The sequence below is a fragment of the Aulostomus chinensis genome, chromosome 23 (assembly GCF_037954235.1).
Source record: "Aulostomus chinensis isolate RoL2024-O1b breed Wild chromosome 23, RoL_Achi_v1.0, whole genome shotgun sequence".
NCBI lineage: Eukaryota > Metazoa > Chordata > Actinopteri > Syngnathiformes > Aulostomidae > Aulostomus > Aulostomus chinensis.
Window position 1 is genome coordinate 1429367 of NC_141342.1, and position 288358 is coordinate 1717724.

A 288358-nucleotide genomic window follows, 5' to 3' on the forward strand; every position below is an offset into this window, starting at 1 on the left:
AGAGATGGCGTCTGTTCCTTAATCTTGGGTCGTTCCCTCTAAAACTCTGCAGATGCCACAGATCAAAAGTGACTCGGGAAAGTTCTTAGGAAAGCAACAATCAGAAGCTCAGCTAACGTGTACGTGTTTGTGATGATGATGATGGCACCTCGGGCAATCTGCGGTTACCTGAGTGACTCCTGCTGGGAAGTGACCCTGAGTCATGCTGCTGGTGTGTGATCACAGCTACCACTGCCATAAAACAACAACAGCAACGCGCGCGTCGGCACAGGCGGCGACAGCGCGGCGACAAATGCGGCGCGTGCGCGCGCGTTTGTATCTCTCCCCAGCTCACGCGCTGGCTGACCTCCTTGTGACCCTGACATTTGAGTGAACCCTCGCGCGCCACCAAGTTCATTGTCCGTCGCATACGCGCGCGCCTGTAAAACACACACACACACACACACACACACACACACACACACACACACACACACACACGCACACTTTGGAGAGCAGTGAAAGACAAAAAAGAACTTTGTTGCTTCATTATTTTGTAAATATTTCTGTTGAATTTTCTTTCCTGCACTGGCTCCCAGTAAAATCTAGAGTATAATTTTGAATCCTCCTCAGTTACAAAGCTTGTAAAGGTCAGGCACCATCATATCTGAATGTACTTAATACACTCCCCTCCCCCAACCATAGAGTTTTTTTTTTTCTTTCAGGCTTCCTGTTTTAAGTCTGTGAAGCAGACACTAACTATGTTGAAGAACTTGCCTCATCCATGAGGGCAGTGACCATCGCGATTGTTTCCAGCAGCCACACTGGTAGGTCAAAGTCAGCTGGAGAGCTCCTTTACATCCTTCCTGGATATCTGTCTTCCTCCATTATCTGTCTTTCAGCCTGCCCCATACTCCTGCTCTCCTTTCCCCAGCCGGTCAAAGCAGATGGCCGTTCCCACTGAGCCTGGATCTGCTCGATGTTCCTGCCTGTTAAAAGGAAGGTTTGCTTGCATTGTAAAGAAGAAAAGATAGGATCAGTGTAGAGTGAATACAAATACACTGAGCTCCTCACTCCTTATCTATTTTTCTATGTCATCATCTTTCTTATCTTACTATCACTGCATCGTCTTTCCTCGCTAAGCTGCTTGTCCTCCTTCTGAACCCAGCTGGTTGAGGCCGATGGCTGTCCACTATGAGTCTGGTTCTGCTCTGAACTTATTAAAAAGGAATTTCCCTCACAGCAGATTTGCTGGATATTTGACCTGCTGTGTGTGACAACTGCCCAGAATCAATAAAATGGAATTGCATCAAATAATTACAGAAAAACTGAAATACTGAAGCATGATTAAAATTCATCACAACAGCTGTCCTTCCGAACCATAGAACTGGCATGAGCTTATGTTGTTTTGAAGCTGGTGTTATGGTTTATTCAACAGCCAGAGGAACTGAGATTAAAAAGGGAACATGAATGACATGAATTAGCTGTCTAGTGAGAGTGAAATAATGGACTTAGTCTGAGTTTTCTGGGGCCAGGAGCTGAATTTGGCCCCTAAATCCCAGTCAGTTACCCAGGTATTTTCCTCACCAGAAACTCTGGGCGCTAACCAGGCATCAATCTTCTTTATTAATTACATCTCGGGTTGACGTAAAATTTTGTGGTGGCTTCGATTGCTGTTTAAATTCCAAACTAACAAAATGACAAAAGTCTACCATCAAAACAAGTTTCTTGTTCAATGTTTTCCCAGAACTAAAACGATCATGTGTCTTGGAAGCCAGAGGCAATCGTGAACAGGTATAAGGATGTCATCAACACGTTATTCATCCTTTTTCTGCGGATGGGGTTGATGCCTTTGGTGTAAAAGAATCTTCCTTTTCCCCCAATAAAACATTTCTTCTTGCATTTTCAAACATGATGCTAATGATGATTTGAGACTGCTGGGTGTACGACTATGGTGTGGTATGTCAAAGTTGTGTTTAAGACTAATCCTGCTGCCCAAAAGTGACTCAAAAAGCAAAAATAGTTTTATTCAGCTTTAATAATTCATTTCAATGTTTCCTACTAAATGTCCTCAGTCTGCGATATGCAGGGAAAAAATTGTCATGACTCTCCCCAGGGAAAACGTAGGGCTGTTTTTATGCTGATTTACAACAGCTTTTATGGTTACTGTTCTTCAGAGGGATTTGTAGTTTGAGGTGCAAATCTGAGATACATTCCCAGCATGAGGAGGTCAGAGGGAGTGTCACGCTGCCGGTTCAACATGAGGTCATTTGTTGGTTTTCTTCTGATGTCATCGTCTCTCTGTAACTGTCGCTTATTGTTGGATTGGAGAGGGAACACATTCAAGTAAACAGCCACATTAGGAATGAAAAAACCCCCAAACATGGGCGATTTGTTGTGGAACTGGATTGAGATACACCCAATGACCACTTTCAAAGTTCACCTCCTGCTGCAGGAAAAAAAAAGAACATCCAAACCCCACACGTCTCTGGAGCATCTGAGGAACTTGGGGAATTTCAACAGGCACTTGAACATTTTTGAAATCCAGCAACTCCCACTGACCATAGAGAGAGCTGGGTTCATACTTCAGGAGTTGACGTGGGCCCGACTGCCACCCCTTGAAAAAAGTGATGATTCAGTTTTGTTTGCATTAATATTGCACAACAAAGTCTGAAATATCAGAAACATGGCAAAACTTGATACTAACCCAATCAAGACAAGACTCGTAGTAACTCATTTAAACAGCGTTTTCTAACAACCTTAATAAGGTTATTTTTAGATGAAGTAACTACTTAGTTAAGACATGCAGGGTACTTCAAACTTAGTCTAGTTTTGATATGTTTTGTAAAAAAGTCTCTACTTCCATCACACAATGAAGTCCTACCAGAATATTTACAGCAAGTCCAACTGTTTTGTGACACGGTCTTGCTTCTTCCAGAACCTTCTAGCTGTGAGGTGACAGTGCTCACCTCTGCACCACCGTGCCACCCTTGTCGCTCTAATATGATGTACAAATTATTAGACTACCCTGGTGGTAAAAAGATAGTTTTGTTGTCATCTCTATTTTCAACATTTTTCATTATTATATAGAGTATACAATATATATTGTATCATAACATATTGCAACACTGCGATTCAAAAACAAATTGTGATATGAGGTCACGAGCCACAACGCATTATTAAAACAATCATGATTTTCTTTTTAAAGAATCACCCATCGTCCATGTTGTCCAAATAGAATCCATGTTTGTTAGATGATCCAATCTGGACGTTGTCTCTTCACAAGTCCTTTATCAAACTCAACAACGTGGTGTTTCTCACTTCATCTCCACAGGGTTTTGACAACCACATGATAAGGTTTTAATATATTTTACCAACTGAGATTTCTGAGTTCAGAAGGATGTAAAAATATGTATGTCACATTAACAAATACATTTTCATGCTATTTTTTGCTCCCATGCATAAAATAAGATATTTATGTTAGTAAATAAAATTATCTGCGAATGGGATAAGGATATTTATTTGTTGTGATTTTTTTTAGGTAATGGTGTTTAAGAGCGATAAGATATTTTGAGTAGAAATGAGAAATGGATATTTTGCACTCTTTTTTGCAGTGCACACTTATTTTGTCTGTAGATTCGAGCTCTGCAGTAGATGGCCTGAAAGCTGCTTCCAAACGCTTCACATAAATCAGAAATCATGGAAATGTACTACTAATTACATTTCATTTAATTCAGAGGCAGCTTTTTCATAGAATCACCTGAATGTCAAAAGGTCAAAACAAGCAGCGAGTGGGTGAGAAGCTTAACTTCTTTTAGGTGATTAAAAAACCTGCCAAAATTCCAGACAAAGAAGCCTCAGTGTCAGTGGTAGCCACATCCTTGAATCCAGATCAAATCAATTCTGGTTTAGCTATATTAGCTGAAGTCGTTGGCAAGGGGGGGGGGGGGGGGTCTTCCCCACCACTTCTGTCTGCCTACTGCGTTGTAAAATGAATGTGAAAGGTCTTTACTACCTTGTTAAAGTGTTTGATCCCTGCACTAAAATATGTGTCACTCCTGTTGACACCCAGGAAGGAAACGCTCTCCCCCTCCTCTCTCCGCGTTGACACAGGAAGGCTAAATGTGCTAGTTTCCCTACGACATCAAATTGTAAATGTGCAGTGCAGGGTCAAACTGATGAGGCTGATATCAACCTTTCATTGTGATAATGATTTCATCAGATTCCCTCACATTTTACACTGAAGAACCTTTAATAATGGACGAGGACAGGAGGAGGCCGATTTCAGAGTCTGCTGACCACATAAATCAAGATGTTGTACTCGAAGTTTGTAGCATAGAATATTACACAGCGCTCTATTCACACATCACTTTAAAAGTATTTATTTGCTTGTTGCTTTTCAAGTACTCACAAATAGGTGTCTTCAGCTCACAAAGACTTTTTCCCCTGCAGTTTCATTGTGAATCCCGGATGCAGAAAGAGTGAATGGCAGCTGACTGCTCACAACAGCAACAAAAATGTTCAAACTAACTCCCCCACTCTGGTTTAGTGCTACCATGAGCAACCACACAGTGGAACTAGCTGGATTAAGTTAAACCTACTTGCTCATTCGCACCCGTTCACAGTAGCACAGAACCAGAGGCACTGTAGTGGGATTTTTCCTCAAATAAAGGGAACATACAGCTGGATAGCTTGAGAGTTTTTAAAATGACAATTTGAGACTGTTTGCTGTTGTTTAGTTGCTTAACAGTCCAAAAATATATCATTGACCATTAGAGTTCCTTTTATTTTGACAACTGTCATTTGTTTTGCTGAAGAACACCCACACTTTTGAAGCCAAGATTCTTTTCCCTGAATCTGTTTTGCGACCAAAATGGACTCTGCAGTTGCCATGACTGTGACTGGAGCCAAAATGAATGACTTCACACCGCATTTCCATACAGACTTTGAAGAAAACCTTTGTAATGCTTCGCCTAACTAAAACATTTTGTATGTTAAGAAGTTAATTATACACTTATACAAAAACCGTCAATTCAAAACATATGTTGACACATTTTGAGCCTCAATATTACTGCAGCTAATTGTAGCAGCCCTAACTGCGAGTGCTTCCATAGGATGCATGCAGTTCTTGTCACTGAGGTGATTACTTAGCAAAAAACCAAGAACACACACAAGCTGTATTGCTCCCTGATCATTGGATGGGTGTGGAGAGCTTGACCTTGCTGTTGTGCCATTCACCGCTGTCCATCAGTTTTATCATCTGTTATAACCTTGCAAATGCAGTCATACATCCTCAAAAGTGAGATGTTATTTCAGGATAAATACTTACATAATGTTTGCCAATTACATGTTGTTGGCGTAATGAGACAGTAGAGATGAGAGCGCATGGTAAACCTTGAAGGAAAACAAACATTTCTGTGTGTATGTGTTGGCAGGGTGGCTGCTGTGCACTCATAATAGAGCTCTCCAAATGTCTCTCGCCTCATTACATCTGCGGCGACAGGGATCCTCGCATTCAAACGCCGGTCCGGGCCAAAGTTCACTTGCTGTTTCCCAGTAAGTGTGTGTGCGGTGGGATACAGCCAGGCTCAGACATAAAAGATGACAGGAAACCTTCACAACAACAGTCTGAACAAGTGATGGGCTTGTCTTTGTGTTAGAGAAGGGAGGGGGGTCAACAAAGCGACTGGTGGTGCACTAAGGCAAGAGTTCATTGAAATTATATATAAAGTAGAAGGGCAGTCAAGAGAGCACAGACCTCCACTCAGGTCAGCGTTGAAAATAAATACAGTTTTTGCTATGTTAAGGAGATACACCCAAAAATGTAAAAGCTTCCTCCTCAGCCACCCAGTTTCTGAAAATCTGTCTTGTAGTTTTGTGTTATTCCACTGCTGATAGACCAACCAGCAGACACACGGGAATGTTCCTGTGGAACTTCCATCCAGCCCTCAACAAAGATGTCCCCACCCTCTAAAGCCTGGTTCATGCTTCTGCGTCGCGGCAATGCAGTACCTACGCCGTTGACACAGACCCCTACACGGACCCAACACCGTAGCCTGACGTGCACCTCCAAAAAATCCTGACTACTCCACGCCTCGTGACGTGAACGTCAAGGACTGCGATTGGTCCGCTCAGAACGTCATTGCCGGTTCAGCACAACACCACCGCCATTTTTTAAAGTTTCTGTGGTGAGAGCTACACGCAAAAATGGACCAAGCCGAAGAAAGGGTTATCGAGGAGGTCCGCAAGTACAACCACCAAGGAATCCGACAAGAGCCCCACGAAACCATACAAAGACACAGCCACATTCACCTTGCGGCTTGGTGGTGAATTGCAGAGCAACGCGTTCCCTTGACGCAGAACTTCGAATGCTCAATGACGGTGTAGGGTCTACGCCATCACTACACTGTTGCCGCAACGCAGAAGCATAAACCAAGCTTAACTCTTTCCAAAACCCAACTCCTCAGATCTGCCGTCCCAGCTAATTGGCCCTCCAACTAACCTCCCCACACATTTGCTTCGGTTGATCTTTTTAGATTTAGATTTTCCTTTTTTGCTTTATTAAAGTTGACTTTGTTTTGTTCTTTAATGATTATCTAAGAAGGCTTTAGGCACTCAGAAAAGCATTATATAAATAAAAGAAACAAAAGCCAATTTTTTTCTCCTTTACTACGCAACTTTGTACATTTTTAAAATGATGTACCACAAATAATTATCTTTAAAGTGCAAGTCAAGCTACTAGTGACGTCCTTAATTTATCCTTCTTTTTTCTCTCTGCTCCATCTTGTTCTCTGCTCTTAAAACACATCTTGATCAGTACAGAGTAGTTTTCAATGTTTGTTCAGGTCGTTGAGCTTGTAGCTGTGACTATTCTATACCTAGGGTGCAAAGGAAAACTGAGTCAAATTCCTTGTGTGTGTACATATACTTGGCCAGTAAAACGGTCATGTATATGCTGTTTATTTTGCCTCTGGAAAGCTTTCAATAGTGTTAAATATGACAGCTCTGTTTATTTATAGAGCATTTTACACACAACATAGCTGATTCAAAGTGTTTGACTTTCCAGCACAGGAACTATGACAATGATAATAAAATAGTGACATATGCCTACAATGTTAATCTTATGGGTGGTCCATAAAGTGTAAAATGTTGTCCATGGGAGCTCTGTGACCTGCTCCTTGGGAGACCTGGGACAATGTTGTGGCTGGAGGAAGTACTACGATGCCATCAGGGCATCAAAGCAACAGCTCAGCATTTTGGTTCACATAAAAAATTATCAAGATTTATAATCTTGTACAAGCCTTGCTCAATATAAACGCAATACTTCACCGAAAAACTGTATTTTGCCATTCAAGTACACATAAATATGTGTCCTAAGCAGACAAAAGTGTTTTTTCCCCCTCCTGCATCAATGCTTTGTGACTCTGGAATGAAGAAAGAGCCAGCAATGCATATTTATATTGAAGCTAAAAGGTACTGATGGCTAAGGAATAGTCAAACTCCCCAAAAACATCCATTTACAAAATATCAAGTGCATTGTCTGGTACAGTCCACATCTTTACTCAGCCATAGTTTCAGGAATCCAAATTTTAGAGGGAAGATGGCCAGTTTCCTTCTAAAATTATTGTTTGCATATACATATACAGTATATGTCCACATAAGTTCACATACTACCACTGCATTAACACTAATAAGCACCATTCTAAGAGTAGAAAACAGGCTCCAAGAGTCATTCAGTGAATGCTTCCTTTCCTAAAAGCAAGAAGAGCTGGAATGGAAACTCCTTCTGTCTTAGAATTTTTCAGATGAGCTGCTGAACCAAACAAGCAGATGTTCATTGAACTTTTATTACAGCACACAAAATAAAAACAAGAAACGTAGGAAAACAGCTCAGTCAGGGAGACTCACGGAGAACAATGACAAAGGTTAAAGCAAGAATTCATTTGGATGTTAAATGTACCCACTCTCCACTTCTATGGAAGGCAAGAAAACTATCAACTTTTTTTTCTTGAATTGAAATGTTAACATGAGCAAATGTTTGGAAAATAAAAATGCTTTTATGCAGTGCTTAGTAAGACCTCAAGTACCATTATAGCAGAAGACAGTTGCTGAAATTGTGTGTGTGTTTTTGTCAAGTTTCTCCTAATCAAAATTTAAGATGCAAGCACCTGAACAGTAGCATTTGTTACATGAAACTACCAACATCAGATGTCTGTATGGGGAAGTGAGGCATGAAAAAATGAAATTGAAGATACAAGTGGATAAAAATTAATTTCCTTACTTTGCTGACCCACACTGCTGCTCTCTTATCAGTACAGTGCCTTACTATTGCCTCTTGAGGGAAAAAGTGGTACTACAAGAAAAGACAAAACAGCATCTTGTTCAGGTGCTTAAAAATGATGCGACTTAGCATGCACACGAGTGGAGAGAAGGTACCAAAGTAAATCACTTAGCTCACACTGCACTCAACTGTTTTCACCAAGTACGCAAAACAGAAAATCAGTCTTAATGGAGGTGTATCACAGTGTCAACCCCCGATTTTGTTTCAAGCAGAAAACTGCTATATTTTCTGTACAAAATATGCAGTATATAACAGTGGAATTTACCAACATCTATTCAAAAAAGGCAAAAAATAAATCCAAAAGGAAAAAAACTGCCTTTTTTAACAGTGCAAAATGCCTGCTGAAAGGAGAGCACAGACAAAACAAAGAGAATAGAAAGTCTCATTATAAAATGTTGGTCATCAGCAGGTTTAAGCATCAACCTGCCAGCGAGGCTTTAAAGGAACCAATTCATTATTGCTGTGCTTTGTGGTTATATGTGTATAATGGGATTCTAAAGCTTCATTTCACCCTGAGGAACAAAAATAAAGAATTTAGAATGCAAGTTTTTCAATTTTTAAATATTATAAGTATATATAATTACTATTAACAACACAATCCCTGACTTGGGGATTGATTTCTTGCAAATTAAGCAGCTTGAATGGATTATAAGACAAAACTGCTTTTACCTTTGCAAGTATACAATGTCTTAAATTCTACAACTGATATAATTTACAGGGGGAGAGGAAAGGCATGCACTGATGTCACCTTTTTACGTATCTCCACTGTGCTCACCAACAAAAAGGGGTCAAACAAGTCTATGATTTTAAAGGCCACATCTTAACATGAGATCTGTCTCAGAAACAGAGGACCCTCATCGCATCAGCAACCTTTGCATTTACATTGGATTTAATGGGATTAGATTACACGATGCAGATTCGCCAGGCTGAGTTGGTAGCGTTCTTATACAAAGGGGACATACCGGTTCAGTGAAAACAAAGCATAAATCTCTTGGTGGACAACTATGAGGTGCAAAGCGAGTATCATGTGTCAAGGAAGCTGGCATCCTTCTGATATTAAATGATTAACAATGATACAGCAATACTGCTTTATACATTTTGATACTAACCATTACAGCCAACTTTGTGTTTGCATAACAGAAAAGTCATCATGTAATGTGTGTATATGTAAGAGTACAAACATTCCAAATGTCTACCATGTTCACTGTCTATGCAAACTCTAAATGAATGTTCACCTTTTGCAGTCACTTTGTCTACTACTAAGCCTGCTCTCTGCATCTAGCAATAGTGTAGCTACTTAAACTGTAAAAGGCTAAAACACTTGTGGGTGCCCATAACTTTTGGGCAGCATGTGACTGACGATTAAATAGCTTTCATGTTGAACCTTGAGTATATACAGACACAAAAAATAGATATAGTTTGACTTAAAACAATCAGATCGAGAGAAAGCCAGCTAGAACTAGGGCTAACTACTGTATTAGTAAAACATCCCTTATCTTGCACATTGTAGTGGTCCCTTGAGAGTCTTGGAGGGAAAACTGCTGGATAGGATCTAATTTAACTTCACATACAGAAGGGCTCATCTGCGGTGTTTCAATTGGCCACTTGAGACAGCAGGAAGAGGTGATCTATTAACATATTTTCAGCACTGTCATTTTCAAAGTTGCATAGAGATTTTAAATGATATTCTATCAATGACTCATTGTCAGATATACCTCTGTAAAGATTAAGGAAATTGTATCTCATTAGAAACAAAAGCACAAGATTCTGCATCCATATAGTTCACCTCTTACTGAGTAGAATATAGAGTACAATGCTGATTTGATTGGTTAGTTAGGGAGTCATGTCATTTCTAGATTAATTGCCTGGCTCTGCCCTTCTCTACATCTTGTGACCACTGGCAAAGAGATGATGGAGCTTAAACACCAGTGCTGTTCAAAGTTTACATAATGTAAATGCAGCATCAGCTACCTGACATGTAGAATTGGTTTGCCTGATCAGATTCATACAATGCAGTCTTTGTACAAGTTAGTAAAACCAATGGATTGATTACAGGTTTCATTAAAATAATGTTCTTATGCTCTCAGATGTAACATTTCCTGTAAGTTTTGCCTAAACTATTGAATTTATTGTGCAGGCAATTTAACAGCTTTGTTACTAGGCAAGTTTATTTAGCTCATTATTAACTTCTGTGTTTTTCCCAGATGAATGGAAAATTGCATCAGCAATACAACACAACTTTGCTAGGAAGGAGTTCTGCAAGGGAATCTTTCTATCAGACGGTCATCCAGAAAGCCTTTAATATACGAGGTTGAGATTGTCGTTCTATTTTGATCCAGAATATGACGTTCTGCTCAACCCAACAAGGAGTTTTGTTGTCGAAACATAACCAAGGAATTAAGTTGTGTAAACTTAAGCAAGAGGTTTGGTTATTTAAACCTATCCAAGGAGGTTTGTTGCCTAAACCTAAAAAAATGGTGACACAAAACTGAAAAAGATCACCTCAATCTTAAACATCTGGAGTCCACAACTCTAGCCACAGCCAAGCCTTTTTGGTAGAAATCTTTTCAGGCAAACTTTTCATTTGTGCTAGTAGATGTGTCATTAAGGGGGGAGTGACCATGCCAACGGCTGCTTATTGTGTTACTGCATGCAAACCCTATACTTGAACTGTCTCAAGCAATGTGCACTTTGACAACACAAACTTAGCTCCTTAGAGCAGATTTAGATTTCAGTACCCATCCAGGCAGTTGAATCCAATCCAATAGCCTTGCAGTAACCCTTCTGATGTCTCCACAGATTTGTGTCTTGTACATGATTTCTTTATTAATTGTTATGAAGTTCAACAGGTTCACATGAATTGGACCTAACTATTTACAGGGCAGATGTCAACCTTTCTTCTTACATTATAATGTGCAGAGAAGATATAAAGATTTCAGGTATAATCCAGGTGTTATCACCTCGCTCTGCTGTCCACCAGATGATGCAAACAGTACCACTCAGATCTGGCTTCTGTAGCCTGTGATCTCCTTTTGAAATCTTCAAAAAGCATTCACTGATAGGTATTTACTGTGCAACCTTCATAGGGGTTCCAAGCTTCGGTTTTACAGGTTTTCACACTCCAATTTAACATTCAGATGATACAGATTACAAAATATAATTTGGAGAATGACCAAATTTGAAAGATACGACTAGTATCAGTTTGTCAGGCATGTGTGGTTTTCAAAGACACACTGACCTCCTAAATGTTGAGTCATTGTGAGGCATCTTGGGGGTGGTTTGAATTTCAAACCTGGGGCAACATTAAAAAGAAACAGCAAGCAAAGTCACCACAGAGTTTGAGAAATCTTCACTTCTTTCATGAACATCAGTCTCTCAAGACGTCATCATCCATTCATCTGAACTTCCATCCATCCATCCATCCACCCATCCATCCACCTGTCACTTCCTCAACATTGAATTTCTGCACAAACATAAACAGTATCAACAGTTCAAAGTACTGGGACAATGAGTACAATTTGGTCTTTATCGTAACTCCCACAGGCTTTATTTCCATAGCCATAATGCTTTGGGAGTCTGAAAACAGTTAAGATTAAATGGAAGCAGAGACATTTTTTAAATCCAGATCCCTGTTTCTATCTGGTATTAAGGTACCCTGAGTGATCTGATCTCCAGGTGTGTAAACACACTCAAGACGCACTGAGATTTGACCACTCTAACCACACAGAAAGTTAGCCTTGATGTGATGACAACAACCTCAGGAGGCCTTCCTGAGGATGTCAGTGTGTCATTTGACCACTGGGGAGCACTGTATAAAGACAAAATATAGTTTTACATCAATTGACATAAAACTTGCTATCTGCACAGCCACTGTTTTAACATGATCAGATCATGTTTCCATGGTCACTACCACAAAGATCTACTTGGTCTCCTTATCACTGCTTGCAGTTGTATGTTAATTTTAACGTGACATATTTAAAAGGGTACCGGACTGAGAATGATAGTTGAATTAGTAAAACCCAATGTATTCTGCCTTCATTAAATCTATGACTAATGATTTAATGAACCAATTACTTTGTTATTCATCAGGATGAAATGTAAGATGATGCATTCAAACTTCGTCCACAACAGACACATTTTGGAACATTACTTGTTGCGATCAACATCTTATGTGAGTCTCTAAAGAGGCAACAGGAAATGGTTTCACCCATTCACCTGCAGGTCCAGGCCATGTGCACAAGTTAACGAAGAGTTAGACAACATTGTCCCAGCACTTACGTTTCCCAATACCTCTGCAGCTACAATCATTGCACTCTCATAAATATACAAAACATAGTTTGTCTTATCATCATAGCAATTAAAAATACTTTACAAACATGTTACTGTTCATTCCAGTAAACTGTTTAGGATGTATGTTATTTACACTGAATGTTTTATCAGGTATTACAGTAAGGTGAGGGAAGGATTTTGTGTGTGTGTGTATTGTACTCAATCGGAGTAAGTTCCCTTCATACCTAATGTCTGTTAAGCTGTGAATTTACATGATGTGTAAAGCTGATATAATCTGTGTATCTGTTCCATTTGTGTGTGGTTTCTTTTAAGTTCATGTTATTATTCACTCTCCTGTGGGTTGTCACATCATGAGATGTGTGAAAATGTTGTAGGTCTGAACGAATCTTGGCAATTTTATGTGTGCATGTGACTGCATGCATGTTTTATTCTATCAGTGGGTGACACGTGTGCATTTAAGAGGACATGCCATTGACCAGGCTCCTCAGCTGTTTCACCACAGTCTCTATCAGCTTCTGTTTGTCTCTGTCATTCTTCCTGAACTGAGAGAAGATGTTGTTCTTCTTACTGGTGTCCTTCATTCTTGAGACAGACAGACAGACAGAGACAGAAACAGAGACAGAGAGAGAGAGAGCGAGAGAGAGCGAGAGAGAGAGAGAGAGAGAGAGAGAGAGAGAAACATGGTTACCAATAAGGTCACTCACAGCTTTTCAGATTATTATGTCTGACAACGAAGCAGCAGACAAATATTCTCAGACTGGACAATAAGACCTATCTACTTGAGAAAGCTTCAGTGGCTTTTTTACATTTGATATAAAGAGATAGTCCTTGAAATACTGTCCATAGAAATTGCATACCCAATCACAGGTGGGATGGGTATCTCTATAGCAGCAGTCTAAAGCGGTCCCTTTTTCAATCCCCACAACACCAGAATAGGTCAACCTGTTGGAGCCGGCAGGTTCAAATAAGTTTATTTCTTTTTTTCATATTTAATTTTTAAAGTCTCTTCTTTCGTTATCTTTGTTAAGACCTCTGACCTCTGTGCATAACAGGCTATAAATAAACTTACACTTGCACTTTTACCTCTTAAGTACGGGTTCAGTCAACAAGTTTCCTTATGAGTCTAACACATGCTGAGAACTATCGACAGATGCTAAAAGTCTCTGTTACAGCTTGGCTCAAATCTGTTTATTTTGCAGTTTAGCAAAGGAGACTTTTTTTCCTTACTAGATCTCGCCTGAGATCTTTGATCAACATACTAGTCAGGCCATCCCAATGGAGCTCTTGGGGCAGTTTAACCATAAAAATTATTTCAACAAGCTTTTCAGGTTAAGCCAATCATTCCCTAGAAACTAGGTCAATGGCTATGAAAGTGGGGAAAGATTCATGGAGGAAGTCACTCAAAAGCTGATGGAGACTTATTGTGCGTACATACATTAAACGCTCATGTATCCGGTTCATAGATTGTCCCTTTAACAATAGTACAAATCCTACTAATGTGTGACAAGCTAAAGAGACTGCAGACCAGGAAGAACCACATTAAAATTACACTACTGCGCATTTGACACATATAACATTGTTTGCATAGAGCAAAGCAAAGTAAAGAAGCTGCACCTACCCTCTGTAGACTCTGACCAGCAGCAGAAAGATAAGTGAGAACAGAAGACTTAGAAGAAATGAATTGTGCTCCTCACAATAAATAATATGATTACTGTTGCCAGAGAAAAGATGTTCAGGAATATTACTTGGAAAAATGAGATGACACCCCTAAAAACAATTAATTTTTTTTTTAAACATAATGGTGATATTACAATTAAGGACATGACAGAAATGTAGGTTCATGGGAATATCTGTTATAAGCAGCACTGGAAAGTAAACAACTACAACAGCAACAAGTCATGGTGTTAATGAACAATGTCACAACAGCATCCAGCATCAAGGCATTATTTGCAGATATGTTCATGTGCCTTTTAATTGGCTACTGCTGCAAAACAAATGCAAACAATAACTTTCAGGTAACACAACAATAGTCATCCAATATTTAAAAACGGTGTAGAATGAAGAGAATTTCTAGTCCAATTCCCCGCTTTTAACTTTGTCAGTCAACACATTTAACTACAGTCTACCAACTTAGCCAATTCTGTGTTTACCCACCCCAACCCCGCAGAAGTGTGTATTTTCAATGCTATAAAACCTTCATGGTGACATGTCCCTGGCAGAGAGTGTGTATGGACTGGAAGGGATGCACTCACTTCTCTAGAAGAGCCAGGGCTGTGGCGGGGTTCACTCTCAGGTATTTGGAGGTTGGTTGGCCATAATCAGCTAGGTATGTTGACCAATCCCACACCATAAATAGGTCCAAAAGCTGCATACAGACATGAAAACGAGAAAAAAAAGACAAAAACATTAGAAAACTATCATTATTCACCCATCAGTACCTTGCTGAAGGAAACTCAAGAGAACAGTTAGGCAGATGGCAAGTAATACTGGTGGATTTTGTCAAGGTACATTAATGAAGAGAAAGAATTTTTTTTTAGGTTTTCAAGTTCAGATTTGATGTTAAAGTTGATTGTTGACAATTTTATGAACATTTCCATTCAGTTGAAGTTAGGATGATTATCAAGCTTGTGAGAACTGAAAGTCAAATTTAGAGGAAGTTCATCTTGAGGAGATCAGATGAATGTATTGTGGTTCACAGTAGGTGAGGCAATGCATGGAATAACTTCATGTGTAATGTGTTTATTGTTATGTGACAACATGTGTAGTATAATTTAGAGCATATTATTGTGATTTACGAGAGATTAACAACTAAATTCAATAAAATGACAGAATAGATCATTTCCATGTCACTATCAGTGGACTGGCCAAACAACCTTGAAGGTTTCAGTGTACAGGCCCAGCCACACCTCCCAAGTGCATTGGAAAAACTTTACATCCAAAAGAAGAAAAATCCTGCAAACTGTCCAAAGACCAGCAATAAAAATGATTGATGCAAGGAAAAGCAAGGCAACATTTCCGTCTTTATACTGTATAATCCTGCAATAACACTATGGCTGCACTGTCATACAGCAGTGTTTACAGAAAGCTTCCATCATGTCTTGTGCATCATAGTGAAGAGAAGCCATACTAAACATGGGTCAGGTGCAGGCTCAGATAATGTGACTGTAAACACTTTATTTATTATTTATCCTGGTTCAATGTGTCACTCAGACATAGAAAAGACACGAGTGGGAGCTTCAGATAGAATAAGGGAAAGGGAGGGAGTTCTGCTGCTACATGATGAGTGTTGAGTGATAAAAAGAACATTTAACATGACCTCCCTATGACCCCTGCTAAACCTGATGGAGATGACCCACCACACCCCCACCCACACACAGTGTATGCTAATGCCATAGGGTGAAACAGCTGGGTGTTTGGGTCCTGTTGAAAGCCCAGTGAAAGAACAGCTTAGTGATAATAGCATTATTCAGCTGACTGAGAGAGGGAGAGAGGCTTTGCAACAATGCCATTATTCTCACCTGGAGCTAAGTGATGAGCCATTATCAGGCACATAGAGTGTCGCATCTTACTTGATACTCTTCATTATTCAAAACAGTTACCAGAACCTAACTTATTACAATATGAATCGGCGGCCCACCCAATGGAGGACTTTGAGGCCAATTTTAGAACTTTCGTGCAGGAGTGAATATAGACCCTGTCTATATTCATTGTTCACCAATATTGTAATAACAGGACTATGTACAGGTAGTCAGAGGACTAATTTCTTAAAAAAAACAACTGCGTTTATTGAAAAAAAAATAACATCGTCATACATGACAATTTAAATAAAGACCAAAATGAATGACTAAAACAAATAAGGATGAGGCACCAGAGCACACGCTGCATTTTTTTTCTTCTAGTTGATTCTGGGGAGGAGTAATACAATCTGATAGTGACAGTATGGAAAAGCACTTCAATCACTCAAACTAGACCTCAACTGGTCCCACTCTTCCATCGCATTTAGCTTAGAGGACAGTGTCACTGTAGTGAACCTGAGCCATGGGTAGAATGGTTAGGCCAGTAGGCAAACAAGTTGCTGTAGTCAAGTAATATGCAGCAGTATAAATACATAATATGCAGGTGTCAATTTGGTTCTGTAACATCTACTGGTGGCTCAGTCACGTGTCTGATCTGTCTCCCTATTCTGTCGCTGTGTATTTTTATATAGAAAGTGAGGTATAATGCAGTGTAAGATTCCCATCTTGAAAAGTTGGAGTAAAATATGTGACAAACTGCAGTTGCTGGTGCAGCTCCAGTGACCAACCAAAGATCCTCTTGGTGTGTGGTTCCTGGTAGAAGGGTCGTTGATTTTATGGTTTTTGCACAGATTTAAGGCTTTAGGTTTAATATTTAGTATCCATCAAATCATGAACATACATGTTTTTCCAAGGAGAAACAGTTGCAAATTTGAAGGCGTATAATTTCAGAACCTTTTCTTAACATCCACCCAACCCAGGTGACTCTCATATATATTTGTCCACTCAGTTCAGCAAGCATTTAGGATCATGTCTCATATAATCTGATATATTTTGACTAAGTCATGCAATCATAATAGAAAAGTATTGACACATTGAGAATTATTATGTTTTCAGCTAGTCAGAAAGATATTTAGTTAGCCATCTGGATATCACCATGGAATGCGTCTCGCCAATGCTTGAGTGCTGATTTGTCATTTGCAAGTTCCCATGAGTGAGAAAAAAATGTGCAAGTGATGTTAAAGTTAAAAGGCTGAATATCTACCATGTTAGCAAGATTGAATAAGTGGCAATCTGAGGGTTCCGCTGTAGCAGAGCTCTCTTGCTTGGCCTCAGATGAGCATGGATGCCTAACCAGGTCTAGTGTTTGAATGGTATGTAGTGTGTGTCCTGCCAAGCCAAGTGGAGGGATCAATAATAACCTTTGGCAACAGTTATTATTGGTAACTGATATAAATAAATTTATTTTATGATTTATGCGACTTCTCTGAAGTTGGGAAAACCACAGAAGGGAATACCACCCTTTCTGTCTTCAGCAAATACAGATTCAAATCTAAAGTAAGATGGGTGGCAGCATATAGTCATTAAAACAATAACTGAGTGTGTTATTTCCTTAAGGAATGGTGTCAGATAAATCATCATCCCTGTGTGACCACTTCATGTTTGCTGAATGGTAAAACTCCCTGGTTTCACCATAACAGTTTAACAATAAGTCAGGGCGGTGTGCTGAAATTCTAGAAATCTCTCTCTGAACTTTCTTCAACAACTTTTAGGTCTCTTCTGTAAGATACTATTGTTCCATTGACTTGTATTGTCTACTATAAATAAGTAGTGATGAAAGATGTGACTATTGTCCCAGTCACTATGAGTGTGTCATCAGAGACTGGTGGTAAGGAGGTGAGAAAAGTGAAAGCCCTGAGAAGGTCAGTTTAAGTTCTGAAATTTTTGGATACTTTTATTGATTACAGGGCAGAAATTAGGACTTTGCATGGAGCCAGTTGGTGAGCAGAGAACACACACATATCAGAGTAGAGGGGTCTTCAGCTGTGGATATTCATACAAACAATACCATAATTTTAAACAGGAAGCTGACACTAAGTCTTTACACTGAGTGAACCAAATGTCTTGTTTCACAGGTGTTTAAATTTCTGTAGTGCCCTTTTTAATGATACCAGTGTTAATGCAATAAGCTTTGAAAATTACTGAGGAAGGTCATAGAACATAAATATAATCTGTATTTAATTTATAGATTATAAACCAAGTTTAAATCTCGATTCTTTTGCACAAAAGAAGGTCACACAGGAAAATATTTGTAAGTAATTTTGCTTCTTTGCAATACACACACACACACACACACACACACAAATATAATTTTAAAGATGCAAAATCCAAAACAAAATCAACATTCATGAGCTAAAGGGAAAGTAAAAGGATGACCTCTGTGTAACCTCAGCCTGTGGATGCCTGCCAACCCCTTTGCCTGAGGCTAGGATTAACATGTCAACCAGGCAGCTTGTATAAAAGGGAACATGGACACATCTTGTCTAATGAGCTGTATGGCAGGAAACTAAGCAGCAGTTAAAGCTGAAAAACAGACTCAGGTCTACCCCTTGTATTTTCAATGGGAAATTGGGGTCTTTATCAAACTGTGGGAAGTTTAGATTCTGCAACAAAACCTTTAAATGTAGATGCTAATTATACGAATGGTACAATATTTCCGGGCCTGTCTTCTTCCAATAATGTGTTTCCATTTTAAACAATATTATAGTCATAACAACTGATTAATTGTAAAAATTAAAGACTTATAAACCAATTTTAAAGTTAGGTTCAACCCTAATGGTTGAATATGTGAATGAAGGATTAATTAATTAAATATGCAAACATTTACCTAAATACAGAAATTGCAGTTATCTGACCAGTAGATAAAATCATGGACAAAATTATTGTTTGGGATTTCTTGGTATCTTTTCATATCACTCCACAAATTATAAAATAATGTTAACATATATTAAAGATATATCAAATAAATCAATACATTTTCACATAGTTTAAAGGAATAAAAACTTATACTCTTTTAGAGAAAATGTTGAATGTAGAAAACAACACAGAATTTCTCAACTAACTCAACTTGTTGAGTTTTGGAGATATGCTCATTAAATGAGCATACTCTAGCTACGAACTTATCTCACTTTCACATGCTCTCACAAAGTATATAAGAGATTTAAAACGAAAACAAACAAAATCTTCTACAGTGTATTTAGTATAGGTTTGTGACCCCCACTGAATGCAGAGCTGAGCCTCCACCTCAGGCTCAGATTAAAAGGTCAACGCAGACACAAGTTAATGAGACCCAGCAACACTTTACATACCACTGGTGTTTACAAAAATAGAGAGACAGACAGTTTATGTCTGTGAGTGGGGGAATGGGGATTTTCTAGAGCAGGTGAAATACAGGACAAGGAAAAGTTGAAAAGGTTACACACGTGAGAAAGTAGAAGTGGTGAAGTTGATTACAGTAGTTAAGGAATTACTCACAACTACCATAAATTCTGGACTATAAGCCGCGACTTTTTTTCGATGCTTCATGCCCCGCGGCTTATACTCCGGTGCGTCTTATACGAAGATTTTACCTTCACCCTGGGGTGTGGCGGGCAGCGGCAGCGGGCAGTAATTCCCTATTGTTCCTGATGGTAGCTCCAAGTACCGTACTTAGGGAAATTACAGGCCAAATGTTATGGTAATTTCTCTAAGTACTGTACTTGGAACGTCCAGTCCATGCCGTGGTGCAGTGTAAAAAGAGCATCACACGATATTTTCAGTCATTTGTACTCACCCTCAAGATGGAGAGCAGAAGAAGGAATGCTTATGATGCAGCTTTCAAGTTAAAGGCAATCAATCTGGCGGTTAAAGATGGAAATAAAGCTGCAGCACGCAAGTTTGGCATAAACGAATCGATGGTGAGACGCTGGAGGCGGCAACATGACGAACTGACCCAATGCAAAAAGACCACAAAAGCTTTCAGAGGTCATAATAGCAGATGGCCCGGACTTGAAAACGCTCTGGAAGACTGGGTCAACGCACAGAGAACGGGCGGCCGAGGTGTTTCCACCGTGCAGATCAGACTGAAAGCCAAAGCACTCGCCACCGAAATGAAAACTGCGGATTTTCGAGGTGGGCCATCATGGTGTTTCAGGTTTATGAGGAGAAAAGGACTGTCCATCAGGGCACGCACTACTTTGTGCCAGCAACTCCCTTTCGACTATGAGGAAAAAATTACAAACTTCAGCAAATTCACCAAACAAAAATAGCGGAGAATTTAATTGGACCAGACGACATCATAAATATGGACGAGGTGCCTTTGACGTTTGACCTGCCTCTCACTAAGACTGTCAACAAAAAAGGTGAATCGTCGGTCACACTGAAAACAACTGGCCATGAGAGAACGCATTTCACCTGTGTTCTGAGCTGCACAGCATCTGGACAGAAGGTTCCGCCAATGGTGATTTTTTAAGCGGTTGACAATGCCGAAGGAGGAAAAATTCCCGAAAGGAATCGTGGTGAAAGTCAACAATAAAGGGTGGATGGTGGAAAGCCTAATGAAAGAGTGGCTGAAAGAGTGTTACAGCAAGCGACTAGGGGGATTTTTTCACCGCAAAAAAACTTTGCTCGTTTTTGACAGCATGAGGGCCCATATAACTGATTCAGTGAAAGCTGCCATCAAGAGTACAAACTCGATTCCAGCTGTGATTCCTGGGGGCACCACGAAGTATTTGCAACCACTGGACATCAGCGTGAATCGTGCATTTAAAGTGGCACTCCGGGCTGAGTGGGAGGATTGGATGACCAGTGGCGAAAAATCCTTTACCAAGACATCATCTTTTGCACAAGTGTGCCAGTGGATCCTGACAGCGTGGAGCCGTGTCAAAAATTCCACAATTACCAACGGCTTTCGAAAGGCTGGACTGCTGCCTGATGAAGAGGATCATACATGCTCCAGTGACAGCGATGACGGAAGAGACACTGATAAAGTGAACGAGGAGATATTGAGGCTGTTCAATTCAGACACTGAAGATGAGGACTTCTGTGGTTTTAGTGCTCAGGAGGAAGATGAATAAGGGAAATATGGTAACTTTTCCTGTTAGGCTGTGTTTTACCAGCCCTGTAAAACAACACCACCAGCACTGTAACCATATTTGCGGTATGTACCATATTCGTTTTTAAATATTGCATACATTTGTGTCGATTCTTTATGGTAATTAAACATTTAAAAATCTTTAAAAATGTGTGATACCTTTCTGTGTAAATACAGTAGTATATCTCATATTACAACGTTTTAACCTTTTTCAACTTCATGTTAACACACACAACGGAAACCGATGCCGCACCGATCCACCTGCGCTCCATCCATCCCCGACTCTGAAAAAGACCCCAGATACTCCTTCATACTAGTAAACCTTTTAAATGTTGATATTGTTTCACAAATATACAAAGCAAAACTCTGAATGAAAACAGCCAATAAAGTTCTCCAGAGAACATCAGAAATATAAAGCATCTCAGCTGCGCAAAGTTAAATGAAAAGGATTTTACATCAGAAATAATTACTTGTTTTTGAGGTTTATATTTTTAAAACAAATTAAAAGTCCTTCGCTAATTAAAAACAGACACTTGTTCACTTCCAAGCACTTTAAAGTGTCTTTCAATTCATTTTAAGTCGATCTGCAGCTGGCAAGACGCAAATCAATCCGTATCAGAAAAACCCGATAAATCCATCGACAAAACAGGAGAGAACATGTGGTTTTATTACTATCACACTCAGAGAAAACCTTCCGTTTTCTATTATTACTTTTCCATATCAGACTTTGATGGAAAATCATTTTAATTTACTTTTTAGGTTATAATGTCACCAGGTTGACACCCGCGGCTTATTTACCGGTGCGGCTTACAAAGTACAAAGTTGATTTTTTTCCCTAAAATAAGCATCTGCGACTTACATAACGGTGCGCTCTATCGTCCGGAATTTACGGTAGTTAGCTGTACTTTGCCTTAAGCCTAGTTCACACTACCCGATTTTGGACGTCGGCGACCTCCCTACCCCAAATCAGGGTGAGGCACTAACGATTGCCACGACAAAAATAATGAGGTGTGAACAGCTCGAAGACAATAGACTGGGAGGTCGCATGCAACGTGGGTGACAAAAAGTGGACATCTAGCACTGTTAGATATTCAGGACTTGTCGCAGTGATGTAAACGGAGCTGCAGCCAATGAACGCAACATGGGAGGTACTGCGAACCCAGATGAAAAGAGCTCCGGCAGCAGGGGAGCCGCGCATAGCGAACAACAACAACAAAAACAAAGAGAGGCATGGATTCTACAAAGCGTTCGTGATATCCATGGACACAGGAGGATCTGGAAGGCTTGGTCGAGAATTGGCATGGGCACCCCTGCCTTTACGTTGTCCGAGTTTACCAATCCATTCCTTCGCCCATGCTCTCTTCCTCTTTGTTTTGTTTTTTTCACTACATAGTAGCGCACAAACGACCTGGAAGGCTGCGTTCTGTTCCGCGTCCATGTTTACAATGAAAGGGGCATGCGCTGCGTTCAAGAGTTTCCTGGCCAGCTGGGCAGTCAGCCACACCTACTGACGGGGAAAATCGTGTATGTCTGAACACTCCCGTCCGCCGACAAATCTTGTAGTGTGAACAGCAGCCCGATTGAGCGTCGGGTGGTGTGAACAGCAGGGCGTGTCGCCGACAAAAAAAGTTGTGTAGTCCGAACAGGGCTTTAACAACACATGTTGCTCTTCCTTGGGTATTGCCTTTGAAGTGTAATTGACTCATTCATTGATTGGGATTGACAGCATAACACCATGCGTGATGTAAAATATGGGATGACACGTATGGTAAATATGTTGCATACTTTATATATTAAGAAATTAAAACATCAAAAGGAAAATATGTTGTTCAGTGTAAAAAAACTGAACTGCTAAAAGTAGACAGTGATGATGCCAAAGGCCCTTCTATTGCCCTTTCTATTAATACCCCTTCACCATGCTAAAAAAGTGTCAGCCTTTGCATATGTTTAGGCACTAGATACATTTTTCAAAGACAAGCTTGAGAATTGACAAATTTCAAATAATTACCCTTTTATCCAAAAGGTCATTCCCTCTCTCTTAATAACCACACCAACAAACATCCTATTTATTTTTCTACATTTTCTTTTTTAAGTGGTTATAAAACATTGTTCAATTCAAACAATGCCAGAGTCAATGGTGAAAACACAGCAAAAAGACTGCTACAATTTTTACCAGAACTCCTCCAACAATCTTCAACAAAAAAAAGAGGAAAAAAAGGCATAATAAATACTAAACCTGTGCAAACAAATAGATTGTTTTTTTTTTAAGTCATAATTTACCTGTCGTAGGTCAATGAAAGCCAATTGGAGTGTGTCTCCTTGGAAACCTGGGACGGGCTCCGAGCTGGCAAACACTGAGAAGGACAATTAACCAAATCACACTTACAGCAAAAACACCAATACACTACACTGCACACACAACTAGAGTTAAAAACAGGACTTTATAGTTCTGGAGTCCTTATTCAACCAAAAGTCGACGAAAAGAAGGATCAAACACACCTTAACAATAATAACTTTGCTGCTTGATGACGATGAATCAGTGATCAGTGTTCTAGTGACTCTCTGTGGCTCAGTATATAGTGTTTTATTTATCGTGGCCTGCCACATGAAAACACTGGCACCACGACATGATTTTCCATTTTTGAAGATGTGCACCTTTCTCAGTCTGTCTAGAAGGTAACTTTATTTGCACAACTCGCAAGACTTGTGTCCGATGTTTCGACTAAAATAGTCAAACTCACATGATCTTTCGCAGGTCTAGGGTTCCCTTCTAGTTGTTTGATTTTATAAGTATTCCTGGTTGATGTCGATGTCATTCACCATGACTGTAGTTTTGACTGTTTTAATAAACTCCGTCATTAACGACAAGTATCCTCCACATGCAGCTTTCTGTTGTGAAAACTGATCACAGATGAATTTATGCATGGGAAATGAAATAAACGTGCTGGGTTTTGGGGTGACTTTATAAAACATCAAGCTGATGAAGAAGGTAAACAGATCAGACACAGGCAGGGTAAGAGACACGCGCTGACCTCCTCTGTGAATGTGTACTGAATTCACGTGTATGCAAGAGCTGCACTGATGTAGAGAGGAGAGACGCTGCAGCCCGGTGATAACAAATTATATCAAAACTTAAACTTATCAATACTCTGATCTTGAACAATTCAGCTGTTTAATACCGTATTTCAGCACCCACCCTACATGCAAAATAAAGTACAGTTCAGATTTAAACAAGGCTTGCCTGGAGGAATTTTAGTAAATCAAATTACTTGAGTTACTCAAGGAATCATTTCAGCCCTACTTTCCATATACTGTGATATTGTTTATGGATGCACAGATATGACAAACAAGCAATCCCCACCCATATGTCTATGTGTGTGTGTTTTTTAAAATATTTTTTGTATGAGAAAAGCCCTATTTCTGCTAATTTGAAAAATTTTTTTTTTTTTTTAATACCAGGATTACTAAATATCTGCAACAATCTATATAAAAAAAATCCTTTTATGGTCAGCAATTTCATGTCTAACTTGGAGAAAACTGTATGTGTGCTGCTACTTTTGATAAATTTAGTGTCTGCCACTCCACATCTCATTGGACATTTTAATGGATGTCTCAAATTCATCTTAACCTGGACATTGAAAACCAGTGCTCCTCAGTTCGTGGCCACCACAACAAAAAGTTCTGTTTGGACATGGGCCCCTGTAAATTTGCTGAATGCTGAAAAAAAAAATGCTGACATTTCTGGTATATAACTAGATATATAGATACAGATATAACAGGATATATAAGTATGTAACTTTCTTGGTTCTTCGCATAGACGCAGATACAAACGGCAGACTGTTGTGATGAATAATAATCTCCTTATACTCACATTCACACTGAATGACATCCAAATTGAATTGCTGAATGGCCCCCATGCTGATCTGTTTCAGCTCTGTGTCCAGTAGCATCTGCATTAGTGATGTTGACAGATGCTTACAGGCTGACATACAAGCTGTCTGGGCCACTTTACCCTGCAGAGGAGCAGAGGGAGGGGAACAGGAGAACGAAGGGTGACAGAGAAAAACAGGATGCAAGAGGGAACGGAGTGATGGAATTGTGTAGGACAGATGAAGATGGAGGGTGAGCGTGAGGGTGACACCAAATTCAGATAAGGCAGTAAAAGAGGCAATATGGGGTCAATGGAAATGGGGAATATGAATGAAGTGAGGGAGGATATCAAACCGATTTGGATGGCAGAATATGAGTAGAAAGGACAGTTGTGTGACAGGAGGGGAGTTGGGGAGTACAAAAGAGATTGTGGAACAATTGGCAAAACGGTAATAGATCAAATGGGAGAATAACAGAGGAAGGGATAGTGGGAAGAAGATATAAGAGTAAAGTAGATGAGGGGATAGAAGGCAAGAGGAGCAAAAGATAAATTTGCATTAGCTTCATCTTAAACTCTGGATTAACAGGGAATAAATGAATATGCAGTTATGCTTTTGTTTGTCATCATAGCCAGTACTTCACGTCATCTGGCATACTTGCCAGCATTTCATATCATCCAAAACAGTGTTGTAACATAAAGAAAGACACAATCAGCAGTCTTCCTGCTACAAGAATTATATGTCAGGAGCTTAGGAACTGTTAAAATCCACTAAATGCAAGGGTCTCTGCAGTGCCAAGTATACGCTGCAAGGTAATGCCATGATGTTGCTGAAAGAATAACTAAAGATGGAGCCCCTCAATAAAGTTATCACCTATGCAGCAAAACCCTGTATGAGAGACAATGCTCATGACAGGTGAGAAACCAAACAAGTTATCACTGCACATCTATACCAAGGTGGAGTGGGTTTTATCTGCCGTGAATGAACAGAATTCCCATGGAATGGACAGCAGTTGACATGACACCATTTCTGAATAAAAATGGGGAAGTAGGACTGTCCTGACCTGTGGGCTGTTAAGTTAGCAAAGGAAGTTTACCTCAACTTAAACTGCTCTTCAAATGTGAGGGTCAATAACAGCTAATTAGTGCCGGTTAACATTAATGGTTATAATCACCATCCCTTGTCTCAGCTGAGCTCCAGTTAGAGCTAGTCATACAACTAAGGGCGTGTTTCCACTGGCTCACTTCGGCTTGGGTCGGGTGAGGTTGGGTCGGTGCGGCTCGGTATGGTTGCGGTTGTACTAGCACTGAGTACCATATCAGTATGGGTGGACTCAACAGCCGAGGGTTCCCTGGCGTAATTTGTGTGCGACACAACAACTGACGACATGGAGGCAGCGTTATGCCTGTTGCTCGGTCAGTGGTTTTTGCTTAAACTAAAAGTAGGGGACAACAGACAGGCAAGGCTTCAAGCAGCGAAACAGAGCAGCCAAGAAAAGTATAGAAGACTTTACCCAGCAATCGACCAGTAGTCCGCTGAGGCCAAGATGATCCGAAGTAGACTACGTAAGCGGGTAAATTACCCAATCAGCGCCCTGTTATGCGTTTACCTCACATTTTAGTCCCCACTCGGCTCGCTTGGAACCCCAGCAGAGTGGGGACCAAAATGGTAATGGTTAGTACCGTGTTGGGGCCAGTAGAAACCGGGCCAAACTGACTCGACCCCACCCGACCCGAGCCAAAGTGAGCCAGTTGAAACACACCCTAAATAACAGAAAACTGAATTGACTGTCAATAAAAGTTGATTTCAGGTTAAATAAAAAACAAACCAAAAACAAAGACTGGAGGAATAAAATACTAATTAACAGAAAAGGAAGAAGACAAGAGATGAACAGTCAGGAGAAAAGGATTACATGGAACAATATGCAAACTGAAGTAGTAATTGACAGACTTGGCGTGAAACCATATCAAACTGTCCCCAGCTTCTAGATCCTATGTAAAATAAATTCTAAGTAAATGCAGAATTAACCCTGTCAGAGAAATTGTATGGCAAGCACCTAAAAGAACCTGATGCCTGAACATGCCAGCTATTGATGCCTCATTAACTCTCTGACCATACAGAAGGGGAAAGAGACATAGCAAAGCCTTAAAAAGAACTTAATTAAAATACCTTAATATTACATTCCTTTGCCTGATGGCATGCAACGTCAAACCTCATGTTAAAGATAAAAAAATAGTTACAACTATTATAAAACATGCAACTGTGCAAATGTAGTCAAACAGAAAATGCTGAATGTAATTATTGAGATCTTGAGGACAAGGTGGCCTGAGAATTTATTCAAATTGAGCATGGAGGGTCAATATTGAACTTGCTATGTGGCAGACTATGTGAAACCATGAAAGACAGTTAAGAGCTGAGGTCAAACCTCAGAACAAGTATGTTAGGGCCTGTGTCCAAATGCCTTTTTGGCAGAAAAGCATTGGCAAGAAATTGATGAGTGCCAGAAAAACTAATACATGTTTCTATTAAAACACTACCACATCACAACAAATTTTCTCATTTACTTGTCTTGAGCTACTAAGGCATTTCCTTGCTGCATTATATCTTTAGGAATCCAGAATGAACAGACAGCTATTTATGTTCACGGTTGTGTTAAGCACGACCAGTTAAAGCATTCAGTTGAACCAACTCACTCGTACTCGTCTACACTTATGACTGGGCACAGGACTGAAGACAGAAAACACGAATTATACCAGATGATGCACTTGAGAGTTTGTAAAATGAAGATGTTTTTGCAGTTTTGCGGTTAGCAGTCAGTTACTGTTAGCATTCTGGAATCACAAAAAAGTAATGCAGGAGCACATATGCATCTGTGTATGGGGAGTTGGAGTATTAGATGAATCAAATATAAGAATGGCTGTCTGAGAAGGTAGTGAAGGCACCAGCACATTTCAGAAAAGTTCAATGTTATTAACTGAAAGCATGCCAAGCACTGAAAGGCACTGACTGTGGCTGTTTTTCATTTAGGTAGCAGTCTGCACTTTCTTCATCACATACATGCTAGCATTCAGAAAAAAAAAATGCTATGTGAACACAAGCCTTAATGGAGCCCTGAGTCAAAATGACTCAGTCTCACATGATGACTGTCACCATCATGCCTGTCTAAATGTCAGAAGCAACTACTTTTCTCTTAGGATCCCTTTTCCACTGTATGCATGCCCTATATATTTAACACCTACACCCTTGAAACAAGACACAGTCTCAGTGCAGGTTACCAGTAGTGCCAGTAGAACCAACAAGCCTGGAACAGTGAAGTTTCCACGGTCAAACATAAGCATGCTTTCCATCTCCCCTCTGCCTGACAAATGCCAGTATAATGTTTAACAGCCGGGCAGGAATACTCACCGACATCGACGCATGGTCATTGTTGTTATTCTGAGCAGAAACACCCCCAAACCAACCAAAATTGGGAGAGGAGGAGGGAAGGAGGGAAAGGACAGGAAAAGAAATGTGGCAACAATAAATGGACAGGAGGAGGTAAATTTCAACTAGAGTAATATTGCATGCTTGACACAAGTCAAATTAATCAAGGACCAAAGCTGGTTGGAAAGCAAATCAGACAAAGTGCTGTTCATCTCAGGGGTGTGGAGACAGGGGTTAGTCTTGAAAAACCAAAGATGTAACGGGCTCATTCAAGAGAGAAAAAGGGAAGTAAGAGAGAAGCGTCGGTTTACAGCCCACTGAGAGAGGAACTTGCAAAAGCTTACAACCAAGTTTTTTCTCACAATTCTATCAGCAAATGTGCCTTTTTCAATTAAAGATGACTTCAGTATGTGAAAAGCAAGAGTGTCAGTAGCAGCTCCATCACCATGCATACAGAGAAATTCCTAATTGAACACATACTTTGTTCAAGTTCATATAAACGTCAACTTCCATACTCACAATTTAAGCAGTAAAAGTTATTCATATGTACAGTGACAATCTGTCAGACAATCCACACATCGTAAAAGGGGTGTGATGAACAACTGCTAAAAACATTTGGGGATAGAGTAAATGTAACCAACAGAAACAAAACTGACATTAAATCTCAGAGGACAATGTTTCGCAGTTCCCAGAGAATGGCAGTGTGTTTAGGATGAACAGGTTAGTGAGTGGGCTCAACTCACCGGGAGGTGTGTAAAGACCTGGAACGTGGAACGCAGGAAATTGATCAAGTCCATGAGGTATCCAGAGGCGCGACCGTCAGACTCAGCCATACCCCATTCATAATCTGCTAGCTGGATAAACTCATCAATTTTCTGGTTAAGTTTGGTGTAAATTTCTCCCTCAGCAGCATGACGGGCATCCTAGAAGCATATCATTAAAGTACCATGTCAAGAATTCCACATATAAATCTCCACATGCACATGAGCAGACAATTTTCGAAATATTAGAGAGTTGTCAAGCCACATCAGCTTTGACAGTCTTAGCTGCCATTGCTGTTTCTCTAGAATTGTTGTAAGAATACCTGTAGGGTCACTAGTTCTATTACATAGTTTTTTCAAGTGTAAACCAGTAGAAATTTAGTTGAAACCTCTTGGGAAGTGTAAATATAAGAACAAATTATATTTGTCAGGTTTCATTTCATTGTAAGAACCCTTACAAGGTCACTCAATGTTACCAGAATTCAAAGCTTTGACTATACATGCACTGCTTTTAGCTGGGAAATTTAAAAAATACCCTCAATAATCTGGTTGAGATTGCATTGCATTCAATACGAGCAGAGATTTATGCAATTACAGTGCTGTATATAACCAAAAGAATGTATACCAATAAAGTGTAGCTATTGTGTTAGTATCTTTACAACACAATATCAGCATGTGATAGTTGTGTTGACAGAGTTTTGTGTTTTGGCAGTGAAATGGAAAGGGTTGTTAAGTCGTTAGATCCAGGTTTCATGTTTCTATTACCATAGAACCGATTTGGATCTGATAAATATAGCTGACTGTAGTCCTACAGAGGAATTTGACCGATTGGACATTTCCCCACTGAATACAAAGGACATTCATGAGTAGGTGCTGGTAAGATTTTTGTCCAATATGAAAATTCTTAAGAGCAGAGCTGCTTGCCTTTGGGTCATGGGGGTGTCTTCCATGTACACTGCTCAAAAAAGTTAGAGGAACAGTTTTTGATCAGAGTATAGCATCAAGTCAATTCAACTTCTGGGATACTGATCTGGTCAGTTAAGTAGCAGAGGGGGTTGTTAATCAGCTTCAGCTGCTTTGGTGTTAATGAAATTAACAGCAGGTGCACTGGAGGGGCAGCATTGAGACAACCCCCCAAAACAGGAATGGTTTTATAGGAGAAGGCCACTGACCTTTTTTCCCTTTTCTTTTCTACTGTTTTTCACTGGTTTTGCATTTGGCTGGAGTCAGTATCACTTGTCGTAGCATGAGGCGATACCTAGATGCTACAGAGGTTATACAGGCAGTCAAACTCAGCAGACCCTCCAGGATGGCAGTTTTTGATGTGCCGTCCTGGGGGGTTTGTTGTGTCTCAGCACTGTCTCAAGAGCATGGACAGGGTCCTTCACCCATCAGCAGGACCGCTATCTGCTCCTTTGTGCAAGGAGGAACAGGATGAGCACTGCCAGAGCCCTACAAAATGACATTGGCAAGGCATATCCATGGAGGGATGCACAGACTTCTACAGGCAAGACAATGGCACCGTGACTGTCACGAGGTATCGGGATGAAATCCTTGGACCCATTGTCAGACTCTATGCTGGTGGAATGGGTCCTGCATTCCTCCTGGTGCATGACAATGCCCAGCCTCATGTGGCGAGAGTATGCAGGCAGTTCTTTGAACTAAGGAACGAAGGAATTGATTGACTGGCCCCCATGCTCACCTGACCTAAATCCAATAGAACACCTCTGGAGTATTATGTTTCGGTCCGTCCAATGCCACCAGGTTGCACCTCAGACTGTCCAGGAACTCAATCATGCCCTGGTCCAGATGTGGCAGGAGATACCCCAGGACATCATCTATCATCTTAATAGGTGCATGCCCCGATGTTGTCAGGCATCATGCATACAAGCACATGGGGGCCATACAAACTGTTAAGTACCATCTTGAGTTGCTGCAATGAAATTTCAGCAAAATGGACTTGCCTGTCTCATTTGATTTGGGGGTGTCTTTGAATTCAGTCTTCTGTAGGTTGATCATTTTCATTTCCATCAAATGATCTGGCATCCTTTCATTCCAAACACATTACCCAGTCCATATCAGTATGATTTTTTTCCCATTGAGATCTGATGTGTTTTCAAAGTGTTCCTCTAATTTTTTTTGAGCAGTGTACATTCCCAGCACCAATTATAGGGATATAATCCAGTTTAAAACCATCTTGGAAATATATTGTTGTTTTGAGAACACTGAAAAGACACAAACACAAAGAACCCCCCCAAAAAGAATCTACACCAAAGTTTGTCTCTTACCTTGAAGGTGGACAAGCCATAGAGTCTTGTGGTGTGCACTGTTTCAGGAGAGACGTTGGTGATATTTGTTATGAACTCCTCGAGATACCTGCAGGCCTGCTCCAGGTGGGTGGTGTTAATGATGATCTGCACCAGCTTCAACAGAAAAAAAAAAAATTCAGGTTTTCTAATAAATTGATCAAACCTGGGTTTAGATCAAGGGTGAGCTTTGTTGGCAAGTTGTCTTCCTACCTCAGTAAGTCCTATGTGAGGTTTCTTGATGAGGTTTTGCAAACAACTGCTAAGTGTTCTAGTCAGCAGCAGGTTGGTTGATTTTCGCAACATATCGTCAATCTCTGTTGAACTGGATAAACAAGCAGACTTTAGGTCTGAAAGAGTCACAAACATGCTGCCTGAAAGAGTACAAGTAGAACAGAAGTAGGACAAAGGTCCACTTTGATGTATTATTGAGTGTCCATTGTGACTTACTGGACTAACAATTTGATAGTCATTGCTTACCTGCGGTGTAGAGACTCTGAGAACTTAAGGCTGGCATAAATGAACTCTTTAACTTGCATGTAGATCTGCGGGACAGACTGGGACATTGGTAGCTTTTTGGGAAATTCCTGCTGCTTACACATAAAACAGAAAATGACCATTTTAAACGACTGAGTGGTTAACATAGTCAAGTCTTATGTATCTGCATCTGGAGACCCATGTTCACATAAACTTATTTCCTGTCAACCTTTTCCATTTCAATCTTTAGAACACTCCCAACCAATATGTTAGTGCTTATGTGCTCCAAGTTATTACAGATGCAGACAACAGGCTGGAAAAAGTAAACAAATGTTTGACCTATGATATGCAAATTAATATGTACATATTTTTAAATAAGTGTGTAAAAAAACAATAAGACAATAGACTAACAGTGTTTGGTGCAGTAGGAATGATATAGAGTGCTAAAATGAGAAAAGATGTGTCATTATAAATATTCATTATTCAACTGGAGGTATGTCAACTATAGTGCCATTGTGCAGAGTGCAAAGTTATTAGACTAAATGCAAGACTGTGACCAATAAATGCACAGCTAAACAGTGAGTGTATAAAAGTAGAATATTTGGGTAAATAGGGTGTTCCCAGTTTCATGTATGAGGGTTGGTGTTGACATTGTGGACTGATGGTATGATTGCTCTGCAATAACGATCCTGACCTCTTAGGTCCGGACATTTACAGTTGTCCTGAAATTCAATTTTACTAGTTGTACCGGTGTTTCATGATCTGATCTTTTACAATATTATGATCTAATAAGTGCAAATGTTTTGCAGGTAAGGTGAGGTAAGGGGGGGTGCTCAGGAATTATTGAGGAACTCAAATGTCATGAAATAAAACACCACGATCTTCACATTGCATTCCTAAAAAAAAAGTTTTTGTGATTATCTGTTGCACACAGAAGTTCTTGCATGCATATGCAATAGATAATCAAAATAAGAAGTCCCGCCTTGCATGTACATGTTTGTGAGCCAACAGAATTGACCTAGTTACCTTTTCTATCTCAGCATCATGGAAGGGGAATCGGCTGACTACCAGTTTATACTCCTCCTCTGTTTCCACTGGTATGGGACTGTAGTTATCCAACTCAAAGATCTCCCTGTGGAAATAAAGTCTTATTTTTTTCATTTCATTCACAGATGACAAATTTGGTTGAATTCTCATTTAGACAAATTAAGCAAAAGTGCAATGGCCATTTATCAAACAAACAAGCACATATGAGGATGTGATATTAAAATTTCAATCATTTTCAGCCTGCACATTTATCAGTGGCAGGTCATTTGTATGCTGTGATCAGCAAAATTTTATAAATTGTATGGGTCTGACCATACAATGATTCCTGCGCTCAGATTTTCACTGACTTCTACACTTGCCTGATTAATGAGGGCTGATGTATTCATCTGTTTCAGACAGCTGTTGTCTGAAGGTGAAATATATTTAAATAAGCTATTAATAAAACAGCAGATGTGCAAATTATCTTTTTTTTTCCAATGACAATTTGTATTTTCACTGACCATCCCATAAAGTTGAGCAAAGACATCCAAAATCTATAGATTTCCTCCACTCAGCTCTGATCAATATTTGTAAATCAAACTTGTCAATGTCACTTCACTCACACTGTTCAATCCCCTTCAGTATAGAGGTACAACTTATAATATAATACACTATAATCACTGTCAGCAATGGCTGAGGTAAAAGGCATCAAGGCTGTCCTTGACCACACAAATTATTAACAATCTGGAAACAGAAGACACCCATCCATCCATTTTCTACTGCTTATCCTGTTATGGGTCATGGGGGGGCTGGAACTTATCCCAGCTGCCTTCAGGCGAGTGGTGGGGTACACCATGGAGGGGTCGCCAGTCCATTGCAGGGCCAACACATATAGACACAACCATTCGCTCTCACAGCCACACCTATGGTCAATTTGGAATATCTGATTAACCTAGTCCCCTCTTGTAAGTCTTGGACTGTGGGAGGAAGCCGGAGTACCCTGACAGGGCCTATGCAGGCACAGGGAGAACATGCAAACTCCACACAGAAACACCCCATCCTTGAGCCAGGGCTCAAACCTTGAACGTTCATGCTGTGAGGCAGCAATGCTAACCACTGCACCGTCCAACACAAGACAGCAGAACTAAAAAGGATTCTGTTAGTAACAGCTTTCATATACGTGTGAATACCTTGCAATCAAAGGATGGACACAAATACAATTCAAGAAAGATACACATCAGCAAAGCCCACCTGAACACCAGTGCCCACTTCTTCAGCAGAGTCTCATTGTACTGGTCTCTGACCTCAAAAAGAAGGTCAAATAGCCGGTTCACTGGAAAACCATAACCCTGTACAAACACATAAAATAAAGTGAGTTGCTTTCTCCTGCCACGCACATCTTAAACAAATTGTTTAAAATGTCAGAGGCCAAACAACCAACCTGAAGTGTGTCTGCAAATATGACTATGAGGTTCTTCAGCTCTAAAACCAGATCTGGGTCTTCACAGTATGACTGGAACCAAAAACAGTAATAAGACAAAAGTAGGGAAACAATATACTAAAAAGTTTGATGAGGGAGAGATTTCTTTGACAACAGGTAATAGTTGATGAATATATGTCAAAACGGAGAATTGTCAGTGTACAGTGTAATTCACGTTTGAACACACTGGAAACTGTAGAAAAGTATTTTCATTTGTGGTCATCCTGACCAAGCGTAAAAGCTAAAACAGTTTGCCATATGCAGTCAGAGCTGGGCAGAAGACAGACAATTTGAGGCTATGTTCAGTCTATCTTCAGCTATATAGTTGACTGGGGTTCTGCTGAGCCGGTATAGCAAGCAGTGGTTTGTGAACAGTTAGGTAACACGTAACATGAGGCAAAGCAGAGGTGGCACCACACTTTCTGTTGCAGTCAAGCATGCCTGTTTCATGTGGGTTAGGCAGAACGGCTGTTATTGTCATTCTAACGTTGAGAGAATGTAACAAACAACCTTATCACACACATTAATTGCGAAACCATTACAAGCTGTCTTTTAATTTAAAAAGACTAAGATTTAGTATTTTTCTGCCATCATCTCCAGTATATAAACTGTGTACATGCAATGCTAAAATAAAAACCTTGGCAAGTGCAGCAACAGTAATTAAGGAGGATGTGAGGCTAAGAGGGTGGCGAACTAAGACCAACAAAGTTCCCCCATTTTTCTTGAGGGAAGAGTGATTTATGACCCTGGAAGTAGCACAGTTGAGTCCCTTAACACTGATACAAGGACCCTTCCAAACACAGGAGTGTGTAAATCAAGCAAGAGAATGAACACAGCCTGAGATCTGACATGAAGCAGAGGCTGCCTGCCTCCCTGTTTACAGACATAAACAATCAACACTGATATCTCCACAAGTCAGAGTATTTTATTTGTCCAGACCAACCATAATCTGCCCATTTGTACAAAGTGGTAAACATTCAAAGCCCAGGTATTGTTCAAGTATTGTTACTGACCATATCTATCCCTTAATGACCAGTGTAGCTTCTCATCTTATAATGGCTATTTTCAATAGGAAAACAGGCCATGTCCCAAAGCTCATGTCATTTCAGACTAGTTCTGCTCTTGAACAGGACAATGAGTTCATTGAACTTAAATGGCCTCCACAGTTACTAGATTTCAATCCAACAGGTTTGTGAAAGAGTTTCTCCCTGTGGGCTGACCATGGAATAGCTAAAGTGTGGAGCTGTCTGTGCCATCACCCAAGAGGGGCTGGTGGCAAGGGGGGGACACAGGCTTTGTAAATCTTCTCACCCCACACTGTGCAACCCATTCTCTTGCCTGTTAGCATAATCCTCTGGGTCATTTACAACTGACTGGAGCCCAGCGGTCAGGAATATGCCATCTTAATCTGCTGTTATTGTTGCAATCTGTCTCTCATTAAGGCCCAAATGACCTCCTCTTTGGCTGCAAGCGTATGTGTGTTTTGACCTCTTCTCTTGAGAGTGACATCATTAGTGTGTTTGTGGGTGCAATGACCTCTTCAGTGTTTTGTGTGTGTGTATCTGTGCATGTGCATGTGTGTATGTGTGTGTGAGCCCCAGTGAATGAAGCTTCTTACAGGATAAATAGATCCACAGCAGGCTCTATTATCTCTATTAACTCTCAACAGTCTTTTCTGCTTTCACAGTCAACTCCCTGCTGGTATTTGAGTGAGTGTTCATTTGTGTGCACGTGTGTGTGTGTGTGTGTGTGTGTGTGTGTGTGTGTGTGTGTGTGTGTGTGTGTGTGTGCACGCGCATGCACATACAGAGTGTGTGCGGAGCACAGCGATGATCTTGGACAGGGCCATGTTCCACAGTTCATCAGTAAAAGCTCTGGTCACCAGCCCCCGTGTGGCATGCAGAATATGGTCCTCCACAACAAAGAACCTGATGACACAGAAAAGATGTGAATTCTTTTTTTTCTTATGTTCACACAGAAAAGAACAAGACAAATGTGGTTTGGCACTTCAGCATGACATTCAAGACTTGGACATTTAACATTCTGATGATTTTAAAAACGTAAGTAAATATCAGGCGGACAACTTACCCTACAATCTGATTGAAGTATTTTCTGTAGCCTTCCACTGTTTCATGCTGAACACAAACAAGGGCATTTAACACACATAGTGGCAAGCAGTTGTAAAAAGTCAATCATGTGGTTCATATGGCACTGACAACCTCATAGCAGAGTGCTATTAAGGGATGATCTGTTCCAATACAGTGTGAGAATTACCTTTATTGTTTTCAGTGATATTCAATAATGTGTTTTACAGAGCTCAAAACACAGATGGAATGCTTGCTATATTTCAGCCCTCTGTGCTGCCAAGGATTGTATACAAGCCCAAGATGCAACACTCCTGTGCTATCTTGACCACAGCATACACTTCTTTCCAGTGTATGAATGAAGCAGATTCAACTGAAGTAGTTTATCAGTTTGATGGTAGCTGATTTCAAACTGGAGGACACACCACTAGTGTTAGTGTGTGCATCCATCACACTATTTGGGTGAAACGCTCAATACAAGCATTACAAGACAAGTTTGGCTCTCGTTCAAAATGGTAAAAATTCATGTACATTTTCACATCATAATATATATATGCAGAAAATCTCAATGTCAGTTTTTTCTAATACGGTGAAACCCTAGAGAGCAGGAGCACTGCAAAAAAGTACTGTATCATGATTTTTCAGGTTGCCTATGGGGGTCACTGTTTGATAGCCACGATAACCCATGCAGCTTTTACAATATATGCAAAGTTCATACTAAGCACTTTTTTACCTGAATTTACACTTTTTTGGAGCTACCTAACAAAAGACCCAGATCAGTCCAAAACTGACAGCATAGAATATTGGTAGAATAGAAAAGGCAGTGATGTTATTTTCTGGAGTAGAATGATTTAAGTCTTTGAGTTTCAAAATGTATTGCACATGTAATTTATGATTACACTAAATTGTCTGTGTTACCACCTGAACTTGGTACTCACCATGTTAGCCTGTGGCTGAAGCACTAGCCTGGCCTGTTTTTTCCTCTGTTTCCTGTAGTAATTCTCAAATGTTTCACGGTCTCCCTGCAGACGATAACAAAACATCAAAAGAAATCAAACGACTACTCAGAACATTGTAAGATTTTTTTCAAAAAAATAAAATCATTGCTACAGTGGCATAGAATGATGACAATTATAAAAAGAATTGGGTAATATTGAGAATTGCAATAACAGCAACACAGCATTTCAGAAGCACTCAACAGTGGGTACAACTAAAAGAACACCAATAAAACACCAATTTCATCTTTTTGAAGAGAGGAAAATAATTTTTCATATAATGTGAGCCTATAGCGCCACCCACTGGGTTAGATAAAAGGCACAGAAGGGCACAGAAAGGCACAGTTTCCAAAAGAAACAGTCAGTGTGGCGGTAATTTCCTTATTATTTTAAATTGTAATGCTCCTAAAATCTTTTTTTTCTGGGTGGTATGTAGCCTTCATATACATTAAAAATGCTGCTATGGTACAGCTTATGAGAAAGTATGAGACACTTACCAGCACAGTATATATGTGTAAACACCTGTAGACAGGAGAGAAGTCCACCAGGTCCTGAGCAGTAAGAATCTGTGACACAGATGAGGAAAAACAATGACTTGCAATGATTATTACTTCTCTTCACAGCATTGCACTTAGAGTTGGCATGCATATTGGCAGACAATGGAAAATAATGGAAATCAACCTTGTTTGCAAAAGAATAAATATTGTGCTCTTACTGTTTTAGTTTATAGTTCAAACCAAGCTCTTGAAATGCAATATTCCATGAGTTAAAACACAGTAATATTGAGTCTATAACAGAATAACTGTAAAAAAAAACACACACACAAAAAAACAACCCTCCAACTACATTTTGCAGTTTAAAAAAAAAACACAATTCAGTGCATACTCTATCACAAAAAAATTCAAATTATATTTCATCACCTCTTCATCAGCGTCGTCCTCATCTCCTGTGTCATCATCCATCATCAATCCGTTGTGAGTGTGCGTTCTTCCATTGAGGGAGTACACTGGCTTAGTGTAGTGGCCCATACTGGCCTGCTTTGCCACGGCACTATTAAAGGTCCTATGCTGATGCGCCTGTAGACGTAGACACACACACATCAGTGAACCTGAATTTTTTATGTTAAAGAAATACTTTAAAACACAAATTGTCATACCTGTCTCATGGCAGTCTCTCCAACCTTGTCAGAATGTTTTCTGATGCTCTCCAGGAAGTCCTTCAGGTCAGACATGGAAATCTCCTTGATCTCCTCTCTTAGTCTGGGCAAGTTTTCTGCCATGATCTGACAGAACCTGTATTGGCTGACTCTTTATGAGGCAGAGTAGAAGCAACATTGAAAAATAATGTAATACAATGTTTTTCACATGAAACAAACCTAGAAATAAGAATGTCTAACTGAGTCAAGCTACTAAAAAGCAATGCCACTACTGTAAAACCAAAAGCAAGAATCACCGATCTAGTGTCCTCTCAGCTTTAGAGAATGTCTCTCAGCTCATTGTTGTTGTTGTTGTTGTTTTTTAACTGTGACTTCCAGGTCCTTGTTTCAGAAAGCAGGTTCAGAAAAAACCCTGAGTCTGTAAATCCTAAAATGAGATGAACTAGGTTTCTTCTTTTCCAGAAAGGGAGGGAGCTCAAATCCTACAAAAAGAGATAACTCCAGCCTGTTTCAGAAATGGAGGCAACTTGAGCTCTGTTTCAATTACCATGGTAACTGAGTCTGTGAATCTAACCTGGTCAGGAGCAGGTTCTTGGATGAACCTCAAGTTTACCTTTCTCTCCCTCTATCAGAGCCAGAAATACAGTTAAACTTACAGTACTTATTAATTCATTTATCCAGCCCACACTATGTGCATTTTTAGTTTTACTGTCCAAGTTGGTTGATATATTTTGTTGCACTTTGTTTCTGCAAAGGGCCCTTGCTATGGCACCAGGTAGCCATTTACAATGCACAGCTCTAATAAATCCACTGACCACCAAAACCCAACACAATTATCGCAACTAGCATGTGAGCCAACACTTCCACTGAGATGGAAGCCACAAGTGTGGTTTTAGAGGTTTGTATGAACATTTTTTTTAATAACTTCACAGTCACAGGCCAACCTCCTATAGAAATTTCTCAAGAATACAATGAGTCCTACCTACCTTGGGATGTAGACCATCTCCAGTTGCTCCATTGTTTTCAATGCAGCATAGTATCTGCCGAGACATATAGTGTAGTTTCCATTTGTAAGTAACAAAGTTATGGTCCTATAATTGCAACAGTAGTATGGACATTCTTGTCCAATCCCAGGGTGTCCCACACACTACTGCTTAACCGATCTCTAGGTGTCCTTCAAATGTCTTACAACTGTGAATGTCTTCAAAGACACAAAAGCCAACCATCCTATTTCTGAAACCATACAGTACATAGTACAGGCAGAGGGTAGTCACTCCACCCTGGTCTTCAACATGGGTCCAAAGAGTACCAAACAAGCTCACTGAACACAACAGCAGCCAGAATGTTTAATCAACGGTGGTGACTCTTTCCATCACACTGCACCTTGCTCCAACTACTTCAAGTGTTCAATTCTGACTCTGATGAAATCTTAAATAATTGTTCTGTCCTGGATAAAACTATCTCCTTCAGATGTCCGACTGAGATTTTATTTTCTATAGGGCTGCAGCTCTCAATTCTTTTAGTAATTGAGTAATCAAGTAATCTATCAATTATTCTGGTGATTATTCTGGCGATTCATTGAGTAATCGGATAAGAAGTATTGCGCATACTGCGATTTTTTTCAATTACGTGACTTTTGCTTTATTTAAGAGCAATGGTACGATTCAAAAGCAAGACAAATGTTGATTTTTCAAAAAAGAAATAATTACATGCAAGATTTTTAATTGTAATTAGGTTAATTAGGTACATTGCGGTATGATTGCTTTTACTTAAGTAAAGTATCTGAGTACTTATTCAATCACAACAGGTCAGTGATCAGTGTTTCAGTGACGCTCTGTGACTCAGTAAATAGTGTTTTATTTATGGTGGCTTGCCACGTTAAATACTGGCACCATGACATGATAACTCACACGATCTTTCGCGGGTCTCGGGTTCTCTTCTAGACACGACTCTCACTGCCTTTCTGTCAAACTAATGACAGCAGACTGTCTGTGAACAGCATGATGTTACACTCTGCAGTGTTTCACACACACACACACACACACACACACACACACACACACACACACACACACACACACACACACACACACACTTTTTGTGCAGACACTCAGGTTTCATTTTTTAATCAATCCGAGAGGACAGCAGTATCCGCAACTGATTCATGATCAGTCTGCCCTCCCCTCTCTCACCTGTTCGCTCTGCTCTGAGAAGGTCTGACTGTCTCTGACAGAGAGACACTGACTCTCCTGTTTCACGTAAGGGCCTCCATTTATAGTTGTTTAATCTTATAAGCACACCTGCTAGGTGTCGATGTCATTCACCATCACGGTAGTTCCGACTGTTTTAATAAACTCGGTCATTAACAACAAGTCTCTTCCACATGCAGCTTTCAACTGTGAAAACTGATCGCAGGTGAATTTATACATTGGGTTTTGGGGGGACTTTATAAAACATCCTGCTGATGAAGAAAGTCAACAGATCAGGCACAGAGAGGGCAAGTGACACGCACTGACCTGTGTGTGTGTGTGTGTGTGTGTGTGTGTGTGTGTATTGCATGGGCATGTATGTAACAACTGCACTGACACAGAGAGGAGAGACGCTGCAGCTGTGTGATAATAAATTATATCAAAACTTAAGCTTATCAATACTCTGGTTTTGAATAATTCAGCTGTTTAATACCAAATTTCAGTGCCAACCCTGCGCAAAACAAAGTACAGTTCAGATTTAAATGAGGCTTCGAGGCATAAATTGTGCTAATAGGAATTTTAGTAATTGCACTGCTCAAGTTACTCAAGGAATCGTTTCAGCCCTAATTTTCAAACATATTGAGGCCTAAGACCAAAAATACACTCGTCCCGCCAAAGACAGTGTAGCATACTATTTTATTTTCAAACCCCTGTTCTGTAGTTTGCTACAGTATAATTCCACTACAACAATATTTTTGTCTTTCATAGTGTGCATAAATCACAAGGGTTCAGCCTCAGGTCAGTGTGCTGAGCTCCCATCATTAGGCTGATAGGCAGGCTGTGAAGGGATCTAATTGGTCGGTCAGTGAGTGTAAAATGCGTTGTATACACATGAACAGAAGACAGCCTCATAAACTCTACAGTGAAAAGGTTTGTCAGCATGCAGTGCACCAGGAAGGATGACACAAAGGCTGCAAGTGGCAGGACATGGAACAGAATGTGACCTGAGCAGCAATGTGCATACAGTACAGATAATCATGTGCATTTGCACCACACAAGCTCTTCCTAATTTAAAGTAATGGTCTGTGTAAAGACCACGTCATTAGTACTAAAAGAAGAAAATACACACAAATCCCACAAGATGTCCAGCATGGTCTAATTGCCTTGGATTGGCTGTGGACTGTGACAGGGTTGAAGTGAGGGGGCCTTGTTGTGAACAAGGGCACACTGAGGGTCAATTGTCCTGCCAGTGAATGGCCTCCTCCTTTAGTCCACCATAATGAACAAGTAAGGGTCATTATTTTCCTGTCAATGAAGTTCATGGGGTAAAAATGAAGTTCAATCAAAACCACACAGCAGAGTTGAGTTGAAAAATTGCGTCATGAACAGAACGATTTAACAGTGACGAAGGCTGTTTGCTCACTGAGCTTGTTGCATGGAGCTCAGACTGTGTTGCCTAGTTTCCTACAAAAAACAATGACTTATTCATTCAGAGTCAAAGCCTCAAATTATTTTTTATATGGTGCTTTAATGCTGACTATATCAGCCATATTGTGATGGAATGGTCTATGAGATACCTTTTGGATTCCAACTGCTCCTTTAGTTTGCTGTACATTTCAAGAACTGCAAAGGAAGAAAAGACAGAAAGCAGGATCATTAGAAGGGTTTATGGGTCAAACCATTTGTTTCATGTTAAGATAACTGAGATATAACCCCTCCAGCGTGTCCTGGGTCAAAGGGCAAATCCGATTCACAGATTTCAATTGATATCTCCCGCCCCCCCCCCCCCCCCCCCCCCACACACACACACACTTAAAATCAGTTTGCAGATGACAAAAAAATTGTTCAATTGCACTGAAGGCTGGGTCTCCCATTGTCTTTCAGAGCTTTGATCATGTTAGTGCCACTGCCTGTAGTCATTCTGGTGAGAGTCCATGAGCTCAGCAGGTGAATAAACCCCGGCTTTTCCATGGTGTATATGGGCACCATGGCCCTCATTTATCAAACAAGCGTAAAACTGAAAAATGGGTGTAAAACCTGTGTACATTTATTTCGAAGCTGTGGTGTTAATCAATATGAGGGTAAGCGTATACTGCCATGAAATCTTATGACAGGTCAAATTTTGCGTACGCAAATTTAGATTTCACGTGAGGTGACTTGGTGGTTCATGGACAGGAGTCGGAGAGTTGTTTTATTAGTAGATTTCGTGTCACTAATGAAGATGTGTGCGTCACAACAAATCCTTATGGTAAATATGTAGCCTATTAATTAAAAAATAACTTTTAAATATGTAATTGTGTACATGATAAAACTTTCAATTTGAATTGGTGCATGGAATGCTGCTTTAATTAGGCATAGTTTAACAAACAACGCTGTAATTGAAAGCAATTATTACACCAATGGATTTGTGATGGGATAGATTAAACTTTATTCAGTTGCCTATTTAATAAACTATGGCTTTGGCTGTGAGATGGTTAAGACTCAGCCATGGCAGATCTGGCTCTGTTAGAGGACCTTATTGGCATCAGGCGAGAGAGGATTTTTCGGGACCGCCAAGATTTATTCCAGCAGAGTGATGAGTGGCTCATGAGTCGTTTTCATCTCCCTCGGCATCTCCTCAAGGAGTTATGCCACAACCTATAACCCCTATTAAGGAGAGAAACCCGACGTTCCAACAGCATACCTGTGCCAGCGCAGGTGCTATCCACCTTGGGGTTTTCAGTCCTTTCGGTGGGAGATGGTGATAGGTCTAGAATAACCCAGCCGTCATTCATCTGAACGATGCCAGCAGTTTTGAGGGGATCAGTTCCCTCTCTGCTGAGTATATTCAATTCCTATGTCAAGATGCTCAGCAAACTGTGATTAAAAGGGAATTTTATGAGATTTCCAAACCTTGATTGGTTGCGATTGATTGTACCCATGTGCTTCTGACACCACCATCTGTGAATGATTACCAATACATCAATCGCAAAAATTACCACTCAGTTAATGTGCAGGTAATAAGTGATGCCAGAATGAGTATTGTGAATATGGTAGCCCGGTGGCCTAGAGGCAGGTGGCAGGACTCATTCATTTTTCAAAACAGCAGCGCATATACTCGGTTACAGGAGGGCACACTGCATGCTCGGAGTTACCTCATCAGTGAGCTACGGACACAATTATTATTCTAATTGTTGGGCACATAGCTTTAACAATTTGATGTGATTCATTTAGGTCAGACCATTTCTTCTTGACCTTATTGCAAATACAACAGTTTTTATTCTAAGCGGGTAACACTAAGTTGTATCAAATGTTTAACCATCAAACGTTTTATTAACCATCACAGATGAAGAAATCTAAATATTCCATAGTCTGACTGATTATGAAAACGCTGTTGACGGCAGCTGTAATTTCTCTCCACACCACATTTTTTTGCTTGCCTTTTACACTAGATTTAAGGCTACCAAACAACACTCAACATGTCTACCAGTATCATGAGCGTCTCCACTTCAGCCTCTGAAAAGTTTTTTTTCTATGCCAGCTTGGGTCTCTCCATGTCGTAAACACTAGGCGTGCGGTCCAAACTGTGCATTTATAGGGGCTGATGGGCTCATGGTAATTATGATAGATTTCAGCCGCCAAATTTATCAACAACTGCTCGTTCTTACACTGGGATTGGTGTGATACGCATGTTTCGTAAATCTCACGTGAGTCCTGTTGTACACTGGTTTCGCCGCTCATATTTGCACTGGTTTGTACGCTCGTTTGATAAATGAGGGCCCTTATCTTTTGCAATACACATCACGACTGCACTGCATCCATGACCGCTTTCCACGGAGCCCCTTTCTTATTATACGGGATACAGTTTGGAAATGTTTCCAAGATGCTGGGTTGTTTTTTCATGGCAGTGCTTGGGCTGCTGCACTCTTGTTCTTTTCGTAGGGAGCAACACCTCTCCCACTCGACAGAATGCCCCTTTTTGAGGTGCTTCAGTAAATTGGTAGTACTGCTACCTTTTAAAGCAACAGCCTGCAAACACTCTTTGCAGTGAGGTGTGGTTTGTTCTGTGTCTGACTCCACAAACACAAACCAATTCCAAATGACCGAAGATAGTTTTCCTATCTTGGGAATAAAATCTTCACCACTCGCCACCATGTTGTTTGTATATCAAGCACGCGGGGTGCATGCACCCTGAACTACGGGAGCCCAACTGGGAGCGTGGAGGACGCTGAAGAGAAAATCAATATTCATTAAAACAAATCAATGTAAAGTACAAACTCGAATTAACCGATAAAATCGACTTATTGCCCAGCCCTACCCTTTTGGCTAAACTCCCTCTTCACCACAACGGACTAGTTTAGCACCCGCATCACTGCGGACGCCACCACAATCTCCCTGTCAATCTCCCACTCCATCATACCCTCACTCATGAACAAGACCCCGGGATACTAAAACTCCTCTACCTGAGGTAGGACCTCCCCCCTGACCCAGAGTGGGCAGTCCACCCTTTTCTGGCTGAAGACCATGGCCTCAGACTTGAAGGTGCTGATTCTCAACCCAGCTGTTTCGCATTCGGCTGTGAACTGCCCAGCAGAAGCTGGAGGTTGTGGTTTGATGGAGCAAAGAGGACCACGTTGTCTGCAAAAACAGCGACGACATCCTCCCACCATCAAAGTCGACACCCTCCACCACTCACCTGCGCCTAGAAATTCTGTCCATAAAAGTTATGAACAGAACTGGTGACAAACTCGGCCATGGCAGAGTCCAACCATCACTGGGAACAAGTCGACTTACTGCCGGCAACGTGAACCAGGCTCTCACTCCTTCGGTCAAGACACTGAATGGCCCTTTGTAAGGGGCAATCCACCCCATACTCCCAGAGTATGTTTTATCCATTGATGGTACTAAATCAATAATTAAGATCAGTCCAGGTTAAGAATTAAGAGTTTTTTTCAAAGACCTCAGTCCTTCCAGATATTTTGCAGATTATGAGGTATACGCCAGTTTCCTGTCTTTCTTGAATGTATTTGATCTCCCGTAGGAGAAACTTGTCTTGGAGGACAGGCCCCCCCATGCTGCTACATATCTTGGACAATACAGTGTAAACATATACAGTGCAGACAAACACAACACCTGCCCAAAATCCCCCCCAAAAAACAAAACAAAACAAAAAAAACTTACGTCTCATGTCCTCCTGCATGTCTGTCTGCATCCCTCTAATTGCTTGTTAATCAAGCTGATAGCACATGGGATAAATGAGTTTTTATAGCAGTTCAGTGCGCAGAAAGGGGTCCTATACCTCTTTCCTGAGTTTAGGAGCTCAAATTGGGAGTGCAGCACATGGGAAGGATCATCTATGATGTTGTTGGCCTGTCGAATAACAGACTGGACATATATGTCCTGGGGGGCAGGGGATGGGGACTGCCCCATTACTTTCCCTGCTGTCTTAACCAGGTTGGATATTAGATTCCCAAACCAGCTGGTTATCCCAAGGCGCAGGACCGACTCAATGGTCACTCTGTAGAAGATCTTCATAATGCTTCTGCTAACTCCAAATATTCTCAAATGCCACAAGAAGTGAAGGCGCTGATGAATCCTCGAGCAGACGTTTGATTCGTGTGTCTGCCAGTTAAGCATGCTATCAATGTAAACCCCGCTATCAATGTAAACCCCCAAGTATTTGTCAGAGGAGTTATTTAAAAAACAAATCACTCAAGTAAAGAATGTAAAAATTGGGGTGCTGATTACAGTCACTTAGTAGAGCCATAGTCACTGGAATCATCTGTCTTATTTTAGCTTGTTGCACCACTAGTAGAGCATGACCGTCACCAGTGTGTGTGCCCTATGCTAAAACACATCGCTTGATATGTCCATATCAAAGAAGAATCAGTATTTCTGATAGGAATAAAAATCAAGGACCCAGAGAGCCTCAGAGTTAGAAGTGTATGACCAACAAGTCAGATGATAAGAGAGAAAAAGTCCGCATTTAAGGCAAGGTATTGAAAATCAGACCTTCCAAATACCCAAATATGATCCCGGCCTATTGGCTGAAGGAGCTAGGAAAAAAATATGGAAGTATCTTCTGAAAATATCTATCATAGGTGCCATGTACATATTTAAAGTGAAAGTTCATGTATATGGACTGGGATACCTGGTAGACAAAGCTGGAGCTTCTCCACAGTTGTGGCCATGTTCCTCTGCTGGATCCGACAACGAATCACCTCCTCTGTCTGAGCTGTGACCTGAGTGAAAAACAGACATGGGGGAGTCAGTAAGAGAGAGGCCACTACTGTTGACTGCTGGGTTTAAGAATGGTCATGGTCGTGTCTTATCCCGTACTGCCCTTGGAGTTCACAACCATACACATTCATGCATACATGTATACAGGGTCTTACCTCCCTCCCAGCTTCTTGTAGTCTCCGATTAGTGTCTGTCACTTGGCCCTTGAATAGTAAGCAGACAGCATTTCAGTACACACCAGCCACATATCTACTTTTAATCACCCTTTAAAACATACCATCCCATTACCTCCTCTCAACTACATCCCATTTATCTTAAATAGTACTTTAATATTTTCCTTACTGCTGACATAGCCAATGAAAAGACCGCAACCAACAATGATTGCATCCTTCAAACATGTATGATCTGTTTATCTAAACCCTGGTACATATTTCAAAAACTTTTAAAACACATCAATGAGCCACGGTGTGACATGCTAAACGCTATTATAAGCGTGCTGCCCAACTTTAAAACTCATGCTCCAAACAAGTAGGGGCCAGCTTATTACCACAAAGCTGAGCTGTCCACCCAACACAGTCAGTAACTTGTAATTAGCAGCGTACTATTTTAAGCATAACGTTGAAGGAGTTTAAGAATCTCAAGGTTGTGGTTAACCCACTTTAAAATGCATATCCTGTCCCCATTATAAATAAAGGAGGAAATGCTTTAATGTTTTTTTTTCTAGCGTGTAACGTTTTATGTCAGCACACTGGAAAGACATAAAAAGCCTGGTTGTTAGTATTAGCTTTAGTAAAAGCAGCAGAAACTATTATTCTGTAGTATCTTTTGCTCTTTTTCAAATTCATTGGTGAATGAATGAGGCTGGAGCACACTGCTGCTTGAATGCAGAAGGGGTGGACTGTGTTTAAGATTACTTAAATTCATTGTAGTTTCTGATGGCATTAGGTTACATTGCCACCACGCATACTGCTGATGGTGGAGTCCCGACAGCTTATCATACATGTCCAAGATTGGATGTGTTATGTGACAAAATTGTGGGACATGCCCATGTGTAGCAAAAGGGGCAAACTCTTTGAAAAGTTTTAAAAAACAAAACAAAACCTTTAAAACTAAATTTTAATTAACCTACTTTTATTTTTGGCTTCATTCTCTACAAAATAATGATATTTAAGAGATATATATTTAATTGTATCTATTCGTAATAGTTTGAGTTTAATTTTATTTCCATGCTGTTGTATGAATTGTGCTCATTAGTTTGTTGCTGTTTTACTCAAGATTATCACCGCTTGCCTGACCAGGGGCTGAAGTCGGCTGGTTTTCAGCCTGACCAGTCACCTGCCAGTCACTGTCACGTGCCTTGCCTAAAGCTAGTAGGCAGAGCTCAGAGCCAAGACATAGCCTCCAGCTTCTCCTATCTTTCATTGGTTTCTTCAACTGCTTCCTGTATAAGTAAAAGATATGCCAGACACAGCTGGGTATACTATACAACAACTCATTGTCAGTACAATTTTATTTGTTCCTCTTTCAAGGAGGATCGAATTTTATTCATTTAATCTGCAGTAGTTTAAATAAGAAAAGATCCGGTAACCTACTGCGATTTCGGGGAAACTATAACAATAATATTTTCTGTTATTATGAATATAAAAATTTCTGTTGAAGAAAAAGTTGATTTTTAAGGTTTTTTTATATTCTGTCAAGTATAGTTCATAGACAGAAAATCAGAGTAGACAAAAATCACTAAAGGCAGGTCACCAAAAAAATAAAAAACAAAAACAAAAAAAACAGAAATCGGAATCGGCCAAGAAAAATGCACTCTGTTGTTCAGCTCTACTAGAGATACCAACCCACTCAACCAGTCTCCCTTGATTATGCCCCCCTTGGATAAGATATCTAAATCTAAAGTTAATAATATCATCAATATGTTACATGGACATTTGATATTTGAATGAATAAATTCCTTGGTCTTCATCTGTACACGGGAAGTCACATGTTTATCACTCCTTCCTCACTGTGTCTGCCCCCCTCTTCATGCCCTCTCTTTTCCCTCTCTACCTCCCTTCCTGCAGCTGCTCAGCCTTGTAATCAGCTCATTGTCCATGAAGGGGCAAGGACAAAAGCAGGCAAATTCAGATTAACCAGGCAGCAGGGACCCGAACCCATCATCGGTGCACTGGGCCTTTCATGCAGTTTAATGGCTTGTGACAGGCTCTTTCTCACAGATTCAGTGACAAACTTCTCAATTCTGGATGGGGATTTTTGAACTATCTGCTCTTGTCACACGGCTGAGAGCCATGACCCAATTGACCAGTCGGCTTTTTGATGACAATCCTTTCAACAGTGAAGCCTCCACACTAGCGGGACCAACTACATAATCACCAGTTCTTCTTGTTTCTCTTTGCAATAGAACAGCAACAGCAAATCCATCAATGGTAATAGCAAAGTGAGATATTTCGAGTAATAGTAACAGAGACACACTGGGCAATAATCAAGGCTTTTATAAATGGAGAGAAGTTGTCCATTTGCCTTTTACTTCAATCAAACAAATGCCCTCTGACCTAGTTGACTTCACAGACACCTGGGTAGTCCTGTTTGGGCCAGAAGTGGAACAGGGTGATATGAACAGTGCATTGGGAACATTAACATTATCCCTCCAAGGTGATAAGACTCACATAGGCTAACGTTAGCTTTTTACTTCTAATGATTGCATTTTTGACATCAATATGATTGAACAGCCTATTTTCTGTAATAATCCATATCCAAAGTAAACATCTCATTGACTTGTTGGTTGAGACAACCCATAATACTTATTACCAAGCTGGCCTATCAATCGATAAAATATGAAATCCCTACGAAACTCTATCCCTGCCAATGCAAAGTCCTAGGGATGCTTCCCATGTCATTAGTCCAGCTGAACACAATCGAGATTGAAGATTTGTTCAAAAAATGATTTGTAATGTACCTCATCAAACATTGAAAAAAACAAAAGACTGGTATACTGAGAAAGCAAACAGTCATCCTTTCTAACCTGAAGTCATCTTTACACCTGTCTTTCTTACCATGAGTTTCTCTGCATCAGTGCGGACTTTGAGAAGTTCTGTGATGGCGTCCACAAAGCCTTGGTGGTGGAAATTGCACATCTTCTCGATCTCACGGTCATGATTCCTTATCCTGGCATCCAGCTTCTCCATGAAGCGTTTGTGGGCATTGGGTTGGTCATCGTAAATAGACCTGTTACAAAAACGCAAAGTGAGGAAAGAGAGGGGTTGAATGGACAGCAGAGAAAAGAGGTTAAGGCATACCTTTTAAATTTATTTAAAGTGCTCTGCCTGAAAACCCTTGTTGTAAAATGGTGCTATACAAACATCGTGACTTCATCATGTTCAAAGGGGTTAAAACCAACCCAATGTCACTTGTTCAATATCTATATTTACTTAAAAGGAATTATGAGTGAAGGGCGGCATGGTGGTGCAGTGGTGAGCACTATCGCCTCATGGCAACAAGGTTCCAGGCTCGAGCCCCAGCTCTGTGTGGACTTAGCATGTTCTCCCTGTCCCTGCGTGGGTTCTTTCCGGTACTCAGGCTTCCTCCCACAGTCCAAAGACATGCAAAAGGGGACTAGGCTCGTTCGATACTCTAGACTGACTGTAGGCATGGCTGTGAGTGTGAATGGTTGTCTGTCTGTATGGGTTGGCCTTGCGATGGACTAGTGACCCATCCAAGTTGAACCCCACCTCACACCCGAAGGAATGCTAGGATAGGCTCCAGCCCCCCCGTAACCCTTAAAAGGATAAAGCTTGGTTTATGCTTCTGCGTCGTGGCGACAGCGTAGACCCTACGCAATCATTGAGCATTCAAAGTTCTGCATCGAGGGAACGTGTTGCTGTGCAAATCACCACCAAGCCGCTAGGGGGGTGTGGCTGTGTCTTTGTATGGTTTCGGGGGGCTCTTGCCAGATTCCAAAACAAAACTTTTTACAACAGAAAGTCAAGTGCTTTTCTTTGAACGACTGTTTGCTTTCATGAATCAAACTGTAAACTTTGAACATGACAAACATGACTTCTTGTGGCCATTTTTTTCCGGAGACACACATATTTGTCGCGGAGGTTCTTCCACCTCTTCATGCATTCAGCGACCTCCTCTGAGTGGACCAATCACAGTCCTTGACGTTCATGTCATGACATGTCAATGCGACGCGTAGTCAGGATTTTTTGGAGGTGCACGTCAGGCTATGGCGTTGGGTCCGCGTAGGGGTCTGCATCGACGGCGTAGGTACGGCGTCACCGTGACGCAGAAGCATAAACCAGGCTTAAGCTGTACAAAATGGATAGATGGATGGAATAATGAGTGAGAAAGTGTTGTTTTTCTGCAGCCTAATGAGCTGCATGACCAAAGGTGAGATCTTCGCAGATAACTAACATTGGCCCTGATTGCTTTCGGCTACAGCAACATGAAGGATCAAATTATTTACCTCTGAAAGTATAGCTGAGAACTGGTTATCAGGTGTTTGGCTTTAATTAGATTTAATAAGGTTACCAAAAATGCAAACAAACTATAGCGGAGATATTTCAGATGTTTGAGCAGGGAAGTGATTAAGATTTCTACACAGGTTTAATCAATTCTAATACAGTTTTTGATAAATAGTGTTGTGTGCCATGAAAGGTTAAAATCCACATGGATGTGTCTGTACTGACCAAAACCACTGAGATATGACAGTACTGTGGTAGTGGGGGAGGCCCAGGTGGCCAGTAGTTTGCACATTGCTGTAAAGAAACCTGCTATGAATCACTACTGATCATCCATCAACCACAATATTCTGTCATAGTTTGGCCAGGATTCAACAGACACAGATGGCTGTGTGTATATGTATTACAATGTCTGCATGTGCGTGTGTTTGTGTGAGTGAGAGAGAGAGAGAGAGAGAGAGAGAGAGAGAGAGAGAGAGAGAGCAAGAGGGAGAGAGAGAGAGAGACCTTGAGCTTGACTGTAATAGCAGTTTGTCAGCAGGTTTATGCTATATGAGTGTATATTTCTACATTCTATGTGAATTTATGATGACAATTAATTAATTGTATCACAACTGGGTGGGATCTATTACCATGGACTTTAATTTCCTCCACACATCGAGTACATTAGATATAGAAAAAAGGCTGACTGCCTTTTTTGTTTTAGCTCAGCCAAGGAGGTCATGTGCCATTTGCTGCTTTGTTTGTCAGACTGTTAGCAGGACTACGCCAAAACTACACAGCTGAACTTAGTGGAGGGGTGCAGCATGGGCCAAGGAGGCACCTATTACATTTTTTTAACAGATCCCTTTAACGCAGTGGAAAACTGTTTGTTTTGACTTCAATTAGCATTAGTGGGGGTGTGTGCTCATCAAGAGCCTGTCTGTTGACAAAAACTAGCTCTCCCTGAGTGGAACTCCCTATGGAGGTTTCATGTAAAAGCTATCAGGGCAAGCAATTCAGAATGACATGGCCAAATCTTTTCATGTTTTTAATTAAAGCTAGACTTTCCACAGAAATTTCCTTTTCCCTTTCCTGTGGCTTACTACTCAGTGACCAAGAGACACACCAATGCAGCTGCCCACCACCTTCCTCAATATTTTGATGGATTAGTTTCGTATGATCCCTCAAATCGTGGGTCTCACTCCCAGTTTATTTTGGCAACATAATAGAATGTCTGAAGCACAGCTTATTGCATAAATACACAACTAAATTACAGAAAAAGGGCGGCATGGCTCAGAGGTAGAGTGGCCGTCTAGCAACTGAAGGGTCACTGGTTCGATCCTCACTTCCCCCGGTGACCATGTCGAAGTGTCCTTGAGCAAAATACTGACCCACTAATTGCTCCTGATGGCCCTGTGACAGACTGGCAACCCGCCCAGAGAGTACCCCGCCTCTCACCCCATGTCAGCTGGGATAGGCTCCAGCCCCCCCACGACCATTGACGCATAAGCTGAATAGAAAATGTATGAATGGATGGATGGATAAATTACAGGAAGTGCATTATGACGCACTCTCTGGATCTTACTCTACCACAGTCAATTACAACTATTCACTTACAATTACCAACTGAAAAAAAAAAAATCATCTGTTGTCAAACTGTTGGATTATTCGTTATTATTTCCCGACTTCCTACAGATATTAATTTATTTTTATTGAATGTAAGCAGCTAATGTTTTAGGGAGACTTTGCTTCATATCATATTCAATTTATCTAGCATTGTTTCTTCTTTTACTCTTAAAAATTTGAATTCAGGTTAGAAATGTGTAGATGTTGAAAAAATATGAGAATCAGCCAGGAGCTGTTAGTCTGGCTTAAAATAGAGTTGGAAAAAGTCAAACTGACCATAAGCATAAAGCTGACTGAATAGTGAGGGAGCAAAATATTCCCAATAGTCTGTCTTTATTTATTTTCTTGCTTCTGATGTAGACGTAGAAATGCAACCATGAAGGGCATATGCAATCTGAAATAACCACTCACTTCATATAGAGTAACAACTCCATCTAGTGACAAAGTAGTGAAATGTCAATTTTAAATTTGGATAACTGTACATGATACAGTTTAAGAGTACTTCTGGGAGAGCATTTTCGACATAAAATAATAGATAACCTAAAACTAACATACACCAGAATAAAAATGGTCCTACATATGGTCCAAACGATAAAACGGTGGCTCAATTGCCACACAATCTCCAGACATCACAGGCAAGAAATCATGTTTGTTGTTGGTGGATGGGTATGAGGATTTTGGTCATATTTTAACAGAACTAAAGAAGTTACTGCAGCTCATAAGTTCCTCAAACCCAGTTCGGTTTTCTGACAGTCACACGTTGCAAAACAATGACACATCTATGCTGATAGCCACCAGTGCAGAAATTACAGATGAGCTTCTCATATCTAGGAATACACACTATAAAACACACTGACTGCAATTATGACATATAAGAATGGCCCAAAAAAAACGTAGTTTTAAATAGATAGATAATAGATAAATACTTTTATCTCAGTATTGTCAAAGAGAAAGGTTGCTAAAACAAAAAACATTCAAAAATGTCCATATTTTACAAAACAATTTCACATGATCCTTTCATCCAAAAATGAAAGCCCCCGAAAGTCACAAGCTACAGTATGTTACTTCTAGCGTTGTCAAAATTACCAACTTGCTTTTAATACATACAGATCTACATATTTTGAGACAGTACAAATACTATTTCTCCTTACTACCACCAATACCAGCTGTGTTTATTTGCTCTCTTGTTTCTTAAACAGCAAACTGACACTGACAGCAGAAGAGAAGACTTTATTTGTCACATGTACACTGTACAGCTAGATTCCATCCATCCATCCATTTTCTTCCGCTTATCCTGTTAAGGGTCGCGGGGGGGCTGGAGCCTATCCCAGAGGCTTTCGGGCGAGAGGTGGAGTTCACCTTGGACGGGTCACCAGTCCATCTCAGGGCCAACATGTATAGACAAACAACCATTCACACTCACAGCCAAGCCTACAGTCAATTTAGAGTATTTAATTTGCCTAGTCCCCAATTGCATGTCTTTGGACGGTGGGAGGAAGCCGGAGTACCCGGAGGGAACCCATGCAGGCACAGGTAGAACATGCAAACTCCACATAGAAAGATCCAGTGCCCAAGCTGGGACTCCAACCCAACATCTTCTTGCTGTGAGGTGACAGTGCTAACCACTTCACCACCGTGCCACCCATAGCTAGATTTATGCCATGCATTTAACCCATCCTGCTATGGAGCAGTATGCAGCGATGTCCACCTGGGAACTCTGTGCTGTGAGACAGCAGTCCTAACTACTGTGCCAACTGCTGCAGACTGTTGCAGTCTTAAGCCCCTACAACCCATTGTGGTTATACAAAGAACACACCCAGCATACTGTTTGGACCTATTTTACATTTGAGCACAAATGTGCACAAGATGAGGAAGGACACGACCAAGTCTACAACAAGTACTAAACATGTAAAAACAAACAAATGAATTCAGTGAAGCAAGATGCTGTGACCCCTCCCATCACAACATCACTAAAGCATTTAACAAGATGATGGCCAAGAAAAATATTGATAAATTGTTGGCCCAACAACCATTTGAGATTCTCAAAGCTAATTCCCTAAAGTGACCTCAGGAATCTTAGACAGCACAATTCAGTTTGAGAGGAAAATAGACGGCAAGATAGTAATGGCATGGTAGCGTGTGCTTAAGTGATGCTTCACCTAATAAGTGCATTTTGCCTTTCATGTAGACACAAATACGTATCTCTTGAAGGTTTATGAGGACATTTTTCCTCACTCATTACTTTCTTTTGTGACTTGAGAAAGCAGGAAGAGACAACTGATATTAACAATAAGACTTACAGTTTGTTTCATAGCTCATATCCAAGTCTATGTGTATAGTATATCAGTATATTTTTGGGTTAAAATCACTTTAATACAAACTAATTCTAACCTAGTAATTTTTGAGGAAAATGTCATGTTTTTGATTTGTATGTATTTTTGGGTATGAATCAGAAATGTTATGCTCCCAGTTATGTCACTTTTTCCCTGTCTTATATAGAAATGTAATTAAGTATTTTTCAAAGTATTGTATTGAATTTCTTGTTTTGTGAAATTCAAGTCTCGTGACAACACCAGTTTCCACTTACCTTATATTAAAGAGTCTAAAACAGTTTGCAAAATACATACCCCATGGCCCGCAGACAACCCGAGTTAATCCAACAGGTTCCCAGGTGCTGCAGCAATTGGACTGATGGATACTACTACTACTACTAGTAGTAGTAGTAGTAGTAGTAGTAGTAGTGGTAGTAGTAGTAGTAGTAGTAGTAGTAGTAATAATAATAATAATGTGTTTTGCCCCAGCGGCACAGTGGTGCAGTGGTTAGCACTGTCGCCTCACAGCAAGAAGGTTCCGGGTTCCACAGTTTACATGTTCTCCTTGTGCCTGCATGGGTTCTCTCCAGGTACTCCGGCATCTTCCCACAGTCCAAAGACATGCAAGTGGGGACTAGACTAATTGGAATCTCTAAATTGACAGTAGGTGTGGCTGTGAGTGTGAACGGTTGTTTGTCTATACATGTTGGCCTTGCCACGGACTGGTGACCTGTCCAGGGTGAACCCTGCCTCTCACCAAAAGGCTGCTGGGCGAGGTTCCAGCCCCCCCACAACCCTTAACAGGATAAGCGTTAGAAAATGGATGGATGGATGTTTTGCCCCTGTCTAATATTCAAGACATTAACAACAATAATTTCAGGCCAGAGCATGCAACATACAAGAAAAGCTGAAAAATTCACTTCCGTGAGTAATTTACTTTCTTTTTTATCAAGTCATTTCATGACCTTGTTCATAAGCAAGTGAGGTGTGCATAATGACAATTGAACCTTCCTGTAAGCATGCACACACAACTGTATTTGAGAGGTATAAAGAGAGAAGTACACAAATTACTTTCCGGAAATTACTTCTGTGTGCAGATGATATATCATCATCATCATGCAGTGTTACAGATGACTGGTGGACTATTGTCTCTGATCTCATTCATTTTCAATACAGATATAGTATATTTATGAACAATGTAGTTAACCTATTATGAACATGTACTTGTGATATGATAGGGTGATGCTGTGACCACAAATAGTGATGTAGCCAAACAATAAATTAAACAATCAATGAAAAAAATTGAGAAAAGCAGCAATATATAGCTGTGCAATTTTTAAAATGACCTAGGCTGTTACAAAGCACCTGCATGATAGGAATGCTGTCACTTTCATTCAACGAAAATTACATGGAGGTCAAACTGAGCAAAACAGTGTTCAAGACAGACATGGAATCTTGCTTTAAAAAGGCTCAGTTGTGTTTCATAGTCAATTGTGGGGGGGGGTTGTATTCTTTATTTCATGCCATAAGCATTTTTCGTATAAAAAAATGACACAATTTATCATTAATTTCCCCAGTCATCAATGGTGGTGGTAATGAGCCTAAAACCTGTTTGCCAACTGCCTTTAAACAACAGAAAAAGAACTAGTTAACATCCAGTGTAATTAATGGTTTAGTGACTACCTCAGTGAAATAATCTGTTGTAACTACTTCTACAAGACCTGCAAAATATTTAAGTGCCTTGATTCCCAAACATAAAAATCCTGTATTATAAGCAAAATCATTGGAGGCACTAAGGCAGGAGGAAGGAGCAGGACTGACTGCTAACCACAACAAAACAGCAATTCTAGACTAATGTCTATTAATCAACCAACCAAGTGGATGATAATATAAGCTCCACAAGATTTTCTTAATACAATATGAAGGACTGCTCTGTCAAAATTAAAACATCGCAAATGTTTGGCTAAAGAAAGGGCACAGTAACCTCATTAATGGGGTCCCTGGGACGGAAAGACGTGGTTTCTAAACTTGAGCTGTTACACTTATTTTACATTGAACACTCCCTGCTATGTTTGTTATGGTCTGTTCCAATCAGCTGCTCTACTCTCAGTCTGTCAGTCACACTCCATACATTTGCAATATTGTAGGTTTTCAGTCCATCCAGCGTTCGGTGAAGGTCAATCTTTGAAAAATAATCCAAAAGTCCCCAGTTAATAACGATTAGTATTTTTTGCTTGAAATACACATCCCTTATATCTCAGCATATAAATTTTTAAAGATATTGCTGAAATAGATATAAAAGTAGCACAAGTAGCTATGTCTCATTGTCCACTGAAATACACTGAGCACATCCACAAATTTCATAGCACATCATTTCAGTTGTGATCAAAAATGATCAAATATATAAAAGATAATTGAAAATGACCATGTAATTGTTTCAGAGGTCATTTGAAACAGCAGTGAAATGTTGTGGCTGGCAGCTGATTATGTCTGCACAAACAGTGGAACACTAATTATCCTTATTAAAAATACCCTCAGTGAAAGACTACACAGTGTGCACCTGCACAGAAAGAACCAATGTGGCAGGTAAAAAAACCTGACCTTTTAACACTGTGTTCATGCCTGCTACTGTATGTTAAGTATTACAGACATAATGTACAAGAATAGATATTCTAATTGTTGGAAGCTGTGTGTTTTTCTAAGAAGGAGAAGAAGAAGACAGGTTTCATAAGAATAACCTTTCTTTTTTAACTGGGCGAATCACCATGGTCACTTACATGTCATTCAGTATGCCAGTGCAATGTAATGCAATCCAACACAACAGCTGCCATGAATTACACAATTACTAGCTTAAGATTTCTACCGTTTTCATTAAGACGGTCAGAGAGTCAATATCTCAATAAATTATATTTATAATGGAAATCATTGTGTGTGGTGTAATATTTTGAAGTGAAGAGGAGTTGAACTTAAATTCTCAGCCCTCTTTGCTCTCAATATTATGCAGTCCAGATCCACTATAAACTACATCCATAGCAGTAAACTTGTGCTACTGCCGCGATTTACCAGTCTGGAAATGGTATTCTATTGGGGCTGCACAACTAATTGACTCACAATTGCGATGCTAGTTTGCGCAACTATATAACTGCAAAAAACACAATAATTATTTTTGGAACAGTTTAAACAGTACAGTAAAAACAAAAAGATAAAGGACAAACGCTTGAGAGCAATCACCGCTGTGCGGGATCCGAGGACTAGGACAAGACAACGACGAATCCAAGGTGACATGGTTGACAATTCAAAAGACAAGCTGTATGATAACAGTCACTGAAACGATCGTAGCGACAACTACTTTCACCTTTGGAGCATACATTCTTTGGTGTCTTCAGGTATGCTAGGAGATTGTAAGGCCTGCGGGCATGGGACAGGTGAGAGAGGTGGCAGCATTCGACAGGAGTTATTCGGCTGGAGCTACTCCGCTGTGAACTAGTAGAACCGAACTAATTAATTACGGCCTTAAAAGCCAATTTTGTAGACAGTATGCCACACCACAGTTGCACTAGCCAGACGCGCGTTTGATCAATTACACATAAACATCATTTACTAAATGAATATCTAGCAAGCACTCGGACAACCGAACACTGCGGGACAGGATGGTGAATCTAGGTAAATTTAACGGACCGTCACATCAGTAATATACTGATTTCTATCAAATGACTAACAGGTATTGCTAGCACCGTTAGCTATAGGAAGCTGCACAACGTTAAAAAGATGGGATGTCCCAAAGCCACACCCACAAATGGTGTTTACATTTTTGACAGGTCACAAATCATTCATCAATGCTCAAAACCTAGAGATTTAATCATAGGTGCGGTTTCACTAAGGCTGTATTAGATGAAGGGGAGAGTCGTCAATGTTAGCCAGATAGCTAACTAGCCACCCTAGTGAACGCTTCATTTCGATGCCATATAGCTCTTTAGCTAAATTTGTTAGCCTGCCGGTTGCTAGGGTAGCTACACTAGCTATTGAACAAAAGGTCTGAGAATGTTAGTGCTGCCACCAAACACACACATATTATTATTAGCAAAGGCTTTCTAAGATGTTATTCATTCTTACCGAAGAGTAGGGCCAACGCATGCCGTGTCGGTGCTCTCAATTTCCTGTAAAATCCGCTCGTGCTCCGTTATACACTCCAGGGTTTCATTCTCCGCCATGATTGTTATGCGTGCATTATGGCTGTCTGTCAACGCAGCTGCAGCGAGTCGCAGGCAAGTATGATATGTGGCCTGCAGGGGGCGCACTTCAGCTTTAGTCGACTCAGAAAAAAACGTCTGTTATTCAGTACCTTAAAGACCTACAGTTTACCTTTGCCAAATTTCAGTTTTTTGGCAATGTCTTTTGACGGGAATAGCCAGTGATGAGATTCACTTCAGGCAGTGTTGAAGTCCAAAAATCATTCTTTGATTCCTTAATGAGGGTGTGGGTTTAACTTTCAACTTTTTTGTTTAAAATTCTGAATGTTCTACCGTAACACTAGATATTTCATGGCAATGTATATTCAATTAATTTGATAACATAAGGCATCTCTATATCCATCCATTGTCTTCCGCTTTTTCCTACATTAAGGGTCGTGGGGGGGCTGGAGCCTATCCCAGCGTCAACGGGCGAGAGGCGGGGTTCACCCTGGACAGGTCGCCAGTCCATCACAGGGCCAACATATAATGACAAACAACCATTCACACTCACATTCATACCTAGAGTTACCTCATTCAATCTAGAGTATCAATCAGCCTCGTCCCCAATTGCATGTCTTTGGACTGTGGGAGGAAGCTGGAGTACCAGAGAGAACCCACACAGGCACAGGGAGAACATGCAAACTCCACACAGAAAGATCCTGTGCCCGAGCCGGGACTCGAAGCTGGAACCTTCTTGCTGTGAGGCGACAGTGCTGACCACTGCACCACCGTGCAGCCCGCATCTCTATATGTGGGACAATATTGCATCCACATCGTCAAGGCCAATAAGAGCTATGCTTCCTTAAATGCAGTTCTTGTGCAGCTGCAGTTCAGAAATCCATCCATCCATCCATTTTCTACCACTTATCCTGTTAAGGGTCGCAGGGGGGCTGGAGCCTATCCCAGCAGCCTTCGGGCGTGAGGCGGGGTTCACCCTGGATGGGTCGCCAGTCAGTTCAGAAATCAGTTTTTTGTATTGGTTCTGTTTATTCTAGTATCAATTGTTGCCAGAGGATAAAATGTGCATATTGCATGAGTTTACCTTAATGTGGTTCCCAGAGGCAGCTCCACAGATTCTAGTTCTGCAAAAATATTTCCAAAAACCTTCTCTTCTTCATTGTCCTCTTCCTGTTGACTGGGGGGATCGGGTAAAGCAGCATGGACCCTCGCCATTTCTCCTTCTGGCTCTTAGAACTGAAACCTCAGCATGAGAAAGAAGGACACCAAAAGCATCAAGTGTGAGTATGGAGTGTTTTGTGGTGAATTCCAGGGCACCTGCTATAGTCAGCAGAAAAAGAGGGAGCGACAGGAAAAAGAGACCTTGTGAGTCACTGAACTTTGAAACCAACGAAACTTATGAGGCAAAAAGATTCAGTGACTGTTTTGTATGAACTGCAATTAGTGTAATACATGTTTCTAAATGATGGTATTGTCTCTTCTTTACACTATATGTTTTGGCTCATCTGTGTCAAGCTGTAAATTTAACTAAAACTAAAGCAGCTGCACAGAATTGGTATGATATATAAATACTCAGAAGTAAACATTTACTACTTTTCATGGAAAATACTGAATAAATTTGGTTCAGAAAATTCTCAACCTCTGTATTTAAAAACACTGCAACTGAGAAAACTTTCTTTTTTACTTAATTTTTTTGTTCTGTCTCATTTTTCATTTAAAATCTGATCAGAAAAACTACATATTGAGAATTATAGATCTGGAAGCAGCTGAACTGCATTTGTTAAAAACATTTTAAAGAAATAAAGTTAGTCAGTTATTAACCTCCTACTTGTGCCTGCTGAAAAGACTATCTCAGTTGTAAAATGAGGTGTTGGAATCTTCTTTGTATACACTGGTTGTTTGCAAATTTTTCGTGTTATGTTTTGCATTAGTGCAGGGCATTCAAATCAGCTAGACTGATGTTCTTAAAGTATTATATTTTTGCAAGGTATTATAAATAAAGTAATATGTGTCTGTTAAATTGTATCAGTGTGTAAGAACCATTTTAGAGGTATGAACAAAAATAAGCAGTTCTGCTGAAAGGTTACCACATGTTCTGGAACTGCTCTGACATTTCAAGTAAAGCAGCAGGCCTTGACCGGCTTACACAACCACTTTCTACTTCCTGCTATTCTTCTCAAAATGGATTGGCCCGTTAGGAGTGTGGATGTAGTGGCTGACAATAAGCCCTCTACAAAAGCCCTGACTATGAGTTTCCTTATTACTTCACCAAAAACAAGAAGTGACCCCCCCCCCCCAGCACACTCACACATTCTCTCTCTTTCTCACATGCACACGCACACACATGCACACACCCACGCATGCGTGCGTGCACCCCCGCATGCACACGCGCACACAGTGTAGGAAATGTGTTGCAGGAACAGACACACAGATGGCTTGATTCAACACAATGCAAGACAGGGATGTATGTAAAGATATAAGATGACAGATAGGTGAATGGAAATTTGCTCACTCTCTCTCATGCACCCCCCTCACACACACATATACACACAGAAAGAGACACGGACACTTTTTGTTTCCAACCTACAATCCAGACAGTTGCAGTCCATCTAAGATTCGAGAGAGATTGTTAATGTTGGCAGAAACTGAGGTTAAAGTATGGTCAGAGGTTTGATAATATTGCTGGTCTGTGATTGACACACTGTCTCCTACATGAAAGTCAGTTGTGGAAAGCTGGTTTCAAAATTCCCCACAACCACATATTCATGGACAGCATTCTAATTAGCATCCATAAATGTAGTGATTGAATCAGTGATCAAAGAACACCCAGATTCAAAAAGCTGTTGTGGCCAGGGAAAGAAATCTTCACCGTCTTTAAATAATAGCCCAAGTCATTTTTTGACAATTCTTTTTGTTTGCCTAAAACAACTCCTTATGTTGTTTTGTCTCCAGTTTTGTGTGATTTCTGAAAAATTTGAAAAAATGATCTACTTACAGCTTTGACTACAAATTTGATGTCTTTAGACCATGATGACATAAAACAGCACCATCCTAAAGAACAATTCACCTTAGCCATGTTATATGCATGTCCACAGTCCATACCAAAGGATAATCATGTGTTCATTGTGAAAAAGAATAAATGCATCATAACAGTAAGGGTCCACTGTGAACTGTCACTGTTTCTGTTCCTCTGTCTATGTGCTCTTCCTTTCCATGCCTGCCAACTTCCCGCTAGCTTCCTGCCAACTTCCTGTGTCTTTCCAGAGCTCAAGCTTTGCTATACAACTGTTGACCTTCATTGTAAGTTACACTCTAAACAAATAGCACTGAAGGACATCCTGGACTTGAGGACCATCCGTGGCTAAAACCAGGGGGAATGTCCAGATGTTTAAGGCAAGGCCAGGGGGCTGATTTACCACATTTGTTGGAAACGGATTCACCATTGGACAAAATAATATAATAAGATGATTTTAAAAAGAATTATTTTCTGCATTTCAGATTTTTAGATTCATAGATATGTATATGTGTATATATAAATAAATCAGAGATTTCTGGTTTGGAGTATTTTCCCACCCATTTCCATCTGTTATATGTAATCTGTAACCCCTACATATTATTGGTCTGCTCAAGATCTAAATTATTTATATTTACTCACAGTTACAGTTACAGTTAGGTTACTTTTTAGTATCTCCAAATAAGGCTACGCTCTTTATTCTACTACACAGGAAAACATTGTACTTGCACATTGTATTCATTTCAATGGTACTTGTTCCACCTTGCCGTAATACTAAAATCATTCATTACCTGTGTCTGTAAATGTGCTGAAATACTGTTTTAGGTAACACTACTTCTTTAAATGTTTTTTCCCACTGCTACTCATTGACCTGTAAAGTATTCTGTTGATGTGCACGGTAAATGAATTCGTTTTTCAAAGTTAAAATTGAATTAAAATAGTGTTAAAATTGAATCTGTATCGACAGGGATGTGGCACTGACTAATGTTGACCTGTAGAGGGAGGCAGTGAGTGGTTAGTACAAGACACACACACACACACACACACACACACACACACACCCGAAGGGACAAATTATTTTAAAGTTACATGACCAAAATAATCTAAAAAAAAGTTGTTTTAAAGCTGAGAGAGAGAGAACCCACACAGGCACAGGGAGAACATGCAGAGTCCACACAGAAAGATCCTGTGCTCAAGCCAGGGCTCGAACCTGGAAACTTCTTGCTGTGAGGCGACAGTGCTGACCACTGCACCACCATGCTGCCCTACCTACCCATGTATTTTAATTTTGTAAAAAAAAAATAAAAATTAAAAAGACCACTCCAACAACACCAGCAGCAGCTTGGCAAATTTTATTCCTATGTAGTGTTCCAATTTCCCTCCAGCAGAAGAGTTTTAAATTAGAGCTTAAGAAATGGTTGCATAGTAGTTTATAACTGGAAAGTTACCTGTTGAATATGTTGATGTACCTGTTGTGTGCTTTTAATTGGAAGTCATTCCTCCCTGAGTACTTTCGGATTCTAGCTGTCATCCTGTAAATGTAATGGACCACAGTGGAAATAAGCCTGGGGAGTTTCTCGGGTATTTCAATCTTTGATCCTAACTGTCTAAACTATGCTTGAAAAGTGACCATTCTGCAACTGTGGGTAAAGTTTATGGACATTAGTCTTGGCTTTGAAAATGTTGTTAAGAGCTCTTGACAGCAGGACAAAAAGCTCTGATGGGTCTTTGAGTGTCTCTTTCGGTGTCTAGTTTACTCAGCAACATTCACCACTTACATAGGAACACTCACATACATAAAACACACACACACACACACACACACACACACAGAAAGAGAGCGAGAGACAGACAGAGACAGAGACGTGCATGATTATTGCTCAGCAGACAAAAACCTCTCAGAGGCTATCAGCTCATTCCTGTCTCCTTCAAGTTGGAAGACTTCCACTGAGAACAAGAAAGAATGTATGAATATGCCCTTCTCTCCTAATTTGTCTCTTTTGCTCCAAGCGACAGTCCTGGAGCATGCCCATAGCCTAACAAGCCACCAGTTCATTAAGATATTACTAACAAAATGCAAAGTATCTTGTGGTTCTTTTACTCTGAAGGAACAATGAATTCATTGATGAAATGCATAAATTGGTTCTTACACACTTTAGGACATTTTGGCCCTTGATTTCATTTTGTGGACAAGAAGCAAAGCCTGATGGCTATTTGGAATTCTTTGCTCAAGACATCTACTTGCTACCTCTTTGATTAATAAGGGTCACATTACAGATGAGAAGCACATAGTGGTCATGCTTTTTTATTTCTGTTGGGCAAAATTGAGGTTTAGAAAAGTCCTCAAATGTGTAATAAATAATTTGCGCATATAAACACTTTGTGAATCGTTCCCATTGTCTTGACTGAAGCTCATTAAGTGCATTATAATAAATGCATTTACTAATAAGATATCTCAAAATCCCAAACTTGCTGTAAATGCTTTCTAATTTGTGTATCATACATCAACCATCCACTCCTCCTTTTTGGAAAAGGAAAATATCTCCTTTTTAAAAAAAGACATGTAAGCTAATGTCAAGGTTCTGACGAACCGATTTTGTCCCTTTATAAATACAAGTGAAGACCATGACATTAACCGCTCTGTCCAATAATCATTTCCAGTTCTAGGGATGTCAAGCTAAAATTCAAGAGATGACAATATTTGTGAAAATGCAGTGAATGAGAAAGTTGTAGGCTGCACACATAAGCCAATCACATACAAATGCTACCTGAAATCAACAACAAATATGTGCGAATATATGAGGAAATAGGGAGAACTGCTTGCACTGCCGTGGACTCATTTTAACCTGAGTCTCTGAATGAAGAGGCTTAGCCAACCCTGCCATGAACATTTATCAAACACTAAGAGGAGGAAGTCAAACAAAGGTAATGGCCTCTCCAATCTTGTGCAGGCTCAAGACACCATCCTCAATAGTCCAGAGAAAGGACACAATTTGCAAATGTTCAAGATATAGATATTAGATATTTAGATGTAGGCATCTTATTAGTTGTTAGTTAAATTACAGTTATTTAAGGTTACTCCTGTTATTAATCAGATTTATGCAAACACCTTATATTGCTTTTGATTGGCCGCAGAAATCGGAGGTCAGAAATGGGAATGATGTCATACCGGAGTTGATTTCATTTCAGTAAAAAAGGTCAGGTAAAGTGAAAAATTGTACATTGTTTACATCACAGCCATTAGCAATTGCAACATTCTCTGTGGTATTTTTTCACTTATAAACATTGTAGCAACATTTCTACAAATGATTTATGAACAATTTTATGTGCACAACTGATTTAATTTACAAAATTAGACATGAAGGTGCTCAAAACGACATATTTTCAAAACATTCACATGACTGGTGCAAGGAGCAAGCATTTTGAATTGTGTTCTCAGGGGCTGGTTGGTTGCCTCCCTATGTCTGAGCAGAAAAACTGACCTCAAATGGGATACCAATGGAAATTTTTAACTTCTAACTTGGAAACTCCATTTCCCACCTAAACTGGAGTGCACCATAACAGCACTGATGAGCTTTGTCAAGCTCTACTCCATCTTCTCAATACTGCCTCACGTTGCTGTCATTGTTGTTGTCGTTGTTGATGTTACTGTACACTGCTCCTCAAAAACCAGTATGTTGTCATGGTATCAAATCAATGTTACGATAAGATCCAGAGGGATTTGTTTGTCTCTAATGACTGCTGATGTATGAATATCCGTCCCTCACAGAAATCAGCCAGCGTGGAGGCAGACTGAAGATGGAATCTGAATGCAATGTCTGTTATCAGGGGCCTTTATCATGAAACAAATTAAACTTAAGCAGAATATCTGTGAGCGCACTGGCTTGACTAAACCAAAAAAACCACAACTGTTAATGTTATCAACTTGACAGGCAGATTTTCCCTGTCTAGTTGTGAGTCTTCACAGTGGTGTTGATACAGACCACAAGCACAAGGAAGTCAATCACAGCATTCGACATGGTCACCGGGGGAAGTGAGGATCGAACCAGTGACCCTTTGTTTACCAGATGGCCACTCTACCTCCGAGCCATGCCGCCACCTCAGATATAAAATAATATTATGTGTTCATAATATAGGCTAAGTGCAATGCATAGTTATTGCAGCCAAAGCCAAGCAAGCAAACCTGCATATCATGAGAATTGTAAGTTAATAACTTGATGGATCCGACTTTAACTCTACAACACTAACGTCAGGTGATTTTCACCAACACAACTCTTGTCATGTCATCTTACAGGGTCCCCCATGGTACCTTTTTTCCCACTTTATGTGACATTGCGTATTGGGAAATTAGAGAAGAGTACTTCAATTTGGCATACACTGCTGTATTAAACATATTTTTTTGATGAAATCTATATTTATCAGGAATAATATATCAGGTGAAATATACCTGACATTAGTGATGGTGTTACTAATTTTAACTTTAGTGTTCTAGGGTTAATCATAACTAAACTGTGTGTTACATTACATGAATGGACATTTCAAATGTATTCTTTTAAAGTGTGAGTCAATATTCTAGCAGCAACAATCCTGGAGTAGCCATAATGACTCTAAAAATCTACTTCACATTCAGGAGAGGAAGAAACTTATTGAAACATGGATTGTTTTGTCAGTTCTAACAGTTTGCATCATGATTTTCCACTCTATATTTCATGTGAATGATAGGTGACTAGTATTGAGCTTAAATTCCTTCCCTCACGTGATTAACAGTTGTAGATGCCACTGAGTTGTTACTAGGCCAGTGTGGTTGGGCTTGAGTTTTTTCAACCAATAAATCAGTGAGTTGACAGACAAAGACATCCATTTCTTCCACTGAATTTTGTTTGTCCTTTCCCCCTTTTTTTCAAGGACATTATGTTTTTGGTGACCGTTGCCTTGATTGAAAGCTGAAGTTTGGAGAAATTACTTGGCTGATTTTTGCTGAACTTGGTGAAGGTGTGCTGTCATTGACAAATAAAGACCCTATTACACATTGGGGCAGATTTGTGTGACATAGCAAAAAAGGGTATATTTGACATGAGCCATGATGGTTTCCCCTGGAATACTCAACAGAGTTTTTTGTTGTTGTTGTTGTTGTTTTTAAAAGGCTACAATTGCAACTCTATTCATTTAAAACAACTTCCAAATTAATCAACCTGGTTGAACCTTTTAACTTTCCATATTATACAGTTACCAAGAGCCTCCTGCTCCTCAAGTGAGTGGCACAGCTTTCTCTGGATGTACTGTGCTTATCCATCCATCCATCCATTTTGCACAACTTATTCTGCAAAGGGTTGTGGCGGGGCTGGAGCCTATCTCAGCAACCTTCGGGCATGAGGCAGGGTTCACCCTGGACAGGTTGCCAGTCCATCCCAGGGACAGGCTGACAGGCAGGGGAACCCACACAGGCACAGGGAGAGCATGCAAACTCCACACAGAAAGATCCCATGCCTGAGCTGGGGCTCGAAACCCAGAACCAGTGCTAACCACTGCACCACCGTGCTGCCTCCTGTGATTATGTTTTGTGTAAATATAGCTTAAATCACAGCACACCTGTTATGTGTTATGTCTTGTTAGAATGACACCGTAGTTATTCAGCAGCACAGATGCTCAACAGCAGTTCAGAAGGGGCTACTGGTTAATGGAATTGTACACCCAAAAAGGAAAATCCAGATATTTTTTATACACCCTCATGCCAATGGAAAGTCGAATGACGTTTTTTAGTCCTCAAACTCCACTACGATACTCCTTATCAGGATTAATTCAAGTGTCCTAAAGCCTGCACATGCCAAGTTGTTTTCAAAGATGTTTCTAACACCATGGTTTTAAGCTCACTGGACACTGTAGAGCAACAGGCTACAGTAAAACCAAAAAATTGTTTTTAGCCTTCCAGAATTCTAAATGTGATGAGTTAAGTGATCTGTAGTCTGAGACATAAAGGTGATCATTTCTGTCTGCTTTATCAGACTCAGAACAGTGATGAAAATAACTTTTCTCTTAACACACACACACACACACACACACACACACACACACACACACACACACACACACACACACACACACACACACACTTTCCCCTTCAAAAATGTAAATTTCATGTGGTCATATCCTCATCAGTGCTGAGTGTATTTGTGTGTCTGACAAAATACGCATTCTAACCCAGTTTGCCACATCTTGTTGTGAAATGGGTTCAGTGTTCATTCAGAGTGGGGAAGTGAAAACCAGGCATGCACAGATATGTACACATTTCCACAAATACACTCACTAAAGCACACATACTCAGAGAGAGAGAGAGAGAGAGAGAGAGAGAGAGAGAGAGAAGCTTAGATAGCTTATTGTTTTTGAACACAGGAACAAGTGCTGCTACTGATAGGCAAATCCTCTGGGAGCCATCACTTATATCAAACTGCTCTTCCCATTAGAGATGGAGCCTCTACATAGAACTCAGTACACTGACAGACTGAGAGAACCCAGAGGTTGATGTTAGAATGAATTTAATGATTGTACATTAGAACTCTTTTTTGATGTTTTTATTAGGAAAAGTAAAGCTTTCCTAGTGCTAATCAAAAGACAGCAATTAAATTCCTGCTGATATGACCAGGCTTTGTCAAATCTAATCTTTCAGATTCTTGGAGCCTCTTAAGGGCCAGTAAAAATCTAAATTTGAGCTAGGCTAAAGCTGGATTTGACCATTTAATTGGACTACATAGTTTTACAGATAGATAGATAGATAGATAGATAGATAGATAGATAGATAGATGATAGATAGATAGATAGATAGATACTTTATTAATCTCCAAGGAGAAATTCACAACAAAGATACAGTATATATGAACAGGGATGATGTGATCTATTACCTGAACGACGTCCACCTCCAGAACAGTAGGTGGTGGTATGCCCCTTCCCAGTTCCAGTTCTTCTGGTTCAATTTTTTTCATTTCATACCCAAAAAAATAAATAAATAAAAAATTGACCAGTGGCCAAGTGACCAAGTGACATGCCTTTCAAATGTCTGACTTAAATTAAGACTATTAAAGAAAAACAGCTAATAAAGTTGGAATATAAAAAAGTTTGTCTCTTATACCAGAAATGCTTTGTTTCCACCACAGATTCAGTCGATATGACAATCCTCCCCTTGACGCTTCTCTGTATTCCTTTGGGATTACGCAGTTGATCCTATGGAATATGCTCAAAACACCAGGCCAATATGGGGGCTGACTGATGCTTAATGTTGACATGCCAAAGTAATAAGATATGTAAAACTCATTGACTGATTTGGGTATCAGGAGGGTCAGAAGGCAGACACTGAACCATCTAGATGCTTACCAACTTCTACAGTTCTTTTCTAAGCAACTGAAAAGACACAATCTCAAGCTACACTGGTATAGATTACTAAAATTAATGAAAAACAGTAGCAGTGGGGTTAAAAATGGCTCCCCAGAAATGCACCAAATTAGTATTAATATCAACTGCCCCTTTGCAACAAACTTGACACCCAACTCCCCTTTTATCATTTCAATTCATGAGTTTCTCTCCACCTTCTTTTCTTTGACTTTACTCTCTTGGATGCATTTATTGAACAAAGTGGAACTGGGAGGAAGTGATAAAAACCGCACATCCTGTTACTCACATTGTCCCAGATAACACTTTCCATGGATAACAAGAATGTAGGGTCCATGGAGTGTTTGTTTTCTGACATGAAATCACTAGACTTATTGCATCGAATACAAACACTTTACATACTAAACTGACAGGCCTATAGCATCCAAAATAATATTGAAGTTCGAACTAAAATACTGGAGTTAAAATTGCTGAAAATTACCAATTTAAAGAAAAGAGACTGCACAATCATCACTCAAGAAAAGGCTATTTGTGGATATCCATCCATCCATCCATTTTCTTACACTTATTCCTGTTCAGGGTCAAGAGGGGGCTTGAGCCTATCCCAGCGGCTTTCGGGCGAGAGGCGGAGTTCACTCTGGACAGGTCGCCAGTCCATCGCAGAGCCAACACATAAAGACAGACAACCATTCGCACTCACAGTCATACCTACAGTCAATTTAGAGTATCAATCAGCCTAGTCCCCAATTGATGTCTTTGGATGGTGGGAAGAAGCCAGATATATATATATATATATATATATATATATATATATATATATATATATATATATATATATATATATATATATATATATATATATATATATATATATATCCGGCTTCCTCCCACAGTCCAAAGATATAAAAGATATACATGAGGGCTACGTTGATGGGAAGACCATACGTGTGGCTCTCAGAGCAAATCAGAAACAGAGTAAGAATACTTTATTCATCCCCAAAAGAAATTCTGTTTGTAACAGTGCTCCACTCAACAACAATAAACAAGGCATGAAGGGAGAATAAGGATACGCACACAGTGCACATAATGACAGAAAAATACAAAGTATGAAAGAGCATTGTGAAAAAATAAGTAAGGACAATAAGTGGGTCATTTACATAAATTAACCCGAAGACAGTGCAGTGAATATAGATGTTTGACAGTGCAATCACAGAGATGTATTGTACAATTTTATTGCCACTGGGAGAAAGGACCTTCTGTGGTGCTCTGTTTTTGAGGTGGGGTGGGGGGAGTTGCTGTCTACATGTGTTGGCCCTACAATTGACTGGCAATCCATCCAGGGTGTATCCTGCCTCTCACCGAGGCTGCGCCACAACCCTTAACATGATAAGCAGTAGAAAATGGATGGATGGATGGATGGATGGATGGATGGATGGATGGATGGATGGATGGATTTGAGGAATGTGGCATTCCATTCCAGAGGGTAGGAGCCTTTATACTGAAGGATCTGTCCACCAAAGACAGCAGGTGAAGCCTGTCCATGGATTTTACAGATAACCCAGACAGGACTCACTTGCAATAGTCTATGCAGGAGGTGACAGAAGTGTGTATAAGTTTCTCTGCAACAGAATATACAAGTGGATCCTGGAATTCTGAAGTTTGAATTCACTCATATGTCAAAGGTCAAGACCATAAATTAAAATATTTTACATTTCAGAAGTTATTTTCATGCAGTGGACAGGCTTATATAAAAATCAAGTTGTGCATTGATTTTTGATGTGTGTCCTACATCTTATGTATTTCACTCTGGAGATTTCTTCATAATTTGCTTTGGCAAAAAGTGAAGAAGGGAGCACACCTGTATTAATAGACAATTGATGATGAATGAAACATCACGGCATCTCTTTGTGAGCCTAAATGAGTCATCTAACATGAGGCTGGTTTGTCCACAGACAGTCATAGATTGTCTGTGGATTGATGAGAACTGGGACATGCCACAAAGGGTGTGCCATGACACTGCTTTGCTAGTGCACAGGCCTGGTGAAGAGCTTCGTCCTTCCGTAGGTCAACATCAGGTAGATGAAGGAGTTCATGGTAAATTTCCGACCCTGTCGCCATCTGTATTTACAGGCTGAAACAGTGGTTCCTGGGGAGTGCAGCTGAACAACTATCTGGATTGTACTAACACATCTGAGGCCCCTCTATGTTGCTGGAAAACTTGGAACTTGGAATTAACTTTAGAATTTTCTGATACCACTACATGTACAAAGCAACTATATTTTAACCTCTTTCTCTGCCCCACATCCTTTTAGCCAGGCACCCCTGCCCTCACCCCCAAGCATTCCTTCATCTATTATTGTTCTTTCCTGTCTCTGTGGCCATCACTGTTTTCACAGTACTTTGCCGGAAACCAAACAAATGAACACCGCATTGTTCTGGCAAGTCACTTTATAGCTGGAAACATCAGTGCAGCAATAGTTTCCTGAAACCCCACATTAATAAGCAAAGGCCACTGGTGATACATTTGTGTGTCGTATGAGCTTGTATGGTATTTGTTTCCTCTCCCAGTCACCAGCTTTTCACACACTGCAGCACACACATGCCTGGTTACATTTCTCAACTCAATTTAGTTAGATACCAAATCTCTTACTGAACACATTAAAAACCTTATTTTTCTGTTACAGACAATGAAATTGCAATAAATACATCTCTTCAGTCATGCATTTCATACATGTCAGCTAAACACCCATCTATCTAGCCATCCATCCATTTTCTACCACTTATCCTGTTAAGGGTGGCAGGGGGAATGGAGTAACAGAATCTCATCCCTATTCGTCAAAGACCAACATTTGGTCAACGCCCCCTGAGGTCCATAGCCAACATTGAGGGTACCCCTCTGCATCGCATGGTTGTGTCTCTAACATTCTCATCCATTTCAACTGGCAATGCAGGACTCTGTCCTAAAATTTGGTATTCTGTCTGGTCAGATCTGTTTACTTACCTAATATTCTTTGTGTAGTTAGGCTTAGACTTAGGTTTAGGGAGTAGGGGCAACACTTTGTTGCCTGGATCGCTAATCCCCTTTCATCAAAATCCAAAGATGCCAGATTTGCCATCTATATTGCCAAATGATGCAGAGGGGGCACCCTCAACGTCGGCTGTGGACGTTATGGGGGGGGGGGGGTTGACCAAACGTCTGTCCTTGACCACCCTGCCACCTCAGCTAAACATTATCATGTGAATTGTTGTTTGTAAAATTATAGTGAACCCACATATGTTTGATTTTACTGCTTTCAAGAGGGCTTACAATCCTCCATTTTATAGCTCATCTGTAACTGGTTGCCACAAAAATAAAGCCTGATTGCTTGTATTATTTCCTTTACTTTGCCTTACCTTATCAATCTTTCGACTTCACCTCAGACATCAATTTCCTCTAAGATAGTCATTTAGTCAGCTTTGCAACACTGGCACATCAGAGCGAGTTTGATTTAGTAATGATCCCTTAATTAATGGCCTCTGTGATTGAAGTAAAAGAAAAGCAGCTCCGATGTTATCTGTTGTCTGGATACAGGTTGGTCAGTCACCTTCAGAACCTATAACCAAACAGGCGAATGTCCAAAAGCTAGCAGGGGCCAAAGTCTCAAGAACCAAGCAGGGGGTCAGGTGTGTGAATGTCAGTGATGGGGAAAGGTAGACAGTGTTAGGTTCTGATAAGACAGGCGAGGTTAGTGCAGGGGTCAGCAGAGAGATGAGTTTGATGAGGGTGATTCTGTTGATATGACAGTCCTGCCTGCAGGTGAGTGTTGGTTTCAACTCCTGTTGTAGTTTAATGATTCACCCTGTCATATCATTCACTGGACCAATGGATAAGCAGTAGGCAGTAGCAGTAAAATGGACATGCTGAGTAAAGTTAAAAGTCAAATAAACAGGGTGTAACATTTTACAGGCTCCCATATGTCATAGGATGAGCTGCAACAAAGAAGAGTATCTCAAATTGATCTGGGATTATCGTCATATCAGTGAACCCAAACATACATGCACATAAACACAATCTGCCCTACACATTGCTGTGAACTAATGCAGTTTTACAAGGGAGGCCGCTGTTTACACAAGCAGTAAAAATCAATGGTCTGGAATGGGAACAACAGCACAGGCATGTCATAAAACAACCAGCAGCAGATCAATAAAAGCTCATATCTGAATCATTGAGATGTGTTTGTCTTGATGAAGCCTCGATAAGAGGTGCTATGCCACACAGTCAGAGTAGATGCATACATGTGTTGATCCTGTTCACACATACCTCTACAGATATGTCTATGTACACTTCAGCTCTAAGTGAATAGTCACATACGAACGGATAATGCTCTCTAAACATATGAAACGTCTCAGAATTGCACCACTTCATGTGATGCTACATTTCCTCATTAGTTCCTTTAACATGAGTCTCATTTATGTTGAAGTCTTGTGACATTCTGGAAGGACTCACTGGTTAAGCAAGTGTTTCCCCCAGCCTATATGTCTATGACTATGAGGCCTGGACTTATGTGAAGGTTCTGAATATGACAGAATTCTTCTTGTTCTTTTTAAGCCATATGGAACGTATTTTTATGGTACTAAAACTACAGTAGGGAGGGCCATGACTAATGTTTTCTCAGTTCAAGAAATTGGCTGAATTACTTGAAGGCGAATTGATTCCTTAACAATCTATTTTTAGAATGCAGGGAAAAACAATTTATCTGATGTTGATTGTCAATCAATACCATTTGATACAAAGTATTTACCCACAAAAACAATGCACTGTATAAAAATGGCATTATGAAATCAGAATATTAATCAATCTTATAACATCAGCTATCAAACATAAATTTGTGAGGAGGTGATCCTCTCCCCCCAGATGAGGGATGCGAGTATAAATTGGTGTAGGCTGCATTTATCAAATGTAAACATGAATTATTTTATTCCTCAAAATTAAAATGTCATCAGGAATAATCAATATGTCAAGAGTGACGTGTAAGGAAAGATGATGGGAAAAAAAAAACAAGAACAGAGACCAGGCTATCAGGTTAATGTAATGTTAGTGGAAGTGGTGTAAATGTACAGCAACAAGCACAATTTATAGAGTGATGATAGCTTAACTACTAACTTGCTCACAAAATGACTTGCAAAGCCACCTCTGATAAAAAAATACCATAGTGCAAAAGCTTTGCTGCTTTTATTTTGAAGGTAAAATAACTTCAAAGGAATAAATGTTTGCAGCTTACTGATTTATGATCATACTTGAGATCATACTTGAGAAAACAGACAAAAAGATATAATTTGATTAATGGTGAGTAATCAGTGGCACGGTGGTGCAGTGGTCAGCACTGTAACCTCACAGCAAGAAGGTTCCAGGTTTGAGTCCCGGCTCGGGCACGGGATCTTTCTGTGTGGAGTCTGCATGTTCTCCCTGTTCCTGTGTGGGTTCTCTCTGGTACTCCAGCTTCCTCCACAGTCCAAAGACATCAAGAGGGGACGAGGCTGATTGATACTCTAAATTGACTGTAGGTGTGGCTGTGAGTGTGAATGGTTGCCTGGCTAAATGGGTTGGCCCTGTGATGGACTGGTGACCTGTCCAGGGTCAAACCCTGCCTCTCGCCTGTATCCGCTGGGATAGGCTCCAGCAACCCCCCCCCCCCCCCCCCCCTCGACCCTTAACAGGAATAAGCTGAAGAAAATGGATGGATGGATGGATGGATGGATGGATGGATGGATGGTGAGTAATCGATCAAATTGATCACATCCCTCCCTTGACAAAACATCCCCAAAAAGTCCTGAAAATTTGCACATGCATGAGTTGCTAAAATTGACACATTATCATATTTGAGCATATCCACCGTTAGGTTGGACAATCACTTAAATAATTTGTATCGTAATTTACCAGTTATTCTCCAGTGTGCCGCACATTCAAAAATTGTACATACACACATTCCTGAATTGAGTTGAAACTTGTTATATAAACCATGCCTATTCCTGCAATAGAGTTTCTTAAAATTAGTAAAATCGTTAGCCCTGCTAGGCTTCAAGCCATATTCTAAAGTATGAGCTCAACCTTAATAGCTTTTCTGGAAAGATTACCAGGTGCAAGGCACAGCCCGGTGATGGGCCGGGCTTTCAGGCTTAGGTTGGGTATATTGCACAAGGTACGATTAACATTGATAAGAACAGTTGTATTCTTTCTGTGTTTATGTTGTTGGCTTGGTTTGTAATGCTGACTCACCTATGTTTTCTACATTCCGGTCCTCCTGGATCCCTCACTACAACGGTAACACACTGGCAGCGTGTGATACATAAAGACTCATGAATGTTATGACTGATTTTTTTTTTTTTTATTTCCTTTGGCCCCGGGATCTCGGCACAAATCTGAAGATATTTTTCAAAACTGGTCAAACAAACATACTTCCTGTAAATGCAACCCATTAAACTGATGGAGAACAACTCTTCCTGCTTAAACTTTGCTGCTTGGTTATTGAGAACTACTTGCTCTGTCTAAGTTTTATTTATATGGAATACATTGATATCTTTGATGTGTCCAGTGAACATTATGAGAATCCTGGCATTTTGAATGCCTATTTTAGGAGATAACAGTCATCGTTTGCGTCCAAAGACTACAATTAATCTTATAGGAAAATGGCTGTGTGTCTTAAAAACCACAAGGAGCAAGATCATGCATTTCACATTTATGGACTCTTAAGGACTGCAATACTTTAGGAAACGCAGACATTTAGAGTCCAAATATGGAAAATGTATGTTTTTTCCTCATTTATCATAAATCCTGATTTAGACATTTATAAAAGTGTGATTCTTAATGGCACCTCAATATTTTAATTTGCTCCTGTTAGATGATGCATCAAGTATGGTTTTAGCAATTTTCGCCTGAACATAGTTACCATAGATTTAAGTCATTTAAGAGTTAAAAATCTTTACTTTGTTGATCTTGTCACAGTGGAAAATTCAACATGTCTATTTTCCAGCAGCCACCCACCTTCCCTTTCCTGTTGTATTGTTCCACTTGTGTCTTAATATCGCCTTCATTCAGTGGGATGTTTGCAACATTAGGCCATAACTATTTATTATCAGTGTGCGTGCTCTGCCAGGGGAGCTTGTTTGAGCAGCTAATCGTTCAGATGGGCTCTATCTAAATTGGATGGTGAGGCAGAAAATCCTGTACTCTTTTAACTAGCATGTGAATACTTTTAAAACCTCCCTATCTTCCATTTGGATATGGCCTAATTGAAAAGCAAATAGTACACTTGAGTGCACCCGTGAATCGGTGAGTGATATCTCCTTAGCTGCCGCAGGAATGAACCTCTCCTGCCGAGCCCCCTCAGCCTCTCTGAGGTTTTCCATTGCTTCAAATGGCCTCCCGTACACATTATCTATTGGAGTATTGTTTTGGGCATTAATGTCTTGATGTGAATCTTTTTCACACACACAGTAAGTGGTTTCTGGGACAACTCTGGGCCTCTCTGTTGACTCACCAGATGGGATGCTGAACAAAGATGGGTTGATAGATGGTCAAGGTGATTGCAGGGAGTTTTTTTTTTTCTTTTTCTAAAATGGTAAATTATGCTCATCAGAGACATTCAGTGAATGTGTATGTGCATGTGTACATGCGTGTGTGTGTGTGCTTGTGTATGAGCAGATGAATGATGATGCCTCATTCACGGGTTGCTACAAACGCACGGTTTTAGTGCTGTGAAGTTAGAAAAGTTCAGTATAAATTGTCCACTCACCATGAAATCTGTATTTATCCATATCTCTATATTGTTGTAAATCTCTATAGTTGTAGCTTATTATAGTTTCTGCTATTTATTGCTCTTGTACTATTTCTGCTGCTACGTCTCTTCTCTGTTTCTGCGACTGTAATAGTGCCAGTGTCCCCACTGATGATGAATAAAGGTTTATCTTATCACTTATCTTATACCATCAACCTCCTCTATGGAGTGGATATTTTTACATCCTGTGACAAACATTCATTAACATTCCTTTTTTTAATGATACAAACCACACTGTTTCATTTCACCTCAACCAAAGCTGTGTCTCAGCTCCTTACTTCTCACTCTGGCTAAGCAGGTTTCAGGATGTTGCTCATCAAAATCCAAGCACTCTCTTTACTATCAGGCCTCAAAAGAAGTATATTGATAAAATACAAGATTTTTACAAACTTAACTGGTTTTCTCTTTGCACAGCCTGTTTATTAATGTTTAAATTGAGTTTCTACTTTGCCTCTCTGATTATCCTTTTATTATTTGATCTTTACATTTCTAAATCTTATTTACAAGTAATGCCTGGCTAAAAGATAATCTGGTTTCAACAGAACTACTTCAAATTGCAAATGTAAAATCTTATTCATTAAAATATCTCAACACTGTTTGCTAAGACGGCGGTGCAGTGGTCAGCACTGTCGCCTCACAGTAAGAAGGTTCCGGGTTGCAGCCCCGGCTGGGGCACAGGGTCTTTCTGTGTGGAGTTTGCATGGATGTTTGCGAAGAGAATTTTTTCTCTCCTGAGTCCTGGAGCTGGTGTCTGTGAAGTAATAGATTCCAACACCTCATTAAACCAACACACTTACATTCATGCCTCATGTGACATCGCTAATAAATAAACAGTATAATTAAAACATTATCATTTCAAATAGAAGAAAAACAACATACTAAAAATAATGGGCATGACAACATCAAAATCTGTAACAGAACCAGAGATATCATGAACAACATGAGAACACACTTCAGGCGTAGTTGATCCTACAAGAGGGGGCTTTGGATAGAGATGATGGTTGTGTGTCATGTACCAATGGAGGGATCTGTTTTTCAATGTGCTATTGTAACATTTTTCTTTGTGTTAGGAAGGAGTGCAATCACACAAAATTGAACAATCATCAATGATTTATCGCAAATGCATAAAAGCTAAAGTAAAGCCTTTGATATTCGAGGGATTTTGATGTCATTTGGGCTTGAACTTGTTGTGGGGTTCCTTTGCACCTCCTGTTCAGAGGCTGGGCTTGGTTTCCCAGTGACTGGAGCTCTGTGTCTGTCACACCTGTGGCTCATCAGCAGCTATCGCTTAAAATACTTGGTCTCCCTCGCCTATGCTGCCAGACGGTTTTGAATCCTAGGGTGTAGTTTTGTCTCATTTTCCCAGTTTTAACTGCAAGATTTTTCTTGTATGTTTTTGTTGTTGCCAGAACTCTCCAGTGTTCTCTCTGTCTGCCTGCAGTTCAGGTCTACGCTTCAAGCTCCAGCACCACAGTCTGTGCAGCCCAGCTTCATTTTCCTCCTGCCTTATGCTTCAAACCCAGCTACCCATTTGTGTACACTCCCACTTCCCCTCATGTCCCACACTCATTCAGCATACTCAAGTCTCATTCAGCATGCTCAAGTCTCAATCTTCACTGAGCTAATCACTGAACCTACAATATTTTTTTTTTGGTCCTGAATTAACTCTTAATGTAACAGAGCTGTTTTTTTTTTTAAATAAGGTAGCATAAAGTACAGACACTTCTGTTGAAATAAAGAGCAAAAGGCTCGTTCAAAGGAAAGTACAGACACATGAAAAACATATTTTGCTATTTCCCACTTCTTGCATCATGAATTCAGTGTCTATTACCTATAACTATGATTTTCATCATCTGTCATCATTTTTCTGTATTTTCTTTTTTCTTGGCAATTTTTCAAACAGGAACCATTCTTTATGATTTCTCATGAAGATTAAATTTGACGAGTTAGCACCTCTTGTGATATATGTATTTGTTTGACTTGAGTATGAACCCATACTGTTTTTACAACAGCTGCTCTCTTGACTAATAGTACTTACAATATGTCCCTGTTGTTTCTCTGTAAAACAGCTGCAGCGCTGCTGATTTGCACATTAGTATTGTCTTAAGAATTCCTCAAAACTTTTTGTATGCACTGTATATTGTTGTAAATGGAGTTTGAACCTCAAAAAGGTCATTATCACTGGGTCTGATATTGGGAGAACCATTGGTGCAAAGCAAACGGGCTATGAGGGCCGCAAATTGTCACAGTCATGCAGGATTTGTGCTCCCAGCTTTGTTTATTGATCAAAGCTGTACCCCTTTAACACCCATGTCCACAAAGGGTCGTTGCAGGAGATAATGCTGATTAAAACTGTTCCCACTATGGACAGATGTTGACAGATGTTAGGGAGTGATAGCATGTTTTCTAGCCACTGGTAAAAGAGGCTACAGTGAGTGAATGTACAAAAAGTAGAAAAAAACTTGTCTATTTGAATGACTTCTAGTAAAATATATTTTCCTGGGAACACCACACTCTCCTAATTGCAGGTTAATAACAGAGGTTTTCTTAAGCATATACACATTATTCATCATTACAAGTCTTCACAAAGCTGTTTGGCCCTATGTGACACCCAGCAGAGCACATGAGCCATTGTTTGCTCTCCTTCCACACAAATCACCACACGGCCAATTTAACTCCTAGTTCCTCTGCACTCAGTGGTGAGGACATGACTAAATGGTCTCTGGCTACCATAATAATTGTGTCAACCAAAGTGTCTGTGTGGAAACCTGATGGGGTCCTCACTCATCTATGGTCTCAGTGATACTCATTAATAAATACAGGTTAATCACAGGGTAATAACCTGCTGTGTGTGTGTGTGTGTATATATATATATATATATATATATATATATATATATATACATATATATATATATATATATATATATATATATATATATATATATATATATATATATATATATATATATATATGTCTGCTCCTGCCCGTGTTATGGTCCCTCATATTAGGCTTTTGCAAGAAGCCAAGAGTAAGACCACCTTGGGTGAACGGGGCATAAGAGCATTGACGACCTCAGCTCAGCTCAGCTGAGTTCAGCTGCGCTAACTTCTGGTACTGACATCACCCCAAAGGACAGTCTTCCCTCTGGCATCCTCGCAAAACTATCCACGATCCCTCACAGGTTGGAGTCCCTGACAGTAAGTCCAAACATACATACAAAATCATGTTCATTTTGAGTCATTTTAATCAAAATTCCATATCAGTTCTCCCTTTTTGTTTGGAGACTCAGCTGGAATGACCTGCTTGTGATTTTTCCAGTCAAATCTGACAATGGTGACAAAGGTAACTATTGGCTAACGGTCTTAAACTCTTGTCTGCAGGTATCTATCGTCTTATTTGCCATGAGGATAGCAAAAAATATATCTGTCCATTTTCTACTGGTTATCCTGTTAAGGTTCACGGGGGGGGGGGGGCCTGGAGCCGATCCCAGCAGCCTTTGGGCGAGAGGCAGGGCTCATCCTGGATGAGTCGCCAGTCCATCACAGGGCCAACATATAGACAGACAACCATTCACTCTCACATTCATACCTACGGTCAATTTACAGTATCAATTATCCTACTCCCCATTTGCATGTCTTTGGACTGTGGAGGAAGCTGGAGTACCAGAGAGAACCCACACAGGAACAGGGAGAACATGGAGACTCCACACAGAAAGACCCCGTGCCTGAGCCGGGACTCGAACCCAGAACCTTCTTGCTGTGAGGCAATATTGCTAACCACTGCACCACTGTGCCGCCACCACTGCACCATTGAAAAAAAATATATAAGTAACATTTTTAATGTTGTCATTATGCTGAGAAATCTTGAATTATGACATGACTTGCGAAGATCTATACATGGGATGAGACACATTTGTTATTCACTTAACTTGTCTCAAAAAATATGTGGTGGTGAAGTGATGAAGAAGTTGCAAAGAATGTTCGTCTCTTACAGCATATCCAGCCAAGGTTGAAATGAAGAATGTGGATTACCTCATGAAGTTATATGCAGCAGCTGCGTTTAAAAACAAACAAATGAAGTTGTAGCCAATAGTTAGCAATAATCCCTGGCAGCGTCCTATGGATTAGGTTGGGTTTGCCACCTGTGGGCAGTGTCAGATAGATATAGCAGGAGGTATACATTTAAACAAATAGAAATCTGTAAACTAAATGTTTATTTTTATATTCAGCATATTTAAGTGTGTTTAAGGTAGTTTTTTATTTATTTATTCCTCATTGCACTTCCTTGCACAGAATAACCAAGTACTGTAACTAAATGAATGAAGACCATCGCAAAAGCAAAGAGTGAAGAATCAGTTCATTAAATATTTTGGATTAATTTAAAAAATCTGTACAATGGGACATGATTTATTTCAAAGTCCCTTGATAACTTTGCTAGTAAGTGGGTCCTTTTTTGAAATATTTACTGTATTTACACATAAAAAATAAACAGAGAAATCTATAAATTCCAACTACTGTGATATGCAGAGAGATTTACGGAGCAGCATGAGTTCAAGGAGCTTTGTGTGAACTTGTCTGGCAAGATTTGTGTAATGTAGGAGTGAATGGAATAATAATCCAACAAACACTTTAGAATCACTACACATCTTCTATACAGGAGTCAATGTTGCGCCGGGTCTGTTGTAGACCGCACTGGTCTGCACTTTTTTGGATCAATTAGCATAGCATGTTGACATAAAAATCAATGTATGACGGTTGCAAACTCAAATTAGCAAGTGTGTGAGGAGAACAGACAACAGCGTGTTTGATTTCTTTGAGCCAACTCTGGACAAGTGTATCAATAAGTCAATGAAACAGAGGAAACGCCATGGAGGATTATTTATATGTGTTGCATTTATCTCCACCACCTTATCTGTTGCACCTAGCATGTCCTAGTCGTCCAAACCTTTATGAAACTACTGAAGTATATATACATACAAACAAAATCTATTATCTTCAATGGCACATGCTTGTGAGCAAGTAGCAAAATTGGCACCAGAAGGCAGACCAATGCTACGTTAGCACCTAAGACTAGGTTGAGTGAAGAGATCATCTCTAACAGCAGGCAGATAAGAAAAGAGATAAATGGTAGAATAACTAATACTCCAATATAACAATTGTCCCCTCTCCTATCTGTGTGTCACCATTGATATGTTCCACTGATATGTGAAATCTCTGTTTCTTCCTGTCCATTCATCCACTGCTCTCTGTCTCTATCTGTCTCTGTGGCTGGCTGGCTGGCGGCGACGCTAGTATCGATGCAAACAGTGTTTTCTCTCATTAATTTATCAGCTCGAACAGGGGGGGGGGGGGGGGGGGGGTAATGGCTTCCATTTGGCCAAGGTCAACAGTCAACACATTCCTCAGTCGTTCAAATATAACCACACATTAACTTGTGTCCACCAAAACACACACACACACACACACACACACACAGATGGAGAGAGAGAAAGAGCAAGAGGAGAGAGATAGATAGAGAGAGATAGAGAGAGAGAGAGAGAGGGAGAGAAAGAGAGACTGTGTCTCTATGAGGGTTTTTGCCAGCTAACCAGCTAATACAAAGCTCTTGAAACCTTGTCAGAAGATCAGATGGATTTCAGAGTGGTAATTTCAGATAACAGCTACAGAGAGATCAATGACATCACATGTCAAATGTCCCCTGATATCAGTATCTATTAAGATGAAAAGTTGATGAAAATTTCACCTTCTTTGGTGGTGAAGGTTGTCAGAGCGAATGAAGTTAAGTTTAGATTTTTAAATATGTACCTTTTTTTGCCACTAGCTGATTAATTGACCTTAGAAGGACCCCGAAAAAGAATTCATATGACATGAGACGGGGGGTCGGTGTGGGGTGGCTGGAGCCTATCCCAGCAGCCTTAGGGCAAGAGGTGGGGTACACCCTGGATGGGTAACCAGTTCACCCTGTGAATATGTTATTATTAAACTTTTATTCACCAGCAAGTACAACCTTGGAAAACAAGTGACATGCAAAATCTGTTTGGTATAGACAACACTTTGCCCAATATATTTATATTTGGCATACAAAACATGTAACCTAACATGGTCAACACATTCCAGAGTGCTTACCATTACATGGAAATTCCTAAAAGATAAATTCATAGAGTCTCATGCAGTCTCAGGACAACTCATAAACTTAGGACAAGTAAGGTGAATATCTAGCTATGAAAATGTATCTCCTGCAACATAATAATACACATTTTATTTATGTATTTATTAATAGACACAGCCCATAAACTGCAGTCAGCCAGATGCCTGCATAAATACTCACAGTCTTCCAGACATTAGTTCAGTATCAGAGAGATGGATACAGTGTTGGGTGTTAAGATTTTAGCTGAAAATGACAGTCAGAATGACACCCAAAAAATCCTGTGTTGGTCTGATATCAAACGCTCTCAAACAACAACAATGGACTTTACATAAATGAGCATTAAAGATGATGAAATTTCCATCCATCCATCCATTCATCCATTTTCAACCACTTATCCTGTTATGAGTCGGGGGGGGGGGGGGCTGGAGCCTATCCCAGCAAGAGGAGGGGTTCACCCTGGACGGGTCGCCAGTCCATTGCAGGGCCAACACATAGAGACAGACAACCATTCACTCTCATAGCCAGACCTACGTGCCACCATGATTAAATTTCAATGATATTAAAACTTGTACTTTTGACTTGGTAATAACAAACAGCGTCATACCAACATCAATATTAGCTGTCATCAGTTTTTCTACATCAAGGAATCCACAGAGATGGGGGGTAAAGAAACTTCTGTATTTTACTGTATTCCTACAGTAGTTTATTTATATATTTCTACATGTATCTATTTGTAAAAATGTATTGATCTGAGCACTGATTTCAAGCAGGAATTGTTCAGCTGAAGACAAAAGCAAATCATTCCTATCAAATCCCCCCGACACAGTTTTCAGAAAATGCATACTGAGTACTCTAAGAGAGTTTCTGGGGTCTGGTTTCATTATTGTACAAAAGCACCAAAGCATCCGTTAGGTTAAATTGGATTGTTTCAACAGACTCTTTACATATAAAAAAAAAATATTAATACACAATTAGCCCTTTTCCATCATCAAAATGTATTTCTTTTTCATTTATGTATGTATGTACATATGTTTGTATTTATTTGATTATTTATTTTTACCCCTATAGATTTGTTTCAATGTAAATGCCAATGATTACAACAAATGTTTGGGGGAAGGTCTGATATTGAGAAGGTCTGATAATCTGGACGAGAACCATAGATTTTTCATTAACTATTGGCGGGGGGGGGGGGGGGGGTGATGCCCACACTTTATTGAGGTTGTCACACAATTCTTATTTTCAGGTTCTGTGCTGGACGGAGGAAGTGGTGCCTGACTATATTTGCCTGTTTATTTTATGTTATCTTAAACAAGAGTTTGGTTTCTCTTTGACTGTCACAGAGGAAATAAAATATAAGGGCTGGGGTTGTACATTTAATTACACATAATGTTTCTCCTCATATATGCTTACTTCATTGGTGAAAACTGAAAACACTTTAAACATATCCCGAAAAAGTTTTATTTATCATAAACAAATCCTTTTGAAAAAACGGTTCAGGGTCTGTTCTTTCTTTCTCCAATCAATAGTCTTGCAGTTTATGTTAAGATCTTAATTGTACGTAAAAAAGTCCAGGAATTTGTGCTCAGGGCCGACTCAGACAGTTCCAGAGCTCCAGTCATCCACCAAAACCACTCCACCAGCACACTTCAAAGGTCTGTTCGTGTTGTCTGGAAGTGTCAGTACAACCAATGGGGTAACATTGATGTGTGAAGGGATTTCGGTAACACTCATCCTGTTCAAGTTATTATCGAATAGGTTTGTAGTGTAACTGGTACTGCTGTTTTTAGATGTCCCTCATGGTTGTCTCGCTGTCTCACAGTCAGCAACATGATCAACGTTATCTGTCAAGCTTAAAGGACAGTACTTTTTGATGAAACTTAGGAAGTGTGTGTGTGTGTGTGTGTGTGTGTGTGTGTGTGTGTGTGTGTGTGTGTGTGTGTGTGTGTGTGTGTGTGTGTGTGTGTGTGTCTGTGTGTGTCTGTGTCTGTGTGTCTGTGTTTGAGATGGGCACTTTGGAATCAGGCTATCTGCTGAACATTTCACCCTCCAACTGTGTGCGTGATTCTTCCGAATGTTGACTCTTCCCTGAGAAATTTGTGAACCATTACACAATACAGTGGCCCAGATCAATGCACATACTGTTGGTTTTGGAAGAGTCTGATGTGTTTGAGGCCATTGAACCTCAGTAATGTAACTCAATGAGCTCAGATCTATCACACACAGCCAAAAATGAAGGAACTCCAATTCCCCAAATATACCCCATATTCTCATTATAACTGTCAATTCCAATGGCTATCATTGTCCAAAAACCTACAGTAAATATATATCAGATGCCTATCAATCATTCCCCTGCTATCTTTTCCTGCTGTTCAGAGAGTTCACTCAATCATTAACCTAATCTTCTTACTGAAAAACTCCCACTCACAGTGTTTGCATGAGCTCCATGATAAGCTATTTGAAGTTGAATGTGGTGATGGGACAACCATTGACATGGACTAAACTGTTTGCTAATCTGTGATTGCCTTTGCTTCCTCAAAAATCAGAAGGCAGTGAATCAGAATGATTTGGTTTACCTCTCAGATGTTAACCTTAAAAAAGCAGTTTGCAGCAGCATTTTGGGAAATACAGGTTATTGTTCATCATTTTAAGAAGCACGCCAACAGATAGGTGTGCCCTTCTTTCACAAGTGCTAGTTTGCCTAACTGCATTAAATGCCAGCAGTGGGTCAGAAGAGCAAGCCATCGCAAAAGACATTCGTCGTTAATAGAACTGGGGTTGTGTAACATTCACTGTGAAAAAAATGTTGAAATCACAAAATTATTTTAGAGTCAGATGCATCCTGGAAGCTAAATAACAACATCGGTTAAGTTTTATTTTTTGTTTTGTTCACAGCAAATGCACAACCCTAGTTTCACAGATGAGGGCCATTGAGGAGATGTGTATTTGATGAATTTTGCAATGTCTGTCTCTGCCGCTGTTGGTATTAATGGCAGCTAAGGTAACAAGCAGTCAGCCATATGATGGGGTTCTGGAGTTCCATAATGCAGGAAAAGAAGAGACTGTCGACATTTTTCCCAAAAAGTCAACGTGTTCCTTTTATGAATCGAGAAAACTGACCTTACCTATTGTTTTGTAAAACTTTGCTGGATTTAGGCGTCAATAACCACAAAACAGTTAAATTATTTAGTATTATGGCATACATGGAAAGATCATAAAGTGTATGAGTTTTTGAAATCACTTGTTAAACTGATACAAAGTGGACAGAATGTGAGCTTGTGCACACAGACTGCAGCCCTTCGTGCAGGTTTATCACTCAAATGCTGGTTAAGGTCATAGGTTGCGTAATCAGGGTCTTCTAATGTGAAATAAAATAAACTGGGCATAAAATGTGCAGTCAGACCTACATTTTCACTTTTGTTTGCCTGTAGAGGACTCAGGCCTATACTGCAAATATAAAATATATATATATATATATATATATATATATATATTATATTCCAATTAAAGTCAGAATGGAAGTAATATTAATGATTTGCTGCAAAAAATGAAATATGCAAATATCTTATAATTTCCAGTGTTACGACGTAGATTTCTCTGTATGTTCCTCCTATAGCTCCGAACAGTGTTCCCAGTGTTGATGCCTCTTCTCTTGAGGCACAGTAAATACTTGAATCCATAATTAATAAATCTCTGAACAGACAGAACTGTGCAAAATGTAAAAAAAAAAAAAAAAAATTAATACGTAAAATATTCTATGCTTTTTAATCAGCCAGCCATTATCTACACCGCTTATCCGTTAAGGGTCGTGGGGAGCAATTAAGGATTCAGTATTTTGCTCAAGGATACTTCGACATGGTCACCCGGGAAAGTTCGGATCGAACCAGTGACACGTCGGTTGCTAGGAGTACACCTTACCTCCAAGCCTTGCGGCCCCTACAAGAATAAGAATAAGAATAAGAATAAGAATAAGAATAAGAATAATAGGGTCTTCGCCTGAAGTACCTTCTGGCTCAGGCCCCAATAATAATAATAATAATAAGAAGAAGAAGAAGAAGAAGAAGAAGAAGAAGAAGAAGAAGAAGAAGAAGAATGTGCATTTATTTAAAAATGCAAAATAATAACCCAGTCCAAATTCATTTCATAATAGTAGGTGACAAATAATCACAAAAATAGTTTATTAGATATCAGCCAACAAAACAGCTTTTGCGCTACATTGATTATTTGATGAAACAACATTTTCATTCAAACAACATGGGGGGGGGGCACTTTGACAATCAAATCACTACAGGTTATTATGCATTAAACTATATACACTTCAACGTTTGGATAGCGCTCGACGTTAAGGGAGGGTGAGTCCAGCGCTCTTCGTCATCCGTCATGTGACGCCCGAGTCAGGAGGGCCAGTGTTTCTCAGAGCCGGGGGTTGAGTGTGAACTCATCGTCTTCCTCTATGTCCAACTCCTGGTCCGTATCGTCTGAAATGCTAGAATCCATCTCCGTGTGGGACTGCTGCGGGGACACGGAGCGCACACAGTGCCCCACCTGCGCCACCTCGGACCCCGACTCACTATTTCTATGCTCCGGGCTGTGGATCGCCGAAGCGTCCGTAGTCTCGTCTGCTTTATTTCTCCCGGGGGACCCGTCATCCTCTGCCTCCCTCTTCCCACCCTGGGGATTTTCCTGACGCAAAGGAACAGAGATGAGAGGCCTTTGATTTGTGACAAAGTCAGAGGAGAGGCTTCAAACTATAGTTTTAAGATTAGATTCGATAGTTTCAGATTAAAACACCCACCTGTTTTAGTCTGCGCCACTTTGCTCGTCGATTTTGGAACCAAGTTTTAACCTGAACAAACAAATAAAATCAGTATGATTATTCTGTGGGATTTTGTGAAAATCTGTGACTGACGAATAAACAGCAACAATTTAGCTTTGGTAGGCTAATGAAACGAAAATGCGGGAAAAAGGATACATGGTTTCACAGTGATTCCTTACAAAATGGGACTAATTGAGCACAACCGTGACACCTTCAGGTGCAGGTCACTAAAGATGTCCGTCTTTTCTTTGATTTGCTCTGAAATGAGCTCCTGACGTCATGACCTTTGAGACGCAGTGCTACATTAACTACACGTGAATCAAATAAGCGCTGTGAACCAAGAGTGTTTCTGATGGAAGCACCGACACACTCGTTTGAAAGACGGGACTTGTAAGATCAACCAGCCACTTCTCATGCTTTATTTAGGCCTGCGGGCTTCAAATTAAACCAAGAACAATCTTTAAGGGTGAAAGTTAAACGTTCTCGGTCTAAGAATGTTGCTCACCTGTCTCTCGCTGAGTTGTAGCATCTTGGCCAGTCTTTTCCTCTCTGGAGGCGAAAGGTATTTCTGTGTCTCGAACTTCTTCTCCAGTTCAATAGTCTGGTCATTAGAGAACCGAACCTGGCCTCCCTTTCTTTTATGTAAGGGCCGCTGGATGAAGGGAGTCCATAGCAGAGGCTTCCCTTTTAGACAAGAAAGACAAGGCAGAGTTCAATAACAGCATGTCCTTTTATATTACTGGATAGTTTCAGCAGGTATTTCATTTTTTTTTAATACTGAGTTGTGTATATTTGTGTTTGGGAGAAGCCAAAGATGTTTCCGTTGAGGTAGAATCAGAAATATCTTCACACTACAATTAACTGCTAACAGGATCAGAACTCAAAAGCTTTGTCGCAGGTATAAGACATTACTAAAGATATTAATGTGTATACGCAGCATATGATATCCATCAGATACTCTTCTGTACAAACTCCTCAACTCCTAAACTTGAGCTACAGAAACCATTCAAACATCAGCTCTTCAAGGACGTTGTAATAGTACTAGTGATAGTTCATATTTCTACTTTTTATGTCTTTTTAATCATTCAAACTTATTCTAAGTGTTTGTACACTGCAGTGAATGGAGAGAATCATCAAATCCAGCCACTTCCCACTCACTCCAACACCTTCTTTAAGAGTCACCACATTACTTTTGAAGATACACATCTGCTGACACTGATATACTAATTCCAGATCAGAACCTTTCCTCCTTACTATTATTGTTGTTGTTATTGTTATTGTTACTATTGTTATTTCATTGGCATTATTTTCAATGTCACATCAAGAAGCTGCAGTTAACCACATAGTACCTCAAATATAGGCCAGTTGATGATGTGCTCTATGTGGTCCAGTGCAAGCGACATAAATCTGGATCGACATTTCCATATCAGATCTGTCAATCAAGTCAATCTATGACAATAATGTCAGCAATGATTACCGATCTGATATTCCACACTCCATTCCAGTTCTATCCCACTTCAATAGCTGTCTTAAAGTTTCAGGGGTTTTTCTTTTTTTCTGCATTTAAGCTATTTTATTCCATTGAAGCTTTTCTTCAGGAATTTCTTTCACTTCAATGCGTTCATATTTTCTGCAAGACATTTTGATGATGATGATGATTATTATTATTACTACTATTATTATTATTACTACTACTACTATTATTATTATTATTACTATTATTATTCTTATTACTACTACTACTACTATTATTATTACTATTATTATTATTATTATTATTATTAGCATTATTATTATTATTATTATTATTATTATTAGCATTATTATTAGCATTATTATTATTATTATTATTATTACTACTACTACTACTATTATTATTATTATCATTATTATTATTATTATTATTACTACTATTATTATTATTATCCTATTGGGGTACAGCAGAGACTGCATTAGACTGGTCATGAGTGTTGGGACTTCCTCTCCGGCTCTGGTTCATGGTCTTACTGGAAGAACAAACAATAGCAGTGCTGCAGCAGCCTCGCTGGCCCGCGGCTCGCCGGACTTTTAAGGAAGGTCGTGACAGACAGAGAGAAAACTATGGCCAAATATCCGCTTCATGTGCTTCCTGCTTTGTGGTGTGATTATGGGCGATGGTATCCACCAGCAGACACTCGTGTCCTCTGCCCTCATTGACACACACACAAATCTGTTGTGGTCGAAACTGCTGTACTGCTCATGTTGTTCCTGGAAGAAGAAAACCCCACTTCGGTTACAGTCAAACTTGCTGGTTGATTATGAGATGTTCATATAATGTTTGTGCGTACAATTAACTCGTAATAAACCCACGTACTGTTTATGATAAAAGACGTATGAAATTTATGACGGAGTATTTCTCATTTTCTTTATGGAAAAGAAAACGGCCTCTTTTGAAAAGGCTACAGACGATTTCGCGCTTTTCCTTCTCTTCGCCTTCCGTTTCTTTACCAATGGAAAAGTTAGTCGCGGATATTTGTTAGTCGCGCTAACAAGTTGTAAACCACAAAATACTTGCCTCTCGGTGCAAGCAGCGACACAAATAAATATATCGATACATCATCACCATCCATTCTCTCCGCGCTTGATCATGAAATAAATGTTCCTTCTTTTCTTGCATAGAAAATGTAGAAGAACAGCTGCTCTTCTGAACAGCAGAGTGTTGTTCTTTGCTTTGATTGATTCAAGTGGCATATTTATTGGCTTGTGAATAGAAAAATAAACTATTGATAACTACATAAGCGCGGTAGGACGTGCGTTTAACTTAACAGCCCAAATCAGACCGTCGGGATTTTGACAGCTGCAGCGGTGACTTATTGACCAACGACAGCCTAGCATTTCCAACCACGTTTTAATAGAAAACAATGAGGCGAAATGCCGAACAAGCAACCACTGGGATTTATAGGCAACACTTTGCTGTGGCTCCTTGACTTCTCACGTGGCATTTGACTGTAATTAGGATTTACATTGGGCTTTAATTGCAGAAATGCGCACATGCAAAAAAAGTGAGGAACGTTGGTATTGTATGCTGTCCTGCTGTAACCCTGTATGCATGTCTTCATTGTTATCATTTTATTGTTTAGTAATGTATTCATTTTATTACGTTTGTGTTTATTTGATTTTGTATCTTCATTTTCCGTAATTCTTATTCTTATTCTGATTATTATTATTATTAGTATTATTATTATTACTTCTTGTCTATGGTTGGAAATTATTTTGTATATGTAATTCATTTATTACTATCATTACAATTTCCAAACTTCTCAGTGATTATGATAAAAACAATCACAATATTCACAATAATAATTAAAATAAGGACAGTGTAGAGGGAAAGTTTTAATTTCTACTTTTGACTTAATCCCTTGTTTGTTTGAGAAAACTATTTCAGTTAAACAGACAGACTTGGTCAGTCAAATAAAAATCTTTCCATTTTAATGCACTGAATCTATAATTATCTTGTGACGTATGTTGTCCATTTTAGAATGGTATTTACCATCCTGCTTTCAGCTTGAATGCGTCTTTTGCTATTATTGTACGGACTTTTTCATCTTCTAAATGACACATTTCTGTTGAGACTACATGTTGCTTGATGTTCTGCTCTGTCTGCTTCATTTTCAATCATATAGAAAACCAGCCACATCCTCGCTAGCCAGGCAGAGGAAGTGCAACAATATGTGAAAAACGGATCCCGGGCTATCAGAGGCCGAGTGTTTCCTGAATATGTCTGTATTGAGGATGTCGATAAAATAATCAGCAGCGTGCAGCGGGCTCCCGAGGAAGCGGCTGGCCGGGGTGAGCCAGGAAAACATTCAACAGCTTCTGAAAGAAGATTTACTCCTATCGACAGGCTCACGGCTTCCGCTATGAACGGAAAAAGGCCTGGCCTGTTCAATCAGCACGCACGTACGCACGCACGCACGCACGCACACACACACACACACACACACACTAGTTGTGTGTCGCTTCGACTGTCACATGTCAGTCTCCCAGGGAATCCAATACAATCAATTTAACGCTAAACGCTCTCTACTTTGGTGCTCATGAACCAAGCTTTCTCTATCTGTGATTGGCTAAATAAAGAGTTGAGTGTGGCAAGATGCTTTACGAGCCTAACCAGTGGGGGAAGGGGTTGGAGGGGGGGGGGGGGGGGGGCTCACAAGTGCAAAACACATACACAAACACACACATACAGACGCTCAAAAGTGAAATAACAAGTGATTTAGAACCCAGATATGTTTTAGTCATGGACTGACTTACTCGTCTGATGTTCCAGAACAATGGGAGACAGGAAATCGAGTCAAGGTTGCCATGCAGTCCCCCCCCCCCCCACCCCTTATCACCCACCACCACCACCACCACCACCACTCGCGGACTGATTGGATAAACCTGGCTATTGTGGCCGCTAAGGTGTCTGCCACATTAATAATGTGACTTAAATGTGCGTGGTCACATCATGGGTAAAATATGTTCACAGTATACATTTACATGCAACGAGAGTTGGATACGCATACATGGCCAAGCGTAATATGCAAAAACGGTTTCGTTGATGCTGAAAGACGCAACAGTTTGTGGCTCAAAAAACGCTCTGACTGCCACATCACCAAATTATGTTATTGTTTTCGTTTTGTGACAACACTGATTTTGCAAGAAAGATGAACGCCAGCCACATTCAGAGTGAAATCATTTGTCACGTCTAAGACTTGTAAGCTTCGGGGTAACTCGGGTTTTTGTCTGGATATAAAAGTATGTGCCTGCATGTTGAGCTGAGTGAAAACAATTACTTTCACAGGAAACGAAACATTTACAACACATTTTAAACTTTTTACGCACGCATTCGGGCCAACTCACCGAGTGGGTCGTGCCTGAGCAGAGCTTGTGCGTACTCCCCCATGGCGCGGTGGTGCTGTTGCTGGTGGTGGTAGGGGTAGATTGCGCCTGCGAAAGCCCCAGCTGATGAGGCGTACGTCGCTGTCAACGCTGCAGCTGCGTGGTGCGACAGTGCTGGGTGGATAGGCGTCGGCTCGTAAATAGGCGTCCGGTATGTTGAGATGAGACTTGTAAAAGAGGAGTTGGGAGATGGGAGAGTCGGTGTGGGGATGACGGGAGTGGAGCAGGAGGAAGACGAGGGGTTGGAGGAAGAGGTCGCGGTGGCGGGCCCGCTCCTTCCCAGAATGTCGTCGATGTAGAAGGGAGTCGGGTGAGCTGGTTGGATGGGAGTCGGTGCGTAAAGAGGGACGCTCATGGTGCCGTTTACCACTGCTACGCACTGCACTGGGGGTAAATTCTCTGCGTCCCCCTTCTCTCCCCACAACCTTCCTCTTTTTTGACAACCTCTCAGAAGCACTTCTTTACATACCAACGTAGACAATTGTAACTTCAAGGCAAACTGCAGCCCACTGACCTGTATAAGCAAAAAGAGAAGCTCTCTTCGCCGTGGTGGAGACGGTTAAAGTGTTTTGGTGTTCCTCAGAACGCGGTGCACTACTTGATCCAACTGTTGGGCTGTTATCTGGTTGCAGGCGGAGGAGGGAGGAGATAAGTGGCGTTGCAACTTCCTGCAGGTGGCTGGTGACTGTTTTTGATTGGCTTACTCGCCGCTCTAATCGACCCACACAGTGATCAGATGTCAGTAGTGGAGATATAACTGTATTCAGGAGAATCAGTTCATTCCAGCAAATCATCTGGCACCAAGCAAACATCCAAATGTTTTGTTCTGTTTTGTTTTGGGTTTTTTTTTTTTTTGGGGGGGGGGGGGGGGAACCGCTGATGAAATTGATACAAAGCTGGTCTTCCAAACCCCGCAGTGGGTCCATCTCACAAACACTGAATGTGGTTACTGCAGCCTATGGCATAAAAATCACGTCAGGAAAATGGTCGTTATTGGTTGGTAATTGTAGATCATGTGGTTAAACAACATAAATGATGCTCTGTGTTGTCAGTTTGAGTCACTGTACATAAAGATTCCCGACCAGGGCTCTTCAGGTTTTGAGCTGATGCTGGATAACTCACCGTCACACTCACGGGGTTTGTGTTCTCCCAAAATAAACCGGGTTTTTGTTTTGATCGACAGTGCGATTATTCAGTCGCACAGAAACTGGACACGTTTTTACAGTAATGTTGCCTGAGATCGGCAGAGAAACGTGAAAAATGAATGTATGATCCCTTTGAATAGTATGGCTCCTGTATAATAAATAATAAAGTCTTCCTATGCTCTGTTTTCCCGGATATATTTGAATTATTTGATATGAGTTATCGTCTAAAAGTTCAGATTTCCACTTTCGCGTTGATGTATTCATGTACGTGCTATTTTAAATGCTTTCTCTGATCATGGGTGAGAAATTCTTCCTGGAAGTTAATCACTCCGCATCAGTTGGTCAAGCTGTTGCAGAACATGGGAATTAATCACATTGTGATGAGTACAGACTTCACTTCCCTGGTCACAGTCCGACCTCCTCTGCCTGCAAATTACACCCAACATCAGAACTATTACCTCCTTTACCGTCACTTTACACAATAGGTTACACGATGCAAAATAATGGATTTTTTTAATATAAGATACATTTTTGCAAGTACTAAAAACACATTTTTGATTTGAAAAAATACGTTTTTCTTTATTTCAAAAACATAATGGAAAAACTCAGAAGTCATACAATGTACTTACTGAATTGTTTCCTCATCACTGATGACGAGAAAAGAAGATGAAACTTGAGGTAAAACTGGACAGATATAAGCATAAGCCATCAGATCAGTTCTGATTTATTCAAAAGGGAGCAGGAGTACTGTTAGTGCCCAGTTACACGTTAATGTGAACCCGGTTTGCAGCTTCCGTCATGTTTTACTTTACTTGTACTTTATGTTGTAGCAGGTTGTAAAATATCTGCTAATAGAAAAAACATGAACTTTATTTTAATTAATACATCGTTTTAATTGCTCAGTGAGGTTCAAACAGAAGGTGATATAGCAGAAAATAATCTGCCACTATTGTAATGTAGTAATATTCCTTTAAAAGTACATTTAAATATTCAAACTATCAGTTCATACGAAGTGTCGCAATATTCAGTGTAATGTTGAGTGTGTGGATGAACAGCGCTTCCTTGATGCTAACGTACATCTTCGTTCCCACCTTGGCACACAAACGCGACGGGTCAGGATCCACAAAACTGGGATTCGGCGTCGGAAGCGCGAGCCCATGTGTTATCAGTGCTTTACTTTATCTCTGTTCAATGTTTTTTATGTAGTGGCAAGAAATATGTCCAAAGTGGCAGAAGAAGGACCTAAAGCCACATTTAAAAACGCTCAACCGTCACTTGGGTGCTATAAAAAAAGAAGAGCCGCGCAACAGCAACACCGGCGCTCATTAACCTGAATTTTGAGTGGTGCTGATGCGGGTCTTCGCCATGAGACAGTTCACATGCAGAAATGCAGTCCGTTTCTCGAACTACCTGTTCTGGTAACTAAGTCTAAATGTACTGGAATTCCACGGAATGTACCATGTATAGTATTTGTTTTCCATGCATGACTGCTGTACACGCGGCCATGCTACCTTACATTGGTCTTTGACTAATCAGCCAACTGGGATATTTAACAATGTAATACAAATTTACTGCAATTCACATCTTCAAAGTGCATCTACACTGCCAGTGATTAACTCATGATTTGAATGTTTGTCCTCCATCACCACGTTTAAGGGGATTTCGCTTACTTACGATAATGACAGCGCTCATTTGTCCCCTATTAAAGCACCGACACCTAAGACTTCTCTGGTAGACTCTTTATTAGCATGAATGATATGGTCACAAGTCACACTGCAGAGTTGAGAGGACATATCGCCTCTCACTGATAGGTGGGCTCACTTATCGAAGCGAATGGGTTGATTTTCTGATGCGTCTTTAAAGCGCACGCCGCTAACTGCCAACTTTCCAACGGCTGTAATTTAGATAAAGTGGACTTAGAGAGCAAACAAGGATATGCGCAGCCTTGAAGACATGAAAGAAATCAGCAAACTACTAATATTTGGACTGAGACAATCATTGTAGCTCATTGATCCGGCTAGCTTCCCGTGGCGTCAGACTCCTGTCCAGAAACGATTGATAACTTCTCAGCAGAGGAGCTGCAGCACAGCTGGCGCCATGTATCTCCCTTCCTATGATTCACTGAGGGCACACACTTACAGTTTATCATCAGAACACGTGTATGCTTAAATAACATCACCTAGAGCAGCTTAGAAAATTCCACATTATGGTTTCCATTTTTATTATTGCTTTTGTCAATTAGTTGTAGTCGAATGACTGACCAAACACCATGTTCATTCTGGCTACCTTGAACACTCCCCTAAACTTTTGCAGAACCACTGGTTTGATACTCATCAAAGCAGTGAACAGTTTGATAAGGGCATTAAAAAAGGTAGGAAAACCTAGCAAATGCTAAGGGCCCTCCACTGGAGGTTGCCCAATAATGGCTGAGACCACCATAGAACCCCTTGAAGTTGTTACTGCCTGTACGAGGCAGCAATACATACTGTATTAAGGTGATTCTTGGATTGTGTGCTCCAAGTAGAGACTGAGGTACCACACAAACCCCTTAAAGTATCCAAGTATCAAATGTGAAACTTCACATTCTGCATGTTTGACTTCCTGTTCATGTGTTCAGTCTTTGCCCTCTAACTGTTTCAACATGGTGTTTTCCAGTTGTGCTGCTCTTAAGCTGGTGTCTTCATATGTGAAAGCAAATCACCTTCACTGGGTTTAGCCATGATTCCTATATGCAAAATATTTTTCCTCAAAGTAATTAATATCTGATGGCTTGAGGTAAATGCTGCAAAGTCAAAGTCCTCAATCGTTTGATCCCTCAAGCAAAGCGCAGATCCTCAAGTTATACTTGACTAAACATACTAAACATCAGTAATTGTGTATATGGGTTAAAAAATGTTAATATGGCGCTTTATGCTTCATGGATTATTTACATGACTATTTTTCTTGTTCCAGGTTTCCTGAAATTGTTTACTTAAACCTGCACATACAGACTTTTGTAGTTAAATATACGCAAAAATGCAGCAATTCCAGAACAGAGATATGAACGCTGGTTAAAGCAAGGCTTACGTATTACTTCGAGTCAAAGATCTAAAGTTGTATGATTTCATATGTCAGAAAACTATGTCGACAATAAAACAATTAACAGGCTAAGCTATTACAAAACTAGAAAAGCACTCAGACGGCGCACTGCTTCGGTGAACTTAGCCGAATCACATACAAACACTGCCATTTTTCACTGTTTCACAGATCTGCCCCGTATTGGAATGTGCCCTAGCCTAGTTTTGTTGAAACTTAAACTCATAGTGAGCTGCTGTAACGAAAACACGAGGCTACCTCCTTGGCAGAGATACAAAAACAGGTTACTTGCCCTTTTTTCCTGGAGCCATTTCATCGCATTTTGTTTCTCGGGTCTTATTGAAGCTGCAGCAGTGACAAGAGGGCCCTCACACCAACGTCTATGTACTGCAGCAATGTAGCTATAGAGCGAGGGACATCAAACGTGACAATATTTGGAATTCTTAAATTGTTTTCTTAATCTGACTAACCACAACAAACTTTTCATAAAATAACATAATAGACAGGAATTAACAAGTGAAGCTGTGTAAATATTTGGCCTTTTAAAATGGGATAAACAACTAAAATTATCGATCCAACATTGAAATTCTAAATTGGTTCAAAAGTTTTTCATTTCAATTGTATTCCAAATAAATTTTAGAAAAAAAATGACATTACCTACATTGCAAGTCCGATTTCATTAAGAACACAATTTCAGCAAATCTCCGCAACTAAATCTCAAGGCTGACAGTCAGCTATTTGCCCTGCGTTTATAAATGTTGTAGTATGTGGCAGAAAAGTTTCCTACTCTTCCCAATGACAATACTTCATGCAGACAATGCATTAAACCACACAAATATATTACAATAAACATATTATACAAAATAATGCCATATAAGTTTAAAGGAAAATGCCAACATTTTAGGAAATACATTTACTATCCATCATTCTTAGTGTCAGAAAAGCTGATAGATACCCTCGTCCTTTCTGTGTGCACCACGGAGCTCCTGACCCCACCACACAGCTGACCTCTAGTTAGCGTAGCTGCAATGACTACTAAGAGTAGGGTAGTAAAGAAAGCATCTCAAAAGTCATCAACTACGCTTGATACAAATTTTGGGATGTTATTTTAGAGCCATATACATACCCAGAACTACTTCACTGACCATGCGGAGGGATTTAACATTGGAGCTTCAGTTGACTAAACAAAAATTTTAGACAACCTGAAGAGCGACTGTAGCTATTAACCACAGCTGACTTTGTAATAGAGAATGAAGAGGATTATGTCTGGGCAAACCAAGACCCTGACAGTGATTTATTTGAGCCAGAACATAAACAGAAGAACTGCAGGCTTTGGAGGCGGAGGGAATTAGATGGGACGGAAGGCTCAGAAAGGCAAAGTTGTTTAGAGATTTTTTTTCAGTTTTATCACAGTGAAAGTAAAGCCAAACCCTAGTCCAGATACTGTAACTAGAAGTCAGTTGACCTGTCAGGGTCTCAAGCTCTCCAAGAGTGGGGTATTTATCTGCTTGTAAGGCTATAAAAATAATGGACAATTGGCAGATTTCCCAAAAAGTTGGTGTGTTCCTAAACGAACGTGCCTCTCAACAGTCAGTTTCTGGTGGTTCGGGACCATCTGGAGCCTTCTCTAACCCAGAGCATGGTTGCAGTGATTGAAGAATATGTTCCAGGGTCCAGTGCTCCTCACGTAAGGCATGCTGCTCCAATGTGAACTGACCCTGCTTTGTGCGAATCAGCTCTTTTACATGAGCGCATGACGACAGAGCTGCAGCAGAGAGGGATTCATCTTATGGTTAAGAGTGAACAGGGTTCATTTCAATTTGAATTCATAGTGAAATACAGTGCATTGCCTCTCACCTTTTCCCAGGTCATCTACTAAACTTCTGACATAAAACCCACCACCACATTCAATATCTGCAATGGAGAGAAAACTACACTGACATTTCTATAGAAGGTGCAATTGAATCTGAAACAGATTCAAAGAAAAGGCAAAAAGAAGTTATTTTAAATAGCAGAAAATACAGGTAATCCTGGCTTACAAAACAAAAATACAAACCTAGAGTGAAGAGAGGAGGCTTGAACTCTTGGAGGGTCAGGTTGTACACTGTGACTGATCTGGCAGGCTTGGCATCAACCTTCTGACCTTTCTTCAGCAGGACAGACATACGCTGGCCATCTTGTTTCAGAGCAGAGTAGCTAAAATGAAAAAGAATCAAACCATACTCAGAGGTGCTGTCACCATAAAATCCTGCAGAGGGAACATTATTCACACCCTAAATCGAAACTATTGCTAAAATCTGTATAAAACCTGAGAATCTCCTGTTATGAAGATGGGATAAATGAACAAAGATTGTTATTTGTGCCCTCTAGAGGCCACCATGTTCACATTGGGTGAGTGTTTCTCTGAAATAATGACTTCTATTCTGACACTGTTGAAACAACATATTACTAGGCCTGCATGATTATGGACAAAATCGAATTTTAATCATTTTGATTATTAATTTATTGAAAAGGAAAGGAAAAATTATGTGCTAGAAAATAATAATGTATTGCTAAAAAACATAATTGTCCAAATGCTACACACCACGACTATACCTGGGGGAGGGGTAACTGTATATAGCTGGACCTTGTTTAGTGATTAAAAATGTGGCTAATTTGTCATATGTATAATTTTTTTTTTTTTATTTAGCACAGTCTTTGGTCTGCTTTGGGTTGACCGTTCCTTTGAAAGGCATCAAATGCCAGCACTAAATTTGATCAGTTTCCACAGAGCTCTAAAAAGTTCATCTGTTGTTTTCAGATCATTTACCATTATGAGAGCAAAACTGTGTTAGCTTAAAATGAAGTTTTGCACTGAGTTGAGCGCCACAGTTCTCCAGGGAGATGGAACACCAACAGCCCGGGGAGATGGAACACCAACAGCCCAGGGAGATGGAACACCAACAGCCACCACCAACCCCCCACCGACACAAAGGACAACACTGATGCTCAAGTCCTGCAGTGAGTTGCTAAAACTGCTGTTCACTTCATGTGTAGCAAGAGAGCTTTGCCAAGGCAGCCATTGATAAATGTGAGATGTTTGTCCCTATCTTAGGACATCTCCTCATATTTCTTGGAATTATCCTCAAACGGATCCCATTCCGATACATGGAAAGCCCATTCTAAATTCTATATTCCAGCCCCAGGTAATGCTGACCAAACATGTATCAAGATTCTGGTAATGCATTATCTACATCTCATATGAAATTCCTTAAGAACACACACTTAAGGGATTTGTTTAACTGTAAAATGAGATATTTCAGAACTTGACGGCCATGTTGAACAAACCAGTGACCAACTGAGAAGCTGTGAATGCCATCTACGACCACTCTATGACATTCAGAAAAAAATTCATCTGTAATTAAAGGCCATGTGATGTCAGTGTGATTTGTTACCACAATTGAAAGCATTTCTAGTAAAATCCTGAAGCTAAGAAGGGACTGGTCACATTTATAGATTGGCATTTAGGTCAACTGCTTCAAAACTGAATGCCCTGTGCACAACTATGTCAGTCTTGATTCCTGCAGATGATGGCAGGAAGTCTGGGGGTTTTTCCACATGTTGTCCTCCGAAGAAGACCCAAACTCCATAGTGGACCACAGTATGGACCAACAGAAAAGGAACTTAGTTCTCTTTATGGTCCGCTTCACCTGTGATTGGCCTCAGTTTTCCTTTCTGCTCACACTATCTGGAGCTCAGACCTTGGCTGTGTGGATTATGCGTAATTTTCACCTGGAACAAGATGGTTGCTACTATACTTGCTTTTTTTCAAAGTCTGAGCATCATGTGATCTCTGCTTGTACATGTGATCTATCTATGGCAAGGCTGGAGGGCTATAATTCAATAGCAAAGTGTGAACATAACCTGGAGCACATTCTGTTCACAATGCAGGGATTAGCGAACTGCAATATGCACAGGGAAGTGAACTTCGACTTGAAGGGTCTGAGTTCATTTGAGATGTTTACATGTGTGCAAAAAATGCTGACTCGTAGATATGACTCCCCTAAAAACCCCTTAAACTAGTTTTTAAAAATCGCACACAAGGCTCAAAAAAATCAAATTCAGTTGGCGGAATCAAATAGGATGCTTGTAAACTTTTTGATTGTAGACTGGCATCTATGTCAATCAATAGCGCTGTATGTGCATTAAGGTCACCCATATGATAGACCCTGCACACAGTCCTACACCCTTCAAATTGGCTACTTCAGGTTTGTGATTTATTAATTTGAACGTGAATAAAACTTAATCATGCAACACTTCAGACTTTCCAAATGTTATCACACCAAATGGGTTACGTGTTTATGTGTACGGAACCAAGGCCTGCTCAAATGGGACTAGTCAAAGCTATTGCACATAGAAGCCATAAACTGCCCTGTCCCAACATTTTTTCCCTTGCCAACAGATTCTGTACCCACATTCAGAATCTGTTTATAGAGGCTACTGTATGAAATTTATGAAAAATAAACATGGTTCTGTCCTTTAACATGGAGAAAATTGACAATTTGGCATCAACTAAAGGTCCATTATTTACCAGGTTCTTCCAAATTGTTGGAGTGGATAATTTGACCTATTAGTTAGAAGAGAGCAATTCTGGTCTGCAGCTGACATTCCTCAACAGTTCACTCTCAAAAACGCCATGAATGGAAACCTCTTACTCACAGTGGGGGCACTTGCATGATTTCACCAACAAAGGTTTTCAGCTTGTCCTCAATGTCCAACCTAGTAATATGTTCTGTGGACAGGTAAACATAAAAAAGGAAATAATGTTCATCTTCCTGCAGAAAGAGAGGCTTTCAAAAAAATATATCACACTAAGATGTTTTGTTTACATAGAATAATATCATTGATTTGTTCTTACCGAAGTCTTTCTCTGAGGTAACACTGCCAGTGGCATCAAGAGTATCTGTCGCTTTTCCAAGTTCCCCAACAGCAACATACTTCTGAAGAAAATGAAACACATCCCTGTTGTCTTTATTCAAGCCTGCAGACATTTATGCAACTTAAAATGGGTTAAAATGACACGATTACAAAAGCATGGTTGGAGTGAGTATAAAAGTACATTTGCTGTGTCCCAATTGTAATCAGTCTGTCACAATTTCAGTCATATAAAGTCTTAATGTAAGTTTCAAGGGGCAGTTTTAGATTCCGTAGCACAATCTTACATTCATAAATACAATTCATAGCTTTCCAGTGCACTGAAAATGATAGTAATAATGAAGTTTTCTCCTCCTCGAACCATCACTGTATCGTGGTGGAGGAGTGCCCTAAGGACCCAAGGAGCTATGCTGTTGGGGGTATTTTGCCCCTGGTTGGGTCACCTAATGCAGATTGGTTCTCGGCAAAGGGCCAGACAAAGAACGGTTCAAAAGGCCCTTCATGAGAAAAAAGAGCAAGAGTCCAAGTTCCCAGCCCAGAGGGATACCTGGGCCCCACCCTGGAGCCAGGCCTGGGATAGGGGCCCCTTGAACGAGCAATCTGGTGGCCAGGCATTCCCTATGGGGCCCAGCCCAAACTGGTTATATGGGCTCATCTCCCTTTGGGCCCACCACCTGTGGTACAAACCAGAATGTTCTGGTGCTCTATGGCTCGGGCAGCAGTCTGATCCCCAGCTAGGGAAGCTGGCTTTCGGGACATGGAATGTCACCTCTCTGGCGGGGAAGGAGCCAGAGGTGGTGGTGAAATATAGCACTTGTTCCAAAACCCAAGTCCTTGAGAAGGGTAGGACTCTCTCCTTTGCTGGACTTGCTCCTGGTGAGAGGTGGAAGGCTGGGTTGGGCTTTCTGATAACCCCCAGACTCTCTGCCTGTACACTGGGGTTCACCCCGGTGGACAAAAGGGTTGCTTCCCTGCACCTTGGGGTCGGAGAACAGGTCCTGACTATTGTCTGCGCTTATGGGTGGGTACTCTTGTGCAGAGTATCCACCCTTTTCGGAATACCTAGGAAGGGTGCTGGATACCACCCCAAATGGGGACTCTGTTGTCCTACTGGGGGACTTCAGTGCTCATGTGGGCAATGACAGTGTGTCCTGGAGGGGCGTGATTGGGAGGAATGGCTGGCCTGACCTGAACCTGAGTGATGTTGAGTTATTGGACTTCTGTGTGAATCGCGGTTTTCCCATAACCAACACCATGTTTAAACACAAGAATGACCTTTGGTGCACATGGCACTAGGACATCCTAGGTTGTTGGTCTATGATTGATTTCATAGTCATATCATCTGATCTGCAGCTGTATGTTCTGGACACTCAGGTGAAGAGAGGAGCTCAACTGTCACCTGATCACCATCTGGTGGTGAGTTGGATCAGATGGCAGAGGAAGATACCATGCAGATCTGGTAGGTCCAAACAAATAGTGAGGGTCTGCTGGGAACGCCTGGAGGAAGATGTCAAGATGATCTTCAACTCCCAGACTTGTTCCCAACGAGGGTTGGACTCCACCAACCCTCAGCGCTCTTTGTCACTGGTTCTGTTCATAACTTTTATGGACAGAATTTCTAGGTGCAGCCAGGTGGTGGAGGGTGTCAAGTTTGGTAGTGGGTGGATGTCGTCTCTGTTTTTTGCAGATGACGTGGTCCTCTTAGCTCCATCAAACAACAATCTCCAGCACCTCCTGGGGGAGTTTGCAGCCAAGTGTGAAGCAGCTGGGATGAGAATCAGCACCTTCAATTATGAGGCCAAGGCCCTCAGCTGGAATAGGGTGGAGGTCCTGCTTTAGGTGGAGGAGTTTCAGTATCTTGGGATATTGTTCAAGGGTGAGGGTAGGATGGAGCAGGAGATTGACAGGCAGATTGGGCTGGGGTCTGCAGTGAGGTGGGCACTAAACCGGTCCGTTGTGGTAAAGAGGGAGCTAAGCCAAAAGGCAAAGCTCTCAATTTACTGGTCAATCTATGTTCCAACCCTCACCTATGGTCATGAGCTCTGTATGATGACCAAAAGAACAAGATCACGAAAACCAATGGCCAAGATTAATTCTTCTGAAGGATGATGGGGCTTAGCCTTAGAGATAGAGGTGGTTTAGGCATCTGGTGAGGATGCCTCCTGGACGCCTACCTCGGGAGGTTTTTCCGGGCATGTCCTAAGGGGAGGAGGCCTCGGGCCCACCCACGACACGCTAGAGGGATGATATCTCTTGGCTGGCTTGGGAATGTCACGGGATTCCCCCGGATGAGCTGGTGGAAGTGGCTGGGTAGAGGGCAGTCTGGGTTTCCTTACTGAGGCTGCTTGCCCCGCGACCCAGATAAGCGGAGGACGATGACAACAAATTAAGTTTTCAAAATCATCAATATTCTTACCAAAAGTCTCTTAATGCTCACAGTGGAACAAATACCACTTCAATGGTGCCATTTATATTGTTAAAGGAATGTGCCTACTGTCAGTAGGAATATTCATTGTTCATCCCTTTTAGAGCCAGTCACACAGACACCCTTCTCTCCTGTCTTACGCGAATTAGAAGGGTCCAGACACCCACTGATGACTGACTGCTAGTTAGCTGAGCTGAAATGAATGCCAGCTGTGTCAAAAACCTTTAACAATTTTTTCTATTTTCTATTGGTATGTAAGTTGGTTAAACTGTTCTGAATGATGTCAATTTTGTCTTATTTTAATACTTCCCATTCCAACACAGTCTCAATGTCAATTTTTTCTGAAACCAAAGACAAAAAAGGAAAAAATGGCAAAAATATCTAAATGTTGTCCATTTATTTAGCATTGTAACATTTAATTATAAAACGTTAAACCTGTGACTACAGTGAGATCATGTGTTTTTTTTAATTAGCAACAGTGATTTTGTTCGAATTTCAACCCTCTGTTGCATAAAGAAGCATAAATTTTTTTCTCCCCCAGTCGGTGTGGTTGACATGTCAACATGTGGTTGAGCGTGACATGTCTCTATTAAATTCATTATTGATGATATTTACTACGTATATGAAAACATTGCATCTGTGAGGAGCTCAACAGGTCCTACATTGATAACTGTGAGGACAGAAAATAAACTACAGTTACACATAATTAATGCTCACAGCTTTGATCCCAGTGTTACAAACTAACAATTCATGGGAATTCACACATTCAGTATGAGCAGAACATGATATTGTTCCTGTAACTTCTAGTATTTTTGCTGTGGATGTCATTAAATTTTACATGAGAATAAACAAACTCACCTTTGAACCAGCCAACATTGTAGTGAGCATTTTTGTGCCATTCCCAATGCCAATCACTGAAAACAGACAGACTGGTTTAAGTCTTATTATCCTCTATAGGGGGGCACTGTTCATAACACTAAATGCTATAAGACCATCCTGGACCAAAATACAAAGAAGGTTTTGTTTATGCAGCTTTACCACCAAGACTCCAGATGTTTGTCTTGTTTTACCACAGTCTAGAGCTGGGAAATCAATATTCAGAACCTCTTACAGAGAGACTTAAAAATGTAATTCTCTTGCATCGGAAATACAGATGTATTTAAAACAAAACACAGTGATTATTTTGAACAGTATTGCACTGGTGTTTCAGAAGTAGCTTTATAATAATCACATTTTCTTACAGATATTTCTTTAACTTGGTTAAGACATTAATATTTGGCAAACAGTACTGTGCAAATGTTTGTGTTTTCTTTTATCATAATTTAAGTCTGTATATTTAAGTTGAGAAGCACAATTCAAAATTAAATCTTCTGTGCCTTTTGACTTACTAGGCTAAGACAAATTGCAATACTGAGCACAATGACCACACTTAGTTGGAACAGTGTTTTTTTCAAGTCTGAAACAGTAACTGTGCACAGTTATTCAGTACTTAGATGAGATTAGTACTGTACATGATAAATTCGATGAACCATCTGTGAAACCAAAGATACACTTACATTCACCAACGTACTGTACGCCATCTACTGAATAGTTATTCACTTAGGGCTGTAGGGGTACGTTGTTTGCTTTACCTCCTGTCCTAATAAGCACTATGACAGCAGCACCTGCTGTAATTAGACCATCTGTACCTGACCTTACCTAACACCCCACTGGCTGCACTGTCCAGCGTCCCTCCGTGACCTATTTTCAGACTCTGTTTCTTCCTCTTCCTCGGATTCGGGTTCTGCACACCAGCCTCTGAAAGGTAAATTCAACATGATATGAGGTCAGTGTCCCTGCACATCACCACATGACAACAGACTTGCTCTCCACTCGACATCTTCACGGTTACCCTTTAGCAAAGCTTCTTTGAGCGCATTCAAGACGGTAGCAGATGTCGGCCCTTGTTTTTTATAAATCGCAAAGACTCCATTCAAAGACTGTAGTTTGGATAAAGAACTAGTGATCGGGGCAGCTGTGTTGGCTAACCCACCAGCCATGCTTGTTTAACTCTTCTTCGGTGAAGGGTATGCTTCTTCTTTTTCTTGCTTAAACTGCGCGTAGGACATTCGTTGTTGAATTACCGCCATCTCCTGGTTAAACTTGTTGCTGCATAGCGATGACTGCTTGGGAGAGGGCAGACGAAGACGAGTAAGACGGCAAATGAGAGACAGAATAGCATCCGTGAGCAAAGCTATCTCTTGAAAGAAGATAAGTTTACTGTGGAAGGCAGAAAGATGAGGCTTCAAACTCGGCTCTCAGCATCTGCATGGAAAAAACAATGTTCGTTGGGAGCCGCATTTATTGAAGAACATACTGAATTTTTTGAGGGACAACTGGAAAAAAATGCTCACAAAATTTAAAGTTAATGTTAACTTGTAGGATTTTTTCATAGACCTGCTAAATCCAAATTACTGTAAAATGAGAGAGAAATTAATTGATTCAATGTATTTGAGCTTTTGCAAAGAACTTCTGAACCAGAATACATTCACATTCTGTGTCACAGTAGTGTATTTACGAACGTTATAGTTCAGTAAGCAACTTAATAATCAGTGACATCAGTCACCATCTGCCAGTTTTCACGGTTCATGACTGTAACTAAATGAAAAACAAGCAGAATGTTAAGCTAAACCATGCACAGATAACTTTTGTTGTGATTTGGGGCTATTCAAATAAAATTGTCTTGACTTGTATAAAATACACTGAAAGCTGCAAATATGTATGTTACCTCAACAGATTTTCACATTCAAAATAATCATTTTTTTCCACAGAAAACCTCTGTATGAAATGATTTTAAATATGTAACAGTACACGTACAATTGTTAAATTATAATAAAATATTTCTGTCCACTTAACTGCTCACTCTATTAATGTCTGTTATTTGGGCTTACCCCTTAACCCATGGTTTATTCTCTATTTTGATGTTCTGAGGTTTTTCACTGTTAAGATTTATTTTTAATATACTTTTACACTCAGTTAAAGGGTAGTAAACGCTACCATGTTGAGACTACACTGACCAAGATGCTTTGCGCCAACGTACATCGACTTCCTAGTTACTTGTCCTTTGACTTAGCTTTCTTTGCATGTCAGCAGTGAGCAACAACAACAGAAGGAAGGAAGATTGAAGCCGGTGTTGTCGCTAGGGTTTGTCCTATTCTCTTCTCAATTATTTTCACTAATTTTCAGGAAGTGTTCCTATCAGAAAAACTTTTGCGTATCGATTAACCCTCGGGAGGCTTCGATTTAGCGTAGCGGCATTGATAACGTAAACCATTTACTTCTGCTCGCTGAAGCAAGCCCCATACTCTTTAAATATTATACCGATTCAATTTCGGAACTAACATCATTCATATTCTAATTCGGCCAGTGTATTGTTGCAACAAGCAGCATTGACGTAACTGAAATTGATACTTTTGTGTCACACTGCTCGTTCCCGCCCCCAGTGTGTGTAGCCGTCGGGTCAGTACAGAATTGTTAAATGTGTGTTTTGAATTGTTTTTTGTAAGATAATATGTTGCCGAATTGAAGCTGTAATCCCTGCAGTTTACAGAAAGTTTTTCTCGTTATGCAGTTCATTTGATATATTTGCCGAAACTATAATGCACTTTAAAATTGTACTTTTTTATATTGAGATCCTGTCTACGATGGATACAACGGACAATGCTTGACAACTCCAAGGTGCCTTAGGTTGGACAACTGCAAATGATTACTTTAGCCTTTAGTGCTGCACAGTATTTATTCGCAGTGTCAACCTGTGCAATCTAAAAACCTCAAAAACGCAGCTATTATTTTTGCACAAATGATGCAGAAATTGTTCCTTGTTTGTAAACTACATCTTTGTCATTGCCATTTATTTGATTTAGTATAAGCATTTTTTATTTGAAAGCAGTAATACACAAGAAATATATATGAGTATAGAAATACACATTCACGTACACAACTCATAATTTATTACCAAGTAAGTAAACTCATGACACCACCTAGTAATTATATGGCAATAATGTACATGGTAATTGCGTTCACAGTGGTTGATAGATATTAGTTTTCTCAATGGCTGATGTCAGTATCAGAGCAGGCTGGCAGATGGCCAGTACTCTAATGCCAATATCAACTTGTTTTTGGGGGGAGCATTTAATTCAATGATAATTCCATAATAAACAATAATGAGAAAGAAATGTACAGAACTTGAAAGAAAGTGCATTAAGTAAATGTCAACACAGGTAATAACTAAACTCTATAAAAAATATGTAAACTAAAATTGAACAATCTTAGTGTGCACAGCAGCATCCTGCCAGCAGCATCTTTATTTTTTGATACCAAAGAACATTATCATGAACATTATTTCAATTTACTGATGCATTTTTCATTTTAAGACTGAGAAACATTTGAATACACAATATGGGCATTCTTTTTTCTGAAGTAGAACCTTTTTTTTCTCCAAATCATGAAGCAATATTAGCTTCACCAGATGAAGCTGAAAAATAATCAAGAGACTCAAGGTTCAATACTGGAAGTCACTGCTGTTGTGACCTATGGAATCGGGTTACTTAAAGATGCAGGACGGAGGGGATAATTAGACAGGCAGAAACTGTGGCGGCCAGTTTCCTTACCTTTTTGCTCCTTACCTCGCTTTGCATCTTGCTGGATTGTTGTTAACTCTGTTTGTTCTTTCCATGTTGAAATCATCAGGACTGTGATGGTAATGTGTCACCAAGCTAATGAATTTAAACAAATTTTTGTAAAAAGTAATTAAGGCTACTTTATTCCCTTCGCCACTTTTGTTTCATAGCTGTCCACTCATGATGTGTGTGTGTGTGTGTGTGTGTGTGTATATATACACACACACACACACACACACACACACACACACACACATATATATATATATATAAAAGTTTAAGTATAACACATATACTTATCTCATGGACAAGCCCAGTGTTTATATGCAGGAATGACTGTTTGCATACTTATAATTATATGCATATAAGTACGTATTTTGTAGTTCTGTGAACGAGACAAGACACAGGTTCAGAGGTGTGCAAATTTAAGAGCAGACACAAACATTGCCTTTAGGTCCATCAGGATGGCAATAAATAAATGATTTGATTATGTCACACGATCAAATACAATTAAAGTAACAACACACGCAGTAAAGGCAAAGGCAAATTTATGTGTATAGCACCATTCATACACAGGACAATTCATAGTGTTTTACAGAGGTAAAGAGAGAATTACAAGTTAGAATCAGTTTAAAATCGAAGACATGAATTAAAACATTAAAAAAATCAATAAAACAGTTCAAGATCAATTCGACAGCAGACAAATCAATATTAAATCAATCCATTAATACCAAATCACCCAGATCAATCCCAAATCAATACAGTAGATCCACGTACCGATGCATTTAAAGCAGGTTCTTCCCGAGTACACGATTTGAAGAATCTGCCCATTTGATGACCTGGATCTATAATATTCTTCTGTTTTTAGCAAAGTCATATGATCACCTGTGAATATTGAACACTTCTATCCATCTTTATGATGGTTGGTGTAATTTAGGGTCACATAATCTCCTTGTCTAGATACTAGAATGATGTGGAGGCCCCTTTCAACCTCAATGATGTTCATCATCTTTGGAATGTGTTGTGTAGAAACCTGGTTTGCTTTGAGATACGATGTATTACATATGCGGAACAAAGGATAATCTAGAAAAGAAAGACATTTTTTATTTGATGACAAGGCTATGGATAGATTTTTTTTCTTCTTCATATATATATATTCTTACTTTATATGGACTATTACTATTTCCTAAATGTAAATGGAGAGGGAAGTAACCCCACATCAGTCACTTGAAATATGAATTAAAAGTATACCTGTAGGCACTAAAAGGACTACAAACTGACAAAACTAAAACATTAACATTAAAATGTACCTCTGTTATTACTGCTATTCTTAACTGGTTGGATTTTTGTAATTTTCATAAAACGTTACATATAAATATACATCTACAGCTTCATGAAACATCCGTTGTTCAAGTTTGTAAATTCCCTGTTTTCTCTTAAATCAGGTCAAGGCCATGCTTGATGACCAATCGCCAAAAGGAAGAAGTGAAGACATTTTTTCTGCATTTTAAATGAAAGGGGAAAAGTACTGACCCAGAATGGAGGATTTCAGGCGGACATACTTACGTCTGTGTAAAGAGGGAGGCATGGATCCCCAGGAGAGTATTGTAGCCCACCTCAAGGAGAGCAGGAGCAGTCATAGTCCTCGGTTGGACCTGAGTGGACATAGCCTGTCTACAGACACCTGCACGGTGTTGGGGAGGGCCCTCCAGAAAGACACCCTCTTTTCAGAAGTGTCGCTCAGTGACTGCATGCTGAGTGAAGAAGGTGATTGTCTGTTGTGAAGCTAAAATTATTGAACAGACATGCAGATGTATGGTATACCCTTACATCTGAGTTGATTGGTGTTAGATTGATGCAATGGTTTGCACACATGCTGTTGAAAATAAACCTCTCGGATCAGTTATCTTAATTTTTGTGTTAAGACTAATTTTACGTGCCGCCTGCAGCAGCTGCCGACCAATCAAATGCAGTTAGATTTTTGACAGTTTTATATCCTGGCTTGGATTATTCAGTATGTTTTTGTGATTGTCCCCAAATCCCATGAAAAGGCCCAATTGAGCAACAGCATCCTTGTGGTTTCATCTCCAAGTCGTGTTTTTTTTTTTAATAATGGCTCACAAGATTCTAAAACAGTTGTACCGGTAATGGTTATCAAACATGTCACTCAGTCCAATAGTGTGGCTCATTTATGTGTTTTTGAAATACAATTTAATGGACCAAGTTGTCATTAGCCTCAGGTGTGACTGTGAGAGTGAATGGTTGTCTGTCTACATGTGTTGGCCCTGCGATGGACTGGTGACCCGTCCAGGTTGAAGCCCGCCTCTCACCTAGGCTCCATTCCTCCTGTGACCCTTAACAGGATAAACAGTAGAAAATGAATGGATGGAAGTTGTCATTAGTTTGCCTCCATGTGTGGGACATATTTACCACATCATGTATAACAGTTTCAGCTTCCATGCATGTGTGTGATTCTCAGGTGCCAAGGCATTCCTGACTGGATTGTTCAGCAACACAACTGTGAAAGTCCTGGATCTTAAGGTAACATACATCATTGGATGCCTTTTCATGAAACTTGTGTTTTGATGTCGTTTTTTTTCTTTTTTTTTTTAATTGTTTCAGTCTTTATTTGAACAACAGGAGATTTAGCACAACCCAGCCCACAGAACAGGGGTATTTCTTCCTGGAGCTCATCTTCTCATGTCTGGTCTGGAGGTCCATGTTGGTCAGGGATGTCCGTGGAGATGCCATCAGTAGCTTCGTAGCAGGCTGTCCTCATGTCATCCTGAATCCACCCTGGGCCTGAGTGCAGAAGTTCTGCCCGGTGTCCTTTTACCACTCAGCCTCAGGGTCATAATCTGAGTCCTCCTTGGCAGTGGCAGCGAGGGTGGAAATACGGTGCAGTAACCCTGAAGTCAGCTGCTCCACATGGTGAGGACCGCCAGATATTTGGAAGACCTTGACCTCCTGGTCCTCCGCGTCCATGGCAGTGATCCTCACTCTCTTGGCGCCGTCCTTGTCCACCTGCATCTGCGACCAAATTGTGGTGTTCAGTAGCACCCGCAGGCTGCCGTTGGCCCTGATCACCAGGCGGGACTGCTTTGTACCATCTGTCCCCAGCAGGTCATTTAGCCTCAGGGACCCTCGGCCTTTGTCCACCCACGACTGACCGGACTTGTCGAAGACAAACAATTTGCACTGCAACTGCAAAATGTTTTCTTCCGATTCCTCCCCAGTTTTAACAGCGACCTCTTCTAAAGTGCTGGACTTCTTGGCCGTAGACTCTGTGAGTGCTGCTGCAGACTCCAACAGAGAGGTTGTGGAAGCAGGGGCAGCTGAAACCTCTGTCTCACTTTCACTGGAGGACTTGCAGTTGGTGAGACTCTGCCAGCCCCCAGACGTTGCCCAGCCGTAGGAACTGCTTACATTATTAAATTCATTGTTGGCAGAGAGGTACTGCATGAAGTAGTTGCTGCAATTTTCTGGCAGAGGCACGCTGTTATTGGTTGACTCATCTGTTCTGTGTTCATCCGGCTTGGCTCGGTCTTTAATATTCTGACCGAACACAAATGACTGCTTGGTCTCCTCTATGTTTGCAGCTCCATCTTGGTCACCACTTGTATTATTGTCCTCGTTGTCACCATTGGTTTGGGTGGCTGTGCGCTCAGTGTTGTCGCAGGAGGAAGTTCGAGGCACCATCTGAATCACTGAAGGCCGGACAGCACTGCAGCCCTGCTTTTTTTTTTTTTAACCTGTCCTAACCTTGGTGCAGTTAGCAAAAGGGGCAGCAGTGGACCCACTCCCTGCCCCAGCTGCCCCCCCATCCCAACATGGGTGCAGGATGCGTGTTGTGCGTGCGAATGTAGATGTGATGATGTGGATGACTAGAATGTAGTTAAAATTGGCAGAGGCACCCAGGGCATGGGAGCCCCGCCGGTTGCAGACGGCAGAGTCTCCCAGTACATCCTCATGCACTCCCCCAAGCCCTAAATGTCTACGATGTGATTAAAATTGGGGGGGTCCAGCCCCTCAAGGCCTAGTGATACATGAGATGTGATGTGATGGGACAGAGAGGCAATGACAGGGGCTGAGGAATGGGCCAGACCTGCAGGGGGCCAACTTTTGATGTGTTTTGATGTCAGTTAATGCAAATTATTATTCACAGGGAAACAACCTGCGATCAACCGGGGCTGAAGTGTTGGGGAAATTGTTGGCATGTAACAAAACTCTACGAAGGTAATGACTACAATACAGTATAAATATGGCTTTAATATAAACACCACTGGCCACTAGTCCAAAACACAGGACTGTTTTCCTGAATTTATTGTCTCTCCTGCTCCAGGAACATCTGACCAATCAACATAGAACAGTCTGGCCTGATTTGTAATGACACGTTTTTATTTGCTTTGATGATGGAAAACATGCCATTTTATGAACTCACTTATTCAGAACGGGGGCATATAGGAAACATGATTAGTGAGGTAATGTAATAATCAACCTGGAATTATCTGTACTGTGAAGGTGCTGGACTTTCAGCAGCAGCATACTTTGTACGCCAAAGAGTTAAGGGTGTTATATACAAGCATTCCTGTCACTATTCCTAGAGGTTGGCAATTGATGTCTGCATGTGGAGTGTGGGATTTTCTGGATAAAAACCCCATGTCTTTCTGACAAGCAGCTCTCTAATTGATACAGGTTTCTGTGGAGGGAGTGATTGTCATTTGCCAGTTAGTGGAAGCATACATAGAATTTATGTATGAAGACCCAGCTACAACTAGAAGAATGAGAGCAACATTGATTTATATGCCATAATCTATGCCACCCATTCATTAGATGGTAATCAGCCGAGATTATGGTCGGATCTACTCGTGCCGTAATGTTAGAAAAGAGAGGTTGAAAAGGCAGTTAATTTACCACTTTTTTGCTAGCTCTCCCTCCTGGCTGTGGCTGCTGCAACTGTGTTTTATGGCTCTCAATCCCACTTAGTTGTGACTCTGTATTTGGATATTTGTAACTCTGTTTGGATATTTTCCACTGTATTATTTCTACTTAGCTTACCAAAGCTGCTGGAATACACCCCCCCCCCCCCAAGCAACCAAACTAGACGTGTGTAAAACTTTAAACGTTTTTCAGAAAGCAGGTTCAGTAAACATTAGACCCCAACCCTGAGAGTTGAGAAGCTTGATGTTGCACCATTGAAAATGATTGAACCAAATTAAGTTTAAGGAACTAAAAAAATGGCCGTGTGATGGTCCAGGGTGTACCTCACCTCTCACCAAGTGTCAGCTGGGATAGGCTCCAGCCCCCCCGTCCCCTACCCTTAATGGATAAGCAGTATAGAAAATGGATGGATGTAACTAGAGAAAATGATTACAGCCTCTGTGTTCATCTGTTTTAAGTGTTAAGCATCAGAGAAGATCAGACAGGAAACAGATCAGCTTTATTTTCGGATCGGATTTTTTTTTCTCATTCCTGTAAATGCTGTTGTCATGCATGGATAGACATTTCCTCACAGGAATGTCAGTTTTTTAATAATAGTAGGCCTGCCAGTCAGTTTAAGAAAATAAGTAATTTTGTGTTTCATAATTCATTGATCTAAAACAAATCACATTTATCAATTTTTGCTGTCATAAATATATGCTGTCGTACATATTTCATTTCGAATAGATTTTGGCAAATGTATGGGTGAATGAATAGCTAAATTGTAGAGGTCTTGTTCTTTTAATTTCTGGAAGACAAGATGCAGCTAAGGCTTATTGCTGCCCTCCACTGGTTACTTGTAGCTCTCCACTTACAAGCTAAATTCAAGCATGGGTTCAAGGGCAAGGGCTTGATTAATTGCATCAATTTGAAATGATTAATTAAAATTAATCTAGTCTTTTGCCAACCCGAAATATTATTATTGTTACTATAATTAGTTTTAGAACACCAAACAGCATGTTTTGCTGTCTGTCATCGTGCTTTTACTGTGCACAGGTTGATATTGGAGTGGAATGCACTGGGAGTGTGGGATGAAGCCTTCTCTCTCTTCTGTGAGGGTTTGGCCTCCAACAGCGTTCTTACACACCTTGACCTGCGCAACAATCAGATCAACCACCATGGAGTGTCTGAGCTTGCTCTGGCGCTCAAATGCAACAGCACTCTGGAAGTTCTAGGTGACACAATCATTCAAAATATGTATTTTTGTACACTCCTGTTCTTTGATTTTATTCTATATGAAGCAACGTTTCTGCTTTGAGGTTTTTTTTGGTTTTCTTGGCGGGTTTTTCATTCCAAGTGTGTTTTAGATGGGTAGAATGACATCTCACATATTTTGCAGTTAACAAGTTTTTGAATGTATTTTTTTAACTTTTTTTTTTCACAAAGTTGTGAAATTAAAATCCCTTCAAAATATGTCAATTGCCTGTTTTTTCCCGCTTAACTGTAGATTTGCTGACTACACATTTTCTGACGGACTATTCACAGATCTGAGGTGGAACAACATTGGTCTGCTGGGTGGCAGATGCCTCCTGGAGGCTCTGCAGAAGAACAAGAGCATAGTAGAGTTGGAATTGGCAGGCAACAACATTCCCAGCGACACACTCAAAGCACTTGGTATGCTGCTGTCTTTCTGCTTGAACACAATTGTACCTCATTTTGTTGTGCTGCAGGTCATTTGTTCACTTTGTTGTGTCTCAAAAAACAGGAAATTGGATTCCTTCTATGTCTTTAATGTACTACTTCATCAGCGTTACTGACATTCATTGGAGTTAGGTTTGGTCTTGTTTGTCTAGGTCTTGTGACATTTGTAGCTGTTCACTTATCTTATGTGATTTAGTTTGTGAAAAACCATCCAGCAGTCACAATTCTCAGCTTGATTTTTCATCTTCAGTGTTGGAGTACTAATTGAGGTTCCATCTGGGATTTGAAGTGTATCCACATGGCTGCCGGTTGAATAATAATAATTTATTCCAGCGGTCAATGCTGAGAAGTAATATAATTACCATACCGTGGACTGCTACGAAAGCATCAACATCATCCTCAAGGGATATCTGTCAAATTGTATACATCCTCCCCTTTGATGCCAGGGTTCTGTCTTTTCATTCTGTACTCATTTGCTTGTTTTTAACCCCTTCAGAGCAGACCACAGGGCACAACACAGACAGACAATCCACTTTGAGAGAGAGCCATGGCAGGACCCAGGTTCTCAGCAAGGAGATTCAGAATCTGAAGCAGGAGAAGGGCCGGCAGGTAACCCTTCAACGAACCACCTAAATGCCTCATTGTAATGTTACCTGTTTGGATATGATTAAAATTACAGGGGAAGGTCCTCCTTCTCCTCAGCGTTTTTTCTTGACCACAGGGGGAGGATCTCAGTTGCAGATTTTATAGCATTTTTTTTTAATATACTGACAAATACTACCTAGAAAACCTCCCTGTGGCTGATGTTTGAACAGTACATCTGGTTTGCTTTTTGGGTAACTGATGGTTTTTTTGTTATTTGTTTGGTTCTGTTTGCTTACTCCATTCAAAATTAATGTTTGAGATATGATTCTGGACAGAAATATTGTTTCTGTCTTTTTGTTGTTCCTCTTTCAGTTCCAAAGCCTGATGGAGACAATAGACAGGCAGAGGGAGGAGATGGGGCGCTCCAACAGGTGATAGCACATGTTACTGTCTGCGTACGATCAATGGGGTTCATGCATGAATCATGCACATTTTTTTTTTGTATGAGTGAAGAACAGTCAGTGTCAGTGTCAGTTTAAAACAGGCAGTGACAATTGTGGTGTGTTCCGCACCAGGCATAGGGTGTCCCCTATGAAGAGGGTTCATCTTAGATTCATCATTGTCTGAATAATGCAGTATGCGGCGCACAGATTCACGTCTTGGGCATACTGGGCAGAAAGGACACGCTTTCATGCCGCACTATTGTTGGATGATATGCTGTTGAATCTAACAAAAATTCTGCCGGAGATGTTAGCTTATTGGTCGGTGTTAATAGAGTGATTATTTATTTACTTAAAAAAGGAAATCAAGAGGTGACAAATAATGAGAAATTCACATGCACTTGCTCTGCTCAGGATACTGAAAGCTAATTAGCTACCAAGACACAGCAGATGAGAGCTCATTACACACCTGAATAGCCACAAGATATAAAGAATAGTCTGCTTTGTTCAATGCAATAATGTAGTTAATGTAATGGACCATAGAAGATCATCTGAACCCCACCAGTGACAAGCTTATTCGTGTGTCAAATGTCTTTGTTATATTTTGTGGGAAGTAAGTTGGGCTTACACTCAAGGCAAAACATTGGGAACATACTGTCTGAGTTGGCATGTTGTTTTCAAGTTGGAATGTTCCTTCAAGAAGAAAAAAATTCATGCATGAGTTCCATTAGTCTTAATCCTGGTTTAAGACTGAGGCATTAAGCCTCTCAAACTCATTGTCACATAATGACATCCTGTTACTCTTCCACCCACATACCTCTCAGTCCTATGGTGCCAAAATTAAACCTGGATTAGAATTTAGTTAACACGTGACCTATACAATGGTCAGTTTATTTAAAAAATAATATTGAGATTATAAAACCAGAATGAATGTGCAAAATAATCAGATTTTGCTCCTATGACCTCATTTTTTTCTCTTGTCATTATTAGATCCACTTCCATGCAGATCGGTCAACTCCAAGAAGCTCTAAATGAAAGGAAGTCAGCTGTGAACTCTCTCACTGCCAAGTAATCATTTCTTCTTCATTCATGCAATATTCTCCATCTGAAAAACAATGTCATCTCCTCACAAGGAATATTCCTCAATCAGGCACAAGATTGTGTTTCAGACTAAAAGCACGGTACCGCTCAGTTAAGATCTAGGGATGTCAGGGAATTTAAAAGACAGCTCTGCTCATAATCATGAGAGGAATTCAAGTGCATCATGACTTCTGGATAAAAATGATCAAGTTTTAGAGTATGTGTCATAAGATTATATTAAAGGTTGAAGTATCAGATAAGAAAACATCCAGGTGATTTATTTTAGCATTTTCTAGCAGTGATGTTCTCTTATCAGTTGAATTTGGCTTACTTCAAATGATATTACAGCTTCCCTACAAGAGGAATGACACTTAGATTTCTTCACAGTGGTGTCAGATGGATTTATGTCTATCCCTCATACCAAAATGTGATAAATCTGGAATTAAAATCTAACGCCATTGCAGTTGTAAATAAGAAACACTATTTCAGTCCAAAATGGATGAAGCTCAGGATTACAGCTGGCAACACACAAAAGAGTTAGGAGTGGAGAATGTTGACTAAAATTTTCACCAAATAGTAAGCTTATATCTTCAGCATTATCCCAGTAACACAAGTCAACAAAAGTTAAAAGGACTTTCTTGATAGTTGTAGATTTTAAATGAAGTGTGTTGGATTGCAGGGGGCGGTATGGTTTAAAAGTAGTATGGCCATCTAGCAACTGAAGGGTCACTAATTCGATCCTCACTTCCCCCAGTGACCATGTCAAAGTATCCTTGAGAAAGATATTGAGCCCCTAATTGCTCCTGATAGCCCAGCAACAGACTGGCGATCCGTCCAGTATGAACCCTGCCTCTTGCCCAATGTCAGCTGGGATAGGCTCCAGCCCCCCACGACCCTTAACGGATAAGCAGTATAGAAAATGGATGGATGGATATTGGGTTGCACTAAATGAATGTTGCACATATTGCAATGATTGCAGATTGCAGATGACAGAGGCTGCGCTTGCCCTTGCTGAGCAGAAAAACCACAACATGGGCGAGCTGCTGACAAAAATGAAGGCTGAAAAAGAAGAACAGAGGGAACGGCAGAGCAGAGAGAGGAAAAAACAGCAAGAGGTACAGAAACCGGGGGAGGGAAAACACAGCAACAAAGTAACTTTATAATGAATAGCCACTAAGCTGGTAGCCCACTCTTATTATTTTGATCATCCCAATTTATTTACCAGAGCCCAGGCTAATGTAGCATCAATAAAAACAGGAATGAGCGAGAACATGTGCGGTATATTCAGCAAATATACAGCACAGACTGGAAATACAGAGCTTTTGGATTGTAATATTATGTCAGATAACCGAGAGAAAACAGCTTTTCATCCAAAGAAACGGACCCCCTTGTGCACCATGTGGAGGTATGCACACACCTCTTACATTTATGTACTGGAGCAACAGAAATCCACCCGAGCCATCGGAGGTGAAGCTGTCCTGTGAGGGGGTTGAGGCCAGTGTTTCCAAATTTCTGGGGTATCAATTGAACTGCCTTGCAGTGCCGCAGACCTGCTCATCTGATTGATGTGCCCTTTAAATAGCACTTCACACATAATGCCATTGACCAAAGACCATCCAGTTCTTGCTCTAAGGCACAAATGTTTTCTGGTGTCCCAAATAGCAATGCACCATGGTTGCGCTGAAACACACCTCACTAACATACTTAAGCACCTGCTTGTGCAGGTGTTGTACAAGTTTATTTGCTAGTTAAAGATTGAGGGGGCAGACGTGAAAAAAGTAATGATGCTAGCACTTGACCTTAAAATAAGGCCTACTGTTCATCACCATCATTGTTAGGTAATTATATTATCTTACTTTTTTCTATTGTTGTATATGTTTAAACAATAAAAGCAATACAAAATATATCAATTTGTGATTGTGACCTTGAAATATAGCAGTCATTATTTCTGTAGTTTTGGCTACTTATTATTGAAGCAATTATCAGTAGTACAATTATGGAATGGGATGGAGCATCAGGATCTTTTTCATGTACCTGGACGACAGGCTGGAGGGATTTGGATTGGACACTTTTATAGTTGTAGTTGCTGAGACATTGCTTGAATTAACTCAGATAAAGTCTTTTTTTTTAACCACCCTGCAGGACAGTGTTGCCAGAGAGGGAAAGCTTCTCAGAGAGATACAAAACTTGACAGATACCAATCTCCAACTCAAGAATAAGGTAATATGATCGTAATGATAATGTTTGTGTATTAGTTGCCGTCTCTATCTTGTGAGCTCAAGAGTTAAACAATGCAGCTACATCTTGACCCCTTCCTAACAAAAACAACAATGAGAAATTAGAAAGTAAAGGAGTAGAGTAGATAGTAGTGTAAACACAGCTGTAAGTGAAGTTATAGCAGAAGTAGACTCAATAACAACACTTATGGGAGAACAGAAGTATCGTTCAAGTACTGTATCTTGCATGGGATCACGTGATCCTGTTTGGCTCCAGGAGCTTGTCTATCAATGAAAATACTCTACACTTTCATAGTTGTTTTAAATAAGAGGGGATCCAGCTTAGCTGCAGGACTCAGGTTTTTAGCTTGCAAGATATGCATGGTCATGCCAGGCTAGATTATGTCTATGTGGCTGCTCAGTATATTATGGTAATGTTAAGTGGCTAGTGTGTGTATGTGGTTGTGTGTGACAGGTGGATGAGATGGAGCGCAGGTGCAAGTCTCAGCAGCAGCAAATCTTTGAGCTGAAGATGGAACTAACGAACAGTACAGCAGAGCTAAAACTCCGACTAGCACAAGCCGAAGGTAACAAACACTGAAAAACTAACGCACTCACTGTCAGTGTCATTTTTTTTTTATGAGAAACTCAGGAGAGAGTTTCTGTCTCATCTACTGACAGACCGTCTGGAATTAGAGAAGCGAAGGTCCAAGCAAGTCCTGGAGGACATGGATAGTCTGCGACAGAAAGAGGTGCTGTCTGGGTCTTTGTGAATCTCTGTCCTTGCTAGAAGTACACATCATCGAGCTGTTGATCAAATTCTTTTACGTTGTTTTACTCAAGATTACATTTTTTACGTCTACATTTGAGAGATTTCCTGCTTCCATTGGTAGAGTTAAGATAATTAGAAGGGTGCAAGAGTACATCTTCATAATCATAATTATAACCTGAATGTACAGTGTTATTGTTTTTTTTAATGGATTTTCTTTTCTGAATTTCTAACAACTTTTGTGAGGGGCCTTATAGGGGGTAGATTCAAATATCTTTGATAAAATCAGATAACTAAGGCCCCTTTTACCGTCCAGGACAGGCATGGACAGATTCATTTCATTGCAATCAATTTAGTATGAAAGGATGGTGTTATAAATATTATGATTTATTGTATCCTATCCGTCTACCTGTAAGAGAAGTGTTATATTGATGCCTAAATAGGTCTTGCTTGTACATAAATGAAAATCTTAATGGATAAATTCAAGTGGTCAAAAACAATCATCTGGAATGGCAAATGACAGATCTATGCAACCCATGTATTTATCTGCTGGAACCCTTTATTGTTGCAGTTAGATTTTTATTTCATTGTTCACATTTCCTTAAAGGTTGAGCATGTGAATCGCCATCTAGAAGACAGTGAGAGAGCCCTGCAGGAACGCATCTTTAAACTGGAGGGACAACGCATACAGCTGGAAGAGGTAAGGTCTTTGAATTGTTTTTTTCCTTTTTAAATGTTTTTTGAACAAGTCCCTATATCACACTAAACTTATGTTTGAAGGTACGAGACCTGAGGATCAGGTTTTAAACCTGAACAGTTACCAAGTATACAGTGGTGTCCAACATCAACATCCAAAGTGGGGCAGAGACAAAGACAGATAATGGAGAAAGATGGATATAGAGAATCAAAAAGAGGGACAGCGATAAAGAATGACAGATGGAGTATTCAAAGCATAAGATGTTTTGTAGAACTACTAAGAAAGCAAGAAACTCAGTCGGAGCACACTGAAATGCGAAGGTGCTGGTTCGCTGTGGAACAATGTGCTCCATAAGTCAGGTAAAGGGCTAGCAAACAATTCTTATGTTCATGTGATTAAAAGAATGCACCCAAATCCCGTGAAATGCTCTTTAAATGCGATGTATTGTTATATGGCAACATTCCTCTCTTGCAGGAATTGAGTAAAGCAAAAGCAGCATGTGTGACAGAGAGAGCCCAGGCAGAAGAGGAACTGGGAAGGGTTCGTGCTCAAGTGCGTCTGGAAGAGGTAGGTTTAGAAAATTATGAGGTTGACACCACTTTCCATTCAGCTGTATGATAACTCAGGATTAAAATGGTAATGCCAAATGGTCAACCAGTCAATTTGTATTGTTTCACTTGTAATTTGGCCCCTTGTTTCCCTCAGGGCTGTGTCTAACAAGCATATAAAAATAAGAAGAAGATCTATGCTTTATATGATGTATATTCACTTCTTAAAAATCTTTGATATTGATAACAGACCCGCTGTATCAGTAGGATTCTTAATGTTACTTTGAAGAAAGAAGAAAATGATAGTTAAGTAAACATTATCTGACTGTTGGGTCAGCAGAATTTGGATATCAGAAATGGAATTACGGATAACCAAGACAAATGCTGTACACTTTCAAAGTATGCTCCTCATTCTGTTCCTCCATCTGTTTTTTTCCTCCCTTTGATTACTCTGAGCAGCAGGAGCAGGTGTCATCCTTGGAGGAGAAGCTTCGCTCAGTTCGTTCCTCCCTGCAGGAGGTCCAGCTGCACTGCTCCCAGCAGAAACAGAACATCTCTGAGCTGCAGGCCAAAAACAGCCAGCACAGCGTTGAGACGGACGGTTTACGCCGCAGGATCGAGGAGCTTCAGCAGGTCAGGACACCTGTTGCCTGTTGCACACACATGACATTCTAGACACAAAGGCCTTTCTTTATCAATCAAGTGTAGAAACAGGTGCAGATCTGAGCTTTTGATTCATCTTACTCCAGGGTCAATGTGTGATTTACTAAAATTTTGTATGTAATGAACATGAAACTTCAGGTCATCTTTTGAACTAGTTTGTTTCTTTTCCATCCAAATTTTTACAAAAATCCAATATCTGACAGTTAACAGAACAAGAATAAATCTGAAATTGCCTGACACCTGAATGACCCAACCAGGAAGAAGGTTAAGAAGAGGCAACTCATGGCTGCTTTGCTGTAGGATGGTCTTGTTCATTTCAAATGTTAAAGCAGGGAATAACATGTTGGGCTTTTGTTTTTTTTTTATGTTGACATGCTCTGAGTGCTGAGCAGCTATTGTGCTGTTGCAGGAGCTGTTGGGTAAGGACCAGGAGAAGGTGGCTGAAGTGAGTCGAGTGAGAGTGGAGCTGCAGGAGCAGATTGGACACTTACAGGCAGAGAGGACAGCGCAAGGAGGACTGAAAGAGAAGATCAGCGCTCTGGAGAGGGAGTTGAAAGGTACCCCCTCACAGCTTCTTTTCTAAGCCCTCTGCTCTGCTCATCCCTTCAAGCACTCTTTTCCTATTTACCACGTAGAACTGAAGGTAGTACATTTCATATTGCATTTCATGTAGTGTAAATATGACAGTCCTTAGCAGTTAAAATGTGCTAATTAGTATGATGTCATTCACTTTAGTTGAATCATCAAAATAGGAAGTAACAGGATGACAAGACAAAAGTAGAAGTTAAAAATGTTGGCTCTGACCACTGAACAACAATAGGTAGGTTATAAAGACGTCATGGATCATACCAGACAATATCCTTGAGATTTTGTGGATTGACATTTTTGGACAGTCTTCCTGTTGTTTTTGATCATTGGTCACCATTATCTTCAAGCTAAATGTGCTCATGCTTCATTCTGGTGTCACTACGAAGTGAAGCAGCAGTAAAAAAAACAAAAACAAATTTAAGTATTGTAAGTATTAGAAAGTATTGAATTTGTGAATTTGCCCATCATGGGATGAATAAAGCAGTATCTAATATTTAAAAAGAAAAGTACACTTTGTGCAAAGTATATCTTCAATGAATATATATAATGTATATTCTTGGAGAACTTTGTTTGCATTATGGCATTACTAAAATAAAGCAGTAAGAGAAGGAAGAAAACATGCAGGGAATAGTAGTTCTTATGATCGATTCCAATAATTAAATGGGGAATTTCTGTCTTGTGTCTAAGATATGAACCTTTCTGCTTACAGTATAACACAAATCATACACTGTAGTCATTTCCCATCTATGCAAAAATCAAATACAAGACCCAGGTACTCGCCAGAACACTGCCTTTTCCTTCAATGTATGTCTTGTTTCCTCTGCTCCTCCATCATTTTGAAGTCTGAGGCTCTCAAGTTATGGTTTTGAGCTCCTTGAAGCCAGAGCGTCTAAATCACTGCCCAGCTTCCAGCTTGGACCAAAGAGTAGACAAATTTGTTCAAGTTACATGTGGAGCCTTCTGACCTTGTAATCTTTAAAATCACAGCTGCACATTTGACTTCAAGGACTAAGATTATGAAAACTGTGGGGCACCATGGGTTTTCATGACTGTTGACAAAGTGTGCTCTTGTAAGTCACTTTGGACAAAAGCCTCTGCTAAATGACATCATGTAAAATTACACCATTTATGAACTTGAGTTCATGATATCTTAAGATTTTATACTAGATGAGCCCTTATCCAGCCTCCCTGGTCTGTCAGCCTAACATTTGTGACCCAAATAATTGAATTAGCTGTCGTAGCATTCATGAGACAGCTAGTTATTTTACACAGCCAATACATCTCATCATCCAGATTTTGTTTTTTTAGAAAATTGTACCCTTCTCTTTCTTTCAAAGACAATAAAAACTAGAATAAGAGGGCACTCTGAAACCATCACACTCAAAGGTGATATGATATCTCCAGAACTTGAGTGGGTTCCACATCAATTCCAAAATCAAATTAATTGCTCTTCAACCTATCGTCCTATCAAATTTCATCATTATTCATCAGCAACTTTAAGTTATCAGGCTAAGAGACAAACAAACAGGCCAACACTGGTGATAACATGAGCTCCTTGGTGGAGGAATTTGAGAAGGTTACCTACCCATCACTTAAACAATAGAAAGTAGTAACTCAGCCTCGTATGTTGCTACAGTAAAACAGTGGTAAGGATCAATGTTAGTTCTGCTGCTTCAAAATACCATGTCAAATAATCTTGCATTTGGTTAATCTATACCTTTTTATCTGTAGTAGATTGTTTGACTAAGTTGTCTGTTTTCTACATCATGTGGATTTTTCAAAGAATGTTCTACAAATACAAACCATAACGTGAAAGGGGGGCAGTATCAAGCTGCCAATAATTGTCCATTTTTATAATTAAGGAAGAAAAAGCTTTTACTTGCTTAGAATGTATTTTATTTGGGCAAAATTCAGATATTTTAGACACAAATGCACCCTGTCAGATATTAAATTGATCTGCACTCTTATCTTCAGTGCCTTTCTCCCTTCCTTTCGTTGTCCTGCAGTACTGAGTAGTAACCACCGAGAGGCACTCCTGGACAAAGAGAGTGAGATGTGTTCTTTGCAAGAGAAGTTGCGCCTGAAAGAGGGAGAGATCCAGAGGATGAGGGAGGACGAGGCCAACAGAGCCAGCTATCTGCAGAACGCCATTCTCACTTATGTTCAGGGATCCCCCCTGGGACACTACAGCAGCCCCAAAAAATGACTCTGGGACCCCAGCCCTCAGCTGTAACTGTGCTGGGCAACATGACTGTGAGCAGTAACCCTATCTATCTCAATGTTCAGATCCTATCAATAATAGAGGATTTGAAAAGTCTGAAAGTTCTTACTCCAGTACCTCATCAGAAAGGTGGCCTGCTGTGAATCTACACAACAAAACACAAAGCCTTTTTTCTATCGACTAAATATGACATCACTGCAATAGAAGTCCCAAAAAATACAAAACAGCAGTCAAACAGGGTAGACAACATTCAAACAGAAGCACAAATTTAACTATTCAAATATCACGTACTTTCAAATACTGCATTCGTGCCAAAGAGACTTTACAATGCTGAATACAGGTGAGTAGTCAGATAAATGTGGTGCTTGTTGGCAGGAGGCAGAAGGGGGATGGGCTGCAGTTTAGTTGAAGGTGACATTGCTGAAGGGTAAGGATTCTGAGTGTCTTTTTTTTTTTCATTTATCATTTTTTCTTAAGCCGCACTGCTGGTTTTGCATGCTTTATCTTAAATTACTGCAGATAAATTCCCAAACCATTTCATCATGTAATGTCATCCCTGCTGGATTGTTCACTTCATGGCTGTGAAAACTAACTTCAGCATAGGTTACTCTTCTTTTCTGAGGGAAATTGGTTACAAGGCAAAGAAGCTCAAAATCTCTTTGAGACCAGTTACCTTCTTTTAACTTAATCCCATTTTGGGGGACTCGTTTTAAATCTTTTAAAACTTCTTTTAACCTCTTAACTTAAGTATTTACTTGGAATATTCAGTTTCTAATTGTGACTGATAAATAAGACTGAGACCTGGTGAGATGCAGATGAATGTGACACCTGGATGATTCAAGATGAACTGATTTACTGACAAGTTGTTTTAATGGATCGTGAAATGCTACAGGATCTGAAAATGGCTGGCAGTAATGTCTAGACCACTCAGTCCTAAAGGAGCATATCAACTTTTTGTGAAATAGATACATTGTCCGTCATTTCTTTGAGCAACATAAACAGAGAGACAGGCTTCTTTATCACTGTGTGCATCACAGAGCCTCAGACTCCCACTGGACAGTGGACTGCTGCTTAGCTTAGCTACAGTGAACACTGGCAGTGGAGCGATATATCTCAAAATTCATCAAACACACTTTTCTCCAAAATATTCCATACCCACGTTATTAGCATTTGTGTCTGCTTGCCTGGCTCTAAATAAGAACAATAAGCATTATCCCCAAAATGTTCGAATGTTCCTTTAAGAAAACAGGCACACAAACAGCATGGATCAGGGTCTAACTGTGATTTGTGTTCTTCTACACCTCCCAAAGTCCAGGTTTGTATCCTGAGCTCCATTATGTTGAGCAATGTGAACATTCCAGTTGCTTCCTTTGTGCTCTGCATTGTGTCAAAGATTAGTCTGTTTCATTCATCCATCCATTTTTTTTTCCGCTCATCTGTTAAGTGTCACAGTAGGGGGGGGGCGGGGGCTGGAGCCTATCCCAGCTGACATTGGGCGAGAGCCGGGGTTCACCCGGGATGGGTCGCCAGTCCACCGCAGGGCCATCAAGAGCAATTAGGGGCTCAGGATCTTGCTCAAGGATACTTCCACATTGTCACCAGAGGAAGTGACAGATTGCTGGACAACCACGCTACCTCCAAGCCATACCACCCCCCCCAGTCATTTTTCAGTTTCTGTACATTTCCATGTGTGCTGTAATGTCTCTAAATGCACCAAATATTGTGGGACATTCAAGCAGTAAAACTAAAAACTCATTTAAACCGGACAGGGGAAAATATCATGGGGAAATGAAGTTACAGTTATTTTTGACAGATAATCAAAAAAAGGGTGATTAATCTGCAGAAAATAGTTCTGAAACTGTAATTTAAAAAGTGATACATCTACGCCTGGCTTTTAAAAAGGGGGATCGGAGATGACACGTTGTTATATCTGAAACACGCCTATGATTTATCACAACCTCTGTGCCTGTAGCCTGACAAATGCTCTTGGGTCACGCAGGATTAATCTCCTACATAAATATGGCTATTTTTCTTTGGTCACTCCCTTTATAATGTGTGCCAGTTTTCTTTTTGAATTACCTTTCTCCATCCCTAAAACTTAAGATCATCTATACTCCAAAAAGTGCTAGTACCATACAACTCCTTCATTATTGCATTCTGACTTCTTTTGTTGCCTTATTTGAAATGAATAGTTCAACATCTGAGGATTGATGTAGGCTTTCTCTCTGAAATTCACAGGAGAAGGTGCATCATTTGGTCTCATGTGAAATGTCTTATATTCAAAGCTACAGTCAAAAGCTTGTGACATCATTGCAACACCACACACACACACACACACACACACACACACACACACACACACACACACTAAAGCCACAAAAAGCAAATTTTTCTCAAATTTTCCTAAATTAAACTGCATAGTCTTTTCTAATACAACTTGCTGTTAAGTATCTTGATGTTGGTGTTGCTATTTCTGTATTTTATGTTTCCAGGTGTGTTTTAACTTACTATTGTGTTTTCATATCAATAAAATTTGTTTACTTTTGGAAAAAATAGTTTGCTTTACTTTGATGTGTTAAATATTTTTTTGTAATTGATCTGGATTACTGTAGTTTTGTATACGAGGGAAAACATTTCACCATTATGTGAACTGTGCTCTGGTGGGGTGGGGATGCATGAGGTCACAGGGTCTTGAAACCAAAGATCTTACGTGATCAAGATGGATCACACAGTCCAGTCCCATGAAACCTTAGTCTGTGGTTTCATGTACTTCCTGTGAAGAAGCAGTAGGTGTTGCAATCAGTGACCTAGACAGGGGTTGCAGTAGTATATCCTGCCATATAATAAAAAAAAATTAACAATTAAGAATTCATTTTTTCTCATCAGAAATAATAAGTTCATGCTACTTCCATTTCTCGAGAGATCATTGTAACTGACAAGTATTCCTTGATGCTGTAATGTTTTCTCTAGATGTGCAATAATATGTGCCGTGTATATGCATATATGATATTTAAGATGTTGCTATCATATGAGGGGCAGCATGGTGGTGCAGTAGTTAGCACTCCTCACAGCAAGAAGGATCTTTCTGTGTGAGTCTCCATGTTCTCCCTGTTCCTGCTGGGTTCTCCCTGGTACTCCAGCTTCCTCCACAGTCCAAAGACATCAAGAGGGACCAGGTTAATCCAGACTCTAAATTGACCGTAGGTGTGGCTGGGAGAGCCAATCGTTGTCTGTCTCTATGTGTTGGCCCTGCCATGGACTGGTGACCCGTCCAGGGTGAACCCTGCCTCTCGCCTGAAAGCTGCTGGGATAGGCTCCACCCCCCCCCCCCCCCATGACCCTTAACAGGATAAGTGGTAGAAAATGGATGGATGGATTGATGGATATTATATGCATGAGAACATGTTTGTATGACAGTTGCATTTTGTACACATACTGAAAAACACAGCATTCTAAATTTGAAAAGGTATTGTTTTTCCTCTGTTCACAATTCATTTTGAAAAGCCCATAAATTGTTTATTTCCAACATTGTTTTTCCTTCTGTTGATACAAATGTTAGACCAGTTTTGATCATTGGAAATAGACCTATCCAATAAAAAAAATGACCCATATTTTCCAAAACCAGTGACATGCAGTGGTGCATCCCTACTTTCCATAGATGGTTATTGTAATCTGATTACCTCACATACTGCAAAACAAATCCAGACTCAGAAAACTGCAAAACAAACCACAAGGCATGACAAGGGAGGAAAAGACTGAGGATGTAATGTGGCAGATTGCCAATTCTGGGTGTTTTCATTCCTGATGATGGTCTTCATTTTTTGACCCTCAGCCTTGAAGTAGCAGCGACTGTAAGCCATTTCAGTGCTGTGAGAATAGGATTGATGTTTGTAGCCAGAGGTCAGTATTGTCACGGTTTTCTCGAAGCGAAGACGGAAGTAACCGAAGTGAAGCCTCTCATTCTCTACGAAGACACCCTTTTATCCCTTTAAACGGTCTCGGTACTTTCCGGACTCGCTCGTTATTGCTCGCCATCTCCCCTTTCACTGCGGCTCCATCGCCGAGCGGACTGGCCCGCTGCTCTCATCCGAGACTTCAGCGCATACTGTCGGATCTATTAACCCAGCGGCGGCGGCTCCCTGGAAGCCTTCAGCTCCTGTCCAAATGCAAGCTATCAAATGTGTGGTGGTGGGCGACGGGTAAGAGGATCCTTACACAACCTCCTACAGATTCGTCTCTGGTGTGATTCAGTGATGTGTCCACGGATGGATGGATGGATGGATGGGAGGGAAGAAGGGAGGATGCTAGGGAAAGGGGCTGGGGCTCGCCGATCTGTCGGTCGCCCTGTTTATGTCTGCTGTTCCCCGATGCTTGATAGATTGGCTGTTTTGTGTTGCATCGTTTTGTTCACACCGCGGCCTCAAGTTACCGAGAGGAGCGGCGAGCTTCGGGATGCTATGCGGAACACCTACACGCCTCGTAGGCCACTAGAGGCAGGCTGAAGTGCTGATGCACGCTAAGGAATTTGTGGCCCTGTTACCGACAAACAGGCCCCGCTGCCCTCATTCTGCTTTCCCTGCCTTTCTTCCTGCACCATCTATTCAACTGCATGGGACATGATCTGCATCCCTCATCTTAATATCAGTTCTTCGACTCAATATAGGCGTTTGATTTCAATGACCAATTTCAGTGCTGAAATAATAAAAATGAATTGTAATTAATAACACCGTTAAAAAATAGAAATAGATCCAAATTATGTTGCTCTCATTAAATTTACAACTCTTTATCACACATGATGCAGGCTGACTCTTCAAAAAAAGGAATTATCTGCAGACTTAACACAAAAAAAGCCCCACATATTTCTCTCTCCAGGTGATTTCTAAAGTCTGAAAAATATCCCCAGTGATGTCATCAGGGTTATCTTGGAGTGGCAGATTGATAAAGAGATCCTGTTTTGCAAACCGATGGAGTGTGAAGTAAAGGTGTGGTCCAGCTGACCAGATAGAGCATGCTTTGTGTTATGAATTTATGAATTTGTTAGTTTTTACTGCAAGTTTAAAGCTGTGTGTGTGTGTGTGTGTGTGTGTGTGTGTGTGAACAGAAATCCTTCTTATTTCTAACTTAGTCCGTCAAAGAAAATATCATCAAATATTTAGGCAATACAAAGGCCAAAATGAGAATAGAAATCTTCTTTTTTTTTCTAAAAACCAACTGTGACATGATTGGGTTAAGAGTTCTATTCTGTAAGGATTCTGTAGATTGGAGAAGTCATCCACTAAATCTGAGTGGGGAATATTTTAGATTTCCTAAACTTCCTCATTGGGTCAGATATGTGTGTTTAGACAGAATGGGAAGAGTGTTTGCTTCATGGTATTTGCACACATTTAAACGCTGAAATGTTTGAACCATCTGTGTTTATTTGCCTCAAGCATCCAGGGTGCTAAGTTCACCCCACCAAATGCACCCACCCTGAATTTAAAAGCATACATACACCTCAGTGTCTATTTGAGAGATCGCCCAACCAACCAAAAATTGCGACAACTCCCAGTTTTTGTTCGTGATGCATCAATTGTAAAATTCTGTTCCTGTATCAGTACAGATGTTTGAAGACATGGAGCAGAGCATGAAGTCACAGGCACTACTGTAGAAAACATAGTTGCTGTTTAGGCTGAAAAAAATGTTTGAAGGATTGACTAGTTTCACTCTAAAACTTTGATCCATGTGGTACAGTCACATTTTGGAAGTCTATCAGAGCCCTACTATACAGTTATTTAGCCACATTCCTGTTAGCATGGGGGCTAACCAGAAGTATGTCCCCTCCATCAGCCAAGGAGTGTCATCACATTCATGAATGCAAATGAGTGTGAAATGTCGAGGGATTAAAGTAGCATTAAAGTAGCATTAAAGTAGCATTAAAGTAGCATTAAAGTAGCCATAGCTTTCAAATAATAATTTGGCTGAAAATAATTGTGGGTTGTTGTTTTTTTTTGGTTTGTTTTTTTTATCAAAACAGATGCATGTTTTTTTGTTGTTATTGTTTTTGTTTTTTAAAGGTTTATGTTGTATTTGTTTGGGGTTACGGGGCTACCCTTTGTGCCTGGGTAACAGAAAATCATCATAAAAAAAATCTTGACTTGTTATTTTCACATGAACATGAATGAATGCCTTTTTTTTAGGCTGTTGGTAGTCAACAAGGCAGATATGGGTAACATAGATGCACATCCCTTACTTGTGCCACATCTATCTGTAACCGCACTTTCTGTAACATTTGGAGTTTTGTTGCATGTAAAATTATTTACAATCTGTGCAAACAAACTTAAAGAATTCCAACTTTCTGATCTTGCTACTATACAGGAACTCCACTTCTTTTTATTTTCTTTCCAGTTTTGTCTGCTCCCCTCTGTTCATTGATGACCAGGATTAATGTAAAATTACATTCAAGGTGACATATTTTCATGTCTTCGCCTGAAGTCCCAGCAACTTTGTCCTGTATCTATGCTTGTCTCAACTTTATGTGCAATAAGCTGCACTGTTTTAAGTGTTCAGTCAACAAAAATCAGAATTTATGCTGGACTTATTTTAATCACTACTAAACATTATGTCATCATTGTTACAACAGCATTATACTAAATCATCAGAGTTTAATTAGAAAGAGAATATTTTTGGAGCTTCCTGTCATTTGTACCCCCTCTCATCATCTGTCCCTCTCTGTGAGGCTTTATCCCAACCAGATAAACTCACTGACCTCAAATCAGAGTCGTGGCACATTCACAGATATTGGTGCCGTGTGTCATCACCATTTCCTGTGTGTGTGGGGACGTGCACATAAAATTTCTCATAACTTCACGCCTCAGCACACAGTCAATACCCAACCTCGCCAGCACCAATCATTGCCTGTACTGTATGTGAAGAGTGAGTGGTGTGTGTGTGTGTGTGTGTGTGTGTGTGTGTATATGTGTATGGGAGGGGGTATCATAGGGTGCTACTGTGTCCCTCAGGCAACATGAATGTAGGCCAGTGTCTGTGTGGCACTGAGTGGAAGGGGGTAGCTGCCTACATCTACACTCACACAGTTATGCATCTACTTGCAGTCCATTCAGATGCCGTTTCTGTTCATACGCAGCTGCGTTATAAGTGTGTATTCCCGTGTTGTTTGTTCTCTTCTGTTCCTCAGGGCTGTGGGTAAGACCTGTCTGCTGATTAGTTACACCACCAATGCCTTCCCTGGTGAATACATCCCCACTGTGTGAGTAACCTCCCACTGGATGTTATTATCAGTAGTTTCATGTCACACCATCTCCTGGTTAAGGTTGAAACACATGACAGCTCATAAAATGAGATTGTGCCATTAAGCTGTTTACCTGTGTACAAATGAAAGCGCTTGATTTAGTGTCTGTGGTTGTATGAGACCTTTTATAGGTTACATGTAAGGATCAGATATTATTGAACATGATGAACCAGTTATTGAGTCCTGAATAGAAAAATATGGTTTCCCAAAGATGGCGGTTGTATGGCGAATCCCGCCTCACACCCCAAAGAGCCAACTGTACGCTCCACTAGGAAAAATCCCGCATGTTGTTGCAAGTGCACAATTCAGTCAGGTTCAGACCAACTTGTAAGTAGCACAGTGCTTAAATACCTAACTAACCATAACTTCAAATCTTTCAAAAGAGCTTCACATCAAAACACTCTGGGTTGAGCTGTAAAAGAAAGCAGTGTCTGAAACCTTTGCCACGTGTCGTACAATGGGGAAAATGCAGTGGAAACTTTACTTGAGGCAAACTCACCAGACTTTGTGAGCATTTTTTAAAATCCATGTCACATGCATTTATGATGTCCCAGTGATTTACATGTATAGTGCAGTTACAGTATGTATTTCCTGTGATTAATTCAGTTGCACCAGCTGTGTCATATATGCCTTAAATAGTGCAATACTTGGTGTAGAAACAATCCTGCTGCATATCTTCAAAATAATTTGTTTTGATTTTTTTGTCCTATTAATCACTCTCTAGTTAAAAGCCAATCAAAGAGGCCTCTTGCTGTGTTTAAATTTGCCTTGGAGTCAGAGACAGTGATTCATTAACAAATAGTTCATAGAAGTCTGTTACATTGGTAGACTGTTAACTGCAGTTTACTCAGTTGAATTTTCACCTCCCTACAGCTTTGACAACTACTCTGCCAATGTTATGGTGGATGGGAAACCAGTCAATCTGGGCCTTTGGGATACAGCAGGACAGGAGGACTATGATAGGCTGAGACCTCTGTCTTACCCACAGACGGTATTCCAACCCTTCCCCCCAACCATCAACCACCCGCACACAGCCAAACACACACACACACACACACACACACACACACACACACACACACACACACACACACACACACACACACACACACACACACACACAGGTTTTATGCTCTAACACATCCATTATGAAACCTCAGCAGCTACTGGTACACAACATTGGAAGAGTAATTCATCTCACAGTGCTGAAATGTCAGACTTTGAACTAGTCACATAACTGCACCCACCAACACCAAAGTATATTGTCATAGGGAATGATTGGCATGCAGTAATAAAATATCTTTATAATAAACAGAAACATTTGAGCAGAATGTTTTTTTTTATGGCCACAGGAATTATTGGGAATTATCTGTAGTTACTGTAAAGTTTCACAAGTTCAAAATCAGCCTTTGTTAACGGCAGCAAGCAAAAACAAGTTATTACAAAAAATTATTTGAGGACAGAAGTTGGTTAAAGTGTTATGTCGTGTTCGGCCCAAATGTGATGGGAATTTTTCCATGTTGGATGATAACAAAGTCGGTAAAAAGACATGAATTTGCTTGACAAACGTACTTCAGCTACTTTCTGATTCAAACAGCACTACAAAAAAAACACATATTAAAAGTTGTTTGCTTTTCATCTCACAGAGAGACCTGACTAACCATGAATTTGTACTTCGTACTTGGTATTATTTTGTTGTGTTTTGTGATAATCAAATCACAGCAACCTCCAAGCTTGAAACAGCATTGTCCAGATGCAGCTTCTATGTAATAGGACAGCCTATTTACAATTTACAGATTTAAAATATGTGTTTATAATAATTATTCATTTGTGATCAAATGGAAAGTTTGAAATAATCATGAAGGCAGTCCCACACAGAGGTAAGCACATCCTCCTTCTGTCTTTTCCAAATATGTATAAATATCTGGGGGTTGGTGGCTTTAGTGTATTCATGTCATATATGTGTAACACAAACATAATCATGTAAATAACACAAGGACACTAAATACATTTGGTAAGAACAGAACTTTGTTTTGGGCCTTGAGTGTCAATTCCAATTTTTCAACTTTTTGGTGGCCTCATCGAAACACACACTAATACACACAGATCTTGCTCTCAACTAGCCATCTCTCTGGTTCTCTCCCAGGATGTGTTCTTGATATGCTTCTCCCTGGTCAGTCCGGCTTCCTTTGAGAACGTCCGAGCTAAGGTCAGTACGCTGACTGATCGCCCGATCCCATTCCTTTGTTCCCTCCACGCCGAGTCTGACCACAACGAGGCACATCTATGGCTCCACCTGGCTTATTGCATAGCTACCCCTCCTGTTCAGACCTCGACTTAGAACCCTCTACACTTGGACTGATTCCTCTAAGGATGAAGTACAGAGAGTGGTTGTAAGGCAAGGCCTGAGTGAGTCACTCTGCAGAGGGTGGTGGTCTGCTGTGGTAGCGTCTGCTGAGCATCATGAGATGCTCTCATATGAAACCACACTTTTCTGAAGGTCCAAACCCCTCTGTCGACTGTGTATTCTCCTGGTGTGAAATGGTTCCCTCATCATATGATCTTATTTGAAGTTGCTTTGCCTGAGGATGTCTTGTGTTCATAGAGCTATGCTTCCATTCAGACGGATCTGTTCCAGCCTACTTAGTCTCTTTCCACAACTCATGAAATCTGTTCAATGTCATCGTAGAAGGCGCCTGATGCTCTTTCTCTATATCAAGCTAACTGCTCTCTTTTTCTTCTCTCACCAACTTGCATATGCATTTGTGCGGGTGTGGCATGTACTTGCGTGTGTGTGTGTGTGTTTGTGTGTGTGTATGTGTGTGTGTGTGTATGTGTGTGTGTGTGTGTGTGTGTGTGTGTGTGTGTGTGTGTGTGTGTGTGTGTGTGTGTGTGTGTTTGGGGTAACTCAGTGGTACCCTGAGGTGAGACACCATTGCCCCAACACACCCATCATCCTGGTGGGTACTAAGCTGGATCTGCGAGACGACAAGGACACCATTGAGAGGCTGCGAGACAAGAAGCTTTCCCCCATCACCTACCCCCAGGGCCTGGCCATGGCAAGAGAGATTGGTGAGGCTGTGTGTGCCATTCTCCAAGTCAAGTACACTAGTAACAAGAGTCCTACATAGTTTACACCAAACCAAATGGCTGCTTCCTCTCATTAAACTGTTTAAGGAGCATGCTAACATGCTAACTACTAATCCTAGCAGACTTTTTGAGAGAGGATGAGGAAGATTACTTCTGGACAAACCAAGACCATGAACCTTATGCATATGATGACCTTTGACTGGGGAAGACTAACATGTAACCCACTACAATTAACTGTGCTACGCTAACTAGCAAACAGGCAGACTTTGTGGTCATCAGCTCCCTACTGCACATACAGAGGAGAAAATGGTGTCTATCGGCTTGGTCTGGAGGAGGATGGCAAATAAACACATTTTGTAGACAGTAGTTCTTTTAATGCACCAATACAGGGATGGATACAGTCAGTATACTCATTTTTGCAGCATAGTCCGTAGAAGAAAATGAAAACAGAACTTTTTCTAACATTATATACATTGCAGAAATTGCTTATCTCTGGGTTGGTGGTCCAATCTCTGCCTCCCCCTGTGTCAAGTGTCCTTGAGCAAGTCTCAAATGGACAGGACTAGTCTGACAGGTGAGGTAAATGTGGAAATGTCTTAAAACTGCATTTTTTCTAATGAGAAGCAGGGGTGGCAAATTTACTACTACTTGTTGGGTTCACCCCTGTAAAATACGCAATGAAGGGTATGCTTTAGGAAGTGGCTACCTTGTGATTGACAAGCTGTTACCATGACTGGCTGTCTGTTTTTCAGTTTGATCAACCCATCACTCCGCTCCAGCCCCTCCATCTCTTCCATTGTATGATTTTATAATGTTATCATTGAATCAATACGGGAAGTATATTGTGAAGCACTTTGGGTAATGTCAATGTTAAAAAAAGTGCCATTTTGTCCATTTGTCCATGTTTTTCATTCATTGATTCTGAGCTTGTGACAGCCTTTGCTACAGTCATTTTATTTTTGGGTTCGTCCATCTTCCCTGTCAGATCTCCTGAACCTGAGAAATGAAAAATGTCATCAGTTTACCAAAATGTGGTTTCAAGGATTAGTTGATTAGGTTTTGGTGTCCAGAGTTTAAGATGATAAACATGTGTTTGACCATAATTTAAGACCATATGCTGATTATAAATCTTAACACAAATAACTGATAGTTTACACTGTAAAGGTGAAAAGTCTAGGCATTCTTGAGACTGGTAATTTAATTGAGATCTGCTATGTTGTACAGAGAACCAAAGTGAAAAATTATAAAAGTGGAAATCCTTCAATTCTAACAAAGAACTCAATTTAATGTACACTGATGCACTGTCATCTGTGTATTTATACTTAAGACCACAAAGAATTTGGTGTACTTGAGCTCTGGATGCAGTATTATGTCTAATCACACTGTCTTCCTGGTTCTTAGGGGCTGTAAAGTACCTTGAGTGCTCTGCACTGACCCAGCGAGGTCTGAAGACGGTTTTCGATGAGGCCATCCGAGCCGTGCTTTGCCCTCCACCCGTGAAGAAGAGGGGGAAGAGGTGCACCATGTTTTGAAGGGGCGACACTGCTGAAACACGACACTGCATCACCATGAACAACCACTACTTCTCTGAGAGGATGAGAGAGAAAACTAGCTAGAGTGAGTGTGCACTGCTGAGATTGCTTTCTTTATATTGATGTTTTTTCAAGCGATATTGGCAACAAAGCCAATATTTTATCTGATTGTTTTACCATTAATGAATAGGTTCTCTGTGAAAGACATTGACTGTCCACCTACTTTGTACTCATAGAACCACATCAAGTTGCCATGAGGGCTGACAAAGGTTTTATTACTTGTCTTCATACCACAACACCCATCTTTCTCAGCCATGCTTGCTTGAATGAATGCAGTGTTGACTGGGTAGAAAGTGGACTGTGAATACGCCTTCAGGTCACCAAGTTACCCTTAGTTTCAGATCTAAGATCAGAGTGTGGAATCACAATGCTGACTGAAAGCATGAACACTGAAAAACTAGAGTCCGAGGCCCTTGACTTTATGGACATATAAAAAATAGTTTGGTCCTTTTGCTCCTCAAAATACAGCAATATGTCAAGCGAAAAATAAAATCTGCTTTATTTTACAGCCTGGGAATTTGTAGACTTGGCCTTCCCTCCTGTTGGTCACTTATAAGTGTACTTTACCATCAAGCCTGAGTAACTAAGGCCGTTATAAAACTACAACTGCAGGACATTCTTTGAAACATGCTACCTTTTAGCATATTCATGAATAAATGAACAAATAACCAGAAACTACTTGCCCTATAGTGAACCCTAGCTGCTTTGGGCACTTGGTAATCTAGAATTTACTACTGAGCACAAAAATACAATTGTGCTTCATTAACTGCAGAATGTGGTAAACATTGCAATAAAGTCAGGCAATGCACTAAACACACACGGTCAGATGGTAAGGAGCTCAACAAGATAGACTCATCTATTTAGAGGAGCAAACAATGGAGAAAGAAAAGGCTGGATACCATATCGGCCAAAAGCATGACCGCCTAGGGTTCATTGTATGGCAATGGCATTAACTGATTCATGGATTAGTATGTCAATCAGTGGTGGGTTTGAAGGAATGTCTTGTATTTGGAGTTGAAGGCTACTGACAGTGTTTTTAAACCTGGCCACTATTTTTGATGTTTAGGCAATAATTCTAGATCTTAAGTGCAATGAGGACAACCATCGTTAGTATTGATCCACTGCAAAACAGGTACAGTGGGGAACTTGTCTGTGATAAATGAAAAGTGCTTGTTTTTGCTACAAACAGGCTTTGATTTTTTTTCAACGTAATCTGATTGTCTGATAACAAAGTAGGAAGAATCCCCACAGAGGTGGTTATAAAAGCAATACGTTGCCCAAAAAAGTATTGTTCACCTTTCAAGTACTCACAAAGAAGTGTCTTGAGCTCAGAAAGACACTTCCTTCATTACTTCTTTGTCAATGCAGAAGACCCAGCCATTTATATTTAGTTTGAAGCTAATGGCTGTTGATAGCTACTCATTTTGTTGCTATAGCAATGCTAACCCTCAGTTGCCACAAGCTTCAAACTAAATATACATGACTGGCCCTTTCTGCATTCTGGAGTCATGGAGAAGTAATGCACAAAGGAATGAAGTCTTTTAGAGAATTCAAAACACCTATTTATGAGTACTTGAACACTTTTGGGTTAAAGTATCGCTTTTAATTACCACCCAAACTCTCTGATAGAAACACCAACACCTCCTGCTACTTTAATGATGATAGATATCAGGACAAAATGAGCCTGTGCTTTGAGGCATTGTTATGAATATGTCAAGTGTTCCTACACTCACTTTGACTGCAACATACAAATATTTAGTTCTTCAGAATGTTTTGTTCCTAGGTGTCAAAATATCTAATTTGACGAGTACAATTGTATTAGCACCAGTAGGAATGATGGTCAAATCATGAACATTGATACCAAGCTGTAATGAACCAGAGCCATCCTTTAAAAGTGTTAGAAGAATATAAAAGAGATTAAACATGCAGTCAGGAATAACAGTGGTAACTTTTAATAATTAAAAAAAGAAGCATTTTAATTTTTGAGGGTCATTTCCTCTGTCTCTCAATAATGAAGAGCATTAAGAAGCAGTTTAAAGCTGGTAAAAATATAAGTGGACCTTCAGTTAATATTGAATTGAAATGAACATGGATGTGCGAGTTCCCGTCATCAATCATCTGATGTTAGTCGAGTGTCTTGGGGTAACTTCCTCGAACTGCGAACACGTGACAGATGAGCATGCCAAACCTGGGGGCTGTACAACCTTGCTGCCTGAGTTCTGCCTCTGAGGGCGGAGGAGCTTGCATGGGTCTTAAAATATTCTGTCTTAATTTATCCCATCGTTTCGATCTTGTCCCTGTTCCTTTGTGTGCATGTATGTGTGTATGTGTGAGAGAGTGAGAGAGAGAGAGCGAGAGCGATTGTGCGTGTGTCAAAGGCTTGTATTCAGACGTCGGGAGGTTTGAGTGTGTATGTGTGTATGAACACTGACAGTTTGGGGAAGTGCATAAAAGACAGTATTGTTTTAAGCCAAGTTTTTTAGTGTCACGTTTTTGGTACTATTTCATATTGTACTGCAGTAATACACTAAAATTTTCAACAATCTGTCAATTTAAAGAAGGATCAAGTGGATATCAATGACACCTTGTGATGTACAGAATACTCCTTAGGAAAGGAATGCTTTATGAATATCTATCTACATGTATCTGAATATTTAGCTCTTAAAACTTAAAACAATTCCAACTAAAAGGGTTATCGTCACTCATGTTGAAGTTAGAAGTGTTGCTAACATTGTGAAATAAAGGGGCCAATCTTTGTGGGGTTTGTCTGTCGTGACAAACAGTGCAGATTGCACCTTTATGAAATGCATTTCTGTATGGTTGCAGGGTTGCAGTGTGTCTGTCTCCCTCGTGTGGCGAGACGCAGCACTGCAGTCCAATCTGTCATACTGTTTTTGGTTGGCATAGCAAACTGTGTGGTTAAATAATGTTGTGTGGTCCTGCCTAGCTAAGGTGTCCAAATGTAGCTGAGATACGCAGCAAAAATTCTAATCTACTATTGCATGGAAGTTCTCTGGTTATTTGACGCACTGTAATTCTTAGGAGAGGTTGTATGATGAAATGCATTGGCCATGTATGTATGTAATGTAAGATGACTTGTATACTTGTTCCAACTGTTTGTCTTATTTTTTATTACTTCACATGTCTGTGTGGTGAAATATTTCAATTTTTTGTATACTAAATACAAATGTATATGTAAGCTATTCTGTTTTCTGAACTCATTTATTCCACATTCCAAACTACATACATGATTAAAAAACTGAAATAATAGATTGGAAGTATGTCAAATATGTACAAGCCACTGGCAAGTCTCAAGTTATTACGGCTAGAGCCAAGTTAAACCATTTCAAATATTTCTTTTTTTCGCTTAAAACGGAACACAAACAGGAAAGCCTCTCAAAAGCACAATGACATCGAAGACAAAGCTCTTCAGAGGAGGGGGGTGAATAAATTTGAAAAAATATGAAAAAACTAAGGTACTCATCTGTAGACAAAGGTCAAACTGCCTTTAATTGCAATGACAGAATTCATATGTAAAATGCAGTTGAATTAATCATTACTTTTCAGCAACCAGTCTTTGTGATGAAGTCCTGATTTTAATTAGGCTTCCACTGCCAACTCATCTCCCTTTCAGCTGGCTAGTCATGGGCGGAGCCAATTATAGACGCAGTACGGCTCTCGGTGTCAGTGTTATTCATCCATTTATGCATATCATTATTGTTAGTATACAATTATTATGGTAGTTAAGATAATATTACATTATTTTTTATTAATAAGTATGTACATAATGATAAATCAATAGATTATAATAAGAATTATTATTAAGAAATCTCCCCTAATTTCACACATAAACATGAAGGTTATTACAGATGCCACTGTCTTTCCCTTCATATTTAATGACTACTTCATTTGTGTTCGTTTTAGTTACTGTACCATATCAGGTCTTTGTTCATTTGTCTTGTTTATCTTCACTTCCACAACTGTTTTGTTCCATTTTTTCATCAATAATAAAAAGCAAATGCAATTTCAGATGCATTTACTTTTGATGTACAACACAATTCTGTGCAAATTAGCCCGAATAAGCATGTCATGTCATACATGTCAGGTTTATTTAGTAGACACAATCCTCTATGTGTATAACACAGTGATGTGGTCAGAAAGGAAGATGGAGCCGATGAGTAGCTTGCTGAGGTGAGGCGTCTCCGGTTAGCAGGCTAGGAAGCCTCCGTCCACTGGCAGAGCGACACCGTTAATCATGTTACTCTTATCACTCAGCAGGAACAAAATACTGTTCACCACATCCTCCACCTCTGTGCAAACAAAAACACACACAAACACTTAAGACTTTGATTAGCATCTTTATCTTAGCAGCCAAGCTATGATCCGCATCTTCAGCCATAAACTGAAAAGATGACAGGGCATAGTTGGTCTGACAGGGTCTATGCTGGACCCTTGTGCTGAGTGGACACTTCAGGAGGTCTTAATAAGCCCTTCCCAAGCCCTTTAGTGAGGAAGCTGGTGAGGGTGAACAGCTGGTTCATTGTTCCAGAACCAGGATGGAATCCACATTCCTGAGTGTGAATCAACCACCAGCCTCCTTTTCAGCACTCTGCTATAGTCCCGGATGGGGGCTGAAAAGTGGTAGCTCGTCCCTTTATCGAGACAACATGCTCTTTTCAAGCAGTTCAGCCATAAGGGAACGGCTTTATTGTCCATCATGTTTATGAGCCAGACAAGAAGACAGATACACTTCTCTTCTGCATTACAGAGCTCCAGACCCCCACCAGACAGCTGACTGCTAGTTAGCTTAACTCCAGTGTATGCTAGTAGTGGGGCAAAAGAGTCATGTCAAAAGTAATCAAACATACTTTTCCACAAAGCAGTCTTTGCCTGCTTTAATATGAATAGAATTCAGTTTACAAAACATCAAGATGTTGTTATTTTAGAATCAGATACGTATGGAACTACTTTTCTGATCAGGCAGCAGGCAGCGTGATTTGATGCAGCAACTCAAAAGCCCTAACTGTTCACAAACAATAAACTGCATCTTATGGTATTGCACATTGACACTTGGTCAACAAAACATATTTGTCGTTGGGAGTAACTACAACAGCTTATCATGCCTTTCTAGGTAAACTGATGTCTTTTCACCCCCGTCCTATTAATGCAGGCAAAGACCGATGAGGTGAAAGTGTATTTGATTGACTTTTGACAAGACTCCTTTGTCCCACTTCAAGTTTGTTACAGGTAAGCTAACTAACGGTCAGTGGTCCAGTGGGTTTTGAAGCTCCAGAATGCACACAGAATGTAAAGAAGAGGATATAACAGCTTGTCTGGTACTAAAATGATGGCCAGTGAGTGTATTTTTTAAAAAGTTGGCATGTTCCTTGAAGTACAGAGTTGATAAACCAAGCCATAAAGACTGAAATTTAGAAGAAACTATTATTATTGTTTATTAATGATGGTTAAGTTTGAAGTTTCACCAGCTAAGTGTCTGCTGGCTTCATCCTTATATTTTTCTCTCACCAGTAAACAAATAATCAATTTTCCCAAACTCCTGAAATTTGCTTTCAGCTGTACACAAACACAAATTGCAACCTGAAAGCACTCAGTGTTCAGCCCTCTGCCAAGAAGTCTAAATGGACAAAGACTACGGAAAATAGTATCACAAAATTGCATTCTTCTTTCATTCTTTCAGCATTGTCATATGGTCACAAGGATCTGGATTGACACACATCTCAGACATGTCCAGAAATACCACATATACTGCAGCTCTATCCTGCTATTGAGGTAGAACAGTCCTCAGGATCAAAGTCCTACAATTTGGTCTAGATTGCCTCTAATGGATAATATTACCTTTTTTTTTTTTTTTTTACAAAATTTCATTAAAAAATCTATCAAGTAGTTTACAAGACATCCTTCACACAATGAATGAACAAACAAATGTATAGACACCAGTGATTGCTTGACCTCTTCCGTGGAGGTAGTTAACAGTAAGAACAGTGAAGTCTGTAGTATCCCACCTGCAAAGCGGCCCAGTGGGATGCGGGATGTCATGGTCTTGGCTTTTTCAGGGTCACTCCAGCCTATGCGGCCCATATCAGTCATCACTACTGTTGGGTTCACACTGTTCACACGAATCTAACCAGAACGCAACACACAACCTTTAATAGGAGCCAGTTAAAACGACTACAATGTTCAATCAGTGGAATCACCAATGAGACCAATCCTGTTACATCAATAATGGACAGAATTTAAAAAAAAGACCTGATTATATGCACTTCAATAACTATTATTACCTTGTTTCATATTCTATTCTACTTTATGACTGTACCAAGAGAAGACAAAGAGAGAATAAAATGGTTGAAAGCTTAACCTGCGGGAACCTGCAAATTTTTTTTGGAAGACCACCCCTCAATTTTTGCAAACCTTCAGGATCTTGCATAACAAAAGTTATGTTTAAACAATAAAAGTTACGCTTTGTCATGCTTTTTCAACCAGTGTTTTTTTCCCCCTCTCCATGTTTTATTCTACATATGGCATACATATATAAATTGTGGGACTTCAACCATCACATTGGTGACGACAGTGAGATCTAGAAAGGTGTGATTGGGAGGAATGGCCCCCCCGATCTGAAACAGAGTGATGCTTTGTTATTGGACTTCTGTGCTTGTCACAGATTGTCCATAATGAACACCACATTCAAGAAGAAGGGTGTCCACATGTGCACTTGGCACCAGGACACCTTGCGCCGCAGTTCAATGATCGACTTCGTGGTCGATCGTCAGACTTGCTGTAATCTGTCATGCATACTCAGGTGAAGAGATGGGCAGAGCTGTCAACCAATCACCACCTGGTGGTGAGTCGGCTCCAATGGTGGGGGAGGATGTCAGCTAGACCTGGCAGGCCCAAACACATTGTGAGGGTCCACTGGGAATGTATGGCAGAATCTCCCGTCAGAGGGAGTTTCAACTTTCACCTCCAGGACAGCTTGGACCATGTCCTGAGGGACGTGGCGGACACTGAGTCCGAGTGGGCCATGTTGCATGCCTCCATTGTCAAGGCAGCTGATCAGAGCTGTGGCCGTAAGGTGCCTGTCGTGGCAGTAATCCCAGAACCCATTGGTGGACACTGGCGGTGAGGGATGACACCAAGCTGAAGAAGGAGCCCTATCAGGCCTTTTTGGCCCATTGGACTCTAGAGGCAGCTGACATGGGAAAACTCGGACATGGGAGGAGTTCAGCAAGGCCATGGAGAATGACTTCTGGATGGCTTCAAAGAGATTCTGAACCACCATCCACCATCTCAGGAGGGGGAAGCAGTGCACTGTCAACACGGTGACCAGTGGAAGGAATACTTCGACGACCTCCTCAATTCCAGTGGCACTGCTTCCAATGAGGAAGCAGTGCCTGGGGATGCTATAGTGGGCTCTCCTATCTCTGAGGCTGAGGTTGCTGAGATGGTCAGAAAGCTCCTCGGTGGCAGGGCCCCGGGGATGGATGAGATCCACCCGGAGTACCTCAAGGCCTTGGGTGCTGTTGGGCTGTCTTGGTTCACACGACTCTGCTGCATGGCGTGGAGATTGGGGGTGGTGCCTCTGGATTGGCAGACTGGGGTGGTGGTTCCCCTTTTTAAGAAGGGGGACCGGAGACTGTGTTCCAACTATCCTGGGGTCACACTCCTCAGCCTTCAAGGTTTGGTCTGTTCAGGGATCCTGGGGAGGAGGGTGCACTGGATTGTTGAACCTCAGATCCAGGAAGAGCAGTGTGGATTTTGTCCTGGTTGTGGAACTGTGAACCAACTCTACACTCTTGGCATGATCCTAGAGGGTACATGAGTGTTTGCCCAACCAGTCTACATGTGTTTTACGGACTTGGAAAAAGCATTCGACCATGTCCCTTGAGGAAACCTGTGGGGTGTATTGAACGTCCTGATTCAGGCAGTTCACTCCCTGTATGATCGGTGCCAGAGCTTGATCCGCATTAAGTCAGACTCATTTCCAGTGAGGGTTGGACTCTGCCAGGGCTGCCCTTTGTAACTGATTCTGTTCATAACTTTGATGGACAGAATTTCTTGGGGCAGCCAGGGTGTTGAGGGGATCCAGTTTGGTGGCTGCAGGATTGGGTCTCTGCTTTTTGCGGATGATGTGGTCCTGCTAGCTTCATCAGGCCATGACCTTCACCTCTCTCACAGCCAAGTGAGATGCGGCCGGGATGAGAATCAACACCTCCAAGTCAGAGTGCATGGTTCTCGCCCAGAAAAGGGTAGAGGGCTATCTTCGGGCTGGGGATGAGACCCTACCCCAAGTGGAGGAATTTAAGTTCCATGGGGTCTTGTTCATGAGAGAGGGAGAGATGGATCGTCAGATCGACAAGCGGATTGATACGTTGTCTACAGTGATGCAAACTCTGCATTGGTCCATTGTGGTGAAGAGGGAGCTGAGCCAAAAGGCAAAGCTCTCAATTTACCGGTCGATCTATGTTCCTACCCTCACCTGTGGTCATGAGCTTTGGGTAATGACTGAAAGAACAAGATCGCAGGTACAAACGACCTAAATGAGTTTCCTCCAGAGGCTGGGCTCTCCCTTAGAGGCAGGGTGAGAAGTTCCATCATCTGGGAGGAGTTTGAAATAGAGCCACTGCTCCTCCACATCGAGAGGAGTCAGATGAGGTTGCTCAGGCATCTGATCGGGATGCCTCGAAGACAGGGCACGTCCAAATGGCAGGGGCCCTGGGGAAGATCCAGGACACGTTGGAGAGACTATGTCTCTCAACTGGCCTGGTAACACCACAGGATCCCTCATGAAGAGCTGGACAAAGTAGCCAGGAAGATTGAAGTCTAGGCTTCTCTGCTTAGGCTGCTGCCCTTGTGACGCTAACCTGGATAAGCGGAAGAAGATGGATGGATGGATGGATGGATGGGTGAAGTATAACGATAAAGATGTTTCAAAAGTACAAAAATAAAAAAAAATTAATATGTCTTTGAATGTATTAGAAGATAAAGTTTTCATTGTTGTAGCTACCAATGATACCATATAGACCATGTCCTCCGTTTCTTTGATGTATCTGCAAACTTCTTTACGTGTAACTTCAAATTTTGTGAAAACTGGGTGGGAACAGTCTGCAAGGATCATGATAGTTAAAGTTTTACATTGAAATTCAGCCCTAAAATCTTGAATGTCCTCCTCTTTGTTATGAACAATATATGTAAGTGTTTTGTGATCGATGAAAGAAAGTTGTATAAAGCATGTCTTTGATTAAAAAAAATCAGCAAATTCTAACTTCCAACTTAGTATACACACTGCGCATAATTAGAGGGTACCTGATGGGGTCCCAGCTCCAGAGCCATGACTTTAGTCAGCATGTCCAACGCTCCTTTAGTGGCACCTGAAAATTGTGAGGTCGAGTGTGTTTAATGTTAGGCTGATCATCGTAGCTGATAAATGATTGCCTGGTAAGATGTGACAGCAAGAGATACATGGCTGGCTCCAGACTAAATTTCACTCACAGGTCAAAGGTCATGAAGGTGAAATCTCAGAAAGGCCCCAGAGTGGACCTCGAGTTTATATTATTTTATTGAAGTGTGTTGGCATGGCTGCTCCTCTGCTACTCACAGTAGACAGCATGGTCTCTGAGGGCAGACTGAGATGCCTGACTGGACACATTGACAATAGAACCTCCCGATCCTCTGGCCTTCATCCCAATGGCCACAATCTGAACAAAGAGAGAGAGCTTTGATGTTTGATTCTTACACTGAATTGAATCCATGATTGGATACCAGACTGTAAAAGTCAAGAATGCACAACACGTATGTCATTAGGAGAACGTTTCACCTGGGACACATGTAGCACAGCTTTCACATTCACATTGAAGGACCTGGAGGTGGAAAGCACAGTTCAACAGAGCTTTTCAGAGTTTAATATATCCAGTAATGTAGACAACTGTTTTAATGCCAAGTGTGATTCAAGGCCATGTGAAAATGTGTGTCACAGTGAAAAATTCTAAATGGGATGAAAATTTGTTTTTGGATTTATTAGCTTATAATGGTCTTACTGGTCAAACTGGTAAGGTGTGACCTCTAAAAATGGCTGCAGGTGGGCACATGCAGCATTGTTGACTAGCAGATCAATGGGGCCAACATTCTGCATGGATGCCTCTGTGGCCCCCCAGTCTGCCAGGTCCACGCACACAGGGTTGATGGAAGGACACTGTGGGAGACACCAAAAGCAGACATTATGTAGAGAGGAGACAGAGGAAGAGAAAGAGGCCAGGGACTCATTTTGTATTGTTTTCTTGGAATATACTATGACCTTTTGAAGAAACTCTATGATCATTTTTTACAACATCAGTTTTTTGTTTTTGTTTTTGGTTTTTTTGCTGAATTTGCACATAAAATTCTATGGAAAACTGATAAAATGGGGGTAGTCTAAAACTTTCAACTGGCATTAAGGGGATAAAAGTCACACCAGGCTGCACACGAGAAAAAATATGGCTTGGAGAAGTTCAAAATTATGTTTTAATAATTGGGGGAAAAATGCCACCTAGTAAAATATTAAACAAAAAATGTTGCAGTGTGTTACATCACATTACATGACCTCCTGAAAAAATTTCCCTAAATGATTTTCTACCAGAAAGCTTTTATAAGTAACAGTTTGCCTGCAAACAGACTTTGTTGGAGTTCAAATTTTGTTACTTTCCATCCTAAAAGTTGTCTGTCAGAAGCATAATTTTTACAGAAAAATTTTCTAAAAGATTTCCCTCATAACTTTATTTTGTCAATGTATTATCAAGATACTTGATTGCAGATTTACATGCAGCTCAAGCTCACGACTGAAACGAATAATGAAGTCAGCATATTTGATTATTTTGCAAAACAAGCGTCGCTTATGGATCTTCTGCATGAGTACAGTTGCTTCCTGCACGTGATGAACAATTAACTGAAATTTTCTGAACTTGCAAAATGGCCAAGTGCAATCTAGAAATCTCAGGAGATGCGGTATTTCCAAAAAGAAAAATATGTCATCAAAATACCATTGTGAATACCACAGTAGGTTAGTGCTGCAGGTATATAACAGCATGCAAATGGAAGTCTACAGACTTTAAAAAAAAAACATGATTTGATCCTATCATTTCAATATCAGTTCAAATAATCTCAATTCGATTTTTTTCCCCTTATTCCCTGCATAAAGCATATGCCAGTCACTTTAATCTCTTTTTTTTTCCACAGGAGAATAAAGGTACATCGAAAAAAATAACAGGGGAAAGCATTTTTTTAAAAGCATGTCAATCAGGGTGCGGATAAATAATACAGAAGATTCTGTAAAAAAAATAAAAAATATGGATGCCACCACAATACAGCTCAAATCTTTTGTTCAGCATAGGGAGACCCTAAACTGCAACTGAAACACTCAGTTTTAATGTCAGTTCTCAGTACTTTTAACCCCTAGACCACCAACTCTGGAATACTACAACTTCTCACTCATAGATAAGGTGTGGGAATCTGTCCATCTCGAATGTACATAGTGACATGTACGTGAAAGAAAGGTTTGCATGTACAATAATAGGTCAAGACATTAAATCAGTCAGAGTAGAGTTCCTACTTGTCCACTGATGAAGATGAGGAGGATGAGGAGAGACAATAGATGAGGAATATGGAAAGGGCAGTAAGGTGGAGAGTGACGTTGACATGGAGGATAAAGAGAGAGGGTGTGGAGACTCATAAGAGGAAGGGGGGTCCTGAGATGAATGATGGGGTGTGTTGGTTTGTGTGTGTGTGTGTGGGAGGGGTATACCTCCTGCACCAGGCTGTTCAGGTCGGCCTGTGTGCGTGTGACCGCGGTGACCTTTGCCCCGCAGCGTGCCAAAGCCAGAGCCGTGGCCCTGCCAATCCCTAAGACAAGAAACATCCATAAACACAAAGACTTATTACTGAGTGGAGGTGCCTCTGTGACACTAGATCCGACACACACACTCACATTCCACGCATGTCTTAGGCTTCGCCACAATGCATTTCATGAACAAAGCTTTTGATTCCCTGCTCTCACTGTGTTGGAGCTGTGTGGGGTGCTTGAAATCATCGATCTTCTGAGGTCATTTCATAAGTTTTAATTCACACCTTCATCTCTTTGGTTTTTTCCCTTTTTTTTACAGCCCTGGATCTTTTTAAGTAGCACATATCAAAATACTTGAAAAACAACTCCTGTTTAATAACTACTATCATGAAAGTATTATTTCTTTTTGTATTTAAATGATTTAAGTATACTCAATGAAATATGTAAAAATTAACTTTAAACCTCACAGAGCTCATGTGGATTGTTCCAGTTTGTTTCATTTAACAACCGATCCACAACCAAAAATTCCTTTTAGAAAAAAATGCTATTATCACTGAAATTATTAATTGATTATCAAAATTATTCAGATTCTGACTATTCAAAAGTCAGTGCAATTGATCATCTGAAGAGAATTTATTTGTTGGAATGCTTAAAGTGGCCCCTTTCGACAAGTCTGGACAATCATAAGCCCCTGAAGTCTACCGAAAGCGATAAAAAACAACCAAAAACCAACAACATCAAAAAAAAAAAACATAAGTTGTTGGTGTTGGGTAGACAGGGAGGAGGTGTTGTTCTGCAGCATTTCCGGCAGCAGCCCATAGAGTCCGTGTACAACGAGGACACGCGCGCGTGTGTGCGTGTGTGTGTGTATCTTTACCTTTTCCTGCTCCTGTGACCAGAGCTCGTTTTCCTGCAAATGAAATCTCCATGTTTGAGCGGGTGCTGTGACGTAAGCTGCAAAACAGACCCACTGTTACTTCAGTGAAGCGATCATGTGACTCGAAATCTCAACTCAAACTTCTTGATCTTCCTGATCGCTGTTTAGATCCTCCGATCGTTCAGTAGGATTCATAGGTGACGTGTATTTCGTGAGAGCGAGCCAGTGGAGGAGCTTACCCCGCAGACAGCGCTCAGCGCGGCGGGTTCAGGCAGCAGGAAGACGCGTTTCTCGATTGCGCTGGGCTCAAAGATTAAAGTTACACTGAAGTTAATGGAGCAACTTCTTCCAGGTCAGGTCTGCACAGTCACCGCGAACAGGCGAGCTTAAAAGTGCTGACTGGTATGTTCATACGGTCAGCTGATCCATGAAACCTGTTCTCTCTTACCCACATACCTCGAAATCACACTCTTGATTTTCTCGCCTAACTGTCTGTACGGATTTAATCTTTTGGAAATTCCAAAAACAATAATCAACAATAATCTCTTCTGTCCCGTTCTGTCATTTTATGAAACCGTCCGATCCGTTTCTTATCATTGGAATTTCCATTGGGTTTCCCAAATAGTCCAAATCTGTGAGGCTTCATCTTGGCAAAAATGATTCAGTTTAGGGCATCTTCCCAGTTTAATACTTGGAGCACCCCCCCCCCCCCCAAAAAAAAAAAAAAAACTTGACAAATTCACACTTCATCACCTTCAGCACAAAGGTAATATTTTTAACATGTTTAAACTATTACTTTACATATGTGTGTTGCTAGGCTGCACGGTGGTGCAGTGGTCAGCACTGTAGCCTGACAGTAAGAAGGTTCTGGGTTCGAGTCCCTGCTCCAGCACAGGATCTTTCTGTGTGAGTCTCCATGTTCTCCCTGTTCCTGCTGGGTTCTCTCTGGTACTCCAGCTTCCTCCACAGTCCAAAGACATCAAGAGGGGACGAGGCTGATTGATACTCTAAATTGACTGTAGGTATGAATGTGAGTGTGAATGGTTGTCTGTCTCTATGTTGGCCCTGTGATGGACTGGTGACCTGTCCAGGGTGAACCCTGCCTCTCACCTCAAGGCTGCTGGGATAGGCTCCAGCCCCCCCGCGACCCTAAATGTGTGGGAATAAGCGGACGATGGATGTGTGTTGCTTCCTATTGTTTTGCTTTTGAGACTGATACACTATTAGTATGATGTAAAGTTAGTTTTCTATTTCAAATGTGTTTTCAGGTAAATGTAAATCCCATTATATTGACGACTTTAACATTCATAAACATCTCCTTCTCTCTCTCTATCGCTCCAGAATCGAGATAAATAGCAAAATATGTAAGATAGGTATGCCTAAATGTAGCGTCAGGCTGTCTCACGTTGACCAGTTGAGGAGCAGTGGCATCGACCGCATTTATGTTCTTCAGTTTGCTCACAGACGGTCAGCAGTCACCCCTGGTTTGGGTCTCTATCTGACTGCGTACACTGCAGCCTTTAGGTTGTCGTGTTAGTTGGTTGGGGATAATGGAGAACTCCATCCAATCATTTCAACAATTGACAGCTGTATGCCTCCAGTATGAACAACACGTTTAAACATACAGCTGATAATTATATAAAAGAGCAAAGTAACAGGTACACACACTTAAGCTATGTGCTTTTTCTTTATCCATATCTTCAGTTTGTGATGCAAGAACTGGTTCTCAGGCACTAAATCCATTATTTTCCATCAACTTGCCTTGACTGCAACCCTGCCAGTGTTCACTTCATTGGTGTCATGTTGGCAGTTCTACAATAAAACAGTCAAATACGTGATGATACAGAAAGTTTTTATTCTCATTGAAACAATACGTCAGTGGTAAAGGCTTTCTATCTCTCTCAGTCTCAGCCACTGACCTGCAGTGACACACCTGATTGCTTGCAATTTTGGATTCTAGTCTTTTGTGCAAAAAAAAAATAAACAAAAAAACAAAAGTGGTGTGAAATTAGTGTTTTACATAAATACCTTTTACAAGAAGAAATACTGACACTGGTTGGTGTAACCTGAGTAGGCGGAGCCAAATAATCTGTTCACCAATTAGTGAACTGGAAAACCTTAATAGAGTAACAGAGGATGTTGGCAGGTTTTAAGACTCATTCCTGCATCACTCAGTTTCAATCAGAAACATTAGTCTGAATATTCAGTTAATATTGGTTCGATACCACATGTATAAATATCTCCTGATGGTGATACAAGTTAATGCCAAAAAGGAAAGTGTCAACTGAGAGACAAATATGTCTAAAGGCAAGAGGACATGTGATGTTAGTGTACACTAACATGTAATGTGTAATAGTGTCAATTGTGGCCTATTGGTGGTTACTTAAGTTCAAAAATACACATAAATGAATTTCACTGGAGCCCAAACATCAGTTTTTTGTGATAAGTAATCAGTGGAAGGTTAGTGTCGTACAAAAGGTCAAGAGTCTGTTGTATTAGCAGCAACAATAAATAGTAAAACCAAATTTATGATGATGTGGTTGAGATCTCTTTGGCTCCACCCACTTCAGTCCCACTCCAACAAACACATCACGCCCGCTTCCAGAGGAGCTCTGCAGAACTACGACCTACAAAAAGAAATACTGTAGTGACAAAAAAACCTTCATTTCTACACCAACACTTCATAATGTGGAACGGACGCCAAAGTAGTGCAACACCAAAAAAACACCTGTTTCACAAAGACACACATATGGTTGAACACTGGAAGGCATCAGTCTGATTGTGGCACTGAAACTAATGTATGCTAATGCACACAATCAGACTTTGCACATAGCTTTCCTGTCATTCACATATGATGCCAAAAAAACACAACTATCTCAGTTCATCCATTTACACGCAAGAAGTACCTCAACATCTTTTTTCATGGATTCTTCATCCTTCAGTCTTAAGGAACCATGAGGATTTTAAATTGACCGTGACACTAGAAAAGCGGTAAAATTGACTCAAACAGAGTTTATGAGAGAAGATTAAAGTTTCAAGGGTTCAATTTTTAAGGAGGGAAAGGTGACTGGGAAGGTGATTAATTATTCTAAAGTATTTAACATCCTGGAGCACTTTCTGAAATGGTTCTACATAAACAGAAGGGGGGTTGGTACTACTAAGCAAAGTGGAGTCACAGGTTCGGGGCAGATGCAAAATGAGTTTTTGGTTTGAAGCAAAGTCAAAGTAAAGACATGAATGGTGACATGAATGACAGCGCTGACATAAAAACAATTTGCATGATGATGTACCACATGTGATGGTCCAACCTGCATTCAGAAGAATAGTTATTTCATGATTATCTTAGTGTGTTTCTTACAGCTTAGTCACTAGCAAGATCCAAGCAGTGGTCACTGAGACTCACTTCCTGAAGACGGAGTTGAAATTCCTCTGCGTGATGTTATGAAGACAGAAAGATGCATCTGGTTTTTGGTTGAATCAGGGACATCAAAGCCCAAATAGGGTTATTTCAGCCATGACTGACAGAGAGACCATGAAGGTTTCACAACAGAGGTAAGTGTGTCTCTATCCAAAGTGGTTTCACCTTACCACTGAGGCAGGAAATCCAACATCATTCTTGATAAAAGTCCTCTCAAAGAAAACATTGAATTTAAGACTAGCTGACGGAAAATTTTGATTTTACGGAAATCAAAGTCAATCGAATGATAAAGACATGAAGTTGTAATTTGGTCAACTTATGGAGAGCTCTGATGCTGCAGGGAGACTTTGAGATTGTCAAAGGTTGTCCCTCTAGAACTCTTTTGCAGTGAGGAAAAATCTGGCTCCAGCCACTGGTTTATCACTCACTTTCTGTCTGTTCAGGCCTCATATATTTAATCGGCTGATGAACTCCGAGAGGTTTAAGGATTAAAAAGCATGCGCATGCATGAAACCCAGAACAGGATTCCTTTGGTAAGAGCATCCACCAAGTGTGAAAAAGTCATAGCTAATTCAGCTTAATCCAAACATGTTGGTGTGGTGAGGTGGGATGAAGATTTAGCAGGTTGATCGAGCCTCAGGATCAGTTGACAGCGGATGTCAGTTTTTGTGACGTGGTTTGAGCTTTGGACACCAGTCAGTATCTGGATAGAGGTGACAGTGGACTGTCTTAAACCTGCAAGATAGGAACAGAGAGGGAAAAATGAAGAGCAGTGAAAGGCTTTGTAAATGCAGGTCAGATAAAGGAATTTAAATGTTCAGTTTTTTTTTTTAATTCAACTGTAGTTTGAACAATATCTACTTCAAGCATATAATGTATGTAGCTTCAATCTAAAAATATGTTGCTGGATCTTTTTGATTTGTATGTGCTTGAAAGGCAAAAAACACCCTTTGTTTAAATTATTCTTGTTAGTATACAGTATTTAACCACTGACAGAGTTTGGTCCAGAGATTGTATCACAAATATAGTAGTCCTTATGAGGATTTGTTGTTAATGACTTCACCTTGTTGGGTCTTCAGCCAATGAAAAGCCCCCAGCAATACTGACCACATTTCTCCTGTTCTCATAGCCTCCATAGCTAAGAGTCACCTGTTACAAAACAAGCAGTATACACACTTAGATGGACAAGTAAATCACTCATGATGAACTTCCTCATCTTTATCATCACCATTTTCTAATACATTTAGTTTATTTTAGTGTCAAGCACTAAAACACACACGCATGCACACACGCACGCACACACACACACACACACACACACACACACACACACACACACACACACACACACACACACACACACACATCTATTCACCTGCTCCAACACAGTGTTGATGGGCAGCTTCTGTAGATTTTCCAAGTGGGAGTGGAACAGGTGTGTGTGTGTTAACGTGACCTCCAACAGTGCCTCAATGATGTAGCCAATGGTGCAGTCGTCAGGGAGGCGGATCTTTTCTGCGGTGCTGATAAAATTCCCCAAACTGAAACCACAACAAACTATTTCAGCCATCAACAGTATTCAAGCACTTTTTTGTAACACTTCCAAACTCCGAGCAAGTGGAATGATACTGATTAAATGAGACCCAAAGCATTTTTTTAGGGACCTAACAAGTCGTGGGTTTACTTTCTGACCATTAAGTCCAACAGCTAAATATTTTATGTTTATATTAACAAAATACTTCAGTGTTGGTTTTCTGGCAAAACGCAGCATGCTGACCGCAAATGTTTCCACCGTTTCTATCATTCTGAATGGGTTCGTTTCAGATGGGGAGAGGTCGTAACCTACCTGGCCCATGGGCTCATTTTCAGTGCCAGACCTCGGCTGATACAAAAACCTGCTCCGCCTGTGGCAAACCAGAACTTGACAGACACCTGAAAGAAGTGGCAAGAATAGACCGACTTCATTTAAACTTCATCAGACTGAAAACAAAATTATGAATTCTTACTCGTTCATCTGTAGGGACATTCTACAGGCCTTGATTCAGGCATAATGATATTTTCGCTATTTGGAACTTAGGAAAGCCAGAAAACCGAATGAGGTGCTGTGACTGACCAATCCGTCACTCTTGACCCTGTCCGCAGCCTCGATGGGGTGGTCCAGACTGGGCCGACCCAAGTAAACATCCTGGCTGTGGTGGTAGGAAGAGAGCAGCCGCAGCAGACTGGGCAGGATCACATAGTTATCATCATCCACATGGCAGAACCACCTGCAATATGTGTGCGCGCGCACACACACACACACACACACACACACACACACACACACACACACACACACATACAGGTCAGGATGTTGGTGTACATACTCTGTTAGGATCAGGTGTTGATGAACTGTCACTCACTTTTTCTGAGACTCGATGAATTTGTCGTACTCTACAGACATCTTGCAGCAGAGGGCCTGTCGAGTGTGAGCAGCTGAGCAGTTAGTGTTGATGAGGTTTGCTCCTAAATGACGGACAGCAGCAAAGTAATATTAGCATAGCTGTCAATTATATGTTGGTTTCAAATGTTAAAAATACAGTCAAATAAGTGCTGGAGATCTGGTACGACATAAACTGAGCTTCCATCTCAGGTGTGGTGAAAAGGTGAACTAGGCACAAGTGTAATTAACCACATTAATGATGACCCTGGTGTTATGGATTGCATCCACTAAATAGACTGTAATTCTATCAGTGCCATTTGTGTTTACTGTGTTGTGACATGTCTCTTGCTTTTATCCATGGGTGATCTCATACTCCTGGGACTCAGACAATGCACAAACATATAGTGACCACTTACGTAATTCTTTATAGTACGGACAGGATTAAACAGCACACCTAATTAACTTCAGGTGTGCTGTACAATGATCTTCATAAATGATCAATTTATATTATGAACTTTGGGACAAAGAAATGTGAGTGTACTCTAACATTTGTTTCTTCCATAGGGTTGAGTATATAAATGTACAATAGTGAAGTTACCACTTTGTAGACAGTCCCGCCACACTCATCTAGGGACACATGGTGCTTCTATGCCTGAATAATGAGCAACTAAGGGTCGTTGGAAAACGTATTGGTTTCCATCACATTATTTGTGCTTCCCACCTGCCAGATTTCTGATTCAGGTAAATCCCTACTTGTATCTAAGTGATATTGTTACTTTTTGTGAAGGGGAATTTCATTGGAGAAGAAAAAAGAAGTTCATAATGCACTGATTTTTATATCTCAAATGCAATCAGCTCCGATACATTTTTCAATATACAAGTACAGTCTTTATCTCATCACGTTCCCTGCAATTTCAAATACAAAAAGTTGGACAAACTTCTCAAAAACATCTATTCCATTGTCTTCACTTATTGAAAAATGTTTTCCCATTCCTTGTTGTAACCACATTTCCTCTTTGTGGTAGTTTCCACCATATTTTGCATGAATCTATGGACATTGTGGTGGCTAGAAATTTCCTTCTTCATCATAATGTAGGCAGTGAAGACTGATGGGTAACCTTGCATTTGACTCATGTAGCATATTAGCTAGATTTTAGGAAAGCATACGTCATCTGAGCCAGTCGAAAAGCTCATCTCAGTGAGTGGGACAAGGGACAGCAATGTTGTTTAATTCCTCATCCAAAAAGACACCTGCTCGACGCAGGTAAATCTCTACATGTACACTACGGCCACGTGATTCAGCTCACACTCACAGCCACGCCTACGGTCAGTAAGAGTATCAATCAGCCTCGTCCCCACTTGCATGTCTTTAGAGTGTTGGAGGAAGCCGGAGTACCAGAGAGAACCCACGCAGGAACAAGGAGAACATGGAGACTCCACACAGAAAGACCCTGTGCTCAAGCCGGGACTCGAACCAGGAACCTTCTTGTTGTGAGGACAGTGCTGACCACTGCACCGTGCAGCCCAAAACCTAAAGTATGATCCCATTTCTATTTTTCATTGTTGCAGCTACCGATTTAAAATTTTCGGACAAATCTGCTGGGTTGCCACAAAAATGCGTCTGCTAAAAAAAAATGTGGGTTGATGTTGGATCCAATGCAAACTGTCATGCTCTGTACCTGTAGTCATCCGCAGCGCCTTGTCCTCATCGTCAGTAAATATGTAGGTCTGGAACAAGACAAAGACACACTGTTAGAGGCTGTCTGTGTGAGCACACAAACACCCATATCCACATGCTGCCCTACAAGGACATCAAGAATTGCTCCATTGTTTGCTCTTGGTGAGTACATGTGTGGTGAAAAGTAAAGAGAGCCCTAAGCAGCACCAGATAAAGCTAAGAACAGGACGCCTCTTTTGAACCTCTGCTCAGGCTAATACAATTCAAGGAAACAGGTCAGACAAATGACACCTGGAATAATAGTGAACCCAAGTCCAGAAGGGGTTCATATTCTTGTTGTGGTTGACATGTTTCTTCAATGATTGTCATTCACTTTTCCATTCTTCCTTGTCTCAAGTATTTTTACCTTATACTTCATGTTTATGAATGCTGACTGCATTCCAGCATCCTATTATTTTATTGTTGCAAAAAGGAGGAGACAAATTGTTAACTGTGCACACACACAAATTAACTGGGTTCATAGAACATCGTCAAAGCAGACATTGTTGTGGCAGGAAAAGCATGGGTGCAACTAATTCTATTAGTCTAGCTCCATGCACACAACTATTGAAATTCAATGAGTCAATAATGTGACTAGAGTTGGGTATTTGCAAGAACGTCACGATATGACTGCAATATATTGTGACTGGATATGACACATAATTTAATGACAATGTGACAACAGAGCTGAAATTAGAGCTCACTGCAAGATGTCTTCTGCTCTAGCATGCTAATAGTTTGACTGATTAGGGAGTGTCAAGGATAAAATGAGTGAGTATATAATTAGTGCATATGTCTACAGGAGTTGAGGTCCCCTCAATGGAAGTTTCATTTCCCATTTTCCCCTTGGCCATATGCACCCACCACTGGAGACCACCAGGGACAAAGAGCCATGTGTCTCCACTAACTGACAGCATTAACCTGCGGTTTAACACACCTCCCTGGAAGTTTGAATTGAACCTTAATTTAAACAGGATGTTTGCACACTCACACTGGGAGTTCTACAACATCTGGTAGGCCCCGATGTGAAGAAAAAGACTTGGTAAAATGTTACATTTCACTATAAATAATACTAATAACCCTGACCCTAATTCTTTTAAGGGGATGTATGGCTGCAATATTACATCATCCTGACTCTTTTCTTCAAAGGAGGTTTAACAGCTTATTTCCCCCTGTATCTAGATTCCAGTTAATGTGTGACATTGACACAGTTTAACACAGGCGTCAAGCTCAGCCTCCTCAGAGCTCTGCCGGCATGTTGTAACCTTCACGAAGGGCATTTCACTTGACCTTGGGCTTTATTAACTAATGACCGTATGTCTCTGCATGTGAAGATACCATTCACACCACAGTGATGCTTAAGTCGCAATTTATATAAAACACACACGTGTATGAGCAGCTTTTATTTTACAGGCAGTTGTAAACACAGAGGGCAGCCTTACAACCCAAGTGCAATAAAATAAGATTCCAACAGGCCTAGAATGCTTTCTCAGATCTGCGAGTTCATGGTTTGTCAATACAAAAACAGACTCACAGTGGAGGCCTTTCATAACAGACTTGGCCAATACGAGCTGAGCTGTTCGTACTGGGAGCACAGACTGAACTGGAACCCCGCTGTCCTCTGTTACTGGACATTTCTGGGTGAAGTGGGCCAGATTGTTACAGCAGTTAAGCCTTCTTTCCACACTGCAGCTCTTTGACTGAGGGTGGGACTTAGTAATTGCTTTTAAAAGCTTTCAGTACTGGTCACAGTGCCTTCTGTGTTTGCTACTTAAACTTTATGAGGCTCTTTAGACTACTTGAACCCCCCCCCCCCCCCCCCCCCCAAAACAGTGACTTGGGCTGTTTCAAACTTGAAGTGTTAAATATGGTTGGGACCAATGCTTGTTTCACCCTTTCCAAGAGCGTAAGCATGAACAAACAAATTCCAAAGTCGGTGAAGAGGCCCTTCCCACCACCCAAAAAACCCTTACGACTGGCTTTTGTCTGAAATGGTAACAATTTTGATTGGCATTCACTCTCGGGCCAACTGACCCTGCAGTAGACATGAAAGTTTATCAGCTTTTACGAGACCACAAAACCCAGCTGAATGTGGTAATTTGCAGCCCACCTCGGGTGCTTCCCGTCTCCGACCTCAATACAATGAGCAGTTGGAGCTTCACTATCAAGGAGCCAAGAGGGAGCCACTTTTAAAGTCACAGGAACTGTCCCCCATGTCCCTCATAGATGTTGTACAAGCCTGAGATACTACACTCACATTGTTGCTGTCGTGACAACACTTTTCACCCCTTTCTGGTGCAGTGAGTGCATTTTTAACTTTGGACTGTAAAATAATTGAAGCGTTGTCAGCAATCATACACTGCAGAAGTCATCTGCAATAATGGGAATGCCTGAGCATGCATTCCATAATGTAACATTAGGGGGCCTGACAGTTGTTTCCCAGATTGTTCTAGTTTTCACAGTTGAAAGTTAGAGCTTCATTGTGGAGAACGATGGATGTGCAGAGTTTAACAATATAAGGCTGTTTTCACATTATTTTTTTTCACTGTGTTCACTGAAAATTTCATTATAAGAGGTGATCCTACAAGCATAAATTGTGACATCACAACTTCTTTGGAAGCTGATCATGATCCAAAATTCATGTGGAATTTTGAAGCCCTCAAGTCAGACACAGTGAAAATCGACCTCAGAGAGTTAGGAGACATCTTGTCTCAAGCAGTTTAAAATGGAAAAGGACAAACATTTTCATATTCCTGCAACCTGGATGTCCTTAAAGTGAGAGAAGATTAGGTGGCATTTTAATGACTTTAATGGGGTACTTCAAGTTTTTCTACACAATGTCAGACAAATTTATGCATGTGTGAAGAGGATCGTTAACCAAGTCAATCACAGGTGGAAGATGGAATGTATATCTACTGTTTAACTTCCCCCTCGGTAATGTCCAAGAAGTTGGCATAGCCTTGTTCCTTACAGTGAGGGGGCACAGCTACACTTTCTGATCATATGCTTCCCTATTGATTTGGAGTGTACAAATATGAAGCATCAGCTTGTTGTGATTGTCTTCAAACTCTACATTTAATTATGTGACAATAAAGAAAACATCTGAATCCGTGTTTTCGAGACGTTCCTTCGTCCACTGTGGTAACTGATGATATATTGTCGTGTGTGTGTGTGTATATATATATATATATATATATAGATATACACACACACACACACACACACACACACACACATATATACATACATATATATATACATATATACACACACATATACAAACACATATATATATATATATATATACATATATATATATACACACACACACACACATATATATATATATATACACTGTATATATATATATATATACACACTGTATATATATATACACACACATATATATATACACATATACACACACACATATACATACTGGTTATATACACACACACACACACACACACACACACACACACACACACACACACACACACACACACACACACACACACACACGTCTTTGGTTAGGCGTTTCATCTGAAGTTTGCATTCGGTAAGAGAAAAATAGTCCGACTCAATAAATTCTCCATAATTGTGTTTCCATTGTAAGTGTTTCCCCACCTGAAGGAACTGTGAGATTTATGACTAAACCATCTCCACACAAGCTCCACTTACTCAAATGTTCCATTATTCTACTCAACCGTTGACAGGTCAAGCTTCACATTAAACACAGCAGATGAAAGAAAAAGATCTGCCAAAATAAAATTACTGGTGTAATTTGATCTGAAACATGTGTCTCATGATTTTCATAAGCAGATGGAGACTGCTTGGTTGTCATGGAAGTGTATGAACGTTCACATTTTCCATGATCATTGACACATTTAGGACTTCTTCTCCATGGACGCTTATTAATTTAGTTTCCAGAGTCCCAAATAAACACTTAAACTGGAGCACAAAGCTACTGTCAAAGTTAGGGCCGCTTAGGTCAGCCCTTGGTTATGCTGCTATAGGCTGAGACTACCGGGGGATCTCCTGAGACACACTGGGCTTCTCGCTTCTCCTCTCTGTCCTCCTGTACTCACACTTATTAACTTGACCTCTTCCCTAGAGCTCTTGTGCTGTTATTCACATTAGTATGCTCAATATTGTACTAACATTAACATCAGAATAACATACATTGGATTGTATTTGTTAATGCACAAATGTTCATATTATCCTGAACTTGATTGCTTAAGTAACCAGTAGATGTCATTAGTGGTTGCTAGTTTACTATTATTTCTGCTGATGCTGTTACTGTTGTTACTGTTTGCCATGTGCCCCCCCGTACCTCTGTCTTTCTCTCCGCTCATCTTTCTCCCTTCACTGTGTTCACATCCCCATCTGTCTGTCATTCTCTTTCCCAACCTTCCCTCTCTTTGTCTCTGTCCCCCCTTTTTTCTTTTCTGTCTCTCCATTTCTCTGTCCTCTCCTGCTCTCTTTCCCCCCAACTGGTCAAAGCAGATGTCCGTTCCCATTGAGTCTGGGTCTGTATGACGTTCCTGCCCGTTAAAAGGAAGGAATTGTTGGGTGTGAATTTATCAAAGAAATATAGCTCTAGACTTGCTCCACTTGTGAAGTGTCATGAAACAACTTTTGCAGTCATTTGGCGCTGTACAAATAAAATTGCCTTCATTTGACGACTACATGTTGGGACCCTGGGATAAATTATTATCATATGTATTTATTTGGAAACTTGGTTCTTTCTCAATAGTCTTACATACTGGTGCTTTTTCATTGAAAACTTCTGAGGATTTTATTTTTCCTCAATTGCAACGTTGGTTTTATTTATCAAACACAAAGACCAAAGGATCAAAGGGTGCCAAAGCAATCACAGTGACGTGCATCACCTGTGCACTTCATTTTAAACATTTAGAAAGTACTTACACAATCTAAACTATGGTTGCATTTTTTTTTGTTAATAACAGGTCCTAAGTGGAAGGTAGGGAAGGGCATAGTGAAGATGCAAACAAAACTAAAACCAATCTTACCTGGTTACACCTGCAACAACAAAAGCGCAGCGAGTTTGGTTGGTAAAGCGAACTTGTTGACTTCATATTTGCACCATGTAAGGCTAGTATTTATGTTAGCAAGTAGCGTTAGGTGCTCAAGTACGCATAAGTGGAGATTGAGCCAACTTGAAATGGACAGTCAAACCTGTCCATTCATTTGTGTTTGAGGCTATTTTTACTAAATGTTTAGAAAAATTGTTAATCAACCTTGCATATAATAAAGTGGTTCCAAGAGTTTTTGTCAACTGACCCTGCTCGCATGCTCGTCAGTTTTGAGCTGCAGCATTGTGCCATCTATGTAAAATATTGTATGATTCGCAGCAGCAGTCACATACCAGTGCAGAGCTGTTTGTGCAGCCGCGACGCAAGCAGGGCTGTCGTGGTAAGGTAAATGTGTGTTACCTATCAAATTCAGACAAGATATGAGCTATGCAACTGTCACCAACTCAAAAACAAGATTATCTTCATTGGCTCGCACACAGGTCAGGCCTAGGACCTCACAGCATGTGTGGTTATGTGTGTAGGACCACATGTAAAGAAGGGATCTAACAAAAGTGCTGCCATGAGAGCATATCAATAACTTTTATAATTTAGCTCTGGAGCTGGAGTTCTGCATCTTATGATCCATTTTGGTATCCGTTCGGTCGGCATTACTACCTCTACTGCACTACTACTTCTATCATGCACTTTACAAGGCAACTGCTGCTAACCCTGGGAGGTATAGACTTCCTTGCACTTCTTTATCTAATGTATGTTGTTGTGCAACCAACTGTCCTACTCTCTGCTCCCTCCAATGCCCCCCACGTAGATAAAGTTTCCTGAATCTAAATCTGAATTCTTAGTAGAAGAAGTAGGAACTTACACTTGCCAACTGCTTGTACGGTCCTCTAAAGCCACATGCACAACATATTTTTCATCTCACCTGCTCTTTAGCTTGAGAAACCCAGGTCTTAACCAGCAGCTCCAGTCTGGACTTGTGATACTTCCTGGTAGTCTTAACTGCAATAAAAATGTCCTTCAGTTCTAACTGCTCCTGGGCCCTTGACTCTGGAAGCAAACCGCCCTTTTCTTTGTCAGGGCTACTTTTGGAGTCCATCTCTCTATTGAAACTGTGGTTATCATTTCCAGCATCTTCGGTTTCCATGGATCCCCCCTGCCTTTGCATGGTCCAGTCTCTGTCCACAGCATGGCTGGACACCGGAAGAACCCCAGTATGCTGTAAGCTGTATGCCAAGCCCTTGCCTGCCTGTGCTGGTTTGGCCTGAGGTCTGGGCTGCGGCAGGTCCACCTGGCGAGCCGGGGGCTGGAGGGCTGGGATGAGTAGAAGCAGGAGGCCACAGAACACCAGGGAAAACAGGAAACAGAACTTGCTGACACCCACTGAGGCTATGTGCATCCTGACGAGCCGATGGAGCAGGCTCTTCAGCCTCCAGGGCTGCAGCCACTTCCAATGCTGCCCAGTACCATCCTCACACAGTCAAACAAAATCCTGCACAGAAGGGAGATTCAAACTTGTACCTGAAACACATTTCATATCGAAGCATATCTTACAGCAGTATTGCTGACACAGATGATAACGATCAAGGGGTAAAAAAAAACAACTTTTAAATATTTTTCACATGAATCTCCACGCCACCCCACCTCCTGGCAGGAGTACCCATGGAGCACAATCAACAGGGGACATGTTCTACTGCTGAAGCGAAAGCCTTCCTGTGAGTGATTTTGGCAAATTATAAGTCCACCAAAGCAGCTGGCACCAAGTTCACTGAGACACATCTGTGAACCAGGCAGCGATACAGCAAGGAGCACATCCAGTAATTGCTGCTGAGCAGGGACATCTCAACCACAGAGAGGCTGCGCTTCAAAGCCAGCACTCATCCGGCTGAAGGTTACGCTAAAACTGCTTCCTTGATCTCAAAATGCACTTAACATACAAAACCCACTTCCAAACAGTGTTCAAACTATTTTTGATAAGCCCTCATAAAGAAGAGCTGTAAACTAAGTGGCCGTCCCCTGGTCCCTATGGTTCTAAGCTCACTAATGCAGCACAAAGAAGGTTGTCTACCTCCTTCTTTTCTGGCTTGGGGAAGGATGTATAATAATAATAATCATTTTTCCTTTCGAGCTGGTGTGTTTCTGTGATTAAATCAAGGTGGTCTGATATATAGAAATATTTAAGTCGTTTGAACCACACATACAACTGGATAGGTTTATTATGTGGAGCAATTTTTTTCCCAAAAAAATCTTTGGTTTTATTTTTCCAAAACACTTTGGTTCTTGACTGTGTATGCAGAACAACCTGAAATGAATTATTGAAGTACCTGGGACAGTTTAAATAGCTTCCTACTTAAAACAGCTTGCTTTATATATTACATTCCTTCCATTTTATCATGTGTACCACCCTAGATACTTAGATCAACTCTTTTTGTACATATAATTTATAACATAATAAAAACATCTGTTTCTATTTAAATACTTAATTACATTCTTGTTTAATTGCTTTCTGTTGTCTATAATTATAATGTATCTCTATATATAACTGAGAACCAGCCCTCAAATTTTTCAATTTTGACGTGGTACATTCAGTGCTGTGGTTTGTTGTTTTAAACACAAATCAAATTGGATTACTGAGCGTACAGCTGGATAAAAAAATATAGGCATTATACTGGATGATGCACTTGAGTTCTTAAGTTATAAAGCAGTATCGCAGGAGGGGAAAAGATGCCTCAGTGAGCTCAAGACACTAGTTTTTGCATACTTGAAAAAAAAAACCTATAAATTTAAGTATAATAATAAAAATAAAATGAAATATCCATTCATATCTTTAAGAAACTGTTTAAAAAGCCAAGTCATGCCTGCATTGGGGACATGTCTATGTTGCTCTCATCTCAGTCCGTGCTGAATTAAGTATTTTATCGATCCTAAAGCCTGACATTTTCTGTACTTGACACCTAACTGGCAACATGAAGCTCGCCTTGATAAGTGTAACACAGTAATGTCACTTCCGTTTACAAACAACAGTTTGCTTGTTACATATCATTTGATCCAGCATCTTATGAATCCATGCGAGACTGTTACCGTTTGTGTTTCTTGTCGGCTGTACTACTTTGCAGAACTTCCAAAGTCCTCAGCTGTGCGAGTCAACTTTGATTTCTACGAGTACCATTACTTCAAAAATGAAGTTTTAACTCATTCACATACCGACTGGATACTTCCATGTGCGGCCATTTGCATACTTCTATTTTTAAATCCACATTCTATTTTGATCTAGGAGACAGTAATTCTGTGTAACGAGGACATTCTAAACCTAACTTCTCAAATGAAGTTTGTCGTGGTGAAGCGGTGCGAAGACAAAGTCACTGAGCTTTCGCTGCAGCCATAACTTACCATGAAATATCGGACGACACATTTGACTTCTTTTCTTCAATAACACGCGTTTTAGTCGCTTGAGAAATGGCGGGGATGCAAACAGCTTTTAGGCACCTAGCAAAGTTAGCATACTGAGAAAACATTCGTCACTTTCAGCCAAGTTGGACAAAAGCAATCGGATCCAACGCTCGACTAGTTGTCTTCTTTTTCGTTCCGGTGTCGTGACTTTAAACCTATTCGTTGGGTCTTCTTCTGAAATATCGGATCAGGACATTGCTCTCAGAGTTTGTGTTCTCAAAATTTATTAAAGAGACCGATGGAAACACACGGGGTCTCGCTTACATTGGAACAAATGCTTCACAACTACGACTGACCCTTAGAGCAGCGCCTGTAATGTTAAATAGCATAACAAAGGCTTTTTCCGGTGAATATTTTCAAAATAATACAAACTTTGACTTCAATCGTGACTAAGTTAGTGAAGACTAGTGGTAGCTTTCCTCTGGAAGTTGAAAGCACATCAAATTTCCGACAAATAAATGAATCAGTTGTAACTTATTCGAACAAATATCTGATCCACAATTAAGGTTATGAATATGTAATGTATTAACTTACCTTGTTACAAAATAAAATTACCATATGTATATATATATATATATATATATATATATATATATATATATATATATATATATATACACACACACACACACACACACACACACACACACACACACATATATATATATATATAGGTTGAGGATCATATTGCTTATTTCATTTGGTTGCATGTTTAATAGGGACTGATGCAAATTCATAGGAAAAATGCCCAGAAATTAAATAGAAATTAACGTATGTACAGCATTTTTAGCTGATGCTCGTTTCCTGTACCCATCCTTGGAATGGCCTTCAAAACAACAGACACAGAAATTATCTTGAGCTGTGTTATTTTGTATTCAGCAGTAAATGTTCAAGGGGTGGAGTGTTATCAAAGATTTAGTTGTAATAATAGAATCTTCCCTTGGTCACAATGTTCTACTCATTCATCAACACACACCTAAACATAACTTGACTGACTTGACATGAGAATTGTTGGGTGTAAATTCATTGAAGGAGTGTGGTACTAAACCTGCTCTACTTGGAAAGTGTCATGAGATAACTTTTGTTGTGATTTGGCGCTATATAAATAAAAATGACTTGACTTCACCTAATCTTGATAAAACATCCTTACCCACATTATGTGTGTCATGATTATTATCTCAAAAGGCCTCAGACAGACATCATTCTATGCTTTATGTGATTATCATGTTGGGGACACAAGCTACAGAACTTGTTTGAAATCCCTTGAAACCTTTTACGAACTTGTGGCATTCTAAGAATCTTACTTGTTAGGCCGTTGTTGGGCTGGTGTTTTATTTTTCCATCCGTCCATCCATTTTCTTCCGTTTGTTCCTGTTAAGGGTCACGGGGGGCTGGAGCCTATCCCAGCGGCTTTTTAGGCGAGAGGCGGGGTTCACCCTGGACAGGTCGCCAGTCCATCACAGGGCCAACACAGAGAGACAGACAACCATTCACACTACGGTCACGCCTACAGTCAATTTAGAGTACTGTGGATGTATTTTCTTTTGCTGTTGGTAACTGTTTCTAAGATTGGCTAGGTCACACCTGAAAAGACATTTTCGGTGAGGCCTGTAGCCAGTTCAATAAAGGTTATATATAAATCAATAAATAAAATTCAAGTTAATGGTTAGGTTAATTTGCAATCATTCTTCGTGTCTTAAGTTAACTTGACTTAACTTTGTTGTGAAAGAAAGACAGAGAGAAAAAAGAAAAGATTTCATCCCAATTTCCACTGTTTTATTTTTGATCATTGCACATTGAATTTCCACATCATTAGTTACATCAGTTGCATTTCTTTTGAGGCTTTTCATGCTGTCAATTGGCATCAGAATGAACTGTAACTTCAAAATATATCAACAAAGGACAACTCAAGTCATGATTGCGACTGTCTCAACACGCAGCACATAAGACATGATTGATTGAAATTCATTGCATGTCATTGGAATTTTTCATAGTTTGGAATACCTTAAGAAAGTTTCAAAATGTCACAGACTTACTGAAACCAAGTTCTGCCACAATCCTTTCACTGATGATGTCTCCTATATTTCTGCAGCAACTGGAAGGGATTTCACACACAATAAAGTTTGATGATGTCATCTCAATGCATCTTCAACTCTTTATTCTTTTACTAGTTCACAACAATAAACACGGAATGATCAGAGTGAATCACAGCACAGAGGGAACCATGTATTTATCATACAGGGCAGCGAGTTACTCAACGTAACACTGGTCGAATAGTAACAGATAAATACTCATAAATGTGATAGACATTTATCAGTTACGGAGGAATCATGTTGGTTTTTAGCAGTATCACAATTATTACAACATCAGAGCCACAGTACAGCCAATATTTTGTTTTGTACAGCTAGCCATGGCAGACGAAGTCAACAAGGATATTTCCAGCTTGTTATAACTTGTGTTTTTGTTTCATTTCTGAGAATACAGAGTGAAAAGGCAAAGTTGAAGCGGGAGTGTGTGTTTATCAAGTGTTTTAAAGTCCAGTTTACACCAAAGATTCCCAAGGACACTGGTTGAAACTTGCTAGTTTGCATCCACACTGAGACACTGCATCATTTATCACTGATGACTTGACAAGCTGAGTCACAGGTGGCTTGAATCAAGCTCAGATGGATCAGTTAAAACCACTGCAACTTTTTCTGCATCTGTTTGGTCTCATCATGAATCTTTGGTGTAATCCAGCCTTCCCTGCCTACAAGTGCCAGTGCTGTAACATCATCATTATTCCTCTGCACTCTCTGATCATTTTCCCTTTTGGATGGAAATTTACAGTAAAACTTCAAGTGCTTAGCAAACACTTAAGTCTCCATGGTGGATGTGTGTAAATTCTCCAATTACACGGAAGCAAGAGGACCTTACAGCTGGTTTCCATGAGCAGGCTGGATGAGTGCTCAGTAATATATGAGAACAGCTTGGATCACAGGCACTGGAAACCTTGTACAAGCGTACTTTTTAACAGCTCACACACGCTCACACACACGTGCAGGCACGCACATACAAATACACATACACACAGTTGCAAAATTAACCACTAGAGGGAGACAGAGGGTTGCACTTGGGAACATGCACACTGAAACAGACAATTACATAGTAACATGGAGGAGGGAAGGCTGAGGCCTGATCACTCATCGAATCTTCCCTCCAGGATACTCTCAAAGGAGAAGGGGACAAACTTGAAGCCCTGACCCGAGTAGAATTTGTTCTGGAACTCAACCCTGAGAAGAAAAGCAAAATAGGGAGAAACTCGTTAAATAAAACTTTACCCACATTGCTTCATAGTGAGCAAGATTACTCCAAACTATCAGTAAATATACATGATCATGTGAGTTAAAAGGAGCTTTGGAAAGTGAGTGGCTGTAGGTATATAACCAGCAGAGGTAACAGGCGAGTGCTTGTATTTATCTATTATTCCTACTCAGTTCTGTTTTCTATCGTTCTGTCTGTTTTGTCTTGTGTGTTTTCTCAAACCTATAATACATGTATGTCTATATGTGTGTGTGTATATATATATATATAATTTAACAGCAACCCTCTTGACCAAAAATTAACCAATGCAAAAATGCCCCAAATTTTTACAACTCTCAGGTGCATCGGCCAGTATAATCTACATCTTCTTTATCTGCCCATACCTCAGTTATCCAAAAAGACTTTGACTTGAGCTTAAAAAAAAAATCCTACCCAGCTACCATGAACAAGCATGTGAGCCAGTTCAGCTAAATGCACCCGCTGTTCACACCTGATCCTCCCATGAGCGAGTGCCGAACCAGAAGAGTTACACATTGTTTTCAATATATGTGGTTGGCTCTTTCTAGATTGAGGAGGACACAGGCATCACAAAGAAATAATGCAGGGGGGAAATGTTTTCGTGAGCCTAAGACACCTATTTTTGAGTGACTTGAAAGCACAAATCACACCTTTTGGGTGAAGTATTGCTTTAAGACCAAAGGCGTCAGAATGTCAAGCAGGGCAGGAGCTTCCCAACAGAGCTTTTCTATGTTGGAGCTGAGCAATTCAACAAGGAAGCCTCCTTCCAAACCATAGAGTAATTTCTTCACAATGAAAGCATCCCACTTATTTGAGTGTTGCCACTGTGTTTGAGTATGCACTCATAGCCCATTGGCACCTGCAGATTTTGTACTAGCAGAGTGAGATTTGGGCTCCTGCCCTCTTCCTTCCCTCTGTACGATTAACATCCTTGTGCATTAGGTGAGTATCTAGATGCCACAGTCTGGTGGAAATAGCATGGCAGAGTGTGTTTGTGGTTGAATATGCTATCAGGCGGTTGAACCAGCCTGCCTTTGTTACAGGCTCTGGCATTGCACTTCAGCACTTTCTGCCAGTTGTCACCTTTTATATCTCTGCTTATGGTGTCAGAAGTGAGTGCAACCTTGAATGGGAGAATAAGGGTGGGATACATCATCACCCCCCATCTCTTTGGTATGGGCCATTGCAGAGAGGAGATGGTAATGGGTTATACACAGAAGAGATGGAGCTACTGCTACTAAAGTAGTTACCAAAAAACAGTTCCACAGAGAATAAAATTTAGGAGACCCAGCTGAGCCCAGACAGCTTTATGAAAAGGGGCAGTTCATTTCTATTTAACCTCTGACTACAACCACAGCAAAATAATAAGCATAGGTAAGTGTCTGTGTCTGTGTTTGTGTGTGTGTCTTTAAAACCAGTCTCCTTGTTTTAACATTAATATGCCGGGGGTGGGGGGGGGGGGGGGCAGTGGCACTATGTTTAAATGAACTGTCTTACAGTCTGAGCTGTGTGACCAAATATGGCTGCTAACTGTCTATCACTGACACCCCTCCCTTATATCTCCTATATCAGTAAAAGTACTGTACCGACCCACTGCCTGCTCATGAATGACATCATTGCATTTACTTCACTATTATTCTTGCCATAAAGACAGAGAACAGAGACATGGCTCATAACTAAATTGAACATTTTAATATTTGTCAATTTCTATTTTAGAAGTATAAAAAAAAAACATATTCAAAATGTCATATTTCTTAGCACATGAAGGGTTCACTTGAGTCAGTTTGATGTATATTTCATGTACCTGAACTGGATAATGCGTTCATTAGTTACCGCATATCACCTTAATTTACAACTGTGTGAGTCATAAGAGGAGCTGTCAAAGTTAGGATTCCTATTTGATACATTTGAAAATCGTGAACGATCAGATTTTAATCACATGACCTTTTAATCACCATCCACTGGTAGAGTGTGGATGCTGGAAATTTGGTTTGCAGACACATTTAGTGAGGGCATATACTGTCCAAGGCCCACTTTCCCCAACACCTTTGTGCTCTGGCCCTAATTAAAGCTGCCGACCCTCATATCCCTGCTCATACTGTTGTGTGATGCTGTTCTATACACTGACAAGGAGGTGAAACTTGATAACATTTGGATTTTTTATGAATGACCAGACTTATGCATTTCCTGTGGTATAAATATCACTTCATATGTAGGCTAAGTGGAGCAAGAAAATTCATCATTGCAATACATGATGTTGCTGTTTCTCATGTGGATACAATGCTGCAATTTTCATGTAAATTAAATTATGCTGGTTGATGTCAAGATTGCTTCCTTTACATTAAAACTTTAGCATCTAGAGATTGAGCGAGTGATATCTTTATTAACTTTTAAAGGTTTTACAAATTTATTAAATCAGCTGACCAAGTCTAGTGTCATTTTATTTAATACATTCATAGTAAAGCATTAATAAGCAAACTTTAAGAGAAGCACACTTCTTTTTCTGAAATTCATCCATCAAGATTTCAGCACTACTCATTACTTTGTCAGCGACATGACATATTGAGTAATATTTTCCTCTGTGGAAATGTTCCTCAGCACAGTGCGTTTACTCATATCCTCAGTCAGGGGAATCCTCTAATCCTCTGATCCAGAGAATCTCTGATGTCTTTGTTTGATAAGAAAAAAACTCGAAGTGACTTTTCAGAGTTCCTGGCTTAGCAAATGAAGGGAGCTGCTCAGGAATGTCTCTCAGCCGTGGCAAATATTTGGCCCGCCAGAGCTGTGAGAGGGCAACACTTAAAATGTGGGAAAAAAAAGAGAGATCCTCTCATCTGCCTCGCTACACAGCTGTGGAGCTGGAAAAAAGACTTCTACCTAACAAACATTATGCTTGACTTGCTCTGGTGTGCATGTATGTGTGTTTGTGCAGATAACTCATCGGCATGTGTGTGTGAAGAGTGGACACCAGAGGCAAGGGTCCAGGTTGACTGCTGTGTACTTTGAACATGACTACGTTTCCATTCACTCACCTCTGTGAAAAATACTGCAGTACTCTTTTTAACCTTAGCGAAGACCTGTTGAGCTGACACACTGCTGCTTTATTAACGAAGTAACATTCTGTAGCACCCTGCATGGCCTCGTACTGGTGGCTATTAGGAGCTTTCTGCTATTGCTCCCATTGGAAATGATGGAAAGAAATTATATTGTCCTGCCTCCGCACATACTGCTTCACTCCAATTTTTAAAATCACTTCAACTGTTGAGATACAGTACACTGACCTGACTAATGCCATTACCAATATTGTATTGAGCATTTGCAGGATAAGAAAGGTAATCATCTAACTGTCTGAATTCTTCTTTCCTGTAGCTCTAAGCTGCCAACAGTTTTGTTCCTGACATAGGTGTAGCACCTGCAAATGTATAACTTATTTGAAAAAAGAAAAAGGTTCAGTAATTTCATAATACAGGTGGCCACAGTGGTTTCTGGCAAACAAAACTCGCGCAGGCAGAAATAGTACTGTTGCTGAGGACTACTTTCAGAGTGGAATCCGAAAAATGGGGATTTCATTTTGAGTTCCACTGAATATTTCTGGCAGCAGGAGAGTGTATGCGGGTTTGTGAATTGTATCATATCATGAGGTCCTTGCCAATACCCCGCCCTATTGTTGACTTAAAGACTTAAAACAAAGGAGGCGTAATCAAGCAGCTTTCCCTACTTTTGTGTCCTTGCTCAGAGTATAAGTACATGCACATTGGAGCACAATGGTGATTAGTCCCCACTCATGAGTTGATGTAATTTACCACCGATTTGAATAACACTGCAAATTCAGAGTGCACTTCCACCAACAACTCGGTATCAACATCACATGATATGGATGCTGCATTGCAGTTTGTAGAGTCTCATTGGCTATTATTTTTTTAGAATGAAAAATAATCTGTTTAAATTTATGAAATCAATTCACAAGGCTACAGCAAAAAGGAAACAGGGAGGTATGATTCAAGGGTGGTTTCTGTAAACAAGCGCACTACTTAGTAAGTAACATCCCTTTGAAATATTTGATGCAGGAAACGTGGTGATACAATAACATGCAGGGTTCCAAACAAGACATCAATTCAGCACATATCATCCGTACAGCTTCAGACATAACCTCATTATGGAATGTCAGCACTGTTCTCAAAAGTGTCAGCATTCCATGTCATAATTTATCACTATGACCTGTCTAAACAGGATTAAGTATTAGTATTGGCTTAAACCCAACTGATTGCCTCTGAACTCAGAACAACCTGACCTGCAAGCGAGCATCTTGACCTCCATTCTACAACTTACAGCCAGGCCATATGTGATGCAGGCATGACTATACCCAACATGTAGGATGTTTCCTGGGCGAAGAATAGTGAACACAAATGACATCTGTGCTTGAAAGGGGGTCAGACAACGTTCTGCTTTTCCACACAAAGAACAGACAGTTTCCACTTAAACCTGCTAATAAAAGTCAGACCTCTGTCCAAAAAAAAAAAAAAAATCTGACAGGCACTCTTCTCTGTGTTAACAGCAGATAAAGCTATTTCTCTTACTTGAATTGTTTCAAAGGAATGTTCCGTGAGAAAAGACATGGAATTCATCTGTGCAACTGACACAAATGAGCCAGTGATACAGGAACAGTCACTGGAAAAAGACAGAAATGTTTCAAAGCCTGACAGCAGGACTTGAATCCCACCATTCTTGTAATTCACACTAGTGTATGAATGTGTCATTTTACACAGTACACTAAACGACCACAACTCTTCACTTCCTCAAAGCTTCCAGGTCATATTTGACAACTGGTGGATCTTTGTACTCTATTCAATTTTTTTTTTTAAATCTCTCGAGGTAATACATAGATATCGTGTTAATAAGAGTGGAACATATGGACATATGGGCAACCCAAAAACATAATGTCTTCAGCCTCAACATATACTGACACTGAAAGGGAACAGTTTTGTGCGTTCCAGATAACAAAGAAACTACAATTATTAGATGCCATGTAGCCTGCTACAAAAATGGCGGACATGAAACGTCAAACTCAGTGTTATGTCGCTGACTTGGTGCCATTAATACTCACAATTCTCACAATCCTGGTGACAGACTGCATATTCAAGTCTTTAACATTTTTTAGGCCAAAAGTTGCCATCCCTAAGATTTAAAGTCGGAACTAGCCGAATCAGTCATCACAACAGCAAAATTTGAACAACACTGACCTTCCCATGACTCTTCACACAGACATAGAAATCCAAGCCCATACTGTTTAAGTTATATAAGATATACAGTATGTATACATATTTAAGATAAATTATCAGATAATCTGATAATTGTCAGATTTGAAGAATGTGGTATTACTTCTTACTACTGATCTCTGTAAATATATTTGTGTGATTCATGAGAACAGATGTCTTCTACTGTAGAATCACTCCTGTTAGTACATGTGATGTTTATGAAGTAGAAATACTGACACATAGCTGTCATCCTGTACCTGGTAATCTATTACATTCCAACAGTGTTGATAAGGAACCTTAATCCATAATGTTTGAATTCTCTGTGTCTGGTGCGGGGCGGACCAGCACACTGGAGGTAGTGCAAGGAGGTGATGGAGCTGGAGGGTGTGTTAGTTTAGAGTCCCATGAGCTTACAGTTTGGTAAACCACTTTGGGTCAGGAATGTTTCATGTTGCTAACATTCCTTTTGACCTTTTGAAAGTGAAGAATTGCAGTTTTGGCTGGGATTCCCAGTTCAAGAGGTGAAGCCTGGCAGCTCGCTGTGTGTATGTTTTCTGTCAGTGTGGGGTCATATGTGAGGCATATGGGAAAGGTTACTGCCTGTTTGTGAGATGGCATTGAGTGCTACTGTACTGAAGCTTGAATTTTGTTCCATGATGCTTTGGATAAATAATTCTGCTGTCAAATGAATTAATGTCAAGTAATGCTGTAGGCTATATGAATGTGTGATACATGAGTTTGTATATGTGTGTGTGTGTGTGTGTGTATATGTGTGTGTGTGTGTGTGTGTGTGTGTTTTCTAACCAGTGAAGACGCAGGGCATGCAGAAATGCTGACAGCCCCTCCATGATAAGCAGGATGGCAACTGTGAGTGTGGCGAAGGCCGAAAAGATGATTGACAGCCCGAAGAACCCGCCCCCACTTCGAGAAGAGAGGCCAAGGCGCATCACCATTGACCAGAGCACCTCTGACAGCTCTGGAAAACGAACACACAGATAAAAGTCACAGAGTTAACAGAAAGGCATCAATGCATCTTTGAATAGTTGTATTCCTGTAATAATCAAGATAAAACATAAAATAATGTATAAAATTTCCACAACATTTGACAATAACAAAACGTTGCTTCATAAAAACTGTGTGTGTGTGTGTGTGTGTGTGTGTGTGTGTGTGTGTGTGTGTGTGTGTGTGTGTGTGTGTCTGTGTGTGTGTGCTTCTGCATGCTTTTACTCACGTGCATGAGCCAAGCTAAGGGCCCACAGGCGCAGGTAGGAGGCTGTGTTGGAGATGCAGCCCAGACAGTACTCTATGGTGTGGATGGCCTGGTGGACTGCTACATCACCAAAGTCAAACTGTGGAGGAAAGATTAGATGATTAACATACAATCCACAGCCTATATTTGTGTTTTATTTTCAAGTGGAAGAATTTAGTATTCACTGGAGTCATAAGGTAAGAGTTCAGTTGTTGTGGAACATTGTGTTCTCTCATTCTTTAACCTTCGACAGGTATTCCTCAGCTGTTATACAGTACGTGCACAAAAGAAGCCAGGTTACACCACATGCTGACATGCACTTGCAATTCATGCATTCATACTGAGAACTATCTACCTTAGCTCCATGACTCGGAGCGAAACAACAACACAGTGAATGCAAGACAGTACAATCTTTTGAAACTACTTTTGTTATTGCTGCTTTTGTCAGCCTTGCTGTATTCTAATGAATGCAACAAAAGCACCGTATTCGTTAAGTATTTCACCTTAATAAGGTGATGCAAGAATGAACCCTACAACCTGGAAATAAGTCAGGATTGTGGAAAATCTAGTTCCCATATCTCAGCTGGTTTTCTGAATGGGTTTTCAAATGCTTGAAATAGGATCCGCGTTTAACAAAAGCCATTAAGGTATTAATGTTTTGTTCTATAGCATAAACTACATCAGTTAATACCAGATGTGACTCTTGAAGCTACATGTGCCCTAAAAACGGTGAGTGTATTTAAAGCAATTATCTAAAATACAAGTTGGCCAACAAAAATCTCTCATTCCTCTGGCACTCTGGGACAAATTAAAGAAAGAATGGTCAAAATGAAGACACAGCGGTAAAACTATCCTAACCTTTAGCCCTTTTCATTTGATCCCCCCTGCCTGGTGTACACCACACCAAATCCAAGCTCAGACCAAAATACCTGGGTGATGACACATCTCAGACTTTATGAGCTCCTCCAGAGCCACAGACATTATACAATGGTTTTCAAAAGCGAGGTAGTTTATGAGGGTAAAAAAATAAAAATCTGTGACATGGACCTTATATTGATTTTCCACTGCGGTGCTGTATAAAAATAGCAGTGTGTAGAACAAAAGCAAATGTTTTAATCATAGTAACTGCCATGACAAACTGCATTGAAAGCATCCCAAATGAAATTATGAGAGCACTTTTCAAAATGGCAATTATATATTCCCACTAATGTCTTACTGAAATTCTAGTACAGTACGCCATTACTAACAGATTAATGACAAAGATGCCTAAAAAAAAAACCTGCCTCTCAGAACAGCAGAAACGATATGGAATGGAAATTCTGTTATCATCTTTATAAGTGACTGTTTGACCTTTGACCTTTGCCTGAACCTAAGACGAAGAGCAAAGACATCATGTTTGGGTTTGTTTCTTTTCTTTCAACAGTGTGATCAGAGTGCTGGATTAGTTTGTGTATTGTAAAGCCAGTAGAGTTCCTCCGTTCTCTCCGTCCTGGAACAAGACTGGCCTTTCCTGTATGAGGTTGGTTGGGAGGGGAAAAATGGGAATCTAGTACTTGACGTTGCTTTTGTGGCGCTTGGCTTGGCGTTGGCCCAGTTTCCTCTTTCCATGCTTCTCCTTTGTCCTTGGACCCATGGAATTGAGTTCATGGAAGTAACACTCATTGTTCCCATTCAAAGGGCCTCCGACATAACTGGCTAATGAAAACAACAGCAGCTAACATGCTCAAATGGCAAAAGACCCAAAGCTGAGGGGCTGATCAGGGCTTGATCAGAAGCATTTTCTCTTAGCTTGTCAACTTAGGTATGTCACAACATACGTTTATACGAGGGAATACTTTGGCTCTGCGATGGAGGGAGTAAATAAATAGTTGAAATACAGTGAGAGTTGTCAGCAGCTACAAACTGGACTTTATTTGTACAAAAGAACAAAAAGGGAACTGGCATTGGGGAGATTTCTGTGTTTATTAGTCCAGATAAACTGTGCAGTGGTTGGTTTAACCCCATAGAATTATTTTTTTGGGGGTGATATGATTATATTTATCATACTCTGGTATAAAGCAAAACACAATATCTAATATGATGCAATCCGTTCAGCCCTCAATCTTACAATTTGGCATACTCTGCAGTTTTAAACTAACTGGATTGCATCACCAACTGCTCTTTGAATGTTATCGATGGTGGGTAATCTGGATCCCATAGCTGTTCAGAGAATCAATCAAGCTCTGCACTTGGTTGCACTGATGGGGCTAACATCGTGTCTTGAGTGAAATTGGTCGTAAATTGACATTCTAAATCTGACCTAGTAGTTAAATTAGCTGCTTTAGGACTAGCATCTACTGTAGGTGGGAACTTCTCACTAAGACAGCCTGTAAATCATAGACATGACAAGTATGCAAAAAACACCTTCTGCTGTCTGTTGGAACATCTACTCATTTGGAACATTTGAAAAAAAATGGAATTAACAATGTCGTGTAGAACTATTTTCCTTTTTTTAAACCTTCAAACTTCTTGATTAAAACTGCTGTGTTTTCACTTGAATACATTAACTGACATAGAATATATTGTAAAAAAAAACAGACTTTGAAAATATCAAATACAAAGTATTTCTAAATGGCTTCAAGTCTGACCTTTCCCAGACCTGTACTATTACCCACATACGGTACATGTGTCTAGCATTTGAATTTAAGCAGTGAAGTGGAATGACTAGTTTAGATGATCAACCAGAGTTTAAAGTAGGAAAATAAAGAAAGACCATCACTTGAAGGCACTAACAGACAATATGCAAGACATCATTCAGACATGCTGAGATGATACTACAGTCAGGCTCTTACCGGCTCTTCCTCTGCATGCTTGAAAGTAAGCAAAGGTCAAAAATTAGTATACAAGTTCAGGCACTAAGAGTTGAATTCATAGCATCAAAGCAAATGTCCATTTGTATAGGGTAGCCTGCATCTTGAATTGGGCAGTCCCAATTGCATTGTCTCTCAAAGAATCTTTTTTTCATGTCTACCATTACACCATTGTCATGATATATGTACAATTACAGATTTACACCCAGTTGAAATGTTTTTAGCCCTGATTCCACCAGCTGGTGGTTTTTGGTATTTGCAGACAAAGTCGAACCTTAAAATCCCTGGAGTGCTATCTGTTCATAGTTCTGTAGCTCCCCTTCCCTTTTCTAGCCAACACATTCAGTGTATCTTGCAGGCTACATCACTTGATCAGTCAATTTTCAACCATGAAAAAAAATAAGAGCGTAAGACACAGCACGATACACACATGTAAATGAGGACAATTGTAATGTTACACACTGTTATGTGCATTTGCAACACGGACCAGTATTTTTGAACACTTGGAAATGTTTGACAATGTGAACACTTTTTGCACCCATTGATTGATTTTTTTTAATTCTTTTGGTGGCTTAAATTGGCTCATAAACAACTTGGATTGCTTCTGCTTTTCTGTGTCTCTGTGAGAGCCACGATAACAAAACTGCATTTGGTGCTCTCAATTGCTGTCTTTAATTGCCAATTCTTGCTTGAATTCTCGTGACAAAATGTTGCTCAGAGACGACAGATTGGAATTTATAAGTTACTGCCATCATTCAGTGACTGAAAATTGTCTGTTAAGTGAGCTGTCGGAGTAAGAATAAGAAGAATTTTTCAAACACAAAACACTGGGGGTGAACGAACAGCTGCTATAAGACATACTGATTTAGGACTAAATCATATATATCTATATATCTATATCTATATACATCAATCTCTCTCTCTCTCTCTCTCTCTCTCTCTCTCTACATATATATATATATATATATATATATATATACACACACACACACACACACACACACACACACACACACACACGCACGTGTATATATGTATATATATAAATCAGCCACATCCCTTAAAGTTTTGTTTCAGGGTCCATTAAAGCCTATGCAGAACTATTCAAATGCACAGTATGTTTTCATTTGTAGACTGAAGCAACACACAGATTAGATGTCCTTTCATCCACGATCAATGGTATGATCTGAGTCAGACAGATTCAGGCTCATACAGTCCCACTGCCCACTTCGCCATATGTGAAACATGCAAGTTTTAATATGCAACATCTCATCATTGCCTCCTGTGCTCACTTTGACATATTCATTAATCAAAATAAAATTAATTAAAACTTTGCAAAGAAGAATCATCAGTCATTGCCGTTCAACTCTAAATGTCCCTGTAGCATTCATAAATGGCCCAACCTGATAATCTCAGTTACTGGCAACATCTAGCATTATGCAATATTACATTCCTTGATTCCCTGTTTGGAATATTGTAGTCTCGCAGTCTTGTTATATTACAGTTATGCAATATCCTATGACAGCTTAAACACTTAGAGATTTAGAATGTAGCCTGAGAAACACCAAACATCAGAAGGGTGGTATTTTCCAAAATTCCATTAACTGGTTCTCATGGAAACCATCTCACTGTTTATGTTTCTCAAATGGACAATCCCACTCTTATCAGTACCAGTCCATCCAAGCCCTCCCTTTCTCGCTGCAAACTGTTGTGCCCACATTACCCCTATCTCCTGTTACGACTAAGACAGGGTTAGTACCTCTTTTGGGAAGCATGGCGCTGGTGAGTGGCTGACACAGACTACTTAAGACTAGAAACTGCAACACTGCAAAAGCTCTTCAGTGTGTCAATCTGTAACTAAAATGAACGAAGTTATTATCCTCTTAGTATGTCTGATTAGAGAGCAAATATACAACAAAAAACTATGTATTTACATTACCGTTTCAAATCAATGGCAAATTTAAGCACTATACTGCTATTGCACAGTGCTGCACCAAAATCTTAGTCAAGATTCCAAGTGGATCCTTTCTACTTGATTCACATCAATAGAGTCTAATCAGCAACATTTTTATCTTGTGAATCAGAATAAATACTGTTACACACATCCAGTGATTACTCACTGAAATATACAGAATTTTGTATTTTACTCCTCCATTATATACTGCAGAATACAAACACCCAGATCATATGGAGTAGTGGCAGCATAGATAGCATCATAACAATGCTAATAAGACAACCAAAAATATGTCAGTCAACATCAGGAAGCATTAACGATGGTAAAGTTAATAAGAAAAAAGGGCTGATGATTTCGTGTTTTCATGTACTCACTTCATCTCCCTCCTCAGAGTGCTGGGAGAGCTGGTCGTGGTCCACGATGCCAGCCTCGTCCTCCGTGGGCCCGTTGCCTACCCGCACCCCTCCAAACTTCTGTGTGCCCTGTTGGGTGAGTCCGGTGCATGATGAGGACACGCCTGTTTGCTCTAAAGACTGCTCTAGATTCTCTGCAGGGGTTTCTTCCCTCTTCTGTGACTAGATACAAAAGCCACAAGAGCTGTGTCTAGCTTAAAGCAAGCCTTGGGTTGTTCGCTTTCTTCATAATGCATCCCATTTTTCAAGTTAAAAAAGGGCACACAGTACAGACACAAAGGATCTGATTCCAAATTCGAAATGTAGCTATTACCTGTTAAATATGACACCGACTTTTACGAAATAATAGGTAGAAAATTAAGTAAACAATCAATATTTTCGCTGGCAAAAACACATTATTGTTTGATAAGTAGATCTAATAATCTAATTACGATAACTAATATTGTTAGATTATTAGATCTAGAAATCTAGAGGGAAATTATCTCACTGGTTGAGTTAAACCTCAGCAAAGACTCAGTTTTGTTAAGTGAAACCTAATTGTTAGAGGAAAAGATGAGCCTCTGACCTCAGTAGGACTCAATAACTTCAACTTTTTGGTTATGACTCTACCAGCAACATTATGTCTGGAAAACTCTTCTGCCAGTTGTCAGTAGCCTTTTTTGCCCTGGTGGTGAATTTAAATCTAGAATGTGAACTAGCCAACAACCAGAACTTTTTGTGAGGTTGACAGAATAAAGGGACAGTGTAACTACTGTTGCATGTTAATTAATTGTTATTTCCTGGTTAACATATTAGTATTCATTTGCGAATGGTTTTCACAATATCAAAGGCCTTAATGTAAATTATCCGGATGATTCTGCTGTTGCTAAAGGATGCCATCAACATTAATTGAATCTTTCCATCAAATTATAACAACAGAACAATAATGTAAAAATGGATGGTGTTACTTTTGATTCCTTATGGTGTTACTTTTTGGATTGAACCAGACAGGTTTACCAGTTGACTTTTGAATGAGTCTGAGCATTTTGTCTTTCGGCCATGAGGTCGTACGAATTAAATTTTTTTGTTAAAAATTACAGAAAAATGTTGATACTAACATATTTGGTTTTGTCAACTAACCCTGCTAAAACCAGACTAATTAAATTGGTAAAATGTTATTCTAAGCTCTTTTTCAGGATTACTGCCTTCTGTTTGACCTGAGGGACTCTTCTTTGTGGTTTCACACAGTCAGTGAGATTAATTTGTGAGTATCGTTAAAGAGCTTTTTGAAATACGCAGGTAGAACTTCAGACGCAAGGAATGGATATTCAGCTGTCTGGGTGCCCTCTGACTGTAAATTTATTTTCCCACCAAATTACCATAGCGTTACCAAGGAAGGCTTTAAGCATAGGTCATGGCAACACAACCAACCACATTACACAGTACAATGTACATTGAAATGAATGGCAGAATAAGAGTGAAAAAAGGTTATATCAAGGAATAATTGTTATACATCAAAGGTGCAGTTAAGGTTATAAGTGGGGTCAGATCGACATACCAGGTGCTTTTTCCACAAGTGCTGACGCCGAAGCACCATAGTTTTCACAATCAGCATACAGGGTACACATGCAAGGGCAGTCAGCACCAACAAAACCTGGATCCCCATCTACAGATTCAAACAGAGACACGTTAAGAAGGTGTTGGTGACTCGAAGCTATTTCCTTAGCTGATATTGGTGAGGTCGAAATCTTCTCTCTTTATTACAGAGAAAAAAACAAAAACCATTTAACTGACTATGGTTGGACAACACAATTGGTATGACCACCGTATCATAATATGACCATGAAATGGTCTTTCAAAATGTTTGGAGTTGAATGAGTTAACTAGATGTGCATTTTCCAAAAGTGAAGTTTTTCTCTTGTAAAACCTGCACACACTGTTTGAAAAACCTTCAGATGAAATGCCAACTTGTAATGTGAAAGTTGCAAGCTCCAAGAATTAGGTTTGATAACACTTTGTCAAATGATGAAAAATGAGACGGAGGATAAATGTACTGTGCTCTGAGCCGAAGCTCTTCTTGTTACTTCAGGTGATCAGCACTCTAACTGACAGAAAATGCATTTATACATCAGCCTACTGAGCTTGATTTCATTTAACTTTTATGGGCAATGAGGTTTGTCACTTCTCTGTATTGTGACAATGCAGATTTCATGAGGACCAGTTATTTGTTGTTATGGGAACGCCCTTCAGTTGGAAGTGGGACCCTTCCAAAAGCACTGGCAAAGAGGAAATAACACTCAATACAACTGTTGCAGCTGATTGTGAGAGTGGTTTGGTTGGCAAAATGTTGGTTTAACTTCCCCTCCTAACCACACAGTGGATGAGTCAGTAACAAATGTGGATGGGCAACATTGCATCTGTCACCAAGCAGAGCCAGCCCCATTCTCCACAGAGCCAGTTAAATGCAAAGAGGAAAAACAAAAGTTTTGAATGTAAATAAGGAAGTTACCTCAATGTGCAAACAGTGCAAAGCACATCAGCTTTTTGTTCGGGCACAGTATACTGTATAGAGAGCATCAAATTATTGTTAAATCACATAGAAGAATCTTCAATGATGTTCTTTCCACTAAACGAAAAAATGCACTCACTGTAGGGTATGAAAACAATGGCAGATCACACACTAAATGACTGTATTAAGATTATCGTGCCAGAGTTAGCAGTGCACCACATCATGTCATGGGATCTCATGAGGAAGCAGACTGACTTGATGCAACAAGTTGCTATAGTAACCCTTTGCTGCCTCAAAACAATAACAACAACAACAAAAAAACAGAAGTAGTCTGGTTGTAAAAATGTTCTTCTCCACAGCTTCATCAGCAGCAACTGCGTTACTACTGTCAACGGCAGGACAGTACCACACACTTGCTAACGATAGCATAAGGGCTTCAGTGTTTACTGTACCCTGGCAACAATGTCAGCTGCTATGCCTCTCATTGGCTATTGTAGATTTACTCAAAAAGTACTGATGTAATTATTCTGATTTACATCAAACGTCTGAAATAAATCAAAGCAGCCCTGGTAGTCTGCAAGTACAGTAGGAGGATTAGATTGATCAGATTGTCTGGGCAGATTCTCACTTCCGACCAGCCTGGTGCCACCACAATTGCTAGGAGGGCTGAATAGGACCCCAAATCAGTTTAACAGAGTATCTTAAGAATTGCTGATTAAAGCAATCTCTGTCAGCTCTGCCCTGTAGCTTAGCTGGACCTCTGACCCCTTTGAGAAAGTGAACGACACAGCTGCGGCCATGTTTGATCCAATCACCTCTCCGCCAGGGTTCAAACGGACGAGTGTGTGCGGAGAAGGTGGGGAAGCAAGGAGAGGCAGAGGGGTGGATGAGGGAGAGTAGGTGCACCTGTCCTGGGTATAGGGACTTGTTTGTGGGGTCACTGTAGTTGAAGAGACACATGTTGATAAAGTGGATGAGCAGGCTGGGAGCATCCTTGGAGGTGTACGCATCATAGGCTGTCCACTTGTAGAAGACCAGCAGGATGAGGTACCCGAACAGGCTGGACATGAAGACGATCTCTGGAATAAAGCCCAGAAAGATGTTCAGGGGCTTCTTGAAGTACCTGCAGAGTAGGACATTCAGTTAAAATTACAATGATATAAAACAATATCTCCAGATCAAAGACATGTCTGACTTATAACCTTACAAGCACAATCAAACAACCTGTCAGGCCAGCAACTAATGATTATTTTCATCATCAATTAATTAGACCATTATTTTCATTGGTAACTACTAAACTGCCTATGAAATGTGAATTTGAAAAATGCACATGATAATCTCCCAGAGCCCAAAGTGACATGTTCATAATGTTGTTTTTTTTATCATGCAACAGTCAAAAACACACACTTCATTTTATGTAAAAAAAAACAAAAAAATGACGCGAAAGCATAAAGTAATTGGAATCAACACTCTAAAACAAGCAAATGTTGCAGCAAATGTACTAAAACAATGAATCGATAATTTTCTTTTAAATTAATACATGAATTAATACAGCCCTACAAGCAGTGGTCATTTGGATCTTTCAGTCTGCTGATGAAGTTCGATAAAAGGTAAAACCTGCTCAAGATTTCTAAGAGTAAATATTTCACCATATAGGTACATCCAGTTAATTGTGTTCAGCGATCCAAATACTTACAGGTGGTTGAAGAGACTGAGAGACACTCCAAACAGCATGTGGATGACGCCCAGGATTACTGACATCTTCATTTTAAATGAGTTGAGGAAAGTGAGCTTGTTGGTGGCGATGTTCCAGATCTGCAGAGATGACAGAAACCCCTCACTACCCACTTAATGATGTAGTTTTAAGTCTTGTTTTCCTCACTAAAACCATGGAAGCAAAGTTGAGCAGAACTCAGGTGTTACCGGGTCGATTCCCAGAGGATAAGGCCCACCAAACACCCCGGGTATTGCTGGGTCCAACTGCAGCACTGAATTTCCCTCAAGTGTCTCGGACCTTAAACACAATAGCAAGAAATGAATACTTGCGCTGAAACAAAACATTACATCAACATTATTATCGTCATTATTATTATCATCATTATAATTATTATTATTAATGTTATTATTATTATTTGTGGGCTACACGGTGGTGCAGTGGTCAGCACTGTGGCCTCACAGCAAGAAGGTTTCAGGTTTGAGTCCCGGCTCGGGCACGGGATCTTTCTGTGTGAGTCTCCATGTTCTCCCCGTGCCTGTGTGGGTTCTCTCCGGGTACTCCAGCTTCCTCCCACCGTCCAAAGACATAAATTTGGGGACGAGGCTGATTGATACTCTAAATTGACCGTAGGTGTGAATGTGAGTGTGAATGGTTGTTTGTCTCTATGTGTTGGCCCTGCGATGGACTGGCGACCTGTCCAGGGTGAACCCCGCCTCTCGCCCTTGACGCTGGGATAGGCTCCAGCCCCCCCACGACCCTTAATGTGGGAATAAGCGGAAGACAATGGATGGATGGATGGATTACTATTTGTTGTAGTAGTAGTAGGAGTAGTAGTAATAATAAAAATACTAATGCTAATACTACTAATAAAACTTAAAAAATAAGATCTATATCACTTTTAATGTGCATTTTCCTGCCTCTTAAAACTGGAAAATGCCAAATCAACAACATGGTTGGATGGCAGATTTGGCAAAAACAGTTCTACCATTGGTGACTGACATTGTTCAAATGTAAATGGATAATATTTTCTGTAAATAGATGAATAAATGATTTAGCATTTTGTAAGAGTAAGATGGGGGAAAATCACACCAATCCCACAATGTAGGCAGCCGAAATAAAGGGTGATTATAGCCATTCAACCATCCATTTTCTATCCTGTTAAGGGTCTTAGGGGGACTGACGCCTTTCCCAGCTGTGTTTGGGCGGGAGGCAGGGTTCACCCTGGACAGGTCACCAGTCCATTGCAGGGCCAACACATATAGACACACAAACATTCACACTCACAGCCCCGCCTACAGTCAATTTAGAGTATCCAATCAGTCTAGTCCCCTCTTTGGACTGTGGGAGGAAGCAGGAGTATCAGATAGAACCCACACAGGCACAGGGAGAACATGGAGACTCCCCACAGAAAGCCGGGGCTCAAACCCAGAACTTTCTTGCTGTGAGGCCACAGTGCTAACCATTGCACCACTGCGCCACCTAGTTTATTATGTACCTGCCAAAATATTTTTGTATTAGTCTAGATATATCTTGCCTGTGGGCTTCGATTTTATGTGTGTGGTTAAGATTATGCGGTCCTTTTTTTTTCTGCACTTGCCACTGGTCACCTCCCAGCTATGTGATAAACCCTCACACAAAGACAACTGACACATTAGCAATGATCCTCTCATCTTTAAAAAAAATAAATAAAATAAATAAATTTAAAGAAATTAATGAACCAACCCTTCCACATTCTTTGACGGTTTTCATGGTTCAATGTTTTTCAAATAATCCCTTTAAGATGATTTAGAGGGGACAAAATATGCAAAGTTATCATGCTGAAAACTGACATTGTGTAAAGACTAGAATGTGTTGGAACACTTACGACCAGTTAGCTCCCTTAAGGCCAAACATGGGTCGGACACTCCACCCAGAGCTGAACATGTTGAGTGACTTGGAGAAGCAGTCATTATAAATGATGCCAGTGTAGATTGAGAAGATCCCCATTAGCAGGATGATGTAGCGGCCAGCAAACACCATGTTGAACATCTGCAAATTCAGACACAGATTGAAGGATTCAAGCAGAAGATGACACCTGCTTTTTAAAACAAGTATCAAAATGAGCTGGTCTAACTCTCAGCATATGTACCAACACAACTGTACAACTGCAGTATTACTGTGTTAGTGTACCTCATTGTCACTCTTCTGGGCGAGGAGGCGACTCTCTCGGATAACCAAGTACAGGGCAGCACAGGTCATGAGCACGCCATGACCCATGTCGCCAAACATCACAGCAAACAAGAAAGGGAAGGTGATGATGGTGTATGGAGCTGCAGGCGTGACACACGGAAAGAGAGTCAAACAACTGATTTCAGAGCCATCCCATATCACGCACACAATAATGTTACTGTTATCTGAGTTTCTCTTCACTGGCACACTGACACACTAAAAGAGGTAAGTGCTTAAGGCAATTTTTCCATTGTTTTTTTCCCCATGTTTTTTTTAAACTTGCATTGTACTATTCTTTTTAGCCAATATTTACAATGTGATCTAATATGATTAGCAATGATTAAATAAAGAAAAATAACAAGTGTTGAATTTGTGTGTAACCTGGATTGATTTCCCGGTAGTTCCCAATGCCGTAGGCATCGACGATGTTCTGGAAACCTGATGTGAACTTGTTGGTCTTGTTGAAGGTGGGCGGAGTCTGCTTGGTCTGCATCCTGTTGAGGATGGACGGCACTGTTGAGCCGCTCCTCTCCTGTTAAATACAGCCCTCATATATTAGTCTCATGATGTCCATGTTTGGCAGTGGTAAATAACAGAGCCCATATAAACTCGCAAAATATTTTGATCCAGCTAAACTTTCAGTTCTAAATCATACTTTTAGGACTGGACAATTAATCAAACTTGTGAGTCCAATTGCCATTTTCAATTAAATATATTGCTGCTGAGATGTTCTGCCAACACATAATGTTCTACCAACAGAATTGAGAAAAATTGTTCTGTACAGACTGCAACAAAAATCTAACCATAATCATTTTGATAGGCTAATGGCTTTAAGAAAAAAAAAATCATTCAATCCAATGAAAATAAAACATGTATTTATTTATTTCCAAACAGTTTATTCTTGCTTTATTTTTCTTTTTTAATGTATCTAAGAAGTCAAATTATATATATATTTGCCACAGTGTCAAATTTGTTTGTTACTCTTTATAAAAAAAAACAACCTTTAAAATCCAATATTGCAAATCCTCTTACAATCAGAATCAAAACAATAAATAGGAATAATACTTATTTGAAATGAATTGAATTCGGGTGGCACGGTCACCTCACAGCAATAGGGTTCTGCGTTCAAGCACTGGCTCGAGCACTAGGTCTTTCTGTGTGAGTCTCCATGTTCTCCCTGTTCCTACGTGGGTTCTCTTTGGTACTCCAGCTTCCTCCACAGTCCAAAGACATCAAGAGGGGACAAGGCTGATTGATACTCTAAATTGACCGTAGGTATGACTGTGAGTGTGAATGGTTGTCTGTCTCTATGTGTTGGCCCTGTGATGGACTGGTGACCTGTCCAGGGTGAACCCTGTCTCTCGCCTGAAGGCTGCTGGGATAGGCTCCACCCCCCTCGTGACCCTTAACAGGATGATTTAAATTTGAACAAATGAATAACCTGACAAGATATAGATGAATGTTGTCATATCTTGATAGGTTCAGTTTGACTAAAACTCTCTGCACATGAAGATGTACTACAAAATGTTCAACAGCAACACCCTTTATTTGTTATTCCATTGAGCTAAAGTGACCTCAATATGAACTGCTGTAGATTAAAGTAGTATAATTATGAATTTCTTTCTGCGCCAATGAGAAATGCTGCAGCATTACAATGTAACTGTTTTATAAGGTTGCCCAGTCGACAGCAGCAGACTCAACATAAAAAAATGTGTCAAAAGTCATAAGCAGGTGGTGGCGGTACACAACAACAGGAAGCAGGCTGCAGAGAGCATTGAATGGAAAGCTTGAGCCAAAATGTACTCAGGAAGAACATTGCTGGTTGAAAAAAAAAATCCTATAAAACTGTGTTGCCTGTGGTTAGACACAAGGACCAGAGTGAATGATTTATAAGGAATCTTACTGCTGAAATTATATATAATAGACATAATTCTGTTTTTATCGGTGTGTAACACCTTGAAAAGTGGATTTTATTTAGCTTTATATGAGCCCTTCATATATACGTAGTACGTACAGAGAATGCCAGGTTGCTCCAAAATGGACAAACCCAGTACTGTGATTTATGTGATTTATGATTGTAACCTGTGTATTCGCTCTACGAAAGCAATAATGTTGGCTTCATATAAAACGTCCAAATATTACTGCATGACACCATTCTGATAATGTCAATAGAGAATAGCATTACTGAAGCAACAAATCTTACTAAATGGGAAGGAGTGGATTTGGAGTATTCACTTGGTCATAATTTGCAACTTCACTGCTAAATGCCGGTAAATCTTGCACATAAGAATGAGAGAAGATAACAGAATCTGAAATTGATTACATGAAAATCAACACACAAAAAAACCAACAAATAAAAAGAGAAACTCACCGTCCCCCTGCGAAGAGCAAACTGGATGGAGTCCAGGTCTGAGACAGGACACCACACCTCAGCGATCAGACATTTCTGGGTGACATCGATGTTACACAGGTTGAGGGTATGGTAGATGGCCTTCATCTTCCTCACCTTGATGAACCACACTCGCATGGTCTTAGAGGCAGCCTGCAACACTCGCTGGCGGTGGTCCTCAGTCTGGTTCAGTACCTATTGTGGAAGTGGAGGTAATTAAGGTTTAGATCTTGGTCCAGCCTGGGTGGACTGTATTGACAGTAGAAAACTGAGCATGTTTACATGACAACAATAATATGGTATAATCTGAACTGACATGTTTTACATGCACCTCAGAAAATGCAATAATCTGAAAAATCTGGTTTACATGATTCAGTCAATTAGTTGATTTCCCCTCAAAAGTAAAACTGAGTCTCCTGTTATTTTCAAGACATCCTGTCTTGTGTTAACATAGCAACACCTATCATGGCGTCTCAGCCCATCAGGGCCTTTCTAATGTAGGACATGCTCAATAGCACTGCTATTCATTGAGTTGAACAACAAGCTTTCTATGGTAAGCATCTGCTCTTGGTCTCAGCGTAGGTCTTGTTCCATTCCCATGAAAACCCGTGCTTCTTGGAATTACATTTAGGTAAGGCTGCAGTCACACTGACTACATAGAATGTGCTGCTCTCCAGCGGAAGTTCATTGATTTCATATGAGAAAATATGTAAGCCCTCTGCAATCACATTACCTTTGCTGTGTTGCAATGCTTCTGTGATAGTGGTGCCAAATGCAATGCATTTTTCCTATTTTTTGTAATCAGAAATGCATGCTGATGCATGAGTGAGCCGACCGGATGTTGTGGAAATGCATAATTTATTAATAAATAAAGCACTTGAATGCGTTTTGAAACACAAATACGAAACGCATTAAAGCGATTTATTTATTATTAATTATTTATACTATTACATTTATTTATTTATACTGTGCATTTATACTTCAGTCCTTGGGATCAGTAGTTATTCAATTCCACAGCAACACCAACAGACCCGCATTTCTGGATGTGTGATGTTTAGATTGTGCAGGATTTTCAAAATAATATATGACATAGATTATAGAGATGAACTCGTCTGAATATGCTGGACCATAAACTCAGCCAATAGTTCTGCACAGACTGTACAGTAATTTGAGTATAAAGCAGGGTAAAATGCCCTATTGTAGTCACAGGTAATACATTGTATGTGGTTGGCAGGCTCTGACTAGAGTCGAGCTCTCATGCAGAACAGAGGCTTTTTCCAGGCTAAGTAAGGGCAAACTTTGAGGCCACAACAGACAGGACAAAAGGCTTTCATAGATAAGAGCAAATATAGAAAAATGACCTCTCTACACACTAAGAGCTTTTGTGATTTGTTGGAAATACATTTTCATCTAGAACACCAAGCAGGAGCATGCAGGCAGACATCCTTTTGCGCAAAATTTCTGATTAATTTGTTGTTGTGAAGTTGGTGTTGTAACAAAGAGTACAAAAACCCTTTGAAAATATCAATTGTATGAAATTCTTGCAATGGGCAGTTCTATGGAGAAACATACCATTTGGAGGTCATCAATTCGGCTGTTGACACCAGCAAGCATTTCTTTCCTCTCACATTGTGTCTCAGGACAAGGGTAAAGAGAGGCACGAAACCTGGAGAAAAACATTCAGCAGCATCAGTATCTTTTTCTGTATTTCTTTGTATGTTCACAAAGCACATGCTGATACCACATGCCATTTTCAACATACTTAGTTGGGGGAGGACATAAAGGGGTACTCCAGAGAAGTAGTATCTACAGAATGTAGTGCTGACTCTATGTTAGTGGTCGTTATAGCTGTTTTGAATACACTTTAGGATAATGCAGGGTGGCATGGTGGTGCAGTGGTTCGCACTGTTGCCTCACAGCAAGAAGGTTCGATCCTTGGCTCAGGCACGGGGATCTTTCTGTGGGGAGTTTGCATGTTCTCCCTGTGCCTGCATGCCAGCAGCCTTCAGGCAAGAGGCGGGGTTCACCCTGGATCCATCCATCCATCCATTTTCTATACTGCTTATCAGTTAAGGGTCGCAGGGGGACTGGAGCCTATCCCAGCTGACATTTGGTGAGAGGCAGGCTACAACCTGGATGGGCTGTACTATTATTATTATTATTATTATTATTATTATTATTATACAAAAAATATGACTAACATTTGCAGTGTTCCAGTTCTATGCAAAATTCTTCTTGTGTAAACACCCACCCTTCACAGATCTTCTTCACTCTGTTCTTCAGCTGGTCCCCTTGGAAGAAGATGATGAAGACCGACTTGTGGACTTGGTCTCCCTGTTAAAAAGGGGAGAAGCAAACACTCATACAGCTTGTGCATGCGTCGTAATATTTTGTTTCCAATACTTTCAAATGCATGTTGTCACAAAGTAATTCAACAGTTTATCTAATCTGTTTCATTGTGTTGTATGTTTGCTGACCGTGGTGGGGTCTTCCAGTGGGTCCTCAATCTCTGCCTTCCGTAAAAATACGTTTCCACGGCAAACCCTCCACAGCATCCTCTCAAAGGTGGGAATCCTCTCCCTGCTGATCACACCGGCCACAAACCTTTGCAAAAAAACATGCAAGTATTGAGAGAAGATAACACAAAATACAAAAAAGGTGGTGGAGAGTAGAGGTGGGCTTATGACCCCCCCCCCCCCCATAATGAAATTCATTTCTTTTTTCAAACAAAATATTGACAGTCATTTCTTGCCCAACTCATGACGTTCCACCACAACAAAACTGGTTACAACTGGATGCTGTTGTATGAATGGATAAATACTTCAACCCCATGGAGCTCTCTAAAGTGGGCTCTTAGGAGTTCTCAGATGCTGTGTAAGAGTAACGTGTTATGATGCTACTGACATATGAATTATGTTGGTTTTACACAAGGTATGATTGTTTGGCATCGTGCCACCCCATCAGTTTTCACATTGGCAACCTTGTGCACCAAGAGCACAGTCCGACACAGTCGGTGACGATATGCACCTAGTTGGTTCCCCATCCATCGATACAATCGACCACTTGTCATCAACGAGGTGACATTCGTTTATGTTGTGATCCAGTATAGAAATGAGTGCCAATCACAGCCTAAATGGAAAAAAAAAATATGGAGTCACTCTGATCATGGGCTCACAGGAGGAAATGTACTATTGCCACATGAGGCAATGAGACATGCCTTTGAGACTGTGACTCCCCTCACTGACTGCCACTTGTGTACTTTGATGGAATCACTGTCGTCACCTGGTTAGAGTGTGCTGCACTGTGGTGCAGGTTAAATTCACTCTGTTAAAAGACCTAACCCTAACCCTGGACTACCTGTGGATGTGGTCCAAGCGATGTATCCTTTGTGAAATCACACATCCACTGTTCACTTGCACCCAGGACAGATGTCAATGCCAGCTCTGAACGGAGCCTGATAGTAATGGAGTATGCAATTAAGCTCAGTAGAAAACTCAATTTCCTCACAATTGTCTCTTTAGCTGTTAATATGTTACTTTATTGTTTTTCAGGTGAGCCTCTCAAAGCGTGGTTTATCCAAATGCCGCCTGTTTCTGAGACACAAGGGGCAGTCATGTGAGACATGGTGCATCTTGCTTGAGTAAACTTTAATGTCAGCAGTAAATGTAATTAATTAAAGTGTTTTAATATGTGTCGTCTTCATAAAAATGTTGTATTACTTGATGTGCAACATGATTTTTATATTCAACTCTCAAGGCTTTACCCTAATCTAAGTGGAGCCCCGCGGCCCCCCTCATTGCCCTCCATCAGGGCGGATGATTCCTCCAGCAAGTTGGGATCCTCCATCTTGCAAACAAAAATAAGATGTCAGACTTTATACATTGTGATGTGATTATAAAAAAGCATTTATTTTCCTTAGGCTTACAGGTACGATAGAAATAAAATGGAGGGGACATGAACAAACCTCATCAAAGAACTGCTGTGTTCTGCGGAGGATGTGTTTGAGCTCTGTGAGCTCCAGGAAGTTCTTTTTCAGGGCTTCTTGGTTGGTGTTGATCTCCTTCAGTTCATTCTCCAGCTTCTCAAAGGTCGCCTGTCAAAAACGAAAACAACTACACATTGTCACCCTTCTGTTTTATTTTTTGTAGCAACAATAGTCTTTCCACTGTAAACTAACTCTAGCTCTAACAAACTATTCTACTCTGGGTAACGGGTGAGAAGGTTTTGAGGTTGAGACTGAAATCTTTTTTTTGCCTTTTTTAACCTTCGCTTTCTCAGCCCTGGTTGGTTGGTCGGAAAAAGTGGACTTCAGTTTTCCATATAGCTAACATATCATATTTTCCTTCTTTTGGCCTTATAGTAGTACCTTGTATTGATGAAAAAGACAAGGATTACTGATTTATTACCTCTAGATCAATCATGTCCCTTGGAAAAGGCACCTCTGGGTTTTCTCCAGTGTCCATAGCTGGGATGTTGGCTTTCTTGATCTCCTTCTCTACAAATCCTGTTAAGCATAGAGAAGACATATCAGTATGTGTGCATGCAGTGTTTAAGCACATGATTGGTTACACTAAACACACAAACTCCCATCAGAGTGAATTAGTCCCATTACTTACTCAGCTTTCTGTCCATCTCCTCACATCTCCTCACTTCATTCACAAACTTACGCTGGAACACATTTACATCTGGATTCAGCTGCAAATAAAAAAGACCCCCAAAAAATTATACTTATTTGGGAACAACTCAACACGGCCAATACTTAGGACCAGTATTTCATCTTTTGTAAATGATACCAGGCATGATAGACAGGAGACCAGAAAGGGCTATGAATGCAACCAACAAGAAAGGATAAAGCATGTCTTTGAAAAAGACAACTGTCATACTCACGTCTCTAAACTGGACCATGCCCAGCTCTCCCAGCTCACTGACACAGCAGTAGGCTGCCTCTGACTGGAGGAAAAGCTGGGCCAGGGTCATCTCCTCACTCCTGAACAATTCCCCCATGATGACCAGCACACCGCACCTCAACTAGGGAATGAGAAACACTGCAAAGACAAAACAGTTGCCATCCTTAAATGTTTCACAGTGCTGTATTACTGCTAGTTAGTTAGTTTCTCAGATAGATTAACTAACAAAATGTTTGAAAAGAAATAAGTTGTTTACATAACACATTAAACATTTTATTGCAGTGATGCATTGGTTCCAGATTCTCTTGCTTCCTGAAACCACTTAGTAAAAGAGTAAAGACATTTTTTTCATACAGAAAAGTCTTAAGTAGTGTTCTTTGCTCTACTTTAAATACTCCAACCTCTTCAGGAGCAGGCATGTTTGTTTTGAACAGACAGTCATGATATCATTACACATCCCCTAAACCACACCTCTATCTGCCCAAAGGACTCTGATTGGCCCAGTTCGCTGTTGGTGCATACACAAACACATGAGTTGAAGCCTGTCACAGGAAAACTTGAAAAGCCGAACTTGCCTCAAGAAAAAAAACATGCTTTAGTCATGACCTCATGGAACTACACTACCCACAGCCCTAAAGCGTAGTAGTGACATCTCCAACTGATGAGGTGTTCTGTTACCATGGAAATCTTTACTACACTTGTTAGAGAGGCCCCTGGCTGCCAAAGCAGGATTTCTATTTCTGATACTAAATGTTCATCATTTGATACATTAAATATCTATTGACATAAACTTTTTGTTAGAATACAAATTTGTATTATTTAAAACATTATATCAGAAACTTTATTGGTATGGCTTATGGTGTGAATAGTTTCACAGCTCATAAGATAATCAGCGCATGCCTTTGCCCTTTATCCTGTTTTTCCAGTCACCTAGATAGTTGGTTTTCTTGGTTCCATGTTTAAATTTCACCATGAGCATAACCTGAAACATCAAAAGACTGAATAAAGGGAAATGTACTTCCAAAAGGAAGCTCTCCCAAAAAAGTGCACGCCAATACATCTGTAATTTTTTATGGGTTGTGGACATATTTGAAGTTATTCCAAAAAAAAAAAAAAGACTCCATGTAGATGAAGCAGGGGACATAATATTGTTCAAATGATAAATTTGCCAGTTGCTATGACAAACCAGATAATAACACGGGGAATGTACCTCTTGGTCACACGGTAAATATCTGACCTCATAGTCTTTCAGTCTGTGTGACGTCAAGCAAGGATGCACAGCTTTCATGACAGAAGGGGAAGCAGCAGTAATGTGCAACTACGGTAGATAATGGCGCAGCAACTCTCTCTCTCTCTCTCTCTCGCTCTCTCTCTCTCTCTCTCTCTCTCTCTCTCTCTCTCTCTCCCTCTCCTGCAGCAGCACTCTGCCCTTCACTGAAGGACGCCATGATGCTGATGAGTCCGGCCTCCAGCTCTAGCAGCATCTGTCACCTCCTTTCCCTCTCACAAGCAGCAACAGCAGCAACCCATCTATCTTATTTCCAAACAACACAACATTTATGGAATCTAAAGGTACAACATCCATCCTTTGCGGACGTGATGGGGAGCTGCCGGTTTCACATCACCGGCCTCACTGCACGCACCTTTAGATGTAAATCTACATGCTTTAATCCCTCAGTCACGGTGAGTGAAACGAATAAATAACCACATTCACGACATGACACATTCTCAGAACATTCCAGTCTTTATTTACTCACCGATACAGCTGCAGCTGGTCAGATCTGTGGCCTGTCAAGCCCGCAGGATGCTGGATGCTGCGGTCCAGGAGTGGCCGTCAAGTTACCCAAAGTTAAGCGGAATAAAGAGGACAAGTGGAAATGTCAAAATAAAAGCATTGTATTTTTTTTGAAAGACGCCTTTTACCGTCTGACATAGAAAAAAAATCCTCAAAAACAATCTTGTTTCGTTCCAAACATTGTAAATGTGCTTTACTATACTCACTACCTGCTCGTATTTTAATTTTTTTTGCGAAGTTGATTTTTATACTTGCTTTATTTCGAAAACCTAAACCGGACAGATATACATGAATATGTGCGCAAGTGATTGGAAGGACATGTTCCCTTGTGTCGTTTCTGCCAATCTGCACAGATGGTTGCAGGCTTACATGAAATATAAACAATGATTACTTTAAGTTGAAGACACACGCACACACACACACACACACACACACACACTCACACACTTGCACGCACACACACACCACACTGAGGTCATGTCAGAATATCATTTGAAAAACAACACACTTACTGAATAATGCACAAACAAGCATGATCACAACAATCATAATAGTGTAATGACATCAAATAACACCATTAATTTATTTTTACATCATCATCGTCCGCTTATTCCTTACTAGTAAGGGTCGCGGGGGGGCTGGAGCCTATCCCAGCATCTACAGGCGAGAGGCGGGGTTCACCCTGGACAGGTCACCAGTCCATCACAGGGCCAACATACAGAGACGAACAACCATTCACACTCACATTCACACCTACAGTCAATTTAGAGTATCAATCAGCCTCGTCCCCAAATTGATGACCTTGGACTGTGGAGGAAGCTGGAGTACCAGAGAGAACCCACACAGGAACAGGGAGAACATGGAGACTCCACACAGAGAGATCCCTTGCCCGAGGTGGGACTCCAACCCTGAACCTTCTTGCTGTGAGGCCACAGTGCTGACCACTGCACCACCGTGCCGCCCTTTATTTTTACATTTTTGTTTTAATTTGATAGAGCAAAAATGGTTCCACCTTCAATGTAATTAAAAAAAAACAAACAACTTTGGACAACAGAGGACAGGCCTGCAGGTGGATGGAAGGCACAATAACTTGTTTTGGGTGAGACATGACCTATAATAACCTCCCTCAGTGCTGACCCTGTGTCATGATAACAGATGTTTCAGTTTAATATAAATCTTGATCTTAGAATCAACAAAAAATATGTTTTGAATAAGCAGTGAAGCTCTTGTGAAATAGAAATATTTTTCAAGTCTTTATATTAGACAGACAGACAGACAGACAGACTACTTTATTATGTGATAGCACAGACTCTGGTCTTTCTGAAACACGCTGCTGTACGAAAGGATGTTGGAGAATTTGCCATGACAACCAACATGAACAGTCACCAAATTAAAACAAAAACTAAAAGAAGTGGCAACATTACAGTTAAAAGGTTTGTAGATTACACCAGAAGGGAAATGTGTCTTGATTTGTTTTAGCATTTAATCACAAAATAGAAACCAAACAGAAGACTACTGTAGTTTTCTTTTTAAACAGCGAGTATCGCTGGAGAGGTTTTTTGTGTGGTTAATGGAAATCAGGTAATTTCACTCTTCCCCGTTCTGCTTTGTCTAAGAAACTTGTTTATTGATAGTGGGGATGCTTGACACCAAACCTTTTAAATTTGATACAACACTGATACTTTTTGTTACAAAAATGCAAGTAAACTATTGCTAATTGATTACAAAAATAATAAATGATGTGACATATTTACATTTTATGTCACTATATGGATAAAAAATATTGTGTAGGGCTGCAACATTCAATTTGATAAACTGTGAAATAATTTTATTCTAACTATAATTGTTATTGCGATTATACTAAATAATCAGCAACTATTTTGAGAATCTGTGCTTCAGGCATATCAATTTTGAGCTTAAAATTTCAATTTCAACGAACTGCGATCATTTTATATTTTGCACAACAATAACACTGTTTTTAAAGTCCCACAAGCCTGAAAGCAGCGTTTACATTTAATCAGATCCATCTGATATGGATGGTTATTTTCAGGTGTTTTGAGTACTTTGTTTAAAAAAAGTTCCCCCTTTGTGAAAAGAAATTGAGATGATAAGGTACATCTTGTTCTTGTTAAAGTGATATTTCTGGAATGCTACAGTTTCCACTGCAACTCAAGAGTTAAAGTGGATTTAAGATTTCTTTTTGGCGTCATAGATCAATGATTCCATAATATGTTTTCATCCTTATGGTATTCAAGTGATCCAAGAGAAAACTGAACTTCTGAACCCCCATAGGCTCTGTTTTAGGTTGTTTTCAGCCTTGAAGACGTAAAACTTTGACAAGCCACAAGTCAGTCAAGAGAGAGGGTGCCCATACTTGCTGTTCCAGTAGGCATCTGTGTGTGCGTAACCCTCATAAATCTCAACAGAACAGCAAGGTTTGGAGGAAAATGATTTTCTTCTCTCTGTTTTGATGAAGGCTCATTAGCTTCACTGATACAAGATCCAAATGAGGATCAAAATTTACATTAGTGCTGAATAACCAAGTTAGACTCAACCCATTTGCAGTGGGAGACAAACATGCAGCTTAAAACATTCCTCACACACGCGATACACATGTGAGGGCTCCAGCCTAAAAACAGCTAAATAGATTGACAGAAGTAACCATGCATACAACACGCACGCACACGCACACACGCACACACACACACACACACACACACACACACACACACACACACACACACACACACACACACACATGCACACCCATCCATAAACCCATAACTCTCAAATTTGGTAAGTTACTCCTCAAGACCTTGATGATGGGGACTGTGAAGATGGTGAGTTTTTGTTAAACAGTGATAAACTCTGGTCACGTGACTCCACATCAGAGCTTTTCCAAACTTCCCACATTTGTTGTATATTCTGACATGAACACAAGCTGAATGTAAATCATAGTCATAGCGCCACCTAAAGGTGACAGGAAGTAATCCTGTTGAAACAAGAAACATTTGATTGCATCATAATTGCACTCTGTTGCTTTAGCATGAAATACTGCAGGGCACCATTATGTGTTAAGTATTTAGTTTTTGGCTCATTGGGTTTGGCTCACTTTTCCTTGGCACAGTAATGCTCTCTTCAAGTGTTCAATAGTTTTAAGTTTTTTTAGAACTCAAACTTTTTTTTTAAGCATTGTTATTGGATCATTGAGCAACTTATCATGTTTGCTGCAAACCTAACCGTTGTGAATAGATTCTGAATGAAAGTAAAGGAAAAGATTTGGAGACCATCAATTTAGTTCGGTCATAAAGCACTGACACGAAGCAGAGTTATTATTAAGCTATTATTTAATGTTGACTTGTGCAAAAGGACATTTGAAACCTTTACAGCCATCACCCTGATCAATCATCAAAAGCTCTTTGTTTCCTGTTTTTTTTATTTGATTTTTTTGAGGACTTCATTATTTCCTTCATGTTGTTTTTCCTCCATAAATAAGTCTGCCTTCCATGTACTTTTCAGAGAAGGGGAAAATTACTTGAAGCAAGAACAGATCCTGCCTGACATTCCTATTTCAGCTGCGCCTGAGCTTGTATACATGTAGATCCGCTCAGCCCGGCTCTAACTATTCCAGCCATGCTGATGGGAGAAGGCTGAACCAAGGGGGTGTGTTTGTGAATGATTGTGGGGCTGGACCAACCAGCTGTAGGTGGAGTCTTTTGTGGTTGTGTGGTTGGATGTGTCTAGGGAGGAGATAGGGGAGGGGTTTGAAGAGTTGAGTGGAAAAAAAAGGAGAGAGACTGGAGAGAGAAAACCCTACTGGCTGAAGCTTAACTTAAGGGTTTCTCTGGCTGTTGTGGCATTCACATCCAAGAGCTGATGTGGTAACATCCAGCTTCGCTTGGCTTCCCCTGCAAACTGGCCTGACCCCAGGGATTTGAAATAGACAGGGCAGACAGTTCAAAAGAGTGTGAAAGTGCATGTATGCCTGAGACAGATAAGCTCCTTTGCAAGTCGGAGAGACAAAACACAGAGGACCAAAGACCAGAATAAAGAAACAGTAGGTAAGAAAACAAGAGGAGATCTAGAAGATCCAGTGAAGACGACTTATTTGCTGACTACACAATATAAATCAAACTGACATGGCTGCCATGGAAGCACTGGAGGGCTCAAGTTCTCTGCTAGAACCCCAAACCCTCACTGAGATCTCAGACGATGAGGTCAACCTCCCAGCTTCAGATGACGAAGACGATGCCCTTGCTGCAGCAAAGAAAGAGCTGTCCACCATGGGCACTGAGGGAGATGCCACTGAAGATAAGGATGAGGCAGTGAAGCAAGACCTGCAGGTGAATGGGGTGATGGTCCTGTCTTTGCTTGACAAGATCATTGGGGCAGTAGACCAGATCCAGCAGACCCAGAGCGGCCTGGAGGCTAGGCAGCAGGAGATGGAGCGCTCGGTGACCAGCATCCAAGGCGAACTAACCAAGCTAGCCAAGAGCCACAGCACCACATCCAACAGTGTTAATAAGATGATGGAGAAGGTGCGTAAGGTGAGCGTCAATGTCAAGACTGTACGGGCCAACCTGGAGAAGCAAGGAGGACAGATCAAGAAGCTGGAGAACAATGAGGCTGAGCTGCTAAAGAGACGCAACTTTAAAGTCATGATCTACCAGGTGGGTGACAGTTTGTTTCTATGATGTGCAGGTATCAGTCTGTGTATTTGAGGTGTAAGCTGGTGTGTGTGCAGTACAGGGGATGGGTGTGGCCCCCTGGAGAACAAAACTTTGGGTTCTTTAAAGAGTGAACATAGTGGCAAAGTGGGTTCTAAAAACTGCTCTGAAAAAGATTCTTGGTTGCTTAACAGAATTGAATTAGAAAGTTGTTTTTTTATGTTATTCAATTGGTTAAGGTGTAGAGGAGTGGTTAAAGGTTACCTCAATGCATTCCTGGCAGGGAACAGGCAGAGCTATCGCCCATCACTGAACGTGCAGGACCAAAAACATGGCACGGCTCAAAAATGAATGATTCACATTTAAAATGACTCTTACTTAATCCCTTAGTTCATTAAAAGCTTTTTAATGATAATCACTCAATATAAAACGGAGTAGTCCATATATTAATCTTTAAATTGCTCAAGCTAAACTGCTTTACATACCTGCCATCCATTCTAACCACCATCCTATAACCTATGTACAGCAATATCTTCAATATTTGGGTACAATTTGTCATTCCTTCAGAATATAATTGTACTTTTTTAAGAATCAGTGTTGTACACCAAGTACTAATGGTGCTCATGTTACCGTTATGGGTTAAAGCAAAGATGGGTGGATTGGGGGAGGTCAGGGTGGGGTTAGAATGGTGAGGTGTACGGAGGATACATACTCTCTTAAAGTAAGAGTCATGAAGAACATTAATTAATAGTTAACTATACTTAAGTAATGCTTATTGAGCATTCTCAAACGCATAAGCTAACTGTTATTAATATAGTAGTGAAGTGTTATCAGCAAAATGGACATTTTATGCCAAAATCCAAATATAAAATTTCATTTGTCCAATTGGTAGCCTACATCCACAGTTAACAGATGCAGTACTCACACTTGCTTCCAGTCATTTTCCAGTTTGGTACGTGCTACATTTTGTTGTCACAGAATACATACTGTATCTGCAGGCACGGTTCATTTTGGTCTGAGTTAGAATACAGAGTCAGGGGTTGTGTGATTGGTGCTCTACACCGCCCCTGCCCCACCCCAAATCTACCTTACATAGGTTCAATACTTGGCATCCATTCCAGGTGATTTCCAGATATTTTCCTTCTATAGCTCACGATGTATAGGACTGCAGAGTGTAAGCCTTTACATGTGAGCTAAGGTTTCTGGTTGTCCGAGTCATAGGCTACAGAATCCATTTGGAAAGTCATTTCAGTCTTTCCTTTTTTTTCAACAAGGATGGAAAATACCACAGGCATGCTCAAGGTCCTGTTTAAGGCCGAAACTGTTAGGAGAGACAAGGTAGAGAAGAGGGTTAGGGCAGATGTTTCATTTGAAAAGACAGAGAACGTTTTTTTTTTTTCTTTGTGGAGAGTTGAGGGGAGCCCTAGTTCTTTTTTTAGTCTGTGAGGCAGCAGTGTGATGTGTAATAGCTTGCAGCTTTTTGCACAGTGGCGCGAGAACATTCAGAGTTTCCACCCTTGACTCAGACATCATGGCTTGGAGCGACCTCCCTGTTTCTCTAATTCTCCCTGCAAGAACTGTAGAGGAGTCAAATGAGGGCTCCATCTTAGGCAATCCCGGCTGTTGAACAATGAATGCTTGTGTATTTGTGATATTTTTGCACAATATACTTGGCTCCCTCCTGTTGGAGTTTTACATTTAATGATCAGCAGATGACACGGTGAGATCGCTCATAAACAAATGCTCCTCTCTATAATCAAATTAGCTGGAATTTGATGACTGAATTGGTTCTCAATGTGAAAGGATCATAAATCAGTTTTTTAAATGAGAATCTCATCAAAATGTTGAAAGTGATGGTTACAACTTTCCATTGCAATCTAGTGAAATATGGCATAGTTTAAAAAAAAAGAAGAAGAGAGAAACATGTCTAACTAACAGCCTGAGCCCTGTGGTGAGAGAAATGCCTATCTCTAACTCTTTTACTAACTCAAAACACTGGCTTTGTTTGTGGTTGCCAACTGTGACATAACGCCAGATTCATCTTCTTTGAAAGAAGAAAATCACAATATGTGTTCTGTTTCTGTTTTCTGTGCTCCTCTGTTGCCACTAAAGGACGGATCCTTTCCAAGAATAATGGTTAGAGAAACTCGTCCAGGTGAAGCGTACCAATCTGCAGTTGTGTACTCAACTCATGATAGATTATAACTTGTCCTTCGTTTGGATTCATTAGCACTGCTGATTTATTCCAGACACAGTCACATTAATAATAAATGCAAAATTAAAAACAGAGTTTGTACAAATACATGGCGTTATAGTGCCGGTAGTCTTGTACTCTACCAACAAACAAAACAAACCTGGCAACAACTGTTAGCCTACTGTGAATCTGTTTAAAAGAATCATTACAGCTAATGATAGCTCATCACAGAGGGATGTGAGTATGTCTGCTCCTCACCAGATACATGCATGTGCATACTTGTGTTCAGTCCTGTGTCCAGAGTAGAAAAGAAAATAGTATGGGTAGACATATAACAATATGTCACAAAACAGTTCCCCATGTTGTAGCATTATTCTAGCCCCTAGAATCAATACATTATGGTAGAGCAATAAATCGTGATAAAATAGTTTTTAAAACTATGTATGTTATGTAGCCATCATTCCATGTATTCAGTAATAATCAGTGCCTTTACAAGCACGCAATAATCTTATAACAGGTAGTAATCCAGTAATTTACATGATTCACTCACGAGGTGGAATTCTCTCCAAATATATGACATAAAACTCATATTTCAACACTGACAATAAATAAACAATTCTCTTTTTAGTTTGAAACTTAATCATTTCTGAAGATGGAATTTTAAATTAATCACCGTTCCCATATTTTCTCCAATCTACAAAGCATAGGATTCTTCATTTCACTAAGCATGGCGTTTAGCTCTGCTTCATCCCTAAATGTGTTTTAGTGCTATTGCCTCCCAAGCTTACATTTTAACAACACACCTGCAGATTACAACAGAAGCAAACAAACAAAAGAAATTACAATAATCTGTATACATGCATCAAATAAAGTGAAGATTGAGCCAAAACTAAATATGTTAATTGGATTTACAATAATCTGATAAATATTGAACTATGCTCTTTACATCACCACCTAAATGTTCTGGTAGTCCAAAAATGTTAAATTATTATTATTATTAATCATTAGTTTATTACTTGGCATGTAAACACACTCAGTGTACAACTGTGCAAGTTAACAAATATCTTTCTAATTACTTGACATGCAAATTATGAATAAAAAGTGTGTACTCCATTGGGTTATCAAAATAATGTGACATTATTAGACTCCCCAGGTGACATCCAGCAAGTTGTGTTTTCAGCCCTGATTTGAAATAAATGATGAGGAGTATCGCAGTATTTATCATATCATATCTTATCATAGGAGGTGATAAAATTGTATCAGGACCCATGTGTCATGTTATCATTTCATGAGGTCCTTGCCAATAACCAGCCCTAACGGGTTATAGTTCAAATGTGTCCCTCCATAGCTCCTTCTGCCATCACATCTTACTGGGATCAAGGTCACCCCGAGGAAACTGCTACTACTGAGTTACATTTTGTGAAGTCACTGTTATTCTGAAGAATTCTTCCCTTACCACGCCCACTTTCAAATGTTTCTTCCATGTTTGTGGGTAGAACAATTGGTCAGCTTCTCTGCTAGCTCACCAAATTAGCCTAGCCTTGTGACTAAGACAGAGACTGCCGAATAGAGAGGTGCTGTTTTTATTCACCAGATTTCATGTTGACATTGTCAGACATTAAAAGAATGGGGGGGGGGGGGGGGGAGTGATGTCATCATTCAGCTGCTACTGGGCTATATAAATGCAATATTAATTTGTGTCATTATCTGACAACAGAAGCAGAGAAATGTGCTAATGGGATTATTTTCTGTCTCATGGACAACATATAAATTGAACTTCACTCATTTACCAACAACTCAAAGCACTTCATAAAACATTGTCATTGACCCATTCACACACATATTTAGACATTGCTGGCAGAGAGGCTGAATCAGGGGTGAAGGCATCCGGTACAACCAGGGGTTCAATATCTTGCTGAAGGGCATTTTGATACAGGCTCTGAAGCAGATGAGAATCAGACCAATATTCCTCCATGGCCACTCCCTTATTGTAAAGAAAAATTATGTGAATCTAATAATGCAAAATAAAAGTTCCTTCTCCCTTCTACCCGCAGCATACGGAGTAGCAACATTTGTTTCTGTGAAAACAATTTTGCAGATAGTTTAATCTCCAACTTCAGTTGAGCTTTTTGTGATTTACCTTTACGAGTTCAGTAAGGATACCTGTGCATGATCCTGGTACAAGTGTGTGACGCACGGATCCTACCATCCTTTCTCTGATTTGAGCAGTTGTGATTGAATCTTAGTGTTGTTTGTGTCTTGAAGAAAGGCCCTGCCCCAGCACTCTGCTGTTAATGAAAACAGAGTAACTGAGTGGTGTTTACTGTCAGAGAGGGCCAGTTCACACAGGGAGGGCCCAGCCTGAGGGCTTTGTAGTGGAGCATGGGAGTTTAATCTCTGCTTTAGCATGACTGTCAACCTGACAGTCTTATCTCTTTCCTGTGCCCATTTTCACAGGGATATCATTTATTTTCTATACCCAAGCATACAAGAGTTTAACAAAGACTCCGAAACTTTCAGCCCCTGATCCAATCACTGTGTCCCCGCAGGTGCGGGGGTGGTAAAAGTCCATATCCTCATCACTCAAGTAGAAGCATGAATACTTGTGTTAAAAAGACTTTGGTAAAAGAAGAGGTATTAATAATTAAAACTGTTTAATTAAAGAAGTACAGACTATCAAACTAAGTGAAAAAGTAAATGTATTTGGCTTTTACCTGTCTGATGATCAAAAACACTCATGAAATGGTTTGAAGTGTCTTCTTCTTCCTATGTACATTTGTGCAAATAACAACATATTTTTGACATGTATACTGCCACCTAGTCAGTGAGCAAGTCAAACAAAAGTCTTGTCTGTTTCTTCTGTTACATTTTTGATATAATTTTTTTCTGCTGTGTGATAAATCTAAAGAAACAAGCCTTTTTCAAAATTTAAGGAGTAGAGATACAGATAATTTTTATTGAAATGTAGGGAATAAAAGTAAAAAGTAAAGAGTACAGATACCTTAAAAATCTACTTAAGTGCACGAAGAAAGTAACTGAGTTTTTACTTTACTTACCATCTTTGTACTTTCCATCTCCATCTCTCCCTGGAGGTAGTTGAAGCATGCAGACATGTGCACACATGCTCATAGACCTTGCCAAAAACTTGAAACCATTAAATTTCACATTTTTTATTGTTTGTAACAGTTCTGACTGAAAAGACTATTTTTAAATAATCCTCCCCCCCTGCCAAAAAAAAGTTGATCCTCAAAATGATCTTGACTCACTTTTGGGATGAAAATCTTATCAGGAGTATAACAACAAAACAATTGAGGTTATTCCTCCCTACTAAGCATTTTTCTTTCCTTATCTTTGATGGGATTTGGCACGACGCTAGTCAGATAACTGTGTGGGCCTGTTTCACTTGTGGCGCAAATCATCAGTATCAGTAAAAAACACTTGTGCTTGTTGGCAACAATGCAAACAATACTCCATAAAGCCTCCGGGATGGTAGTTCAGCTCAGGCTACCAGTTGGTGGGAGGTCTGTCAGCACATCAGTTGGACACGACTGTCTCGCTGTTAGCAACAGCTGTCCTCTTCTGGGAGGGTGTGTTTGGGTCGGGGAGGGTATGTGTATCTTTGGCTCATTTAAACCCAAATGCCTAGTAAGCCTGAGATTTACTCCCTTACATCTGTGTTCAGTTCCTTCACAGCTGAGTCCAGAGAACAGAATTCACTGTTCTTACAATGGATCCAACCTGGAATGTGGCTACCTTGCAGTGTGTGAGAGACAGAGATGGCACGATAGGGAGATGAAAATATCAGCTGGTTAAAGCTGAATTAATCAGGGAACAATGGATCAAATAACTATATGGATGAAAAACAGTCATAGTGATGAATCTACAGTTATTTATGATCAACTCTGCAGTTCCCTCTCAGCTTTACACAGTTTCTTTCAGCTGTTTTTTGTTTATGTACGTGTGTTTTCTTCCAGAATCTTTCCACTCCCAAATTATTTCACACATCATAAAATCTTGTCCATAATTTAGCTGCAGTGCAGCATAAATTACATGTTATTTTGCAGTTTCTTTGTAGTCAATGGAGGGCTGTTGAAGTGTCAAGAATATCTGACACAAACATTACTCTAAACATTAATTCGGATGTTCCAGAACCTTGATAATCTTATTCAAACAAAGGTGCTCAGACTCTTTTAAGTTTTGCCTGTTAGGTAGTGTACACACTGTTATCTGACTCGATTAGTTCATCATTTTGGGAGTGTGTTAAGTTTGTAAGGTTAAAAGTTGTAATTCCTTTAGTTCAGACTTTAAACAGTTTAGTTCAGCTTTTAACCTATGATGAGTATGAAAGACATGTTTTTGTAAAAATAAATCACAAAAATACAATTATCATATCAGGCCAGAACATGTATATACCAAGCATTGCTCTGTTTTCAAGTTTTAACTTGAAATTGTGTTATTTCAAGAAAATAACTTTTTTCTAATTACCACTTTACTACTTACTTCATGGTATATTTGCACTTACCAAATCCCATAACAACTTAAACTTCTTCAGCACACCTGAAAATCTATCTGAATTGGTGAGTGTATGATGTGACAGACCTATATAACACCTACCATAGCAATGTAAGCATTGTTGCAAATAGATTCCTGTTCGCTCTATTTGTATCCATGCTTGTGCTATACCAGTTAGTGGTGCAGGACTTGTGAGAAACGAGTAATAAAACTGCGACAGGATCAAAAATCGTCCCTGAACATCTTGGGGTGCAGAGGGTTAAGACATGCGGTCCTTGTGCACTCACGATGGAAATGATCAATGATAATCTTGACCATCATTCCAGGTGTAAAAATGTACTCAAAAGTAGATCTGACTACAAAATTAAACTCAAAGATTCGAAGTTAAAACTGTTTTTGTATCCATATGATCCCGGTAACGGTTGCCAATATCCAATGACAATTATGAAACAATGTTCTGGTACACAGATTAATGTGGTTATGTGTTCCCATGTGCTATTAGCCCCGCCCTCTTCAGTATGGCTGTGCAAACCTCTGATAGATATGTGGAGGCAGGAGGAGTGAAGGATTAAATGAAAGGAAAAGAGATGTCACCCTGCACAGGGATAGGATGGGTGTGTAGTGAGGAAGAGCAAGAGGACCATATTTAGACAGCTGATTCATAGCACAGGCATCCCTTGCTCTGCAGGCTAACCTCCTCCTGCCTCCTCCTCTTCTTCGTGTGGAACCCTGCTCCTCCCTCTCCCAAGCACCTCCACCCACCATAGTAATTTACTCCACATCGTGTCCTCCTCACCCTGCCCCGCCTTGCCCTCCACCCCAACTTTCTCATTCCTTACTCTTTCTATGCTCTCTTGATTCATCAGGTCAATGAACTTACATTCATTTATAAAGTTAATGAAATGTAATTGTGTAAAATGAATTTCACAGTTCTGGTCAGACTTAAAGATGATTTTCTGTTGGTGGAGTCTGTTGGTCATTCTTTTCCTTCACTCACTGACCTGCAGCTCTTTTCTTTCTTCAGCTTCGCCTAAACTTTTAAGGATTCAGAGGAAAGAACATCTCACTAACGGCGAGACAACTTTGTCAGAGCAGATTTTGCTCATCTTCCTTTTCTATACTGTATTTTCCACCACCTAAACACCTGTTGCCTCCACACCCACACATCCCCATACAATTCAATTAAGAGCACATTTTCTTGCTAACCTGTTTCCTGTGATTACAACTTCAACTGAAGGATTCTTAAATGAGGTATTCTGTTCTTACACCATATTTGTGACATTGGATAGTACACACTTTACCAGGAGCCTGGGAGCAATCAGGCAGCAGACCCAGTCTTTATACGCAGGTCGATCCAGGCCCATATATGGGCATAGCAGCCTCAAATGTTCTAGGCTGCATTTACAAGCCAGATTGTGTGAAACATTGTTTCTGCAGGGAGAAACTGCTTTTTAGCCACAGTACAGTGGGTACAGCATATGGAGAAGTATGTTCAGGACACTGTCAATAAAATGGAGAGGAAGAGAAAGAAAGGTTGAGAGGATGAAGGAGACAGAGAGGGGAGGTAACACTGAGGGCATAGTGAGACAGTGAAAGAATGAGAGATAGAGAGAGACAGAGAGAGGGGGGGGGGTCTAAAAATAGCAAGTATCACATACTTGTTTGATTGTGAGAAGGAAAGGGCTTTTACAGTGTTCCTGTTTGGTTTTAAAGATCCGAGGCCGGCCTAAGATGAGTGGTGCTGACACTGAGACCACATACGTCAGCTGGCTTGCGGCTTGTAGTCATGTTGTCACTTCGTAAAAATGCATACTTCCTGATTTCTGTATCTGTGTGCCTCTATTCAAGTTGAATTCTTCCATTCAATTTGTTCTTTGTCTCTTGTTGGGCTTTGTAACAAAACCACATAGCCCTCACTTTCTTCTTCATAACCAAGATTAGGTATAATTCTCACTTAGAAGTGTGTTTTGACAGTTCTGCCTTTTCCTGGTGGACCCAGGCGGAATTTCCTCTGATTCAGGTCACATTCAATTGATCGTTTTCATCACAATATGTAAAAATTTTTGAACTGTTAAAGTCACACATGCCTCAAAAGTTCAGGCTTATATCATGACTTTCACATGCAATTAGTATGTGCTGTATGTTCATTCAACCACTCATATTTGGCACAGTTCTATCCTAAGTGACAACAAGTGAGACACAGCTTTCAATATTCAAAGTGAGCACTAAAAGATTCAGTCAATAAAATAAAATGAGGGATCACATAATATGTCCAATTTCAGTTTATCTTTAGCTCTCATTGAACCATCTGTTATGAAAAACAAAAAGTTTACGATTGAATAGCTGACCCTGGATTTTGGCTTAACAATTATCAATGCATTTTAATGCTCAGATTAAGATAGAAACATGTTTTCTAGACTAGCTAAGATGCAGACCTACATATTTATTACACAGACTTCATGTGAGCCAAAACCTGGCTGTTGTTCTTCAGCCTCCAAATTTTAAAATCCTCATTACGGTTTGTTGCTATGGTACTGTCAGATGTTCGATTGGCAAGTTGACAGAGAACATTGGGAATATAAGTACAGACTTTACAGAATCGCTTCAAGCCAGTGGATAACCAACTGAACTCTAAAACATGTGGCTACTGTACAGTACCAGGAGCAGCAAACTGGTCTTCTCTGCCTTTATAAATTGAATGACAAACAATGCATGGAGGATCTGAGTTCCATTCTGACTCTAAAATGAGTCCTGTGGCTGATAAATCAGGACAGAAACTGGTTAAGATCACTTGCACAGTTTTTCAGGGCACTCTTGTTTCCAAGGTAACTTTCTTGAATTTTCCCATATTTCTCATTCTCCACATTTGTCTATCAATGGTATCCTTTGCTCCCTTTCTGTGCTCAAATCTCTCTAAATTGGGATTAGTTTGACTTGATTGTTGTTTTTGTCTGCCATGACTACAAATCATCGTTGACATTCCATGGTCACCACATAGTTGAGTCTTCCTGAGTATGTTGCTTTAAGCATGGGTTAGGAGAGGAGGTGCTCTTGGAAAACGTGATGCTTCAAGAGATTCTTCAGAATGGAGAGGGATGCCCTGCTATGACAGACTTTGGAGGCTCCTTCACACAGCGGGGGAACCAAAACCAAAAATTGCCTGTATTTTCTAGTGGAATTTCAAAATGTTCAGCTGTGGAGAAATGCATGTCAAACTGGCACTAACACTATTCATTTGACATCAATAAAAAATGATTCTTTTAGGTCACTGTCCTATGCAAACAATTATCTATTTCAAAGTTTAAAAAAAATAAATAAAAAGGTTTTCCACATGAGTCAGATGTTGATGAGTCATATTCAATCTCTGTGGATACTGAAAACATAACCACACTTTGTTTCCTCATGATCCATGGAATCATATGATTCCAGTTATGAATCCTTTCATTACTGGTGTATGGCCCCGAATGGAGGAGCATTTGGGAGAAGATGCAAAATCCTTTGGCTTAATGATGGCTTGGTTGTGAAGATAACTTGTAGTTCAGAGCTCCACACCATGGTTGCTGAGTACAGACCTGAATCAGGTCTCTTAACTCTCTACAAGACAAATATACATTGTTTTGGAAAAAAGAAACCTAATTTGAGATCAGCAGATCATTGGGATTCTTTTATCTTTAGACAGGATGTTAAAGTAATTACTTTCTTGGCTGAACATCATGTCTCACTATTACCCAGTACAGCCTCTAAAATCAAAATTAAAATGAAAAAAACAGAAGTTCTCTCAAACAGTATCAATAAGAGCAGAACGTTATGATCCTCATCAAAGGAGGATTTAGTATTGTATTATACTGTATCATTTTTATCAAGTGTACCAAGGTTTCAGACCTGATGCCCTTCTTCACATGTGTAATAAATCTGCTATGTTTTGTAGAAATGCATGACAAATCTTATTACTTTACATGAAAGACGGCATTATGTATTGTCCCTTTTACTGTCAGCATGGCAACATATGTCTGTAAAACTGACCATTTGTGATGACCTAAAGAATCAATTAATTTGTCATTCATATCCGTATATTTTGGTGGTTAAAACCTTGTTATCTATCCCCAGCTGTTCAAAATCTGTGTTTGAGTGCATTCAAATTGGAGGTACAGAGTTGACAACAGATGACCAATTGCAAACATGGAAAGTTCCAGACCAATAATTCCCAAACAGCAGATTTGTAAAATTGACTGATTAAAGTTGTGTATTTTAATAAACGAATGGGGTACTTCATGCATTTATATGGCTTATAAGTCAATATTAGCCTGCAACTCTGGTGCCGTTAAATGGTCCTTAGAGCAAGAGAAGAATAAATATAAAAACGTTGAAACAGTAGGTATGCTTGGTCACAAAGTTCAGCAAGTTAGAGCAGCTCAAGGAACTGACAAAGACAAGCAATTCCTTCTGAGAGACCTGCATTGCTATTTTGGTTTGTTACCTGGTCACCAACTGAGTAAGCTTGCATTACTCACAGGATACTCAACCCCAGTCAACCCATGAATATTAACTCCTCCAGTCCGAGGTGACATGCATCATTATCAGACTGACTCCGGTAAATGTGAGTCAAAAATATCCCCTGTGTGGGCTGATGCAAATTTGAATAGATTCAAAAGATTTCAAACACCCGTTTGATATCTTAATAATGATGAACACAAGAGAGAAATGATTTCAAAATGAAACAGGAAATATCCGCACAAGACCAGAAATCAGTCTATAATATGGAAAAAAAAAAAAAGAAGAAGAAAAATGAAATGGAGTTTTGGAGTCTGGCCGGAGCCGGAACACCTGTTACATGTTTCCGCTGCCAGTATTTATGTTTTACATTTTTCCTAAATATGTGGAACACTTCTTACAAACAAAACCTCTTCAGGTGTCTGACAAGTGCCTCGCAGCGGACTGTTAACACAGCATCAATACAGTGTTCTCCTGACTTCAGTGATTTGGATGCTTTACATATAGTCTCAAGATAGCAGTCTTTAATGATAATTAATTGTTCTAAGAAATATAGCACCATAGAAACCAAATATGTTATCTTATGTCTGCCGTTGCCTTGATATTTGTTTCCTACAATTTTTTTTTTTAAAGAAATCAAAAACATCTAATGTTTTCTGTGGATATGAAGGAATTTGGGGGAATGAGAAAGTACACAAATGATGTTAATATGATTTTTTTCTCAACTTTGATCCGGAAGATAAACAGTTAGCATGAGAAATATAGAAGTGCATGACTAAATCGCAAAATTACCAATCACTGAGACTTCAGGCACTCAAATTTTCCCACTTAAGAGTCCTGCTAGTTTACAGGGAAGGACACATAGTAGAGAGCAAACAGCAGAGGAAGAAGCCACTTTTTTGCAGCCCCATAAATCTCACCATAAACACCGGCCTCCTCCATTGTTATTTGAAAGAGTAACATGGGGTGGCCATGGAAACAGCCACTGTCATCCCTCTCTGTCCCTGTCCCTGTTAGTCAAGCATGGGGAACTGTATATAGACCCAGAGAGGATGGAGACAGTGCTGTTTGTCCCTTAAGAACCACAAGAACTAAGCTTCTGATTTCTCATTGGGAGAAATATTATGTGAATTCATAGTTGCATGAATATGAAATGCTACATAGCATCCAGCTAAATGTCATCACTCACTGGAGGAATTGTTAATGACAGGGTTCTGTGATTACTCATTACAAACAAATGTGTGTCTATGTGGCTTTATTTGCATGTGTGTGCATGCACGTGTGTGTATTTGTGTTTCTGTGAGTTCCTACATGAAAGTACATGATCAGAATACTCCAAACCAAGGTATGTCGTAAGAACACCCTCCAGTGATGGCTGACAATGGCAAGCTGTGTCATGCAGTGAGAGTTGAGAGAAGAGTGAGGGAAGAAAGCTTTGAGCTTCCTCACACACACATGTCTGCAGCCTTGGAAACACTTCAAAAGATCATTGTTTTGTGTTGGATTCATGTATGCATCCTTCACAAAGTTCCTGTGCTTCATTGGTAAAGATATGCAAACCGTGCTGGTCTGAATAAACACACTGTCAATGGACAAAGAAACATGTTGTGTTACTTTAAGAACTCTATGAAATACTGTTATCACATGTTGGCCATAAACTAACAAAGAAACAAATGTGGCTGGGAAAGGGAAGCTGATCACAATACAGAGTTATTTTGGCGGAGTGTGTGGAGGTAATGAAAGAAAACATATCCAATCAATTTCAATATTTTTGGATGACTTTGCCAAGCATTGAAAACAACCAAAAGATAAAATGCATACAGGAATGACACAAAGGACTCCAAATATTTTTTCTTCCACTTGTAAATAAAAAAGGAATGAAAAAACTCTAGTCTTAGCCTCATTATTTCAAAAAATATATAATCTTCACTATTCTGATGGTTGATTCAACATTTGAATGTCAGTCACAACTCAGACATTGAAGGAAACAAATGCCCCCGACTGATGCCAACAACATAACTTACTGAAGTGCCATGAGTGGTAATAAGAGTAGTACCAGCCTCATTTATGAAGTTGAAAGCAATTTCAATTATATTAGAAGGAAATAATATTTAAAGTGATACCTTAAGTTTGTGCAAAATGAGAACAACATCAAGTTAAATTGACTTGTTTTCCTTTTTCTTTCCATGCTCTCTATGTATTTCAACAAAAACTTGTGATTAGATCATAAAATGTTTTTTTTTTTGTAATCTGATGACATAATCTATTACTACCCAGCAATTAACATCAAATAGATGCTACAGGTTTAGAGAAATAATTTACTCCAAATGTTAGATTATATAAATCCCATATGTGTATACACAGAGCTGCAGTCAGGCTGTTGGCCTAGTTGAGCTGAAAGATTGGAAACTGGGGAACAGGTGACCTGAGATACACCTAGAGAGCTCCCAATGTAGCACGTTAGATCTACATCTATAAACTACTGTTTAACACAGAGAAGAGAGCGGGCATATCTTTAATTAAAAACTGAGGTGTAAAAGTGCACTCACTCATTCACACATAGGCCAACTGGAAAAAAAGGGGAAATGAATCAAAAACAAGTGAGATGATCTGGCACACAACGCACAAGAATATTTGTTGTGTTGCCATGGAGCTGTGACGCTGATCTGTCTCATTCCTACATGATCTGAGACACCACATTTATTAACTTAGCCACAGAAAAGAGAAAGAAACAAACATGGAGGAAGGAATGGAAAGAATGAATACCTACTGTTATGGAGTAATAGAAGGACAAAAACACACAAAGTTAAAACGAATGAAAGACAAAGACAAAGAAGCTAGCTGCTATGCTCCAATGCAACAACTGGCCTGGTGACTCATCCAGCCCTTGCTCTCTTTCCCCCCAGGGAGTTGTGGCATGCCATCACTTTATATAGCAATCTCTCTCTCTTTCTTTCTGGTCCCATGTCTCTGATTAAAGGGAACGAATGGAAAACAGGAGTGGAGTAGGGATTTCTCTCCCCAGAGCTTCATGCTGTGTGACCATCACACACTTTCCCATGGTACTCCTATGAGAAATGTGTTCACCCAGAAAATACGCACAGTCCCTTGACTGGTTTGAACTATGTATTTCTATGCATCCATCACCGATGGGAGCTCCTCTGACAGAGTGGGCTCTGTAGTCGGATGATATTAGCTGTCACGGATAAACAGTACCGAGCAGCCTGCGTAAATTAGGTATAATATGAATGATGACAAGTGATATAATAAAACCTGCCATCAGACATCATATCCCGAGACTCAAAACTTAAATCACATAAAGAAGAACTTAATACTCGATATTATAAAGATTTGCCTCACAAAGTCGTCGTACATTGGTAATACAGCTCTATTCCAGCCTTGTATGGACAAATGCTTTAAAATTCAAACATGGAAGTCTCAAGTAGTGTTTTTTTTTCAATTAAAACCCCTTGTGGGGCACTTCATCTTGCATGAGAACAGGAATCTGTTTTGTCATTCTTATCATTATGTTCTTGTGACAACCATGAGAGTCAGCTGTTTGCCTGAAAACAACAATTGCTGAAGAACTTAATGTAGATGCTGCCAGAACATCTAGTAGAACTGAAGAACTGATAGCAGATAAAATATTTTTTACAACTTTCTTGATGGAAAAGATGTCTAAGCTTTTCTCCCAAATGGAAAAAGTTCGTCCATGACCAATGGTGATAGGGATTTTCGAGTTTTAAAGGGCGACCTCTGAGACAGCTCTGTGTATCAAACTATCTGACACATCAGTTAAGACAAAAACGTACTATTAACACAGCTTTAGAAGTATTGTAGGTACAATAAACCCCTGAGACTTCTAGCAGTTAACATTTAATTCAATTTTTCCAGGTCACTAGATTTATCACTGAAATTTTGTCATCTACACCAATAATATTGCACATAATAACAAGATAATTTTGATTTTTTATCTCATATTGAAAATAATGATAACATTTATAATCACTCACATCATTTCACCTTTCTTTTTATCCAACTACACTCCCATACACTCAGTTTGTCTCTGTGAAATAATCATATAGGCCAGCTGTGGCTCTGGATGAAGAGTAGGTCATCCCCTAATCTCTGGGTGAGCAGTTTGGTTTGTGTATCTTAGTGCAAGACATCATTTTGCATGACAGCTCCACCACTATGAGAGTGTGTGTGGGAATGTGTAAATGAGAGGCGATATTAGAAAGTGCTTTGAGTACCAGTAAGATTGAAAGCACTATATAAATGCAGTCCATTTACCATTGAACTCTCTCCATTTGACCCCAGGCCAAAATACTCCATGACTGTTCCACGGCACTTGCCAGGACTTTGCATGGTGGTGCATAGTGCAGCCAGTTGTTTTGATATGGCTTCACGTTATGTTGTGAAATTCATTTTTAGAAGTGCAAAATTTGTTTCTTTGACTTCCAGAAGAGCAATTTTATAAGTATAGAGAAGATTTTTGGTGCTTGTGTTTCACCAGCTGAAAGTGAGTGAAGCCGTTTAAATTTGAAAACAGTCATATGTCCACACAAGAGCTGTTTGAAAGCTTCCAAACATATCACAAGTTATTCTTATGGAAATGTATAAGCTATAATTCCATGACAACTGTGCAAAGTGTATTTGTTCACGATGATAATGGGATATGCCTTACCACAGGGCAAGGTGCTAGTTTAGTCTCTTTTCCGACACCTAGACATGTTGAGCACAATACAGAAATTGCAATAACCAACACAATAGGCTAGCAGGTTGTGAAACGATGGGATCTGCTCCTGTTAGGAGCCTTAGGTTTGTGGGAAAAACAGTCTTATTCGCCATCTTGTGGAGACCTCTACAAGTGTATCTGCACCATCTCTGATTGGTGGAGTAAACTTCTAACATGGAAATATTTGCTGACCTCATCAAGACTCCATTTCACAAGTTCCTGCGATTGTTTGAGAAAAATCAGAAATTAATTTCCTACTCTGAAGAGAAATGTTGAATTGTTTTTACATATCATTTTTGATAAGGCAACAAGCAACAAAATGGTCTGTTGGTCAAAAATGCAGTTACTTTAAACAACACTGTTTTTTTTGTTTGCATTGCCTTATGGGGTGACTCGTCCCTGAACTTTTGAGGGCAATTACTTATGAACACTGTCTTGTACCTTTGCCTTTTACTTCATCATCCTAATATCTAATAATATATATTTTTTGCTTGCATTTCATCTGCATGCTGGTTGGCTTGGCTTGTTCCTGCTGTAAAACTCTTTAAATAAAGACTTTCCAAAAATGTGAAAAGGGGAGTTGCATGAGGAAATTAAATACGGAAATGGAGCCATTCTGAAGTTGGGTGGTCAGTGTTTGGCTCTATAGACCTGAAAATGTGTTTTTGCAGGCACACTGTCTACAGCCCATATGAAATCCACAGCAATTTTTTATGTTTTTCAATGGACTTGAATGCCAAAAATAATCAGAGCGAAGGCGCTTCCATGGAAAATGAATGGATTTCCAGTGTAATAATTCCCTGACTGTTTCTAAATTTATGCATATGTTGGTATGATCTAAAGGCCCAAGAAGGCTGATAAAGGATTGTGTTATCACAGAAGGATGCTGTGTTTCCAAAATGGAAATTCACAGTTCCTCTTTACATCAGCAATTGTATCATGAGGATTCCGAGTTTTCCTGGGTTTACGGGAAAATCCCCTCACTGCATTTGTGCAAGTGTGTGTAAAGGAATGTGTACTAGTACAGTTCATATACTGTAGTACAGTGTACATGTTGCTAAGGTATAATGCACACACACACACACACACACACACACACACACACACATGCATGCATGTGGCTTTTCCACAGCAGTGGGGGTGTTCTTGGTGGTTTGAGTTTAAACAGGAAAACAGAAACAGAGAGGGGTGTGTTGTGGCGGGATTCCTCTCCCTCTAGTGTGGGCCGAGGGTGGAAAGCTTACATGGCGTGCACAAATACATACACACAAGTGCACAATTGCGCACACATGATTACAATGAGATTCTTCTCTCAAATAGACACATTTATATAATCATACTTACTCCATTAAATCAGAGACCACACCTTCACACATAATTGCCGATGCATACTGTATGTTTGAAAACATACAGACATACATGCACACACACACACACACACACACACACACACACACACACACACACACACACACACACACACACATTTATGTTTAATTGGTTGTGGACTATGCTCTCTGACGCGTTTGTTTTCTAGCAAATTAGTTTTTTCCTTTCATCTGGAAACATTATGTCTCCATGGAAATTCAAGTAGAACTAGACGTTTATGAGCATAAGTAGTCAGTGGTTTTTTTTTAGATTTGTGGTATAACTTTTATTCATACAAAGGATGCATTACAAACTATGCTGTGACAGTGATCACATGGGGAACAGAGATAGAACACACACCACACACACACACACACACACACACACACACACACACACACACACACACACACACACACACACACACACTTGACCCTACTTGCCAACTACTCTGGCATTCTTGTTTCTGTTATGGTCTCCCTGCACTGGTTGGAGACACATTGGCTCACCACTGATGATGCTTTGGCAATTTAAATGTGCCCACATGAAAAAGCTCTGGCATGTTTGAACAGAGATGTCCAGGAAATATACTGACGTGACAACAGACATCAGGTGGTAAGCTAATAACGTTGACACAACATAGGAAAATAAGGCAGGTGGAGAAGAGAACATCAAGAATTAAAGTTAATTTCCCCTGCTGTATGTTTTCATTGTTCCTGTGTCAGGAGGATACATCTGAGACATCTCTGCTTCACCAACCAAGAGAGGAGAAAGTGTGTTTCAAATATACAGGTTGGAAACCATTGCTAGCACTACAGGGAACTATTGAGATTTTGTTTCGGTCAGATGTTTTAAATCTTTTTGTGTTTGTTTTGGGGTAAACCCTTTAGTTTTCTTCTCTATGTACTCTATGTACTAGAACCCGTGTATTGGAGAAACCCTTTGTGATGAACCATGTCATTTTCAAGGGTGTCCACGCCTTAATATAAATACAATCGCACTTCACCTGACATAAATGTAAAATATATATATTACATGCAATAAAAGTGTTTCAAACATACATCTGCATTGTGCAGTATGATATCTTGGTCATATATATGTACAATATATAGCTATGTCTAGGCTTAACTACACATGAAACCCTATTTTTTTGTAAGGCTGGAGAATGGGAGGGCTCCAGCCTGATAGCTTTTGTTGCATTGTGCAGCAGCAATGGTGGCTAGATGGACAGAAGTCCCCCCCCACACACACACACACACACACACATACACACATACACACACCATGAAAGAGAAATGCTGCGTTGTGCTGACAACACAGAGCATCAGCCAGCTGATCTCAGCAACTGACAGACTAATGCACACAAACATACACCAGGGTAGCCCTTTGGAAGAACTCACATCTCTCTATTTGTTTCTGGTTTAACTTAATGATGTTACTCTGCCAGTTCTGACACATTATTTAATTTGCATATTACCAAATTTCTTTGAAAAAATACCTTCAAATTAAGTTATTTATCAGTTGGTAAATTAAACAAAATGAAAAAAAAAGATGATCAACAACAAAATGCAGAGTTAATAGTAATAAATATACCACAGACCAGGAAACCAATGTGCGGCATAGCTCGGAGGCAGAGTGGCCAACCAAAGGGTCGCTGGTTCGATCCTCACTTCCCCTGGTGACCATGTTGCAGCATCCTTGAGCAAGGCATATATATATATAAACACACACACACATATACTGTATGTATACACACACACACATATGCACATTGCATGGCAGCATTCCACCATTGGTGAGTGAGTCTGTGTGAATGGCTGAATGAGATGACACTGAAAAGTTCTTTGAGTGCTGCTAAGGTAGAAAGGCGCTATATAAAAATGAGTCCATTTACCAATGTCCAATTGGATAATGTCCAACTATACAATGAGATCAACAAGTTTATTCATATTTGACATAAATAAGAAAGAAAGAAAGAAAGAAAGAAAGAAAGAAAATAATTAACTTATTTTCAAAGCATATCGGAATTTCAAAGAACATATGCAATGTGATGAAAGAAATCACAAGAGGACAACTTTAATTCCAATAGCTCCAGGACACACTGACTCACTCTACATTTGATCTCTCTCTCTCACACACACACATTACAACTAGCTTTTCTCCAGAATTCTTTTTCTGATTTGAAGTGCAAACTAGTATTGAAAATGATCCTTTGGAATGCTTTGCAAGAGCTAAAGGAAAAATGTATGTAGACTTGTCTGAACAATTAAACACACACGCACACACACACACACACACACACACACACACACACATACACACACACACACACACAAAACCATTCATACCTCATTCGTCTATTTTCCATGGCTCTGTGTACCTTCCTGTCTTTGGCACAGCAGCCTTGTTGAGAACAATGTACCATTAAATTAGGAGGGTCAGGAAGTCAACAACAAGGTGAATACTTGAACTTCCTAGACACTTTGTCCATGTAATTTGGACACACACAGACACACACTTATATGGTACAGAATTCCCTCTTGTGCCCCTGCCCCTCTTTAGTCTTAACATGTTACCCTGGGACCCCTTACACTCTGAGGTGGCAGATTTAGCTCTCCCTGGCACACATACTCTATGTCCTGTAGGCTCTTCAAAGATAAGCAAGATGTTTTGTATGCAGTGTTTGATGGTTAGTCAGGGGACACAAAAGGATACACACAAGTCACAGGATGGAATGGGGAATGGTGGATGGGAGGGGGAGTTGGAGCCTCCTATGAACACATGATGTGAGTTATTAGTCAGATTAAATTAGCTGAGTACAAATGAACTAACCAAAAAATGTAACCTCTAAAATTGTGTCTAGAGATCATTGTGATAAAATAACTCTGAAGGTGATCAGTCAGTCGGCTTGTCTGTTTAACAGACTTGGAGAAGATATATATAATAGCCGGCAAGATAATCATGAGATAACCAACCATAAAAAGATAAATAAATCTAAAAAAATGTCACTCTCACAAAGTCTGTCTGGCAGGAAACAGAATTTCCTTTGAAAATAAATGATTACCACAATAAATAAAACAGAACATTCAACCCCACAAACCACCTGTAGTCAAAGTTCTTGTGACAAACTGTGAGGCCGAGTCATTCCACACCTTGTTCAGGAGGTTTATAACACCCACCGCATTGTGCTCGAGATTGAAACAAGATGTAATGGATTTCAGAGAGACAAATATTTTCCAGCACGCCCACATTTCAACACAGCTGTTCAGGAAGCCAAGATCTCTCATCCAAGGTCAAGTTTACCCAAGATACTGCGATACAATACCTTCATAAACCCTCCATTACACTGCCACAGAAAACAATAGATACCCGATACACACACCCCCACCTCTGCTCCTTCAACTTCACCTCCCAGCTAACACTTTGATGCTATCATCTTCGTGCTGACCAGCTGTTTTTCCATGAGGTATCCCCCGTGTCAAAATGGTGTCCCCCCACACCCGCACCTCTGTGTGTCCTTTGTTCTGGCTCTGCCGTGTTCCTGTTTTGATCGTGTGTGAGTAGAGTGAGAGGAAAATCTACTACGCATATTGGCCTTCAGGCAGACATTCAGGAGCCAAGGGAGATGAAGATTTGCCATAATGGAAAGAGGAAGCCCACCTTCCCTTACCCCTCATTCCCATCCCTTCATTAACATTCTAGAGTATTGTTGTTTTTTTTAGGTGAAAGAGTAAAAATGGAAAAAAGAAGCTTCTTTATCTGGAATGCAAGGGGAAAGGTGAGAAAGGTGGGTGTGTGATGGAGGCGCTGGGGGGAATGGAGGGATGGAAGATGGACAAGAGCGTGAAGTGGTGCTGTGCAGGAATGCTTTATCTGGGAGGGCTTAAGTTAGGTGGAGTCATGTCATACTTACATGTCCTGTGTATATTGTTCTACACAGAAGGTGTGAAAACTGTGCAGAACAAGACATTTATGTAACAGCAATGAAGAAGGTAACTTTATTTTCAGAGGGCCAAACCGTACAGTAAGCAAAGGGCCACATCGGACATGTTGGTTCTGCAATGTTTGCTCTGTTTGGTGAGCTTGTGTGACAGTATAATCAACTGTCTTGGATTTTTGGATGTTTTGGAAAAAAATTCAGGGCTTTGTCACCTTTTACCTGCAAAAGCAAGTTTGTTCCATAGTTTGCATAACACTAGCCTGTCACTTGAGCAAAGCATCTTTAAAAAATTTTTTTTTTGACTTAACCTTTTGATTAAGGACATAGAAAATACTTGAAACTTATTTGCAACTCCAAAACGGTGACTGGATATTGAACTATTTTGGAAAACACTTTCAGTATTTGGGGTGTTATGTGCTGCAAACAATTTACATTGGAAATAAACTGGAAAAGGATCTCAGTCTATGATCTCTCTGCTGTTTTTGTTGCTCAAGCCACTGTAACCAGGTGATAAAGCATCTCTGTTTCAATATAAGATGAGAGAAAATCTGAGCATGTGTCAGCCTGCAGACAGAGGGTCAGATAAACCACAAAACATCAACTCACCCTGATCCTAACAGGCATAGACGGGTACATTGCATATCTTATCAAGTTGAGCAACAGGATATGTGCAGCTTTGCACTGAAACTGTGAATATGTTACATAACATGTTGCTCACAGCTCTAAGAGAACCCCCCTCTCCAAGTTCCATTTCCGTATTTCCATTCCATTGTCTCTGACATGGTTATATTTTCCTTGTGATTTCTTCCTCTGGAATGACAGAAATGAGTAAACCCTGGAGTAACTATAGATTCCACTTGGTGTCAGGTTGTGTCAAATGTAATCAGACACACGTCTGTTTAGACTGGCCTCAACTCTACTATTTCATAGCAAACCTTGATGGGGGAGTCATCTTCCTGTACCAGTTAATAACTGCCCAAAACACTAATTATAACTCTGCTTCACCTCACTCTTTCCTTGACTTCCCTTAGAAACCCTCATCTCAACTCTTCATTCACTTTGTAGTTCAAAGTATATCTTGTATGGGGCTGTGCAATCAAATCATACACCAATACATTACTTTTTTCACTATACTGTATTATATTCCAGCACGAGCATCGATACAGCATCGTATTGCAATACATCACTAAAAAGTCCTATAGTGGCCCATGTATGTTATTACAGTGATACTGAATTTCAGTGTGTTAACATTCACACAAGAATTTATGTTGCAATACAGTTACAACAATACAGCAATGATATCACTGCAGCTTTATTCAGTGTATTCCGCAACAGTGTACAACTGTGCAACTTAGCAAATATTATAGTATGGAATTGAAATTTCAGTTAAAATCAACTGACTCCAGTTGTCAGTTACAGTAGTATGATTTACATCTAATATGGCAACAACAATGGAACACAGCAAGTTGCACTTAATTTATATTATCAATTCTGTTATAATTATTCTATGTATTATAATTGCTGCTGTTACATTTATCATAATTATTATATCTAAACTATGTAAAGTATTGCAATATGTATAATACATCACAATATGCTGTGAAAAAAGAAATACTGTAAACTATGTATCATAATACATAAGTTACAGTATGAAGTCCTTGCAAATTCACTGCCTTAATATACTCCAGATCAAACATTTCTCCATTCCAAGTTAGAGTCATTACTATTTAATTTGAGTAAAAGTACTTCTTTTTAAAACTACTTAAATACTCAGAAGTACTTTATGTAACCTTTGGTGTACTGTGTTGTGTATTTGTGTTTTTTGACATGATTAATTTTCTTTGTTAATTGAACTGAATGCCTTCATTGTCATTGCACAACTGTGTAATGAAATACAAGTTGTCCTCTTACAGCCTAAACCTTGAATAATGTACTTTCACCTCTTAGTATATTGACATTCTTCATGTTCTTTTGTTCATAGGATGAAGTCAAGGTTCCATCAAAACTCAGCGTCTCTAAAACCATGAGGGTCTCTGAGTCTGTGTCGGGAAGCAGAGGCGGTAGCATGCTAGAGCTGAAGGAAGCTGTGGATGAGGCTGGAGAGGAGGGAGGAGAAGGAGAGAAGGCAGACAAACCCCATGTAGACCTCTCCTCAGATGAGGAGGGGTTTGAAGTTGAGGAAGCCATTGAGGAGACTCGCGCTGAGCGCATCAAGCGCAGCAGTCTGCAACGTGTACAAACACTGAAGACAGTCTTCTCTAAGGAGAAGATGGATAAGACCAAGGCAAAGACCAAGGAGAACCTGGAAAGGACCAAGCAGAAAACCAAGGAAAACATTGAGAGGACCAGGCAAAAAACCAAGGATAACATAGAGAAGACTAAACAGAAAACCAAAGCGAACATAGAGAAGACGAAGCAAAAAACCAAGGAGAACTTTGAGAAGACACGTCACAATATCGAGAAGAAGATGGGAAAGCTTGGAACACGTATGACTGTAAACCCTGAGCGCAAGCAGAAGCTCCAGACATCCCGTGACAAGATGAAGAAATCCTTCACACCTGACCATGTGGTGTATGCTCGGTCCAAGACTGCCGTGTACAAAGTGCCCCCCTTCACCTTCCATGTCAAGAAAATCCGTGAAGGTGCTGTTGAGGTTGTCCAAGGCACTGAGATGGTGGAGGTGTCACAGGAGGGTGAGCCCTTCAGCGTGGTGGATGGGGAGGTTGAGGAGGGTGAAGAGGAGGTTGAGATGGAGATGATGAATGGAGGAGGGGATGATGAAGAGGCAGAGGAGGAAGAAGAAGAGGAGGACAGCCATGATATCCTGCAGGAGCATGAAGACAGAGATAGAGACAGCGACTAGATAAAGAACAAAGCATTTGTTCAAATCCTTGGCACCGACCCTGGGGTTCTTTTGTAAATTGTGGGGATTTAAAAGCGAGTAGAAGAATCATTCCTGTTTATTAAAACTTGGGTCTTATTTTTGCAATTTTGGCAATGGTTCCTAGTAGTTGACAACTTTTTATTCAAAAATTAATCATTGTGCTAGTTTTCAACATGTTCCAGTATGGCTGCAGAAGTCTCTTGTGGCAGCAAGAAAAAAACAAACCAAAAAAAACAGATTCCTTTCTTAGCACAATTGTGAATGTGACACCAGGCTTTCCTGTGATGGAAATTAGCTGATACAAATCACCCCAACACAGAGAGCCCATCATTCATTCAACAATTATCCTGTGATAAATCAGTCCGTTATCGTTCCAACCAGGTCGGGTTGCATTCAGTTAGCAGTTTTTATAAGTATGTTGATCAATATATGGATCTTATAACAATTAAAATTTGCAGGATTATTTTGCTATATCTATAGAACATTTGAACAAACTAAAGTTCATTTTTGATATGTTTTGTCTCGTCTTTGGCAAATTCAAATCACGTGGTTATTGAAGTATTAAGGAGCAATACTACCACCAACTATGTTGGAGTGTGAACCACATAGTTACTGGCACTGGATTATTGAAAGTATTATCATATGTGCCCTAGTGGTGAAAAAAATCCATTCAGATGTAGGTTGTGTATCGTGGATAATTTTATGAATGAAAATAATGGCCAAAACTGCAAAAATAATGGAAAACTTCAATTAAGTTTATCCTTCAACAACTAAATACAAAATACTAGCTTAAATACTTAAAAATGTTAATGAATTAAAAAAAAATCTAACCTATTTACAAAAGCACTTTAAGGGTTGTTTTAGGGTCTTTCAGTGGATGAATGCTGTGGATGATCATGAAATCTGAAAGGGGAGGAAGAAAGAAGACTGGCAGTTGAGGCAGGAGTGATGAATAAATGATCACTAGCAGGAGACGCCATCAATTCCTTTGATTGAAACTGTATTTTTTTCAACCTTTCCTGTCCTGTTTCATTTATCTAAATCAAAACACTAACCACTCACAACCAGTGGGACAAGAAGAGAAGCACTTGTCTCTCATCCATTGAATCTCAGTTGTATATAAAGACAATGAGCTTATGAAATGTTGGGTTGCAGAATCCCAATGGCAAAATTATTCATAAACACACTGAGAATATATTCCTCCTTATATCCAGAAAGCTATTGAATTCTAGTTATTGAGCATACATCTTACACTAAAAAATATTCTTCCCACCCTTTTGTTGTTCTGCTGTTAGTAAACAGAAGTGTTAGTGCTAAATTTACACATTTTTTTTAGAACCACAATAACTTTGTTGTCATTTTACAGTTTTAACGAACACACCATTAGGTATTTGTCTTAGATGTTTTATGATCACGCTTTATGCTTATTGTTTCCTTTTAATTTCTGATGGAGTGTTTTTCCTGCAATATCAATTTTCTGCCAGTTTTTCCAAAGAATAACCAGTAAAATGAAGGTCTGAAAATCCTAATCTAGAGATAGCTTATTCATTGGACCATTCCATTTCACTCATTTCTATTATTTTTTTTTTCATGAGAGGTTCCCTCCTAAAACCTGTTCTGTTCTTTTTAAAGAAGTGCTTCATTATTAATCATAAGGTCAGGACCAATACGTTCAGCAAATCTCAGAAACCTACATTCAGCCAGGTTTAGATGCATCCCCACCAGGACAAGTTTCTGAAGATGAGTGTTATTGTTGTGGTGGTCTGCTACTGACCCCTGGAGTCCAGTCATCTCACTATGGTTTTGTTCATTTCACCAGAGCCTCCACGTTATTTGAAATGAGTAGTTATTTCAGATATTTCTACAGCGACTTGCTTTACTGTCCACATTTTTCTCATTTTTGTAGCAAGATGTATAAATGTATTTGGTCTCTTCTCCTCTATTGATTATATTTTCTGAGTGCCATGCAAGGATTTTTACAGGAATTTATGTTATTTCATACATGAATGTTTTCTACTACAATTGCATTGTTTTATCATAATTGGATATATTTTCATCCATTAATGAATTTTCCAAAAAAATCCTGTTCAGTGTGGGGGAGCGGCTGAAGGGCTACACCCTGAACAGTTCACCTCATTTGTGAATCCAAAGTTAAGAGGAAACTGACTTTAGCATAAATGTTGCCAAAGGTTACCGCACACTCTTTGTGCTGTCAAAGTTTTCGTTTCAAATACGTCCATTTCACTTGTTCCTTTTGTGTGTGTACATAATCAATACTGATCAAACTGCATTAAGCCTTTTTTTTTAGAGAGCCTCTTTTTGACGCCTGCGTATAGACAGCTTTTCTGGCCAAATAAGGTTCACACAGCATTCAAAATGTAAAAACAAAACAAAACAAACATTCTTTGTCTTAGCAAGTATTGAATATTCTGGCTGTTTTATAATGCACTTTTGGTGTATTAATATTCAACACTTCAACTCTTGGATTGACAATGCCTTGTCTGTAATGTAAAAACAACATGCATCTGTGCTGAGGATCATCGGTGGAACACAAAATGTAGAGCACACCTGTTTCCTTGCATTTGTTGGTAACTGATTCCTGTATAATATTTCATCGCTTAACCACTAATGATTTAATTAATAAAAGCTGTTTGTTTCACACCTTCTGTGTTGTTATTTGAAGAGTTGAAGACAAATTGGACAGGGAAAAATGAAATGGTAAGCAAATGTATTTAATAGGGATCTGTACCATCGCAGATGTAGAGGACTGAATGGTATGGAATAAGAGTTGAAAAAAAGTGCAAAAATAGAAATAATTTTTAAAAAATTTACGACACAACTTTTCTTAAGTGATATAGGGATAAGGATAGATGATTAAAATGGGATATTTGTTCAAACTTATCACAAATTGTATTGGAAGGGTGGTTTGAATTCAAATATGTAGTTAGAATAGATGTTAATGTTTCTATGTTAGTTTGAGGGTCAAATAAATCGTGATAGATACATGTTTTTATGCAATAATTGTTTGTGAATTAAAAGGAATAGCCTAATTTTTTTTAACATGATCAGTTGTATGGAGATAGTTTCCTAAAACATTATTGACTACATGATTATAATAGATAGCTGGATATATTAAGAAGATTATGATGATGCATATTACATAGAGATAATTGCATACATTTATACATTGAAATGGTTGGGTTTTTAAAATAAATGTTCCTGGAATAAATTTTACATTCATTCTTTGTCACATGATCAATTATAATCTGAGTGTCATATCATACACACGTGATAAGAGGATCCCAATAAAGTCGCGGGACAGCTGTGTATTCATATTCAGAGAATGAAATCATCATACCATATATGGTACTGTACAGTAGAGTACATATATTGTATAGCTTTGAACACGGAAAAATTAAAACGATATCAAAAATTTCCGATTGAACAATGTGTATTATCGTTGCTCAAATTTGTTTTCAACCATCTTTTGTTCATTTCTTTTGATTTAGTTTTTTCCATCAACAAACACACGCACACACGCACACACACACACACACACACACACACACACACGGATACCTGAAACACAACTGTAGGTGGGGCTGTCAGCGGAAATCGCTGTCAGGACCTCACCAAGCATGCTAAATTTCATTTGACCGGGAATTTTACAGATTAAAAAATGAAAAAAATAATAACAGCAGCTGTTCCACAGCCTATCTCGGTCCTGACTTACTTAGCGTAATCAAATTATTATTCGACAGAGATTTTATTTAGACATGTATGACCGGAAGTTAGCTCTCCTGTGTTGCTGTACCTTGATGCTGGTAAACAGCAACTGCTTTGAAGTAGTTGACGATGTAACACGTACGTCAACTAACCTGTGTAAGGTTTAAAAGTTTTGTGTGAATGTATTGTTTGCTGCTTGTCCGTGCTGTTGCTTTAAGGTGGGCAGTCTCTTTAAAGGTGAGTTAAATGCGTTACTATACCGTACACGAGACGTGTGGCGCAAGTGAGGGAGTTCGAGTTTGAGCGCTGCTGTCATTTATTGTATGGGAGCGCTGGTTGCTAGCTAACAGATTAGCATAATTTGGCTAGCTAACCTAATGTTGTCCAGTCCCACAAAAGTACATTTGCGTGCTTTTTGCTCATTATTTGTAATGCAATATACGGGAAGAAATGCCTCGGAGATTATTTTAGCGTAACTTGGGGTCAACGACTCAACTTCTGTATAACGTTGCAGCAGTGTTAGCTTTCTCGGCTATCTCTTAAACGGAGGAACGTCTGCTTTTCCTTGCATTCTTCAGAATTCTTTAAATGTTTTTGGCCTTTTTCGGTATATAATTGTATGTTATTAGCGTTGTATATTTTATGAAATGCTTACTACAAACAGTGTCAGGTATTCAGGATCTGTCAGTTGCTAAATCTGCTTGCTTAGAGGTGGTATATAAACTTAACATTCAATGCATTCTATCATTCACTATCATTTGGAATAATAAAATAGAATACATATTCCTATTGTTCAGTCTGTCAAATTGTGGATGTTTTCAGCAAATGACCTCAGGTTGCATTTGTATTCTCGTTCATTTTTGCAATATTGAGGAATTTCTATCTACAGGGTTTACATAATTTTAATGATTTAGTCTTATTTGATTTTATAAGACAAATAAGTACATTTGCCTGTATTTTCCATTGCTGACTTGGTTTGAACACCTGTTGCCCATCTTAAAAGTAACTGTAAAGAATGATGCCATCAGTCTTTACAATATGACTAGTTCTTTGTTCTTCTGTGTGTCTTTGTGTCCTTCTTTGTCATATTCTGTTCTACTTCTCTCTTTCATCTGTGTTAATTGTTTCTTATGTTTTCCTTGTTTATGAATTTTGCTTCCTTTCCTTCCCACTTGTACATCCTCTACCTGGTTTATTCTTCTCATATTATCTGGCTTTCACAGGAGCATCATGGCAATGTGGATCCAGGCCCAGCAGCTACAGGGTGAGGCTTTGCACCAGATGCAGGCGCTGTATGGTCAGCACTTTCCCATTGAGGTTCGACACTACCTGGCCCAGTGGATTGAAAATCAGCTATGGTATGAACTAGATGTCTTCAGTTTTATTCATACATTGGGCCATAAAATTAATTTATGAATGAAGATCTCTTGGTAACTCACAACTGGATTCACTTTCAATCCAGAGGGGTATATTTTGATGATATAATGGTTTTTGAAGTATGAACAAACCAAATATCTGAATCCCGAAATTGAAATATAAATACCTACCCTTCAAAGGAATAGTTGAATATTTTGGTCAATCTGTTTGGACACAATCTACTATCAAATAATTTTTTTGGCCTTCAGTTTAAAGCCTTTATTGTATTTAAACCAAATTTGCAGAACAACAAAACTGTGGTGAAAAACCGTACTCATTACATATTATAGTCTGCACATCCCTTTTTAGAAAATGTTAACTGCTACTTTGGGAAGAGGGCAACATCACTTAAATAAACGAAGTCAAGAGGACCAGAATCAAATGATTATGTGAGTTGAAGTAGCATGAAATTGGATTTCGTTTAATTTTGAACATGGAACCATTTCAATTTGAGATTTTGGTAGATCAGTGATGAATTGTTCAGCTCCACTACCAACCATCATAGTGAGCAGTTACCATAGTACTTTACATGCCTACTCATACTCAATGCTAGGGACGAACATCATCTGCAGATATTGGACATTTTACTAATATATTGGTGTCAATCTGTCCGCAGTTCTTCCCCAGTCTCTTCTTCTTTGGTCATCATCAGTTGCTTTAAATATGATTCATTTAGTTTTTCCAAATGGATTGGAAATATTAAAAAAAAGTTATTCCTTTTCAAATTCGCAAGGTTTACATGTGTTTTTCACTGTGTGCACTTTGTGAAATGTGTTTAAATTATTTTATATAGCTAATACCAGCCTCAGTAAATATTGTCCGTCAGCAGAAATCAGTTCTAAAACATTGGTACTGCATATGGGATGTTGACCAAAAATTCAATATCGTGTGTCTCTTTTCAATAGCATACACACTGTATCTACATTATCTTCACATTCACTCATAGATGAAGCTAAAGTGTTGGTAGAGACTTCATTATTCCTCACTCACTTAATGTGGTCATGATTCTACAGACATTTTGATCAGGCCTTTTCTGTTGGAGCTCCAAGAGTCTGATGTATCCCTGAGTGGTACATCAAAATACCCTCAATAACTCTCGTGATTTATTTTTTGCATTGCATGATATATAGTGTTTCCCTTGGATTTCTTTTGGTTTTTGAAGTCTGGGTCAGATGCATGGGAAAGCACCTTGATTCATGAACTGTTCCATTCACAGGGATTCAGTTGAGTTGGACAACCCAGCAGAGGAAGCCAAAGCCAAGCGTCTACTAGACAACCTGGTGGCAGAGCTGCAGAGGAAAGCTCAGCTTCAGGGAGGAGAGGATGGCTTTCTTCTCAAAATCAAGCTGGGACACTATGCAACCCAGCTCAAGGTAAGCAAGGAAAACTAACCTGTGAAAGTCTTTTAACCACTTCCTGTAACTTTATGATGAAACTGATGGTGCAGTTTAGTGATATTCTAGTACCTTAAAGTTTTTTTCTGCAGGTATGTGTGACAACTGTTCATGCCATTGCTATACTTGTTGTTGTGGTATCAACCATATTAACACTGTAGAATTTAAAAAGTCAGAAGGAGGAAATATTTTATACCCCTGGATTTAAAAATAAGATGCTTAAAGTCATCACTGATGTTGTGTGGTGTGTATGATATCTTTTCAGAGCACTTATGACCGCTGTCCTTTTGAGCTGGTTCGCTGCATTAAACACATCCTGCACTCAGAGCAGAGGCTGGTTCATGAAGCATCAAATGTAAGAGTTGAAGCAGTTTTGGGGATGATACTTTTGAGTGTGGATGGATTGTTCAGGTGGTTTAGGATTTCCGCATCTGGATATGACTTAAATAAATAGTAAATGACATAAATTGTTAAGGAAGGAAAAAGTAACATCTGGAGCAAATCTCTATACCATTGATGTATTGGTGTTTTAGGCCAGTTGTGGCACTGGGGGACAGGCCATGGATAGCCTGTCCCAGCGCCATCAGCAGATTAACCAGGCCTTTGAGGAGCTCCGTCTAGCTACACAGGAGACAGAGAATGAACTGAGAAAGCTGCAGCACAGCCAGGAGTACTTCATTATCCAATACCAGGAGAACCTGCGCCTCCAAGGTGAGGATGAGGGACACACTTATACTTAAGTTGGGGTTTTGCCCTACATCAGGGGTATTTAGTAAACAAAACAGTCCAGTTGTTGTAAATTTCCTCTGTCAAGTCAAATACTTACGAACTACTACACTTTTGACATGGATTTCTCTGTTTATTTTTCACATGTAAACAGTTTAGAGAACGTCTGGTCATGAAAATTTCTCTCACACGAGTAGAAAAGTCAAGGACTCGTGGACATGTATTGGTGAAAATGAGTATGAAAACTGTATATTGGGTAGATTGGGACAGGTCACCTTGGTAACTGAGAAAGTATAAGACAACGGCAGTTGTTCTCATATGCAGTGTTGTCCTTCACTTCATCCCCAGTGTATCTGCTTGGGAAAAAAAACAACAAAAAAGCCATGTACACAGACCCTCCATTACCCTTTAGACTGCTCTGTTGAAATTGTTAGCAAACATGTTATTTAAACATTCAGTAGTTATGGAGCAACATTATCATTTATTTGAAGCCATGTCTCTGTCTACAAGGTAAATCGTAAGTCCTGTATTCCCTCTCCTTTATTTTTATTTTTATTTTCTCTTATCTACTGAAGGAAATTTGTAACTCTTTACTGGGTAAATGCTCCAACATGTTTACTCCCTAGTGGCACACTGTAGTTTTGTGGTGCAGGTAGTATACAGTGTGTTTTTCAGATGTTGTTAACCAAAATAAGAAAGCCAGAAGGCTACACAATAAGAGATAATAAAGCTATATAAAATAGAGGGAAGTCATGGAATCCCTGATGATTCTCATACTGCCATTTGATATGTACTGTTTATGAAAATACAGGTCATATTGTAGCTGCTTTTAAAGAATTCCCCTCGGTGTAGGTAGTGTATACTCTCCATGTAACAAAATGAAACTCCTACTTTTGTCCCCTGATTCTATCTTTGTGTATCTTCATACAGAGACATTAATAACTGCAATGCAGGATTCTTACCTTGAACAGTTGGAGTAAAAAGAGAAAAAGTTATCAATGACAACATTTACAGGCACACCACCTACCTGTATTAATAAGAATATGAAAATATGGTAGACAAAACTGTTTATGTAATTTTGTTACTTTTAATTAATGCATTAATGATACTATTTGTTGGTTATTCTTACCTGATGTGTTTGTATTTTTGTTTATGAATGAGTTTAATATAACTTGCATTAACCACACGTTTAGCAAGGTTGCCTAGCAATGAGTCAGAAGTACAGCAGCTTTCTTGTGCATGCTATGTCCAACACGCACAAAGTAGGATATTTGGAATAGTCCAACTAACATGACAACAAACAGGAATCTTCCCACAAATGCGGTCCATAAATGCTGAATATTACCTTCACCAGATGAAAGACCTTAATCGGAATATGGTGTACATGTAAATGCAGTCAGTGTTTCTGTGTGGGCAAGTGTTTATAACAACCTCTCTGTCTAATGTTTCATCCTGGTCTGTTAGCCCAGCTGACCAGTCTGGCATCCCTGCCTCCAGCTGAACGCACCCAGCGAGAAACCACTCTGCAGAGCAAAAGGGCCACTGTAGAGGCTTGGCTCACCAGAGAGGCCAGCACACTACAGAAATACAGGCTTGTATGAAGACACTACATATGCATTAACACATACACACACACACACACACACACACACACACACAGAGGACACACTGTGTGTGTGCTGTAGTTCTGCAACAAGGGCCCACATAGAATTTTTTTGAGGGCTTTGCCTTAAAAAAAAAGAATGTATGTATATATTTACTAACTTATGTACTGATTGGCTGACTTTGCTGTGCAAAATATCAGAACTTTCCAAAAGGCACTGGTGTCATTACTGGCATTCTTTTTCAAGCAACCAATTATATGGTTGCCCAAAAGTGGGTCTACAGTCATCACCCTGGTAACCAACAAATTGGAGGAGAGGCTTATTCTTGCTCAATCTCTTCATCTCAGCACTTTTCTGCTAAATAGAAATCACCATGTGGACACAGGCCAGGCAAAGAGATACAAACACCATACATGAAAGTTGACCAAACAAATTTTTATTAAGAGCAAGTGGCTCTGTTATAGAACAAGAACATTATGTGAGCTTTGTTTCCTGTAAGCCAGTCATTTTTAATGATGCCAGCTAAAGGAAAGAGCATGCTGAGATGAAAATAGGTATTTAAAATCATTTAATTTCAAGTTAAATAGAATTAAACATAAAATTAAGTTTCTTCCTTAGGGGATGTTCACAAAATGGCTATCTCAATTTATCAATTAAAGGATTGTCTTTTGCAGATAAAATAAGAAGTACTAATTTTTTATGGTGTGTTTGACCTATTAAGGGGTGACGAACATGTAAATGGGAAATTTATGGATTCAATCAACCACAGTGACAGAAATTGTAGCAGATGTGAAATGTGTGTTACTTCTCACTTGTTGGTCTTGGGAGGGAGTAGGAACACATATGTTCTCTTTTAATATAGTAGTCATGGCAAAGCCAGAGCTGGAAAACAAACACTCATTTGTCTGAAAAAAAGTATTCTGCAAACACCAGTCTAATCAAGTTTGGCACTCAAAGCTAGCAGTAAGCTGACATCTAGCTGATTCAGCTGAGCTAATATTGAACATATTTGCTAACCACAATCCTAACTTTTATATAACCAAGTGACTGACTTATTTGAATGTAGTCACCTGTGGTAGATCCATCACTCTTCATTTTGACATCATAAACATTGCACACTTGGCTTGGCCTGACATTTTGACAAATGGTGCAGGTGTGCTGCTGCTGGACTGGAGTCTTAAACACAAGTATCCATCTCTGATACTGAAAACGAGTTGCAGTGCAGCTCTGCTCATTTGCATGTGTCATCAAGGTAAATACTGAACTAGATTAAACATAAGCTGTGATAAACTAATTTTACGCCATGATGGTAATTTCCTGCAGGCTTATTAAATGTTGACAATGACGAAACAAGTCCGTTTCCCACGTTTGCACGCAGCATAACAGTAAATTCAGTAGCATGCAAACATGGGATTTTTCTGTATTCTGGTTACTTCTGTGTGCATATATTTTAGCACATCACTTGTGATGTGCCAAAATATATGCACAAAAGGGAGCTGATGTGTGCGGACTCTTCTTTTTTCTTCGTCTTTCTTTTTTCTTTGTCTTTCTATATTGATTTTGAGTCCAGCATCTGTTTATGGGATGTGCGCGACTTCTCTGCTTTTACTTGTGTACATGAGCATATTGGTACTGTCCTGCTATCTCTCATTGCATGCCTGTTTCTTGTGTTTGCATTGGGTTTGTGTTTGTTAGCATGAAGTTGGTGGTGTGTTTGCAGGACCTGTCAGAACAACACCAGAAGACCCTGGCATTGCTGAGGAAGCAGCAGACACTGATCCTGGATGAAGAGCTCATCCAGTGGAAGAGGAGGCAGCAGCTGGCAGGCAACGGTGGTCCTCATGAGGGAGGACTGGATATCCTCCAGTCATGGTACATATTGGGGATGTTTGTAAATGAGTTTTGACTAGCATTTTCTTCAATAGTTTCACCTTCCTCAGGCAAACCTGTGATTGTTCGATTTATTTTTTTAATTTATTTTTTTGTCATATGAGGGACGTATCAGCTCTTTTCCTACAATTAAGAATTTAACTCACAAAAGTAAGTGTATATGCATATACACTGCCTGGCCACAAAAAAAGTCACCACCTGGATTTAACTAAGCAAATATATACGAGCCTCCAATTCGATAATTACTGCATGGGTGATTGTCTTTCAGCTGGCAACAAGTTATTTAACCCCAACTGGTGCAATGAGTTGCTTCCCATTTCTTAAACAACCATGTCAAAAGACACATCCCGTGGTCTTGGAAAAGATGTTAGTCTGTTTGAGAAGGGTCAAATCATGGGCATGCATCAAGCATAGAAAACATTTAAAAAGATTTCAGAAACTGCTAAGATTGGTTGAGGACTGTCCAACGCGTTATTGGAAAACTGGAAGGATAGCGGGGACCCATTGTCTTAGGAAGAAATGTGGCCGGAAAAAAATACTGACTGATTGTGATCAGTGATCACTTAAACGTTTGGTGAAATAAACTCGAAGAAAAACAATAGTAGAACTCAGGGCTATGTTTTATAGTGAAAGTAAGAGCATTTCCACACGCACAATGCGAAGGGAACTCAAGGGATTGGGACTGAACAGCTGTGTAGCCTTAAGAAAACCACTAATCAGTGAGGCAAACTGGAAAAAAAGGCTTCAGTTTGCTAGACAGCATAAAGATTGGACTCTGGAGCAATGGAAGAATGATCATGTGGTCTGATGAGTCCACATTTACCCTGTTTCAGAGTGATGGGCGCATCAGGGTAAGAAGAGAGGATGATGAAGAGATGCACCCATCATGCCCAGTGCCGACTGTACAAGCCTGTGGGGGCAGTGCTATGATCTGGGGTTGCTGCAGTTGGTCAGGTCTAGGTTCAGCAATGTTACTGTTTGTGCTCAAAGAATGAGATCAGCTGACTACCTGAATATACTGAATGACCAGGTTATTCCATCAATGGATTTTTTCTTCTTAAAGCCAACTTCCATGCCTGGGGATCCGACAGCCAAGGCCCCCGCCTTGAACTGCCACCCAAGCCACAAAGCACCGGACTCTTCTGGTTCCTCCTACGGGTGGTGGGTCCATGGGAGGATGAGTTCATGTCTTCCCTTCGGGCTAGGCCTGGCTGGGCCCCATGAACCAAGGCCTGGCCACCAGGCGCTCGCCATCGAGCCCCTACCCTGGGCTGGCTCCAGGGCAGGGCCCCGGCGCCCCTCCGGGCTGGGTAACCAAACTCCTCACTGTTCCTTCCAACTCCTTGCTGTTCCTTCCTTCCTGTCCTCAACCAGAAAAGGGTGGTTTGCCCACTCCAGGTCAGGGGGAGGTCCTGCCTCAGGTGGAGGAGTTTAAGTATCTCGGGGTCTTGTTCACGAGTGAGGGTAGGATGGAGTGGGAGATTGACAGGCAGATTGGTGCGGCATCCGCAGTGTTGCCGGCACTAAACCAGTCTGTTGTGGTGAAGAGGGAGCTTAGCCAAAAGGCGAGGCTCTCGATTTACCGGTCAATCTACGTTCCAACCCTCACCTATGGTCATGAGCTTTGGGTAATGACCGAAAGAACGAGATCGTGAATACAAGTGGCCGAAATGATTTTCCTCCGCAGGGTGGCTGGGTTCTCCCTTAGAGATAGGGTGAGAAGCTCAGTCATTCGGGAGGGACTCAGAGTAGAGCCGCTGCTCCTTCATGTAGAGGAGTCAGTTGAGGTGGTTCGGGCATCTGGTGAGGATGCCTCCTGGACGCCTCCCTCGGGAGGTGTTCCAGGCATGCCCAACCGGGAGGAGGCCTCGGGCAGACCCAGGACAGGCTGGAGGGACTATATCTCTCGGCTGGCCTGGAAACGCCTTGGGATTCCCCCGGAAGAGCTGGTGGAAGTGGCTGGGGATGGGACAGTCTGGGCTTCCTTGCTGAGGCTGCTGCACCCACGACCTGGACCCACCGGATAAAGCGGAGGACAACGACAACGATTTTTTTCTACCCTGATGGCACGGGCATATTCCAAGATGACAATGCCAGGGTTCATCGGGCTCGAATTGAAGAGTGGTTCAGGGAACATGAGACATCATTTTCACACATGGATTGGCCATCATAGAGTCCAGACCTTAACCCCCTTGAGAATCTTTGGGATGTGCTGGAGAAGGCTTTGCGCAGCAGTCAGACTCTATCATCATCAATACAAGATCTTTTTTATTACTGCAACATTGGATGGAAATAAATCTTGTGACATTGCAGAAGCTTATCGTAACAATGACACAGCAAATGTGTGCCGTAATCAAAGCTAAAGGCGGTCCAACAAAATATTAAAGTGTGTGACTTTTTTTGGTGGCAACTTTTTTATTTTTGGCCAGGCAGTGTATTTTTACAGAAAAACCCAGCTCATCATGTTAGCCCCATCTTATCCACTCTCTCTGTACTTCCACATGATGATTTATTCCCCCCTTATCATCTGCCAGGTGTGAGAAGCTGGCCGACCTGATCTGGCAGAACAGGCAGCAGATCAGACGCTGTGAGCATCTAACTCAGCAGCTTCCTCTGCCAGGCCCCATGGAAGATCTGCTCAGCAAACTCAATGCTGACATCACAGATATAATTTCTGCCCTTGTTACCAGGTGAGAGTTACCTCTGCTGTCTTTTGAGGAAGTCCAGGACAGTGTTTCATGATATGTGGGTTGCTGGTAAATCATGCCTCTCTAGTTTGCAGCAGTGTGGCTCAGAGTGAGCAGCTCTTTGTCTTACAGAATGGATGGGTAAGTGCCTTCAGATCTGGTTATCGTGATACTTTTTTTGGCTTATCAATCACAAAAGTAAAGAAAAAAACTAGAAACGCATTTGAATACCTTTCCTAAAATTATTGATTCAACACAGTATAAATAGAAGCGTTTTTGTCATTTTTCAGTCTGTGCCCACATTGTCGTATAACTAGCACATACACTTGGGCCTTTCTTTGTGTCCATCAATATTTTAAAGAGTTGCTCAAATCTTGAGGCAGTGCAAAGCATTTGCACCACTCAATAAAAAACCTGGTCTTTAGGCTTGTGCAGGTGCAGTATTTTTCATATGTAAGGGTGCAACGTTCAGAATGGATGCTGCACTGACAGGTACAATCTGCTTGTCACACACGCAAATGTGCCGCAGCACACACTTTGAAAATATCACAACTAAAACATTCCTTTGTTAAGGATGATTGTTTTGAGCATCATGTCTACTTCTACTGCTTATTCATATGAATTGTATAATTTCTCTATTGCTTACATTCTGTTACATTATAACACATATGTTCTACACACTGGAGTAGCAGGAGGCCATCATTGATTGCTTTTGGGTAAACAATGCATCATGAAGGTGGGGTCATTTTCACAGCTGTTTTGTAAAATGCTTTTTAGGAAAGGGAACTCATTGAGTGGGGGTACTGAAGACTGTGGGTGGGATAATGACTGCTTGGCATGATTGGGTGTTTCTGGGGCATCAGGGGGGCCTGTAATTGCTGGCTGTAGTGCTAGAGTTGGTATCCTTCAATGTTTTGGTAAACACAAACTCAGTCTGTTGAAGTGTCGGGTAATGATGCCTAATGCCACATTAATGTCATGATATGAGGTGGGATACTTGTATGAGCAGGAGGGTAGAGGTCTCAACCTCATATTGAAACACCCTCCATACTCTCTCTGAGTATGAATGCTTAGCTTTTTTCAGACCAGGAAGTCTTGTGAGCTTGGTGTCGTGTGAGAGCTTCAGGTGCCATTTATACAAAGTATTAGGATCTTGTTGAACAGGTGTGTCTCTGTGTTTTTATCACTGCCTTCAGGTTATTCCAATCATCATGTCATTATCCCCTTTTCTGTCCAGCACCTTCATCATTGAAAAGCAGCCGCCTCAGGTGTTAAGGACCCAGACCAAGTTTGCAGCCACAGTGCGCCTTCTAGTGGGTGGGAAGCTCAATGTCCACATGAATCCCCCTCAGGTCAAGGCTGTCATTGTTAGTGAGCAGCAGGCCAAAGCTCTGCTAAAAAACGAGAGCACACACAGGTGAGGGGTCACAAACTGGCATGCAGACTAGCCTGATCGGAGATCTGAAATTAGGGGTCCCAAACGCCTGTTCTGGAGACCAGGCATGAGACACTCCACATATTTTATATTGCTTGGTACATAATATCAAACTAGAGTGAAATTTGATTGATAAATAGGTTTAAAACATAGTAACATTGTTTTGGTCATCGCCAATGTCCATACAAACAATACAGAAAAACTCAATAAATAAAGATCTCTTTAGCAGGACTGTCATTGTCATTGTGTCATTGTGTTGTTTGACATATTTGAAGTGGCCCTCTTACGACAAGACAGGAACTTCACTGGTCCCGTGAATTTTGAGTTTGAGACCCCTGTTGCAAATCTTGATTGCTCTTAAACTGTAAAACTGTCGACATAGCTATTTATGGCAGTTACTTTCTTGGATGTGAAAAGACAAATGACAAAGGCAGATAGACATTCACACATAAAACTATTGGGGATTTTCACTTGAAATTATAGATGTGACATGCAGTCTTTCCTTGTTTGAAGATATCCCCAGCTACTGTTATTGATATATTTCTAACTGCTTTATTTTGTGTTGTTAGTGAAAGCAGTGGTGAAATTCTCAACAATAATTGTGTGATGGAGTATCAACAGGCCACTGGCACCCTCAGTGCACACTTCAGAAACATGGTAAGCTCTATTTATAATCGTAGAATTAAATAAACTGTTCCCGTTGTAGGTCGGGTACAAGTACCTTTTATGATCCAGTAATTAGAATTAGAAAATGCAATTAGTAAAGAAATTTCGATGTGAATGCTGAAGCTTACGAGACAGAAATGCTGACTTTTGAATAATGTCTGAAAGTTTTGGAACAAATGAAGGTTTGGTTAAAATGCTTACATCAGTCTGCAAAACAGATTTTAATGCATACACTATATTTAATTCCCCAGTCTTTGAATAGTGCCCAAATTTGGAGGGGGTGGGCTAAACAAAACTTGAGAAGTGTAAAGATTTTGTAACGACCACTACATTTTTTTTTTAAGCTCATCCAGTCTTACTGGATATTTCTTTCAAAACTGAAACGCAATGGGGATTGTGGAAGCATCTCTTCATTATCATCAGACATCCCCACATGTTCATTTCTTAGTTATTTACAACTTTAAATGGGCCAGTGGAGTGTGATCATGTGATCAAGACAGCCTAGACCTGACTGCCCTCATTCGGGTTGGGGGATCTGTTTTTCAAATTCTGCACTTTCTTGGAATTTCAGCAATACAACTGCTATTTGTGATATCAAACAGATGTAGAAAAATCTTGAATAACAAACACAAATTAAATTATTGATGTGTCATGGCACAAAGTAGCCTGTCCCACACAGAATTACATGACATCAATACAACAAAAGCATTTCAGATACAGCTTTCAGTTACATAAAGAACATATTGCTTTATTGACAATGTGATACTATACCTTTAAAACTATAGCAAGTAAATACCCACAGAAATTATAGAGAAGTATCATATCCCGATAGAGACTCATCTGTACAGTGCCATCTTATTTTTAATCCATGCTTGTTCTATAAAATCTGCAAATAAAAATATTTTCTGCCCAACCAGTCTGAATCCCGGCTCAGCTAATAGTGCTTAGTTTAAAAAAAAAAAAATTAGATTGATGAATATTCAAACATAGAAAATAGATAGAGTCCAGTCAGATAGTTTTTCAACACAGTCTGGTTAAACAACTACGGACAAAGACAGCAGACCACAATGACAAAGCCTAGCCGACATGTTGAAAGAGGAACATACTTAACAGCTTGAGACACACCCTTTCCTTTTTACAACACTCTTCCACACTGATCCTCTCACCACTGGCTACACAAGCTGTGACCTAAAAGCTTGTTCATATAAACATTTCAGTAGTGCAGTTCCCATTCAAAGCATTACTGGTACAACGACACAAAAATGATATCGTTGATGTGAGGTATGAATGAGTTTAAACATTAAACCCTGACAGATGCTAACATTATATTATACACAGATATTAATAATAAGCTTGTGGTTTTGAACTGCCAATGGAAAACACAAACAAGCACCAGCACCAGTGCTAAGAGTTTACTTGAACTACGTATACCTTTGGGAAATGGTCATTGAGGTGACAGTAATCCCTCATAATAGATGTGTAGCTGAACCAATCAGTCTCTCTTTCTGTCGCACAAACAGCATTTTAAACATCCGTCTGAAACAGAGCGCTGGTAGTTCACTTGTTGTAGAAAAATATGTGCTGGCTACTTGCATTGGGTCTTGTGGAACTGGCCACGGTTTGAAACAGAGTGAAGGACAGACAGAATACATGAATTTGGGTTGGGCATGAATTGTGAATAGTGTGATTACATACATTTAGGGAGGAAACTCAAGTAACATATATTAATAAACAGACAATAGAAAGTTAATTTCTATTTTTTAATCAGAACTCTGTTTATTTTATGAAAATGTTAGGATTTTTGTAAGGATCTGTATCAAATAGGTTTTACTATGTTGGATATGATATTTAGATTAGTAATTTGGGTGTAATTTTAATTAATTGGGTAGCCCTAATGGTAGCCCTTGCCTTCATTATTATTATTACTATTATCAACAGATTTCTTGAATGCTATACTTCCGTAATGATGTATTTGTTGTTGTGATGATTCACATGCCAATAACCGTTAAATTACAAACGTCTGTGAAGATTCTGTCATTTTCGTTGTTATAGGAAGGCATCTGGACTTGTACCTTTAATCCAAAAAATCTATCAGTTTTACCAGACTTTTTACTGGGCTCATGCATCTTTAAATTGCAATGAATCACTCCTAGTAAAATGTTGCTTGTGTTTTTCCAAAGCTTTAATATAAATCCTGTGTGTTTTCTTGTCATTTCTGGTGTGTTTACAGTCACTGAAGCGGATCAAGCGTTCAGACCGTCGAGGTGCGGAGTCGGTGACTGAGGAAAAGTTCACAGTTCTGTTTGAATCACAGTTCAGTGTGGGAGGCAACGAGCTGGTCTTCCATGTCAAAGTAATTCAACATCACTTAGGAGCTTTTCCACCTGCAGCTCCATGTCCTGGTCTCTTCTGCATACTCATATATATGTCAACTTGCAGACTTTATCGCTGCCCGTAGTAGTGATCGTTCACGGCAGTCAGGACAACAACGCCACAGCAACAGTCCTATGGGATAATGCCTTTGCTGAGCCGGTGAGATGACTGTTCCCGAATGTTGCTTTTTTTGTTGTGTTATTTAAAACCCCAAAAAATGATGAATTAAAAAAAAAAATCATTTTATTAAAAAAAAACAAGATTTTAGATGAAAATTTAAAACAAATGTGTGATACAGTGCATAACTGGTAACAATCATCTTATCAATAGTACTACTTTCTTATTGAACCTGTTTCACACACTGAACTAAACAGTTTCTCTGCATTATGAATTCCCACATGGATCCAGTCTTCACCATTCAATCTTTTAAAAGTTTTTCCATGACCTGAACAGTTTATCTCCTTTATCACTTGACTTCTCATGTGTCTTTGGATATTTGTTCTACTGACTCTTTATTGCCTGCAGGGGTTTTAAATGTCTGTGTCCTTAAATGACCTAAATAGCATTGCCGAGTTTAAGTCAGACATGAACGGCACCACACCAGCTCCTGTGTTCTTACGCTTTTCCTCCTCTATTCTTTATTGTTTTCCACCCTTTTTATCATCTCCTCAGGGCAGGGTACCATTCATTGTTCCAGACAAGGTGCTGTGGCCCCAGCTGTGCGAGGCTCTCGATATGAAATACAAAGCTGAGATGCACAGTGGGCGTGGCCTGTCGGAGGATAACCTGGTCTTTCTAGCTCAAAAAGCTTTCACAAGCAGCAGCAACAACCCTGAGGACTATCGCAGCATGACCATTTCTTGGGCCCAGTTCAACAGGGTAAGGATTCATTCCTACTGACTTAATGCACAGTTGTACTGCAAGCAAAAATCTGTGCTCTCATTACTTGTCCTCCCACTGCATTATTCCATCCCAAATGATTGATTCATACAATTTTACAACTAAAGCCATGCTTCCAACCGACAGGTATGAAGAAGAACTCTTCACACTGGCCTGTAGCATTTTTTTTTTAGTTGGATGTTACAATAACCAGGTTACTGTAGTTTATATAAACATGTTTGATCAACCAGATTTCTCAGATTAAGATGACTGTAATTGTACTGAAGTCATGTCTTATTTGTGCAGGAGAGCTTACCTGGACGCAACTTCACCTTCTGGCAGTGGTTTGATGGAGTTGTGGAGCTCATGAAAAAACACCTTAAGCCTCACTGGAATGATGGGTAATGACTCACCCTGAGTGGTAGTAGTAGATTCTCTGAGGGGAGGGAAGCAGTGTTTAACTGCCCCTAGTTTTCTTAAAATGTGGCTAATTTGTATCATGAAGGTCCATGTAATATTTCCCCTCTTTCTGCACATGTATACTGTAGGTAAATGCAGCCAGATTCTGTCAAAGCTGTCCCAGCTATTTATTGTTTTGTTTCCTAGAGTATAATGAGGCCCATAGACACTTCTGTTAATCAGCATTTGCTCAATAACCATACTAGTAATTAAAAGACATATTGTATACTGTGAATGTGAAATGATCTCCCAGTGAGAATGAATTAAATTGAATATTTTTCTTATGAGAAGCTAAAGGTGTTTGCTGACGTGCAGATGGAATTATCTGACCACAGTCATTAGCAGGGCTGAGGGCTAGATGCAACTGTCTCTTATGGGAAATTTAGGGGTTAGGGCTTACAGATTGTGCTTGGTCTCAATGTAGTCTGAGTGTAATCCTGCTGACAATTGAGCACCTAATTACTGTAATTGGTCACTTTGAAGTGTGGCTGTCTGTATAAGAAACAAAAAGAACACTACTACTTATCCACTGTTATAAGAAATGATCTCTTAAAACATACACACCCCATGTTTGTATGTGTATCTGTTTTCTTGCAGGGCTATCTTGGGCTTTGTTAACAAGCAGCAGGCACAGGACATGCTCATGTCCAAACCTAATGGCACCTTTCTGCTGCGATTCAGTGACTCTGAGATTGGAGGCATTACCATTGCCTGGGTGGCTGAGAACCCCAACAAACCAGGTAGCAGGCTGCTGCACATTAAAGGTCCTTTTCCTCTGAGGGTACTGCCCAGCACTTTTCACTGGACCATCACAAATCTGTGCTTAGATGAGATGAGTGAAGCTGACACCATGTGGAGGAGTCTTGGTAAATACAGTGATTAGGATTCTCATTCCTGTTTGTGAGTAGGTGAGAGGCTGGTCTGGAATCTGTTGCCTTATACAACTAAGGACTTCTCCATTCGCTCCTTGGCTGACCGCATCAGTGACCTCAATCACCTTCTGTTTCTCTATCCTGACCGACCCAAAGACGAGGTCTTTGCCAAGTACTACACCCCTCCACTCTGTATGTATCATTATGACTTGACTGCTATGGATTCAATATGACCATGTTTTATTTTGTAGAGAGGTACAGACTATTTTCTTGATGTATTTGAATATGATTCACAAGAAGTCTGAAAACCAATCAAATTCCTGTTAAATTCACCATTTTAAATTGTATGTTTATCTTCCAGCAAAAGCAGTGGATGGATATGTAAAACCACAGATCAAACAAGTTGTGCCAGAGTGAGTGTTTTCTTTTTCATTTATAAGGTCACCTAACTTACCTTTGATAACCTTTCAAGCTTTATTTAGTTTAATTGGGATTCAGCTCGGGTTGGGCAGCATCTGAGTTTACACCTTTAAAGCGATACTTTGTCTTAGCAAAGTTCATCTGTGATTGTCACAAATTAAGTCATTTTAGAGTGGTATCCCTCAAGAGTGAAATGTCACCAAACCTTGGAGGATTACAGGTGTAACTGGACACAGAATCCATAAAAAAGACAACATTTGAGCAGTTCCTATGAAGTCCTGAGAGTGTGGAAAATGATGGAATCAAACTGTTGTATGTGTGACAAGGGCTTCAAGTGTGTGCATTTACTCCTAGAAGCTTTATCAATCCTATATGCATATACCCTTAACATTTTCTTTGAAGTGAAGTCAATGATAGTGTGTTTCAGCATTTAACCTGTGGCATCAAAGGTGAAATAATGTTCTTGAATATTTGGAATACAGTAATATCTGAGGTGTCCTGAGAAGCATTTCCGTGGCCTCTCAGCAAAGACTAACATGTCAGTATCATGAGAAGGTGTCAGCCATTAGAGCTGTTGTGTGATTATGGACATTGTAAAAATAGCTGAAGTAATGTGTGGTGCATGTCTCTGTCAGATTCACCACCCCAAACCCTGAGCCCAGTGGAGCAACTCCCACATTCATGGACCACACAGCTTCTCCGTCTGTGGGCCACCCCAACAACTTTGGTGCCTACCCTTCTATGTAAGCTTTTTTTTTTTTACTTTTACACATGTATGACATACATATAATACTCATTACATATGTGGACAGATGGCGTTTAACTGGTTTATTGAACGATATGTGGCTGTCTTTCTTGAATTAACTCTCTGTCCATATTGCTGCAACCTACTTATAAAGTACAGCCAAATAAATATTTCCTAGATACATTTTTAAAAAATTGAAGCGTTGTGTCACCCAAAGTGAATATTGTTTCCTTTCAAGTTATCACAAATAGGCCGATCATTATTTTAAAGAGTTTTGTAGATGACTGATCTAGGATCATATGTGACATGAAAAAATAAATAAATTGAAGTTCAAGTTTACTAAGTCCTCGAGTTGCCTCATCAAAGTGAATAATTGATTACTTGTGTAGAGAGTACTGCAAATCTGTACTGTAGCAGAGATATGGCTGGGATTGCTTACTCAACTACAAGTAAAGCTACCACCCAGGGACACACCCAGGATACACCTCTGTAATACTACTGCAAAGGGAGAAGTTTAGACCGTCCCATTCTCCTGTCAGCATCTCTTGACCAGCAAGAAGAGACTGGTGGGTCTTCTTTGGTGCATCCTCCATGAACTCTGCTGCTGTCCTTTCAGGAGTGATGCCATGTTGGATGCAGAGGGAGACTTTGACCTGGAGGACACCATGGATGTAGCTCGCCATGTGGAGGAGCTGCTGCGCAGGCCCATGGCCAGCCAGTGGAGTAGTCAGCAGTCCTGAAGCCTCTGCACACTTCCAGGTCTCCATCTTCGCTAACAGACATGTAATCTCTACTAGACAGTTTCTCTGGCATGTCCACATCGCAGCTCTCTGGCCATATTGTTTTTAGCTGCGCACAGGACTTTTGAAAGATAAGAGGTCTGGAATTGAGTAGCAAGAGAGGTTAGCTGGCATCTGACAGCCCTCTCCCACTCCCCTGTTTTCTCAGGACTGTTGGTTTGATCCAGTGGCAGATACAGTAAGCTTTGACAAGCTATAGAAGGCACCAGGCCTTTTTGGCATCAGAAATCAAAGTAGCTTCTCTTAAAATTATTTTTTTTTGGACACATTGAACTTTGGTAACTGAGGTTATATACTGACAAATTTTATTTCCCTTTATTTTACCAGGGATATTAGTCAGTAACCTATCAGTATCTAGGGAATCAAGAAAAGAAATGTCACAAAAAGAAGGCTTCAGGCAAGACTATCTAATTATTACTTAACAGCAGTTACAAGATAATAGCAAATAGAATTTCCCTTCATTGCCAAAGAATTTTGAGTTACTTGTTTAAATACATTGTCATTTTGATTGAGAACATCTCAGTCCAAGTAAGGGACGTAGGAGCTGTTACTCTGACATGAACTTGGCTGTGACTTAAGCCTTCAGATGCATTTAACCCTGATGGAGAATCATTCTGCTATGCCCCCAGACACTCCTGAAGCTGCACCTGTCAAAATCCAGCTGCTCAGGACTACTCTGAAGTAAAAGTACCTGAAGTATTCACAGTATTCATTATGCTCAACATTGTAAGAGACAGAGGTTGAGGGAGTCGAGTGTACTGACCTGACCAGAGTCATTTGTGCTGTACCGCCTCACACACATGCACCCAATATTCTCCCCTGCTGCACATAAACAGCTTCCTCTGAACTTTTACTTTGTAGTCACATCATCTATACTTCAAGCACGGCCATGTTTTCTCTACTTAAAAAACTTCAGATTTCATATGTGTCCTCATCACATTAATTGCTGGCCATAGACTTTAGAACACAGTGGATTCAATTGAACCTTTTAAAACCCTAAATGGCCATAAGAATTGTTTAAAAAAGCAAAATTGTGTTTTACCAACTCTGGTAAGCAGACAGTATTGCACTGGCAAAATACTGAAGGATATTTTGCACATTTCTATTAAGGGTAGACAGTGATCAATTGTTTTGTGATCATCAAACTTCAGCCAGGCTGATGAAAGCCTCTATTATCAAAGCAGAATTCTGCTAGGCTGGGCTGTCAAACCATAGAGCTGAAACCAGTTCCTTTAACCATCCAGTATTCTGCTGCATTCTGGTTTCTAACCAGTGTTGAATCCCTTAAAGCTAAATATGCCTATTTGGCAGCCTTGACGTATGTTTAACTACTGTCATACAATAGTTAGGTTACTAGGTTTGCCACCACAAGCCAATTGTCCATGGTCACCAGACCAAGTACAACACCTGAGTGTTTTGTTTTGTTTTGTTTTTTACCTCTGCCAAAATTAAATGTTGATCTGTTTACACAAATCTAGTCGGCTCCTGTAAAGGATATCTGGAGGATGATGTGGCGATTGTCCATCACATTTTGGGGAAAATGTGTTAATAGACATCCTTCAGTTTATTTTTTGTTTGTTTTTGGAGTCACACTTATAGTTTCTGAGGAAGTCAACACTTTAGGAGTGATTTCTAAACTTAAAGGTTACATAGTCTTGCTTTAAGTATTTGATGTGGACATTTTTGTGTAACCACTGTGTATTGGTGCAAAGTATTAAATTCCTCTATTACAGTCATTCTCTAATGACTAACACTGTCTGCCTCTCAGCAAAAATGGCCCTCAGTGCTAATTTGGCCTCTTGAAGTCAGTGTTCATTACTGATTTGAACAGGGCAAGAGTCTGAACTGGACTTATGAAAAGCCAGTTCCTCTTAAGTTTTTAGTACGTTGCTGTATTTGCTCTGACATCAGGTGGTTCAGCTCAGTTCTCATTTGAACGACTGTTTTAGTACACTTTTGCTGTGTCAAAGGTCTGTTATTTCCAGAGTACAATAGAACATACCGTTAGACACCCCCATGGTATACACACTGGTATACACAATTTCAAGATTCCTCAAGCCACCTGACAGGCCTGGAAAAGCTGAACAGGGCCTGAGAGCTCTGGTGATGGGGACAATATTTATACTGGAACGCAGTAATAGACACAGCAAGCTAACTTATGTGAACTTATAACACCATACTAAATTACATCATTTAAAACTCCTTTGTAACAATTCATAATTCCTGCCCTTACTTGGAGTATGAGAAACGTATTTCCAAGATTCCAAATGTATTGTTTCCTGAACACCAAAGACATTTTAGGGGTTGACAATCAGTGTGCACAATTCACATTTGTTCTATCACTTCGGCAGTTCTTGTGCATGTTAATTGTTATTTGTCTCATGATTCATAGTGAGTCTATCAATGGGAGATGTTTGTTTCTAGAATCATTCAGTGTTTACAGGACAACGCCCTCATCAAACCATATTAATCATGATGGTTGCGTGTTTCACATCACTAAAGCAGGCATTCCCAAAGTTTTCAGCTGTTCAAGACACTTGCAAGTCCCACTATCCTCAAGGCTGGTTAAAGTGATACTTCACCCCAAGAGTATTTTTCCTCCTAAGTACTAAAAAAATAGGTGTCAAGCTCACAAAGATGTTTTTTCTATCCCATTTCAACTCTTTGTGGCTCCAAATGCAGACAGCCAGCCACATACGTTAGGCTAAAAGCTGATGGGGGCTGACATCTAATAATCACAAAACTCTCCAAAAACGTCCATTTTAACACTGTCAGGCACTTGCCCAGTATAATATGCATCTGTACTATCCAGCTGTATGCTCAGTAATCCCCAAACACTTTGATTTTCTCTAAAAAGAAACTTCTGGTTCTGCACTGCATAAATGAGTTAGTTGGTTGTTTGGTTCAACTGTGTCAGCTGGTTCTACTCAGTGCAGAACCGGAAGGGTTGAAAAATAAATCTGTCATTTCAGTGTCATCAGGCAGCAGCTGATCTGTTCCAATCTAATGACAATGACTGCATTTAAAGCTTTTCTATAATTGCTTTAATTTAATCATGTTTAGTAAAAGCTTCTTATATGTGGATCCTCTCTGGAGACACGCATTTGTCTGTGCCTTGTGGCTCATTAAGGGACATTTTAAAGCCATTGTGTTTAGCACTAGATGTAATCAGTGCACGTCCGCTGCCTTTAGAGAGCACAACTCATTTGCAGTGAAAGTATGGAGCCCCTAAGGTCTTATGAGAATAAACCGACATGGACAAATATGTTTTTCCTCGTCTCATGGGGCGCTCCATACGAAAGTGACCACAGTAAACCTCAGGAAAACCCCTCGTGGCTAAAACCATGAGGCTAAATCCACCAAACAACACCAGATGGGATACTTTTCAAACTCTTTTGCTTTTTTAGGGTATTAAATCTGTAAAAGCTGATTCTGTGTACTAAATCAGCAAAAGCAAACAAGCACTTTGATTTTCATACCAGCATTTATTGGATTTTCTCGCTAATGAAGTCATCTTCTGTTTGTATTGAATATAATTCATGTCTGTATGTCTTCTGGTTTTCTAACTTCTGTACAGTCTGCTCTTATAGACTTCCACATTGCGCTCTATTTTACTTTAATAACAATGTTATGATATGACATTAAACATTTTCTAATCAATCACCTTCCATTTACTGTCATCATTTTTGGTTTTCTTACACTTTTTGGAGTACTGTGTTGGATATGGTCTGATATTTAATATTTGTTATCATGCAAGACAGCTGGACATGTACAGATAGAGGAATCATAATTTTATAAACCAGTTTTTATTAGTTAAGCTGAAGAAAATAAACATACAGGCAAGTTACAGAGAAACCTATTTTGCAGTATTCTCTTCCATAACTCCTGATTAGTGTTTCACAGTATTTAGTTCAAGCTTGCAAAGTTTTTCACTCAAGTCCCGCATGCCACATTTTGTTACATTTTGCCGCTTGGCAGCCATATTTAAATCACTTGTTCATGCCAATAAGACCAGGGCCTGTGTAACTCCTAACTTGAAGGACTAACTTTAATTTTCTCATTTAACAGTACCAAATCAATTAGACCAAACCTCCACTGTTGTGTACTTGAACAAATGGTTGTTCTGTTTCAAGTGTGCCTTTTTCTTTTAATGGTCCCGATCTTCAGTAATTAAATAATGAGTTCACCAGTGAAGGTGAGTTAAAGAAAACTAGTCAACTTACATGTTTTATTTGAGATGATCAGTAGGGCTCACCTCCAGCAGCTTCACATACTTCTGCTCTAGGTGGGGCATGATGACATTTATGGTCTTCTTTAGCCCCTTGGAAGCAATCAGTTCTTAAGACACACAAATGCTTTGACAGTCCTAGTGTGGTATTTACTGAAGTATTTTATACAGTGGAACAAAGTATTAAAATATCTTCAGCCTGTGTGGACCAGAACTTATTTTTAGCTAGGGGTTCATAAATTACTTTATATGTTTTATATGCAGACCATAAATATGACTTGCGTAGTTTGAATCTTAATTGCGCAAAAAAAAAAAAAAATCCAAGGAGTAGCACTGCAATCAAAATGATTTGGTGACCTCAGATATATTTTTTAAATGTGTTGAATTCATGAGAACCTAAAATTTGTTGTTTCAAAAATCAGAGGACATCAATTTGAAGAGGCTAAACAGATTTTCTGGTTCAAAAACACTCATGGTTCAGAGAAACAGTAGTTCTGGAGGAATTCTTCGGTTTGTTTTTCTACTTCTCAAGAGTCAGAGACAAGACCAGAGACCACCTTCATATATTTGGTGTCCTGTAAAATTATGAAGGCAATACTGAAATTGCTTGGCCAAATAGTTATCTAGGAATCAGTGATCCTACATACACTGTACATCTGTAAACAAAACTACAAGAATTTAAGAATGTCTGTCCCCATGGTCCAACTGCCTGCAGGATGGAACTTGGCTGTCTGATTCCCAGCTATGAAAGCTGGCTTTTGGGACACGGAGTGCAACCTCTCTGGCAGGGAAGGAGCCAGAGCTGATGGAAGAGGTTGAGCATTACTGGTTTTGGAGTCCCTAGGAAGGGTGCTGGATGATGCCTCAACTGGGGACTCTGTTGTCCTACTGGGGAACTTCAATGCTCACATGGGCAATAACAGCTTGACCTGGAGGGGCGTGACTGGGAGGAGCGGCAGACCTGACCAGAACCTGAGTGGTGTTCAGTTATTGGACTTCTGTGCAAGTTGCAATTTGTCCATAAGTAACACGTGTTCGAACATAAGGATGTTCATCGCTGCACGTGGTGTCAGGACATCCTAGGTCACAGGTCTATGATCGAGTTTATAGTCGTATCATCTGATCCGCAGCTGTATGTTCTGGGCACTGAAGAGAGGAGCTGAGCTGTCAACTGATCACCATCTGGTGGTGAGCTGGATCAGGTGGCAGGGGAAGACACCACGCAGACCTGGTAGGCCCAAATGAGTAATGAGGGTCTGCTGAGAACGCTTGGCGGAAGAACCTCTCTGGATTATCTTCAACTCCCACCTCCGGCAGAGCTTCGACCATATCCCAGGAGCAGTGGGGGACATTGAGTCCAAATGGACTTTGTTCCCATCTGCAATTGTCGAGGCGGCTGTTGTGAACTGGGGCCAGCTGCAGAGGTAATCCCCGAAACATCAGGCTGAAGAAGGAGGCCTACAGGTCTGTGGGTCTCCAGAAGCAGCAGACTGGTACTGGTGGGCCAAGCCTATGTGGCCATGGCAGTCCCTGAGCCAAAAACTTGGGCAATGGGGCCATGAAGGATGACTTTCGATCGGCTGCGAAGAGGTTCAGGCAAACCGCCTGTCAAGTCAGGAGAGGACTTGGGGAGGGGCTGTCTAATCTCCGGGGCAGAAGTCGCCGAGGAAGTGAAACAACTCAATGGCAGCAGAGCTATGGAGGTGGATGAGATCCGCCCGGGGTATCTAAAGACTCTGGATGTTGTAGGGCTGTCTTGGTTGACATGTGTCTGCAACGTTGCGTGGGGGCGGGGGCTTTGGCAGACCAGGGTGGTGGTCTCCATCTTTAAGAAATGGGACAGGAGGGTGTGTTTCATCAACCAGGGGATCACACTCCTCAGCCTCCCCGGAAAGGTCAACGCCAGGGTACTAGAGGGTCAGGGCAATAGTCAAATCTCAGATCGAGGAGGAGGAATGTGGTTTTCGTCCCGGCCGTGGAACCGTGGATCAGCTCTTTACCCCTGCTAGGGTGCTGGAAAGGGAATGGGAGTTTGCCCAAACAGTCAACATGAGCTTTGTGGATTTGGAGAAGGCTTATGATCATGTTCCCAGGGGCATCCTTACAAAGGGCCATTCAGTCTCTTTACTGAAGGAGTGAGAGTCTGGTTCACGTTGCCGGCAGTAAGTTGAACTTGTTTCCCATTAGGGTCGTCCTGCCTCAGGTGGAGGAGTTTAAGTATCTCGGGATCTTGTTCACGAGTGAGGGTAGGATGGAGCGGGAGATCAACAGACAGATCGGAGCAGTGTCCACAGTGATGCGGAAGCTAAACCGGTCCATTGTGGGGAAGAGGGAGCTAAACAAGAAGGCGAAGCTCTTGATTTACCGGTCGATCTCCGTTCCAACCCTCACCTATGGTCATGAGCTCCGGATGATGACTGAAAGAACCAGATCGTGAATACAAGCGGCCGAAATGAATTTCCTCTGCAGGGAGGCTGGGCTCCGCCCCAGAGACAGGGTGAGAAGTGCAGTTAATCGGGAGGGACTCAGAGTAGAGCCGCTGCTCCTCCATGTCGAGAGGAGTCAGTTGAGGTGGTTCCGGCATCTGGTGAGGATGCCTCCTGGACACCTCCCTCTGTAGGTGTTCCAGGCATGTCCAACAGGGAGGAGGCCTCGGGCCAACCCAGGACACGCTGGAGGGATTATATCTCTCGGTTGGCCTGGGAATGCCCCGGGATTCCCCCAGAAGAGCTGGTGAAAATGACTGGGAAGAGGGCAGTCTGGGTTTCCTTGCTGAGGCTGCTGCCCCCGCAACCCGCACCCAGATAAGCAGAGGACAACGAAGACAAAGAATGTCTTTCAGATTTCTCAAGTCTCCTTGAGTGCTGAACTAAAATAGGAAGTGACTCCACAATAAATGTTGGGCAACACAGGTGCATGGTTAAAAAGTGTTAACTGTTCATCGACCAGCAACAGAAAAGAACCTAAACATCATGAGCTATACTATGTTCATTATCAAGTGCACTATTTTCAGGGGATTATTAACGTTCTGTTTAAGTTCCATCGATCAAACCAATTTAAATTTGGATGGAACAATGGTGATTTAAGACTTTTATACTAATTAATACAAGAAGAGTACTTCCTTGTGAGTGTGTGTGTGTGTGTGTGTGTGTGTTCTGATGTGTTACTGAAATGTTGAAATGTCTGCCTGAGTAAATCCAAACAATAAATCAACATTACATCTATTCTTGTGGGAAAGATTATATTGTTTTTAATGACAGATTTACCACGGTGGAAATATTCAAATTTAAAAGACAAGAATAAAACCTTATATCCAGAGATGTTTTTAATACTATACAATAATAATAATAATAATAATAATAATAATAATAATGAGATGAATGACATAATAATACAGGATTTGTAATTGCTCATTTTTTTCCAGAGCAACTGCAACAGTACATTGTTTCATCCAACTTCATCTGCTACAGGATGTAAAAGACCTCAGCAAAAACCTCCAGCACCATCACCATGAAGGTGAGCTGGAGTCATCGTGTTTAAAGGGCAAAAATATTGTCATGGTTCTTTCAATTTACATATATATGTTAAAATTAGGGCAACATGTTTGGCATTCACCCTTCGACATTGTGTCTCTGGCAGGCTGCTGACATCACAGCAGGCAAAACAGTTCCTCGCAAACTTAAAGAATGCAACAAATCAGTATGTTATAACATTGAGATTTGGGATTAACATTTCTCGGATGCAAAAAACATGCCAATCTTAAAAATGTCAAGGTATTGTCATGAAAACAGGCAACATGCTGAGAGAAAAGCACTGCGCTTCCTCTCAAAAACACATCATGAATATGTCTCAGATTAATAATAATGGTGATGACAGTCAAATGGATGGTACCTATAGATTACTCACTGATTCCATACTATCATGTACAGTGTGTTGTGACTTAGAAAAGAAAGAGAAAAGAAAAACTGCATTCTTTTTATATCTTTATCTGACTTTTTTGTCTTTACATGGCATACTTTTGGGTCCATTCTTTTGCTAGTTTGTTGTATCTGGGGGGAGAAAAATAGAGAGGTGAATCAACGTTAACACCGGTCAATAAGCAGCTCCTGAGTCTGTGTGTGTGTGACTGTGTTCCCTCACCTGTCTTTGTCGTTCTTGTAGATCTGTGCTATGTCTGGAACTAAGGGGTCGTCTGGGTTTGGATCACAAAGCAACGAACATATGGACAATAAAACTGCAAGGCAGGGGAAAGCAATATTAGAGAGACGGTTAAATAGAGCCAACACCTGACAGGTTGTCTAATAGCGTCATTTGGGCGGTTGAAGCATGAGGCTGAGAAAAACATATTCATGACTTCTGTTGTAGCAGCAAGTCAAAATCCAACAGTGTTCAACGTCTTTTCATAGCTAATGTGTAGCACAACCTTATTTCTATAAATGCAGGCAAAGCCCATTTTAGGGAGACGTGTATTTGATGAATTTTGACACGGCTTTTTGGACCGTCCCACTGCTAGCGTTCATTGCAGCTAAGCTAACTCACGGTTCAGTGGAGGTCTAGCGCTCCACAATGCACACAGACAAGAGAGAAGGGTATCTATTTGCTTGTGTCGCATTAAAAATAACAGTCAGCACACGCATTTCCAAAAAAGTGTGATTGTTCCTGTAAATATTCAAGTCCTTTCTTTCATTACATGGATATCCTACAAAGTAACTGCACCGGGATCAGCAGCACAATGTAGTAGCCTGCTGAGTATTCAAGTAAAAGTTTGTTTCCTCTGACATATATTTTTACCACATATGATGTCACTTGTTGATTAATACTTGAGGATCAGTGTGAGAAGGGCAGAGCAGCAGAGGTTTCATGGTACACTGTGCTGAGCGAATATATACAAACATAAAGTGTGCATTTACTCTTCTACAATATTGGATTTAGCATATCATTGTACCACTTAAAAACTAAGTAGATATGAAGTTCATGCATTTTAAAAAATTTGTTTTGCCTCTTCTGTGAGTCATTGTAACTTATTATGATAATAATAATTCTGGAATCATGTGATATTTTTTGAGATTTACAGTGAAAATCTCCTAATGTTGGTAGAAGTGTGATACAGTCGGACTGGCATTGCAGTGGTTTGATATGGAGGCACAGCTGATTCATGGGAGAGGACTTCTTGTCGTCTGGGATTTTTCGGGAGGTCATTAGAGACTTTACTGAGAGGATGCAATGGGAGAAGTGTATTTGTTGGAGCTGTTCCCATCAACTCAGAGACATCTGAAATGTCACCTACTCGCTGCTTTTGTAAGAACATCAGAAGCCAAACTGGTTGGAAACAATTTAATGTTGTTTTTCTTTAATCTGTGGTATTTGAGAAATTGTAAAACCTTCACTTTGATGGAACAAAAGCTTCCTTAACTCTCAGTTTGAATGTACTGGTACAATACAACACAAGCTTCATTCTCTCTCAGTTTTGTGAATGGAGTGACCCTTACCTGAGTTCAGTAAAACAGACACATGTTGGACATACAGTATGGACATGTTTGATTGAGTCAAATTAGGCCATTTATTAAATCAGACACATGTATTATATGTTTTTAGTCGTACTAGTACAAGAGAGAATCCAGACGTGAGATGGGTGCGATTATACCGAGTAGCCAGTATTACCTTTAGACACTGTTAGTGCAGGAGACCACTGTGATCGTAGAATGTCCAGACAGATACTGCCATTGCTGTTTATATTTGGGTGATAAATCTTTGTTGTAAACGCTACCTGCCAAAAAGACCATCGTGTGTTATTCACACAAAAACAGAGCAAAGCAGTTCCAAAACCTGTTGAAACAACAGACTTCTTGATTCACTGTTAATAGGATGTCCAGTTGAGGAGCCTCATCTTACACATTGTTTTGTGCAAGGGGACATCTATCAATTTGACCCATAGTGATGGAATATGATGTCATGTTTCTCTGACAGCAATATTTTCACAACCCCTTAGCTTGATTCTAAACTCATCCAGTCCAGGATGATGGCCCTTTTGCTGTCACTGCTCAGTCTGACAGCTGTAGAACATAGGGACAAGTCCCAACACGTGATACACAGGTACAACATAGCAGGCCGGCCCTAAAACATCATTAACAAGAGGTTGTTCCCACTCCTCTGATTGAGTTTCTCTGAGGATATAAATCCAAGTAGTGTGATAAAACCAGTTTCTGACAACAACAACATCAAATTGCAACAAACACAGGGGATTAAAGTCTTGTTCAGTAAAGGAGTTTCTGTTGAATAGCGGGAAAAACTTTTAGCAACCAAACCAGCTCTTACCTTTGGTGGCTTGAAGGGGTAGTCGGTAGGGAAGTGGATTGTGAGAAAGAAAACTCCTCCTTGGTAAGGACTGTCCCCCTGACATGAAGACATTCAATTTGTTATTTTACTTTAAATCCAATGTTTAGATCCCTTTCTTTATCATTTTGTGGGGCTTTGAACAAAACTAGTCCAAATGCAGCCCAGTTCAATTCCCTACAGTGAGTCTAGTCACTAGTCTCTATGTGAACTCTGAAAAACATAAATGATGACTAGTTACTTACGGGACCCATTATGGTTGCCTGCCAATGAAACACTGTAAGCAGTTTAAAGGGAGGGAGAGAGAGGAAGGGAGAAAGAGGAATGTAAGATGTACATGTCCTGGACAGTGTTCATCAGCCATCATCAATCAGCTACAACTAAACAAATCAGCTTTCTGTGTGTAATCATGAAATAATGAGCAGTAATTTAGACGTTACTTATAAATGGTCCATAGTTGACCCTTCACGAAACCCCATCCACAAACATTGATTGTCTTATCACAGCTAACAACTGTAACACACAGTTTTGAACTGTGCCCTAATTATCTTCCTCATTCATACATTTACTACATGCTGTATAACACACACACCACAGTTTACGGTCTAGCGGGGGAGTGTGTGGAATTATATTTGCAACATTTGTTTACTTCCATACCTCATTGTTTTGAGGTGCTGTGGATCAGACAAATTCACTTTTCAACCGTGTAATTTCGTCATTCCTCCTTGTGGACTTCCTGAATAACCCAAACTAACATATGAAAATACATAGGAAATTGAATTACCCTTTGGGGGTTTGTTTTTGGTGAGTAAAAAGCTGCTTTATTTTTTTCAGCCTTTAGCCACTTTGCTATTGTGTAGCACAATGTTCAAAGACAAATCGGGCATGAGAGACAACACTGTCATAACACTGTACTAAGAACAGTGCTGCTCACTGACTGTCCACAGGAATTGACAACGTTACACTGAGAAGTTACAATGAATCAACTATCACCACTGTTTTGGTATGAAAACGGAATAGTTGGGATGTAGAGTCAGCCTTTTGTAGCTGCTGCATTGACCTGCAGGACTTGATTCTCTTGTCTCCTCTAAATTAAAGCCATCATTTAAAATATGAAAACAACCATTTTAATTTCTGTTTCTATTCCTAGGACAAAGGGGATTATTTCTATGAATCCTTTACAAATAAGTGGGAACTGTGCATTGCCTAGGGAAAGATCTCTTATGTTGCAGTACTAAGTTTGTACCTGGCTCCAGGCAAGAGGGAGCTAGCGCTACTGAATACATGGAAATAGTGATGTGAAATGTGTGTGCTCACAATCATCGCCCACTGGTCCAGCAGAACACTGTGCTGGAGGGTCTCTCTGCAGGTCTTGCAGCTCCTGCTCAACACAGAAGAGACAGCACACTTAATCACTCAGCTGTATAGGAACACACTCCAGTGAAATGTTCTCATTTTCCTCTGAACATACCTTCCGGTCACATTTCAATCAAACTTTGTGGGAACAACTTGATGTTATTTCCTAATAATGACAGACGTTTTGCCATGCTTCTATCTCAAGGGTAACCAATGGCGACGCATACTGCTTAACAGATTGTTTTTGTATCACATCAATTGAAAGAGCTTAATTTTGTTTATGAAAATGACCATTTAATTTCATTGGCTATCTATCAGCATCTTCACATATGCTGTGTAGAAGCACGAGAGCTCATACACAATTTTGTTAAGACATTTCCCTGACTTTTTCGCACCATTAAGAAATGTATTCGTAACCATACCATTCCCTGAAATGTCAGTTTACGAATGAAAACACAGAAATCCATGTCAGAATGTATTAGTATGGGTGTACATAAAATTAATGACTAGCTATGTGGTGTGATAGAACATGAACATGTATTCAAGTAAATAAATAAAAGATTTTTCTCAGTTGAGCTTAACTAAAACACTTATTCTCATTTTTGAAGCAAATTTCCATGACTTTTCCACATTTCTGACCTTATTTATTATTATTAAAATCATTTCCAACCCTGGAAACTGACATGTTGTAATTCAATGACTTTTCTAAGTTTTTCATGACTGTATAAACCTGAAAATGAGCACCTGCAGGTGTGTTAAATACATGTTTTACACGACTTGTGTGACTTGTATTTTTTTTATTCAAAATATCTCCAAATTTTGATAACAAACAACGAATCTTTCTAAGAAAAAAAAAAGGACAAAAAGTTGGGAGACTGGACTTAATAAAAACATGAATAACAGAAGCAGAATTTGTTTTTCGTCCTTGTCTTAGCCAGTCCTTAGTAACACAGTCATTATTCCACCAAGCCAAACAAGATTTAATTCTGTTTTCACAGACTGGAATTTACTGTGTCCTTCCACCTCTTGAGTGTCCTGATACATCAAAAAGCTTAAGCGGTTTTGTCACATTACAGTGAATAAAAGCAAGCAAGGATACTTGCATTTGTGTTTTAGGTTTGCTATTGGAAACAAAACTTCCCTAATTTCTTGCCAGTGGAATAATCAAGATATTGCCATTAATATGTGATCTTTTACAAACATGAAACAACCATGACAAGGTATTAAAAGTCGTAAATGTGCCACAAAATGAACTCAAGGGTTAATTTCGTAATGGGTGGACACTTCTTTGGGTGTGTTGGGTCAAACATTTTGGCTGCGAGATATGATGATTGTACAGGTACGTGTTTCTCAATTGAAAGATGCATCCCTGTGCAGACTTGGATGATTCTGAATCAATTCACAAATGTCAAAAATAGATTTTCCAAGTGTTACTTATATCAATTAGCTATGTTAGTTGTAGTTTTGTCCAGACTGACAGGGTGTCAGTCTTTGTTTTTAAGTCTATTTGTATATTTGTATGCTGTCAATGTTTTATAATTCTATGTTAACCTGAGGCTAATGGAGATCCAAATAAAGAACATGAATTTGAAGTAACAACAAAGGCAGAACTCAGCTGCCATAGTGATGCAGCACTTACAGTACAGGGCTCACTGAAATGTATCTAGTTTAAATTCAATTGTTTGAAAAGCAATGATTGGAAATGTTTTTGTGTTTTTCTGAAATACTTTTGTGGCGCAAACATAAAGTATATTATGAAAAACATCACCCCAGAATGTTAGAGGTCAAATTTTTGGAAGCACATTCTAAATAAAAAAGGTTGCTAAATAATTTTTTTTTTAAAAATCATCAAGACATAGAACCTGTAATACATGGAGAAGCATTTGAAATGATTTCTGTATTTTAATTGTTGACAGGTAAACAAAACTGAATGGTGAGGCCAGTGAAAATTCACACCTCTGATGCATCTTAATTCATCAGCGTGGAGCTTTACTATTTTGCAGATAACCTCGCCTGATCTTTCAGCTGCAAATGACTGGTCTAACAGGCCTCCAGTTTCTCCTCCCTCATGTCAGAAAAGGGAGAAATAGGTTTCACAATCCTTCAAAGGGAGTTGGCCCTTTCTCGCAGTGGAAAAAAAATGCATGCACTCATCATATCATAGTATATATCTTAATTCACTGAATATTTTCCCAACCTCATAATGACCTGTGGTTGAGGCTTTCCTGGTATCTACTTTAAACAGTGCATACATTTTTGATAGCACTATCTAAGAGCATGAGTGGAATGGCAAAGAAATGGGAGGAGATGCAAATGAACATCAAGTAACTTTTCAGGTCACTGCAGTAAGAGAACAAGTACAGCAGGGATGTGATTTGTTAACAGAACACACACATTGACAGCTCGACTCTGGCAGATTGACATGGAGGCACAGACCAGTTTCTGAGCTAACATTGGTTCGCGAGCTAGCATGAAACTTTGAAGTTGCCACTGCTCCTTCTGTCTGTTCTGGGAGGTGTCAGCTGCCAATTTATCTCCAGAAATGTTAGTGAGATCGCTTTGAGTTGTTGTGATAAAAGGACAGCGTTAAAAGCGCTGTTAACAACGTTATAGGAGTCAGAGGCTGGCCTCTGCTGGGCCAGTTAGCTTCCACGAGCTGGTAACATTAGCTAGCTAGTCTTTTACCTTCTGTATTCTTTTCAGTGCCATGTTGTCTGATGCAGGTCGCTTCTCAACTCCCTTCGACTCGCTCAGTATTTTCAACGTAAATGTTAATGCTGGCGATGTCAGTAGCTGTAGTTCATTCCCTGAGTACTTCAACAGCCGGGGTTGTGTTTGTGTTTTTTATGAAAGGTCTATTGTTTCCGCCTTCTTCTGTTTACGGTGGCATGTACGAAATGAATCATGGGAAACGTAGTTTACGTCCAGGACTCTTAACTTTTAACTATTAAATTGATGTTCGTTTTCATGTTCACGTAACATTTATCACTTTATATTTATCACCCTGTTTTTTTTACTTGTTTGAAGGTTTATGTGTTTTGTTTTAGTTTGATATCAGTGTGTCCATACTCAGTGAAATGGGGTCAGATGAGCAAATATTTACATTTAGTGATTTTACAACGATGAAATGTATTTTTCAAAATGGTAATTAAGGTTACTTTAACTTCATGTACTCATTGATATTAAAACAGGTTATCTAGTAATAAATGTTGTAGAACTATGGCTGTCAACTGCCCCAAGGTGGGGGTAAATTCACCTAAATCTTAACCACTAAACCTCCATTTTGAAAAAACAGATGGCTAAGAGTCACAATTATGCTAAATTTATTATCTGATTTTATGGCTTACACTGGCTTAAATTTCATGTTTTAATCTTCAGAAGAATTTTTTTTTACAAGATACAAGATTGAGAATTTTAGAAAGCAGCTTGTGCTCCAACAGATGGTGCTATTTGGATAATATGTTTCCATGATATCTGAATCACAAAATGAGAGACTACTGAATATACACACTCACAACCATCCAGCCAGGTAGAATTCCAAATGGTCAGCAGTTTGGCATGTTCACATGATTTAGAAATACAGAGAAAATTCCATACAAGTGAATTCAAGAATTGAAGTGACTCAACTGCGCTCCATAAAAGCGGCTTCATGAGCATTCCTAGAAAAGTTACATTTGTGACCTAAAAAGGAGAATTTTTACAAAATCATCTTTACTATGACGTAAATTTAATTAAGATCCCACAGTTATTTGCTTTTTCAGCAACTACAAACTCTATCTTATTGCCATATCGAGCACTTACTTGGAGGAGGTCAGAAGTGCTCAACTCAGTGATGATCGTGCTATGGTTGAAAACTCAACAAGAGGAATTTTGATTGATATTTCTTGCAAGATGCTCTCAGAACTTACTTACTCATTCTTCAGATACATTGCAAACTACAACTGTGAATATTATAGTAACTTGGTTTGAACTTTTTACAGCAGTTGTGTATTTTGACCTCCATCCATTTTCTATGCTTATCCTGTTAAAGGTCACGAGGGGGGTGGAGACTATCCCAGCAGCCTTCAGGCAAGAGGCAGGGTTCACCCTGGACAGATCGCCAGTCCATCACAGGGCCAACACATAGAGACAGACAACCATTCACACTCACAGGTACGCATACGGTCGATTTAGAGTATCAATCAGCCTCGTCCCCACTTGCATGTCTTTGGACTGTGGGAGGAAGCTGGAGTACCAGAGAGAACCCACACAGGCACAGGGAGAACATGGAGACTCACACAGAAAGATCCCATGCTTGAGACGGGGCTCGAACCCAGAACCGTCTTGCTGTGAGGCCACGGTGCTGACCACTGCACCACCGTACCGCTGAAAGCTGGACAAACTGGGGGAATTAAATTGAACCAGTTATTCATCCTTACTTCAAAGAACACAACTTTGTGGATTTTACACTACATTAGCTAAAAAGTCAGAATTTAATCCAATACTGACATCTGTCATTGTAATTGTTTTTGGTCACATTTGAAGTAAAATGCACACTTTTATGGGAAAAAGTGTGCGAGAGGACAGAAACCTTCTCTCCTCTGAGGCATTAACACTAGTTAGCATAGCCGCAATAAAAGCTAGCAATGTGGCAGTCTCTGTCTCAAAAGTCCACACGTACACTTTTTTTGAAAATGATCTCTGCCTGCAATCAACATTTGCTGAGGAAAAAAAATTGGTGTATTTGATGACTTTTGAGAGGGTTGGCTTCCATGCTCCACCAGTAGTGTTCACTACAGCTAAGCTACCTAGCAGTCAACTGGTTGGAGTCTAAGGCTCTGTCATGCACACCAAGAGGACAGAAGGGTTTCCATCCGCCTGTATTGCTCTAAGAATGATAGACAATAAATGCATTTCCCAAAAAGTTGACGTGTTCCTTTAACTCATTTTCAAAATGAGAGTTGGGACCACTGATCAAAACAGCCTTAACAATAGTCAAATGAATATAAACTACAAGACAAAAAGCTCACACCTTTTTCACACCTATTTACACAGTAAATGTAGAAGGTTTATCTGATATTCTTACTTAATTGACCGGTTAAATAATAAAATAATTTAAAAATATGATTAAAACTGAGAGTATGAGGATAATTATAAGTTTTGAACGAATAAAATACTCCGATTAAGTTCAAAATCCTAATGACCATCAAACATAAATGGAAGGAAAAAACGCACATCTTTGTCAGGGGACTGTATTAGTGTACTCATGGTACTATTCGCTACATAGAGTTCATCAAAGAAAAACTGATTTTTTTGCCTTTTAAAAAATAATCTGTGCATAATATGCACAGATTATTTTTTGGTCTTGTCTCTGTGCTTGTCCTTTTGGACCTCAGTGCTGCATCTGACACCATCGACCACAGCATCCTGCTACAGAGACTAGACCATGACATTGGGATTAAAGGAACTGCCCTAAAATGGTTTAAGTCCTACTTATCTGACAGGTTTCAGTTTGTTAATGTTAATAATGACCATTCGGAGTATAGCAGAGTTACATATGGTGGACCACAGGGTTCAGTTTTAGGACCGATTCTCTTCACTCTTTACATGCTCCCATTAGGTGACATAATACGGAAGCACTCGATCAACTTCCACTGTTATGCAGATGACACACAACTTTACTTGTCGATGGAGCCAGACGACACAAGCCAGCTTACTCATCTGCAAGACTGCCTGAAAGACATTAAATCCTGGATGTCTTCTAACTTCTTAATGCTCAATTCAGATAAAACTGAGGTAATCATTTTTGGACCTAAACACCACAGGGACACACTCTTGAATCGGATCTCTACTCTAGATGGCATCACCCTAACTCCGAGTACAACTGCAAGGAACCTTGGGGTCATTTTTGACCAGGACCTTTCCTTCAGCTCCCACATAAAGCATGTGACTAGGACCGCCTTCTTCCATCTGCGAAGTATCGCTAAGATTGGGAATATCCTTTCCCAGAGTGATGCTGAAAAACTGGTGCATGCATTTATCACTTCTAGGCTGGACCACTGCAACTCTCTCCTGTCAGGATGTCCTAAATACTCTCTAAAGAGTCTCCAGCTGGTCCAGAACGCTGCAGCGAGGGTTTTGACGGGAGTTAAGAAGAGAGAACACATCTCTCCCACTTTAGCCTCTCTCCACTGGCTTCCTGTAGGATCTAGAATCGACTTCAGAGTCCTTCTGCTAACTTATAAGGCTCTCAATGATAAAGCCCCATCCTATTTGAAAGAGCTCATTAGTCCCTACTGTCCCACCAGAGCACTCCGCTCCCAGAATGCAGGTCTTTTAGTGATTCCCAGTATCAATAAAAACAGACTGGGAGGTAGAGCCTTTAGTTACCGGGCTCCTTTACTGTGGAACCAGCATCTCTCCATGGGTCAGAGAGGCAGACACTTTAACTACGTTTAAGTCCAGGCTTAAGACCTTCCTCTATGACAGAGCCTTCAGTTAGGACTGGTTCAGGTAGCTCTGAACCATTGATAGCTATGCTGCTACAGGCTTAGACTGCTGGGGGACACATCAGGTTACATGGAGCACTTCCCTCCTCTCCTCTCCTCTCCCCCTCTCTCCTCCTCTCCTCTCCTCTCCTCTCCTCTCCTCTCCCCCTCTCTCCCCCTCCTCTCCTCCCTGCACATTTTTGGAACTGTCATTACCTCTACTTGTTGCACTTTGTAGTTTGGCCTTGGTGTCTCGCAGTCTCTCTGTGTTTCCACAGATCCACCAGAGCCCCAACCGCCGCCTGCATCGCCCCCCCCCCCCTCTTATTCCCTACTGTTACACCAGCCTGCGCTCCCCGTCCATGAACCAGTCTGCCATCTAGTCCCCCATCAAGATGGCTTGCTCTCCCTGCCTCCCCTACCAGAAGCTTCCTTCTTCAGCTGTTATTAACATTTCCGTGTTTCCCACATTTTGCATTGTAAACTGTTTTCTTGTCTGTAACAACATCTACTGCACGTCTGTCCGTCCTGGGTCAGGGATCCCTCCTCTGTTGCTCACCCTGAGGTTTCTCTGATTTTTCCCTGTTAAAAGGGTTTTCTATGGAGTTTTTCCTCAGTCAATGTGAGGGTCTAAGGGCAGAGGATGTTGTTATGATGCCATGTGAAGCCCTTTGAGACAAACTGGTGGTGAAAACAGGCTCTACAAATAAAATTGCCTTGCCTTGCCTTGCCTAATATGGCTGCCCACCATCCAGTGTATTGATCTCTTCATACCTTAATTTATCTGAAGGATATATTACTTTCACTCAGGCATGAATGTCAAATATCTATTGCAGTTATGAAATCTCATTTGGAGACATTCCAAAAATTATTTGTTGCATACATGTGCATTCCACATATGCTTCATATTCCATCACATACAGTTAAGACTAAATATTATGTGAATTAATCAGTCACTGGGCATTTATGGATATGATAACATGTTTTGGACAAAATGTTTGACTGAATCTGGATTATGTTTTCCTTTGACAATAAAACTATTCATGACCACTTGAAGAACTCATCCTTGTTGTTGGGAAATATAGCATTATCATATTTTTTGTTCAATTGAGAATTATTAGATAAATTTACTGATTGTATCTGCTGTAGTGGTTGTATATTGAAACTGTTTGTTCTGCAGAATCTATCCACTTAAAGGTTGTGTTAAATAATGCAGCGTACTGACACACAAGATGGTGTTTGACCGCACGAACATCAGCAGAGCATGCTGCTATACAAACACAATGACACATTGCTGTTCTGATATAAAGTGTTCCCTATTTTATCCTTTCACCTCTTTCACCTATCGCTTGAAAATGATTGCATCCAATCAGCAAGTTTATATGATTTACACATTAATAATTCTCTCCTACCTAAACAATGTGCCATGCAAACACAGGTTAAGTTTGAGACTTATCATACACTCAAGCAAAAAGCACTTCAAAGTGGTGTAGAACAGTTTGAGACCAGTACACCTAGTGAATGGCAACCTTTCATTTTCCTAAATTTCCAATAAGAAGATCGCAACACAGATTTTCAGTTCTGGAAATTTATGCTGATTAAAAACATACTTCATTTGGTAATACTTTATTGAATTGAACACACCACATGCTCATTCACACACTGATGTTTGACTCTGCCATGTGATGTACTCATTAGGGGTACAGAATTTTTCTCAAGGCCACTTCAACATTGTCGTCCACATGTAATGGTGGAAAATACCTCATTTCCATATTCAAATTTAGAATTTCAAAAGATGTTTAACACAAAAAAATAACTGGCCTAATCGACAACTTGGGAAGTAAATTATGATATATATCACTATGGTTTATATTTGAACAAACTGTAATTTAAACACTTTAACTCACTTTAAAGCTAAATATAACATGAATGAAAAGATGTATATAAGAAAATGTTATTTAAATTTATAATTTTTAGCCAAGCTCATATTATTTTATTGCATTAGCTTGCCCTAGCTTAATGAAGCACAAGTCCTCTCAGGGTTAGGGTTAGGGTTTCCCACAATTTAAAACCAAGACAGCTTCTGTTCAGATCTCTCTGCCTGGTGATGTCTTTCAAATGAATCACTTTAGTCTAACAAGCCCCAAAATGAGACATTCAGCCGTCTCCACAAGCTGAACACTACTCCCTATGACTACTGAACTGACTACAAAAAAATGGTTAAACATCCCATTAACCTTGAGCAAATTAAAATGACGTTAAAAAAAGTGTTTTAAAGTGAATTGGTGCTGGATGTATTATATGAAAGATTAATTAATCAGTGTAAATCAGAGTGCTAATGTGGAAGCTTTAAAAAAAATATCTTCAAATCTCCCTTTTGTGCTTCTTTGATTATAAAAAAGCCATAAATATCTGCTTGTAGACTCCACCTCAACAACGTTTGACTAAGAAAACACAAGGGACAACAATGGTTGATAATGAAAGTAGGACAGATATAAGGCACCCAGGTCTGGACTGCCAGGTCCAATTTATATAATAGAGACAGATATCATGTGTCAGTTTAGAATTGCATATTGCAAACATATTTGCATTTTGTAAGTCAGGCTATGGCCATTTAAGTGTGGTCGCTATCGTGTCATGAAGGAATCATTTTGGACGGCACTTTATTTCACTGTAAACAGTTTGAGTCTGTACACTCATCTCACGATCTGTGTTTATGAAGCTTGGTCCCAATTAGAGTGATAGCGTGAACTTTCCAGCAGATAAGTGTAATTACCAGTGCGATTATGGATGTGGACCCATCTGTTAATGTGGGAATCATGGAAGAGGAGATTTTATATCTCATACTGTCTCCAAGACCCTCTCAGAATCGTTAATCTGATGTTTCTCATTTCATAAGCATTCAACTAATCATGGCGCAGAATTTACATAAAATGTACTACTAGACTGTGGGCTTTATTTCATAATGTATTTGTCAAAATGGTCTTTTCTTGAAGATAGAAATTTAATAAATTTCTTTGAACCATTAATCAAAAATATCATTGTGGGTCACATAATAAGAAATTAGTTATTTGAGTGTCATGCGTAAGGTCAATGATTATAGGGATTTATTTTTCCTTACACTATTTAGCTCCAGTGTCAGAGGTAGTGTGCATAGACTGTACAGACTTGTCTTTGTATCTCTTGCTTTATCTGGGTCTTTTTTAGGTGGTTAATGGGGCAATTGTCAATCCAGTTTCACTAAAATAAAATGAAACTGGGATGAAGTGAAATACAAAGTACAACATGGTGTTTTTGCACTGGTGCACACAAGTGTTGATCATGAGTATAAGGAAATTATTTTGTATATAGTTAGGCCACACACTGAAAATCACTATATTACACTGATATTGGCATAATTTATCTTGACTATACAATGCATTAATTAAGTACAATGTGAATGGCAGTCAAAAATCACTGGCTAATGTAGTATTTATCTTGAGGTAAGAAAACTGGGGAAAAAAGAAATGAAAAATACAAATATGTCATTGTGTCACGTACTAAACACTGTCTGTAAAATGCCTTGAACTCCAGATCTAAGATTCAAAATGCTACATTGCCCTCACTCTCAAAATTTATGGAAAAGCATATCTTATCTTTAAACATCCTCTTATTTCAAGGGAAACTGTGGTGAGAACAAGAATTCAAGGCACATTTGATCTGAAATACATGTAATGTTTGTTGGCAGTCATAAATGTGCATTCATTCACATTTAACAATAAACACCATATTTTGTTTTCTTCCTGCTTGGATGTTGAGCAATGTGTGAAAGTACTTTCTAAATCAATGAACCAAAAAGCTTCAAAACCCTAAAACCTCAACTGTAAAATCTTTTGAGTGTGACAAACCCCTGGCTATTGTGTGAGACTCTTTGAACGCGATCTCCTGTTCTCATAGTATGAATTATCGTCGTTTGATAATCTCAAAAATAAAGACAAGACAGCCTAAGTGCTGTCGCAAAGGTGTGAAAAGGTATGTTTTTACGACACTTAAGCAAGTGTCGCAAACATTTGCAGTGTTCATTCCTGGAGTGGTAGTCGCCTACACTGACCTGGATAGCAGTGGCTAGGGAGGACTCCACCGACCTACTCTGATAGAATGGATTTAAAAACGACAAGATGTGACGTCTGTCCTTATCGCCAGTGGATATGCCTTCATCTTGAAGGTGGTTGGACGACCTCTTCGAAATTTCGCTTGTTTGCGAAATTGTGACGCGACGCAGGGCTCATCGTGGACTGTATTGATAAGCTAGCGATCAAAACCTGGACTGAGCAGCCAGCCGGTTAATACAGTTTCGGTATTTCATCATCTCCATACCCAGTGCCTGCCTGTGAATTTGTCGCTTTGGACTGAATATCATTAATTACAATTTCGTAACATCATCATGAGAGACACAATTCTGTGCAGCCAAGAAGTGGAGCTGCGATAGGCTAGCTGAACTTTACTAAGATATGACTGGAGTTTGGATGACTCACATTCGTAGAAAATACATCAAACATACTAGTTTATACCTGAATGATGTACGGGACGGTTTAACCGAGTTATTGTTAGTGTTATAATTTTTGTGTGTACGTTGTTGGTTTTATTTTGGAATCCGTCAACGGAAGTCGTGCTAGGCTTTGCTTCTGTAGACGCTGGTAGGAAGTGGGATGTGGCCAGTATGTATTTATGCTGCTGCTGTTCAAGATATGAAAAGCATTGAATCAGCGCTGCTCGACAGCTCTGCCTCACTATCGGACACACCGGGCGTACCGACAGTGTTGCTGTCCGTCAATGTGGCTGTTGTCGGTGGTCGGAAACAGGGAACAGTAGCGAGGCTGCTGTGTTGGTTTCGTCTGGATTGGACCACTTCCATAAAGGCGCAACCTCACGCCCAAACAATTTATTGAATTTTTGTGCGGGGCAGCATTCTCTGCTTACGTAATAACAGCATGTGAAGCCAAATAGTCATGTAATTTACTTGTTTATTTCCTGAAAGACAGATTATTTTGCCCATTTTATTTATTTATTTTTTTAATCAAATGACAACAACTCATCATCAAGTGATAATGGAGTCCTCTCTAGCTCTCGGCAGACTGGAACTGACCCCTAGCGCAGCCGCTGTCGGGGTCAGCTTGACCCCGCGAATCCCGGCCGCAGCTCCTCCGAAAGAGAAGAGCAGCCAGCGACCGCTGGCACCACCCGGCCAGGCTCACCTGAACGGCTGTGTGCCGCTGTCACACCAGGTGGCGGGCCACAAATATGGAGTGGACAAAGTGGGTGAGTAAACTTTATTGCTCTATTGCGTTGTTTGTCACCTTGAGGGGGCGTGAATTTCATCAAAACCAAGATGCTCTTTCTGATCAGGCATACTGTGAGGATATCAGGGGTCATGAAAATACTGGGAAAGTTATGGAGTTCTATAATGGCAGTTTATTTTGTATCTAACAACAAAGTTTGTCATTGATGCTAGGTAAATATACCGACATGGATACCTATTTCTCATGTTTCAGAAGGTGTATGGTCACGATAGAGTAATGAAAGCTTATTTGTAAAATTGTGCATGACATTTGGAAAATATTATGAATTATCTGGGTTTCTCACCGCTTGCTTCTACTACCCATTGTTGGAGAAAATGGTGTTTGAGGATAGAAAGAAAACGAGGAATGACGGATGAATCTTGTTTAACAAGTTCAACTTTATGAATGCTACATCCCAACCAAGCTATTGATAACCATTCTTACAATGCCCTCCCTGCCTTAGTTACCTTTGCTTTTTGCAAGAACAAGAAAAATTGCTGAAGGGGATTTTATTTTTAACATTTGAGGGAGAAGCATGCAGATGATGTATCTTCCTGCTCCTGTGAAATTAACTCGGTTGTCTTTCTCACTGTTCATCACAACTAATTGACACCAAGTCTATTCTCCCTTATGTGTCCTTATACCAAATCTGATGAAACCGAGATTTGTGGCTCCAGTTCGTGTCACAAACACAAACGCAACACCTGACTTTAGTAAAGCCTCTAGTGTGAATTTAGTTACCAGGTGAGCTGAATTGCCAGAGCCTACTAACAGCTTTTGTAGCAGCTTTTGTTAGTTGTGCTGCATTCTTTTATGGATGTGTCATTGGCTAGTCAGTCAGTTGTCTCTCTCTTGTGAAACAGACAGGATGGCATTTTGAAGGATTCCTAGTGGCATGTGGTCAGCCAGGGCCAACCTGTCTACCCACTGTTATTTGACTGCGGTGCTCCCTTTAGCAGAACCACTTGGATGTGGGGTGTCAATGTAGGGAGATTTATCTTTCTTTGCCTTTGAACCAAAAAGACCCCACTGGATTTAATTATGACTTTTGTATTCATAGTGGATGAGTCTCCTCATTGATAACTGATCAACTAGCAAGATTCACCGTGATTATTGATAATCATTTAATCATTGCTGAATCAGTGTAATACAGAGATGAAAATTAAAAGTGACTTGAACTGAACAAATTGTGCAGTTCCCAAGAAACTCGGCTGCTTTTGTTAATGACTGCCACTTTGTCAAAAGACATTTGTAGTGCAACTAAAGCCATCAAACAAGTGAGACAAAATTTGTCCAGTGTGCTGATTTGTTGTTTTCCTAATTTTTAGAAATGCAATATTTTGGGGTATCTGACTGTTTGTCGGACAAAACAAGACACTTGAAGACATCATTCTCAGATTAGTATTTTTCACTGCTACGTTTATTTTGTAGTCTAAATGATTTTAGTGGTTAATTAACAGATGAGGATACACTCAGTATACAGTGTGTGTAATGTGTTATTGCTAGCCAGTTAACAAATTTTTGCTCTGTGCTTATATAAGTAGAGGATAAATTGGTGCGATACTGATACTACAGTTTTGAGTATCTGCCAATATCGATTCCAATCCAATGCAATAATAGTCAAAATCTATCCTAATTGAAAAATGTCATGACCATTATATGTCAATTGTGATATCATTCAGTGTCCATTTTTTGCATTGTTTTTCTAATTTGTCATAGAAAACTGCTAAAATTGTAATGTGGTGATTTCTGTGGGGATCTGTTGCAAACATATTTGCAATGTTTTCTTAGGTCTGTAGAATATGACCTCTATGCAGGAGATGTCTGCATACCACAATATTTAATTACGATATTTTGACATACAAGCCTTTACCAAATATTGTAACCATCTGTGAATTGGACGTTCCAGTCGGTCATATTGTGATTTTGATGAATTGTGCAATTCTATATAATGAAATCTTTTATAAATAATCTCCCAATAAACTCTGGAGAATGTTTTTATTGCAATGATTTCTCCTTTCTGTCTCCTCTGTCGAATACAAGTAAGAGAGAAAGAAAGAAAGATTTCTAAACGCGGAGTCAAGGTGTATTTGGCAGGAATGTGGACTGATCTTATCTCAGTTTCTCCCTGGACTTGCTAGTGAATAATCATTAACATTGATCACATAAGTTATAACTATCAGGCAGACTGGAGACTCATCCAGAGGTTTAAATCTCCACTCTGCTGAGGACAACAGCTGTTGAACAAACACTGGAATCCTGTTTAGCCTGTATTGCTGCTGACTGATAATGCTTATTCCTCGCAGACATCTAGATTACTTATCCGCCATAGGTCATGTTGAAGTGTGCGAAGAAGGTCAAATGTATTAATGACAAGCCTTGAAAAGTGTCATCAGTGTTGTTTTAAAGTAATAGAATTTTATGGGTGAAAGATGTTTGTGTTCCCTCTGACTTAATATGCCCTGACCTGCAGAAAAATGAGTTATTTATAGAGGTAAAATACTCAAGTTTTGGAAAATTATGTATTTGGACTGAAATAGATAAGTCAGTCATAAAGAGCTCAGCATAGATTTTTAAAAAAAGGACAGAGTATAAAGAAACATAAAAGCAGATATGTAAAGCCCCTTTCCCACTGGCCAACCCCCCCGCTAACGTGGCTTTTGTCTGCAACAGGAACAGGTTTAGTTGCCATTCACTCATGGGTCAAATGATCCTGCAGTAGACAAGGCTATTTATCAGCTGCGGCTCTGATGGGCATTGATGTGAACACAAAACCTGGATGAACACAGAAATTTGCCACAACTGACATACTTCAAGTGGTCTGGACTTCACCATCAACTATTCAGTGTACCATTTAGGCAATAAATGCCTGTCAGTTCAGCCTGTCAGGTTGAAAGAAAAATCTTTAAGAAATTCGTATTAAAAAAACAATTATAAAATAGAAACCACCTAAGCACCGTCAGTGCCATCAATGCTGCTTTCTACAACACCAAAGAGGACAAAAGCCCAAGACAAAAACTACAGTGCTTACTCTTATGGTCAATCTATGTTCTTTGGTTCTACTGTACTGTTTGTTTCCCCAGTTTACTGCTGTGTAGACAGCATTTGTGTTGTTGGACATGACACATTAAGGAAGCAGAAAGGAATGTTCTTGCAATGGGAATGGGCCAGTCAGCTATTCAGCAGATTTTCCTGGGCAGACGTGCTGTGGGAAAAAGCTATATGTTTAGGAATCACTTGTGTGTGAGTGTCTTCTTGAATACATTTGACATTCTCACTATGTTCAGTACAATAGAGAATGTATTTTATTTTTTCTCGCTGAACACACTCATGTAAGTCTGTTTCTGCTGCAGAGGCAGGGAGGATATAAGACAGGAGGCTACTACTTAATGAATACTGAAGCTCTGTTCAACCTGGTATTGTCATGTGTGCGGGTGCTGTGTCCAGCAGGTGTGAATGCACCTGGACACATTGAGAACAGGCAGCATAGAGGGGCCCCATTCTTTTATCAGTATGTATGAGAGGTGTTCCCCTGTGATGGGATCACTTAGTATGCGTGGTGGCCCACACCACCTCTGCATGGCATCTGAGTATTCATATCTCAATGTGTCCTGAACTTGTTAGCAGACTTCTCTGGACCCATGCTCTGAACAGGGTTCCTGTAGACCTTTCCCGCCGACAAGAAATGGATTTGTGATCATAGAAGCTGGTTCAGTTGAGAGACCCAAGGGGCAGAAAGTCTTGAACCTGTGAGAGTGGAAGCCATCATCCAACAAGGGAGGTGGTCTATAACACCGCGGCACTTTCCATGTACATCATCCTTCATCTCTTCCCATTCTGGCAAAAAATGAGTACAGTACATGTTTGTTGGTTTTTTTGAATTATCATGGCCATTCAATAAATTCTGTTTGATTTGGGGGTTTATTTTGCCAGAAAAGTTCCTGTGGTTATGAAACTCACTCTACACTGTTGAGTGTACTTATATATATCCAAAAAAGAACAATTAGTCTGCATGTGAGGTTGTTAGATTATAATTTAGTTACAGGGACTAATTCAAGACAAATAGGCAAAGGTGAAATTCTGATTCTGATGCTGATACTCTGTAAACCTGACCTGCGTACCTTAGCTGCTTCATGTTAGGGTGGGTATGACTCTGTATTAAACTTGAAAGCCTCAAATTGTTAATATTTAGTTAATATTTAGTTAAATGGGCATACTGTATCTCCAAATAGTGCGTTTTTTTGATGGGTTTTTCTTTGCAGTTTTTAAAACAGATTTTTGAATCCTCTGAATGTACTTGTAATTCCCTTCCTTGCCACCTCTTGTCCAACTGAACCAAGATATCACTTCTCATTTGGTATATTTCCTCATATCAAGTGACCAAAATATAGTACCTCTCTGTTTTATAACCTGATGTCATTTTTAGATCTACTACATCATATCAATGCTTTGTCTTAGACTCTGAAAATTAGAGTTGGGTCCCTTTCTGGTTTTGCAGCTCCGGTCTCACCAGCATGACCCTGTATGTGTCAAGATGACTCATTCTGGGGAATTTAAACGTACTGATACGAGTAACACCGGTTTCTGTGTTGCATTATTTGATAACCAGTATGAAAACATGATTGTCATAGTGTTGTTTAACAGATCAGATTTTAATGCAAATAGTATGAACATCTGTAAATATTGACTATCGGCCAAAGTCAGTTGTAATAAACTGGCAAAAATATCCAGACTTGTGCAGTTTCCTCATTTAGGTTTCAGAAAACATCTTGAGACTCGGAATGTTGTTTTACATGCTGTAAATCTATGTGTTACACAGGTGAAATATGTTGAATATCCAACCTGTAATTTGATACTGGTGTGGTGTGGTTTTTATATCAAAGGGAAAGGCTGGACAATTTACCAAATTTCACTGTAAATTACACATTTGAGATAATGATGAATGAATGAATATGACCGAAAGAGACTGAACAAAGATGGTTTGGTCAGGACCAGTCCAGTTTGGAATGTACAAGATATTGAACCAATTGGTTATGAAATGCTGCGATGTTAAATCTTACTTACACTAATTTATGGACGGAAGACATAATGATGTTTCTCTGGACACGTACAATCGGTTAAAATATGAGTTTGAAGTCTGTGTGTTTCGATTCAGCAGAATTATGACTCAGAGAAAATGATTTTTGGCTCAGAATCCACTCCCTCTGAGGAGCCTGTAGAGACTTACAGGCTTTTACTTTTGACTATCGAAAGTCCATTTCTGACCAGATCCTGCCTTCTCCAGGGTTATAACACTGTCAGGCTTACTGGGGCGGTCTTTTGAAGCATCAGTTGCTCTACAGTTGCTGCCTCTGTCTCAATCACAGCACTCAGAGTAGTTATGACCTTGTACACTGGCCAGATGTCAAAGTCTCATCACCCCCCATTGTGTGCTGCTTTGAGATGTGCATGGAGGCTTTGTCTATTACAAGGTATTTGCTTGTATGTGTGTTTGTACATCTGTGTCTTCTCAGAAGAGTCGAGAGATCAGGGAGAGAGCCGAGTAATCCTGCCCTCTGAATGTTTAGTCAGTCTAGTTGTAATCAGCTGTGGACAGCATGTGGTGATGTAACAGAACACTCATCTTTCCCTCTCTCTTTCGTTTTACACTCTAAGAATGTTCATATTTTCTCCAAGGTGCATTTGATCAGCATTTTAATGTCACGGTTCACCTTATTTCTTGCACATGATACTGTTGAATTGTTGATCCTATATGTAATAATGCATATAGGGCAGAGTGGTTATTCAGTATATACCATGAGTGGCCAAGCATTTTTCTTCAGAGGGCCAACACTCAAAAAGGATATGTTGGGCCAGAAGCAAATCCCATAAACAGCGATTTTACCTCACAAAAAAGAAAATGGCATAAGCATTGATTATTTATTATAACGTTTTACTATTATTACGATTTAATTAATTTTACATCTGGTGGTTTAATGGGACATAATGGCATGCTGAGTATGGACCCGTGGCCCCACTTTGATGAGCTATTTTACTGCAGTCGAGCAGAACATTAAGATCCTCAAGTAAAGCTTGTGAGTTTGACCTTGGTACATTGCTTTGTCACCATTCACCGCTGGTCTCTACTGAACCACCAACGCTACTCCCAGGCTACGAGAGGTCATGCTTCAGCTTTGCTCTCTGCCATTGTTTCAGTTCAAACTATGGCTCGCCGCTGCTGAGTCAACAGATGAACAGCGCCTGTCAATATTCAAGGGAAAATTCCTCAGTGGAACTTAAATTTTAGTAACATGATTATTAGTCTTGTAAACATTTAGATGTGTACACGTTAGCATCCACTTAGCTGACGAGGTTTTACTTGGAGGTTTAAAAGGTAGCTAGACAAAAAAAGCAAGTGTGAGAACCATGAAGAATCACTTTGAGGAAATATTTTTGCCATTATGGCAAAACACTTGATGGCAAGGTACAAAAAAAAATAAAAAATTGGTGTGCTATTTGCTGACCCATTTTATGCAGTAGAACTGACCATTAAACACAGGCCTTATTTTGGGCATTCAGCAAAAATTCCATTGACTTTCAGAAATGGGAACCAAATGTTCAGAAATGCTAACTGCTCTATTCGGTTCACCCAAATCTGAACTCAATGATGTGAAATGATCTTGCATAACTCTATCTAATTGCATGATATTTCTAATGTTTGTGTCATTAAAAGTAGCTCACAACCATGATAACTTGCCGGAGTAAAATCCTTTTTCTTGTATTTCTGCAGTGTTTTAACAACTGCTAAACCTTTCAAACTCTTCAAAATTGCAAATGCTGGCAGCAAATGGATAAAAGAAACAACCTATTCCTAAATTTATGTTTCTCTCAGATTAGAAAAGGAGGCCTCCTGATTGTCCAAAACAGCCCTTATAAACACTAAATATAACTGTTATTTGCATGTTTATGAATGCCATTGAATTTCTTTGAAGGAGTAATGTTTGTCAAGTGTCACTGTTTGGAGGGCAGTGATGTCATTTAAGTTTCTTATTCCCAGCTCATAGAGATCATGATTCATTGTCCTGTTTATATTCAGGGCAAAGTCTTCACCCTGCCTGCCTGCTTCCTCTTTCTCTTTAATAATTTCCCTCTGAGTACTAAAACTCATTTGTTAATGTTGTCAGTTCGTGTTCACGCTGTCCCCTTCTCTGGCTTTGTTAGTTTACTTGTATTTTGTCACTGTCAAAGATTATAATGTTGTAATTACAAATATTCTCTGGTAGTATTCAAGGAAATGATAAGCATTATTTATTGAATGACCTTTTCAACAAGCATCAGAATTGTCTTTTAATGACCTTTTTATTTATTTAACCTTTATTTACCCAGGCAAGCAATGAAGAACAAATTCTTATTTACAAGTGCAGCCTGAACCAAAGAGTAAAGGCACTTTTAGGAGGACGGGGGAGGGGGGTGCTACAAGTAAAAAAGGGTTATATAAATTACAGAATAACAAACAGTGATAAACAAATACATTACAGTAAAACAGGAAAAGCATTGGGACATGATGTAAATGATCAAAATATGATCATTTTGTAGCATTGCCAATGTACAGCTATCAGGAGGCTGTTTCAGACTCAACACACAACAGGATATTAGTTGGCTGCATTGAAAAATTGAAATCCCAACCTCTTTTAAGTGATGGGAATTAACAAATACAAAATACAAATATTTTGCTTTCGTAAGCATTAAAATCGGTAATAAACACTCAGTGGGTTATTTCCCTCCTGCACATTCAGTTACGTTTCAGGCTTAATGTCCCAAAATGTGAAGCATCAGCAAATGTTTTCAGCAAATACCAAAAACACATTGATGGTTTATGACTGGCTCACTGTATGATTACATATTGTGGCGATGACCAAATGTGATCTTTGTTCTTGTTGCAGGTATTTTGCAGCACCCAGATGGAACAGTCCTTAAGCAGCTTCAGCCGCCACCCAGAGGTCCGAGAGAGATGCAGTTTTATAGCCTGGTAATAAAATATACACATATCCAGAACCTTTCTTCTCTTACATACACAGTCTCAATAGAATTTTTTACTTGGATATTTTTTCAATCTTGAGGTAGTCTAGTTAACCGGAAAAGCATTGCTGGTAGATGCTTGTCATTGGGCGATTATTATTATTATTTTTTTAATCTGTCTGTATTCTCCACCCCTTCTGCTAACTTGCCAACTCAGAGATAGTGAGCTTTTAGCAACCCGCACACAGAAAATGGCAGGTTTTAATGAAGTTTTGGATTGGTTTATTTCAGTGAATAGTTGCAAAGATACAAACTAATATGAATATATCAACTAGTTTGCTGAATAACTTAACTTTATTTTGTCAGGGCACCGTAGCATCAACGTTGTTTCAGCACTGCCCATGATGATTACAACTGGCTTACTGGAATTCAGACAAACCAGAGCGTTTAGTTCTAATGCGGGGACAAAAGGCAAAATCAGACTGTAGAGAAATAAAATAGCTACCATTCTAACAGGAGTTAGTTGAATAAACGTCACCAAAGCAGATAACACAGATGTGTAAACAATGTCATCTCCACAGTGGGTGTAACCACAATGTGTTTCCATCTCGTCATAAATATAATAAACCCACTACTGAACAGGGCATAGTGCATCACAGACAGTCGGTCCATCATTTATGTTGGTCTTGGCCTTAAAAACTCTTAAAAGCATTTTGTCATGAAAGCTAGCCCAGCTCTCTGTCTTCGAAATATAATAATATTCAGTTTTAAGTGACGTTCTGTTAAAGAGCTTCTCATTTAAGTACATCTTGCATATTTATTATGGTGGTTAAAATGTGCAGTGGCACTGAACTGGACTGCTTTATAGCAAGAGGTGTTTATAATATTTTGGCGAGCCTATTCACAAAATAATGACAGAGCTGCATCAATGGAATTCATTACATCATACAGGTGTAACTACTGAGGCGACCAGTGAGTGTAAAACAGAGTTTAGTTTGATGTTGATGATGTATTTGTGTGTTTCTGTATGTCCTAGGTGTATGCAGAAGACTGCTGTGATCCATGTCTTCTAGAGCTCCAGAACCATCTTCCCAAATATTATGGCACCTGGTCCTCTCCCGACACACCCAATGGTGAGACTGCATTCAGTGTGGGTGTGTGTGTCCACAATACAGACAGATTGCAAATTTAAGGAAAAGCTTGAAACAGTGAGTGAAGCAACGACAACAAAATCAATGTAGACCCTTCCATACAGCGCAGAGGGCTCACTGAATCTGAGTATGAAAATGTGAATCAGTCACCAAATCTTAACACATTTGAACAGCTATCAGAGGTTTTTGAATGGATTTGTGAGATCATGATCCCCACCACCATCATCCAACACCACAAAAATAGTGTTCTAACGAGAAGAACTTTAAAGACTTGCAGAATCTATGCAGAGAATTCAGTGAAGCTGATGTGTTTCATACTTGCGTGATTTTTGTTTTACCAGATAAGACATTAAAGGAATATTTCATCCAAAAAGTGCATTTGCATAGGTGTCTGTAGCTTATCAAAGTGTATTTTCACCACCATGCCATTTCTGCAGACTGTAGAAAGAACCAGCAATGTATATTTAGCTTGACACAAATACAGTGGCGACTAACAGCTGCAAAACTGTCTGAAACTCTTAAGCACATCTTCTTGTATCTTACACATCTTCAGTCAGTCAAGTATATAAAGTATAGCTGCCATTACCTTCTTGTTGTACATTGTATCATTTTGATATGAATGTACAATTGTGTCTGGAATAAAGCTTCAAATGATATTATATACCCAGACATATACAACGTATCTCACAAGAAAATAGAGGACTTGTCAAGCAAAATTCGGACAAAACATCAGGCCAGCATACAGTCTAATCAAGTTAGGCTTTACAAGAGGTGCCTCTGTATTTTAATCAGTCCCTCCAGAAAAACATGATTATGCGATCGCATAATTCAATTCATAATCAGCCAAAGTCCACACATTTATGCGGGGGCCGCATTTTTTTCGCAGACGCCGCACTTTTGTCGCATAAATCACCGATTTCCACGCAAAATGAGCAAAGTATGAGGGGCTTGCATGATTTCATAATCCCAGCATTTCCGTAGCAAAAAAGCCACACATATATTTGAAGAAAGTTGAAAAATTTTGCGTCTACGTCACACAAGTGCAGCCATTTTTCTCCCGATGCCTTGGGAATGTTGTGAAGCGACGTCATTGGAAAGCTGCAAACCCAGCGAAGAAGACACGATGAAGTCCGCAGATCAGTCTCATTTACCAAGAGAAATAAGCTTGGGACTTGTCTGACTCATCAACGTTTTGTAAGTTTGTTCCATGCGTTTATTTAGGTCTGAAATAAAACAAGATGAGAACTTAATTATTCCCAGCATGTTCTGTGATGCCGTATGCTTGCTTCATAGGAAGTCATTAGAAATGACTCTTTACATTAAGGTCGTAGCCTAGTGACAACAGTGGGATGGGGGAATCTTTTTTTTTCTTTTTTATCAAACCAAAGTTTTTGCAAATTCACATAATTTTTGCAAGTTCCTGCAATTTCATTGCATAAAATTGCAGAAATATCCTGCATATTCCATTGCAATTTTTCAGAAAACGTGCCACATAATCAAGGATTTTTTACCCACAACAATCACACAAAACTGCATTTTTCTGGAAGGACTGTTTAATATTGCAAAGTTAAAGCAAGACAAGGAATTTAACAAACAAACAAAAAAAATCCACGAATACTACCAATCTTGTTAACAGATTATATGTAGTATTTTTTTTATATTATTAATTGTCTCAGTAAATAATTTTAAAACGATGTTTAAAAAAAAAAAAGATAACTGTATCACACATAGTGAGGATTAATCATGGTTTGTCTCTATTCCAAACTGCACATCATCAGTCTTGTGTTTGTGACGCTGACTCAGACTTGTACCTGAAGCTGGAGGACGTGACCCGACGCTTCGTCAAGCCATGCATCATGGATGTGAAGCTGGGCCAGCGAAGCTATGATCCGTTCGCCTCGCAGGAAAAACGAGAACAGCAGATCAAAAAATACCCACTTATGGAGGAGATAGGTTTCCTGGTCCTCGGGATGAGGGTGAGTGGGACCTCCGATGGTGTTTCAATGGATCTGTAATCTATTGATCTCTTTGTTGAAGTTAAGAGTCATGCATACCACTGCATACCACCCACGCACTGCATTTATAATTAAGATTGTGTATATCTTATGGCTTCTGGGTTCGAGCCCTGGCTTGAGCACAGGATCTTTCTGTGTGAGTCTGCATGTTCTCCCTGTTCCTGCTGGGTTCTCTCTGGTACTCCAGCTTCCTCCACAGTCCAAAGACATCAAGAGTGGACTAGGCTAATTGGATACTCTAAATTGACTGTAGGTGTGAATGTGAGTGTGAATGGTTGTCTGTCTATATTTGTTGGCCCTGTGATGGACTGGCAACCCGTTAAGGGTGCACCCTTCCTGTCACCCGAAGGCTGCTGGGATAGGCTCCAGCTCCCCTGTGACCCTGAACATGATAAGCGGTAGAAAATGGATGGTTGGATATCTTATGGCTCTGTGTAGGTTTTCCCAGATGTTGTGGGATATCTTACTTGTTGAATATTTGTGTAGCGTGTCAGATCATTGGTAACAGCTATCGAAGGGTACATTAAAGCAATACTAAATCCACAAAGTGTATTTCGCTTGACAAGTACTCATGAATGTGTCTTGAGCTCACCAAGATGTTTTTCACATGTCCGTCACTTCTTTGTGACTGCAGAATTCAGAAAGAGCCAGCCACATCCTGTATATTTAGCTTGAATTGAATGATGACTTACCACTAACAGGGAAACCAACCTAAAATGTGTGTTTACAAAGTCTCTGGCGTATCATCCAGTATGATTCAAATGTTCTTTCAGCAGCTGTATTCTCAGTAATCCACCAACACATTGACTTGAGCTAAATACTAATAAATGTAACTCCTCAATTGAAGTGCTGTTGTGAACAGGCCCACACAAATTCAGAAGTAGTTCAACAGAATGGGACAGCTGGAGGTGAAAAAAGTTGGTGTCTTGATGAAAGATAAATGCAATGGAAAGAGATTAAGTAAATAAATAAGGATGTTTGCGCTTGAGTCACATCATTGTCAGGTCTAGTCAACATCAGGGCTGGAACTAGAACTCCTCAAGTAGCACAAAGCTGAAATATTAGTCATTTTTAAACTCTCCATCTCCATTGTCCATCATGAAATTTAATATCCATCTAGTTGTTCTGTTTTCCTTCCTTGTTGTTTCTGTGTTCTTCTAAGGTCTAACTGATGGTTCTCTTCAATATTTCATCTGAATACGCCCCTAAATGTACAGCTGAGGAGAACCGGTTCCCCACCTACTGCTTAACTCGAACAAGTTTGCACCTTGTGTTTGCACAACATTTGTTGATACTTTTGGAGTACTGTATAAGACAACCAAAATTTAACCAAACTTAGTTAGAATTAGAGTAAGTAGTAATTAGCTCATAGTCATGTTATATTTGAATGTATTTTATACTTAGACATGATACATTGATTAAAAAGAACAAAAGTATCAGTCAGTATTAAAAAGACTGTTGTTTCATCAACCGACCAATTACGAAACCTGACATCAAAATGATAAATGATTATAAAATAGAATATGATAATAACTAGCAACTTGCTAAGTACAATTAATACACGACCCATTCAATGCCGTAAGTAAGCGATTAATATTACCTCACACACAGTGCTGAACAAGATAAGATATTGATGAAAAGCTTTAGTCAATCATTAACTCCTATGAAAAAGAAAAGATTGCTTACAGCACATTGTTCATCCTCTGGTGTTTGATAGTACACACACGCACACAGACACAGCATGTCCTGATCCCATTACCCCCAGCATAACCTGCCCTATGGCTCTTCACTGTGAAACACAGACACAGTCTCAACTGACCTCCAATAATGCAAATATCGGTGGCATCTGTTTGTTGCATCGAGCACACGTGATATTGTCTCATGGCTGGGTCTGCTTGAGCACAGGACAGGAGCGTGTGGTCAAACATCTGTTATCTTTTGAGAGGAAGTGAGTCAAAAAGTGAGACATTTATCACTCAGATTAGTTTCCATTACAACTTGTTCTCGACATTTCCTGCCTTCTTCAAGTCAACACAACATTGACAAACACAACGCCCAGTTAGATAAATTATCTGTTTTCTGTATTGATTTGAAATAATTATCCAGAATTTAGGAAATTGTTACATTTTTGGGACTTCTTCCAGTATTGTACCTGATTTCTGTCCTTTTTCTTATACTTTTAATTTTGTCTGTACACCCCCCCCCCCACACACACACACACATTTAATTCTCATTATTATTAATATTATTTGGTTAGTTATCTGTCACTGTATAACTGTTAATGTCATGTGATATGTTGAGTTCACAAAAAACAAATTTCAACATTTATCACTTTAATGTGACTCCACATTGCAGAAAAAGCCAGCCTTGTGTGTTTAGTTTGCAGTTGATGGCTATAACCCCTCCAGCTTAGTACTTCCATGGGCAGGCGCTAGAGAATGGGTTTAACTGAATACACTTGCCAGTCACATCCTGTGCTACTGGGAACAAACTCTGAACCTGAAGGGTTACATTTATTTAGGTTTTAGCTCACGTCAAAGTGTACCTGAGCATGTGATGGATAGAGAAGACATGGATCATACAGGACGATGCACATGAAAATTTGTAAATGGACATTTTTTTGCAGTTCTTCACTTGTTAGTTGTTGTTTGGTCATGGGGCACCACTGGCTTCAAGCTAATCATACTTGGCTGGCTCTGTTTGCATTCTGGTATCACAAAGATGTGATGCAGAAGGGGAAACTGTGTTAGTTCAAAAAAACTATTTTAGATACAAGCAAAGTACGCTTTGGGGTGTATTACCACTTTAACCCAAAAATAAAAGGTAAAATCGAACCTGGACATGGACTTGAACTGCCAACCTAGAGATGATTTATATGTAAAGCTTGCTTTACCCCCTGAGTCATGGCTACCTGCAAACATGAAAAAAGGTAATTACTAGTCATACGCTAACTGGCATAGGCGCCACTTTTGTAGGTGTAAGATATTGCAGGAGGAAGTAGCTGTTTTGGTAAAGGCCCTGACAGATTTGATCATGTTTCCTTTACCTCATCCGAAGGGTGACAGTCATAAGACTCCAGTTGAATTACCCAACCCTTTGTACAGCCGTTATAAACTGACGGCCCACTTGGCTCTTTTGTTTGCTCATATGAATCATAATTTTCTGAGGAGACTGGCCAGGGTTAATGTTCAACTGAACTTGCACTCTGACTTATACACCATGAGCTAGTGTGGTTGAGTGATTAATGGTTATAGAACCAACACTTTCTTGCAGAATGGTCTTGTGACGGTTCTGATTCGACCAATATCTTTGAACGAGTTGAAAAGGATACATATTTAATTTAAAGCACTGAGCATGAAGTTTTACTTGAATAATGGATGGAATTATTTTTAATGTGACGTATATCACTTTTAGTGTGTGTGTGTGTGTGTGTGTGTGTGTGTGTGTGTGTGTGTATATATATTATATATATGTGTATATATATACATATATGTGTATATATATACATATATGTGTATATATATATACATATATATGTATATATATACATATATATACATATATGTATATATACATATATATACATATATGTATATATACATATATATACATATATGTATATATACATATATATACATATATGTGTATATATATATATACATATATGTATATATATATACATATATGTATATATATGTATATATGTATATGTATATATATACACACATATATATATGTATATGTATATGTGTATATATATGTATATATGTATGTGTATATGGGCGGCATGGCTCAGGGGTAGAGTGGCCGTCTAGCAACCGAAGGGTTGCTGGTTCGATCCTCGATCCCGGTGACCATGTCGAAGTGTCCTTGAGCAAGATACTGAACCCATAATTGCTCCTGATGAGTAGGTTGGCGCCTTGCATGGTAGCCTCCACCATCAGTGTGTGAGTGTGTGTGTGAATGGGTGAATGAGATGACACTGTAAAGCGCTTTGAGTGCCGCTAAGGTAGAAAAGCGCTGTATAAAATTGAGTCCATTTACCATTTACCATTTATATATATGTATATGTATATGTGTATATATACGTGTGTATATATACGTGTATATATGTGTATATATATATACGTGTATATATGTGTATATATATATACGTGTATATATGTGTGTATATATATATGTGTATATATATACGTGTATATATGTGTATATATATACATATATGTATATACATACATATATATGTATATATGTATATATATGTGTATATGTATGTATATATGTATGTATATATGTGTGTATATATATGTGTATGTATGTGTATGTATATGTATATATATATGTATATATATGTATATATATATAATATGAATATATACACACATGGTTAGGGATGTTATTATAAATTATATTATTTTTTTTTATTATTACATTTATTTATTAAGGTATTCTCACTGACATTAATTAAGATCCCTAATGTGAGGTGAGGGCACACTGGAAGAGATTAGATACCTTTGGCTCAGTATATGCTTGTCAAGTATCAAACTTTAACTGCTCATGTGAACTTCTTTTCTGAACAGTTTGATTCATTTTGAAAATCTCTTTTTTTAGTGGAAGCTTCATTAATAGAGTGAAGCTCTGCAGTCTCTCAACCTCAATTAGAGCAGGAGGGTTTGTTTGTGCCTGGCACTGAGCTGAGAAAACCTCCCATAATTATATCTGTTTTGTTTACATAGGCGGAGCCTGATTTGTAGTAATCATCTTCTTGATGGAG

At 40.0% G+C, this 288358-nt stretch overlaps 12 protein-coding genes across 23 annotated transcripts in view; 5 read left to right on the forward strand and 7 right to left on the reverse strand.

Moving 5' to 3' along the window:
• Window positions 1-6981: 6981 nt before the first annotated feature.
• On the reverse strand, window positions 6982-61093 carry exoc6 (exocyst complex component 6). 7 transcript variants are annotated; one of them, XM_086194789.1, is made up of 24 exons: window positions 60899-61093; window positions 50298-50469; window positions 47397-47444; window positions 47153-47243; window positions 42600-42645; window positions 39820-39873; window positions 38834-38984; window positions 38598-38753; window positions 38175-38243; window positions 37621-37704; window positions 36687-36733; window positions 36406-36526; window positions 34560-34631; window positions 34370-34467; window positions 33119-33224; window positions 32096-32208; window positions 31829-31940; window positions 31598-31732; window positions 29292-29471; window positions 28531-28560; window positions 25128-25269; window positions 23537-23610; window positions 14863-14975; window positions 6982-13192 (listed from the first exon to the last, which is right to left on the reverse strand). In XM_086194789.1, exons 1-24 carry the CDS (start codon window positions 61027-61029, stop codon window positions 13066-13068), a joined length of 2472 nt encoding a protein of 823 aa, XP_086050915.1. In that variant the 5' UTR covers window positions 61030-61093; the 3' UTR covers window positions 6982-13065. The 7 variants fall into 7 exon arrangements, with proteins under 7 accessions (XP_086050915.1, XP_086050917.1, XP_086050916.1 ...); XM_086194790.1 differs by having other exon boundaries at window positions 6983-13192; window positions 32096-32205; XM_086194793.1 differs by lacking the exon at window positions 60899-61093 and adding an exon at window positions 59738-59859 and having other exon boundaries at window positions 6984-13192.
• A 27220-nt stretch (window positions 61094-88313) lies between these two features.
• hhex (hematopoietically expressed homeobox) lies at window positions 88314-94511 on the reverse strand. Its single transcript, XM_086195076.1, has 4 exons — window positions 93869-94511; window positions 89490-89668; window positions 88964-89014; window positions 88314-88851 (listed from the first exon to the last, which is right to left on the reverse strand). Exons 1-4 carry the CDS (start codon window positions 94260-94262, stop codon window positions 88582-88584), a joined length of 894 nt encoding a protein of 297 aa, XP_086051202.1. The 5' UTR covers window positions 94263-94511; the 3' UTR covers window positions 88314-88581.
• Window positions 94512-95730: 1219 nt separating this feature from the next.
• trub1 (TruB pseudouridine (psi) synthase family member 1) lies at window positions 95731-107549 on the reverse strand. The gene is made up of 8 exons (XM_086195996.1): window positions 107358-107549; window positions 107165-107263; window positions 106325-106380; window positions 103025-103106; window positions 102826-102898; window positions 100184-100323; window positions 99985-100041; window positions 95731-99892 (listed from the first exon to the last, which is right to left on the reverse strand). The coding sequence occupies exons 1-8, from the start codon at window positions 107503-107505 to the stop codon at window positions 99711-99713; spliced, it is 837 nt and encodes a 278-aa protein (XP_086052122.1). The 5' UTR covers window positions 107506-107549; the 3' UTR covers window positions 95731-99710.
• Window positions 107550-108539: 990 nt separating this feature from the next.
• Window positions 108540-129535, forward strand: lrrc45 (leucine rich repeat containing 45). The gene is made up of 18 exons (XM_086195821.1): window positions 108540-108649; window positions 111570-111891; window positions 112604-112665; window positions 114290-114360; window positions 116101-116279; window positions 116590-116718; window positions 117242-117354; window positions 117703-117761; window positions 118761-118838; window positions 119830-119965; window positions 120993-121070; window positions 121542-121653; window positions 121748-121818; window positions 122443-122535; window positions 123007-123099; window positions 123540-123713; window positions 124153-124300; window positions 126338-129535. The coding sequence occupies exons 2-18, from the start codon at window positions 111663-111665 to the stop codon at window positions 126535-126537; spliced, it is 2025 nt and encodes a 674-aa protein (XP_086051947.1). The 5' UTR covers window positions 108540-108649; window positions 111570-111662; the 3' UTR covers window positions 126538-129535.
• A 1037-nt stretch (window positions 129536-130572) lies between these two features.
• rac3b (Rac family small GTPase 3b) lies at window positions 130573-141786 on the forward strand. Its single transcript, XM_086195710.1, has 6 exons — window positions 130573-130751; window positions 133727-133798; window positions 134714-134831; window positions 135987-136049; window positions 136753-136912; window positions 138332-141786. Exons 1-6 carry the CDS (start codon window positions 130717-130719, stop codon window positions 138460-138462), a joined length of 579 nt encoding a protein of 192 aa, XP_086051836.1. The 5' UTR covers window positions 130573-130716; the 3' UTR covers window positions 138463-141786.
• On the reverse strand, window positions 141752-151929 carry dcxr (dicarbonyl/L-xylulose reductase). Its single transcript, XM_086195709.1, has 9 exons — window positions 151469-151929; window positions 151230-151306; window positions 150314-150411; window positions 148575-148729; window positions 148355-148397; window positions 148136-148235; window positions 147844-147908; window positions 144546-144663; window positions 141752-142832 (listed from the first exon to the last, which is right to left on the reverse strand). The coding sequence occupies exons 2-9, from the start codon at window positions 151279-151281 to the stop codon at window positions 142729-142731; spliced, it is 735 nt and encodes a 244-aa protein (XP_086051835.1). The 5' UTR covers window positions 151282-151306; window positions 151469-151929; the 3' UTR covers window positions 141752-142728.
• A 1135-nt stretch (window positions 151930-153064) lies between these two features.
• rfng (RFNG O-fucosylpeptide 3-beta-N-acetylglucosaminyltransferase) lies at window positions 153065-167575 on the reverse strand. Its single transcript, XM_086195632.1, has 9 exons — window positions 167228-167575; window positions 164763-165329; window positions 158749-158797; window positions 157050-157152; window positions 156761-156914; window positions 156494-156579; window positions 156023-156188; window positions 155711-155796; window positions 153065-155382 (listed from the first exon to the last, which is right to left on the reverse strand). The coding sequence occupies exons 2-9, from the start codon at window positions 165234-165236 to the stop codon at window positions 155307-155309; spliced, it is 1194 nt and encodes a 397-aa protein (XP_086051758.1). The 5' UTR covers window positions 165237-165329; window positions 167228-167575; the 3' UTR covers window positions 153065-155306.
• A 1451-nt stretch (window positions 167576-169026) lies between these two features.
• atp6v0a1b (ATPase H+ transporting V0 subunit a1b) lies at window positions 169027-197887 on the reverse strand. 2 transcript variants are annotated; one of them, XM_086196289.1, is made up of 22 exons: window positions 197795-197887; window positions 196018-196175; window positions 195747-195825; window positions 195537-195634; window positions 195095-195223; window positions 194894-194976; window positions 193608-193734; window positions 193382-193464; window positions 192703-192796; window positions 191113-191325; window positions 189123-189273; window positions 188703-188842; window positions 188398-188561; window positions 186740-186830; window positions 186513-186631; window positions 185723-185939; window positions 183866-183973; window positions 182290-182397; window positions 179944-179961; window positions 177095-177212; window positions 176668-176839; window positions 169027-170559 (listed from the first exon to the last, which is right to left on the reverse strand). In XM_086196289.1, exons 2-22 carry the CDS (start codon window positions 196132-196134, stop codon window positions 170466-170468), a joined length of 2523 nt encoding a protein of 840 aa, XP_086052415.1. In that variant the 5' UTR covers window positions 196135-196175; window positions 197795-197887; the 3' UTR covers window positions 169027-170465. The 2 variants fall into 2 exon arrangements, with proteins under 2 accessions (XP_086052415.1, XP_086052414.1); XM_086196288.1 differs by having other exon boundaries at window positions 182290-182490.
• Window positions 197888-201643: 3756 nt separating this feature from the next.
• cavin1b (caveolae associated protein 1b) lies at window positions 201644-229287 on the forward strand. Its single transcript, XM_086196290.1, has 2 exons — window positions 201644-202502; window positions 225724-229287. Exons 1-2 carry the CDS (start codon window positions 201972-201974, stop codon window positions 226603-226605), a joined length of 1413 nt encoding a protein of 470 aa, XP_086052416.1. The 5' UTR covers window positions 201644-201971; the 3' UTR covers window positions 226606-229287.
• Window positions 229288-230276: 989 nt separating this feature from the next.
• On the forward strand, window positions 230277-252377 carry LOC147239119 (signal transducer and activator of transcription 5B-like). Of its 5 annotated transcripts, XM_086195826.1 has the most exons (20): window positions 230436-230589; window positions 231576-231710; window positions 232985-233141; window positions 233428-233517; window positions 233696-233873; window positions 235353-235483; window positions 237213-237364; window positions 239917-240072; window positions 241307-241486; window positions 242074-242161; window positions 244401-244523; window positions 244610-244702; window positions 245216-245422; window positions 245729-245823; window positions 246479-246621; window positions 246790-246945; window positions 247115-247166; window positions 247809-247916; window positions 248535-248677; window positions 249348-252377. In XM_086195826.1, exons 2-19 carry the CDS (start codon window positions 231583-231585, stop codon window positions 248656-248658), a joined length of 2361 nt encoding a protein of 786 aa, XP_086051952.1. In that variant the 5' UTR covers window positions 230436-230589; window positions 231576-231582; the 3' UTR covers window positions 248659-248677; window positions 249348-252377. The 5 variants fall into 5 exon arrangements, with proteins under 5 accessions (XP_086051955.1, XP_086051952.1, XP_086051951.1 ...); XM_086195829.1 differs by having other exon boundaries at window positions 230277-230589; window positions 231576-231616; window positions 248535-252377; XM_086195825.1 differs by having other exon boundaries at window positions 248535-252377.
• A 3779-nt stretch (window positions 252378-256156) lies between these two features.
• On the reverse strand, window positions 256157-263515 carry ube2d1b (ubiquitin-conjugating enzyme E2D 1b). The gene is made up of 7 exons (XM_086195830.1): window positions 263321-263515; window positions 260597-260660; window positions 259525-259556; window positions 259262-259339; window positions 258608-258713; window positions 257087-257180; window positions 256157-256995 (listed from the first exon to the last, which is right to left on the reverse strand). Exons 1-7 carry the CDS (start codon window positions 263342-263344, stop codon window positions 256950-256952), a joined length of 444 nt encoding a protein of 147 aa, XP_086051956.1. The 5' UTR covers window positions 263345-263515; the 3' UTR covers window positions 256157-256949.
• A 7640-nt stretch (window positions 263516-271155) lies between these two features.
• ipmkb (inositol polyphosphate multikinase b) overlaps window positions 271156-288358 on the forward strand; it is a 26151-nt gene continuing 8948 nt past the window's right edge. Inside the window, exons 1-4 of the mRNA XM_086194573.1 lie at window positions 271156-272400; window positions 280343-280428; window positions 281455-281551; window positions 283373-283545. Coding sequence (XP_086050699.1) covers window positions 272163-272400; window positions 280343-280428; window positions 281455-281551; window positions 283373-283545 — 594 coding nt within the window. The 5' untranslated portion in view covers window positions 271156-272162. The remainder of the gene's footprint in view (window positions 272401-280342; window positions 280429-281454; window positions 281552-283372; window positions 283546-288358) is intronic.

Excerpts from the sequence above, each read along its gene's own strand:
- exoc6 (XM_086194789.1), bottom strand. The coding sequence starts at position 61,029 with ATGGCGAGGGTCCATGCTGCTTTACCCGATCCCCCCAGTCAACAGGAA. Across the intron at positions 37,705-38,174 it reads TACACATATATACTGTGCTG|GGAGACCGTGAAACATTTGA; the intron begins GTAAGTGTCTCA and ends TATCGTCTGCAG. Across the intron at positions 34,632-36,405 it reads CTGTGCTCCGCACACACTCT|TCATACTGTGAAGACCCAGA; the intron begins GTATGTGCATGC and ends TTTTGGTTCCAG.
- hhex (XM_086195076.1), bottom strand. The coding sequence starts at position 94,262 with ATGAGCGTCCCTCTTTACGCACCGACTCCCATCCAACCAGCTCACCCG. Across the intron at positions 89,015-89,489 it reads TACAACTCAGCGAGAGACAG|GTTAAAACTTGGTTCCAAAA; the intron begins GTGAGCAACATT and ends TTGTTTGTTCAG. Across the intron at positions 88,852-88,963 it reads AGTGGCGCAGACTAAAACAG|GAAAATCCCCAGGGTGGGAA; the intron begins GTGGGTGTTTTA and ends CCTTTGCGTCAG.
- trub1 (XM_086195996.1), bottom strand. The coding sequence starts at position 107,505 with ATGGCTGGTGGGTTAGCCAACACAGCTGCCCCGATCACTAGTTCTTTA. Across the intron at positions 107,264-107,357 it reads CAAAGAAGCTTTGCTAAAGG|AGGCTGGTGTGCAGAACCCG; the intron begins GTAACCGTGAAG and ends TTTACCTTTCAG. Across the intron at positions 106,381-107,164 it reads TGCAGCCAGTGGGGTGTTAG|TGATTGGCATTGGGAATGGC; the intron begins GTAAGGTCAGGT and ends GTCTGTTTTCAG.
- lrrc45 (XM_086195821.1), top strand. The coding sequence starts at position 111,663 with ATGGAGGATTTCAGGCGGACATACTTACGTCTGTGTAAAGAGGGAGGC. Across the intron at positions 116,719-117,241 it reads CGACACACTCAAAGCACTTG|AGCAGACCACAGGGCACAAC; the intron begins GTATGCTGCTGT and ends TAACCCCTTCAG. Across the intron at positions 122,536-123,006 it reads AACGCATACAGCTGGAAGAG|GAATTGAGTAAAGCAAAAGC; the intron begins GTAAGGTCTTTG and ends CCTCTCTTGCAG.
- rac3b (XM_086195710.1), top strand. The coding sequence starts at position 130,717 with ATGCAAGCTATCAAATGTGTGGTGGTGGGCGACGG. Across the intron at positions 133,799-134,713 it reads GGTGAATACATCCCCACTGT|CTTTGACAACTACTCTGCCA; the intron begins GTGAGTAACCTC and ends ACCTCCCTACAG. Across the intron at positions 136,913-138,331 it reads GGCCATGGCAAGAGAGATTG|GGGCTGTAAAGTACCTTGAG; the intron begins GTGAGGCTGTGT and ends CCTGGTTCTTAG.
- dcxr (XM_086195709.1), bottom strand. The coding sequence starts at position 151,281 with ATGGAGATTTCATTTGCAGGAAAACGAGCTCTGGTCACAGGAGCAGGA. Across the intron at positions 148,236-148,354 it reads CTGTGCTACATGTGTCCCAG|ATTGTGGCCATTGGGATGAA; the intron begins GTGAAACGTTCT and ends CTCTTTGTTCAG. Across the intron at positions 142,833-144,545 it reads CCCACTGGGCCGCTTTGCAG|AGGTGGAGGATGTGGTGAAC; the intron begins GTGGGATACTAC and ends TTGTTTGCACAG.
- rfng (XM_086195632.1), bottom strand. The coding sequence starts at position 165,236 with ATGCACATAGCCTCAGTGGGTGTCAGCAAGTTCTGTTTCCTGTTTTCC. Across the intron at positions 156,915-157,049 it reads TTCATCGAGTCTCAGAAAAA|GTGGTTCTGCCATGTGGATG; the intron begins GTGAGTGACAGT and ends CACATATTGCAG. Across the intron at positions 155,797-156,022 it reads TCAACACTGTGTTGGAGCAG|GTGACTCTTAGCTATGGAGG; the intron begins GTGAATAGATGT and ends GTTTTGTAACAG.
- atp6v0a1b (XM_086196288.1), bottom strand. The coding sequence starts at position 196,134 with ATGGGGGAATTGTTCAGGAGTGAGGAGATGACCCTGGCCCAGCTTTTC. Across the intron at positions 195,826-196,017 it reads GCATGGTCCAGTTTAGAGAC|CTGAATCCAGATGTAAATGT; the intron begins GTGAGTATGACA and ends TTTTATTTGCAG. Across the intron at positions 192,797-193,381 it reads GTGAAGAAGATCTGTGAAGG|GTTTCGTGCCTCTCTTTACC; the intron begins GTGGGTGTTTAC and ends GTTTTTCTCCAG.
- cavin1b (XM_086196290.1), top strand. The coding sequence starts at position 201,972 with ATGGCTGCCATGGAAGCACTGGAGGGCTCAAGTTCTCTGCTAGAACCC. Across the intron at positions 202,503-225,723 it reads TTAAAGTCATGATCTACCAG|GATGAAGTCAAGGTTCCATC; the intron begins GTGGGTGACAGT and ends TTTTGTTCATAG.
- LOC147239119 (XM_086195825.1), top strand. The coding sequence starts at position 231,583 with ATGGCAATGTGGATCCAGGCCCAGCAGCTACAGGGTGAGGCTTTGCAC. Across the intron at positions 233,874-235,352 it reads GGAGAACCTGCGCCTCCAAG|CCCAGCTGACCAGTCTGGCA; the intron begins GTGAGGATGAGG and ends CTGGTCTGTTAG. Across the intron at positions 241,487-242,073 it reads AAAAACGAGAGCACACACAG|TGAAAGCAGTGGTGAAATTC; the intron begins GTGAGGGGTCAC and ends TTGTGTTGTTAG.
- ube2d1b (XM_086195830.1), bottom strand. The coding sequence starts at position 263,344 with ATGGCACTGAAAAGAATACAGAAG. Across the intron at positions 259,340-259,524 it reads AGGCAACCATAATGGGTCCC|GGGGACAGTCCTTACCAAGG; the intron begins GTAAGTAACTAG and ends TCTTCATGTCAG. Across the intron at positions 258,714-259,261 it reads ACCCCTTCAAGCCACCAAAG|GTAGCGTTTACAACAAAGAT; the intron begins GTAAGAGCTGGT and ends TCTTTTTGGCAG.